General features: G+C 45.5%; 3 protein-coding genes across 10 annotated transcripts; 1 reads left to right on the forward strand and 2 right to left on the reverse strand.

Moving 5' to 3' along the window:
- Positions 1-1,261: 1,261 nt before the first annotated feature.
- LOC141271991 (uncharacterized) lies at positions 1,262-241,639 on the reverse strand. Of its 8 annotated transcripts, none has more exons than XM_073682258.1 (8): positions 200,367-200,457; positions 199,736-199,803; positions 198,902-199,051; positions 198,593-198,772; positions 19,925-20,048; positions 19,744-19,841; positions 17,880-17,970; positions 1,262-8,890 (listed from the first exon to the last, which is right to left on the reverse strand). In XM_073682258.1, exons 3-8 carry the CDS (start codon positions 198,977-198,979, stop codon positions 7,767-7,769), a joined length of 1,695 nt encoding a protein of 564 aa, XP_073538359.1. In that variant the 5' UTR covers positions 198,980-199,051; positions 199,736-199,803; positions 200,367-200,457; the 3' UTR covers positions 1,262-7,766. The 8 variants fall into 8 exon arrangements, with proteins under 8 accessions (XP_073538359.1, XP_073538354.1, XP_073538356.1 ...); XM_073682253.1 differs by having other exon boundaries at positions 199,736-199,896; positions 200,367-200,447; XM_073682255.1 differs by having other exon boundaries at positions 200,235-200,444.
- Positions 67,340-86,449, forward strand: LOC141271979 (uncharacterized). The gene is made up of 7 exons (XM_073682239.1): positions 67,340-67,455; positions 73,770-73,918; positions 74,048-74,227; positions 74,310-74,433; positions 74,517-74,614; positions 80,044-80,134; positions 84,651-86,449. The coding sequence occupies exons 2-7, from the start codon at positions 73,841-73,843 to the stop codon at positions 86,138-86,140; spliced, it is 2,061 nt and encodes a 686-aa protein (XP_073538340.1). The 5' UTR covers positions 67,340-67,455; positions 73,770-73,840; the 3' UTR covers positions 86,141-86,449.
- Positions 158,446-169,741, reverse strand: LOC141272021 (uncharacterized). Its single transcript, XM_073682304.1, has 2 exons — positions 169,321-169,741; positions 158,446-160,615 (listed from the first exon to the last, which is right to left on the reverse strand). Exons 1-2 carry the CDS (start codon positions 169,724-169,726, stop codon positions 159,834-159,836), a joined length of 1,188 nt encoding a protein of 395 aa, XP_073538405.1. The 5' UTR covers positions 169,727-169,741; the 3' UTR covers positions 158,446-159,833.
- Positions 241,640-280,549: the final 38,910 nt, after the last annotated feature.

Here is a 280,549-nt window from a genome sequence, read left to right on the forward strand (position 1 = left end):
TGCACCATTATAGCTTTTTAGAGGAGTGACATAAGGTCAACGGAACACCTCTAACTGGATCTCTGATACACCTAGAGGTGTTCCATTGATGTTCCAAAGATGTACCATTCTTCAAATCTGATGATCAGTCCATGCAAAAGTTTTCCTCTATGCACCTCTTACTGTATTTCTACTTTGTCAATGTTTTCCCAACCACTGGGACATGCAATACTGAACATTGCTGATTTTTAGATTCACATGCATAAGAATCTGCCGAAGTGACAAACGAAGGACCTTCAGTTCAAGGATACTGTCCCTCTATAGGGCATGTCGACAAACAAGAGGCATCGCACAATAAAAGGAGCTCTGGACACAGGAATCACTATGCAAATGGGAGATCAGGAGGCACTTAAGAAGGTTCCAGGATATTCAAGAAAAAAATGCAGATGGACTACTGCTCAGCAGGATGCCCCAGTGTCGAGGGTCCTTCATAATTGCTATGTCTTCTACAGAAAATAGGTACACTAAAAGAAGCCAAGGCCCACCAGAGTGGGCCACTGTGACTCTGTTTGGGCCATTTTACAAAACAAACAAACTATTCCTGGACTCCCTAGACTTGATACGATTTTTGAGCTTTCCATGTGCTTAACCTCTTAAGGACGGAGCCAATTATGTCCTTAATGACCAGGCCAAATTTTACAATTCTGACCAGTGTCATTTTATGAGGTAATTACTCTGGAACGCTTCAATGGATCCCACTGATTCTGAGATTGTTTTTTCGTGACATATTGTACTTCATGATTGTGGTAAAATTTCTTCGATAAGACTTGCGTTTACTTGTGAAAAAAATGGAAATTTGGCGAAAATTTTGCAAATTTTGCAATTTTCAAACTTTGAATTTTCATGCCCTTAAATCAGAGAGATATGTCACACAAAATAGTTAATAAATAACATTTCCCACATGTCTACTTTACATAAGAACAATTTTGGAACCAAATTTTTTTTTTTGTTAGGAAGTTATAAGGGTTAAAAGTTGACCAGCGATTTCTAATTTTTCCAACAAAATTTACAAAACCATTTTTTTAGGGACCACATCACATTTGAAGTGACTTTGAGGAATCTATATCACAGAAAATATCCAAAAGTGACACCATTTTAAAAACTGCACCCCTCAAGGTGCTCAAAACCACATTCAAGATGTTTATTAACCCTTCACATGCTTTACAGGAACTGAAGCAATGTGCAAGGAAAAAATGAACATTTAACTTTTTTTCACAAAATGTTTACTTCAGACACAATTTTTTTTATTTTCACAAGAGTAACAAGAGAAAATGGAACACAAAATTTGTTGTGCAGTTCATCCTGAGCATACCGATACCCCATATGTGGGGGAAAACCACTATTTCGGCACACGGCAGGGTTCGGAAGGGAAGGAGCACCATTTGACTTTTTGAATGTAAAATTTGCTTCAATAATTACCGGACGCCATGTCGCGTTTGAGGAGCCCCTGATGTGCCTAAACAGTGGAACCCCCCCACAAGGGACACCATTTTGGAAACTAGACCCCTCAGGGAACTTATCTAGATGTGTGGTGAGCACCTTGAACAGCAAATAGTGCTTAACAGAAGTTTATAACGTAGAGCTGTGAAATTAAGAGATCAAATTTTTTTCCACAAAAATGTACTTTTAGCCCCAATTTTTTTTATTTTCACAAGGGTAACAGGAGAAAATGGACCTAAAATTTGTTGTGGAATTGCTCCTGAGTACGGACATACCCCGTATGCAGGGGAAAACTATTGTTTGGGGGCACGGCAGGAAGGAGGAGTGATGTTTGGAACGCAGACTTTGATGGAATGGTCTGCGGGCGTCATGTTGCGTTTTTAGAGCCCTTGATGTGCCTAAACAGTGGAAAACCCTGACAAGTTACCCCATTTTGAAAACTACACCCCTCAAGGATTTTATCCAGGGGTATAGTGAGCATTTTTAACCCACAGGTACTACACATAATTTGATAACATTAGGTTGGCATACTGAAAGTTTTCATTTTTTTCATGAAAATGTAGTTTTAGCCCCAAATTTGTAATTTTTGCAATGGATAATAGAAGAAAACGGACACCATAATTTGTTATGCTGTTTCTCCCCAACGTGATGATGCCCCACATGTCGTCAGAAATTACTGTTAGGACATACGTCAGGGCTAAGAAGGAAGGAGCACTATTTGGCTTTTGGAGCATAGATTTTGGTAGAATAGTTTGTGGGTGACATTTGCGGAGTCCCTAAGGTGTCAGATCAGCATAAAAAAAACCAAAGTGACCCCATTGTAGAAATTACACATCTCAATGAATCCATCTACTGCTGCAGTGACTACTATGTAACATTCACACCAGGCTTTATTCTGGAGAATTCCAAATATGCCAGTTTAGTGCCCATACATTGTGCCCCCATAAAGTGTAGTGCCCCCATATATTATAGCGCGCCCATACATTTCTCCTGGTGACACACACCCCGTAAATTGTTAAGTGCTCTCCCCGCTACATTAATGCCAAACATGTGGCCTCTTACTGCGGTTTAGACACAATGGGGTTCAGGAGGAGGGGGCATTTGGGAACACAGAATTCACTGGATTTTATTTGAGGGGGGCGGGAGCCATGTTGCTTTTCAAGAGTCTTTGTTCTACCAGTAACGTAGGACCCCCCTATAGTGCCAGGGACAGATGATGGACCTGAGAGGGGGCTGGTTTTTTTATGGGATAAATTAGGGGTTTTATTGGTAACATTTTGGGGTGCAAAATTTTCGAATAAGACTGGATTGCCAGTCTACATTGAGCACTTACGTCGGGGTTTCCGTGTAAATCCCACAAAAATGTTATTCAGACGAAACCCCCAATGGAACCACCCACCACAGAGAGGCAGATGGAGACACTTTGGAGGCCGTTTGGCGTCTGCTCCGGTGGTCTCCATCTTTTTAGATGTGCACAGATCTGTGGTCATCCACATGTGGGCTAAAAAAAAGCCTAAAATGATGGTATGTTGCCAGAACAGAGACCAGTCCAAAGGGACTCCATCGGCCTCATAAGTGAGTGGCTCCATTTGGGTTTTTTGTCTGAATTGTAGTTTTGGTGAATTTACACGGAAACCCCAACATAACCGCTCAGCGGAGAGTGCCGGATAAATATGAACCGAGCCTTATTCTGAATTTTTTTGGAGGCAGAATGAAGCAGTACTAGAATAGTTCTTATTTTTATTTTTGTGCCGTTCACCGTGCGGTGTAAGTGATAAGGCGGGTTTATTCTTCGGGTCGGTGCGATTATAGCGATTCCAGATTTATATGTTTTTTTTTTTTTTTTAGGTTTTGCAGCCATCACACAGTAAAAATGCTTTTTTTTATAAAATGCAGTTATTTTCGTCACCCTATTCTGAGAGATGTAACTTTTTTTATTTTTTGGTGAACAGCGCTGTATGATGGCTTATTTTTTGCGGGACGAGTTGCAGATTTTTTGGGTACCATTTTGAGGCACATAGTAATTTTTGGTCGCTTTTTATTCAGATTTTTCAGACACAGAATGAACAAAAACCAGCAATTCAGTTATTGTTTTTATTTTTTGAGCTGTTTGTCGTGCGGTAAAAGTGATTAAGACTGATTTGTCCTTCGGGTCGGTACGATTACAGCGATACCAGATTTATATTTTTTTTATGCTTTGCTTTTTTACAGACTAAAAACAGTATTTTACAAAAAAAGAACTTGATTTTGCATCGTCTCATTCGGAGAGCTGTAACTTTTTTATTTATTTGCCGAATGAGCCATATTATGGCTTGTTTTTTTGCTGAACGGTTTGGCGTTTTTATTTTGCAATTTTTTTTATATACGACTTTTTGATCACTTTTTATTCACTTTTTTTGTGAGTCAGTATGATGAAAAAGCGTCATTTTTGGCGTGCTTTTTTTTTTTTTTTTACGGCATTCACCAAACAGACTAAATAACGCAGCAGTTTTATACAGCAGGTTATTCCGGAAGCGGTGATACCAATTATGTGTACGTTGATTCGTTTTTTAGATTTTAGTGATTTGTGCACTTTTTTGTGTTTTTTTTACTTTTTTACATATTTTATTACACTTATTTTTACTTTTGACTAAGTCCCACTGTGGGACATGTGTAATTCTCACTTTGATTGATGCTCTCATACACTGCAGTATCTCTACTGCAGTGCATGAGACCTGTCAGTGAGTTTCTGAACTCACTGACTCTGCCTGTGAGATCCAGCTTATTGCTGGATCTCACAGGCCACCGTACCCTGGGATCATCACATGATCTCAGGGTACCATGATAACCATCGGGACCCGCGATTCTCATCGTGGGGGTCCTATGGTTACTAAGGGGGTCGCTGTCACGATCAGCGGTTTTTAAAGGGTTAATCGGCCTCGATCGGTATCAGGCCCGATACTGCAGGGTGTCAGCTGTCACACACAGCTGACACCCGCAGGAATCGATGCCGCCGGGTAGCGGTATTCACTTATTCCGCATCGCCGCTTTTTAACGGCGCTATGGAATAAGTACCCTCAATGACCGCCATAAAAATGTGTTAAGGGGTGTCCAGTACTGTTCTGCTTTCAATCTGTTTTTTATAGCCGAATGCTTGAAAATTTGAGCAATTTCACATCCTAGCGACACCTGCTGCTTCCTAAACTTGCATAACGTTACAGCTTGTACATTCTGGTATTGTAAGGTCAATGTGGATGAGTGTATATAATCTATCTGGAAAACAAAAAGGAAATACCACCTAATATCAAAGCACGAAGAATAATAAAACCTACCTGTAGGATAATAACATGAAGAACAAATTCCTACAAAATAACCTGACATACGGGTATAAATAAACTAAAGACACAAACATAAACCTTTTTTTAATATTGGAAATAGTTGATTATCAAGATATTAAAACCAAATACACAAACACACTGAACATGATTAAAATGTTGAACAGCATGGCCCAGGAGAAAGGGATTAGTCATAATTAGAAATGGAAGACTCAATTTGCCATTGGCCAGGTCTTTAATATGTGACTGCTGGATGGGAGCCCTATGAATCTACTTGCCGCCCTGGAATTTCTGGCTCATTTTATTAGCCCCACTTGAGCAACATTGTATGGGCATCATGCCACAATGATGACATTGAGCCCACCAAGCTAATCAAAAGAGGAGCCTGAAATGCCAGGAGGTAAGGAAATTCACATGGCTCCTGTCCAATTGTCATAAATTACTGACCTGACTGATAGACCGGAGTCCTATGAATCAATTCTTACATTTCTAATAAGAACTTCTTTGCTGATCACCTACTCCTCCAGTAATGGTTGGGAACAAGTTGGAAAATGGGGTGTCCAAAGCCTCCCTGATCAACTTGATCTAACATCAAGCTATGTGAGACTCTAGAGTACATGATTGTGACAGTCGTCAAAACAACTATTTGATTTTTAACTGGTCTCATCCTATGGCATACTGCCAATAGTGCAGACTATGTGGCTGTAATGAAGCCTGTTAACCAGTGGTTAGAAGGTGGGGGCCATTGCTGAATGGTCCTGCCTGGTATCTCAACTCCAATGGTATCTGAATCCTGAGGACATTAATGCATTTGCATACGACTTACTCACCAAAGCTAACAGACAATTTTCTATACTTCTCCTTCTAGACCTATCCTCTACCTTTGACACAGTTGACCACTCCCTCCTACTACAACTTTTCTCAAAGTCAAAGACTTTGCCCTCTCCTGGATCTCCTCATCCCTTTCTAATCACACATTTAGCGTCTCCCACTCCCATACTATCTCCTCATCCCGTCCTCTCTCTGTCGTTGTCCCTCTGTCTTGAGACCCCTACTCTTCTCCATCTTTACCTTTGGCCTGCAACAACTCATAAAGTCCCATAGCTTCCAGTATCACCTATACGCTGAAGACACTCAGATCAACCCCTTTGGCCGAGATGTCACCTCTCTGCTGACCAGAATCCTAGAGTGTCTATCAGCCATATCCTCCTTCTTTTCATCACATTTCCTAAAGCTCAATGTGGACAAAGCTGAACTCATCATCTTTCCTCCATCTCACCTAATGCCCCTACCCAATCTATATATCAGAGTAACCCTCATCTCCGCCCTGTCCTTCAAACCACACATCCAAGCTCTTATCACCTCTTGCCGCCTCCAACTCAATATATTTCCAGAAACCGTCCTTTTCTCAACCCACAATCTACTAATATGTTAGTGCATACCCTCATCATCTCCCGCCATGTCTACTGCAATATCTTCCTCTGTGGCCTCCCGGCTAACACTCTCGCACCTCTATAGTCTGTCTTTAGCTTGGCTGCCCGACTAATCCACCTCTTTCCTCACTACTCCTCCGCTTCTACTCTCTTCACATCCCTTCATTGACTCCCAATTCTATGTATGCAGTTCAAACTGCTAACACTTACCTACATAATCTGTCTCCTCTGTATATCTCCAAACTAATCTCCCGATATCTTCCCACAAATAATATCTGGTCTTCCCAAGACCATCTTTCCTCCTCCACACTTATACGTTCCTCACCCAATTGCCTCTAAAACTTATCCCACATATCCCCCATTCTCTGGAATTCTTTGCCCAACACGTCTGAGTATCCACCAGATTTTTTAACTTTCAGATGAACTTGAAAACCCATCTCTTCAAGAAAGCTTATAGCCTGCAATGACTCTGCTGTTACCTTACCACCACCACCTGAGCTGTCGCAATCCCCCAACCTACTGTCTCCCTCCTCATTACCCTGTAGACAGTAATCCCGCAGGGGCAGGCCCTCTCCTCTTTCTGTACCAGTCTGTCATTGTTAGCTTGTTCATTGTAATTTATATCTGTAATTTGTATGTAACCCCTTCTAACATGTACAGAACCATGAAATCAATGGTGCTCTAAAAATAAATAATAATAATACAATAGTAGAACACAGAGCGATGAGCATTAATCTACTGCATCTGTACTAATGCAGCAACCACGATTATCATGCCTTCTGCATGAAGCCTCAGTCCATACACAGCACACACTTGAGCAGCACATAACAGAAATAAGTCTAAGTGATTTCTTTCTATTGTCTGGGCATTATTCTGAAATTTGAAGAGGTACACTAAATTGTACTAGGGAGCATAGTGGTGGCCTCTTACTGTATTGGGAGGCACAGTTGGCACAATATACTGTATTGGGGAGCCCAATGATGAACTTATACAGTTGGGGCATAATACTGTATTAGTGGGAAGATGACGGCCTCATACTGTATTGGGAATACTATGATGGCCTCATACGGCATTGAGGGCACTGTGGGAGCATCATAATCTGTGCGGGGGAACTGTGGGGAGGGATTATATTATGTAAAGAGATGCGCATATGGGCCTTACAGTAGTGATAAAATGTGTAATCGTGACCTTATATTTTCTGGGACGCATCTTCCAGGTCATCATATTATGTGGAGGGCCATTGTGGGAATATCTTACTTTGTGGATGCCATGGAAGATGTTTCAGTGGGTGGAATACTAAGGTGCATCACTACTTTTGTGTGCATGTCAAAATAATATTCTCTGCACGGACTTCAAAAATTGTGAATTAAACTTTTTATGACCACGCTTAAGAATAGTTTTAGTTAGGGGTGAATGGTTTGTATACATTTGCTATTAATCATTTAGTGCTCTAAATGGTTTTCCCATTGTTTTGTAGATATGTGATTTTACTATAATTTGCATTTTGTTCTACATGTTCTAAATAAAAGTATAAAAAATTTTACTTCCTTGTGTGAATTCTCTGATGTGTAACAAGATTACCTTTTCGATTAAAACATTTCCCACAATTTGAACATAAAAATGGCTTCTCCCCTGTGTGAGTTCTCTGATGTCTAACAAAATCTGATTTATTGGTAAAACATTTCCCACACTCTGAACATAAAAATGGCTTCTCCCCTGTGTGATGTCTCTGATGTTTAACAAGATTTGATTTATCTGGAAAACATTTCCTGCATTCTGAACATGAATATGGCTTCTCCATTGTGTGAATTCTTAGATGTGTAACAAGTTTTGATTTAGTATTGCAATATTTCCCACACTCTGAACATGAAAATGGGTTCTCCCCTGTGTGAGTAAACTGATGTCTAACAAGACTGGATTTCTCTGTAAAACATTTTCCACACTTGAAACATGAAAATGGCTTTTTTCCTGTGTGAGTTCTCTCATGTTTAACAAGATGGTGTTTCACTGTAAAACATTTACCACATTCTGAACATGAATATGGTTTCTCTCCTGTGTGAATTCTCTGATGCACCATTAAAACTGATTTTCGTTTAAAACATTTTCCACATTCGGAGCATGAAAATGGCTTCTCCCCTGTGTGAATTCTCAGATGTCTAACAAGATTTGCTTTCAGATTAAAACATTTCCCACATTCTGAACATGAAAATGGCTTTTCTCCTGTGTGAATTTTCTGATGTGTTACAAGTTTGGATTTCACACTATAATATTTCGCACATTCTGAACAAGGAAACGGATTTTCTCCTGTGTGAATTCTCAGATGTGTAACAAGATTTGTTTTCCGATTAAAACATTTCCCACATTCTGAACATGAATATGGCTTCTTCCCTGTGTGAATTCTCTGATGTGTAACAAGATATGATTTGTTTGTAAAACATTTCCCACATTCTGAACATAAAAATGGTTTCTCCCCTATGTAAGCTGTTTTATGTTCAACAGCCCTTCTGTGACTTTTGTTTTGATTTTGTTTTGTATTTGTCTTCGATGAAGCGGAAGAAAGGACCTTGGCTTGAGGTGTGTCTGGTATAATGACATATTCTTCACATGTATCTGAAGCTATATCTGAGAATATCAGATTTCTCTCTGAACTCCTGGTACAGTCATCTGCAGAGAATAAAACTGATTTTACTATTTTTCAAAAACACTCCATTGGAAATATATTAATATTTATATTATGCACTTTAGATCATTTCCATACAAACTGTAATACAATTAAATTATCGATAGACTAACACAATAGACCACAAAAGAGGGACTGATAGATTATGCTGTTAGGCCACCAGATTATGCCCTTTCAAAGTTTAACTTTTCTATTATAGCCACTGTCTCTGCAGGTTCATGTTTTGCTGTGCCCCTCACCAATCATTTCAAGTTAGATGTGTACTGAAAACTCAGAAAGGGTCCTGTAATTTATTTTAATAGGGGACTGCAGCTCACTACATAAGCTCTCTGGCAGGTGTGAGTACGGAACAAAGCATATTGGAAGAGCATATTGGTCATGTACACTTAAACTATCACTTTGGAGAAAGTGTAAGATTTTGCATTTTTGTTCAATGTAACTAAGCAGTGGATACAAAAAAGGAGAACAAGTCCGTAATATTATTTTATATGCAATGCAAGCCAATAGAAATATTGTCCTTAAAGAAGGATAAATAAATTAAAAATTTAAAATTATCATAACACATGACTGTGGGCGTCAAAAGTAAGAGAAACTTTACTTTCAGTGTCTGGTGTGACTCCCTTGTGTATCTATAACTGCATTGACATAATTACAGTAATTGTTGATTAGTCCTGCACATTAACTTGGAGGTATTTTTGCCTATTCCTCCCTGTAAATCAGTTTCAGCTCTGTTAATTTGGTGTTTGATCACTCATCAACCGCACATTTCAGGTTCTTCCACAACATTTTTATAGTATTAAGGTCAGAACTTTGACTTAACCATTCCTAAACATTAACTTTATTTTTCTCTAACCATACTTTTATAGAACAAAATATGTTCTTTAGATTATTGTCTTGCTGTATGATGCTTGTTTTCCCGATATTCAGCTGATGAACAGGTATCCAGATATTTTCCTTTAGAATTTGCTTATACAATTCACAATTCTTTGTTTTGTCAATGATGACAAGCCGTTCTGGCCCAAGCAGGTAAACTGGCCCAAATAGTGATAGCAACACCACCATATTTCACAGCTGGTATGATGTGTTTTTTTTCTCCACACACAATGTTTCTCATTTAAACCAAAAAGCTCTATTTTGGTTTCATCCATCCAATAAAACAATGTTTCAATAGCCTTCTGGCTTGTGCAGATGACCTTTAGTAAACTGCTGACCAGCAGCAATATTCTTTTTGAAGAGCACTGTTTTTTTCCTTGCATTGTTCTTCAATGTTCTACTGAAGGTGGACATATATATTTGGACAGAGACAACATTTTTCTAATGTTGGTTCTAGACATTACCACAATGAATATTAAACAAAACAATTCAGATGCAGTTGAAGTTCAGACTTTCAGCTTTCATTTGAGGGTATCCACATTAAAATTGGATGAAGGGTTTCAGCTCCTTAACATGTGCCACCCTGTTTTTAAAGGGACCAAAAGTAATTGGACAGATTAAATAATTGTAAATAAAATGTTCATTTCTAGTACTTGGTTGAAAACCCTTTGTTGGCAATGACTGCCTGAAGTCTTGAACTCATGGTCATCACCAGACGCTGTGTTTCCTCCTTTTTGATGCTCTGACAGGCCTTCACTGCGGTGGTTTTCAGTTGCTGTTTGTTTGTGGGCCTTTTTGTCTGAAGTTTAGTCATTAACAAGTGAAATGCATGCTCAATTGGGTTGAGATCAGGTGACTGACTTGGCCATTCAAGAATATTCCACTTCTTTGCTTTAATAAACTCCTGGGATGCTTTGGCTTTATGTTTTGGGTCATTGCCCATCAAAAGTTTGAAACGACGACCAATCAGTTTGGCTGCATTTGGCTGGATCTGAGCACACAGTATGGCTCTGAATACATCAGAATTCATTCGGCTGCTTCTGTCTTGTGTCACATCATCAATAAACACTAGTGACCCAGTGCCACTGGCAGCCATGCATGCCCAAGCCATCACACTGCCTCCGTCGTGTTTTACAGATGATGTGGTATGCTTTGGATCATGAGCTGTACCACGCCTTCGCCATACTTTTCTCTTTCCATCATTCTGGTAGATGTTGATCTTGGTTTCATCTGTCCAAAGAATGTTCTTCCAGAACTGTGCTGGCTTTTTTAGATGTTTTTTAGCAAAGTCCAGTCTAGCCTTTTTATTCTTGATGCTTATGAGTGGCTTGCACCGTGCAGTGAAACCTCTGTATTTACTTTCATGCAGTCTTCTCTTTATGGTAGATTTGGATATTGATACGCCTACCTCCTGGAGAGTGTTGTTCACTTGGTTGGCTGTTGTGAAGGGGTTTCTCTTCACCATGGAGATTATTCTGCGATCATCCTCCACTGTTGTCTTCCATGGGCGCCCAGGTCTTTTTGCATTAATGAGTTCACCAGTGCTTTCTTTCTTTCTCAGGATGTACCAAACTGTAGATTTTGGCACTCCTAATGTTGTAGCAATTTCTCGGATGGGTTTTTTCTGTTTTTGCAGCTTAAGGATGGCTTGTTTCACCAGCATGGAGAGCTCCTTTGACCGCATGTTTACTTCACAGCAAAACCTTCCAAATGCAAGCACCAAACCTCAAATCATCTCCAGGCATTTTATCTGCTTAATTGAGAATGACATAACGAAGGGATTGCCCACACCTGTCCATGAAATAGCCTTGGAGTCAATTGTCCAATTACTTTTGGTCCCTTTAAAAACAGGGTGGCACATGTTAAGGAGCTGAAACTCCTCAACCCTTCATCCAATTTTAATGTGGATACCCTCAAATGAAAGCTGAAAGTCTGAACTTCAACTGCATCTGAATTGTTTTGTTTAAAATTCATTGGGGTAATGTCTAGAACCAAAATTAGAAAAATGTTGTCTCTGTCCAAATATATATGGACCTAACTGTATGAATATTAACATTAACTAATGTGAAAGAGACATTTAGTTAATTGAAATTTGCTTTAGGTTCTTTTGTGACCTGGCAGACTATTATGCTCATTGTCCTGGGGGAGGGGGTCTTGAATTTTCTCAATTTCTACAAACTATATCTTACTGACGATTGGATGAGTCCAAACTAGTGATGAGAGAGCATGCTCGCCACTAATCGTTACTCGCCCGAGCATCACAGTGCTGGAGATACTCATTACTCAGCAAGTATGTTTTGAATGTTCGGTCAGGAGCTTGAGTCCCCGCCCCGCATGTTGGGTGCATTTTAGTCAGCAAATTAACATGCACGGATTGTCTGACAGTCACTGTAATGCAGTCGCCATGTTGGTTGTGGCATTACAGTGAATGGCTGGCCGCATAGCGTCATCGTGTCTATATAAGACCCGAGACCCTATGCTCGTCACAGTCTACCGGTCAAACAGGCAGAGTAGGGAAGAGCTGCACCTGAGCGAGGGAGAGGATTGGCGGTTATTTTAAACAGATTCCACACCACTATTATAAATCTACTGTAACAATCCTTGTACTGAAGAAAATATTAATCCTGCTGATAGCACTAGACAGGCAGAGTTTGTGGAGAGCTACTATAGTACAGAATAGGATCCATTGCATGTTCTTTCTGCTGCTGGAACTCCTATCAATAGCACTAGACATCTGGGCTGATAATATTCTTTTTGCTCTTCATCCTGCTAATTTTGGCAAAAAGCAATATTACACACCATTTTTACTGCTCCTTTTGCTTGTTAGCAGCATTCTGCCATATTTGGTTGATTTGAATAGCATTGCTGTATTGTGAATGCAGAGAAACTTGTCCATCATCTAAAGTAGTCAAATATTACTGCGGTATTAATCCTGCTTTTTTTTGCAAGCTGCAAAATATTATACTCCATTTAAGGTCTGCTACTTGTGTGTCCAAAATATTTCCACACTTGTTCACTGACCAATATCATTTCTACACCGTCACTAGGCCAAAAAATTGGTCATCAGACGTAATCAAATACTGCGGTATCAATCCTGATTTTTTTTGCAACCTGCAAAAGATTATACTCCATTTAAAGTCTGCTACTTGTGTCTCCAAAACATATCCACACTTGTTCGCTGACCAATAGCATCGGTATACCATCACTGGGCAAAAGAATTGTTCATCAGACGTGATCAAATACTGCGGTATTAATCCTGATATTTTTATATCCTTGTCCCAGCTCAGCGTTCAGTTGTCCCTACCCGTCCTTTGAATGCAAGCGCAAATACGTAGCCAACCACCCGCAGTCCACAATACTAAACTAACACATTTCTCAACTGCTTGCACCGGAAATGTTGCCTTTTAGGCTCATGGAGACGTAAACTTTCCACAACATCATGGCGGCGGCCGTCCTTCGGTACTCGGTCCCCAACCTCCACTATTTCTCCCGGTGTGCCGTCCCCGTCTTACACAAGCACGTGTCCCAGAACATTACCCGTGCCCGCAACAATGCAGTTACGGGGAAGGTCCACCTAACCACAGACATGTGGACAAGTGCTTGTGGCCAGGGATGGTACATCTCGCTGACGGCACACTGGGTTAATATTGTGGAAGCGGGGACCCAGTTAGACCCTGGGATGCAACACGTCCTCCCGATGCTGAGGATTGAGGACCCTGGGTCAATTAGAGTTGCCCCACATTTTACAATTCCTGCACCTCCTCCTCCTTTTCAGTCTCCATCTCCGAAATGACAACATCAGTAGGAAGCTGGAAGTACTGCAGCACTGCCTCGGCCAAGTGTCAACAGGCTGCGCTGAAGCTAATATGCTTAGGTGACAAACTGCACACTGGTGCAGAGTTGTTGAAAGCTGGAGGCTTTGAAGCTTGGCAACCTCGCACAAGTACCATGCCTGGCCCATGTTCTCAACCTAGTAGTTTAGCGGTTTCTCAAAACCTACCCAGATCTGCCTTAGCTGCTTGTCAAAGTATGCCACGTGTGTGCCCATTTTCGAAACTCACTTACAGATTCCACCACCCTCGACGTGCTTCAGCAGTGTTTGCAGCTTCTAGCTGACCAGCTGGTGTGCGATGTCACCACGTGTTGGATCTCAATGTTACATATGTTGGGAAGGATTTGTGAGTAGCAGCTTCAACACGCCTGTTTGTAATCAGGTCAGCCTCCGCACATAAGAGCAGATGAGTGGGCATGGTTGTCTGACTTCTGTGCCATCCTCAAAAACTTTGAGGAATCCACCAAGATGGTGAGCGGCGATGACGGTATAATTAGCATCACCACCCTGCTTCTCTGTCTACTGAAATACTCGCTGCTCACAATTAAAGAGAAGGCATTGCAGGCGGAGCGCAATGAGGTGAAGCAAGGAACTATACAGGGTGATGCTACACAGCCCAGCCTCATCTCATGTCAATGAGGATTGGGTGATAATGAGGAGGAGGAGGAAGTGGAGGAGGAACAGGAGCTGGATTCCAGCACTATAGACGGAACTACCCACACAACATTCATACCGCCTGTTCAGCATGGATGGCCTGAGGAGAGGGAGAACGAGGAGGAGGACCCGGAGGAGGATGAGGAGGAGAGCATGGACAGTCGTCCTCTTGGTCAGGACAGGGAAGTCTTGGCTGTTGGCAGTCTAGCACACATGGCTGACTTTATGTTCCGCTGCCTTTCCCGTGACCCTCGCGTTGTATGCATTTTGGCGACAGTAATTTCTGGTTGGTCACAGGAGCTGGTTTCCTGCACTACAGACGGTACTACCCACAAAACATTCATACCGCCTGTTCAGCATGGATGGCCTGAGGAGAGCGTGAATGAGGAGGAGACCATGGACAGTCATCCTCTTGGTCAGGACAGGAAAGTCTTGGCTGCTGGCAATCTAGCACACATGGCTGACTTTATGTTCTGCTGCCTTTCCCGTGACCCTCGCGTTGTATGCATTTTGGCAACAGTAATTATTGGTTGGTCACACTTCTGGACCCATACTTCAAGGAGTACTTTCTATCTCTCCTTCCCGTGGCGGAGAGGTCTAATTAAATGTTGCAGTGTCAGAAGTCCCTTGTTGAAGAATTATTAAAAAAAATTGCATCTGACAATGCTAGCGGCAGAAGTCACAGTTCCTTGGACAATCAAGGAGTATAGGCGAGGGAGACACAAACCAGACGCAGTAGAGGCAGGGGAACACTGTCAAAGGTCTGGGACAGTTTTATCAGCCCCTCCCAGTGCCCAGGCCATGGTATGCGGGGTACTCTGACAAGGAGGGAAAAGTTTTGGAAGATGCTGAAGGAGTACCTTACCTACCGTACCAGCATCCTCCGTGATTCCTCTGTGCCTTACAACTATTGGGTATCCAAGCTAGACACGTGGCATGATCTGTCTCTCTATGCCTTGAAGGTCCTGGCTGCTAGCGTTTTGTAAGAGATGGTTTTTAGTGCCACCGGGGGTATTATAACATTCGCAATAACAGTACAGGAGACCCACTCCTTAATAATGGATTCAATATTCTACAATATTACCTCTCTTATCTGAAATTTGTTTACGAGTGAGCTATCGCAGTATGGATAGCGATTACACCAATCCAGCCAGGTATTATTGCCTTATACTGCGCACTGCTGCTGCGGAAAAAAAAAATTAAAATCTATTCTATTCCCTATTGATACCGCTGTTAGCAGCATTTACAATAGGGACAAGTGCAAGGTATAATCAGCTGGAGGAGTGTTGTTCATTGTCATCGAATACATCTCTTCCACAGTACATTACTTGATATTTACCATTCACTCGTTGAAAAATTCATAGTTTTTAACAGTGATCTATAATTAGAAATTGATGCAAGCAGACAGGGTTGCTTGCGTTCCTTCGCAGTTTGGTGGTGCAACGTACCAAAAAAACCTCTTCGGAGCCGCTTAAATTCTATTTTCTATTGTACTATATTACCTCTCTTATCTGAGATTCGTGTACGGGTGACCTATAGCAGTTGAGATAGCGTCTTACAGGTATCTATCTAGTCAGGGATTATTGTATTATACTCCGTGCTGAAATAAAAAATTCTATTCTCTATTGATAACTCTCTTAGCTGCTTTTTAAAAAGGGACAGGTGCTAGATTGTAATATCAGCTGGAAATGAGTGTTCATTCTGGATATGTCTGATGATGTCTCACACACTACATGACCAGATAAGGTAGTAAAATGTTAAAATTACATTTACTGGTGAATGTATTTTTCACCGCTGAAACAAATGCAAAAGTTCAAAAACACATCAAAAACTCTACGTGTGAACATAGCCCAAGGTGTGGAGGAGCATTTTTGTTTTTGGTTATTTATTTTGCCTTATATATAAGTCATTACCCTGGAAAGAATGTTTCTTAACATTTTTTCCAGGAAAATCCATTTTTGCTTTGTTTTTGTATGTTGTATTGTGAGTCCGTAAAAGTGGCATAATACCTCTGACAACATTGTTCCCAGCAGTGACCTGGGAGTCAGAGATGCTTCCAGGGGCATGCTGTTCTCATGTCATTTGAGCACTGTTTCCATCGATTTGACAAATTTTTAGGCCCCCTCCAGACTTCCGGGGGGGATAAGGGGTCGCAGCAGAAAAATGCTCGAGTTTCGCACTGACTTACATTGAGCTCGGGTTGAGCATCCGAGCATTACAATTTGCTCGACCGAAGCAAAGAGCACCCGAGCATTTTAGTGCTCATTCATCACTAGTCCAAACTCTTTAGAAATGGTTTTGTAAACTTTTATTACCTGATAAAAATTAGTAACTTCTCTTTGCTTTGTTCGTGCCATGCCATACTTCAAAAAACATGTTGTAAAGATCAGAATTTAATAGATTTTTTAGTAAAACAGGACGCTCACTTACACTTGATAGTCATCCCATTGACTGAAAACATCGGACTCTAATTTCACTTTCAAATTATCTGATAATCCTAAAGCTCCACATACTTTTGCCACTCGCAAACATAATATTATATATACATATATAATATACTGTACTAATATTGGATTATTTTTCATTATTTAATAAAATGGCAATATCAAATGTTTTTTGACTAATTTGTTTAATTTGCTTCTTTTCATCTACTTTTAGGACTTGTGTAAAAATCTAATGTAGTTTTAGGTCAAATCTATGCAAAAATATAGAAAAATCTGAAGGGTTCACAAACTTTCAAGCATAACTGTAAGTCTATGGATACCTTTGTGTGAAAAAAATATCTACATACAGTGGCATGTAAACATTTGGGTGGTTACTCGATGCTGGTCACATGGTATGGTTTGATTTCTTATGAAGTAGCAAAGCACAAGCTCAGTCCCCCCCAATAACCTATCTACCCTCCTCCACCTTCTCTGCTGTATCAGGTGGTGGATACCAAGATTTGCCATGCAATGGAAGGCAGCTCCTGCACCTATCAACAATGCAAACCTAGTTCTGCCCATGGAGCCAAACAAGTCTACCGCAACACGACATCTGAATGGCTTTTTATTGAATTTCAAACAGTGGCCTCAAGTAGAGTCAGAAGCGCACATGAGAATGCAGAATCACTTTCCCTTGAGCCTATGTGTATGTGTACACTTGCCTCATTGGAATACAAAATTGATTCATCAAAGTGTTTATGCCAGTGTTCACAAAATTGAGCAGAGCACAGACAGGGCATGGCGGTGCCTGACCGCCAAAAACATCAAAAGTTATGCCACTGTGGTGGTGTAACTTAAGCCAGAAATGCTACATTAATCCTTAAAAGGAGTAACATTTCTGGAATGGAGCATGGAGGCACATGCCAGAGAAGACGTGCTGAATTTATTGGCATTTGCCTCTTAATGAATTTGGCGCATCTTACCACAACATGCCCCTTTATTAAGACTGTTGTGCACAGCGCCAGTCTTCATGAAACGCCCCTAAATATTGATATTAATATTATGAGTAAAATCCACATAAAAAAATTCCATGTGAACACATTCCAAAAAAAGTCAACATATAAAGTTATTACAGAAGCCAGTGACTGATTAGAATCTGTGACTTCTCTGCATTTAGTGGTCACTACTCACCTGTGCGGTTATCTGTAGGAATCTCCTCTTTACACCGCTCATCACCCCTCACATATGTCTCTGTAGTATTAATATGGGGCAGATCTTTACCCTGAAACAAATGTAAGTCATAGACAGAAAAGATCATAAATGAACATGATGGCCAAATATTAAATGACACCAGTAGTTACCACATTGCTGCAGGTCTCCTGTATAAATCCAACCTGCCGGCTCCTAATTCTAACCAGCAGTCTCCATAACCCAAAAATTGTGAGAAGATCCAGACAGCATCTATTGTCTATGATCAGCTTTATCCTGTCATCTCCACCAAGTATAAAACATACACTGAATGGCCACATTGGGAGAAGATCCAGACAACATCTAATGTCTAAGATCAGCTTTATCCTGTCATCTCCACCAAGTATAAAACATACACTGAATGGCCACATTGTGAGAAGATCCAGACAACATCTAATGTCTATGATCAGCTTTATCCTGTCATCTCCACCAAGTATAAAACATACACTGAATGGCCACATTGTGAGAAGATCCAGACAACATCTAATGTCTATGATCAGCTTTATCCTGTCATCTCCACCAAATGTAAAACTTACACTGAATGGCCACTTTACTAGAGACACCCATCTATAGTCATGTAGAACCTCGTTTGCCCTTTAGAACCTCAGCAATTTATTGCGTCAAAGATTCTAGGTGATTAAGTATTTCTGCAGAAATATGCATGAATTGGTAATTAATTGGAGGTGCTAACCAGTATAGAACAGCCCATTCTACCTCGTCCCAGAGATATTTTATAGGCAGGGGCTTAACGATCACTGACGCAGAGGGTGCGACCGCAACCAAGCCCATGTTTCACTGGTGTCTAGGATCAAGACACCTTGGTCCGTGTGACTCTTACACTGGAAACAATCTATGACTATGTGACCTTTATGGCACGGTTCATTCTCCTTGTTGAAAACAGTAAAGAGCTGCTGTGAAGGGATGAACTTGGTTTGTCCCAATGTTTAGGTAAGCTCTAGTGTCCAAACATCCATCCACAGGTATCAGAAAACCCAGGATGAACCCATTCCTCGCACAATTACACCACAAGTCTGAAAGGTTGACATCTGACAGGAAGGATACATGGATTCATACTGCTTGTGCCAAATTCTGATCCTTCCATCATCAGGATGCAACACCAACCTGGATTCCTCCAAACAATGTTTTCCACTGCTCAGTGATATAATTGTTGCTCGCTTTTGCCTAAATAAAGTTTTATTTCTTTTGGTTTCTGTTAGACAGCAATGACACTGGAACTGTTATAGCCCATCTGTGCTTAAAAATGATGAATGCATTCTAATATATTAGATGAACACCATCATTGTATTTAGCTGCAGATACCTAAATGATGAATGTTTACATCCACAGGATTCAATATCACTGGATATTTTTCCATGATCACAACATTCTCAGTAATTAATTGGCCATTCAATGTATAATACTGAGGCAGGCTCGGACTGGCCCATAGGGGAACAGGGGAATTCCCCGGTGGGCCCTTGTGCAGATATGGGCCCCCAATCCCACTGTATGGACAGTACTTGGCATAATTCACTTGTTTCACTCTGTACAGAAAAAAGCTGCACATCATCATTCTTTAACCAAACTACCCAGTTTATTATTACATAGAGATATAGGTCAATTTGTGAACGATGGTAGTGTAATATTTGCATGTAGGTGAAAAGTGGGGCCCCCAAAGTAAATGTTACGGGTGGGCCCTTGGCACACCAATCTGACATTGTACTGGGGAATAAAACAAGACTGAACACAAGACCTTCACAGTCTTCTACACATCACAGGGGAGATTTCATAACAACTTCTCTCCATCTACCTGATAATCCGGGGAAACATTGAGATTTTCTTGTTTACAGTCCTGTGGAAGAAGAGAACGGGGACATCTCTCTGGTGTTGTCCTCTTACTGGATAGAACTGGGGGAAACACATACATGGACTGAATTCATTCTTTACATACAGATAATTATAGGCCGTGTGTATTTAGTCCTGTCTATTACCTGGTGATGTGAGGGGCTGGGGAACCTCCATCATGACGTCCTTGTACAGATCTTTATGTCCTTCTAAATACTCCCACTCCTCCATGGAGAAATAGATGGCGACATCCTGACACCTTATAGGAACCTGACACATACAATGATACAGTCATCCCCAATCCCTTCATAGTGATACTGTATAATGTCCCAGCATTCCCAGCAGTGTCACCTCTCCAGTCAGCAGCTCAATCATCTTGTATGTGAGTTCTAGGATCTTCTGGTCATTGGTGTCCTCATGTATCAGGGGGTGAGGTGGAGGCCCCGTGATTGGGCTCAGGGGTCTTCCCCATCCCTCAGACACAGGGTCCTGACAGCGCTCACTAGAGGTCTTCTTCACTACTGTGTAATCCTGGTTATGGAGAGACACATTAATAAATCTCACTACAGACATTTCTAGAGTCCTCACCTCTCCAGTTCAGTCCATCTGTTATTCCCATAGATAAGAATGATGTAATGTGACGTCATCAGAATCTCTCACCTCTCCAGTAAGCCGGAAGAGGATCTCTAGGGTGAGGTGTAATATCCTCTCCGCCATCTTGTCCCTGTCTCTATCCATCCTTGATGGGTCAATCAGGACAATTCTCTTATATAGAAGATCTCCACTGAGAGGATCCGATATTGTAGGGACCTGAGTGGGGAGAATTTGTTTATGACTTTACATCTGTTCAATCCCATGTAAGATGATATATTTACTGGATAATCGGAAGAAACAAGAGGAGATATAAATAGACATGAGTGAAATGATTCAATTAATGCTTCATTATAGTAATACATTTAGGTCGATATGATATATTTTTTTATGAAAATATCAAAAATTTTATTAAAGTTTTGAAAAATTCTGAATTTTTGAACTTTGAATTTTGATGCCCTCAAAACAAATAGTCATACTAGTTGGCACAAAATAATTAATGAATAACATTTTACACATATCTACTTTATGTCAGCATAATTTTTGTAACATATGTATAGATGTATAATTTTAGGAAATTTAGGAAATTAGAAAGGTTAAAAGTTTAGCAGTATTTTTTTCATTTTTCCAGCAAAATGTATAAATCCTAATTTTTCAGAGACCACTTCACATTTGAAGTGACTTTGAGTATTCCATATGTCGGAAAACCCCCAGAGAGACCCCATTGTTAAAATGCCACCCCTCACTTCATCTAAAACAGCATACTGGAAGTTTGTTAACCCTTCAGGTGCCTCATAGGAATAATTGCAAAGTGGAAGAAAGCAATATAAAATTATGTGTTTTTCACTAAAATATTGCTTTAGCTCCAAATTTTTCATTTTCACAAGAATAGCAAGAAAAAATGAACCACCCAATTTGTTGAACAATTTCTTCAGAGTATGCGATACCTCAAATGTGGTGGGAAACTACTTTTTGGGCACACGGCAAGGCTTGGAAGGGAAGGAGTGCCATTTGACTTTTCAAGCTCAGATTTGGCTGGAATAGACTACAAAATTTAATAACATTGGACATTTTTTCCAATTTTGCTTTAGCTCTAAATATTTCATTTTCCTAAAGGTAACAGGTGAAAATAGACCACATAATTTGTTCTGCAATTTCTCCTGAGTACGCCAATTCCTCATATGTGGGTGAAAAATATTTTTGGGGTAAACGGAAGGGGGGGTGGAGTGGCATTTAACTTTTGAACACAATTTTTGCTAGAATAACTTTTGGATATCATGTTGATTTAAAGAGCCCCAGAGGGTGAAGAAACAACTTAAAACCACCCCCCACATGGGAACCTATTTTGGAAACTGAACGCCTCATTCATTTTCTTGCAAACTCGTTAAAGGGTCGATTTTGACTTCCAACAGGTGGCGCGATAGAGTTCAAGTTTTCTTCCTCTCTGAAGAGGCAATTTGCATATTGCATTTCCCAGAGGAGCATTGCATGGTGACTAAACCTGGCATGCCAGAACCGGTATGCCAATCTCCACAAGGAGAAACATTACCCCTTCGACCTCAACTTGAAACTTCAAAACACGTGATTCAGATGAAAACCCCAATGGATCGATTCACTAATTAGGCAGCAGAGTTATTCTGGACACCTTCTGTCCTCTGTTCAGCGTATTTTCAGAAGTGCAGAAAACTGTGGCAGACCGTGCTCTTGTGTATGCCTAAAAAGATGCATAAAAGACGAACACAGCCAAATCATAGGAAAAAAATTACTCCATCTGCCTAATTTTAGGGAATGTTCTTGTGGTATTCATGTATTTCAGAGACTTACATGTAAACCCCAGCATAAGCGCTCAGCGCAGAGTGAAGCATATATGTTAAGTAAGCCTTATTGCAATTTTTGGGAGGCAGAATAACAAATCAAAAAGGAGAAAAGGAGCTTAAATGCTAGAAAAAAAGCAATTTTATTACATTAGATAATATAACACATCATAATAAATAGTATAATCATTACACAAACGGCAAATGTGCTTAGTGCCAAGAGGAACAGCACCATACAAACCACACACCCATTCCCACTGCTGAATTGTCTAAAGAAAGATGGAGACAGTGGATGAGGGAAAAAGCAGGGCAAGCTTAAAGGAATACAAGAGGAACTGTGGGCTATATCCGTATACAACTATAGGCGCAAGTGTGCCACAACGAAATCATAAGCCCACAGTCAATAAACAACAATAGCCTTACCAAAAGTTGGAACAGGGGAGTTGTAGGGTGCTGTGAATGAAAAGGATTAGTGGCAATGAATGCCTCAAGATGTCTGGCTTTCTCAAGAGGCTGATTAGATGGCAGGTACAAGGACCTTTAAATACGCCCCCAAAAAGGTCATGTGACTCATCACATGACTGCAAGCTGCTTAGAGTGTCCGTATCCACGGCCGCAGCGCTATGTATGGCGCATGCGCTGGGGGTGCTCCGTCATCACTGCGTGCGCCTGGGCCGTCATGCCAACCGCGCATGCGCGAGGGCGCGATGAGCAGAAGGCATCAGATAGCCGGGCGCGCGCCAGGCGAGGCAGACCACCGTAACGCATGCTCACAGCGCCAGTTTCACAGGTAAAGGCAAGGGGGAAGAAGAGGTTTGTAATGGTAGGACGTGGATTCTCATCATAGAAGAGCCGATAAACAAATGAATATGTGGTATGTGGTGCCCTGCTGTGCACTGGTGCCACAGAACCCAGAAGGGTGCATGGATGGACTTCTCCACAAGAGGCCCTCACTACATTCACACACCTCCACCCTACCACCTCAGACCAGCAGAGGGAGCCCTGATAGGGATATATATAGGGAGGGTGGAGGCAGGCAGCTCACAGAAGTTTGCGAGAGAGTTAGTCTGAAGTGAGTTTAGTTCAGACAGAGCTCAGAGTCTGAGAGCGTGCTGACGCTCCGAGAGCAGCGAAGAGGCAGCAAGCTGGCTGCTGTGCTTAGGCGAGCCGAGGCCTACAGCACGTGTGAAGGCCTAGTGAGGGCCTTGAGTGGCCGAAGGCGAGAGAAGGAAGAAGTAGCGAGGGGGCAGAGGAGCATACCAGGCTCACCCTGATATATATACCGGACACCGGGTCCGCGCCTACAGGGACCCTTTATACCCAGTAGGAACCACCGGAACCCCTGGAGGACTACAGGTCCCAGGTTCACCAAACGCTGATTACAGTACCAGGGCTAGGAGTCATGGAGGCCCCAGCGTCCAGGAAGAGTGATCTCCAAAAGAAAGCCCTACCACCAGGTCAGCAGGTGCAAAGAGAGACAGTAACCAAGCTAGGCCTAGCTCCAGGCAGGTCAGAAGCTTAGCGAGGAAAGCCACCGATCAGGAGGCCCTATACCCGCTCAATGGGGAGAGTCCAAAAGTGCGCCCTTCGTCCGGAGTACCCTGGACCGTGCCTGCACCATCACCAGTAAAGGTACTGCAGCTTACCCCCGTGTGAGTGTCCGTCTTTCCTCCGGGACCGTCCTGCCATCTACCCCTATACTGCCCTGGAGCTAGCTCTACCTGTGGAGAGCCACACCATCCCTGCTGCCATAACATCAGCTCCAGAGGACTGCTCCGCAGCGGCGGCACCCTTTAGCCGCAATCCACAGGTGGCGTCACGAACACTTTCCCAAATCCCCTATAAACTATTCCCCCTTTTACTGACCACCCTAGGTCATGGACCGGGCCAGCTACCGTGATATCCCCCAGCAACCAGAGGCCCGGCTGCCGAGTACCCCACAGCCCAGGGGGCGCGTCAAATACTTATAACATAACGTCACATCGATACAGTATGATCCACAAACAATAAAGAGTATAACAGATCAAGAACCACACAACGCAATAAATATACACAATAATGCAAAGTTCACACAACAATGGTGAACAACAATGGTACACTGTGTGATTCTATATCAGAAAAAGGGGGGCCACAGCTGACCGTATTAAAAGTTTTCATCCTAACGCTTCATTATTTCATGTCCAATTAAAGGTCCCTGTAGAAATGCATATCAATTCCTCAAAGTAGCACACTATATAAAAGAGAATATAAAAAAGTAAATTAAAATCAAGATAATGGAGAAAAAAGCAAAATTAAAATCACATATACCACAGAAATATTACATAGAATCTGCAGGAGAACCAAACCAAAAAGATCAAGATTACAGGAAGGAGGCGAAACTCAAAGCCTCATTGAGGCCCCGCAGGCTCACCGTATCTAGATTACCAATCCACCTGGCCTCCTTTTGGTCCAGGCGCTGTTTAACATTACCCCCCCGAAAGCCAAGATGTACTGCCTCTATCCCACACACTTTTAGCGTTTTAAAATCACAATTATGTATTGCCTTGAAGTGAGGTGGTAGGGTCTTAAGCTCTCGGGGGTCAGTCACCGTCCTGGCCGCCCCAATGTCCCACACATGCTCGCATACCCTCACTCGCAGCTCCCTTGATGTCAATCCTATATATATCAAATTACACCCGCAGGTAGCATAGTATATCACATTGCTAGTGCTGCAGGAGATGTAATGAGCAATTTTGAATTCACGGGAGCCATAGGAGGATGTGAAAGAGACACAGTGCAGGACATTAGTGCAGGCGAGACAGCGACCACAAGGAAAGCATCCCTCGGTGGGACCATAGGACCGGAATGGATTGGATACAGGGGGAACATAATGGCTGGATACCAACATATCCCCCAAATTTCTTGCCTATCAGGCTGTTATCAGTGGGTAATTACCAAGATGACCCCACAGGGAGGGCTCCGTGCCAAGAATTCCCCAGTGTCGAGTAAGGACCTGTCGCATGGTATCCCACTCGCGATTAAATGATAAGATATAAGGAGTTTTATCCTGTGTATCCTTCCCGTTTGGCCTGACTAGAGTATAATAGGCTATTGCGCGGAGTACCCCGCGCCCTGTCATAGCCACGTCTGATGCTACGGTTGCTGTATCCACGTTGTTTAAAATGTCCCGTTAAATCAGCAGCCTGGGCCTCAAATTTAGAATTGGTAGAGCAGATCTGCCTCATCCAGAGGCGTAAATAGGATTCATGGGGCCCCATAGGAGAAGTTCAAATTGGGCCCCCCCCCCCAAAAAAAGTTAATAATTGTCAGGGTCACAGAAGAGCAGATCACACAACCTTCCAGCCTTTACATAGTAATTTTCCTCCTGCTGACATCCTAGGCCCCTCTTTCATTGTCCCATAAAGTGTGATACCAACAAAAGTGTCCCCCAAACACAGTATGATACCTCCATGGTGAATTCCTCCACATGCGCAGTATAATGACCCTACTGTACCTCACCTCAACTCCCAGGGCAAAGTTTGCTGACCCCAACATAGTATGATCCCCCAATTGTGAGGGGAGAGCAAGAGAGGAAGGTAGGTAATAAGGGAGGGTGTTATACATAATAAAAGATGAAACTATATAACTAAAGACGACGCTATACATAATAAGCGAGTACACTATATACTAAGGGCGTATGCTATACATATTAAGTGAGTACACTATGTACTAAGGGACTGTGCTATACATAATACGGCTACATTCCTGCAACTGTGTGCAGTGTCTGTGTGCTGCCCTGTTTTACAGACACATTGAGCATGTCCTATTCTAATCAAAATCGGATCAGAAAATGACATTCTCTGATGCTCACAGATCTCATTCTCAGATCCGTGATTTTCATGGATGTGTGAATGGATCTATAAAACTCTACAAGTCCGTGGACCATTCGATAAAAAAATCTGACATTTCACATAAATGTGAGAATGCAGCCTAAGGGATTATACATGTAACATTATCACTCCAAGTCATACAGCGCAGATACAGAATAATATTTACATCCAGGCACTTACCGCTGACGTCTCGTCTGGTCAGAGTCGGTTTCTGCTGTTTCTTCTCCGTCTGGTCAGACCTTCATGTCGACATCTCCCAGTCACGATTCGTCTTGTCATGATGATCTCCAGCCTAGATAATAACAAGGTCACATATATTGTATATATACATGTGTCTCCCCCCCACTGCGCCCCTGAATACAGATCTGTAACCCCCCCATTAATATACTATTAGCCACTTAGTAATCAAAATATAAAGTGATAAGCAGCACTGTGCCCCCCCATTAACTATAATCTCCACCACCCAATAATATAAATTATTCAGTCTCTGTGACTCTCCCCAATTAACTGTAAGGCTATGTGCACACGGAAAATATACAAGCACCCCCATCGTTGCTCTCTCCCAACACCCCCATCATTGCTATGTCCCAGCACCTCCCGTCATTGCTCTCTACCAGCACCCCCAACATTGCTCTGTCCCAGCACCCCTGTCATTGCTCTCCCAGCACCCTCGTAATTTCTCTCTCCCGGCACCCCTGTCATTCCTCTCTCCCAGCACCCCTGTCATTGCTCTCTCCCAGCACCCCCGTCATTGCTCTCTCCCAGCACCCCGTCATTGTTGTCTCCCAGCACCCCCGTCATTGCGCTCTCCGAGCACTCCCATCATTGCTCTGTCCCAGCACCACTATCATTGCTCTCTCCCAGCACCCCCCATCATTGCTCTCTCCCAGCACCCCTGTCATTGCTCTCTCCCTGCACCCCTGTCATTGCTCTCTACCTGCACCCCCATCATTGCTCTCTCTGAGCACCCCCATCATTGTTCTCTCCCAGCAACCCCCGTCATTACTCTCCCAGCACCTCCATCATTGCTCTCTCCCAGCAACCTGTCATTGCTCTCCCCATCCCCGTCATTGGTCTACTAATCCCCATCATTGCTCTCCCTGCCCCATCAACCCTATCACTGCTCTTTCCAGCCCCACCATTGCTCTCCCCAGACCCATCAGCGCTCTCCCCAGCCCCATCAGCCCCACCATTGCTCTCCCCAGCCCCACGATTGCTCTCCCCAGCCAAATCAGCCCCACTATTGCTCTCCCCAGCCCCATCAGCCCCACTATTGCTCTCTCCAGCCCAATCAGCCCCATTATTGCTCTCCCTAGCGTTTCAGTAAAAATATAAAAAAACACTTACTTCTCTGCCCGTTCCCCCGCAAGCTGCAGCATCACTGCTCTTCCCAGCCCCACCATTGCTCTCCCCAGACCCATCAGCGTTCTCCCCAGCCCCATCAGCCCCACCATTGCATTCCCCAGCCCCATCAGCCCCACCATTGCTCTCCTCAACCCCATCAGCCCCACAATTGCTCTCTCCAGCCTCATCAGCCCTACCATTGCTCTCCCCAGCCCAACTATTGCTCTCTCCAGTCCAATCAGCCCCATTATTGCTCTCCCCAGCGTTTCAGTAAAAATAAAAAAAAAACACTTACCTCTCTGCCCATTCCCCTGCAAGCTGCAGCATCACTGCTCTTCCCAGCCCCACCATTGCTCTCCCCAGACCCATCAGCACTCTCCCCAGCCCCATCAGCCCCACCATTGCATTCCCCAGCCCAATCAGCCCCACCATTGCTCTCCCCAGCCCCATCAGCCCCATGATTGCTCTCCCCATCCCCATCAGCCCTACCATTGCTCTCCCCAGCCCCACTATTGTTCTCTCCAGCCCAATCAGCCCCATTATTGCTCTCCCCAGTGTTTCAGTAAAAATAAAAAAAAACACCTCTCTGCCCATTCCCCCGCAAGCTGCAGCATTACTGCTATTCCCAGCCCCACCATTGCTCTCCCCAGATCCATCGGCGCTCTCCCCAGCCCCATCAGCCCCACCATTGCTCTCCCCAGCCCCATCAGCCCCACGATTGCTCTCCCCAGCCCCATCATTGCTCTCTCCAGCCCCATCAGCCCTACCATTGCTCTCCCCAGCCCCACTATTGCTCTCTCCAGCCCAATCAGCCCCATTATTGCTCTCCCCAGCGTTTCAGTAAAAATAAAAAAAACACTTACCTCTCTGCCCATTCCCCCGCAAGCTGCAGCATCACTGCTCTTCCCAGCCCCACCATTGCTCTCCCCAGACCCATCAGCACTCTCCCCAGCCCCATCAGCCCCACCATTGCATTCCCCAGCCCAATCAGCCCCACCATTGCTCTCCCCAGCCCCATCAGTCCCTTGATTGCTCTCCCCATCCCCATCAGCCCTACCATTGCTCTCCCCAGCCCCACTATTGCTCTCTCCAGCCCAATCAGCCCCATTATTGCTCTCCCCAGCGTTTCAGTAAAAATAAAAAAAACACCTCTCTGCCCATTCCCCCGCAAGCTGAAGCATCACTGCTATTCCCAGCCCCACCATTGCTCTCCCCAGATCCATCGGCTCTCTCCCCAGCCCCATCAGCCCCCACCATTGCTCTCCCCAGCCCCATCAGCCCCACGATTGCTCTCCCCAGCCCCACCATTGCTCTCCCCAGCCCCATCATTGCTCTCTCCAGCCCCATCAGCCCCATTATTGCTCTCCCCAGCATTTCAATAAAAAACCCCAAAAAAACCCACTTACCTCTTTGCCCGTTCCCCCGCAAGCTGCAGCATCTCTGCTCTTCCCAGCCCCACCATTGCTCTCCCCTGACCCATCAGCACTCTCCCTAGCCCCATCATTGCTCTCTCCAGCCCCACGATTGCTCTCCCCAGCCCCATCATTGCTCTCTCCAGCCCCATCAGCCCCATTATTGCTCTCCCCAGCGTTTCAGTAAAAAAAAACAAAAAACACTTACCTCTCTGCCCGTTCCCCCACAGGCCGCAGCATCCTTGTTGTCTGCAATTTCCTCCCTCACACAGGCCCGAGCTGCATGATGACGTCATCAAGCAGCGCGTGCCAGTGTGAGGGAGGAAGCGGCGGGCAGGAAGCAGAGGACGGATCTCAGCAGCTCCGCTGCCATTCTGTCCTGTCAGCAGCGGAGCAGGAAGACGCTGCACCGGCGGGCCCCCCGGCGCAGCGGCACCAACAGCGGTATGTCTGCCCCTGGACTACTATGGGTCCCCACAGCTCACGGGCCCCATAGCAGTCGCGTGGTCTGCCGCCACTGGCCTCATCCTCAGGAACTCTCCGACCAGGACGGCCTGAATCATTGGTGAGGGATGTGCAGATTCGGCGTGGCTCAAAGCGTTCACTGACGTAGACTTTCTAAAAACGTCAGTCTGGATGGTGGAATCATTGTCCACCTCCAGAGTGACGTCAAGAAAGAATAACAAATCAACAGCAGTTCAAGAATTGTTTTTTTTGTTTGTTTTTTACGCCATTCCCCGTGCATTATAAGTGATAAGACTACTTTATTTTTCTGGTCAGTGTGATTACGCGATACCAGATTTAAATTGCTTTCTTGGGTTTTGCAACTGTCACACACTAAAAAACGCTTTTTTGCAAAAATAAGGTTATTGCATCACCATATTTTGAGAGCTATAGTTTTTGCGGGATGAGTTGAAGTTTTTATTGATACGAATTTTGGGCACTCAGCGTTTTTTGATTACTTTCTTTTCTGACTTTTGAGTGGCAGAATTAGAAAAAAAAACAGCAATTTAAGATTTTTTTTATGCCGTTCACAGTGTGGAAAAAGTGATCTAAAGACAGCTATAAAGGCAGAATAAAGACAGCTTTATTCTTCGGGTCAGTATGATTACAGCGATATTGCTATCACATTTATATCATTTTTTATGTTTTTCTGCTTTTACACAATAAAAACAATGCTATAGAAAAAGAAAATCGTTTTTGCATCACCTTATTCAGACCGCTATAACTTTTTTTATTTTTCTGCGAGACAAGATGACGTTTTCAGGGATACCATGTCTATTTACATATTACTTTTTGATCATGTTTTATTTTTTGTTTTGTTCAGCTGTATGATGAAAACACATTGATTTTGCGAAGATTTTTATTTATTATTTTAAGATGTTCACTAAAGGGATTAAATAGTGTAAGGCTATGTGCCCACAATGCAGAAATGCTCCGGATTTTTCCTGAGCGTTTCTGCATCTCCGTGGCAGAAAAAACACATGCGGATTGTACATGCGGATTGTACATGCGTTTTCTCAGCCAGGGACAAGCAGAAGTGAAGAATTTTTCACATGCGATTTCGCATGCGGCTGGTCAAGCGCTTTCCAAGCGATTTTAGCATCACTTGGAAAGTGCTTGACAACCTGGTCACACTATATAAATCCATGCAACCGGCATGGATTTTATATAGTGTGACCAAGTTACAGTAGTTAAAAAAAAAAAATAAAAATGGTAAAAACTGAAAAAAATCAAAACATTATACTTATCTTCCGATGGCCCCCGGTCTCCTTATCCGATGCGTTCAGTCTCCCCTATGTCTCGCGGTTGTGTAAAAGGACCTTCCATGACGTCATTTAGTCATGTGACAGGTCACGCGACCGCCGACGTCAGCGGTCACTTGACCCGTCACATCACTAAATGACGTCATGGCAGGTCCTTTTAGACCATCGCGAGCTGCCGGGGAGCCAGGACGCATCACTATGGAGACCGGGGGCCATCAGAAGGTGAGTATAATGTATTTTTTTATTTTAAATTTGTTTTTTTCTACAGGTACTATGGTACCCGGGTCTGGAGGAGAGTCTCCTCTTCTCCAGACCCGGGTACCATCCGCACATTGAATTGCTTAATATCAGCATGTGCACATGTAATCATGCGGATATTAAGCAATTCAATGCAAGTCAATGGCCGCAATTACGCAAAATAATTGGTAGTGCTGCGGATTTTTCTGCAATTACACAAGTTCCGGGGAACATTGCAGACCTTCTACCGAGAGTTTTTTAACCATTTCTGCAGAGGAATTGCCGCTGCGGAAACGCTTAAAAAAACGCATAGTGGGCACACAGGTTTATAGATCAGGTTGTTCTAGGTTCCAGAATCAGCGATACCAAATATGTGTACATTTTTATTTATTTTTATATAAACATGGGTACTTCTTGCCTTAATATTTTTTGGTGATTTTTTTTATCTTTATTTTGTGTGCTTTTTTATATTTTCATAAAAAAATAACTTTTTATGAAAGTCCCTATATGGAACTTCAAGTTTTACTTCTCTGATCACTGCTGTAATGCATTGTAATACACATGTATTGTAAAGAATCAGAGCTGTGAGTGTAACACATGGACTAACAGGCCACTGTAGCTAGCAGACCTGGAAGTCATAATTTGACTCCCTGCAATTGTGTTGCAGGGGTACCAATTGGGTCAGACAGGGAGCCCCCTCCCTCTCACAACCATCTAAATGGTCGCTATTGATCACGACATTTAGAGGGTTAAGCAGCCCTGGCTGTTACAGTCGGAGCTTGGCTACCACTTAGGCCTCATTCAGACGTCCGTGTTACATGTACGTGTTCTATCCATTTTTTTCACAGCTACAACATGATGTACTCATTATAATATATGGTGCTACTCATATGTCTGTTTCTTCTGGTATCATGGATGAAAAGGGCCAATACAAGTCTATGGATACGTGAAAAACATGAACAGCACGCGAATGGCATCTTGTGAGCCCTCCATATTTAACGTAATTATTGCAAAGGATAGGAGAAGTTCTGTTATTTATTTATTCATCCGTGAAAAGCACTGGTGACACACGGATGGTAGAAACGGACACACAGACCAAACATTGATGACACATTGATCCAAAACACTGATGACACCGGTAACATTTTATTACGTTCATGTTAAAACTCGGACATGTGAACGAGGCCTCAAGATGACAATCTCACATGTGGCATACAGTTATGTCATGTGTCTGGAAGGGGTTTATCGATGGTCTAAAACACAGCAATATTTTTGACCTGTCAGTTTCACACAGGCCAGAATAGCTGGAAGAACCAGAGGCCATGGGGTCATGGGTGGAGAAATGGTGTGATAGAGGGAGCCCTCTCCTTCTCACAATTATCTAGATTCTACTGCCACTGTAGTGGTGGAGATTATCACTACAGGCGGAGCTCAGGTCACAGGACCTCCAGAAATATGGATGGAGAGTGATGGAACTAAGAGGGTCCCGGGGAGCGGCCATGAGGGGGATTTGCAGGAGTTATTGATTATAACTACTACAATTACAAATGTCGCCTGAAGAAACCAAGATACAAACAAGTCCGGTGTATAGAACTGCAGAGAGGTTTCCCCAGGAGACGTGTGCACTTCTCTCTATTCATCGTCTATGGGACGGTGGAGAACGGAGAGCGGCTCTGATTGGTGACAATGCAGGAGGCGACTTATAACCCCTTAATGACCATCAATACGTCTTTTTACTGACCTGATATGTAAAAGAATAGCATCCCCCAACAGGTGACAATCCAGCAGCTATCAGCTGTACACTATAGCTGACAACTTGCTGCATCAGCCACGATCAGCGTTTGCACTGACCATGGTCGTTTAAAGCCTTAGATGCTGTTGTCAATAGTGACTACTGCATCTAAATGTTTATCAGAGTGTGGGGGCTCCTTCTTTAACCTCATTGGCACCCTTAGATTATGATTGTGTGGTCCTGACGTTTGCCATGACAATTCACCGCCAAATAACAGCCTTAGAGTTTGCCATATGTAGTGACCTGTTCAGAAGTTAGCAACATCTAGGTGGTAAAAATATATATATTTTTTACATTCCTGCCATGTCGTTTTGCATTAATTACTGAAATGCCCCTGAAGGGTTATTAAACTAACTGACAGCAGTTCTAAATATGTTGAGGGGCGCTGTTTTTAAAATGGTATCACTTTCGGGGTTTTTACAATATATTGGTCCCCAAAACTCACTTTGAAACTGAACAGGTCCCTAAAAAAATTATAATTAATCATTCAAAGTTTGTAAATTGCAAATTTTAGGAAAATTTCGATATTTTTTGTAAATAAACACAAATCATACCGAGCTAAATTTACCATTATCATAAAGTATCACGTGTCACAGAAAAACAATAACAAAATCACTGGGATCCATTGAAGCGTTCTAAAGTTACTATCACATAAAGTGACACCGGCCAGAATTGTAAAAGGAATTTACTGATAAGGAAATCACTGATGTTTCCTCACCAGAGAAGGAATAAACCTCATTAATAATTTCTATGTTCCCAGAACCTTCTATTAAACACGACCCATAAATAACCCCCATACGACGACATCAGCGGGAAATAACAGAAGTTCTGGCTCCAGAGAAAGAGAAGAAACGTCTGTCAGTAAGTTATATGGGAACGAGGATAGAAATGCCACCAGCACTGAGGGGGTTAATAGTAATGGGGGATCACCACATACCTCCACCTGCAGAGCCGCCACCACATATATGGCTGTTCTGTGCGCACAGGACCTGTGATGAGGTCACAGGAGGGGAGGAGTCAGGGGTCACATGATCAGGGGCCTCAGCGGATGCAGGACTCTGCTGTGCTGGTTGTCATGGTGCTGGATGAGGTGAAGTTTATGTGTGGGGTCAGGAGGGGTTAATAGTAATGGGGACTCTCCACATACCTCCACCTGCAGAGCTGCCACCACATATATGGCTGTTCTGTGCGCACAGGACCTGTGATGAGGTCACAGTCATGTGATCAGTCACATGGAGGGGGAGGAGGAGCCATTCTAGAATTTTCAGAACATGGACTCATGTAAGAGAAGAAGCTGGAGACACTGAGTGCAGTGGTGTCAGGTAATGATGGCACTGAGAATGTGCGGGAACAGACTGTGTGTGATAAAGAGGAACGTAGATAATACTGGTGGACGGAGGGAGCAGGTTCTTTCAGCCTACTTGGATTTAGCATAGCTATTTATCTAGTTTCTAGTAACTCTTACTGTCGCTCTTATTCATTCTCGTCTGGACTACTGCAATTCTCTACTAATCGGTCTCCCTATTACTAAACTCTCCCCTCTCCAATCAGCACCAGGATCATATTCCTCACCAACCGCTACACCGATGCCTCCTCACTGTGCCAGTCATTGCACTGATTACCCATCCGCTATAGAGTTCAATATAAACCTACCACCCTCACCCACAAAGCGCTCCATGCTTCAGCACCACCCTACATCTCTTCTCTCATCTCCGTCTACTACCCAACCCGTGCCCTCCGTTCTGCTAATGAGCTAAGATTAACATCCTCAATAATCCGGACCTCCCACTCCCATCTGCAAAACTTCTCATGTGCTGTGCCAATTCTTTGGAATGCACTACCCAAGACTCTTTGATTAATCCCCAATACCCATAGTTTTAAGCGTGCCCTAAAAACATATTTCTCTAGACTGGCCTATCACCTCACCTCACCTATCTAACTACCCCCCCCCCCCCCCCCATACAAAACTTCCTTCCAAATCAGGTCCCTGAATCTTCTGTTCACACACCCCATCACTTTGAACAAGTACAGACACAGAAGTCTAATACCGGTTGGTGACTGGTTCATTTAGCACCATGTGATTACCCTTTGTGTTACATTGATGATTGACTGTACAATACAAGCAATTGTTACCATCCACCTTTCGAGTCTTCCCTATTTCCTCATGGATTGTAAGCTTGCGAGCAGGGCCCTCTCTCCTCCTTGTATCTGTTGATTTATATGATTATTGTTATTCTCTAATGTCCTTTATTGTCTGTACATGTCCCCTCTGAAATGTAAAGTGCTGCGGAATATGTTGCTCAGCATAAGGAGAAAGGATTACCAGCTTCATGAATAGTTCAAAAAATAGGTTTCTTTATTGTAAAAAAAGCTCTTTAAAAACAGATTCCATAGTCACATAGTATAGCCAGGGCAACGCTTTTTGTTTGCGCTTTTTTTGCCACCACTATCCTTTGAAATTGCGAACTATATCCTTTAGATATAGTTCACAATTTCAACTGATTAAAAATATAATACTGAAACATCTTCCTATTTTATATGAAGATACTGTATTATCTAAAATTCTTGATTCTGGAGTTTTGTTGGTGGTAAAAAAGGCGCAAACAATAGGGGGGCTATTGGCATCTAGTCGCCCAAATAATCGACAAAAACGGCATACCTGGCTTAATTGTAAAGGGTTTTACAAGTGTGGTTACACCAGATGCGGCATTTGTCGCTATGTAAAAATCACTAAAAACTTCACTAATGCTGATTCTAGTGAAACACACAATATAAAAAGCTATCTGAATTGCAACAGTAATTATGTGTTTTATATCATAAGATGTGCCAGTTGCGATCTGTTATATGTGGGATGCACTATAAGAAAATTAAAACAGCGAGTGGCAGAACATCTTTCTGATATCTTTAATGTCACTAATCATAACATTTCTTGTGCCTCCAGACATTTTATTGAGCAGCATAATAGAGAGACATCCTCATTTCAGGTCTTTGGCATTGAAAAACTTACCTTTGCTCCTCGGGGCGGGGATAATAGGAGACGCCTACTTGATCGAGAAGCATTTTGGATGTATCATCTGAACACTTGCCAACCAAATGGACTAAATTTACGGAGGGAACTACTGTTCCATTATAGCGAGTAACTTTTCTATGTATATGTGATTTCTTCTTTGTCATGTGATTGTTTTTACTATGCATATACTCTGCAAATTGGTTTTATCTTTTTTTTATGCAAATTTATGTATCATGTGACTTCCATTTTGTATGCGATTGGTGAACAATGGTTCATATACCATGGGTATGCCATTTGCAAGCCAGTCTTGACAAAGAACGCATCTTTAGCATTCGAAACGCGTTGCCCTGGCTATACTATGTGACTATGGAATCTGTTTTTAAAGAGCTTTTTTTCACAATAAAGAAACCTATTTTTTGAACTATTGATGAAGCTGGTAATCCTTTCTCTTTATGCTGTGGAACTACTGCGAATGGTTCATCGCACCTATGCTTCAGGACGTCATTGCTCAGGTGAGCTGGTGTTACCTTATTACTTCTCCATTGTTGGAATATGTTGCTGCTATACAAATAAAAATTATTATTATTAGTCTGCTTCTCTGAAGGTGGAGGTGTGCGGAGAATGTAGGATTTACAGTGTAGATGTAGCAAAGCCGTGCGCGTATGACGTGTGTACGGCGCAGATCCGTGCACGTTAGGGTGACAGTCAAAAATTTTGTGCAAATTTTTAGGTCTCACCCCAGGGAATAATTCCCTTTGGTGTGATTGTAACTAGTGTTGAGCGAGTATGTTCTGTTAACCCTTTTGCCGAGTATGTTCGGGCTGAGCTCAGAGTACTTATAGCTGCTCGATGATATGGTTAAATCGCTCCCGTGTGCATGATTTGCAACTGTTTGACAGTTTTATTACATGTGAGGAATGTCTATTTCTTACACATTCCTCACATGTAATAAAACTGTCAAAGGCTATGTGCCCACGATGCAGAAATGCTCAGGATTTTTTCCTGAGCGTTTCTGCATCTCCCTGGCAGAAAAAAAACGCATGCGGATTGTACATGCGTTGTCCTGCAAGGGACATGCGGATGTGAAGCGTTCTTCACATGCATTTCCGCATGCGGGTTGACAAGCGCTTTCCAAGCGATTTTAGCATCACTTGGAAAATGCTTGACAACTTGGTCACACTATATAAATCCATGCAAACAGCACCGGTCCCGGCTGCCGGCAGCGGTAGAGTGAAGGACCTGCTGACGTCAGCGTCGCGTGACCCGTCACATGACTCTGACGTCAGCGCAGGTCCTTCATTCCATCGCGAAGTGCCGGGAAGCAAGGAGGAGCGCACCGCGGGCCGCCAGAAGGTAAGTATACATTTATTTTTTATTTTATTCTTTTTTACAGCTTTTTTAATGGTAGCTGGGTGTGGATGAGACTCTCCTCTCCACCCGGGTACCATCCGCACATTAGAACGCGCCAATTACACAAGTACAGATGCAGTCTTACGGAATTGGCACGTTCTAATGCAAGTCAATGGCGGCGAAAACGCAGCACTTCCGCAAAATAATTGGTAGTGCTGCATTTTTTTCCGCAATGATAATCCTCAGCGGAAATTTCAACAGCATGTGCACAGCACATGCTGATTATCATTGGGGGACATGGCAGGCCTTCTACCATGCGTTTTTTAAGCGTTTCTGCAGCGTTTTTGCCGCTGCGGAAACGCTTAAAAAACGTATCGTGGGCACACAGCCTTACAGTTGCAAATCATGCACACAGCTGTAAATACTCTGAGCTTGGCTCGAGCGTACTCGGACAGAACATACTCGCTCAATACTAATTGTAATATATACATTTGATAACATTGCAACATTGTTTACTGGTGACTCAATCATCACATAACTAACAATTATTTGCAACAAATGTAAAGTAAATGTACAATTTTACAGTAGTTTTACTTTTTTTTTTAATGAAACATGCTTTATTTGGTTCAGGATAGTCCTGGCGATGCTTTTCCACACTGGAGAATAAACTGTTCCTGGTCTTCTTGAGTGCTCAGTGATGAATTGAATGTACTCATGAGTACAATGGAGCGTTCGGCGGCATCATTCATGATTTCCAATCCGACGACTTTCGAGGTCATTTGGATGTTTTTTGGTGGTCATTAAGATTTAAAAAGAGAAAACACAGTAGTTTGACAATAAATGGCTTCACCCTACCAATAACCATGAGTGGAGAGAGAGGTTTTTTTGTTATCTTTCATATTCTCTGAAACAAGGCCAAGAATGGAAAAATTCTGCCGGGGTATGTAAACTTATGAGCACAACTGTAAATGACCTCTCTTCTGAGACATGTTTGTTTTTTTTTTTCTAAGCAAAACAAGCCCAACTTTTCCAACCTCTCATCATATGAGAGGCCTTCCATCCCTTGTAATAATCTAGTTGCCTCTTTTGAACTGGTTCTAACTTTTGAATATCCTTTTTAAAATGTGGAGCCCAAAACTGGATCCCTTATTCCAGATGTGGCCTCACCAGTGATTTATAAAGGGGTAACAGTACATTGGGATCGCAGGATTTTATTTCTTTTTATACACACTAAAATCTTGTTTGCTTTTGCGGCTGCTGCTTGACATTGAGTACTGCTGCTCAACTTACTTGCAACCAGAATACCCAAGTCCTTCTCATGTTCTGTAGTCCCAAGTATACTCCCATTTAATGTATATGCAGCAATAAGATTACTCCATCCTAGGTGCATTACTCTACATTTATCTACATTAAATCTCATCTGCCAAGTGTTTGCTCATTCAGTCATCTTATCCAAATCGTTTTGTAATATCAGGGCCATAGTTTAATATCCTACATAGTTTGGTGTTGTCAACAAAGACTGATCCTTTACTCTCAATCCCATCCACAAGATCATTAATAAAGAGGTTAAAAAGAATCGGTCCTAGCACAGATCCCTGTGGCACCCCACTGCTGACTATATCCCATTTAGAGAATGTACCATTTATAATGACCCTTTTGTTTCCGATCATTTAGCCAATTCCTTACCCATCTACATATAGTTCTCCCAGGTCCTTGCTTCTGTAGCTTCAGTATAAGGCTGCTATGTGGTACAGTATCAAATGCCTTTGCAAAGTCCAGATAAATCACATCAGCAGCATTACCAACATTCAGATTTCCACTTACCTCCTCATAGAACCCCAAAATGTTGGTTAGACATGACTTATCTTTCATGAATCCGTGCTGATTATCATTTATTATATTATTCTCTGCAATATAACTCTGCAGGTCATCTCTTATGACGCCCTCAAAAACTTTGCACACTACTGATGTCAGACTTAACGGACGGTAGTTACCTGAATCCACCTTCTTACCTTTCTTAAATATCGGTACCACATCAGTTATCCTCCAATCCTGTGGCACCACCCCTGTTACAAGATATTCTTAGACTATGAGATACAGCGGTCTGTTAATTACTGAGCTCAATTCCCTCAGTATCTGTGGATTAATGCCAGTTGGGATTTGTCAATGTTTAATTTACTCAGATGCAGGCGTATGAACTTGTGGTGTACAGGTAAAACATCTCCCCTGGTTTGTTCATCCCCATGTGAGTGTTGGGGTTCAATCATAACACTATGATTGTACAAGGTGTCTACAGAGTGAGCAGAGCCATGCACATAATGTGCATGTTAAAGAGTTACAACCAGGGCCGCCATCAAGGCATTACTGTCCTTACTACTGTATGGGGCCCAGTGAGAAGAAGCAAGAAGGGGGTCCCGGTCACGCTGGTAGCCCGGAGCCCCCCACTCTTTGCTTCTCCTTATCAGGCATCGGGGGCAACAGTACAGTGCCGCCACTGCATGATGCGGACGGAAATGGGCACAATACCTTTAAGCCGCGTTCGGGTGCATCATGGTCCTGATGCCGATCTCCTGACACACTGCGCGCTCATCTTCATTCCTGAGCAGAGCAGCGTGACTCGGAGGCAGTGGCAGGCAGTGTCTGAGCAAGAGGAGGAGGAGGCTGGTGAGTTGGGCCTGCTGGAGGGGAGGGGGGCCTGCTGGTGGTGATGGGGGAGTGGGGCCTGCTGATGGTGAGATGGGGGAGCCTGCTGAGGGGGGTTTGGTGGTGCTGAGGGAAGTCTGCGTCCGGCAGGGTGAGGCTGGTGCTGAGGGGAGGCTGCATCTGGCAGGGTGAGGCTGAGGAGGCAGTGGCGAGGATGACAAGGGCTAGTCGGCGAGGAGCGGGTGTGCTAATTGCATATCAACCTCCGGAAATGTAGAAGGAACAAGAGTAGCTGACAAATAGGGTGATTTCCCCCCCTTTTAGTCTTAGTCTTGACTACTTGATTTTTTTTATATCATCACTCTTTGAGTTACCATGTTTTGAGGTGTATTTGTGTTTTAGAATTTATAGGTTTTTAATGAATACCAATAAAGATATTTTTAGTAGTGTGTAATCTGTGAATATGTATGTAATGTTAACATTTATTCGATGATCGCAGGCTGAGGCAGCCATTAGATTCTTCTTGACTGGGCGGCGGGTACAGTGATGCCACTGGCTGTGTGAGCAGCTAACTTAAAAGGGGGTTTTCCCATGATCAAAAGTTAATTTTAACCCCTTTACAGTCTGTGCCGTATTAGTACGCACAGGCTGTAATCCCCCGGTTCAGTGCGGGCTCCGGCGCTGAGCCCGCACTGAACCAGGCACATGTCAGCTGATTATTACAATATTATAAATAACCCCTGCTGTGTACTGTGTAATGTCTGTGTCTCACTTTGTATGGAACATGGTCTGATCATACCACATCTCCTGGGTAGGGGGAGAGAAAAAGAGAGTATACAGACATTACAGCACAGGGATCACAGCTGATTCTTTCTTTGCCTGTTTTTAAACAAAATTTTACTTCAAAGAAATGTTTAAAATAATCAGCTGTGATCCCTGTGCTTTAATGTCTGTATATTCTTTTGCGTCCTACCCTCCCCAGGAGATGTGGTATGATCAGACTGTGTTCCATACACAATCAGACACCGCAATTACACAGAAGGACATTTTATTTAAACACATCCAATTGTGGAAGTTATAATTATTCCAAGATCTATAATTTAAAATGAACTTTTGTTCATGTATTAATTTGTCCACCATCTTAGTACGTGACTGTATCATACAATCATTCCCTCCCTTCCTGGAAGGTGGGAGGGGAGGGAATGATTGATATAAGTGGGTATATATGATTGGGAAACCTCTTTATTATTATGACAGTGTAATTATTGGAAGAGGGAAATCTGTCTGGGCTTGGCCTGCAGTGCATGGCCTAGGCGCCGATCTCGTAAGGCTGCTGAGTTGAGGGCAGGAGACCCGCGGCCAGTCCATGCACTGCGGTCCGAGCACAGACCGACGGCTGAATGAGCCTTAAAGAGGTTGTCCAGTCTAAATCCACAAGCCTGCCGTCCCTCTGTGTCACTGACTGCAGACTTGTGAATCCTCGCATCGTACGTACTGTGCGCTGTGAGGATTTGCCGGTGTCAGAGCCAGGAACGGCTGTCATTTGGCTTTAAGGATGTGAAATGCAGACTCCCGGCCAGAAGAGGGGGTGGAGATAGAGGGAAAACAAACAGGTCGGCAGGTGAACTTAAAGGATTGGCTCTGCCGTGAAGCACAGAGTGGCGGGACTTTGTTTGAACAGTCATCCTGTGCTGACAGAGTCCCTTTAAACATAAGTCATACTCGCCTTCCGGCGTCTTCATCAATTTTCAGCACCACTCAGGTCTTGCAGCGCCATCTTGTGAGCGCAGCTTCTGACTGGCTGAAAGTCAGAAGCTATGTCACAATCTCTCAATGCAAGTCTGAAGGCCTGAATGATGCTCTCATAGACTTGATCTGGGCATGGTGTGGCAGTATTTATCCCTTGCATGTGGTGGTAATATGTGGTCTAGTCATGATGTGACGGTATTTGTCCCTTGTATCTGGTATTATTCATTCAATATTTGGTGGTAATATGCAGTCTGGTCACGGTGTGGCAGAAAGTAGAGTTTTTCCAAGAGTGGTCGGTGGGACTGTGGACGGTTTGAGGGGTGGAGGCGGAGCTGCGGTGGAGCCTGGGCGGAGTCTCAAGGGGGTCTGAAAATTTTGCCAGTATGGGGCCACGAAATGCCTAGTGGCAGTCCTGGTTACAACCTTGTAATGCACTTGTATCCAGACTCTGTATGTCACACAATTCTGTGTGACTTCCCATGTGATCTATCCATTAGTGATGAGCAAATCTTCTGAAACTCGAATTCATCAGCTTTGCTGAATATGTGAAGGAGTTCAATAGGCTGCAAATTGATTCGCCATTAAATGAAAGTTCTCTAATCGTTTGATTGCCCTGAAAAGTTTAGCATAACACTCTCTGTTCTCCTAGGACGGTATCCAACCCCTTTTAAGATGTGTAGCATAAAGATACCCTTAGGCCTTTTTGCAAGCCAAAATTGCAAGTTTAAAAAATCAGCCATTTTTTAAACTTGTAATTTTGGCTTGAGAAAGTCCTATTATGTCCAAAATGTTGCTTGTTTCATCTACCCTGTTTGTAACCACTGCCATATGCTTTTAACCCCTTTACGACCAAGGGCGTATTAGTACGTATCTGTGCCCTGGGCCTTATGGACCTGATACGTATTAGTACGCCCTGGCGATTTCGCCCGCACACAGGCTGTGCGGGCGCGATCGCCGCCGGGTGTCAGCTGATTGTCACAGCTGACACCCAGGGCTATGTGCAGGGAGCGGTCTCGCACCGCTCCCAGCACATTAACCCCCGCAATGCTACGATCAAAGTCTATCGCAGTCGATCGCAGCATTGCGGTGGCAAGGGGAGGTGATCGCAGATACTCACCTCCTCTTCCGGCTTCCAGCGATGTCTGCCGCGGCTTCCAGGATGTTGCCATGACGACCCAATATCGTCATGACAACATCCGGGTCACCAGACAGCAGGAAGATTATTTGGACATGCGCAGTGCATCTCCAAACAATCTTCTCCCTGTCCAGCGCTGACAGACTGCATGGCACAGGGATGGTGCTGCATTCCTGTGCCATGCAGGCGATCAGAGAAAAAAAAGTGAAAGTCCCATAGTGGGACAAAGTAATAAAGTATAAAAACTATCAGAAAGTGAAAAAAAAAAAAAATATATAATCCACCAAAAATAAAAATATAATGTACCCATCAATAAATATTAATATATATAAAAAAAAAAACAAAAACAATAAAAGTACACATATTTGGTATCGCCACGTCCGGAACAACCTGACCTATAAAACTGTCCCACTAGTTAACCCCTTCAGTGAACACGGTAAAAAAAATAAATTAAAAACGAAGCAAAAAACAATGCTTTATCACCATACTGCCAAACAAAAAATGGAATAACACGCGATCAAAAAGACAAATATAAATAAAAATGGTACCGCTGAAAACGTCATCTCGTCCCGCAAAAAACAAGCCGCCATACAGCTCCATCAGCCAAAAAATAAAAAAGTTATAGCTCTCAGAATAAAGCTATGCTAAAAAATTATTTTTTCTATAAAATTGCTTTTATTATGTAAAAGTGCAAAACATAGAAAAACTATATAAATGTGGTACCGCTGTAAACGTACTGACCCGAAGAATAAAGCTACCTTACCAATTTTACCACACGCGGAACAGAATAAAAAAAAAAACAAAAAAAAAACAATTCCTGAATTGTTGGTTTTTGTTTATTCTGCCTCCCAAAAATCGGAATAGAAAGCGATCAAAAAATGTCACGTGCCTGAAAATGGCACCAATAACAACGTCAACTCATCCCGCAAAAAACGAGCTGTCACATGACTGTCTGCCAAAATCTGAAAAAATTATAGCTCTCAAAATATGGCGATGCAAAAACTAGATTTTACAAAAAATGTGTCTTTTAGTGTGTGACCGCTGTCAGTCATAAAAACCCCATATGATTTTGGTATTGCTGTAATCACACCGACCCGAAGAATAAAGTCGTCTAATCACTTATACCGCACGAGGAACGGCGTAAAAAATAAACTCTCAGGTTAGGGTTGGGCTAGGGTTAGGGCTGGGTTTGGGGTTAGGGTTGTGATGGGGTTGGGATTTTTTTCAAAAGTAAGAAAAAAAGATGACGATATGGCGACTAGTGTTGAGCGCAAGTGCTCGCTACTTGAGTTTGCATCGGGTGCTCTGGTATGCATTGAGTATCGTGAGTATTTGAGTGACATGCTCGAGTCTCCGCCCCATATGCTTCGCGGCCAAAAAGAACTTTGCGGGGATTGCCTGCCATGCACGAGCGATCCCCGCATGTTTTTTTTTGGGTGTCTAATAACCGTGAAACATGCGGAGCAGGGACTCGAGCATGTCACTCGAGCACACGCTGTACATGGTGCATACCTGAGTACCCGATGCAAACTCAAGTAGCAAGCACTTGCGCTCAAGACTAATGACAACTTATTCAATATGATGACCTAATGTTATCAAATTCTGTGTCGTACCTCTGGGTTCAAAATGTTCACTATACACCTTAATAAAATCCTTGAGGGGTATAGTTTCCAAAATGGGGTCACTTGTGGGGGAGCTCCACTGTTTAGGCACATCAGGAGCTCTCCAAACGCGACATGGTGTCCGTTAACAAATTGAATGGAAAATCGGCTCAAATTGTTAGCGGACGCCATGTTGCTTTTGGAGAGTCCCTGTGTGTCCAAACATTGGAGCTCCCCCACAAGTGACCCCATTTTGGAAACTAGACCCCCAAGGCACCTATCTAGATGCATAGTGAGCACTTGGAACCCCCAGGTGCTTCACAAATTGATTCATAAAAAGGAAAAAGTGTTTTTTTTTTCACTTTTTCATTTTTACGAATCAATTTGTGAAGCACCTGGGGGTTCCAAGTGCTCACTGTGCATCTAGATAGGTGCCTTGGGGGGTCTAGTTTCCAAAATGGGGTCAATTGTGGGGGAGCTCCAATGTTTGGGCACACAGGGGCTCTCCAAACGCAACATGGCGTCCGCTAATTATTCAAGCAAATTTTACAATCAAAAAGTCAAATGGCGCTCCTTCCCTTCCGAGCCCTGCCGTGCGCCCAAACAGTGTTTTTTCCCCACATATGGGGTATCTGCGTGCCCAGGGGAAATTGCACAACAAATTTTGCGGTCCATTTTTTCTTGTTACCCCTGTGAAAATAAAAAAAAATTGAGTCTAAAGTAACATTTTTTTGAAAAAAGTTAAATGTTCATTTTTTTTTCTTCCACATTCCAAAAATTTCTGTGAAGCACCTGAAGGGTTAATAAACTTCTTGAATGTGGTTTTGAGCACCTTGAGGGGTGCAGTTTTTAGAATGGTGTCAGTTTTGGGTATTTTCTGACATAAAGACCTCTCAAAGTGACTTCAAATGTGATGTGGTCCCTAAAAAAATGGTTTTGTAAATTTTGTTGGAAAAATGAGAAATCGCTGGTCAACTTTTAACCCTTATAGCTCCCTAACAAAAAAAAATTTTGGTTCCAAAATTGTGCTGATGTAAAGTAGACATGTGGCAAATGTTATTTATTAACTCTTTTGTGTGACATATCTCTCTGATTTAAGGGCATAAAAATTCAAATTTTGAAAATTGCTAAATTTTCACCAAATTCCGTTTTTTTCACAAATAAACGCAAGTGATATCGAAGAAATTTTACCACAATCATGAAGTACAATATGTCACGAAAAAACAGTCTCATAATCAGGGAGATCCGTTGAAGCGTTCCAGAGTAATTACCTCATGAAGTGACAGTGGTCAGAATTGTAAAAATTGGCCTGGTCATTAACGTGCAAACCACCCTCGGGGGTTAAGGAGTTAAAGATTTAATTTTTATTCTATTTTATCCCTATGAGAAGTTTCTGGTGCCTTGGATTTTCTTGGATTTTGATGCTGCTTTCTACCTTTTGGGGAGTCATTCCGAGCTTACACAAGGTGGCCTTTAGTGTGCGAGAAATATCCACTGGACTCAATACCATTAGTAATATCACAGTGACATCAACTTACATGGCTATAGGTGAACAGATAGTAACTGGTTGTATGAATTAGTTTGATTAATAACACACTGCACTGAAGAACTTTTTATGCGTTTTAATATTTTAAAAAAAAATGTCCAAAAATTATCTATTTGTGGGATCAGGCAGACAGTTCTATCATTGCAAGTCCAAAAGAGTCTCTGACATTTCCTGCACAATTTTTTTTTTTTTTAAGTTCACAATAGGTTTATACATTTTTTTTCAGATAACAATAACAAATTATTGCTTGGCTTGTAAAATAAAGACACTTATACCAGATGCCAAAACTATTTAATGTACTTTTTTAATAAGTTAATCTTTGAATTATTAAAAATCATAAAATAGAGATACACATAGATAATGACAAACACCTAGGTCCAAAGGTCCAAGCTTCAAACCTTAAAGGAGTTGTCTACTACTAGGACAACCCGTTCTTGAGCTAAATGTTTGGCCCCAATAAAACAAAAAAGCTTATACTCACCTCCTTGCCAGTGCCGTTCCAGCAGAGTCGGCACTCGCTGTCCCGGGGCTCCCGTGCAGCTGTTGTGACATATGAGCCAGGGGCCTAGTCAGTGCTAGCGTAGCTGTCTCCGCCTTCTATCGAATTTAACATGAAGAGGAAGTCTGTGCTGCAGCTGATCTCTCTCATACGAAGGCGGGGATAGTGATGCCAGCGCTAATTGAGCGCCTGGCTCACGTGTCACAAGAACCGCACAGGAGCCCCAGAACCGCAGGTGCTGACCAGGGCTGTGGAGTCGGTAAGCCAAAACTCTGACTGCTCAATTTCCATGCCACCGACTCCGACTCCCTCATACATGGCTCATGTTTAAGTGATGAATTTACTGTAGTAGAGATTAATCTCAGCTAAAAGTCTAGACCCTTAGATCAGGAATAGGACAGACATTTATAGGACATTTCATAACTTTCCCAAATTCTTATGAAAAAATATTCCTCACAAACTGCATTGAACTACTGTACCCAATTTATTATATATTTTAGGAGTTTGAGTCGGTCCATTTTATACCGACTCCTACTCCACCAAAATGGGCTCAAACTTCGACTCCATCTCCACAGCCGTGGTGCTGACATTGCTGAAATAGCGCCTAGACGGGAGGCGATTATAAGCTTTTTTTTATTTTATCGGGGCCAAGTGTGGGGTATGACAAGATGCTGTCCAAGTAGTGGACAACTTCTTTAAGCACCTTCCCCATTCGAGTCAGAAGGGAACAACAACTCCACATAAAAGAAAAAGGAGCAAACACAGACACTTGGGGGTGGGGTGGTGGTGGGGGGGACGAGAAGAAAAAGTACAAGCGCAGCCAAAAGTTTTGAGACTGACACAAATGTTGGTTTTCATAAACTTTGCTACTTCAGTTTTTATATTCTCAATTTGTATCAACTGTGTGAAAAATTAAAAAGTCATTCATTGCCATTAAAATTAACTTAATCCCATTTCCCCTTCATTTCAGCCCTACCACAAAATGTATTTATTATTTATTTTACTCACTTATATAGCACCATTAATTGCACAGATCTTTACAGATATCATTGGCACTGTCCCCATTGGCTAGATTGGCTTACAATCTAGATTCCCTATCACTATGTCTTTTGGAGTGTGGGAGGAACCTGGAGTACCTGGAGGAAACCCACGCAAACATGGGGAGAAAATACAAACTCTTTGCAGATGTTGTCCTCTGTGGGATTTGTACCCATGACCCCAGTGCTGCAAAGCTGCAGTACTAACCACGGAGCCACTGTGTTGCCCTGCTTACATAATTTCAGTGATGTTCATATTAAATTATCTCAGGATAAAGTGTTAATGAGGACAAGACAACTGATATCACTTTGTCATGCTGATTGAATTGTAAGAGCTGACTAGATGCTTTAAAATTGGGCTGGTGCTTGAAATCATTGTTTTTCATCTGTTAACCATGGTTGCCTGCAATAAAACATGTGCAGTCATCACTGATTTACATTAAAAGGTCTTTACTGGCAAGGACATTGCTGCATGAAAGATTGCCCCTAAATGAACCATTTATCAGATCATCAACTTCAAAGAAAGTTCATATTCTGTGGAGAAGGCGTAAGGGTGTGCAATAAAATTCAGCAAGTGCCAGGGCTGTTGTCTCCTAAAGAGGATTCTTCTGCAGAATTTTTTCAACACCAGTGCAGAGCCTGTTCAGTAATGGCAGCAGGCAGGTGTCAACACATCTGCACGAACAGAGAGATGAAGGGTTTTAGAGGATGTGCTGGTGTAAAGAATGGCAATAAAGAAGCCAGTATCTACAACAGAAACTTAAGTCTGTATTGTGAATATAATAATGGCTATATTTGAGTCCAATATGAAATATGCAGAATGCATTCAAACCCGCACTGGATGCTCTGGTTTGGTTATATATTGACAGACAGATGAGGCCCATTCTGTTTTTCTTTTGTATTAACATTGTCTTGTGTCTAAACAAGTAAACAGTAAGAACCTCTTGAGAACTGCTCATTTATTGTCTAACACATCTACCACAAATAGTCTTCTGTTTATGGAGGGTTACTGTAAAACATGAAGATTTACTTAACCTTTTGTCTTTAATTTACTTACTTCATTCCCAAGAGCTTTTGAATTGTACACCATGTTTGGTAAGATCCTGTATCTGATTTACCTTTGTTCCAACAGCTGGCCACTGTGGGGGCAAAGGTCAATTAGACTTAGTAGTGTACTACTTTCAGGCCAGAGATATAATACTGAGACAGAAGCCATAAGTTGTACCTGCACTGATGTGTAGTGTTGTATGTACCAGCCCATGCAGTGTTGTGAAGACTTCCAGGGGTTCCTCTGTCTTGGTGAAATTGCTTCTCTGATCTTCCAGACGGATGATGTTTAAAATCTCCTTGGTGATGAAGTGAGTATGTGTAATAAATATATATATATATATATATATATGTACTTAACCTTTGAATTATAACATATACAAAAGTGTACTCAATATCATCATATCATACTATTCCTTTAATTATGTATTTTACCTTTTAAATAACCTATTATAAATAAAATTACGTTATATCGCAAAGGGTTGCCTTCTTTAAAGCCGTATCGGAACCTTAGTGTTAAAAACTTGGCAAAACAAAGTCAAGACTAAAATTCTGCAGGAAGTTTAGGGATTGGACTGGAAAGGACTGGGGTGAAGTTATTTTGTCTCGTATAGCCCCTTCAGACTGTTTAGAAGATCTAGAAGAATGATTGGCCAGAGAAGAAAAGGTGAGCGCTACCATGAGTCCTGTGTCATCATGGCAACAGGAAAGAATCCATTCATGTATGGGGGCTTTACACCCATGGAGGGGGCTCGCTCACAATTTTGCCTAAGAACACTGCCATGAATAAAGAATGGGATTTAAATATCCTCAAGAGCAACTTCTTCCAACCATCCAGGAGCAATTTGGTGATGAACAATGCTTTATCCAGCATGATGACCATGTCAAAAGGAAACCGGGATAATAAAGTGGACCGTGAAACAAAACATTAGAATTTTGGCTCCGTGGCCAGGAACCCCAGAAACCCTGTGGTCAATCTTCAAAAAGGGGGTGGACAAACAAAAAAACAGAAAGTTATTAACCTCAACCACTCTTTAGGCAAGAAAAGGCAATCAGTCAGGATTGATAACCAGTTGATATCTGCCTGCCGATGATTTTATTTTGTATTGTTTTCTATTTTTTTTTCCCCACTAAACTGCATATTCAACAAATAAACTTGGTTGTGGTCAGTTGCATTAAACTTAATGGTTGTGGACTGTATTCTTGGAGAACCTAAAGCATCTGTCTGTACCAGGAGATGGCGATCCTATAAAATAATCCCTTACTCTGTAACACAAGATATAGCGAGTGACACAGATGGGAACATGTTCTGTCTCCTGGAATGTGACCGCAGCACTGAGGAGGTTAATGTCCCCTACTCCCAGTAATGGAGAATATCCACATACCTCCACCTACAGAGCCCCACACTAGAGATATGGTTGAGCCTAGAATGTATTGGCTCCTTCCAGGTCCTGACTGCAGCCCATACATTGTAACTGGCGCGGTAGTGAAGACGCTAGAATGTATGGATTCCTTCCAGGTTCTGACAACAGGACCTGGAAGGAGCCAATACATTCTAGCGTCTTCACTAATGAGCCAGCTAGAATGTATGGGCTGCAGTCAGGACCTGGAAGGAGCCCATACATTGTGGAAGGTAGCAGAATCTATGGGCTCCTGTCAGATATATATTAATGGAGGGAGGAGAATGTATGGGCTCCTGTCAGGTAGGTATATATTATTGGAGGCAGCAGAATCTATGTGCTCCTGTCGGGTATATATTATTGGAGGCAGGAGAATGTATGGGCTCCTGTCAGGTATATATTATTGGAGCCAATAGAATCTATGGGCTCCTGTCAGGTATATATTATTGGAGCCAATAGAATCTATGGGCTCCTGTCAGGTATATCTTATTGGAGGCAGCAGAATCTATGGGCTCCTGTCAGGTATATATTAGTGGAGACTGTAGAATGTATGGGCTCCTGTCAGGTATATATTAGTGGAGGCAGCAGAATCTATGGGCTCCTGTCGGGTATACAGTTATATGAAAAAGTTTGGGCACCCCTATTAATCTTAAGCTTAATGTTTTATAAAAATTGGTGTTTTTGCAACAGCTATTTCAGTTTGATATATGTAATAACTGTTGGACACAGTAATGTTTCTGCCTTGAAATGAGGTTTATTGTACTAACAGAAAATGTGCAATCTGCACTCAAACAAAATTTGACAGGTGCATAAGTATGGGCACCCTTAACATTTTCTTGTTTTAAATACTCCTAACTACTTTTTACTGACTTACTAAAGCACTTTTTTTGGTTTTGTAACCTCATTGAGCTTTGAACTTCAGAGCCAGGTGTATGCAATCATGAGAAAAGCTACTTAAAGTGGCCACTTGCAAGTTGTTCTCCTGTTTGAATCTCCTCTGAAGAGTGGCATCATGGCCTCCTCAAAACAACTGTCAAATGATTTGAAAACAAAGATTATTCAACATAGTTGTTCAGGGGAAGGATACAAAAAGCTGTCTCAGAGATTTAACCTGTCAGTTTCCACTGTGAGGAACATAGTAAGGAAATGGAAGAACACAGGGACAGTTCTTGTTAAGGCCAGAAGTGGCAGGCCAAGAAAAACATCAGAAAGGCAGAAAAGAAGAATGGTGAGATCAGTCAAGGACAATCCTCACACCACTTCCAGAGAGCTAGGCAATGTGAACTGAGGTCTAAGATGGTAGACATGCAAGAAATAGGAGCATGTTCACACTAGCAAAAAAGAAACAAAACCTACAAAAGACAAAAGACAAAAATATATCTCATACCCTACCATCATTATATATAAATGTAAAGCAAAGTTGCATAATAAATATAGAGTACTTAGTGAACTATTTTTGATCAAAAAAAAGTATACAAGCTTCCAGAGAGCTGCAGCATCAACTTGCTGCAGATGGTGTCACTGTGCATCGGTCAACTATACAACGCACTTTGCACAAGGTGAAGTTGTATGGGAGAGTGATGCGAAAGAAGACGTTTCTGCAAGCACGCCACAAACAGAGGAGTCGGCTGAGGTATGCAAAAGCACATTTGGAGAAGCCAATTTCTTTTTGGAAGAAGGTCCTGCGGACTGATGAAACCAAGATTGCGTTGTTTGGTCATACAAAAAGGCGTTATGCATGGCGGCAAAAAAACATAGCATTCCTAGAAAAACACTTGCTACCCACAGTAAAATTTGGTGGAGGTTCCATCATGCTTTGGGGCTGTGTGGCCAATGCCGGCACCGGGAATCTTGTTAAAGTTGAGGGACGCATGGATTCCACTCAGTATCAGCAGATTCTTGACAATAATGTTCAAGAATCAGTGACAAAGTTGAAGTTACGCAGGGGATGGATCTTTCAGCAAGACAATGATCCAAAACACCGCTCCAAATCTACTCAGGCATTCATGCAGAGGAACAATTACAATGTTCTGGAATGGCCATCCCAGTCCCCAGACCTGAATATCATCGAACATCTGTGGGATCATTTGAAGAGGGCTGTCCATGCTCGGCGACCATCAAACTTAACTGAACTGGAATTGTTTTGTAAAGAGGAATGGTCAAAAATACCTTCATCCAGGATCCAGGAACTCATTAAAAGCTACAGGAAGCGACTAGAAGCTGTTATTTTTGCAAAAAGAGGATCTACTAAATATTAATGTCACTTTTCTGGTGAGGTGCCCATACTTTTGCACCTGTCAAATTTTGTTTGAATGCAGATGCACATTTTCTGTTAGTACCATAAACCTCATTTCAAGGCAGAAACATTACTGTGTCCAACAGTTATTACATATATTACATATATTAAACTGAAATAGCTGTTGCAAAAACACCAATTTTTATAAAACATTAAGCTTAAGATTAATAGGGGTGCCCAAACTTTTTCATATAACTGTATATTAGTGGAGGCAGCAGAATCTATGGGCTCCTGTCGGGTATATATTAGTGGAGGCAGCAGAAGCCATGGGCTCCTGTCAGGTATATATTAGTGGAGGCAGCAGAATCTATGGGCTCCTGTCAGGTGTATATTATTGGAGGCAGCAGAATCTATGGGCTCCTGTCAGGTATATATTATTGAAGGCAGCAGAACGTATGGGCTCCTGTCAGGTATATATTAGTGGAGGCAGCAGAATCTATGGGCTCCTGTCAGGTGTATATTATTTGAGGCAGCAGAATCTATGGGCTCCTGTCAGGTGTATATTATTGGAGGCAGCAGAATCTATGGGCTCCTGTCAGGTATATATTATTGGAAAAAAGAGAGGGGTCGCTCACTGGTCTATTCAGGTGCTCTGAAGTAAAAAGTAATCTCAATTGCAAAAAGAACTTCGGCACTCCATACATGAATATATAAGAAATATTGTATCTAGACTAATGTCACTTTGAAAAATGAAGGTTTTTTGCGCATAATTTGGCCAATTTATGTGTGCCCATCAACCACGACAAGGTCACCTTCGTATGATGGGAAACTACGCTACGCTACCACTGGATATGCCACTCTTGGGCTGTAAGCCTGTATGAACAATATGTCTCTGCTTGGGCTTTTAACCTACAATGTATGGGCTGGTAGAGCTAGTTAAAACCACCTGTGACTGAATGGGAGGGACACATGGTCAGAAAAAAGGCTGTCAAACTTCTAATAGTGTGAACATGTACCTGCTGCAATGTTCCAGGAGCGGGATCCCAAAAATGATTAATAGAAAAAAGAGAGGGGTTCTTGTCAGGTATACAGTGGGGAAAAAAAGTATTTAGTCAGCCACCAATTGTGCGAGTTCTCCCACTTAAAAAGATGAGAGAGGCCTGTAAGTGCCATCATAGGTAGACCTCAACTATGAGAGACAAAATGAGAAAACAAATCCTGAAAATCACATTGTCTGATTTGGAAATCATTTTTTTTTTCAAATTTTGGTGGAAAATAAGTATTTGGTCAATTACAAAAGTTCATCTCAATACTTTGTTATATATCCTTTGTTGGCAATGACAGAGGTCAAACATTTTCTGTAAGTCTTCACTAGGTTGGCACACACTGTTGCTGGTATGGTGGCCCATTCCTCCATGCAGATCTCCTCTAGAGCAGTGATGTTTTGGGGCTGGCGCTGGGCAACACAGACTTTCAACTCCCTCCAAAGGTTTTCTATAGGGTTTAGATCTGGAGGACTCAGAAATGCTTCTTACGAAGCCCTTCCTTCGTTGCCCTGGCCGTGTGCTTGGGATCATTGTCATGCTGAAAGACCCAGCCACGTTTCATTTTCAGTGCCCTTGCTGATGGAAGGAGATTTGCACTCAAAATCTAACGATCTGACTGCAGGACCTGGAAGGAGCCAATACATTCTAGCGTCTTCACTAGTGAGCCAGCTAGAATGTATGGGCTGAAGTCAGGACCTGGAAGAAGCCCATAGATTCTGCTGTCTCAAAAATATATACCTGACAGGAGCCCAATGATTCTCCTGCCTCCAATAATATATACCTGGTAGGAGCCTATAGATTCTCCTGCCATACATTCTATTGATTCCAATAATATTGGCTTTGATGGATAGGTCAGTTGGGGGGGGTGAATGAGATGGTGGAAAGATGATGAATTCTGTTTTATCCATGTAAAGTTTCATTAATCTAGCAGAGAAGAAAGCTGAAATAGAGGCTCACATTGTGTGATTCTGGTTAGTAAGGAGGTGATATCAGGTCCAGAGAGGTAGATCTGTGTGTCATCAGCATAGAGATGATACTGAAAGCCTTGAGACTCTACGAGCTGTCGCAGGCCGAAGGCGTAGATGGAGAAGAGCAGGGGTCCTAGAACTGAATCTTGGGGGACACCGACACATAGGGGGCGAGATGAGAAGGTGGTGTGTGAGTGGGAGACACTGAATGTACGGTCGATTAGGTATGAAGAGATCCAAGTTAGGACCAAGTCTGTGATGCAGAGACAGCAGTACGCTTTGTCGATGAGGGCCAGAAAGAACGTGCTCCAGTGGATGACAAGTGCTTCACCAAGTGGCCTCTGCTCCTCTTCCTCCACCTTAACATCACACACAGTACAGTCCTCAGAGGTGGCACCCCAATTACCCTTGCTTTCCCCCGCGTCACAACTCTCCAACCGCCCAACTGACTGTGGGGAACCACAAATGGGCGAGTCTGCAGAGCTGTTCACACATTCTATTCTGGGGCATCAGAGGTGTGATACAAAGCTTCACAGACTCAAGAGGGGGAAAGCAAGTATAGTAATGCCCAAAACTTGTCAGTTGATCCGGGCCCGGACTAAATATGAGTTCGAGCAGAATCCAAACCCTCGTCATCAGACGTTAACCACTGGGGGTGGGCATGGATGGGTTGGAGAACTAAACAAATACACACTAGAACATGGAGAACTAAACTAATATACCTCAGGGGTTGGAAAACTAAACTACTAAACAGCTAGGGTTGGAGAACTAAGCTACTACACACCAGAGGATGGAGAACTGAACCACTAGACAGCAACTGTTGGAATCCCCAAGGCTTGTGGGACAAACCTCTGTATCTAACACTGCTTCTGCCTCCTCCACCTGCGCCCTCAACCTCTGCCTTAATAAGACACACGTTCCAACAGTGCAGAGAGAATCCCCTCACCTCAAAATGAATATGCCTTGGAGATCATAGTCATACAGCTGAAGAATTGTGGACAGCTCTCCAAGCCGAGTTTGAGCAATGGGTATCTCCAATGAACCTGGAGCAAGAGAAGGTCGTGTGCGATAACGGTGCAAACCTGGTGGTGGCCCTACGCCGGGGCAACCTCACACACATGCCTTGCATGGCTCATATCCTCAACCTGATGGTACAGCAATTTATCTGCCACTATCCCGGCCTGTATGCACTGCTGCAGAAACCGAGGTTTGTGTGTGCTCACTTAAAACTATAAAAACAGTAGGATCTTTAGTATAAAAATCAGACTTGCCGATGTAACCTCTTAATCCTCGCAAGCTTCAACACAATGTTCACAATGTAGACAGCAGCGGTGATCGGTCCCCTAGACAACAAGCAAACTCCTGCATGATGATAGAGGCCACCATCTCCTTAGCTTGCTGCTGGTACTTTTCTGTGGGAATGAGCTTGTCTCCAACCAGTCAGGAATATCCAGTGACTGGGTATTAGCACCCAGTATCAGAAGCGAAGCCATCCACAATTTCCTTATCTCAGAAATTTTATTTGGTAGAATGGCTGCCCAAACATTAGTTTCTCACAAAGGAGCTGAAGACACTGAGTGACAGTAGGTGCAAGTTTCTCCAGCATGTGAGACCAGAGATTACATAAGGGAATATAGCGGGGGATTAGTTCAGAGATGTATGGAGGAGAAAGGTTATGTATGGCTTTGTAGGTCAGTGCTAGTAGTTTGAACTGGATGCGCTGGGCAATTGGGAGACAGTGAAGGAATCTTACAGATTGCAATCTTGTAGATTGCTGGAGCCAGTCCACAGTAAAAAAGCAGCCATGCAGTGTCCGGGAACCTTCACGCAGACTTTTCTTAGCCTGGGCTGCTTTTCGGCAGGGTTGGACAGGCCCACCAGAGAAACGGAGACTCCCCCGGTGGGCCCTGGCTTCTCCTTCAGGAGAGTTCATAATGCAAACTTTGCAGGTCATGAATGATGATAGAGTCCACCATCTCCTTAGCTTGTTGCTGGTACTTTTCTGTGGGAATGAGCTCGTCTCCAACCAGTGTTTAATATTTCCAGTGAATTATGGCACGCCATGGTATTGGCAGCTGTTATGGCAAATATTTATACATTGCTTTGATTATTATTTTAGACAATTAAATCTACCTGTATATCTTTGATAATTTAATATTAGCTTTATAAGTGTTATTCATAAAAGCGATAACACAGGGTGTAGAGCTGTGTTTCTGTTACACTTTCCTTTGTTTTTTTTATAGTATAGTTAATTGGACAGAGCTAGCTTTCAAGGACGACTGTTATTTCCAATTAAAATACTTTCCCTGTTAGGTAATGTTAGCCACCCCCTTTCTTCTGGGGGTGTAATAAAATACTTGTTGCTTGAGTTCTGAGGGCAGACAAGAATTGTACACTCAGACACTGGCTGTGTGTTATTTTCTTTATCCGATGCATCGTATTTATTTTATTTATCTAATTTGAACCAAAAATGGCAGATTTGGAGATAATTTGTTATCTCAATCCAAATTAGCTCTTCTTGGAAGGGCTACCACGACACAGTGCACCTGGTACCAGAAGCGAAGCCATCCACAATTTCCTTCTCAGGAATTTTATTTGGTAGACCGAGTGGCTGCCCAAACATTAGTTTCTCACAAAGGAGCTGAAAATACTGAATGGCAGTAGGTGCAAGTTTCTCCAGCATGTTAGACTGGAGATTACGTAAGGGAATATATCAAGAGATTAGTTCAGAGATGTCGGGAGGAGAAAGGTTATGGATGGCTTTGTAGGTCAGAGTTAGTAATTTGAACTGGATACGCTGGGCAATTGGGAGCCAGGGATCTTATAGATTACTGGAGCCAGTCCACAGTAAAAAAGTAGCCAGAGTGTCCGGGCCCCTTCACACAGACTTTTCTTAGCCAGGGCTGCTTCTTGGCAGGGTTGGACGGGCCCACCAGAGAATCGGAGACTCCCCCGGTGGGCCCTGGCTTCTCCTTCAGGAGAGCTCATAATGCAAACCTTGCAGCTGCTATGGGGCTCTTGAGTGGGGAAGAAAGGTGGGCCCTCAGAATCAAATCCTCTGGTGGGCCCAATGTTCTTCAGTCTAACACTGCTTCTTGGTGACAGTTGTATTTCACCACAGCCATATTCTTTAGCTCAGTGAAAGAACTGGCATAGAGGGAAATCGTATCTACTCCGGCGGTCATTTCTCCCAGGAAAGTCCTTTAATGCAGCTTCTTCCATAAGCAATGACAGCCCGCTCAACATCAGCTCATACTTCTCGGTGGTGCTTTGACACACAAAGATGTTTCTTTGCGCCTTGAATTTCATAACTACAGAGTTGGGCAATGGCCTGATCTGCAATGTGTTTTCAGAAATAACGTGCATAAGCAAAGCCACTAAAGGTCATCATTAAGCGAAACTCATACAGCTTTCCCACAGACTGAAAGAGGGGTATCAAGACTTCCAAGACAGCCAAGACTTCCCTGTCCTCACCAAGAGGATGACTGTCCATGTTCTCCTCCTTCTCATTATCACCCAATCCGCATTGAGATGAGATGAGGCTGGGCTGTGTAGCATCACCCTGTATAGTTCCTTGCTCCGCCTGCAAGGCCTCCTCTTTGTGAGCTGCGAGCGTTTCAGAGAAGTCAGTAGATAAAGAAGCGGGATGGTGACGCTGGAAGCTGCAAACGCTGCTGAAGCACTGCCAGGGTGGCGGAAACTGTAGCTGACTTTCTGAAATGGGCACACACGCGGCGTTTTCATGAGCAGCTTTGGCAGATGTGGGTAATTTTTGAGAAACCGCTGAATCACTAAGTTGAGCACATTTAGTGCTCGCTCATCACTAATGGGTACCCCTGTCAGGAGAACAATATTATCACCAAAGAATTAAAAGATGAAATGTAGCCTGCTTTATACACCACAGTATTAAGAAAACCAATTTTGATTATATCATGTGTACCCCTGTGACAACAATATCTGCACCAAAGAATTAATTTCACTAGATATAGAACTAGTATAATGGGGACCGACAACTCTTCCACTACAGCCAACCCAGCAGATGGAGACCCAACCAGGAGTGTTCACGTTAAAAAAATTAGGGCCTGACACCATGAAAGTGTCATCAATTTCAGCAGATTAGAAGTAGTATAATGGGGACAGACACCTATTCCACTACAGCCAACTCAGCAGATGGAGACTCAATCAGGAGTGCACCATCCTCTCCAGTCGTTCACCACGTGTCAGACTTGTACTCTGTTGTGCTGGTGGTCTAAAAAATGTGTGAAAGGACTCACAGAAATTTCTTCTGCCACGTACACTACTGCTGCTACTAATATTTTAGCATTGACAAATTGATGTGCTGGAGGTTGGAAGTGTAGAGCTGCGATGCACTCTGTGTGCCTCACTGCTGTCTTGGGGAAAACCTATCTTAAGGTAGTGTAAAAGTGTGTTTCCATACTCCAGCATTTGCAGGTCCCTTTCCACAGCGGAAAGCACATGGCAAAATTTACTCTTATATTGTGTGCATCTAACAGAATGGCAAGCAAGTAGTCAGCACTATTTCGAATCATAACTATACGGGGATCATGTTGCAGATGGTGCAGTAAGAAGGCACTCATATGTCTGACTCTTCCATGAGGTTTAAGCCCGTGCTGTGTTGGTGGCTTGGTAACTCTGATACTTGTTTCCTCCGTCCCCTCCCGGCAAACACGAACAGAGAGGGGATGACTATCCTCTTCATCTTCTGACTGTTGCTTGCCCATCACCTCTTCCTCCTCCATTTGTTCATCGCCTCTTGCACCTTCACTAACAATTCGTCTGGTATCAACAACCCCCCTCGATCGCAGTGATCAACCCTCCCTTGGCAACCTGAGATGTCCCCCAGTGTATGACGTTAGTAACAGAAGAAAGTATTTCTTTAGTGTGGATGAGGCCTCTATAACATAGCAGATATGCTCTAAACTATTTCAAACTGAGATGTCTTCTGCTGTATAATGTTAGGAACACAAGAAAGTTTTTTTTTTTGTTTTTTTTACTGTGGATGAGGCCTGTATAACATAGAATATATGCACACCTGTGAAGTGAAAACCATTCCCGGTGACTACCTCTTGAAGCTCATCAAGAGAATGCCAAGAGTGTGCAAAGCAGTCATCAAAGCAAAATGTGGATACTTTGAAGAACCTAGAATATAAGACATATTTTCAGTTGTTTCACACTTTTTTGTTAAGTATATAATTCCACATGTGTTAATTCATAGTTTTGATGCCTTCAGTGTGAATTTACAATTTTCATAGTCATGAAAATACAGAAAAATCTTTAAATGAGAAGGTGTTTCCAAACTTTTGGTCTGTACTGTATATGTGTATATATATATATTATATATATATATATATATATATATACAGTACAGACCAAAAGTTTGGACACACCTTCTCATTTAAAGATTTTTCTGTATTTTCATGACTATGAAAATTGTAAATTCACACTGAAGGCATCAAAACTATGAATTAACACATGTGGAATTATATACTTAACAAAAAAGTGTGAAACAACTGAAAATATGTCTTATATTCTAGGTTCTTCAAAGTAGCCACCTTTTGCTTTGATGACTGCTTTGCACACTCTTGGCATTCTCTTGATGAGCTTCAAGAGGTAGTCATCGGAAATGGCCTTCCAACAATCTTGAAGGAGTTCCCAGAGATGCTTAGCACTTGTTGGCCCTTTTGCCTTCACTCTGCGGTCCAGCTCACCCCAAACCATCTCAATTGGGTTCAGGTCTGGTGACTGTGGAGGCCAGGTAATCTGGCGTAGCACCCCATCACTCTCCATCTTGGTCAAATAGCCCTTACACAGCCTGGAGGTGTGTTTGGGGTCATTGTCCTGTTGAAAAATAAATGATGGTCCAACTAAACGCAATCCGGATGGAATAGCATGCCGCTGCAAGATGCTGTGGTAGCCACGCTGGTTCAGTATTCCTTCAATTTTGAATAAATCCCCAACAGTGTCACCAGCAAGGCACACCATCACACCTCCTCCTCCATGCTTCACGGTGGGAACCAGGCATGTAGAGTCCATCCGTTCACCTTTTCTGCGTCGCACAAAGACACTGTTGTTGGAACCAAAGATCTCAAATTTGGACTCATCAGACCAAAGCACAGATTTCCACTGGTCTAATGTCCATTCCTTGTGTTCTTTAGCCCAAACAAGTCTCTTCTGCTTATTGCCTGTCCTTAGTAGTGGTTTACTAGCAGCTATTTTAACATGAAGGCCTGCTGCACAAAGTCTCCTCTTAACAGTTGTTGTAGAGATGTGTCTGCTGGTAGAACTCTGTGTGGCATTGACCTGGTCTCTAATCTGAGCTGCTGTTAACCTGCGATTTCTGAGGCTGGTGACTCGGATAAACTTATCCTCAGAAGGAGAGGTGACTCTTGGTCTTCCTTTCCTGTGGCGGTCCTCATGTGAGGCAGTTTCTTTGTAGCGCTTGATGGTTTTTGCAACTGCACTTGGGGACACATTCAAAGTTTGCCCAATTTTTCGGACTGACTGACCTTCATTTCTTAAAGTAATGATGGCCACTCGTTTTTCTTTACTTAGCTGCTTTTTTCTTGCCATAATACAAATTCTAACAGTCTATTCAGTAGGATTATCAGCTGCGTATCCACCTGACTTCTATAGAACACAACTGATGGTCCCAACCCCATTTATAAGGCAAGAAATCCCACGTATTAAACCTGACAGGGCACACCTGTGAAGTGAAAACCATTTCCGGTGACTACCTTTTGAAGCTCATTAAGAGAATGCCAAGAGTGTGCAAAGCAGTCATCAAAGCAAAAGGTGGTTACTTTGAAGAACCTAGAATATAAGACATATTTTCAGTTGTTTCACACTTTTTTGTTAAGTATATAATTCCACATGTGTTAATTCATAGTTCTGATGCCTTCAGTGTGAATGTACAATTTTCAAAGTCATGAAAATGCAGAAAAATCTTTAAATGAGAAGGTGTGTCCAAACTTTTGGTCTGTACTGTATATATATATATTCACGTCTGGCTCGTAATCCAGGACCTTGGTAAAACTCCGGGGACTGGTAAGAACCCCTTCCCACAAGAAAGAATACTTTAGAAACTGCGTCTATACAAGTAACTAGCCCAGACATTTCATGTCGACGTTTGTAATATATATAAATTTTATTTTTAATATATTCAGGACCAGTTATCAAACTTGGGCTCGGCCTGGAGAAAATAAAGGCCTAAAAGGTGATCCCACTACCATGTGCAAAATAAATGTGGGAACAAGATGACATCTTCTCCGTGATATTTGTACCCCCGAAATGCGCCCGTGACAGGGATCCTCTGTATCTAGAGGAATGATAGTTTCTTCCCATCACTGAGGGAGATTATTTACTGTGAGACAGTGGGACAATGGGTTCTTAAATTCCTTATTGTAGACGCCCTGACTGCTGTAACAGTAGTGAGAGTACAGGGTCTTCTGCCATATAATGCTGTACTGTTGATTCACAACAAAAGTACAAAGAGGGTCAAGATACCCTCCTTGATAAATATAATATTACAGACTATGGGACTAGAGCTTTTTTTTTTTTTTATGATCGAGGAAACTAGACCGATCGCCGTATGTGAAGTCGGGAAGGATTCTTTCCCCCGACTCATGGGTTTATCTGCTCCCGGAACAGTAGTATGCTACGTTATAGGATGAACTCAATAGACATTTATCTCCCTTCAACCACAACCCCTAGTACTTAAAGGTAGTAGCTGAATTGAGATCCCTGTTACAAAACAGAATACTAGGCCAATCAGAGCATAGTTGTTCCTCTGGCTAAACCCAGATGCACAGATTGAGGTAAAGGAATCTGGATCTGGGTCCAGAAATACAAAGATTCTATAACCAGAATCGAGCCCAGAGACAAAGTGTGAAAAGGTAAGCTGGAGACACAAGGTACGAGGCACGATGCCAGTGTCCCAAGGCATAAGCCGTAGGCACAGAACCACAGGCACAAAGCCACAAATCCACAGGGCACAAGGCCACAGGCACAATGAGAGACTATGAAGTACAATGAGGTACTATGAGGTCCAGAGGAACTATAAAGTACAACTAGGTACTATGTACTTTATAGTGCCTCTGGACCTCAATGAGGCAATCTGAGGCACAAAGGCTAGATAAGAGACTAGACTTTTCAATCAGGAGAGTAATTAATCTGAACTCAGAATGAACCTCCTATATGAGTAGTACAACTCAATTGTCAGACTAGCCCCACCTGAAGGAGCCACTTTAATGAGGTGCAGGTGGAGGGCAGCCTTCATGGAGACAGTGTGTCCTTTAGACTGATACTGGTCTGCAGACAACAGTGAAGCGTGTGTTTATTCCACCATATAGAGAGACAAACATGCTTGCCATAAGTCAAACTGTGAAGCCCAATCATGAGGCCCTGTGCAGCCATGACATGCAGCTAACTGGTCAAACTTTAGCACATGGGGCTCTAGGCCCAGCTTTGGCATAAGGCATGAGGCTAGTAACTGCCCAGAGGCCTAGTCCCATGCACTTACCTGTGCTGGCTCCACATCGAATAGAACAACAGGGGGAGTTGGTAATGCCGAGAGTCCATCATGGAGGGAAGCGATGTCACACCGGGACTGCTGCACAGGCTGGCTGAGGGACCTCTCCCAGAGAGGTATCAGCCCCGGACTGCTTGACAGAGGGAAGGGAAGAGAAGGCCTGTTTGTTAGGCAATCCCTGCATGTGTCACAGCTAATAGTCTACACATACAGCCGTGGCGGCTCGAGCATAGATGCAGAGCACGCCGAAAATACTCGGGCAGCACCCGAGCGTGCTCTGTGAAAGGGTAATCCGAGTACGCTTACGCAACACTATAGGTAAGAGATTCATGGTCTCCTGTCCAGCATCCCGTGAATTGATCCGCTCAGCTCTAGTTCCAACTGTCCTGGATACGGTGAACAGCCCCGTATAAATAAATTACGGCCTTTCTGCTCTGCTATCTGTAGCATGTGGTCTGGGGCACGGCCGGCACAATCTAGTACCGTCCTCACGTGTGGTCTGGGGCACGGCAGGCACAATCTAGTACCGTCCTCACGTGTGGTCTGGGGAACGGCAGGCACAATCTAGTACCGTCCTCACGTGTGGTCTGGGGCACGGCAGGCACAATCTAGTACCGTCCTCACGTGTGGTCTGGGGCACGGCAGGCACAATCTAGCACCGTCCTCACGTGTGGTCTGGGGTACGGCAGGCACAATCTAGTACCGTCCTCACGTGTGGTCTGGGGCACGGCCGGCACAATCTAGTACCGTCCTCACGTGTGGTCTGGGGCACGGCAGGCACAATCTAGTACCGTCCTCACGTGTGGTCTGGGGCACGGCAGGCACAATCTAGTACCGTCCTCACGTGTGGTCTGGGGCACGGCAGGCACAATCTAGTACCGTCCTCACGTGTGGTCTGGGGCACGGCAGGCACAATCTAGTACCGTCCTCATGTGTGGTCTAAGGCACGGCAGGCACAATCTAGTAAGTCCTATTGATGTCGTTGGTCTTCATCCGACACAGTCCTCCTTCTCTGCTTCATGTGGATTACACATCCAACGTCATCCACACAGCCTCTGCCATCGCTCTCCTGCGCAGGCACACTTCTCTGCTCTGTGGGGGAGAGGGCAGAGAGAAGTGCACCTGCGCAGGAGTGCGATGGAAGACATTGTCGGGATGATGAACAACGGCAATCTCAGGCAGAGGAGGCGCCGGAATAACACCAGAGAAACACATTGGACGGCACCGCCCTGTAGGCGAGTCTAATATAAGTTTGTTTTTTTTACATTATGCAGATCAGCTTGGGGACTTTTATACGGCATTCTAGAATGCTGTATATAAATGCCATACAGGTGGTGGTCGTACTTTATATGGGGGCAACCAGGTGACAGGTTCCCTTTAAGCAGGTTTTCATCGATGCAGGTTGTACAAGTGAACTTCATTGTTTCAAATTAGTTTACCTGTCTAAGCCATGTTTTAAAATTGTACCTTTTACATGGTTTACACAGATGCATCATGGGCTTTTCCTGTCCTATGCATAAAATGAAAGGCTAAAATGCAATGTGGAAACTTAATCAGAGAAATGTTTTATTTACATTCAGAACAGGTTTAAAAGAAACAAATAACCATTACCACAGAAATCTCAAACTTTTAATTGTAGAAATATTATATAAATAACATTTTAACATTATATATAAAAATAATTCTAATTTTATAAAAGTGCATTTAGGGGAGGATTGTGGGTAAGGTCTTTTGCTTTGCCCCGACCCCTCGGCCTGCCTCCGGTGTCTGATGTTTCAGCGTCCTGGAACTGAGATTATGATGCCTGCTTTGGATAGCAAATCAATAGCCTTGAAAAACCCAGGAATGAGGGAAGGGATCTTAGGGGGGTTGGTCTCAAAAACAAGGCAGAGTGGAAAATTCTATTTTGCGGCTGTAGGAGACAACGTCTCGGACCCAAGCGTTGTTGACTACTGAGAGCCACTCATCCCAGAACCAAAGGATGCCCACCCTGAGAAACATCCCAGGTGGGAACTCCGCGTCATACAGAAGAGAATCTGCTAGATCCAGGCCTAGCAGACCGGCGCTGGTGGCTTTGTTGACGCCAGGAGGGGGCTAGCCTAAAGGAAGGTCTCTTCTTTTCCTGGCGGGCCAGATAGTTGTCTTGTCAGTTGCCGTTCTACACTGAAAATTTCCGAAAGGACCAAAACTGGACTGGGCGTCTCTTGGGAGGAGGGCGTTTGGCCCTCTGTTGCGGAAGCAAAATACTCTTACCCCCCATGGTGTTAGAGATCATCTTATCTAGCTCTTCGAAAAGGTGGGAGCCCTGGAAGGGGAGACTGGTGAACTTTTTGGAAGCCGAATCCACGTTCCATGATTTCAGCTATGAGGCCATGTGAATGGTGATGTTGCCGGCTGCCAGGGATGAATAGGCAGCTGCAGGGGGGGCGACACTTTTGTTATAGGCAGTGAGGGGCTCCTGGGGAGGTAACAGTGGGCGGACTGCAGTCCTGGCAGAGGGACCAGGTCTGACCTGAGGGAAACCTTTTGTTACAGGAGAAACAGGCAAAATTCAGGACAATGGGAGTGAGACTCCCTGGGGTTAGGCATAGAGAGAAGAGAAAGAAACAGGTGCTAGAGAGTGCTAATCTGTGGATAAAGAGCTGCACCCCTCCCCAGTGGTAGAGCTTACTCAGATCCTGCATCCTGAGGACCTGGAGACGCTGAAGGCGGCGGAGATCCGGCAGAACCAGGCGATGAGATTGCAGAGTTCAGGTGAGCTGCGGCAGTGTTATAAACTGGCGACAGAAAGATGGCGCCGAGCAGAAGAGGGAGGAGGAAAAGGAAAAACACGAGGAGGGTTCTCGCCCACCAGAATGCAAAGTGCGCTCTTATAGGTGGAAAGTGAAAAGCACTGGAGAGACGGCGTGCGTGATTATTTAGGCTGCTAGGGGTGTGGCCCGGCCACTGGAGAAAGTCTAGACCGAAGCCTGGATTTTTTAAAGAGAGGGGCCGCAGGAACCTCTGGAAAACGTGGAGGTGGCATCCCTCCTTTTGTTTTTTTATTGGAGCATCCTCACTGCCTGGTAGGATATACCTGTACTGAACAGCCTGAATCCTTCTTCGCAGACCGATGATGAAGATGGGCATGAGAACCTGGACACAGACCTTCAGGCGGCTGGCAGGTAATGGATCAGTCTTCCCTCCCTGCAACCTCTGAATCTGAGGAGGCGATGAGGCGAGTGGGCAGGGGATTAGTGTCAAGGACCATCTGCCGGGGAACCTCAAACACTCTTGTTGTGTTAGGGTCCTGCCTTGCAGACCACAGAGGATACAGTAGTGAAACAATTCCACTGTCGCCTTCACAAACCGTATCTGAAAGAAAAAGGGGAATCATTAATAAAAAATTTTTAAAAAAAAAAAACAAAACACCTAAGGCTACTTTCACATTGTGTTCTGTGTCCCAGTCGGGTCATACGTCCAGAATCCCCAGCAAAACGGGGTCTGACGTATGCGCTGACGGGGGCCATAGACTGCAATGGTGATGGCAGAGCGAACATGCACTTTTTCCGGGAGTGTATGCCTACAGGAGGTGGACTCTCAGACACAGTAGCCTATGTGAGTGTCCGCCACCTGTGGGTGTACACTACGGAAAGCACAAGTTTGCTCAGCCGTTACCATTGCAGTCTATGGTCACTGTCAGCGCATACGTCCAAACCCCGTTTTCTGGGGATCTCAGACGTATGCCCTGACGAGGACACAGAACGCAATGTGAAAACAACCTAAGGTAGAAACGGCCTGGGTCCAGACCCGTGATTGCCTCCTACTGGCACTAAGCTAAAACTGATTAGCGTCGTGCAAGTTAATGATGCACCCTTCTGGAGAAGAGCTAACTTTTTTTGCATAGTGTCATCAGCATACACCCATGTTTTTTGTGTCCCCCAATGAAGCATTAACCCCCCACCCCAAATCTCCCCCAGCATTAACCCCCCCACACAGGGCCCCCAGGATTAATCCCCCCACACCAACCAGAGGACCCCAAAGCCCACAAGACGTCCCCCTCCCCCCAAGCATAAACCCACACCAGCTGCCTCCCCAAGCATAAACCCCCACCGCAAATACCAGCAGACGACCCACCTCCCTATCAAGCATAAAGCCCCACCAGATGCCTTCTCCCCCCCTAACACCACCAGATGTACCTCCCAAAGAATAAACTCCCACCAGATGCCCCCCTACAAACATTATCCCCCCCAAAGGTGTTCATAATCCCCCCCCCCCCAGAGCCCCCACAGGCGTGCATCATCCAACCACCACCCCCAGAGCCCCAACGGGGGTGCACCGTCTCCCCAGAGCCCCCATGCGGGTGCACAATATACCCCCCAGAGCCGTGCAAAAAATCCCCCCCAGAGCCCCCACGGGCGTGCATCATCCAACCCCCCCCTCCCCCCCACGGGCGTGAATCATCCACCCCCCCCCTCCCCCCCACGGGCATGCACAATATCCCCCCACCAGAACCTCCACGGGCGTGCATAATATCCCCCCCCCAGATCCTCCACAATCGGGCACTGTCACTCCAGAGCCCCAGCACAAGCGGGCACCGTTGCCTCAGAGCCCCACGAATCTGCACAGTCCCCCCAGAGCCCCCAAAAGCATACATTATCTTTGCATTATTCCCCAGAGCCCCCTAAGAGTTCCACAAGCATTAATTAACCCTGCAAATCCCACACCCCCAAGTATCAGCCCCCTCATCCCAAAAACAACAAGAAGAGAAGACATCAAACCAGCAATTAATAAACCAAACTCCTGTAGGTCAGCTCAGGACACTGACCTCCTCCTGCAGCTTCACATGAGACTATGGGGTCTGGTGCTGAACTAGAACACGCCCCCGGAAATGACGTCATATCCGGAAGAAGCCCATACATTCTAGTGTGCTTACAGGACCTGTGATGATGTCACATGGAGGGGAGGAGCCATACTAGAGTTTGCAGGAAGTGAAACGATTTCTTTCATAGGAAGCGGCCACATGTAAGACAACAAGCTGGAGGAGCTGAGTGTCCGGTAAGGAGGTTTAGCACCTGCTTCTGATGGGCTCCCCCTTCATGACCGGAGACATTTTCCGTTTTTGTATTTTTGTTTTTTTGCTCCCCTTGTTCCCAGAGCCATAGCGTTTTTATTTTTTGGTCAATATTGCCATGTGAAGGCTTATTTTTTGCGGGACGAGTTGTACTTTTAATCACCATTACTAGTTTTACCATATTGTGTACTGGAAAACGGGAAAAAAGTTCCAAGTGCGGTGAAATTGCAAAAAAAAATGCAATTCCACAGTGTTTTTTTTACCACCTTCACTGAATGCTAAAGCTGACCTGCCATTGTTATTCTCCAGGTCATTATGAGTTCGTAGACACCAAACATGTATAGGTTCTTTTATATTTAAGTGGTGAAAAAAAAATCCAAAGTTTGCTAAAAAAAGAAAAAAAAATAGCACCATTTTCCAAGACCTGTAGCGTCTCCATTTTTCGGGATCTGGGGCCGGGTGAGGTCTTATTTTTTGCGCGCCGAGCTGACTTTTTATTGATACCATTTTGGGATAAATCCGATGTTTTGATCGCTCGTTATTGCATTTTATTGCAATGTTGCGGCGACCAAAAAAACGTAATTCTGGTGTTTAGAATTTTTTTTCTCGTTACGCCGGTTATCGATCAGATTAATTATTTTTTTATATTGATTGGTCGATTCTGAACGCGGCGATACCAAATATGTGTATGTGGTTTTTTTTATTATTTTATTTTGAATGGGGCAAAAGGGGGGTGATTTAAACTGTTATATTTTTTTAGGCTGCGTGCCCACTATGCATTTTTCAAGCATTTTTGATGTGGAATTTCTGCAGCGGAAACGCTTTAAAAACGCTTGGTAATACGTGCCCCATGGTCCCCAATGAAAATCCACATGTTCTTTGCTCATGCTGTGGAATTTCCTTGTGGAAAAATCCACGGCATGTCCATTATTTGTGCGTTTCTGCATGCGGATTTGAGGTCACATTGCATTTGAAAAACGCAAGTCAAATCCGCATGTAAAAACGCGTGTAAAATCTGCAAGCGTTTTTACTGCCAAGGACATGCAGAAACGCTGCCGAAATTTTCTGCTTCAATTCTGCATCGTGGGCACATAGCCTAAAAAACATTTTTTTACACTTTCTGCATGCTTCAATAGTTTCCATAGGAGACTAGAAGCAGCAGTTTTCTGATTGCTTCTACTGCATACAGGCGACGAGCAGATGCAGCAGAAATGCTCATGTGCTATGAGTGCCGATAACTAGGTGACGCTCATAGCAATCTTTACATGACAACCACAGGGGTCTGCTGCAGACCCTGGGTTGCCATGCCCACCCATGAGTGACCCGCGATCTCGTGACTGTGTCACCGATGGGTGGGGTAAGTTACGCGCTTCCGGCACTGTTAAATGCCGCTGTCAAAGATTGACAGCAGCATTTTACTGGTTAACAGCCGCGGGTGGATCGCGATTCCACCCTCGGCTGTTGCGGGCACATGTCAGCTGTGAGAATCAGCTGACATGTGCCCAGTTCAGCATGGGCTCAGAGCCGGAGCCCCTGCTGAAAAGGCCTTTCCGACGTGGGGCGTACTATTACTGACCATGTTGGAAAGGGGTTAAGCAGACCTAATGATGGGCCCTTTCGATCTTTCTCTTGACAAAACCCCACTAAAAGCTCCGTCCTGAGGAACCTTTTGTGAGTTGAGGGGAAACGCGTCGAATGCACATACGTTAATTAAGCACATTATGTTGGGGGATCTTCTTAGCATCTATATATTACCCTGTTTTTTATATTTCTGGTATATTGTGTATCAGCATTTGAGGTATTTTTTGTCTATTATATTATATTCATGTATGGGGGGGATAATCTTTACATATTTGTTTCTGGCCATTTATTATCATATAGTGGTTTAGGGGCAACCAAGCCAACGTTGAGCAGGGGTGCCAACCTCCGCGATTAGGGTGGGTGGAAATAGAGGGCTAAACAGAAAAGAGGGATAAACAGGACCCTCTCTTTACATCCATAAACAATAATACATAATTTAAGTTATTAATAAAGCATGTAATTTTAGGTATATTTTCTTATCGCCACGACAGCACTCACTGAGAGAGGGGATCCGCCCACAAGGACAGGAAACCTACAGATAAAAAGGGGTGGTCCCCCTTGCTTGCCCCCTCAGTTGGTTTCCTGTCCTTAAAGGGGTATTCCCATCTCCAAGATCCTATCCCAATATGTAGTAGGTGTAATAATAATAATATTAGCAAATACCTCCAATTAGAAATGTAGTATAGTATTTTTGAATCGCTATGTCTCTCTTTCCTCATGTGCAGGCATCGCAGGACCTTAGGTTTCCATGGTTACGTCCACTGATAAAGAGACAGTTAGTTAACTAGCTGCTAGTGGTCGTAACCGTGGATACCTAAGGTCCTGTATTGCCTGCACATGAGGTAAGTGGCATAGCAAATCAAAAATATTCCCCTCTATTCCTGGTTCCCAAACCTAATGGTTCCTTTAGTACTATTATTAACTTACGGAAATTGAACTCCTTCCTTAGATCCCAAACTTTTACAATGGAATCCATAAAGTCTATTTGGCTTCTGCTTCCCAGGTGTTTCATGGCCATAGTGGATCTAAAGGATGCATATTATCATCTTCCTATTCATCAAGACCACCAACAGTTTCTAAGGGTTGCACTGCATTTGGACGACCAGGTCAGGCACTTCCAGTTCACCGCAGTGCCATTTGGCCTGTCCATGGCTCCACTTATCTTCACAAAGGTGATTGCAGAAGTAATGGCCCATTTGCCAGAAAGGGTTATCCCATATCTCCCATATCTAGATGACTTCCTGATAGTGGTGAAGTCTGCAGCTCAATGTGCTTCCCGACTAAACCATATTATATCGTCCTTACAGGATCTGGGTTGGATCATAAACCTGCAAAAATCAAGACTGTCTCCATCAACCTTGCAGAGTTTTCTGGGTCTACCGGAAGACAAACTGATCAATATTATAAGCAAGGTCCACAGGGTAGTGCACAATCCATAACTGTCTCTAAGAGACGACATGTCCCTGATGGGATACCTGACCTCTTGTATCCCAACAGTCCAGTGGGCATAATTCCACTTCAGGGATCTACAATGCGAGGTTCTCAAGGTGAACAAAATCTTGCGAGGACATCTAGAAGGGAAGATGCGTCTGTCAGCTTCCACAGTAGACTTTCTATGTTGGTGGCTAGATCCAGCTCATTTGTCCAAGGGGGTCCCATGGGTCATAACACTGGACAACATAGTGATGACAGATGCTATCCCCTCGGGGGTGGGGGGCCTATATAGTGGATCACATAGCCCAGAGACGGTGGACAACAAGCAATGCAATAGGTTCCTCAAATCTGAAAAAGTTAAAGGCAGTGAAATATGCCCTCTTAAGATTCCTGCCCATTCTTCGGAATTCCCATGTGCGAATACACACCGACAGTACCACGGTAGTTGCTTATCTGAGTCACCAGGTAGGTAAATGGTCACCTTCTCTGATGTCCACGGCGGAGGAGATTTTCTTACTGGCAGAAAAACATCTCCTCTCCCTCTCAGCCCTGCACATCAGGGGGATAGACAATATCAGAGCAGACTACCTCAGTCGTCATTCTCTACACCAAGGAAGTGGGCATTGAACAAACAGATTTTTCAACAAATAGTTCAGCTATGGGGGGTTCTGGCCATAGACCTCTTTTCAACCAGAAGCAACAGAAAGATCAAACGGTTTGCTTCACTACGGACATCGGATCACCCAGAAGTAGTGGATGCTCTACAGACTCGGTGGTCTTATGATCTAGCCTATGCCTTTCCCCCAATGTGTCTCATTCCAATAGTCCTCAGAAACATCAGGGAGGAAGGAGCGAGAGTGATCCTAATTACTCCTTTCTGGCCCAGGAGGCCTTGGTTTTCGTGGCTGAAAGCCATGTCAGTAACCGACCCATGGATCCTGCTATCAGGTCTGGAGCTGCTCTCTCAGGGTCCATTCCGTCACCCTCAAGCAGAGAGTCTCCATCTGACGGCGTGGAATTTGAGAGGATTCTCTGAAGCTTTAGTGTCAACTCTTCTTCAAAGTAGGAAAGAAGTTACTGCAAAAACCTACTGTAGGGTATGGAAAAAATTCCTACAATTCTATTCAGGCCCCCTTACTACCCAAGCGCCTTTTCCAGCTATCCTAGAATTTTTACAGAAGGGGCGTGAGGTGGTTCTATCTACCAGCACTTTAAAAGTGCAAATCTCGGCTCTGGGTGCATTGTACAACTGCAGTATAGCGGGGGACTGATGGGTCTCCAGGTTTTTACAGGCTTGTGAGTGTAGCGACCCTGTACACATACCCAGGCTTCCACCCTGGGACTTAAACTTTATAGTAGACGCTTTGATGGGTCCCCCCCTTGAACCCGTGGCTTCTTCCACTATCAAAAATCTGACTATGAAGACAGCCTTAATGTTAGCCTTAATGTCAGCTAGAAGGGTGGGCGATATACAGGCTCTTTCAATAGATGCCCCCTTCCTTTTAGACTTTCAGAACAAACTAATCCTGAAACCTGATCCAGCTTATCTACCAAAGGTTGCTTCCAGATTTCATAGGAGTCAGGAGATATGTCTACCCTCCTTTTATGAAGACTCGTCTACACCAGAGGAACACAGGTTCCATACTTTAGACGTTAGGTGAATAGTACTAGAATACAGGACTAGAACTCAGTCCTGGAGGAAGAGTAGGGTCTCCTTCCAGGGTCACATAAAGGGGTCTGGTGTCACAAAGAACACTATCACGATGGATACGGGACACGATCTACACAGCCTACTCGGCCAAAGGTGAGCGCTCTCCTGACGGCAAAAAAGCCTATTCTACTCTGGCCATGGCCTCCTCCTGGGCTGATAGAGCTGATGTCTCTATAGATTTAATTTGTAAGGTGGCAACTTGGGCCTCACCTTCCACCTTTTTCAGACACTATAGTCTTGATTAGTGTTGAGCAAGTATGTTCTATTAACCCTTTTGCCGAATATGCTCGGGCCGAGCTCCGAGTATTTACAGCTGCTCGGTGATATGCTTGAATCGCTCCCGTGTGCATGATTTGCAACTGTTTGACAGCTTTATTACATTCCTCACATGTAATAAAACTGTCAAACAGTTGCAAATCATGCACACCGGAGCGATTCAACCATATCACCGGGCAGCTGTAAATACTCGGAGCTCGGCCCGAGCAAACTCGGACAGAACATACTCGCTCAACACTAGTCTTGATTTGTCTTCTTCCTCGGACCTTGATTTTGGGAGATCAATTCTCAATACTGTGGTCCCTCCCAGGTGACAGTCTCTGAAAGTCTCTCAGTGGGTGCTATCGTGGCGTTAGGAAAATCCGAGATTACTTACCGGTAATCGTATATTTTACGGAGACCACGACAGCACCCACTCACTTCCTCCCCATTATTATTTACTCACTGGTTCTGCACTTAGAAAAGGTGTTTATTTGCTTTTCACACAATGATAGTATTCTGATATACTAGTTCATGTATTTATCCTGTTATGGCGGTTCCTCCTAAATTCTCTGTAACCAACTGAGGAGACAAGGGGGGACTGCCCCTTTTTATCTGTAAGTTTCCTGTTCTTGTGGGTGGATCCCCTCTCTCAGTGGGTGCTGTCGTGGTCTCCATAAAATACGATTACCGGTAAGTAATCTCGGATTTCTGTGAACAGTGTAAGGAAATGATGGCAACGAGAATGAGAGTGAACAGATTGTGCCTGTGTGATAAAGGGGAACATGATGAAATCCTAGTGGACGGAGGGAGCAGGTCCTTTCATCTACTAGGATTTAGTCACAGCCATAGTCGCTATATCAGGGTCTGTCTGTATTGGATTAGATTGGGTCACTTCCCTCCTGACGTCGCTCGCTGCTCTGTTACTGTACAGTCTCCATTATGGCCGTCGCCCGCTCCATGTTGTCACTATCAGGAGATATTAATGTTCTATCATTATCTGTTACTGACATCCCCGGTTCTGCCGTCCCGATCACTGTGGATGTTCCCGGCACTTTATAACTTTGTCTTGTTTTTATGAAATATTTAGTAAATATTCAGATATTTTACATTATTTGTTTTAGATTTGTTCTGTGTTTTTGGTGCTGGATTGGAAATATTCTGTGATAAATCTCTGTATGTGACTATAATGTGATTGTGTGTTATACTGGGGGCAGGACGGGGCCATGGCTGGATGTAGTGATCACGTGAAGCCGGTAACAGCTCCGGAGATTTCTTACATGGGATCTTTATGATCGTCATCTTCTCCCTATTCAGGTCCCTACAATATCGGATCCTCTCAGTGGAGATCTTCTATATAAGAGAATTTTCCTGATTGACCGTCAAGAATGGATAGGGACAGGGACAAGATGGCAGAGAGGATATTACACCTCACCCTAGAGATCCTCTTCCGGCTTACTGGAGAGGTGAGAGATTCTGATGACGTCACATTACATCATTCTTATCTATGGGAATAACAGATGGACAGAACTGGAGAGGTGAGGACTCTGGAAATGTCTGTAGTGAGATTTATTAATGTGTCTCTCCATAACCAGGATTACACAGTAGTGAAGAAGACCCCTAGTGAGCGCTGTCAGGACCCTGTGTCTGAGGGATGGGGAAGACCCCTGAGCCCAATCACGGAGCCTCCACCTCACCCCCTGATACATGAGGACATCAATGACCAGAAGATCCTAGAACTCACCTACAAGATGATTGAGCTGCTGACTGGAGAGGTGACAGTGCTGGGAATGCTGGGACATTATATAGTAACGCTATGAAGGGATTGGGGTATGACGGTATCATTGTATGTGTCAGGTTGCTATAAGGTGTCAGGATGTCACCGTCTATTTCTCCATGGAGGAGTGGGAGTATTTAGAAGGACACAAAGATCTGTACAAGGACGTCATGATGGAGGTTCCCCAGCCCCTCACATCACCAGGTAATAGACAGGACTAAATACACACGGCCTATAATTATCTCTATGTAAAGAATGAATTCAGTCCCTGTATGTGTTTCCTCCAGTTCTATCCAGTAAGAGGACAACACCAGAGAGATGTCCCCGTCCTCTTCTTCCACAGGACTGTAAACAAGAAGATCCCGATGTTCTTCTGGATTATCAGGTAGATGGAGAGAAGGTGTCATGAGATCTCCCCTATGATGTGTAGAAGGCTGTGAAGGTCTTGTGTTCAGTCTTGTTTAGTGATGAGCGAGTCACAGCCATAGTCGCTATATCAGGGTCTGTCTGTATTGGATTAGATTGGGTCACTTCCCTCCTGACGTCGCTCGCTGCTCTGTTACTGTACAGTCTCCATTATGGCCGTCGCATTCCTCACATGTATTAAATCTGTCAAACAGTCGCAAATCATGTTCACGGAGCAACAAAAAACTTAAATCCCGAGCACGCTATAAATACTTGGTGCTCGGCCGAGTATACTCAGCGAAAGGGTTAACAAAACATACTCGCTCATCACTAGTCTTGTTTTATCTGTCAGTATTTTATACTGTATACTGAATGGCCAATTAATTACTGATAATGTTCTGATCATGGAAAAATGTGATGTGAACAATCATCATTTAGGTATCTGCAGCTGAATACATTGATGGTATTCATCTAATATATTAGATAAAATGCATTCATCGTTCCTAGGCACAGATGGGCTATAGCAGCAGACAACCAGTGTCATTGCTGTCCAAGGGAAAACAAAATATATAAAATTTCATTTGGCAAATGAGAGCAACAATTATATCACTGAGCAGTGGAAGAACCTTGGTTGGTGTTGTATCCTGATGATGGAAGGGTCAGAATTTGACACAATCAGCATGAATCCGTATAGCCTTCCTGTCAGATGCTAATCTTTCAGACTGGTGGTGATGGTGTAATGGTGCGGGGAATGTTTTCAGGGCTCTTCCTGTGTTTTTGGGTACCTGTGCATGGATGTTTGGACACTAGAGCTTACCTGAGCATTGTGACAGACCAAGGTCATCCCTTCATAGCTGCTCTTTACTGTTTGGTAGAAGGACAATGAGCCATGCCATAAGGGTTATGTAGTTATGGATTGATTCCAGTGTAAGGGTCACAAGGTGTGTTATTATGATCCTAGACACCGGTGAAACAGTTTCCATGGTGTGCATGTTAACCCAGAAACCCCAGATATAACGCAGGGCTCGACAAACCCAGGCGCCTGGTCGCCAGTGGCGCCTAGAAAATGTTGCCTGGTGCTTGAGGAGTTGAGGAGTTGAGAAGAAAAAAAAATACTGTCAATCCAATCCCACCTCCTGCACGGAGTCATCCAATCGGAGGAAGCAGGGACAGTATCGCTCAGGCCGCCTTCTCCACTTTGCTCCGCCCCCCTTATGCTCCGGGACTGGACAGGGAGAGTTGGGTTACGGGGGAAGCAGGGCCGGCGTCAGCACCCGGCGTACCCGGGCAAGTGCCGGGGCCCTGGAAAATCAGAGGGGCCCAGCCGCCCACACACCCACCCGCCCACTCACTGTCGGGGCCCCGCCCACTCACTGTCGGGGCCGGGCCCACACACCCACCCGCCCACTCACTGTCGGGGCCCTGGCCGCTTCCTCGGCACCTGTTCAGGAACGCAGGCGCTGCTTGATTGCCGGCACTTCCCCCAGACATGGCCGCGCGCTGTCCGGCTGTGTCTGCTAGTAATGACACGGCAGGGTCGACAGCACTGCACCTTTAATTGTGCTTGCGTGTCGCTCCTGCCGCGTCATTACTAGCAGACACAGCCGCACAGCGCGCGGCCATGTCTGGGGGAGTGCCGGCAATCAAACACCGTCGGAGCGGAGGTCCTGCACAGATGGGCGGGAGGGGCCCGGACCCGACCGCAAGTGGGCCCCTCTGATGTTCCAGGGCCATGAAGTCTGTGACACGCCGGGGGCCCTGCACTGCCCCATACCCGAGGAGCTGCTGGACAGGACACTGGACCGGGGACAGGTGAGTGAGGCTTCCCCAATCCCCATATTAAAAATATTAGTAATGGGTCTGTGTGAGTGCATGTATGTGAATGTCAGTGTATATGACTGTGTATATACAGTTATATGAAAAAGTTTGGGCACCCCTATTAATCTTAAGCTTATTGTTTTATAAAAATTGGTGTTTTTGCAACAGCTATTTCAGTTTGATATATGTAATAACTGTTGGACACAGTAATGTTTCTGCCTTGAAATGAGGTTTATTGTACTAACAGAAAATGTGCAATCTGCATTCAAACAAAATTTGACAGGTGCATAAGTATGGGCACCTCACCAGAAAAGTGACATTAATATTTAGTAGATCCTCCTTTTGCAAAAATAACAGCCTCTAGTCGCTTCCTGTAGCTTTTAATGAGTTCCTGGAACCTGGATGAAGGTATTTTTGACCATTCCTCTTTACAAAACAATTCCAGTTCAGTTAAGTTTGATGGTCGCAGAGCATGGACAGCCCTCTTCAAATGATCCCACAGATGTTCAATGATATTCAGGTCTGGGGACTGGGATGGCCATTCCAGAACATTGTCATTGTTCCTCTGCATGAATGCCTGAGTAGATTTGGAGCGGTGTTTTGGATCATTGTCTTGCTGAAAGATCCATCCCCTGCGTAACTTCAACTTTATCACTGATTCTTGAACATTATTGTCAAGAATCTGCTGATACTGAGTGGAATCCATGCGTCCCTCAACTTTAACAAGATTCCCGGTGCCGGCATTGGCCACACAGCCCCAAAGCATGATGGAACCTCCACCAAATTTTACTGTGGGTAGCAAGTGTTTTTCTTGGAATGCTGTGTTTTTTTGCCGCCATGCATAACGCCTTTTTGTATGACCAAACAACTCAATCTTGGTTTCATCAGTCCACAGGACCTTCCTCCAAAAAGAAATTGGCTTCTCCAAATGTGCTTTTGCATACCTCAGCCGACTCTGTTTGTGGCGTGCTTGCAGAAACGGCTTCTTTCGCATCACTCTCCCATACAGCTTCTCCTTGTGCAAAGTGCGTTGTATAGTTGACCGATGCACAGTGACACCATCTGCAGCAAGTTGATGCTGCAGCTCTCTGGAGGTGGTCTGAGGATTGTCCTTGACTGATCTCACCATTCTTCTTCTCTGCCTTTCTGATGTTTTTCTTGGCCTGCCACTTCTGGCCTTAACAAGAACTGTCCCTGTGTTCTTCCATTTCCTTACTATGTTCCTCACAGTGGAAACTGACAGATTAAATCACTGAGACAGCTTTTTGTATCCTTCCCCTGAACAACTATGTTGAATAATCTTTGTTTTCAGATCATTTGACAGTTGTTTTGAGGAGCCCATGATGCCACTCTTCAGAGGAGATTCAAAGAGGAGAACAACTTGCAAGTGGCCACTTTAAGTAGCTTTTCTCATGATTGCATACACCTGGCTATGAAGTTCAAAGCTCAATAAGGTTACAAAACAAAAAAAAAGTGCTTTATTAAGTCAGTAAAAAGTAGGTAGGAGTATTTAAAACAAGAAAATGATAAGGGTGCCCATACTTATGCACCTGTCAAATTTTGTTTGAATGCAGATTGCACATTTTCTGTTAGTACAATAAACCTCATTTCAAGGCAGAAACATTACTCTGTCCAACAGTTATTACATATATCAAACTGAAATAGCTGTTGCAAAAACACCAATTTTTATAAAACATTAAGCTTAAGATTAATAGGGGTGCCCAAACTTTTTCATATAACTGTATATTTGTCTGTTTTATCTATGTGTATGTCTGTATGTGTACATATGTCTGCGTACCGTGTGTGCGCGCGCATATGTCTGCGTACCGTGTGTGCGCGCGCATATGTCTGCGTACCGTGTGTGCGCGCGCATATGTCTGTGTACCGTGTGTGCGCGCGCATATGTCTGCGTACCGTGTGTGCGCGCGCGCGCATGTCTGCGTACCGTGTGTGCGCGCGCATATGTCTGCGTACCGTGTGTGCGCACGCATATGTCTGCGTACCGTGTGTGTGTGTGTGCGCGCGCGCATGTCTGCGTACCGTGTGTGTGCGCGCGCATGTCTGCGTACCGTGTGTGCGTGTGCATATGTCTGCGTATGTGAAGGATGAGGGGGCAGGCTGGGCCATGTGTAATAAATAAATAAATAAATAAATTATATATATATATATATATATACATATATATATACATATATATATATATATATATATATATATATATATATATATATATATATATATATATATATATATATATATATATATATATATATATATATATATATATATATATATATATATATAATATATATATTTATTTCTCCGCCGTATCTGTGCATCATGAATCGTGTATGTGTTAAAAGGGCCCACTGAGACTCTTTCGCCCGGGGCCCAGAAAAACCTGGAGCCGGCCCTGGGGGGGAAGGATCGCTGTGGCCGGGGGCCCGTTCTCATCTCCCGCTACCTGTGTAAGTACATACAATGGCCGTGCTCCCCGGGGAGACTCCGTGTGTGAGGGGGTCTATATGTACAGTTTGTCAACAAAAAAAATTCTGGCTCCTAAATTTTTTGGCTGGCTCCTAGATTCTGAACAACTTTGTCGACCCCTGATATAACGTATTAACAAGGAAGGATTTAGGCCACAATGTGAAAATGAACAGAATTTTACAGATTGATGTATCCTATATAGAGAATAGCAGATACACGATTTGTCAATCAAATCATATGTTTCCAACAAAGGAAAATATTTAACAGTTTTGTACAGAGGCACATAACTTATACAGTAACCAGCATTTACATTTATTAGATTTCTGGAGCCCTTCATCTTTTCTGACTCCTTTTCCTTGCTGCCCATTTCCAGTGTACAATACGTGCCGTGGCTTGCCTATGTAGACTTTTTTTAAACTCTCAAGTCCGTGTTACACGTAGCCTTTGTGATAGCCGTCTCAGGGTCCCCAAAAACTGACAGCTACCTTTCTGTATTTATGGCCCAGTACCACTAGAGTTCCTTTTCCTTCTCCCTTATCGAATTTCTGACATGGTCCCAAGTCTTACCAGATGTACACAAAAATGGTGCAGCCTTCAGTGCAAATTTGAAGCAAGCAGATGACAACGGGCCCCCCCTTCCTGCACAGGCCAGGTCGAGGTCTCACCCTCAGCATCTGCGATTGTTACGCCTCTGCCTATTGAATATCTTTGGGTAGAATTGGCTGTTCAATGCTTGTCATCACATGCAAGAAGCTATCATGTCCTCATGGGCCTATAATCCTGCATAATTATTTAATCACCTAGAATCTTTGACACAATAAATTGCTGAGGCCCTAGTGGGCAAACAATGTACTACATGACTAGATGGGTGTCTCTAATGTGTCCATTCAGTGTATGTTTTGTTTATGGTGGAGATGACAGGATAAAGCTGATCAGACATTAGATGTTGTCTGGATCTTCTCACAATTGTCTGGTTTTGGAGACTCCTGGTTAGAATTAGGAGCCAACAGGTTGGATTTATACAGGAGACCTGTAGCTATGTGATACCTACTGCCATATTATTTTATGATCTTTTCTGTCTGACATTTACAATATTTGTTTCAGAGTAAAGATCTGCCCCATATTAATACTACAGAGACATATGTGAGGGGCGATGAGCGGTGTAAAGAGGAGATTCCTACAGATAACCGCACAGGTGAGTAGTGACCACTAAATGCCGAGAAGTCACATATGCTACTCAATCCCTGGCTACTCTAATAACCATATATGTTGACTTTTTTGGGGGTGTGTTCACATGGAATTTATGTGGATTTTATGGTTAAATATTTAGAGACTTTTCATGAAGATTGGCGCTGTACATGCCAATCTTAATCAAGGATCGTGAAGAAGTAAGATGCACCAAATTAATTAAGGGGCAAATGCCAATTAATTCAGCACATCTCTGTGGCATGTGCCTCCATGCTCCATTCCAGAAATGCTACTCCATTCAAGGACTAGAGTAGCATTTCTGGCTTAATTTACACCACCACAGTGTTGTAAGTTTTGATATATTTTGTGGATGGGCGCTGCCACGCCTTCTCCATCTTTTGCTCAACGCGAAACATTGCAAAATTTTGCGACTCTTCAAAGTGTTTTACACCAGAAAGTTGGCATAAACACTTTAATGATTCAATTTTGCATTCCAATGATGCAAACATATGCTTTTGCATAGTTCAGGGGAAGGTCATTCTGCATTCTTTCGTGTTCTCTTGGCTCAGCTGGAGGGTACTGTTTGAAATTCAATAAAAAGCCGTTCAGCTGTCCTTTTGCTGTATACATTGAGATTGATAAGGCTGGATTTAGACGGCCATGTAAAAAATTGTGATAGTCCTGTTTGCAAATTGTGGACTTGTTTGGCTGCCTTACATTGCATGGAAAATCTTGGTACATTAATTGGGTCAAAATAAAGCAAAGATTAGCAAATCAATTTAATCCGAATTGAATTATTTTAGAATTTTCACGGCAAGTTCAAACCACTTGCTATTCGATTTGCACAAATCGCCATTTTACTTCTTTGCAGATAATTGCATCAGCCACAGAAGTGTCACGTGACCTCAGGCATGGCCATGCGGGCTTCCCTAAGATGCCCTGTAATTATCACATTACAAACTAGAGCACAGCCAATCAGGAGGGACTATTAAATCCTTTAGAAAAGCTGAGGCAAGGAATGCTGCATCCATTTTCGGGTGGTCCTAGATAGTGAGAGGATGTCAGAGCTCACAGCTCAGCAATAGAGACAAATACTTTAGACAATGTGTGTTTTACAACTTCAGCAGTGAAGAAGATGAGTGTAGTATTCTGTGATTCAGTTGGCAGGTGGAGAGGGACATAAGAGAGATGCCAACAGCAGTATCGGATCCAGTGTGATTGATCAGTGATATAGTGCAGCTAGGTTGGCAACTTGCCTTGCTGAATTTGAATTACACATACATTTTTCTTAAAGGGATTGTCCACTACTTTTACATTGATGCCCTATCCGTCGGATAGGGCATCAATGTGTGATCGGCCCGGGTCCCACACATTGAATTGAATAGGAGGCGGATGTGCTGTACACCGCGGCGGCCACTACCACTTGACTGCGGAGCCCTGCAGGCACCGATAACAGCGGATCGGCGGGGGTGCCGTGTGCGGAACCCCGGCCGATCATACATTGATGCCCTATCCCACGGATAAGAGCATCAATGTAAAAGTAGTGGACAATTTCTTTAATTCTTCATGCACTGGAAAGTAGCAAGCCAACACAATATTTTTCAAGAAGACAAAATCTGAACTTGGTGTTAGTCAGAGAATATGTACATTTCACAATGCTACTACGTTTTTCCATTTTCTGCATATTCTTTTTTTTTTTTTGTGAAGGGGAGAATACTTGTTTTAAAAAAAGCTAAATAAAATTAACCAAGGTCCAGACATTTTAACTGTCTACCTCACAAAATGATGTGCGTGTCATAGACCATTTTTTTTTTTTAATGGAAACCTGTTTTACCAGTCAAATTTTACATCTCTATATGTCATACCAATACAACTGTAATTGTTGGCTTTGCAGGAATGTACCTACCGACCTAGCATTTCTTGTTATGTCCTTTTTTAGAAGGGAGGAGGGGAATAGAAATTTATTTAAAAAAAAAAAGTGATCTACAGTACAGACCAAAAGTTTGGACACACCTTCTCATTTAAAGATTTTTCTGTATTTTCATGACTATGAAAATTGTACATTCACACTGAAGGCATCAAAACTATGAATTAACACATGTGGAATTATATACTTAACAAAAAAGTGTGAAACAACTGAAAATATGTCTTATATTCTAGTTTCTTCAAAGTAGCCACCTTTTGCTTGGATGACTGCTTTGCACACTCTTGGCATTCTCTTGATGAGCTTCAAGAGGTAGTCAAGTATTTCAAGTGTTTGTTTCTGTTAATGTTGATGATTATGGCTTACAGCCCAATGAAAACACAAAAGTCATTATCTCAGTAAATTAGAATACTTTATAACAACAGCTTGAAAAATGATTTTAAAATCCAAAATGTTGGCCTACTGAAATGTGTGTTCAGTAAATGCACTCAATACTTGGTCGGGGCTCCTTTTGCATCAATTACTGCATCAATGTGGAGTGGCATGGAGGCGATCAGCCTGTGGCTCTGCTGAGGTGTTATGGAAGCCCAGGTTGCTTTGATAGCAGCCTTCAGCTCGTCTGCATTGTTGGGTCTGGTGTCTCTCATCTTCCTCTCTATGGTGTTAAGGTCAGGTGAGTTTGCTGGCCAATCAAGCACAGTGATACTGTTGTGTGTAAACCAGGTATTGTTACTTTTGGCAGTGTGGACAGGTGCCAAGTCCTGCTGGAGAATGAAATGTCCATCTCCAAAAAGCTTGTCGGCAGAGGGACAAAATTTCCTTGTAGACGGCTGCGCTGACTTTGGTGTTAATAAAACACTGGATCTACACCCGCAGATGACATGGCTCCCCAAACCATCACTGATTGTGGAACCTTCACACTAGACCTGAAGCAGCTTGGATTGTGGCCTCTCCACTCTTCCTCCAGACTCTGGGATTTCCAAATGAAATGCAAAATTTACTTTGCATTTACTTAGTGTGTTTATGACTGCCTTCTGGACATCTGTCAAGCAGGGCTGTGGAGTCTGAGTCTGTATAAAATGGTCCGACTCCTAAAATATGTAATAAATTGGGTACAGTAGTTCAATGCAGTTTGTGGGGAATATTTTTTCATAAGAATTTGGGAAAGTTATAGTCTGGATCGGTGTCATGGAAATTGAGGAGTCAGAGGTTTGGCTTACAGACTCCACAGCCCTGCTGTCAAGTCAGCACTCTTTCCCATGATTGTGGAGCCTACTGAAACAGACTAAGCGACCTTTTTAAATGTGTAGCAAGCCTTTGCAGGTGGTTTTTGTTAATTATAATTTGCTGAGATAATGACTTTTGTGTTTTCATTGGCTGTAAGCCATAATCATCAACATTAACAGAAATAAACACTTGAAATAGATCACTCTGTTTGTAATGACTCTATATAATATCAGTTTCACTTTTTGTATTGAAGAACTGAAATTAACTTTTTGATAATATTCTAACTTGGTGAGATGTACCTGTAGCAGCCTTTTTGCAGATGCTGGCTTTCTTGTCATGTATTAACCAACCTAGTATGTCTTCATACATCCTTTTTGAGAAGGGGGGAATAACTGAGATTTGTAGGGTTGTAAAAATGTATGATAAAAGACATAGTGGCAATTTCAATCGGCAGGGTAGTATAAAAGGAAAAATAAATACCACGGCTAAGATTGAGGGGAGCTGCTGCAGCACCACTATCAATGGCATCAGCAGTCTGTTCAGTAGAGTTATGAAACAGTTCTCAATTGTCTACCTTTTTTATGGCACATCACTTGTCTCAGACTCTGTTTTTCAGCAATAACTGCACTGATATTGCTTGTAAAATTCAGAGTCACACCAGATACTGACAGTAAAGTTTCAGATACTTTGGAAACTCAGTCAAGTGATATTGGATAATTTTCCTCATTTAAAAATAAAAGTCTAATATTTTTAATTAATTTATTTGATTTGGTTATTTTTATCAACTTTTAGTCTGAAAAATGTGATGTAGCTTTAGGTCAAATTTATTTTGTATTAAAGGGCAGTGTTTCTATTGGCTTGCATAACATATAAAAGAATATAGATGACTTGTTCTCATTTCTTGTGTCCACTGCTTAGTTTCATAAAAAATACAAAATCTTAAACTTTCTCCAAAGTAGTGGCTTATATGTACATGACCAATATGCTCCTTCTATGTGCTTTGCTCCTACTAGAGTACTTGTACGTCTCAGAGGGTATGTAGTGAGCTGAAATCGCCAAATAAAACAAATTCCAATCCCCTTTCTGATTTTTTTCTGAACATGTAACTTGAAATGATTGGTGACGGGTACAGTGGAACATGAACCTATAGAGAAGGAGGTTACAATACAAAAGTAAAAAATTTTTAAGGGGCATAATCTAGTGGCCTAACACGATAATCAGTCCCTCTTTTGTGGTCCACTGTCTTAGTCTGTTGATAATTGAATTGTATTACATTTGTATGTAAATTTTTAAACTATATAATTATAAATATTTAAATATTTCCAATGCAGTGTTCTTGAAAAAATATTAAAATCGGTTTTATTCTTGGCAGATAACTGTACGAAGAGCTCAGAGAGAAATCTGATATTCTCTGATATTGCACCAGATACATGTGAAGAATATGTCATTATACCAGACACCCCTCATGCCAAGATCCTTTCTTCTGCTTCATCAGAGACAAATACAAAACAAAAAATACAAAAGAAAAACAAAAGTAACAGAAGGGCTGTTGAACATTCCATAGGGAAGAATCCATTTTTATGTTCAGAATGTGGGAAATATTACCCTACTAAATCAAGATTTATTATACATCAGAGAAGTCACACGGGGGAGAAGCCATTTTTATGTTCAGAATGCGGGAAATATTACACTACTAAATCAAGACTTATTGCACATCAGATAAGTCACAGAGGGGAGAAGCCATTTTTATGTTCAGAATGCGGGAAATATTACACTACTAAATCAAGACTTATTGCACATCAGAGAAGTCACACAGGGGAGAAGCCATTTTTATGTTCAGAATGCGGGAAATGTTTTACAGAAAAATTATATCTTGCTCAACATCAGAGAGTTCACACAGGGGAGAAGCCATATTCGTGTTCAGAATGTGGGAAATGTTTTACACAGAAAACACATCTTGTTACACATCAGAGAGTTCACACAGGGGAGAAGCCATTTTCATGTTCAGAATGTGGGAAATGTTATAGTGAAAAATCCAAACTTGCTATACATCAGCGAATTCACACAGCGAAGAAACCATTTTCATGTCCAGACTGTGGAAAACATTATATTGAGAAATCCATACTTGTTGAACATCAGAGGAGCCACGCAGTGGAGAAGCCATTTTCTTGTTCAGAATGTGGGAAACATTATTGTATGAAATCGAAACTTTTAAAACATCAGAGAATTCACACAGGAGAGAAGCCATTTTCATGTTTAGAATGTGGGAAATGTTTTAATCAGAAAGCAAAACTTGTTAGACATCAGAGAATTCACACAGGGGAGAGGCCATTTTCATGTTCTGAATGTGGGAAATGTTTTTCTACAAACTCTATTCTTGTTACACATCGGAGAATTCACCCAGGTATGAAGCCATTTCCATGTTTAGAATGTGGGAAATGTTTTATAGACCTATCACATCTTGTTACACATCAGCTAGGTCACAAAGTGAACAAGGTGTTTTCATGCTCCGATTGTGGAAAATGTTTTAAACGGAAATCAGTTTTAATAGTGCATCAGAGAATTCACACAGGGCAGAAGCCTTATTCGTGTTCAGAATGTGATAAATGTTTTGCAGTGAAACACCATCTTGTTAAACATCAAATAACTCACACAGGGAAGAAGCCATTTTCATGTTCAGAATGTGGGAAATGTTTTACACAGAAACCAAATCTTGTTGCACATCAGAGAACTCACACAGGGGAGAAGCCATTTTTATGTTCAAATTGTGGGAAATGTTTTAATAGGAAAGCTAGTCTTGTCAAACATGAGCGAATTCACACAGGGAAGAGCCTAGACCTCAGTCCAAAGGCTTTCACCTAGCCAAATCAGATCTTAAACTTTTCACTGATGGGGGGCCCCTATGTTCACTTCTAAGGGAGGTCATGCCGTGTATCGTGTTGGAAGAAACCCAAAACAGCTAGCCCCCCACATCTCCCATGTGGCTGCCAGCACCAAGGCCTAAAAACGAGCTGGTAACTAACTATTGTTTCATCTGCGTATACTTATTGTACTACCATCTGTATTTGCATATCTGAACATTGTATATGTATATAGTGTTTTGACTATTGTGTCCTTAAGGCGAATAAATATCCAATTTAACCTTAGGTTGCTCTTTTATCCATCCACGAATCCACATGTCCGTGTTCTTGATTTAACGTCTTATGCGACTTGGGCTGGGTTCTGTCCCGATATAATCCCATTAACGGATTGGGCTTATATCTAACAAGGAACTGGTGGCAGTCCATAACGGGCTGGCAAGGCTCTTTTTCACTGGTGCTAATGAAAGGCGTCTCTCAACCACCTGTCAGAGTTGTGAGCAGGTGTTGTGCAACGCCAGCAGATGTGTGAGCCACCCTCTATTACCTCCCTGTGCTCGTGTGGACAAGGGGTATCTGTGTAAAACTTATGTATCCCCAGGGGGTGCGGAACGTCACGTTGGTGAAAGTGGGGAGACCGTACCGCGTGACTCCCATGACGTATTCGTGACGTCAGGCAGGGCTGTGAGGTGCAGTTCTTCACACCTTCCATGGTGTTCACACAGTAAGATATTACCACTATGGCCCTCCACATTGTACGATGAACTGGAAGATGCGTCCCACACAGTATAAGGTCTCCGCTCCACATTTTATCCCTACCATAATGCACACGATGCTATGATGCCTCCATAGTACATTTCCTTACACAATATAACCCCACAGTTCCCCCACAAAGATTATGAAGTTCTCACAGTGCCATCGATGCAGTATGAGGCCTTCACAGTGTTCTCAATATAGTGTGAGGTTGCCACAGTGTCCCCAATCCAGTATGACGATGCCGTCTTTCCCCCACTACACTGGAGAGGCACGACAATGTTAACAGGGAGGCCACAAAGGAGGATTTTGCAGAAGTCGAGGTTGGGAGAAGATGAGGGCATGCACTAACATTTTAGTAGATTCTGGGTTGAGGAAAGGAAGGATTCTAGAAATACTTTTGAGCTGGGGGCGGCAGGTGATGGTAAGAGCTTGGATGTGCAACATGAAGGACAGGGGAGAGTTGAGGATTACACCGAGGCAGTCGACTTCCAGTACAGGGGAAAGCGTGATGTAATTTATTGTGATATTTAGATCGGGTGTCAGCGTTAGGTTAGATAGAGGAAAGATGATGAATTCAGTTTTGTCCACATTGAGCTTAGGAAGCTTGATGAGAAAAAGGATATGGCTAAGATAGACACTCTGGGATTTGGGACAGCAGAGAGGTGACATCTGGGCCAGAGAGGTAGATCTGCATATCATCAGCATATACTGTAGATGGTACTGGAAGCCATGAGACTTTTTGTTGTGCCAGGCCAAGAGTATAGATGGAGAAGAGTAGGGATCTCAAGACTGAGCCTTGAGAGACATTAGCAGAGAGAGGGCGGGATGAGTAGGCAGTATGGGAATAGGAGACGCTAAATGTGGCGTTAGAAAGGGATGAGGAGATCCAGGGGAGGGCACGGTCTTTGACCCCAAGGGAAGAGAAGAATTGTAGTGGCAGGGAGTGGCTGACTGTGTCGAAGGTAAAGGACAGGTCTTTAAGGAAGCGTATAGAGAATTGTCTGTTAGCTTTGGCAATAAGTCATTTCCAAATGTATTTATGTCCTGAGGAATTAGATACCATTGAAATTGAGATACCAGGCAGGCCCTACCTTCTAACCCCTGGCTCACAGGCTTCATAGCTGTTACGTAGTCTGTGTCATTGGCAGTATGCCAAAAGATGAGACAAGTTGAGCATGCACTAATTGTTTTGACAATTGTCATGATCATGTTCAGTAGAGTTTCACATAGCCTAATGTTAGATCAAGTGGATCAGGGAGGTTTTAAACACTTCATTTTCAAACTTTTATAAATTGGAAGGATTGCGTTTCTTTCGAAACACGTCGATGAACTGTGGCCCTATCTGGATCTTGTAGTACTCAGCAGTGGCGTCATCCACTTCATCTACACAGCCCCTGTACATGCTGAAGCAGCGCTTCCAGCCGGAGCGCACTGCCAGCATCGGACAGACACAAGACAAGGGGACACCCGGGAGGACTCTCCCAGAACGGCTTTTCATATACAGGATCCCCTCCTACAGGAGCAACGTTACATTCAGAGCCTGAGGACCCCAACTAGTAAGTACTCCAACAGTAATTCTAACTGTTACTTGCATGCAGTAAAAGTTCCAGTAGTAGCCTTATGAGTTATGGCACTTTATCTCTTTTATCATCTATTCAACTGAAACGAACTGAGACAACTATTAACCACAGGCTCCTTTCCCTGTATCAAACAAGGGACTTTTTGGTATTCACCTCTTAGTATTTGGGATACAGTAGTGTTCAAAATAATAGCAGTCCAATATGACTAACCAGATTAATCACTGTTTTTGGTATAAATCATATTACCACATATCAAACAATTTACCAGTTGTTGTAGTAGATTCTAAGAAAACCAACAGACTCGGCATTCATGATCTGCATGTGTTTTAGTCTGTGTATTTGAAAAATTGAAAGGGAGTGTATTAAAAATAATAGCAGTGTGGAGTTCAATTAGTGAGGTCAATCATTCTGTGAAGAAACAGGTGTGAATCAGGTGGCCCTTATTTAAGGATTAAGCCAGCACATGTACATGCATTTCTCCTTTAAAGTCTGAGAAATATGGGTCATTCGAGGCATTGTTCAGAAGAACAGCGTACTTTGACTAAAAAGTTGATTGGAGAGGGTAAAACTTATAAAGAAGTGCAGACAATGAGGGGCTGTTCAGCTAAAATCTCCAATGCTTTAAAATGGAAAGCAAAACCAGAGATGCATGGAAGAAAACGGAAGACTACGATTCAAATGGATCGAAGAATAGCCAGAATGGCAAAGGATCAGCCAATGATCAGCTCCAGGATGATCAAAGACCGTGTCAAGTTACCTGTGAGTACTGTGACAGAAGATGCCTGTGTGGAGCTAATCTCTTAGCAAGAAGTCCCCGCAAAGTCCCACTGTTAAAAAAAAAAAAAAAAAAAAAAGACATGTAGTGAAGCGGATACAATTTGCCAAAGAAACACATCAACTGACTAAAAGAGAAATGTAGCAACATTTTGTGGACTGATGAACGTAAAATAGTTCTTTTTGGGTCCAAGGGCCACAGACAGTTCTTCAGACGACCCCCAAACTCTGAATTCAAGCCACAGTACACTCTGAAGACAGTGAAGCATGGTGGTGCAAGCATCATAATATGGACATGTTTCTCTTACTATGGTGCTACCGCAAACCAGGGATCATGGACCAGTTTGCATATATTGAAATACTCGAAGAGGTCATGTTGCCTTACGCTGAAGAAAGCGGTATTTCAACAAGACAACGACCCTAAACACACTAGTAAACTAGCAAAATCTTGGTTCCAGTCCAATCCTCGGATCTTAATCCGATAGAACACTTGTGGGGTAACATCAAAAATGCCGTTTCTGAGGCAAAGCCAACAAATGCCAAAGAGTTGATGGGATGTAGTCAAAGCATCCTCGGCTGGAATAACAGTTGACAGGTGCCAGAAGTTGGTTGACTCTATGCAACATAAATGTAAAGCAGTTCTAAAAAACTGTGGGTATACAACTAAATATTAGGTTAGTGATTCACAGGAATGCTAAATTCTCAAAACAAAAAGTGCATATTGTGAGTTTGTGAAGACAAAAGCAAAAACTGCTATTTTTTTTTAGAACAGCCCAATGTAAATTTTTTGTTATTTTCTGTAAAGTAGTTAAAAATTATGTACATTTCTCTTCATGTTTTGAATTATAAAACAGTGTGCCAAGTTCCCAATGCATAGGAATAAAAACTAGTATAAGGCTGTGTGCCCTCAATGCGGATTTAACGCATTAAAATCGCTTAAGAGGTCTGGGATGTATTCCAATGATAATCCGCATGCGGAAATTTCTGCTGCGGATTATCATTGCGGAAAAATCTGCAGCACAACCAATTTGGGCGCGATTTCTCGGCGAACTTGTGCGCAGGCGCCGGTGAGTCACTCTGACTTCCCGGTGCCTGCACACAAGTTTCCTGCTGCAAAACACTGCACTAACAGCAGGGAGAAGAGCGCCGTCCGTACAGAGGAAACAGCGCAGGCGCAGGATGTGGCCAGGAACTGCACGTCACTGGGCCCTGTGACATGCAGGGGTGGTGGGGTGAGTATGGAAATAGGGCTAGTAGGCAGGCATTTCTTGGCATCCGGGGGACGCGAAGCTTAGCAGAAATAATTTAATACAAAAGCTATTACACAGCAACCAGACCGCTAATATGGGCCATACAGGTAAGTATAGATTCACACTTCTATCACCTGTATGCCCATATAAGCGGCCTGAAAAGTCCCAGGGGGTGACAGATTTCCTTTTAACTCATGTTTTTGAACACTACTGTAGTAATATAGCCCCCTTTCTTTTCATTATCAGCCATTTTGGGCAGCACCAACCACAGCCCCCAGACACTGATCAAGGCGGTTACTGTTTTCCTTCACCTTAAATCTCCCGTTTAACCCCTTTACTCCTGAAAGTGGCTTGCACGTTAATGACCAGGCCAATTTTTTACAATTCTGACCACTGTCACGTTATGAGGTAATTACTCTGGAATGCTTCTACGGATGCCACTAATTCTGAGAGTGTTTTTTCGGGACATATTGTACTTCGTGATAGTGGTAAAATTGATTCAATATGACTTTATTTGTGAAAAAAATCGGAAATTTGGGGAAAATTTAGAAAATTTCATAATTTTCAAAATTTTAATTTTCATGCCCTTAAATCAGAGAGATATGTCACACAAAATAGTTAATAAATAACCTTTCCCACATGCCTACTTTACATCAGCACAATTTTGGAACCTACATTTTTTTGGGGGGGAGTTATAGGGGTTAAAAGTTGACTAGCGATTTCGCATTTTTACAACAAAATTTTCAAAACCATCTTTTTTAGGGACCACATCGTATTTGAAGTCACTTTGAGGAGTCTATATGCAGAAAATACCCAAAAGTTACACTATTCTAAAAACTGCACCCCTCAAAGTGCTCAAAACCACAGTCAAGAAGTTTATTAACCAGGGCTGTGGAATTGGAGTCAGTGTCCATTTTGGTGGAGTTGGATTCGGTATAAAATGGACTGACTCCGACTCCTAAAATATAATAAATTGGGTGCAGTAGTTCATTGCAGTTTGTGGGGAATATTTTTTCATAAGAATTCGGGAAAGTTATGAAATGTCCTATAAATGTCTGTCCTATTCCTGATCTAAGGATCTAGACTTTTAGCTGACCTGAATCTGTGCTACAGTAAAATTATCACGTAAACATGAGCCATGTATGAGGGAGTCAAGAGTCTGAGTCGGTGTCGTGGAAATTGAGGAGTCAGAGTTGGAGGTTTGGCTTACCAACTCCACAGCCCTGTTATTAACCCTCCACGTGCTTCACAGCAATTAATCGAATGTGAAAGGAAAAAATGAACATTTAACTTTTATTTTTACAAAAATTTAACTTTAGACCCCAATTTTTTATTTTCACAAAGGAGAAATTGGACCCTAAAAGTTGTTGTGCAGTTTCTCCCAAGTACGCTGATACCCCATATGTGGGGGAAAGCCATTGTTTGGGTGCACGGCAGGGCTCGGAAGGGAAGGAGCACCATTTGACTTTTTCAACGCAAAATTGGAATTGAGAGCGGACGCCATGTTGCATTTGGAGAGCCCCTGATGTGCCTAAACAATAGAAATCCCTCACAAGCGACCCCATTTTTGAAACTAGACCCCTTTAAGGAACTTATTTAGATATGTGGTGAGCACTTTGAACCACAAGTATTTCAAAAAAGTTTATAACCTAGAGCTGTGAAAAAAAAAATCACTTTTTCCACAAAAAATATCTTTTAGCTGCAATTTTTTTATTTTCACGAGGGGAACAGGAAAAATTGGACCCCAAAAGTACTCTGATACCCCATATGTGGGAGAAAACTACTGTTTGGGTGCATGTCAGGGCTCGGAAGGGAAGGAGTGACTTTTTGGAATGCAGACTTTGATGGAATGGTCTATTGGCGTCATGTCGCATTTGTAGAGCCCCTGATTGCCTAAACAGTGGAAATGCCCAACAAGTGTCCCCATTTTGAAAACTAGGTTCCCCAATGAATTTATCTAGATGTGTGGTGAGCACCTTGAACCCCCAGGTGCTTCACTGAAAATTATAACATTGACTTGTGAAAATAAAAAAATCTAATTTTTTCCACAAAAATGTTTTTAGCCAAAAAAAGAATTCAAAAGGGTAACAGGAGAACGTTGATCTCAAAATCTGTTGTGCAATTTCTCCTGAGTGTGCTGATAAAAAAAAAACTGTTTGGGTGCACTTCAGGGCTCGGAAGGGAAGAAGCTACGTTTTGGAATGCAGACTTTGATGGAATGGTCTGTGGGCGTCATGTCACGTTTTCAGGACCCCTGATGTTGGACATTTCCACTGTTTAGGCACAAGTGCCCCCTTTTTGGAACTGATCTACTGATTCCTGATATGTGAATTTTATAATGTGTCATATGTCAGTTGTGTAGCGTTCATCAGGTTGTCATATGTCAGTTGTGTAGTGTTAGTCAGGTTGTCATACGTCAGTTGTGTAAGTCAAATGAATTTAGCAGTCACTGGATGTGTGGTACAGTCTGAAGCATTCTTTCATACACAGGCCAGGTTTGCCGGGGCAGGTGTCACATTCATGAGTGGTGTCCTTGCATATCCCCCTTCGGTAACACACGCACTTCTTTTGTGACTTACTTTTTTTTGCTCTTTGAGGGACCTCCCTTGGGAAATGCTGGCCTGGTTCAATTCGAGGTCCTTCAGCTCCGGAAGTACTGGGGCCCACTCCATCACCATTGCTAAATATCAGGGCCTTGATCACTACTTCCTGGAACTGAAGGTACAACGTAGAAGTGTGGCCTGCACATCATGATAGCAGGAAAGCGTTGTGCATTGCCATCTGTATCATGTGCATGGCCAGCTTCTTGTACCACACCTTGGCCTTTCTCAAGGCACTGTACGGCTGGAGGACTTGATAAGAAAGATCAACTCCCCCCCATTTTTTTGTTGTACCCCAGTACACAGTCTGGTTTGACAATCTGTGTAGAGGTACCTTGTACAGTGCTGGGAGTGCTACCATCACCACATATGGTGTTCAAGAAAAGGACATCCCTCTTGTCCTTATACTTGAACACCTGCAGGTGGTCGCTACATTGGGTTCTGCTCTCACCCCTTCTGACCTGCGGTCCCATCAGCATCTTCTGGAGGCCTCTCTGATTTTAGCAGACAGTACCGCAGGCTGCGATACCTTGTGCAGAGAGTGACTTGAAGAGTTGGATGCTGGTATAAAAGTTATCCATGTAGAGGTGATAACCTTGATCCAGCAGTGGGTGCACCAAATCCCACACAATTTTCCCACTCACTCAAGACATGGGGCATTGAGGGAATTCAATATGGGAGTCCTTCCCGTCATAAACCCTAAAATTGTGAGTGTACCCTGAGGTACTCTCACGGAGCTTGTACAGCTTAATTCCGCACCTGGCCCTCTTACTGGACAGGTACTGCCAGAATTTAAGCTTCCCCTTAAAATGAATTAGGGACTCATCCACGCAGATGTCCCTTTGTGGCATGTACACTTCAGCAAACTTGTTGAAGTGCTCGATGACCAGCCGAACTTTGAAAAGGCGATCAAAGTTGGGGTCATCTCGTGCAGGACACAGTGCATTATCGTTGTAATGCAAGAACTTGTGGATGGCCTCAAAACGTATCTGGGTCATTGCCATTCAGAACACTGGAGTGTTACAAAACGTCAACACTCCAATATTGCTGAACTTCTGGCTTCTTCAGTATCCCGATATAAAGGACCAGGCCCCAAAATGTCATCATTTCTATTGCGCCTGCAGGAGTCCAGTTAGAAAATGATGAGCGTTTTTTGTGCCAAAAATTGTTGAGCGTACAAATTAGTTTAGCCCACCATGAAGTTTACTAAATACTCAGAGAAAAAAGGACTTTGACACCACCGGCCTCACAGAAACAGACTTTTTCAAACTTGATTCAGCCACAAAATCAGGAATCAGTGGCTCATAATTTTTTGGGGGGCGAGGTCCATATGGGGTCAGTAATGGGGGGCGCTGGTTCATCTTCTGTCCTGGGGCATCTTTGTGGCGGTTCAGCAGCACCTGAGGAGGAGGAGGAGTCAGAAAAATAAAGGTCCGATCCTTTCCCTCACTCTGTGTCGGAGGCAAGGAAAGCGTATGTCTCGTCCATTGAATAGCGGGTTTGGGACGACATTTTTTTGTTTATGTATGTGGTGTTTGTGTCAGTACTTTATTCAGTTGTGTTTATATGTGTGGCAGTGTGCTTGGTGTAAACTTTTTTTTTTAAAGAAAAAGATAAAAAACAAAAGGAATTACCGGAGGTGGAGCAAACAGCGAGCATGAAGGCGGATCAGTGATCAGAGCTCAGCCGCTGCAGGACGCAAGAAAAATAAAACTCTCAAAAATCGACCGATCAAGTATTGATCAGCGCTCTGTGGCAGAACGGGGGGATGGAGAGGGGGAAGTGGGGAGAGGTGGATGAGGAGTGTCAGGGATTCCACAGCGACGACACCGGGGAGATCACGCAATATCTCACCGTGCCGTCACTATATCACGGATTTCGTCTGGAATCGCGAGCACTTGATCCTGACTACTCACTTATTAGGTATCGGCAAGCGACCAGTGAGCGTATGGTGTCACGCCTCTGGATTCCAGCGCATAGAATACGTGTTTACGCCCTCCGTACCGTCACTGTCTTCTTCACAATAGCCCAATAAATATTATTATTCGCTGCCACCACCGTCCAGATATGAAATATAATACAGGTCTGTGCGGATGCCTGTGTTCTGGTAGCGTATATAGCTTGGGGGAGGGAACGATTACAGGACAAAAGAAACTACTATTAAATTTTATATTTAATCCAACAGAGAGGCAGTGTTTAGGAAAATTATATACAAGGATTTTACAAAGGAGACATTAAAATACATAAGCAGTTACACAAAATAATAAGGATTAAGGAAGAAACTTACTATACGATCGCTGAGACTCAATATAGGTGGAGGAGGGGCTCCCCGATTTGATTAGACAGTTATCGAACAGTTCGATCCGTTGCTGAATGAATCTCCAACCTATGCAAACTATTTTATGCTTAAGGGAGAGACCTGTCCAGACCCCCTTGTGCTGCCATCACAGGGGCTGGGGCTCCACCCTTCATGTTATCGCTGGCTGATCCCAGTTGCTCAAAAGTGGTACCATATTTTCTATTATGATTTTACCTTCATTTAGAGACCACACATGATATAGTTGCAGTCTGCTATTTTGCCACTTTTGCACCACAGCTTCCCGGTTTGGCTTACAGCAATGAGAAAATATGCATACGTTCCTTTGCTTCCCCTGCCACTAAAAGTATAGGTCCCGTTATTATCGGACGTACGGAACTTATGAAATATGGAATATTGGAAAATCCTGCAATCTGTAGCTGGGAAATTGTACTAATTATTTGTGAGTGCCTTTGAACTTAACGAGCCATTTCCTCTTTCCTTCAAACTCTGGCCCGTGAGAAGGTGTCAATCTATCTCATTTCTGTGTTAAGAGTAAATGCATTTGTATGTTAAGTGGGTCCTGTAGCCTTCTCTTTGTGCCAGCATCTGGCTAATTAGCCGATTTTCCTGTGTGCTGGGACTTGCACACAGCTGCGTGGAGTGTCAGCTCTGGTCTCGTGACAAATGATGGATCAGGGAAGGGTGAGGGAGGGCGGGTTTATATTTTCTTAATATTTTCTTAATATCTCCCTGACAAGGAGGGATCAAAAAAATCTTACAGTTGTCTTCTTTCTTCTGTCTGATGTCCTCTGTCATAGCTGGAGCAGCGATTGTGGTGTCACAGGCTTCTGTGGTACCACAAGGCCCAGCACGGTGCACAATTGGACAGTGTGACCACCCTGTAAAACAGCGAGCATGAGTGCTGATCAGTGATCTGCTGGATGCACGCACGGAGGTGGTGCAAAGGTGGGCGGGGGGGGGTGGACAGGTACAAAATAAAGTCCTGGAAAACGGCAAGCACGGACATTGATCGAGCTTGGCCGCTGCAAGACGCACAAAAAAAAAAAACCTGACAAAAATCTAGCGATCAAGTACTGATCAGTGCTCAGTTACAGAAAGGGGGATGAGGAAGAAAGTAAAAAGATGGTGGGGAGGGTGTAGAGGGGGTGTTGAGGTGGATGAGGAGAGATCAGGCAGGGATATTTTTACTGATGGCTTTTCTCTTCAGCAGCAGCAGGCAACAAGAGCAGGGAGTGTGGTGTCACAAAGGCCCTGCACAGCGCAGTACAGTTCAGCAGTGTGAAAGCCCTATACAAATCCTCAGCTACTATGAGGACATTCAGGGCGGTCTGACAGCGGTCACGCGCTGTGATTGGTGCGATCAATCAGAGCAGGTTCAGGAGATGCCTGGCCATGCCTATGACCAGCCTATGATCGGGGCTCTTGCACAGCCAATCACAGCAATCGTATTTGCCCCCAGGATGATGACACCATCTACCCTGTGGTAACATGGCGCCGGAATTTTAATGCGATCACCTCGAGTTCGGTCACGGTGACGCATTAAAGATTTGTCGTAATAGTACGTACCTGGTCCATAAGTATTAGGGACGTACTATTACTATGTCAGAAAGGGGTTACTAAGGGCTAACAAGTTCTCAATAGGGTTTAGCTCAGGTGAAAAAGGGATCATGTCATTAATGAACCTGTTTTTTTCCAGTCTCTGCTCGCTGGATGACTTTACCAACTCCCCTCTCCCGCTCTCGGACCACAACCTTCTTTCCTTCTCTGTTAAGAATTGTCTCCTCACCCGGGACACCCCCACTTACCACACTTATAGGAATACACGTACCATTAATACCCAGCAGCTTGTGGACAATCTCCACACATCTTTAGCCCCCATCTCCTCCTTCTCCTGTCCAGACTTAGCATTGTCACACTACAATAATACACTGAAGAGTGCCCTAGGTGAAGCAGTTCCTCCTACTCGCATAAAGATCCGACACAGACAACGGCAGCCCTGGCACACGATGCAAACATGTTTTCTTCAACGTTGCTCAACGTGTGCTTAGCGTCAGTGGAGAAAATCTCTTTTAGCAGAGGACTTCATCCACTATAAATTCATGCTCAAAACCTATAACTCTGCCCTTCATCTGGCGAAACAATCCTACTTCACCACCCTCATCACTTCAATGTCCAACAATCCAAAACGACTTTTCGAAACCTTAAACTCCCTCCTGAAAACTAAAGCACAGGCCCCCACCACCAACCTCAGCGGGGAGGATCTGGCCACTTATTTCTTTGAAAAAATCAACCACATCCATCAGGACATCTCAGCCCAATCTCCTCAGTGCCTGGATCCCCTTCCCTGCCGCACTTCAAGCTCACTTGCCATCTTTGAGCCTGTCACAGAAGAAGAAGTTACTTCTTCTCAGCCTACAACCTGCAACAGTGACCCATTTCCTTCACATCTCCTGCAGTCCCTCTCACCGGTGGTCACCACTCACCTAACTAAAATATTTAACCTCTCTCTTTTTTCAGGTATCTTTCCCTCCTCATTTAAACATGCCATCATAACCCCTTTACTTAAAAAGCCATCCCTGGACCAGAACTGTGCTGCTAACTACAGACCTGTCTCTAATCTTCCTTTCATCTCTAAACTCCTGGAACGCTTGGTCCACTCCCGTCTAATCCGCTATCTCTCAGATAACTCTCCCCTCGACCCTCTACAATCTGGTTTCCGCTCCTTACACTCCACTGAAACTGCCCTCACTAAAGTCTCTAATGATCTACTAACAGCCAAATCCAAAGGTCACTGCTCCCTGCTGATTCTCCTGGATTTCTCTGCAGCATTTGACACTGTGGATCACCAGCTCCTCCTCACTATGCTCTGCTCTATAGGCCTCAAGGAAACCGTTCTCTCCTGGTTCTCCTCCTACCTCTCTAACCGCTCCTTCACTGTATCTTTTGCCGGCTCCTCTTCCCCTCCTCATCCCCTTACTATTGGGGTTCCACAGGGCTCAGTCCTAGACACCCTCCTCTTCTCTCTATACACTGCCCCTATTGGACAAACAATCAGCAGATTTGGGTTCCAGTATCATCTCTATGCTGACGACACCCAATTATACACTTCTTCCCCTGACATCACCCCTACCCTAATACAAAATACCAAGGATTGTTTGTCTGCTGTGTCTAGCATCATGTCCTCCCTCTATCTTAAACTGAATCTCTCCAAAACTGAACTTCTTGTGTTTCCCCACCTCTACTAACCTAACTCTACCTAAGGCTATGTGCCCACGATGCAGAAATGCTCAGGATTTTTTCCTGAGTGTTTCTGCATCTCCCTGGCAGAAAAAAACGCATGCGGATTGTACATGCGTTTTCCTGCCAGGGACATGCGGAAATGGAGCGTTATTCACTGACATTTCCGCATGTGGATTGACAAGCGCTTTCCAAGCGATTAGCATCACTTGGAAAGTGCTTGTGACAACTAGGTCACACTATATAAATCCATGCAAACAGCATGGATTTATATAGTGTGAACCGAGAGAGTGGTAAAAATAAAAAAATAAATATATACTTACCCTCCGATGACCCGCGCTGGCTTGTTTCGCTCCGTCCCGGCTGTCGGCAACAATGAATTGAAAGACCTGCCGACGTCAGCGTCGCGTGACCCGTCACATGACTCTGACGTCAGCGCAGGTCCTTCAATTCACTGCAAAGTGTCGGGAAGCAAGTAGGAGCGCAGCGCGGGCCGACAGAAGGTAAGTATACATTTATTTTTTATTTTATTCTTTTTTTACAGATTTTTTAATGGTACCTGGGTGTGGATGAAACTCTCCTCTCATCTACACCCGGGTACCATCCGCACATTAGAACGCTTGGATTATGCATCTACATATACAGTGATGCGTAATCCATGCGGTCTAATGCAAGTCAATGGCAGCGAAGACGCAGCACTTCCGCAAAATAATTGGTAGTACTGCGTTTTTTTCCGCAATGATAATCCGCAGGTTCTTCTAAGGAGACCTCCAGATACACAGTGCTATCAATAATCCCTTTGTAAGTATAATGGCCGGCTCAATTTAGATACTACTATAGGCATCTAATACTTGGGTCCCAATTACACTATATTTACTTGAACTACTTTGGCACTTTATAATATGAATATATTCTCTAATTATTTTGGTACTTGATATTTATCTATGATACTTGGCTTTGTATTCTATATACTGTGCATAATATTAATTAAGAGCATTTTTTGTGGGAATAGTGCAATTTTTTCTGATGTCCTAGTTTATATGGGCCTGGAGTCACATCAAAATTCTTATTAATTAGGGATAACACTATATGTGACTGAATTGATTTGGATAGGTCTCCTTTAATGTTTTTAGGTTTCTGCTTTTACTTATCTTTTATTGTATGTTCATGAATTATATTCTTAAATTGGCGAAATAAAAGAATGATTTTATTAGATTTTGTTGTATATCTTCCTTAAACCAGGTTTATAACTGTGGTTTGTGTGTGTAATGATAATCCGCAGCGGAAATTTCCGCAGCATGTGCACAGCACGTGCGGATTATCATTGGGGAACATTGCTGCCCTTCTACCATGCGTTTTTAATGCGTTTTTAATGCGTTTCCGCAGCTGCAAAATCGCTGCGGAAACGCATTAAAAACGCATCGTGGGCACACAGCCTAACATCGAAATTACCTTGGAGGGTTCAACCATAACTCCCAAGCAGCACGCCCGCTGCCTTGGGGTCATATTTGACACTAACCTTTCCTTTACTCCCTATATCCGATCACTCACTCGCTCTTGTCAACTGCATCTTAAAAACATCTCCAGAATCCGATCTTTTCTCACTTTTGAAACTGCTAAAACTCTTACTGTCGCTCTTATTCACTCTCGTCTGGACTACTGCAACTCTCTTCTGATCGGTCTCCCTCTTACCAAAATTTCCCCTCTCCAATCTGTCCTGAATGCGGCAGCCAGGGTCGTATTTCTGTCCATCCGCTTCACCGATGCCTCCACCTTGTGCCAGTCATTACACTGGTTACCCATTCGCTACAGGGTCCAATATAAACTCATTGCTCTCACCCACAAAGCTCTCCACAGTTCTGCACCACCTTATATCTCCTCTCTCATCTCAGTCTATCATCCTACACGTGCCCTTCATTCCACAAATGACCTAAGACTAACATCCCCCATAATCCGAACCTCGCACCTCCGTCTCCAAGACTTCTCTCGTGCTGCACCAGTTCTCTGGAATGCTCTACCCCAGACGATCCGATTGATGCCTAGCCCCGATGTCTTCAAGCGCGCTTTAAAAACCCATCTCTTTAAACAAGCCTACCATCTCAAATACCCAGTAAACTAACTTTCCCCTGTTCCCTCCTAAATACTACACAGAATCTGCCCCCTACTGTTCATCTGTCTCTACACCCTCCATGCACACGATAACTGCACTCGGTAATTGAGTATTGCACTTGAACATACAGGCTGATGACCGGATCATACAGCTTTATATGATAATCCCGACTTATTATAATTGCCTGACCTGAAATAACTAGCACTTTCCACCTATAGTGTCCCCCCATTTCCGTGTAGAATGTAAGCTTGCGAGCAGGGACCTCACTCCTGATGTAACTGTTAAACTGTCTCACCTTGTATTGAATTTATTGTCTGTACATGTCCCCGCTTAATTGTAAAGTGCTGCGGAAAATGTTGGCGCTATATAAATAAAAATTATTATTATTATATTAATCTTTACCTCCCTCAGAGAAGTGCAAACTTCGATCTTGTGATGGAGAATTGTCCTGCAGAAAAATTATTATTTTTTTTAAAGACGCAGACTTTTTCTTGTACTACTGCTTGAAGAAAGTATCAACTAAAACCTGTCAGTAGATTTCGGGGTTGATTTTGAGTCGATCTTCAACTCAAAAAGGTCAAACTAGCTCATCTTTAATAATACCAGCACATAGCAGTACCCACATCCACCTTGCTAGCGTCTGAGTATAAGGGGAGGTCTGTGCCCTTTACTGATCTAGCCCTGGGACCATCCATCTAGTCCGTCAAGATTCACTCTCATCTCATCAATCCATAAAACCTTTGAAAAATCTGTCTTCAGATATTTCCTGGCCCAGTCTTAACACTTCCACATCTGTGTCTTGTTCAGTGGTGGAGGAGTTTCAGCTTTCCGTACCTCGGCCATGTACCTGAGCACTGAACACCTTGTAGGTCTGGGCTCCATGGAGATTGTAGTTCTAAAATAAGATAGCACGGTAGGAGAATGGCTTCCTGGTCGCTTCACATTTGAGGGTGGCCGGAGAGCTGATGCGAGAGGACCAGGGGCACTTGCCGAGTGCAGCATCTGAACGCCTTTTCATCCCATAATGCTAGCTAATTCACCCGTCCTATTGGGCCGGTGCAGACTTAATGCCTCAGCGGTAGCTCATTTCCCGACAGCTGCCGAGGCACTGGATGCCTTTCTGCTGAACAACTCAGGTGCCTTTGGTGTTCCAGCGCTATCTTGGATCTTGTCAGTGGCGGCTTCCATCTCTCCCTGCTCACAGAGATAGAGGTGAGGTGGGGGTACTACAGTCCTATAGACCACTGTGCAGGAGGAAAACAGGACATCCCCAAGAACTTCCTTGCTGTCGGGGGACCCCGGAGGGGTACTCAGGGCCGGGACCCCCAGACTATGGGGCGTCACTAGCAGTCCAGGAGCCTGTCAGTACCTCCTGCATCATGCCCTATGGATCACAGGCATACACCTACACATAATTTCCCAGGTCCTGATGCATGCTCCCAGCTTCCCCTAAGGCCTAAAAAATCCGCCTCCAAACGCTGCTACACGGAGTGGAGTTTCCAAGGCAACATGGACACTGATTTCAGATGTTTCCCTCCTTTCATTGAACAAACAAATGTAGATGGTTGATCTTCATCTCCTGCACAATATGATGATGAGTGGAGTGGACAGTGACCCCCACTCTCCGCTGCCTCATGGAATAAATACTTAGCACACTTGTGCAGGCAGGAGGACTTTAATGCCCTGATAGCAGAACTGAAATTACATGCATGAGATAGGAACTGCATCAGTTAGCGGGTCATTTGGACACTTTGAAGGAGGATCACAATGTCACCATATCCCACATGGCCAATCTCCAACAGATGATTTTTTACAAGATAAGGAACAATGCTGGACTTGCACACTCATAATATCAGAATGAGGCTTCTCCCTGAACCAGATGACTGGGAGGACCTGAAAGCTATGCTTAACCCCTTCCCAACCTTGGACGCACCCAGTCGTTCATGGAAGGCAATGATTTCCCTCCCTTGGACCTACTGGGTACGTTGTGAAGATTTTGCACGCACAGGAGCTGTGCACACGCAATCGCCAACAGGTGTTCAGCTAACACCATAGCAAACACCAGATTCTCACTGCCAGGAGTGGTGCCCACACCGCTCCCAGCAGTTTAACCCCCTAAATTCTGCAATTGATATTGATCACAGCATTTAGAAGACGAGGAGAGGGGGTCCCGATCGTTGCCATGGTGACCCTAGGTCATTATGACAACATCCGAGTCACCAGGCTACCAAGCTTGTTAGATCATGCTCAGTGCATGGTCTAATAAGCTTGTGTATCAATGCAAAACTGACGGTTATAAAGCATTGCAATATTAGTGTATTGCAAGGCTTTACAACAGCGATCAAGCACATGAAAGTGAAAGTTCCATAGAGGGACTAAGTAAGAAAAAGTAAAAAAGAAAAAAATAGTAAAAAAAATGGAAAAAAAAAAATCACAAAATAATAAAAAAATATATATATTGTACCCATAAATGTGTGTCTTTATGTAAAAAACAAAACAAAAAAAAGTACATGTTTGGTATAGCCATGTCCGGAACGACCCGCCCCATAAAACTGTCACATTAGTTTAACCCCTTCAGTGAACACTGTAGAAAAAAAATAAGTGAAAAACTGTAAAAATGCTTTTTCATCATAACCCCAAACAAAAAGTGGAATAAAAAAATGGTATCGCTGAAAATATCAAAATAAGCCGCCATACAGCTGCATCAGTTGAAAAATAAAAAAATCAATAGCTCCCAGAATACAGTGATGCAAAAATAATTATTTTTTATATAATAGTTTTTGTGTAAAAGCACCAAAACATAAAACAACCTATATCAATGTTGTATCACTATAATGATACTGACCCAAAGAATAAAGCTGCCTTATCAATTTTACGACACGCAAAATAGCATTAAAAAAAAGAAAATAATAAATTTCTGAATTGCTGGTCTTTGTTCATTCTGCTTCTCAAAAATTGGAATAGAAAGCAATCAAAAAATGTTGTGTGACCGAAAATAGTACCGATAAACATGTCAACTTATCCCACAAAAAACAAATCCTCATATGACTCTGTAGGCTGAAATAAAGGCTCGGCTCACATTTATCCTGTGCTCTACGCTGAGTTTAAGTGTATATCTCTGAAATGCGTGATTCAAACGGAAACACAGATGGAAGATGGAAGCCATTTCAATTTCATCGTCATGTCCAATTCAAATAGTTAAAACTCAGATTGACCCTGGGAGAAGATATGTAATCTTGGAAGGCTCCTTGCAAGGTAAACCTATCATTTTATGGAATGTATAAGCACCAAATACTAGCCAAGTCCCCTGTCTGCAGAATTTTTTCCCTCCTTCAAAAATTATAGCCGGCGGTTCTACTGATTGGAGGGGATTTTAATATTCCATTCTTGGAGGTCTCAGCTAGACTTATCAAGTGAGGGGTTACATCTTCCTCTAACCCGATTTGTTTTTCATTTGAATTTAGAAAGATAATTAGATCTAACTCGCTATTTGATCTCTGGAGAATAGATCATCATACAGAAAACGCATACACTATTCACCTGCTCATCATACTCATACAAGAATTGATTACTTCTTTGCCAATATTATAATTCTCAGAATGCTAAAGAATGGAGGTGGATCTAAAACCTGGATGGATCTGGCCCCGGAGATATTAGATTTAAAATCAAAACACCCCTCAACTTGATTGTGCCACTGGCGTTTGAATGAGTGCCTGGTCAAGGACTTCAATATCAGGAGTTCCTTGTCTGAACATCTGCGTCAATACTTCCAGTTAAACTCTGATTCTATGTCCTATCCAACCATTTTGTGGGAGGCGTATAAGGTCAAGATGAGCGGCTGTTATATTGCTGAAGGGACTAGATTAAAACAAAACGCATGCCAACTTCACTAGATTCTTGCTTCTCAAACATTTGGAGCACAGATTGGCCTCTTCCAAGTCGACTGGAACACTGAGGAGGCTGATAGCCAAGAGAGACAAATTAAAAGATCTATATATCGTAAAGTGGATAAGCTTCTCTGTACAAAACTGAAGTATTACGAAAAAGGCAACAAGATTCATAAAATGCTTTCTCAGCAACTTCAAGAACGTTCTGTGACCCGGTAGCTATGTCAAATATTTTTTCTAAATGTTACAAGAACTCATACAATCTGCAGGACCCTCTTCTAGGAAATCTAGACTTTAGGTACTCCCTAATTAATAAACTCCTACCTATTCTCAAATTGCCAGTTCTTCCCTCTGAAGCTGCTGACTCCCTTATAGGCAGGTATTGAATGAAGAATTACTTATGTCCTAAAAGATCTTCACAAGGGTAAATCACCAGGATCAGATGGTCTGATCTACTTATATTCTAAAACATTTTCAAATATAGAAAAACAAGGATTCCAGCAGCAGGCAGGTCCGAGAAACTTCCCAAAGTTTATTGAAGCATGTATGATATAGGGAATATATATATTCTTGTACCGAGCTAGCTAGTAGATAGAAAAATATTTAGATTTGAGAGTCCTCAGTGGTTGATACCTTTTAATGGCTAACTGAAAAGATGGTAACAAGTTAGCCATTTCAGTTAGCCATTAAAAGGTATCAACCACTGAGGACTCTCAAGTCTAAATATTTTTGAAGCATGTAAAAGTCCATAAAAACCTCACCCTCCACCACCTATAGAATTAAGAGGTCTGGCATACACGTTTCAGATGTATGTTCTTATTCATTGCAGTGAACATTGTTAAAAAACTGCATGTTTTGTCATATTCTGAATAGGTCAGCTGACCAAATCCAGCTAATTATTTAGATGATTCAACAAACAGATGGTACATAATTAAACAGAGTCATTATTCGTAATGGTAAATCAGGTCTTGCCTGACGTTCATAGCAAGTAGAGAACGTGTTTTAAAAGTATACATCCACCATGTTTCTCTACTAATAAGCTAATGATCACCTCCTCTATGAGGTTTTTTACTTTTTCAATCCCTTGTCCTTTAAAGGTGGAAACATCTCCATTGTGAACAGTTGCGAAGTGTTTTGATAGGCAGAACTTTTAAATAGTAATTTATTAACTCCTGATTCTGGTTTTTAAAGAAGTGGTAGGGCACCCAACGTACTGTATATTACAATGGATGCATGTGGTCAAATACACTACATTTAATGTATGTATATATATCATGTGTTTGTCACAGATGAGGAAAAATGTTTCATGTTTTGCATATATTTGCAACGTGCAAATAGTGTGACCACGTTTATATCGGTATATATATAATTGTTTTTAAGGATTCATTCAAATATAAACTGGGTGAGAGACTATCTCCTATCGTAGGTACTTTTTTAACCACAAAACACACTGGTATAGATAAATCAATTCTAAGTTTTTATCCTGGAATAGTATAGGGATGTTTTTTTTTCTAAGTTTACTGATCACACTAAATTGTGGACCATAAATTTAAACAAGTGTCACAGGATTATTTGTGGATATTTTGTCCTCTAAAATCGATATTTTGTCTTTCAGCATATAATCTCGATTTTTTTCACGCACTATTTTTTCGGCCCTATCTAATGTCCATTGTAGGTAATATCGTGCTCTTAAAAAAAAAAAAAGACTAACTGCCTGCGATTCCTTTGGACCCATAAAAGCGTGCGTGCCACGTGAAACGACCGTCGTCCAACAGGGGACCCGCTCCCCCACATCCATGTTTTTATTTTTATGTGAATAAAAGAAGATTCTATCCCTGCAGTGTGCCACCCCATGCACTTCTATTTGCTTGCTATGAACTTTACCTGAGGAGGTGTTGCACCTGCTGAAGAAGGAAGTGGTTCCAGCTGCCTCAGTCTCCGGAGTTCCGGATGAAGGGTATGTGCAGCGTGTGTAGTGCCGGTCACTGAACTTTGCAATCCGATATTGGGGGCATGGCCTGCTCCCTGATAATAGCGGCCTTCCCCTGACTAATGTCTCCTTTACTGCAGTTCAATATTGGGGGATTGGCGTTGGTGTGGCTTGCTCCCTGCTAGCAGCAACTTGCCCACTGATACTATCTGCTTGTATGTGGTCCGATATTATCAGGGGGCTGCCTGCTGCATCTAGCAACCGGGAGCAGGCCATGGCTACAACATTTTTTGATCGCTTTCTATTCCGTTTTTTGGGAAGCAGAATGAACAAAAAACAGCAATTCAGGATTTGTTTTTGGAGGGTTTTTTTTATGCCGTTCCGCGTGTGGTAAAATTGATAAGGTAGCTTTATTCTTCGGGTCAGTACGTTTACAGCAGTACCACATTTATATTTTTTTTATGTTTCGGCACTTTTACACAAAAACTTTTATATAAAAAATAATTGTTTTTGCATCGCTTTATTCTGAGAGCTATAACTTTTTATTTTCCCACTGATGGAGCTGTATAGCGCCTTGTTTTTTGCAGGACAAGATTACATTTTTAGCGGTACCATTTTTATTTCCAATTGGCTTTTTGATCGCGTTTATTCCACTTTTTGTTTGGCAGTATGATGAAAAAGCATGCGAGACCGCCGACCGTTCATAAACGTCTGCGCTGCACAGAGCCCTGCAAGTGAAGACGTTTATATACAGTGGACAGTTGGGAAGTGGTTAATTGTTGGATCCAGTGTAAGTATTGGCTAATATTTCTCTATGAAACGCCATTGTGAATGAAATTGTGTAACCATTCTTACCTCATTGTTGATAGTGATTGTGGAAGTTGGGTAGAATAATTCCTGCCAATTTGTATTTCGGGCACGTATGCTCTTTTAATACTTCTGTGGCTATATCCTCGATGTTTAATTTCTCTGGCACGAATTTCAAAATCTGTAGCAGTAGAACATATCCAATGGATCCTAAGGAACTGGCCAGTGGGATCAGATTTTATTACATGAGATGGATGTGAAGAAGAAGCATGAAGCAGGGCGCTACTGCTGTATTCTTTCGATAAATGTCAGACAACCCAAACTCATCACATTTGAGTTTTACATCCAAAAAGATCGATCCCACGAATGTCATATTTATATGTCAGTCTGAAGTTAAGATTATTCTCATTAGGATGTTCAAAAAAGGATCTTAAAAGAATCTATATACCGTCAGACATATTTAGTTAAAACTTCCAATTCCTGAAATAATTGACCTACCTGGAGGCGTCCGTGCATCCTTGTGAATCTTGGGTAATAGATAAGAAACCTTCTATACCAATGCTTTAACAGTGAGGATATATTTTGGATTTCTTTTGCAATCAGATAATCTCTTCCAGTTTGGAGTATTTTTGTCAGATCAGATCTGTAGGACAGCAATGGATTGAAGGCAAGTTTTTTATAACATCGATCTCTCAGGAGTTGATGTGCCTCCTTTTTGCAAAGGTTACAACAATATTTTCGCCCTTGTCAGCTGGTTTATAAACGTCTTCTTTTCTTCAATTGGTTGGGAGAAGAAAGCTCATAAGATGTTAAATCATTATAGATAATCGGGGGTATTTTCTCAAAGGCTGTGGAGACTAGAGTTGAGCCACCCCCGTAGTGTTCGAGTTCGGTTCGGTTCGTCGAACACCCGTATGTTCGTCGAACTGTTCGGGGAACACCGTCGAACACCGTTAAAACCAATGGCATGCAAACAAAAACACATAGAAACACATAGAAAACACATAGAAAACACTTCAAAGGTGTCCAAAAGCTGACAAACTGCTCAGAAGACACAACTAACACATCGAAAAGTGACATGTACATATAGTCATGCGAAAAGAAAAGAGGTGGAGGAGTAAAAGGAGGGGGAGACACAGATATAGGCATGTCATGCCCTTCTAAAATCAAGAACGTCGTGACAAGAAAATTAAAAAAAAAGAAGTATCTTTAGGTAGAATGGCGGTTCCATTCAGAACACTTTCCTTACAAGACGTAGTGGTATCCCCGTTGTGAGTTGTGCCAAAAACGGAACCCAATACATTCGGACTAATCCACAATTTGTCATATCCAAGGGGCAGGTCCGTAAACGATAACATCGACGCGGAACCAAGTACAGTAGTATATACTGTACATCCTTTGACAAGGCAATCAGGCGGATCAAGAAGTTGGGAAGGGTCACCCTAATGGCCAAAACAGACATTGATGCGGCGTTCCGGTTACTTACTACCTGTGCCTCCGAATAGTGTCCACCTATTGGGCTGCTTCTGGGAAGGAGCATACTATATAGATCGCTGTTTGCCCATGGGGTGCTCCAGATCCTGCTCACTATTTGAGGCGTTTAGTTGCTTCCTTGAATGGGTTGTAATGGACTTTTCTAAGGGGGCACATATTATCCATTACCTCGATAACTTCTTATGCCTGGGCCCAAAAGATTCGCCACAGTGTGAATACACGCGGTAGTGCACCTGTGAGAAGGAGAGAGCTGGAGGGAGAGCGGACACCACAGAGCCGAGGGGTTAGATGGAGAACGGAAAAAGGAAAGAGGGCGAGGGAGGTAAGGGAGTACAGTGGAAGGCCGACCTGAGCTCCCCCACGTTCCTGCTTGGCGGGGAACAGCCCTGGGAAGAAAAGCCGCTTGCGCATCCCTTTGAGGTTACGGGCGCGAGCGGGCTGAGGGACTACGCTGGAGTGCGAAGCCGACATGGCCAGTCCGTTCCTGCCCGTGCGACCTCCGTGTCGCCGGGTTTGTGCCAGAGCCGCGGTGGACCCTGACAGCCATCCCCCCTCTCCCAATACTGGTGCCTGTCCGCTGGTGGGTCTAGCCCCCCCACAGTGTGGGGGGGGGGGAGTAACATCTGCAGAAGAAAGACCATCTTCCAGCCAAACTAAGATGTCTACTTCCTTTCGTGGACAATGTGATACGATCCCTTTCTTACGGACACGCCCATCGCTACAAGTTCCAGATGAGGCACAAAAACAGCAGGTGCTTCAACGGATATCAAGTGCTCCTTCAAGTGAGCTCTCCTCCACCTCAACTTCAACATCACAAATACTCCAGTCCTCAGAGGTGTCACCCCAATCGCACTTGCTTCGTCACAGCTCCCAAGTCTCCAGCTGCCCGTCTGAGTATGGGGTAACACAGATGGTTGAGTCTGCACAGCTGTTTACTCATACTACAGCCTGGGAAACGGAGGTCTGCTCCAGAGCTTCTGTTAATCCAGATGAGGAAATGATCTGCACTGATGCCCAGAATCTTTGAGTCGGATCCAGGACCAGATGAAGAAGGTTCTGAGCATAATGTAGACCCTCGTTCCCAAACTGTAACTCCTGTTGGTGGAGACAATGATGAAGACGATGATGAGACTCAAATACCTGATTGGAGCGACAACTTGACTTTTCGGTCAGGGCAGGAAGAGGTTGACTCTGAGGACGACGGGTGTGAGAACACACAGGGTGATAATGACGAGGTTGGAGATCCCATTTACTGTCAACCCACAGTCAGCCAGTCGATGAGGTCAGCAGAGGTGGTGGAGGAGGATGTGACTAGCCCAGGGGATGGGGATGACTCGGTACCCGGGCCTTTGCCTGGCCTTTGGGATGTCGCGGTGGTCGGCTCCTGGACCCGTACCCTGGGGTCACTCTTTAAAAGGGTGGATAATTGTTAAGTTTATAAGAGTTCGTGACGCCACCTGTGGTATCTGGTGAGAAGCACCAGCGCTGCAGCAGTCCACTGAGGCCGCTCGATGGTACAGCTCCCCACAGGTGGAGCTAGGCCTCAGAAAAGCGTATGCAGGGGGAATGCAGGACAGGAAAGACCCAGCTGGGTCAGAGCAAGAACAGGAATGGACACGGAAGTCACTTCAGTACCTTTTACTGGTGGAAATTCAGACACATCCCGGAGCACTGTAGGGTGAAGGGTGCATATCAGGATCCTCCCCAATGAGCGGGTGTAGGGCCTCCTGTTTCTTGCCTCTGTGTAGTAAGTTTCTGACCTGCCTGGAGCTAGGCCTAACTTTGTCTCTGTCCTGCGCTGGCTGACCTTGTGGTAGGGCCTTGTCTTGGAGTTCACGCTCCCAGTATGCGGGGCCTAAGCGTCTCCTGGCTCTGTTACGTATCAGCACCTTAGCGATCCTGGGACTTGTAGTTCTCCAGGGATTCCGGTTATGCCTTACTGGGTCATAGAGATCCCGGTAAGCTCGGATCCAGTGTCCGGTAAATGCTTCGGGGTGAGCTGGTTAAGCTCCTCTGCCCCCTATGTACTAACTCTCCACTCGCCTTCGGCCTACTCGGGCCCTCACTAGGCTATACACACTAACGGCAGCTTGCCGCGCTTCACCGATCTTATGGCGCCAGCACACCTTAAGCTCTAACTGGGCTCCCTGAATCTAGCTAGCAGGAGCCTCGTGCTCCACTGCTGAACTATTAACTGAGTTCTCTAGACTAGACTGAGCTCCACTGCAGACTGACTTCTCTTAGGCTTCTCTACTGCAGGAACTCTTCAGAGGAACTGAACTGCGTAGCTCCACCTTCCCTATTTATATCCCTAACTGGCTCCCTCTGCTGGTCTGAGGTGGAAGGTGGAGATGTGTGAATGTTTATGGGGGCCTCTTGTGGAGGATTCCATCAATGCACTCTTCTAGGATCTGTGATACCAAGCGCAGCTGGGCATCACAGATGCTATTGACGACGAGGTGAGGTTGCGCCTTCCTGGACAGAGACGGAGTACTGGAAGCACGTCAACAACTGCATCCTCAACCACAACTCTGCCTCTCACCACAAGTCGTGGTGGCTCTTCAGGTCGCATGGGTGCTAAGCCTTGCATAGCCTGGGCATTTTTTCAGATCGATAAAGATGACCCAACTCGTGTTATCTGTAACATTTGTCAGCAAAAGCTAAGTAGAGGCCAAAAAATACATAGTTTGAGTACTTCATGCATGAACCGGCACATGGACATGAAGCATAAGTTGCAGTGGGAAGCTCACTGTGCTACAATGCGGCCTAGCCGGCCGGGCCAACCACCGTCTGCCACATCTTGTGCATCTGTGGCCTCTTCATCCTCTGTAACTGGGGGGACAGCAGTCACACCTGTTTTGGGACTCAGACCTGCCACCCGCAACAGCCAGTGTGATTGGCAGGTCATCATTTCATTTGGAAGTGGAAACACCAGCTGGTGTTGAGCTCTCTGACATCGAGAGCACCACCTTTGGATCAAGGCAACCTAACTTTTCCGCCTGCATCTTCCTCACAGACCGGCAGTTTGCCGGGGACACCCTACTCAACCCCGTCTAAGCACAACAGCCAGCCCTCGGTCCCTCAGATGTGGACAAGTAAAAGACCATTTCCTCCTAGCCATGACAAAGCTAAGAGGTTGAATTTCACCATCTGCAAGCTGTTGGCTACAGAAATGCTGCCTTTCCGCCTGGTGGACACAGAGGATTTTCGAGACCTTATGTCCGTCGCAGTGCCCCAGTACCAGATGCCCAGTCGGCACTACTTCTCAAAGAAAGGTGTGCCTACGCTACGCCAGCATGTCATACACAACATCACCGCTTCTTTGAGAAACTCTGTGTGTGACAGGGTGCATTTCACCACAGACACTTGGACGAGTAGGCATGGACAGGGGCGTTACATGTCGCTGACTGGGCACTGGGTAACTATGGTGACAGCAGGACAAGGGGCTGCTGTCCAAGTCTTGCCGTCCCCACGAGTTGTGCGTCAATCCTCTTTATCTAGAAGTTCCTCCACTGCTTCTGCCTCCTCAACCTCCTCTCGGTCCTCCACCTGCACCCAAAGCCTGTCTGGTAATGCCACCCGCTTTCTAACTGCGCAGAAGGAATCCTGCACACCTCTTTACTATGCTGGCAGCAGGGCTCAACGGCATCAGGCGGTGTTTACTTTGAAATGTCTGGGAAATGTGAGTCACACAGCTGAGGAGTTGTGGTCAGCTCTGGAGACCCAGTTTCATGAATGGTTGTCTCCACTGGACCTGCAACCAGGGAAGGCCGTGTGCGACAATGCTGCAAACCTGGGTGCGGCCCTTCGCCGGGGCAATGTCACACACGTGCCTTGTATGGCTCACATGTTGAACCTAGTTGTCCAGCAATTTTTAGCCCACTATCCCGGACTAGATGGCCTTCTGCAGAGGGCACGGTCGCTGTGTGCTCACTTCCGCCGTTCGCATCCCGCAGCTCAACAACTTACATCTCTACAGAAGTCATTGGGCCTGCCAGTTCACCGGCTGAAATGCGATGTGCCGACACGGTGGAATTCAACTCTGCACATGTTGCAGCGACTGTGGCAGCACCGACAAGCCCTGGTGCAATACGTTCTGACGTATAGCCTGGGCCAACGAGATCCAGAGGTGGGGCAAATCACGCTGCAGGAGTGGTCTCAGATCAGGGATCTATGAAGTTGACGCGCCCCCTGGGCCGTGGGGTACCCGGAGCCGGGCCGATAGAAGCTGGGGGTTGTAGTCACTGTGGCGGTGACCCGGTCCGTGACCCAGGGCGGTCAATCCAAGGGTAATTTGTATATATGGGTTTTATAATGTCCGACTAAACCACCTGTGGAGTGCGGCCAAAGGGGCCGCCGCTGCGGAACAGTCCTCTGAAGCTGGTGGTTTTGCAGCAATGGTATTATTACTCCCCACAGGACGAGTGTAGCTTCAGGGCAGTGTGGGTGGATGATGGTGGTTGTAGTGCAGGGAGTCAGTAATGAACACAGAGTCCGTGTGATGCAGTCCCAAGATCTTTACTCACAGTTGTTGCAGTCCAGATTACAGGTACCAGAGCAATCTCTCCCGTCGTGCTGTGCGTACTCAGTGAGGGGCTCAGTCCACCCCCAGATAGCTCCGGAGTACTTAGCAGGACCCCCTTCTGTGTGTCCTTTCTCTGGCCTTCTCCCTGCACCTCACACCCAGTGACACTTCTATCCGGTATCCTGGGGCCTTGGCGGGCGACGTGTGTTCCGTCCCCTGGGTCCTATGTGGCTACCTTCTTAGTGAGACTGGTGTGGACTTTGGCCTGTAGTACATGAAATGCTGCAGCCTCCGGTTTCTAGTTGAGCCTTGCAGTTTCTCCGCTAGTTGAGTGACCGGTTCCCCTTATCTCTACCTCCTGGTAGCAGCGGGCGTACGGGTGGCCTTCTGCACGGCCCGTACCCCTAGGGTCCCTTCGGTTCCGGGAGCCTTCCTGCTCCCACTCATCTCTTCTCTCCTTCAGTCCTGGGCCTCCCAGGCTAGGCCCACCTCCGGGGCAGAGCTCATGCAGAGCCTCTGCTCCTGTCACTTCTCCTCCTCTGACTGGCTTGCTCTTTCTAAGATGGCTTCCTATTTATACTCTCCCTGTCATGTGCTCCTCTAAGCTGCTTTCTCCACCCACACCCACTACATAGGACCCTCCCGCCAGCTAGGGACCTGGGACTGGGCTCTCCCTTAGGAGCAATCTCGCCCTACCCCCACTGCTGGTATGTGTTGGATGCAGGTGTTAGGGTCCCAAGCCATACTCCTTCCTTACCTGAGGGTGAGATACCACACCTCTGGGTGAGATGCAGTACCTCTGTGGCGACTGAACCCTCAGGGGCGCCACAGACCCTACAGCACAGTTTTGAAATGGCGACGAAGATGTTTAGTGCTGACGATGCCATTATCAGCATGACTATTCCGGTGATTTACATGCTGGAGCACACGTTAAACAGAATTCAGAGTCAGGTGGTGGGACAAGAGGAGGTGGAGGAAGTAGAGGAGGAGTCGTATGAGGAAGGGATAACATCTCCAAGGTCCAGACGGTCGGCAGCACCAAGGCGGCAGGCATGGGAGGGTGGGGGAGAGGGATTAACCAGGGCGCATGGTTGCAGCCAAACTGCTGAGGAAGGTGCAGGAGCCGAGGAAGAAGTGCAGGACGAACTGGCGATGGGCATGGAAGACTCATCAGATGAGGGAGACTTTGATCACATTTCTGTTGTGCGAGGTTGGGGGGAGAGGGCAGAGGAAGGAAGCATGATTCTTACCTCACTACCAACACAACAAGGACTTGGTCCTCCTGGATGCGCAAGACACATGAGTGCCTTCTTGCTGCACTACCTGCAACATGACCCTTGGATTGTCAGAATTCGAAGTAATCCCGACTACTGGGTTGCCAGTGCCACACTCTTAGATCTCCAGTACAAAAGTAAATTTGCCGAAATAATTCCTGCCATAGTAAGGGATTCACGCATGCAGGAGTATCAGCAGAGGCTGTTGCAGAATCTTACATGTGCTTTTCCACAAAACACCAGTGGTGCACGTAGTGAATCTCACAGTTCTAACTTGCAAACCGTGGGACTGTCGAGTCTTCATCACTTAAACCGTAACAGTAACACAGTATCTGCTGGTAACAGCAATTTTGTGGAATCGTTTCACCACTTTTTTAGACCATCCTTTGCAAGGCCACAGGAGACAAGAAGTCTGACACATAGTCAACGCCTAGAGAGGATGGTACAGGAGTATCTCCAAGTGAACATCGAAGCCATGACTGTGTCACTGGACCCTTGCTCATTTTGGGATTCCAATCTGGAAAAATGTCCGGAGCTCGCCACTCACGCCTTGGAGATCTTGTCATGCCCTGCAGCCAGCGTTCTCTCTGAATGTGTGTTCAGCGCTGCTGGTGGTGTGCTGACAGATAAGCGCACGCGGCTGTCCACTGAGAATGTAGACAGACTCACGTTCATAAAGATGAACAAATCATGAATCCGCAAGGACTTTTCTACCCCTGTGTCATCCTGGGGAGACTAAAAGCTTGAGGATTTGGTAAAATCACCTCACCAACTGTTTTAAGCAACTCTGGGGCAATTTATGCCACTTAAGTGGTGTCTGTGCCACAATTTTTGGAAAAAATGGAGACTCTTTTTGGAGTCCCCTTGCTATGTTTTACGTGACGTTGGCATCGTCAATTCCAGGTGGGTTGGGTCGCTCCCCCCTTTTAACTGTAGGAAACTACATACACTATGGCTTGGGGTAACACAGATGGTTGAGTCTGAAGAGCACCTTGCCATACCGCTATCGGCACAATCTCTGACCATACTGTAGTTAGTTTTGTGAAAAATTCTCTGAAGCGCTCAGTGTCTAGTTTCATTATTGCCATTAGTTATGCGCTCTTGTGATGATCTAGGTCGTTTCCCCCGGCCTGTATAACTAAGATGACCGGACCTCTTGCCTCTCTCCCTACCTTGATTACCTCCATTAATACCTGTGGCCATAGCAGGCCTCTAATACCTCTCCAGTTGAAATATGTGTTATGAAACTCTAATTTCCTCCCGCCTGGGTGGACTTTCGCCCTTTTTTCTGCCCAATATATATACGAGTGGCCTATCACCCACAATGTTGGCTTAGCGTCACCTGTAAAAGAAACAAACCACGTTAGGATAAAAAGTCCGGTCTTATGTATCTCGCCAAACACGTGGATCGCCATCTCCCTATCCTATGAACTTCCGTTTCTGACAGCCCTGCTCTTGCTGCTTCCGTGGCCGCGCCTATGCGGAATGAGTGTGTCCCATAATCTTTGGGGTGGTTCCCTGCCGATGTTATGCATTTATTAAATATAGCTTGGAACTGGTATCTTGATAATTGCATTCCATCAATGTGTGATAGGAAGAAATTACTTTGTGATCTGATGGTTATATATGTTTTTACTATTGTTATCCGACTCAGTGTACCGTTTGTGGGTTGTAGAAGTACCCAAGTGCCCCTGCCCGCTGGAACCGTTTTCGATTGGCGTATGCGTAGACGTATTGCATTATTGGCTATGACTACGTCCTGGTGTAATAAGCCTCCACTGGTGGTAATTTTGGATTGAGGGACTAATTCGCTTATGCATAGCGCCCCGAACAAGGCAATCGCAAATGTATTAGACAGTAGTGTTGCTTCAAATTGTGAGTGTCATGATAATGGTGTTAGGGATATGATGTGAGAAATCAGTTTTAGTGACACGGGACGGGACGTCTACACTCCTGACTTGGCTGACCCCTTTTCCACCCTTTTATGGATTGTCTGATGATGAATCTCTTTGTCACATCTCCCCAATTCAGTAGTTGGAAGTGAAATGCTACTCCAGTCATACACCGCTGCGCTGACGTCCCTGATATGCCCCTCATCATTAGCTGGTGGAGAAATTCTATGGTGACTTGTAATCTGTCTTGTTCACATTGGTCAACCCGTCTGCCTGCTACTAGTCATGTCCACTCTTCCCATGCCTTACCGTATGCTTGCCACGTCGACGGGGCAACTGACGCTCTGATTAATGGCATCAACTATTCGCCACTAGATCCCATAGGGAGGGTGGGCAACTGTTGCCCGATGGGTGGGCGTTGGGGAGGAGCTCTGTGAAAATCTGCCAATTGAATTGTGATAAAGCGTTAGCAGCAGCTTTAGACCCCTCAGCATCGTGGCTAGCGCGGACCCATACATTGTGTTTTAGGCACAGGAATGCTAGCCGGCGTAGTAGGCCTAGCACTGGGAGAGACGATGATGCCATCTTATTAATGCAGTGCGCTAGGCTGGTGTTTTTTGTTATGAAGCGTATATTTTTGTTAGCCAGGCGCGCCCCATATTTCTATTGCTACCACTATTGGGAAGAAAAATTATTTTCCGGGCTAGATGCAGCTAAAAATTATTATTAATTTCAAAGCTGGTGGAGCTTGGTATAGATGGCCTAATACAATGAATACCACACACTGCTACTATGCCCAAAATTATTTTCCAGGCAAGATGCAGCTACAAATTATTATTAATTTGAAAGCTGGTGGAGCTTAGTATAGATGGCCTAATAGAATGAGTACCACACACTGCTACTATGCCCAAAATTATTTTCCAGACAAGATGCAGCTAAAAATTATTATTAATTTCAAAGCTGGTGGAGCTTGGTATAGATGGCCTAATACAATGAGTACCACACACTATTACTATGCCCAAAATTATTTTCCAGGCAAGATGCAGCTAAAAATTATTATTAATTTCAAAGCTGGTGGAGCTTGGTATAGATGGCCTAATACAATGAGTACCACACACTACTACTATGCCCAAAATTATTTTCCAGGCAAGATGCAGCTAAAAATTATTAGTAATTTCAAAGCTGGTGGAGCTTAGTATAGATGGCCTAATAGAATGAGTACCACACACTGCTAATGACTCGCCCCCTGGGCCATGTTGCAGTGCGGCGCACGTGTGCGCGGGGGAATACCCGGAGCCGGATCCGATGGGGGTTGTAGTCTCCGAGTGGCGGGGACCCGGTCCATGCCCAGGGTGGTCAAACCAAGTGGCGGTTATTGCTATGATGGTATTAGTGTCCGACTACGCCACCCGTTGAATGCGGTTATGAAACCGCCGCTGCAGGGCAGACCGCTGAGGCCGGTGGTATGGTTGTGCAGCGTGGATGGTATAACCCCCAACGGGAGGGGTATAGCCTCAGGGCAGCTGGTGAAGCAGGAAATGATGATAGTGGTAGTGGTGGTGTGACAAGGAATCGCAGAGACTTGTAGTGCAGGTTTAAAGCTTTACTCACAGTTGGTGTTCAGATCACTTCGGCCAAGAGTGACCACCCGAGCCGTGCTGCGTCCACCAGGTGCGGGACTCGGCCAACTCCCAGGCAGTTCCAGAGCGTGGTCCTGAGCTCCCCTCTCCTGCTTCCTACTGGCCGTCCCCACCAGGGATCCACCTTTGTCCGGCTCCCTCGGGCGTTCTGGTGGTGAAACCTTTCCCGGCTTCCCTGACCCTATACGTGGTTTGCCTTCCTGGTGGATGTGGCGAGGGGTCGCGCCAAAACTTGACCACGACCTCCGGTTCCTGGCTGAGGATAATTGGCCTCCACCAGTTTGGGATCCGGTACCCTGTTCTGCCAACCCTTCACCCGTTAACTCGTGGGATCTCAGGGTTCCCTCTCTTCTTGCGTCTCTGGGCCTTTCCTGGTGTTTCTGTTCCTCCTTCTTCTTCTTTCTCTCTCTCTCTGCCTCAGGCCTCCTCTCCAGGCCTGGCTCTGGAGCTGGGCCCAGACTGAGCCACAGCTCCCTGTCAGCCCTCTCTGGCTGAGCTCCTCTCTGAACTGACCGTTGATCCAAGATGGTGCCCACCTTTTATACTCCCTCTGACACCCGAGCCCAGGTGACCAGCACCCAATGGGCTCCTACCTATGCCCAGAGTCCCTCCCCTCTCTGCTCCTACACCACTGGGATGTTCCTCCCCCCTCCCCACTCCAGCCAGGGACAGAAGCTGTCGTACCTGCACATCTATCTGGTGGGAGTACCGTTGGTCTATCCCCCGGAAATGGGGTGAGTGTAGTGCATGCAGCTAACTGAGCTCAGTTCCACGCCCCATCCTTACCCGGGAGTGGAATACCACACCTCTGGTTCGAGGTGCAATACCCCTGTAGCAGCCGAGTCCTCGGGGTGCTACATTCCCCCCTGGTAAATCACAGCACGTCCTCGGGCTGGAATAGAATAAAACAATATAAAACATACAAATTTTGAAAGTGCACTCATATATAAAACATTAACTGAAAACTCATCCCTTTATGGGAGGTACTTTTCTCTTTTAACGTTACGGGTATAAAACATTTTTCTAAGACATTCTATTAATGCCACCGGAACTCTTTTGCAAAACACTATATACAACTTTTTGGCATTATTATTTTAGCAGCATATTTAGCTTTCCATTATAAGACATTCTTAAATAAAACATTTTCAAACATATTCTTGATCTCCGGCCGCTGTGCAACTTGCGACCAGGTAAAGCGCAACAGTCACTAATTCCACGATAGAAAAACAGTTTCTTATAAAACCAGTAGGGGGCACTTTAAGAAGCGCAACTATTTACAGGGTGACCGCTCTCAGTCCTCGGCCAGTGGGGATAAGGGAGTGGCTGCTCACAGTCCTCAGCCTGATTAGGGAATAGGGCACACAGGTAACAGTCCCTTTAATAACTCGACTCTAGTCCCAACGGGGACCACACTCCAATTAGCAGCAATCCTTGTACCCCGACGGGTAACTATATACAGTTCTTTGTTCATGCTACTTCCCTTCAGTAGCTATGTCCTCTCCGTGCTCTCTCCTGAGGGTAGTCTTCAGACCCGTCCGGGTCCTCTTGGTCTTCCTCATACTGCAACTCCTCCTCAGTCAGCCGGTGTACGTGAAGGGCGTACGGTCCTTTAGCACACTGATGCCGGGTGAAGGCGACCACATCACCCGGGTAGAGGTCACGTCCGCAGTGTCCCTCCGGCAGGTGGCTCTCGACATCCCTGCGGGTGACAAAGACGTCGCCGGGGGTTCGGTGATCCCGGATAAAGCCCCAGCCGTTCTCCAGTTGAAACTTTATTACGGTCCCGGTGGTGCGGGGGCCGTGGGCCGTACGGGGGTTTCGTCGGGCCCGGCGTTTCTGCTCCGCGCTTTGGGCCTGCAGCTGTTCCTCGCGGATTCGCCTCTCTCGCCGTTCTCTCCCAAAGACCTCCAGCTGTTGACGGCAGCACTCCTCACGCCGGGCTGCGGCCGCCCGGGTCTCCTTGGTGAACCCCATGAGGTCCTCACCGGTCGGATCCCATGCGAATTGGGCGTCTTCCAACGGGAGCGGGACAATTTTGGGGGGTGCCGGTGCCGGGATCAGAGGCTCACACAGGGGCCGTTCCCTCCGGAGTCGGGGGTTGATGTACTCCGGTGGCCACACGAAGGGCAGCCCGTCCGGGCTAGTATGCTGCGCGAAGAGATCTTCGCCCAGGGGCAGCACTGTGGAGGTCGAGGGCGCTGTGGGGGCAGCGGTGCCCGGAGGTACCCAGCCTTGCGACCAGGCCGGCGGCACAGTGGAGGTAGAGGGCGCTGTGGAGACCGCGGCGCCCGGGGGTACTCGGCCCTGCGACCAGGCCGGGGGAATCCTATTTGGGTCAAAGGACGGCACCCTTGAGGAAGAGGGCGCTGGAGGGGCATCAGCGCCCGGGTTCACCAGGCCCTGCGACCAGGCCGGTGGCACTTCCTGTTTTACCGCGCTCAGGGTCAAGGGGCGTGGCGCGGAAGAGGGTGTGACCGCGGCTCCTGCCGCTTGAGGCCTAGTTGGGAGTAGTGGCGGTGCGGCAACGGGCGTGGTGAGTAGGACTTCGGGCTCTGCGACGGGGAGCTGGGGCAGGCTTGCGGCTACTGGGCTCGGGGTAGTGACGTCCCCATTACCTGCTTCCATCCTTGCAGCTCCCTCCGCGGCGTCGTCTCCGGCCTTCGTCCCTCCTGCACCATCCTCAGGGGCAGACATGCCCCACGTTGCGGGTGGCGTCCTCTGCTGGCGGGTTCCAGCCTGCTGGGCCATCTCCCTTCTCCATTCGGCCAGTGCTTCTTGCTGTACTCGGGCCATCTTCCAGGCCAAGGCCTCCAGCGCAGCCTGTGCACGCTCCGGATCTCTGGGGAGCTGTGCCAGGATCTCCACTAGGCTGTCTGGCGTTGCGGCCTGCAGCAGGCCCCGGCCCGAGGTGCTGGCATTGCTGGGCGCTTCCTCCATTCCCGGGTGCAAACCATCCAGACTCCTCCAGGCTGCACCCATCTTCTCCGTTTTGTTCTCTATCCGCCCCCCTTGGGAGTGGTCCCGGGGCAACTTAGTGACAGTCAGTTTCAGGGGCAGACCCCCCACTTTGATGGACATTTCCATGGTGGTAGTCTCAGCTGGTGGGGGCGGTCTCCGCTTTTGGCGCCCTTCTGGGACCGCGCCCACGATGGGAGGTGGTCTCTTGCCACCCTCTGGCACGCCCATAATGGCGTCCGCTCTGCCAGGGCGGGAAATCGTCTCAGATCGCGGGAATCGTCTCCCGATGGCGGGAAACTTCGCAGATGGCGGGCAAAGACTGCAGATGGCGGGCAAACGGCGGGAAACGACCCCAGATGGCGTCCGATGGCGGGAACCCTCTGGAATTGGCGGGAGACTCCTTTTTGCGGTAAATGTGAACTTTTCTTCAGGCACGCAGTACCCGGTGGTTGCGGGCACGTAATCCTGCCGACTACGCCAAAGTTGACTCGCCCCCTGGGCCATGTTGCAGTGCGGTGCACGTGTGCGCGGGGGAATACCCGGAGCCGGATCCGATGGGGGTTGTAGTCTCCGAGTGGCGGGGACCCGGTCCGTGCCCAGGGTGGTCAAACCAAGTGGCGGTTATTGCTATGATGGTATTAGTGTCCGACTACGCCACCCGTTGAATGCGGTTATGAAACCGCCGCTGCAGGGCAGACCGCTGAGGCCGGTGGTATGGTTGTGCAGCGTGGATGGTATAACCCCCAACGGGAGGGGTATAGCCTCAGGGCAGCTGGTGAAGCAGGAAATGATGATAGTGGTAGTGGTGGTGTGACAAGGAATCGCAGAGACTTGTAGTGCAGGTTTAAAGCTTTACTCACAGTTGGTGTTCAGATCACTTCGGCCAAGAGTGACCACCCGAGCCGTGCTGCGTCCACCAGGTGCGGGACTCGGCCAACTCCCAGGCAGTTCCAGAGCGTGGTCCTGAGCTCCCCTCTCCTCCTTCCTACTGGCCGTCCCCACCAGGGATCCACCTTTGTCCGGCTCCCTCGGGCCTTCTGGTGGTGAAACCTTTCCCGGCTTCCCTGACCCTATACGTGGTTTGCCTTCCTGGTGGATGTGGCGAGGGGTCGCGCCAAAACTTGACCATGACCTCCGGTTCCTGGCTGAGGATAATTGGCCTCCACCAGTTTGGGATCCGGTACCCTGTTCTGCCAACCCTTCACCCGTTAACTCGTGGGATCTCAGGGTTCCCTCTCTTCTTGCGTCTCTGGGCCTTTCCTGGTGTTTCTGTTCCTCCTTCTTCTTCTTTCTCTCTCTCTCTGCCTCAGGCCTCCTCTCCAGGCCTGGCTCTGGAGCTGGGCCCAGACTGAGCCACAGCTCCCTGTCAGCCCTCTCTGGCTGAGCTCCTCTCTGAATTGACCGTTGATCCAAGATGGTGCCCACCTTTTATACTCCCTCTGACACCCGAGCCCAGGTGACCAGCACCCAATGGGCTCCTACCTATGCCCAGAGTCCCTCCCCTGTCTGCTCCTACACCACTGGGATGTTCCTCCCCCCTCCCCACTCCAGCCAGGGACAGAAGCTGTCGTACCTGCACATCTATCTGGTGGGAGTACCGTTGGTCTGTCCCTCGGAAATGGGGTGAGTGTAGTGCATGCAGCTAACTGAGCTCAGTTCCACGCCCCATCCTTACCCGGGAGTGGAATACCACACCTCTGGTTCGAGGTGCAATACCCCTGTAGCAGCCGAGTCCTCGGGGTGCTACACTAATATGCCCAAAATTATTTTACAGGCAAGATGCAGCTAAAAATTATTAGTAATTTGAAAGCTGGTGGAGCTTAGTATAGATGGCCTAATAGAATGAGTACCACACACTGCTAATATGCCCAAAATTATTTTACAGGCAAGATGCAGCTAAAAATTATTAGTAATTTGAAAGCTAGTGGAGCTTAGTATAGATGGACTAAGAATAAGTCCCACACACTGCTACAAGCCCAAAATTATTTTCCGAGCTAGATGTAGATAAAAATTATTTGTAATTTGCAAGCTGGAGGAGCTTAGTATAGATGGACTAAGAATAAGTCCCACACACAGCTACAAGCCCAAAATTATTTTCCGAGCTAGATGCAGATAAAAATTATTTGTAATTTGCAAGCTGGTGGAGCTTAGTATAGATGGACTAAGAATAAGTCCCACACACTGCTACAAGCCCAAAATTATTTTCCGAGCTAGATGTAGATAAAAATTATTTGTAATTTGCAAGCTGGAGGAGCTTAGTATAGATGGACTAAGAATAAGTCCCACACACTGCTACAAGCCCAAAATTATTTTCCGAGCTAGATGTAGATAAAAATTATTTGTAATTTGCAAGCTAGTGGAGCTTAGTATAGATGGACTAAGAATAAGTCCCACACACTGCTACAAGCCCAAAATTATTTTCCGAGCTAGATGTAGATAAAAATTATTTGTAATTTGCAAGCTGGAGGAGCTTAGTATAGATGGACTAAGAATAAGTCCCACACACTGCTACAAGCCCAAAATTATTTTCCGAGCTAGATGTAGATAAAAATTATTTGTAATTTGCAAGCTAGTGGAGCTTAGTATAGATGGACTAAGAATAAGTCCCACACACTGCTACAAGCCCAAAATTATTTTCCGAGCTAGATGCAGATAAAAATTATTAGTAATTTGCAAGCTGGTGGAGCTTAGTATAGATGGCCTAATAGAATGATGCTATGCCCAAACGGTTTTACTTGGCTAGGTGCAGTAAAAAAATTGTATTCTATACACAGGTGGTGTAGCTTGCAACACAGATACGCTACTCCACTGACTAACACACACTGCAAGAGGCCAAAAAGGATTTACTTAGCTAGATTTAGCCAAATGCTGTGAAAAACACTTGAACAGCACTGGCACAGACCTGCCTGGCAAAAAGTCCTAGGAAATGCTGTAACCTAGTCCTCAAAAGGACTGCAATTACAATTAGTCTCTACTCCCAACCTATCTAAGAGCACAGACCTGCCTGCTAAAAGTCGTAGGAAATGCTGTAACCTAGTCCTCAAAAGGACTGCAATCACAACTATTCCCTACTCCCAAGCTATCTGTATATTTCTGAGAAAATTGGCTTGAAATTAACACTGAAAGTATAGCGCACACAGCAACAGCAGTGCCGTCTAACACGCAGCTGCAGCAGTGAGAAAATGGTGGCGACGGGGAAAATGGCTGGGTCTTATAGGGCAAGGACATGTGACATACACAGCCAATGACACATGCCCTTGCTTGTGTGAAAAAAAGCAGTTCTCCCCGTGTGTGCGCTGCTGATAGGCTGACAGATTGCACCTCCCCACTGTAAATGCGGGAAAGAGAAAAAAAAATGGAGATCTTCATTATTCCTGCAGAGATCCATCCCCTGCCCCTCCCCCCGCCCTGCTGTACACTCAAACTGCATATTAACATTAATTTTCAGCATTACTGTGAAAAAATCCAGTTATGATTTTGGTGCACGAACAGTTATCGAACATAACCTCGAACAGCCGGATTTTTTTCAAATCGTTCGTGTTCGCCGAACGGCTCGAACACCGCCCAAAACAGCTCGAATTTGAGATTGGCGAACAGTTCGAGTCGAACACCGCTCATCTCTAGTGGAGACCAATTGAACAAAAATATCCACTTTTGGACAAATTGAGAAGGGCAGAAATTTTTGGTATTTTTGCCTAAGGGAATTAGGGATCTTACCTAGAGGTGAAAAATCATGTTCATTACTAAGTTCCTCTAAGATCTGTAAGGCTGCTTGCTCCTCAGGTAAACGGACATTTTTCTATAACTCTTCACTATGAAACCATTTTTTGAAGAGGAGTGATCTTGAAGATATTCAAATCCTTTATAGCTATGAACGGATCATAACGCATAGAAGGTAAGAATGATAGTCTTTTCAAAAGAAGGGACAGTTCTGTATTAGAAAAAGAATGATTTGACAAATTAATTACCTTGGGAGTATTATCAGAGTTCATCACTTGTTGCGGTCTTTTTTTATTATATTTTTCTGTACCCATTTCCTTTTCAGATTTTTCCCAAGCTGAGTGGTCATAGAGTAATGAGATGAATAAGATTGTTCACCAAATGATGAGATAGATGATGATCTTTAACCCCTAACGATCGGATTTCATTGCTTCCATCTGTAAACCTTCTTCTGTTGAAAATCAGTAGAGTCTCTTATTAGTTTCTTTGCTTGGGTTTCTCGTATTTGTTTCTCCCATTCGTCTAAGCATTTATCCATTTTGACATTAAATGAGCTAGTCCCTTCAGTGGATGAGGAAGTCTTTAAAAAGGCCATGTGCAGCATCAAATTCGGTTTCAAGAGAAGCTTCCGAGACTCTACCGCTTCATGCTCCCTTTTCACACCCCATGTAATAAAATCTGTTCCTATTGGCCAGTTCCCGAGGATCCATCGGATATGTTCTATGCATATTGATTTCAAAATTCGTGCCAGAGAAATGAAACAAAGGTTTTTGTATTGAGGATAAAGCCACAGCAGTATTAAAAGAGCATACGATTAGGCCAGAAGTACAAATCCACAATCAGGTAAGAATAGTTACACAATTGCATTTGATGTAAGACTTAATGGAGAAGTATTGGCCAATACTTACAGCGGATCCAACACTTAAAAATCTTTAATTTAGACCTCTCATTACAGCCAGGCGTTCTCGTAACCTCAAAGATCATTTAGTTGGAAGTTTTTACTCATTTGATAATTATTCTATTCGCTACATTATAATCCAAGCCATCTCAATGTTGGTGTTGTTCCCCATGTGGAAAATGTATTGCATGCGCAAACGTGGATCATGCTACAGAATTTCGGCCCTCAGATAATAAAAAACATATCATCACCCAGACCATTACATGCTCCACTAATACAGTAGTCTATCATAAAACTTGCCCCTGCTCTAAAATTTATATTGGCCTTACTTTTTAGGGTACGTGTCAAAGACATTATGGCAGGGGCTAATGAAGAACAAATGGAACAATTAAACACCTATCCCTAGACATTTTAAAATCTATCATTCTCGTGGTCCTTCTGGACTACGAGTAATAGGCATTTACTGCATTCACTCTGACCTCCGTGGAGGTAATATTAGTCGTCTTCTGTCCCAAAGAGAAGCTAAGTGGATATGGACTCTAAGCACTTTACAACCACACGGTTTAAATGAAAGATGGACCATCAGACACTATACACCCTTATGTTCATTTCTTTCTCTTATTTATTTTAATTGGTTTTATATGTATGATATTGCTTTTATTAATTGTTCTATTGTCTTTCAGCATCCACTTAACTATTAGAGAGATGTACGATATCCATTTCTCACAGATCTATTGATGCATGGCATACTAAGATTCTTGAAAATTGGAAGGTCCTTTGGACACAATACATGATTCTACGTAGGATTAGGGTTGAGCGAGTATGTTCTGTCCGAGTATGCTCGGGCCGAGCGCCGAGTATTTACAGCTGCTCGGTGATATGGTTAAATCGCTCCTGTGTGCATGATTTGCAACTGTTTGACAGATTTATTACATGTGAGGAATGTGTAAGAAATAGACATTCCTCACATGTAATAAAGCAGTCAAACAGTTGCAAATCATGCACACGGGAGTGATTCAACCATATCACCGAGCAGCTATAAATACTCGGAGCTCGGCCCGAGCATACTCGGCGAAAGGGTTAATAGAACATACTCGCTCAACACTACTTAGGATATAATATTTGTTCCCATACTATTCAACTAAATGTGTGTGTGTGGTGATGTCACCTATGGTACATATGCAGAAATAGTTGTATGTGGTAACTAATGAATATGTGTTTACCTCTGATTAGATATATGCAGTGATATACTATCCAATACAATGCATCTCTTTGATTTATATCTTTTTGTATACACCACCCCACATATTTTCTCTTCATTAATATATTTCATCAATATACCATATTTTGCGGATTATAAGATGCACTGGACCATAAGACGCACCCCAAATTTTGGGGAGGAAAATATGAAAAAGTTTTTTTTTTAAATAAAATGGTGGTGCGTCTTATAGTCTGCTTTTACGGTAGCTTACCTGGGGGACAGGGGTGGAGCAGGGTCCCAGGAGGCAGGATGGCTGCCGCAGAAAGCTGGTGGCTGCGGCATCAGGAGTGAGGTGATACTGTTAATTCTCTGATGCATTATTAAAACTGACTTTTGTTCCCTTCCTGAATTGTATGATGCATACTAAGATGTGATTTCTCTGTAAAACATTTAACACATCTTGAAAACGAAAATGGCTTCTCCTCTGTATGAATTATCTTGTGTTTAACAATTTAATTTTTCCTAGAAAAACATTTTTCACATTCGGAACATGAAAATGGCTTCTTCCCTGTGTGAATTCTCAAATGTGTAACAAGATTACCTTTTGTAGAAAAATATTTCCCGTATTCTGAACACAAAAATGGCTTCTCCCCTGTGTGAGTTCTTTGATGTGTAACAAGATAATTTTTCCAAGAAAAACATTTCTCACATTCGGAACATGAAAATGACTTCTTCCCTGTGTAAATTCTCAGATGTGTAACAAGATTACCTTTTGTAGAAAAATATTTCCTGAATTCTGAACACAAAAATGGCTTCTCCCCTGTATTAATTCTTTGATGTGTAACAAGTTCATTTTTCCTAGAAAAAACATTTCTCACATTCTGAACACAAAAATGGCTTCTGCCCTGTGTGAATTTTCTGATGTCTAAGAAGATGAGATGTAAAAAGAAAACATCTCACATTCTGAACACGAAAAAGTCTTCTCCCCTGTATGAATTCTTTGATGTGTAACAAGTTCACCTTTTGCACAAAAACATTTCACACATTTTGAACAAAAAAACGGCTTCTCCCCTGTATGAATTCTCTGATGTCTAAGAAGATGAGATTTCAAAGAAAAACATTTCTCACATTCTGAATACAAAAATGGCTTCTCCCCTGGGTGAATTCTCTGATGTTTTAACTGGAAAGAAGCTCTTGTTCGACATTTCCCACATTCTGAACATAAAAATGGTTTGTCCTTTATGTCAGCTATTTCATGTTCAACAGCCCTTCTGTGACTTTTGTTTTGCTTATTTGTCTTTGATGAAGCAGAAGAAAGAATCTTGACTTGAGGTGTAAAGACATGTTCTTCACATGTATCTGTTGCAAAATCTGAGAATATCAGATGTCCCTCTGAGCTCCTGGTGCAATCATCTGTCAAGAATAAAACAGATTTTATTATTTTTCAATAACACTGCATCGGAATTATATTTTATATACAATCATGGGCAAAAGAGTTGAAATTGTTCCAAAAAATGAAGTATTTCTCCTAGAAAACTATTGCAATTACAAAATGTTTTGTTATACATATGTTCATTTTCTTTTTTTCTTGTTGGAACAACACAGCAAACAGCGAAAGACAGGCAATTGTACATAATTTCACACAAAATCCCCAAATTTGCCCCCAACTTAATATTTGGTTGCACATCCTTTGGAATATATAACGGCAATCAATCACTTCCGGTTACCATCAACAAGCTTCTTACGCCTCTCAACTGGAATTTTGGACCACTCTTCTTTTGCAAACTGCTTCAGGTCTCTCATATTTGAATGGGATTTAGATCCGGACTTATTGCTGAACTCTCCAGCGCTTTGTTTCCATCAGTTTCTGGATGTTTCTTGAAGTATGTTTGAGGTCTTTGTCCTGTTGGAAGATCCATGACCTAGGACACAAATCCAACTTTCTGACACTGCATTGCAACCCAAAATCGTTTGGTAATTTTCAGATTTCATGATTCCTTGCACACATTCAAGACACCAAGTGCAAGAGGCAGCAAAACAACCCAAAAGATCTTTGAACCTCCACCATGTTTGAATGTAGGTACTGTGTACTTTTCTTTGTAGACCTCATTCGATTTTCAGTAAACAGTAGAATAATGTGTTTTACCAAAAAGCTCCATCTTGGTTTCATCTGACCGCAAGACACTTTCCTAGAAGAATTTTGGCAAACTGCAGTCTAGCTTTTTTTGGTCTCTGTCAGCAATGGGGGTCCACTGAGGTCTCATGCCATAGCGTTTAATTTCATTCAAATGTCAACAGATAGTTTGCGCTGACACTGATGCACCCTGAGCCTGCAGGACAGCTTAAATTTAAATTCTTTGGAACTTGATTGGGGCTGCTTATCCACCATCTGGACTATCCTGTGTTGCAACCTTTCAGCATTTTTTCTCAGCCATCCACATCCAGGGAGATTAGCTACAGAGCAATGGTTTGTAAACTTATTGATTATGTTGCGCACCGTGGACAAAAGAAAATTAAGATCTCTGAAGATGGACTTGTAATCTTGACATTGCTAATATTGTTCAACAATTTTGGCTCTGTAGTTTCAGAGGCTGATGCCTTACCATTGAGCTATCCAGTCAAGTGATACCAACTGATAGCTTTTCTTGTCTTATGAGATCAACCATGAAAATACTCAGGGTGACTAAAAGTCATTGTGATTCTGATGTTTGAAGAAAGTCACACATCAGACTCACACATCAAAATCAAACATCATTTGAATTTGGCTTACTTGCAGTCTGTGCATAAGTCCCAATGAGTTTTAGACAAGTTTGCACTGAAAATCATATAACCAAATAGAACTCCTAGGTTTCTTCAACTGAGGTAATAGCTCAGTTGTTAGTGCACTGGCTTCTGGACACAGAGTTTTAGGTTCACGTCCCATCAGCGAACAGTGACTTTTTTTTTTTATTATTATTATTACAGTTGTAAAAGTCACTTGTCAGAATCACTTGTCAGACAGGGTATTTAGCCTCAAACTGACATCATTCTGATGTTTGATTTTGATATCTGATCATGTCCTAAAATGGACATTGTACCTGTGGGATCCATGCCTGGTTCACTTTAATGAATGTTAGCTTCCCCATGTTGACTGTGGACAGGCAGATGTGCCTGTCTCTGATCACACCCCCTGCCGTGCTAAACACATGTTCCGACAGTACACTTGCCCTAGGGCAGGCCAGCACCTGCAAGGCATGACAGTGGTGGCGACAGTGACGTTGTCACATCCTCTCTTTGCGGGGACGCAGGTGGCCCTGTTGATCATAATTGGGAAGTAGAAGCAGAGACTGCAGCCGAAGATGGAGCAGGAGGAGGCTCAGATCTGTCATGCTTTTTAAGTTGTGTACTCCACTGCTCCTTGTGCTTGGAATTCGGATGTCGCGTCATGCAGGTGGTGATCAGGTTCTGAAGATTTATGCCTTGCTTCAGGCTCGGACGGCACAGTGTGCAAACCACCCACTGCTTGTCGTCAGCACATTGCCTGAAGAAATACCATGTCAGGGAGCTCTTTTTAGCTGACTTTGGTGTGCTCATTTCAGGGGTGCGGTGGGCAATAGCAGCAGATGTACTGGCTAGGGGCCGCCCACTGTGCTGTAGCTCACTCTTTTGCTGTGCTGCTTGGGCAGCGTGACCATCTAGGTCTTCCTCCGAACTGCGCACATCACTAGGATGAAAGGAGAAAGGCTGCGTGGCACTCCTATAAGGATTACAAATAGGATTCCATTCCAAAATAATAAAATGAGAATTCAGAACTCCAAAAATCGATGCAAAGATAAACTTTTTATTGATGAATGTATCCACTATTTGCAATTTTAACATTTCGGACCATGTTGATCTTTTTCAGAACATGACACTGCTCAATGCAGACAAACTGGTGCTGGGGAAAAGCACAACCGTGCTTTCGAAATGGCATTCACAAGCGCGATTGTGCTTTTCCCCAGCGCCAGTTTTGACACTAGGCATGTATACACTGCTCATAAGCTTTCCTGTTCTGATAGCCACTGTGGCTACACTAAGCGGTGTCATGTTCAGAAGAAGGCCAACAGGGGTTGAAACTTGCAGTGTCATGTTCTGAAGAAGGCCAACAGGGGTTGAAACTTTAAAATTGCAAATAGTGGATACATTATGCAATAAAAAGTTTATTATCTTTGCATCGATTGTTGGAGTACCGAATTGTCATTTTATTAGCGTCATTAGGATGGCCTTTGCTCCATGTGGGGTCTAAGACCTAATCATTCCCCGCATCATCTTCCACTCACTCCTAACCCCTCCCACTGCAGAAAGACACAGTTGGCAACTGAGTTTAGTCATTTTCTGAGATGCGCTACGGTGGTCCACTAACCATGTACAATAGCCCTTTCACGTATTCATCCTCCAACCTAACAAGTGGTTGGGCATCAGTGCACTCAGTCTCTTCCACTTCTGGGGCAGGGCCAGGTGGATGGGCCACTGAACCCCAGCCAGCGGAGTCATCAAAAAGCAGAAGAGACTGCTGCTTGACTTTGGGCTCAGAGTGTTTGGCTGATGTCCCTCACTCCAGCTGCATCCTGTCCCTACGCTAAAGCAGAGCAGAATGGTGGCGGCAGGTTGATAAAGTTTAGTGCATAAAAAATAAATTAAGCTATTCTTTAAGGCCTCCTGGACAGATTGGCTCTAACCAGAAGATGCACCTGGCCTCCATTTGGATAAAGGGAATTGATGAAATTATTAAACCTCGCCTTGTTGGACCAGAGAAGTTACCTGTGTCTATGCTAGTGGCTACCAAATAACATGGATTCCTACAATATATATTATAGTAATATTGGATTATTTTTCAAAAATGACAAAGTCTTATATTTTTTCCTTGTTTTGATTTACTTCTCCATCTGTTTTTTTGGACGCATGTTAAAATCTGATGTAGTTTTGGGTCGAATGTATGCAAAAATATGGAAAATTCTGAAGGGTTCACAAACTTTCAAGCATAGCCCTAATGGAAAGCAGAAGAATTAACTGGATAGAAGGGCAAACTGAGCAATTGTAAGTACACAGTGCTATGTAATATGATGATTGCAATATGTTGAGGATAAAAACTTTGTTGGCATTTGCCCCTTAATGAATTTGGTGCATTTTACTTCACTACGCCCCTTCATTAAGATTGTATTGCACAGCGTAGGTCTTAAAGAAGTGGCCCCTAAATTTTGCAGTAAAAAGTCCACATCAAATATTCCATGTGAACACACTAAAAAAATTCCAACATATATGGTTATTATAGAAGCCAGTGACATAGTAGAATCTGTGACTTCTCTACATTTAGTGGTCACTACTCACCTGTGTGGTTATGTGTAGTAATCTCCTCTTTACACCGCTCATCACCCCTCACATATGTCTCTGTAGTATTAATATGGGTCAGATCTTTACCCTGAAATAAAGATTGTAAAGTCAGAGACAGCTGGAGAAGTCATTCAGAAGAACAGAAAAGATCATAAATTAACATGACGATCAGAAGTGACAGTGTGGCGCCCCTGAGGGTTCGACTGCCACAGGGATGCTGCACTTCTCTAATGGAGTGTGGTGTTCCTCCTCTGAGGTAAGAACAGTGCAATGGTCAGGACCACACCTCCACATCCAACACCACACTTCTCCGACCAGAGGGGGCTAGTAGGCACTAGGTGCTGCCCCTACTGGCACTCGGAAGACTGGGGAACCAAGAGATAGGGGAACCAATTAGTGGGTGAGGGTGGAGGATTCACATTCTAGTGACACTTTAAATTTCATATTTAATACACAGCCATCTTGGTTCATGGTCTTTTGATGGTTCTTTGATCGTTCTTACATCGTGGCCTTCCTTCCTGGGCGTGGATCCTGTGTGGACCTGCAGAGGACGGAGACACGGCCCTCGTACCCCGGCCTTGGGTCGAGGGGCAGGCTGCAGACAATGAATGTCCCAGCCCGGTCAAGGACCATGACCAAGAAGGCCCGGAGCTTAGGAGTGTAGCTCCACCGCAAATGGATCCCAGGGAGGATGCAGACGGAGCGGTATATGCCACCTGTCCTCGCCAAGCTGATCTATTCAGAGGGATTCCGGCTGCAAGAGGGGTACCGGTCCCCGACACCTGACCTTGCTACTCTACGTCCTGGTCAGGGAAGTCCGGTAGGCCCTGAGGATCCCACCAGGTAACGGAAGGAGCGGAGCTGCCACCCGTACCCTATTTCTGAGAGAAGTTCAGAGGGAGACCCGGCCTATTTACACACACAGACAGGAAAGGATCTGGTTTGAAGTCTAGGAGCAGAACTCCGCGAGGAGCAGGGAGACGCCTTCCTACTGCCATCTCCATCGTGAGTAAAAACCCTGGAAGTTAACCCCTATGGCCTCCGGACTCTTTATTCTGCACTACACCGCACTACGCAGCACCAGACCTCCTGGACTACAACCCCCTTCCTCCTGTACCTCTGCCCTGAGGCCCTGCTCCGCCTGTGGGGAGTAGTAACAACCATGGCTGCGATAACACCATGCCTCAGCGGACTGCAGCAGCGCTGGTGGCCTTCACCAGGTGCCACAGGTGGCGTAGTCGAGATCAGCCACTCAACCCGGATAAGCCCCTACCATCCTTTTTAGTGCGATGGCCCTGGGTACGGAGCGGGTCCGGGCCATGGCTGCACCCCATCTACAACATTAGGACCCGGCTCCGAGTCCCCCATCTCCCAGGGTAGGGCTTCCAAGCGCCACACAACTTGGCGTAGTCGGCAGGATCGTGTGCCCGCAGCAAAGGAAGGAATTACCCACTGCTACCGGGTACTGTGTGCCTTACACCTTGGACTGTCATTTCCACTTAAAATGGCGCCTGCCCAAGAAGAACAGGCGCCATAGTGCATCGGAAAGATGGTCTTCTAACACCTCCTATCGTGGGCCAGGCTCCCACATGGCGCCAAAAGTGCGGACCGCCCTTTCCATCAGAAACTGTCCGCGGGGTAATGCCCATCAAAATGGATGGGCTGACCAAAGGCATGCCTGTCAGCATACCGCCCTGGAGCTGCCCCGAAAGAGGAGGAAAAAGAAAAACAACAAGGTGCGGCCATTGCAGTTGGAGTTTGGCGACCTTCAGGAGCGGACATGGACGCTGCTGGAGCGCAATAAACGGAACCTTCCGAACCCGGCCCAGGCCCTTCCCCCAGCAGGGAGCGAAGCGGCACCAGACTTACAGCGGGAGATATTGAATTTCTCCACCAGGAAGCTCCGAGTCTTGCATGAAGACTGGATGAGGCCCAGAAGGCGGCGTCTGCTGCGTGGCGGGAAGAAATACTGCTGCACATCCGGACCCGCCGCCAAGGAGCTGAAGCTCAGGGAGAAGCGGTGACAGAGGTCGCGAGCGGCCCAGAGGCGGGTGAGTGTGCTGCCCCTGCCCCGGCTGCTGAACCTACCGTACCCATACTGGACCTCATGGCCGAGTATCTCCTGCCCGGCGCGGTCACCTGGGAGCAGGTCTTTGCCCTGGAGCTGCAAGCTTCAGCTATAGGCGGAGACCTGCACTGCCACCCAACTCCTGAATCGGAAGTACCTGAGGCTGCTGGGGTATCCACCGACCCCAACCCGGACTGGCCGCACTTGCTGAGGACCCGCAGCAATCCCTGCTGACACCGCTGCCCGCACCGACAGTCACCTGGCCGGTGGCTGAGGAGTGGGCCTGGGACAACCAGGGGGGGGACCTGATGGGCTTCCCCCGGGAGACCCAGGCTGAAGTGCGCAGGAGAAGCGAGCTGTGCCATCAGCAGATCCTTTAACTCAGCCGGGAGCAACGCCAGAGGGAGATCTGCTGCGAGCGCCTCAAGGTGCACGCCAAGGCTGCAAAGTCCCAGGCCCACCAGGAGGAGGCGACCCGTCCAAGCCCCCGTGTGGAAGGGCAAGTCGTCCGCTTCCACCATGAGGCGGGGTGGGGATTCATTAGGAGTTCCCAGCACGAGCACGACGTCTTCGTCAGCCGGCGGGACGTCAAGCTGCGGCTGAAAAAGGGACACCCTGGCCGCAACCTCTTTCCGGGTGACATAGTTACGTACACCCGCCACCACGGGGTGCAGGGGTGGTACGCCCTGGATGTCCACAAGGTGTCTGGGAGCGACGCCCCCTCGCGCTCGGCCTCAGAGGACCGGTCAGCCTCCGTCGGGAGGAATGAGCCTTTTCCCCGGAGGGGACCCGAGAATTAAGCAGCCCGGGCGGCTGTAACTTGTTTAAAAGTTATAATGTTTATGTTTTAATTTACATCCCCGGTTTCTAGAGACATTGGTCCCTGCGGACTTGCAGCAGACAGACTCCTACTCTGTACATAGTTTGCATCTCTTTAGGTGCTCCTTATTGGTTTTATGTAAAACCGCGGATATTTCTACCTCAGACCTCAGAAGAAAAACCTGTCTGGAGTGGCTCTCTTGGAGGTCCAACTCGGGATCTTCATGCCCTGCAGCCACCCCAGGGCCCACGTTGGGGGTTTCGGACAGGTCCCTCATACTTCTGAACTGCCTTTAAGTCCTTGCACTTTAACCCGTCTGTCTGTGCATAAATGTCTCTGGATGATTCTAGCACTTTTATATTTTTATACCTTTGTACTTTTATATTATATGCTGTTTGAAACGTTTAAGAAGAAGTGCCTCCCATAAAGGGAAGATTGTTTATTGTTATATATATATATCTATATATATATAAAAAAAAAAAAAAACTGTACCAGGTATTGCTCTTTTGCAGCCTGCGGACGTGCTGTGTTTCACCAGGGGGGAATGTGGCGCCCCTGAGGGTTCAACCGCCACAGGGATGCTGCACTACTCTAATGGAGTGTGGTGTTCCTCCTCTGAGGTAAGAACAGTGCGATGGTCAGGACCCCACCTCCACATCCAACACCTCACTTCTCCCACCAGAGGGGGCTAGAAGGCACTAGGTGCTGCCCCAACTGGCACTCGGGAGACTGGGGAACCAAGTGATAGGGGAACCAATTAGTGGGTGAGGGTGGAGGATTCACATTCTAGTGACACTTTAAATTTCATATTTAATACACAGCCATCTTGGTTCATGGTCTTTTGATGGTTCTTTGATCGTTCTTACATTGTGGCCTTCCTCCCTGAGCGTGCATCCTGTGTGGACCTGCAGAGGACGGAGACACGGCCCTCGTACCCCGGCCTTGGGTCGAGGGGCAGGCTGCAGACAATGAATGTCCCAGCCCGGTCAAGGACCATGACCAAGAAGGCCCGGAGCTTAGGAGTGTAGCTCCACCGCAAATGGATCCCAGGGAGGATGCAGACGGAGCGGTATACGCCACCTGTCCTCGCCAAGCTGATCTATTCAGAGGAATTCCGGCTGCAAGAGGGGTACTGGCACCCGACACCTGACCTTGCTACTCTACGTCCTGGTCAGGGAAGTCCTGTAGGCCCTGAGGATCCCACCGGCTAACAGAAGGAGCGGAGCTGCCACCCGTACCCTATTTCTGAGAGAAGTTCAGAGGGAGACCCGGCCTATTTACACACACAGACAGGAAAGGATCTGGTTTGAAGTCTAGGAACACTCTGGTGCGGGGTCCTGATTGAACACTGGACTTACTCGGAGGTTGTCGGACCCCCCCGTCTCTGGTGACCGCGGAACTCCGCGAGGAGCAGGGAGACGCCTTCCTACTGCCATCTCCATCGTGAGTAAAAACCCTGGAAGTTAACCCCTATGGCCTCCGGACTCTTTATTCTGCACTACACCGCACTACGCAGCACCAGACCTCCTGGACTACAACCCCCTTCCTCCTGTACGTCTTTCCTGAGGCCCTGCTCCGCCTGTGGGGAGTAGTAACAACCATGGCTGCGATAACACCATGCCTCAGCGGACTGCAGCAGCGCTGGTGGCCTTCACCAGGTGCCACAGGTGGCGTAGTCGAGATCAGCCACTCAACCCGGATAAGCCCTTACCATCCTTTTTAGTGCGACGGCCCTGGGCACGGAGCGGGTCCGGCCACGGCTGCACCCCATCTACAACATTAGGACCCGGCTACGAGTCCCCCATCTCCCAGGGTAGGGCTTCCAAGCGTCACACAACAGCAGTAGTTATCACATAGCTGCATGTCTCCTGTATAAATTCAACCTGTCGGCTCCTAATTCTAACCAGCAGTCTCCATAACCAGAAAATTGTGAGAAGATCCAGACAACATCTAATGTCTATGATCAGCTTTATCCTGTCATCTCCACCAAGTATAAGACAAACAATGAATGGCCACTTTATTAGAGACCCCCATCTAGTAGCAGGTCCGATTTACTTTGGCCTTTAGGAGCTCAGCTATTTATTGTGTCAAAGGTTCTAGGTGATTAAATAGTTCTGCAGGATTATAGGCTAACGAGAACATGAAATCTTCTGGCATTTGCCAAAAATTAGATGGAGGTGCTGACAAGCATTGAACATCCCATTCTACCTCGTCCCAGAAATGAAGTATAGGATTAAGATCCGAGGACTGTGAAGGCCATGGAAGCAAGAACAAGTAATGTCAAGTTCCTGGTGTAAAAAAAATGGAAGATACTGGAACCCCTTAGAGATAAATGATGTGACAAAGCTTTATTTATGGTACTGCGGGAAACACTGTTGTTATTACAGGACCCTGATGCAAAGTACTATTATATGGTTAATGCTGTGGTTCATTGTAATCAGTTTTATGTGCTAGTTATGGGAGAAAAGGCAGCTGAGCAGGGGAGAGTTACAGGGGGTCAGCCCTGCCGCCGGGCAGGGGAGAGTTACAGGGGGTCAGTCCTGCAGCTGGACAGGGGAGAGTTACAGAGGGTCAGTCCTGCAGCTGGACAGGGGAGAGTTACAGAGGGTCAGCCCTGCAGCTGGGCAGGAGAGAGTTACAGAGGGTCAGTCCTGCAGCTGGACAGGGAAGAGTTACAGGGGGTCAGCCCCACAGCCGGGCAGGGGAGAGTTACGGGGGGTCAGCCCTGCAGCTGAGCTGGGGAGAGTTACAGAGGGTCAGCCCTGCAGCTGGGCAGGGGAGAGTTACAGAGGGTCAGCTCTGCAGCTGGGCAGGGGAGAGTTACAGAGGGTCAGTCCTGCAGCTGGGCAGGGGAGAGTTACAGAGGGTCAGTCCTGCAGCTGGGCAGGGGAGAGTTACAGAGGGTCAGCCCTGCAGCTGGGCAGGGGAGAGTTACAGAGGGTCAGCCCTGCAGCCGGGCAGGGGAGAGTTACAGGGGGTCAGCCCCGCAGCTGGGCAGGGAAGAGTTACAGAGGGACAGCCCTGCAGCTGGGCAGGGGAGAGTTACGGGGGGTCAGCCCTGCAGCTGGGCAGGGGAGAGTTACAGAGGGTCAGCCCTGCAGCTGGGCAGGAGAGAGTTACAGAGGGTCAGCCCTGCAGCCGGGCAGGGGAGAGTTACAGATGGACAGCCCTGCAGCTGGGCAGGGAAGAGTTACAGAGGGTCAGTCCTGCAGCTGGGCAGTAGAGAGTTACAGAGGGTCAGCTCTGCAGCTGGGCAGGGGAGAGTTACAGGGGGTCAGCCCTGCAGCTGGGCAGGGGAGAGTTACAGGGGGTCAGCCCTGCAGCCGGGCAGGGGAGAGTTACAGAGGGACACCCCTGCAGCTGGGCAGGGAAGAGTTACAGAGGGTCAGTCCTATAGCTGGGCAGTAGAGAGTTACAGAGGGTCAGCTCTGCAGCTGGGCAAGGGAGAGTTACAGGGGGTCAGCCCTGCAGCCAGGCAGGGGAGAGTTACAGGGGGTCAGCCCTGCAACTGGGCAGAAGAGAGTTACAGAGAGTCAGCCCTGCAGCCGGGCAGGGGAGAGTTACAGAGGGTCAGCCCTGCAGCCGGGCAGGGAGGAGTTACAGAGGGTCAGTCCTGCAGCTGGGCAGTAGAGAGTTACAGAGGGTCAGCCCTGCAGCTGGGCAGGGGAGAGTTACAGGGGATCAGCCCTGCAGCTGGGCAGGGGAGAGTTACAGAGGGACACCCCTGCAGCTGGGCAGGGAAGAGTTACAGAGGGTCAGTCCTGCAGCTTGCCATGGGAGAGTTACAGCGGGTCAGCCCTGCAGCCGGGCAGGGGAGAGTTACAGAGGGTCAATCCTGCAGCCGGGCAGAAGAGAGTTACAGAGGGTCAGCCCTGCAGCCGGGCAGAAGAGAGTTACAGAGGGTCAGCCATGCAGCCGGGCAGGGGAGAGTTACAGAGGGTCAGCCCTGCAGCTGGGCAGGGGAGAGTTACAGAGGGTCAGCCCTGCAGCTGGGCAGGGGAGAGTTACAGAGGGTCAGCCCTGCAGCTGGGCAGGGGAGAGTTACAGAGGGTCAGCCCTGCAGCTGGGCAGGGGAGAGTTACAGAGGGTCAGCCCTGCAGCTGGGCAGGAGAGAGTTACAGAGGGTCAGCCCTGCAGCTGGGCAGGAGAGAGTTACAGAGGGTCAGCCCTGCAGCTGGGCAGGGGAGAGTTACAGAGGGTCAGCCCTGCAGCTGGGCAGGGGAGAGTTACAGAGGGTCAGCCCTGCAGCCGGGCAGGGGAGAGTTACAGAGGGTCAATCCTGCAGCCGGGCAGAAGAGAGTTACAGAGGGTCAGCCCTGCAGCCGGGCAGAAGAGAGTTACAGAGGGTCAGCCATGCAGCCGGGCAGGGGAGAGTTACAGAGGGTCAGCCCTGCAGCTGGGCAGGGGAGAGTTACAGAGGGTCAGCCCTGCAGCTGGGCAGGGGAGAGTTACAGAGGGTCAGCGCTGCAGCTGGGCAGGAGAGAGTTACAGAGGGTCAGCCCTGCAGCTGGGCAGGGGGGTTACAGAGGGTCAGCCCTGCAGCTGGGCAGGGGAGAGTTACAGAGGGTCAGATTTTAATATTTCTTATGACACCTCCCCCTTTTTGAGGTAGCATGGGGGGCTAATTTACAGATCACCTACAAGCTTACCTTATGGCCCACCCTTCCTAGATCCTACAATACCCTCTCCTTCTAGGATTTGGAGATTGGCTTCTCCGAGGGGTTACTCCGCGTCACCAGAAAGATCTGAGGCTCCTGGCTAGAGGTAGCCAGACATCACGCTAAAGCCTCAACCTCACAGGAACCCTCTGGGAACTGTTCTGGGCCAGTCACTGGCCCTGTCATTCCGGTGGCTGGTAAGGGTCCAAAAGGCAGGGTGTTCTGGGCTCTCGGGCCGTGGGTGACAGAGTCTACATAAGCTGTCTCCCCAGGTGATAACCACATTTTCCCATTTGTCTGACAGGCTGAGGACCCAACTCTCCCACTGCCCTGACCGACTGTGAACACTATGTTCCCACCACTCTGACAGGCTGGGGGACACACCTGCCCACCACACTGACCGACTCTGGGTACAATTTTCCCACCCCTCATACAGGCTATGGGTACTTCTCTCCCATCATCCTGACAGACGGTGGGACTCACATTTCCCTCACTCTGCCCGGTTGTGGGACATATCCACAGTCTGTCCAGGGAGTGGGAAGGTAAGACCTTCCCTACCCTCCTTATCTTAGGAGCTGTGCTAATTATGGGGCAGCCACCACTGGAGATGTCACGGTCCATTGTGACACTGATCAGCTGCATGGGACCACCTTCCTTATGATCCCCATGCTTATCTCCATCCTTTCCTGTAACCTCAGAAGTGGTGCAAATTACGTGGGCAACTATCACAGGCCATATCACGATCTGTCGTGACACTGGTCAGCTGCACGGGACCACCTTCCCCATCCTCCCCGTTACCCGAGGAGCCGGGCTAATCATGGGGAAACCACCACTGGCCATGTCACCATCCGTCGTGACACTGGTTAGCTGCACAGGACCGCCTCTCTGTGCCTGCTCCCATCGCCCTAAGCACTTATGCTGGCTCCTTTAAGGGGACCCTCAGCAATATCACCCCAATATGTGATGTGGCTGAGTTCTCCTTTAACACAACACAGCTTTTCATTTTGCATAACATTGACAGTATTGTCAGTTTCATCACAACATATCAGATCTGAGAGGGTTGTCAGGGATTTAGTAGGCAACCAACCATCCCAGATCAGTTCCCAATAATACATTTGTGGGCAGACTCTTGGACACTCCTAAAGATCTGCTAGCAGGGGCACTGGGGGTGGTTATCGGTCTACCTCCTTTCCAGCTGGCCATTGCTGACTTCTGCACCTCCAGTGTATGGTTGGCCTCATAAAAGTCTGCAATCTGGGCTACTTTAGCAGCCTCCTTTTGCTCCCGGTCCCGCACAAACTGTTGCACCTCCACATGGCAAAGATGAAGGAACTGGTCTTTCACCACCAGGTCCTCCAATTCCTCGAAGGTGGTAACTGATAGTCCCTGGATCTACGGCTTGAAGTTGGCTCTGAACCCATCCACCACATTACTATAGCTGTCATGTGGTCCATGCTGGAGGGCCTGGAACTTTTAGCGGTACACCCAAGGAATCAGCTAGTTCCTCAACCCTAGTAATAGAGAATATACCCATTTTTCACATGCCAATGAATCCTGATCACGGATCGATGATATACTAATATCCCCCTCTCTGTTAGCTAAATTAATTACTGTACACATTGATGACAGTTATTTCGGATCATGCCCCAGTGACTATGGAATTATCCAGGGTTTTCCCTCGGGGCTCGGACTTCCTGTGGAGATTTCCTGATTACTTTTGCAAAGATGACTTGTTCACCTACTCTCAAGTTCGATTTTTAATAAAATATCTCATAGTAATCCCATTTTTCCCTCCGCAAACGTGGCTTACATTAAACTACTACTAAAACCGGACAAAGACCCTTTATCCCCCAGCTCTTATAGGCCTATTTCTCTCAGTAATTCAGATATTAAAATCAAAATAATGGCCGACATATTGGCTTCCATTCAACTTAACCTTATTTCTCCCGCCCAGGCGGGTTTTATTAAAGGCCGTTCGGCTACTTTGAATATTAGAAAAGTACTCCTGGTACTAGATAAAATCCACTCCTCAGCAATTATCTCATTAGACGCGGAAAAGGCCTTTGACAACATAGATTGGGAATGGCTATACCAAGTCTTAACAAAAATGTCATTATCAGGCCCCTTCTTTAGTTACATTTGTAATTTATACTCATCTCCAAGGGCCCAGGTTTTCGGTCCACTCCCTTTCCCCTCGAGCAAGGAACAAGACCAGGCTTGTCTATTGTCCCCCTTCATTTTTAATTTAGCTTTGGAACCCTTAGTTCGTATATTATCGGATCCATACACCTTTTCAGGCATCCAGCTCACAAAGAGATCAATTCAGGCAGCCTTTTTTGCAGACAACATTATTTTATTTATGTCTGATCCCATCCACCATTTACCTATTGTGCTTGACTTCCTTACGCAAAAATTTTGGCACTTACTCCGGTTTTAAAATAAATGTAAAAAAAATGCGAAATACTCCCTTTAACCAAAAGAGGATTAAAATGATATCCAAGGGGATCTTTTGGCGATATAACCTTAGCGTCCTCTTATATAACCTACTAGCTATTGAACCCGTTCCACGCCCCGGTGGCGAGCATTTTTATTGGTATATGATCTCTCATGCTGGTATTTGTGCTGTGCCATCCTGTCCCCACCATCCTATTCTGGTATGCATGCACCCCTCAACCCCAATCCTGGAAGGCATGGCACCCCATCCCTCATCCCCAATCCGGGTATGCATGGCACCCCTCACCCTCCAATCCTGGTATGCATGGTCCCCTCACCCTCCAAACCTGGTATGCATGGTCCCCTCACCCTCCAATCCTGGTATGCATGGTCCCCTCACCCCCCAATCCTGGCATGCATGGTCCCCTCATCCCCCAATAATGGTATGTGTGGTACCCCTCATCCTGGTATGCATGGTCCCCTCACCCCCCAATCCTGGCATGTGTGGTACCCCTCACCCCGCAATCCTGGTATGCATGGTCCCCTCACCCCCCAATCCTGGTATGCATGGTCCCCTCACCCCCCAATACTGGTATGTGTGGCTCCCTCACCCCCCCCAATCCTAGTATGTGTGGCCCCCTCATCCCTTTCACGCTGTACACATACAAAAAAAATAAACACTTATACTCACCTTTCTTCCCTGTGCTCCAGCGCTGCTGTGTCCTGTTCTGCCGGAGGCTGGGGGAGCAGTGTGGCACCGGAGTACGCGCGTGACCATACCGTGCTGTCTGGCGCCCTTTTTCTGAAGACACACTGCAAATGTGTCTTCAGTAAAATGGTGCCGGATAGCGCTATAAGCATACGCCAATCCGCTGCCTCACTCCTGCCCCGGTCTCCAGCAAAGAGAGGCGCCACGGCAACGCTCCTCCTGGTCAGGTAAGTATGTAGCCGGAGATCGCGGTATGCGTTCAGTGTCTACACATACCGCGATCTCCGACGCCATACACTCCTCTTACCTGTAAAGGCTGGATGCCTGTTTCTGTCTGGAGCCAGACTGCGCGTCGCACATGCGCAGTCTATAGAGGCTTCAGACAGAGACACCCAAATCTATAGTATAACTGGAGATGCGTATCAAAATAGGTTGCGCACCCTCGTCTCCATACACTTTAAACTATCCTCCTCTTATCAAGAAAATTATTAATCAACAAAAGGCATGGCAGGATCTATCATTATCTTTTATGGGTAGGGAACACCTGGTGAAAATGATTAGTACGGCTAAGCTTATTTATCAACTGCAAACCTTACCATTGGTCTTGAATCACTCGGACATAACTATACTCAATAGGGCCTTCAGTCACTTTATATGGAAGGGAAAACATCCTAGGATTAGTTTGAATACACTGATAGCCTCCAAGGAAGAGGGAGGCATTAACTTTCCAAGCATCAGAAACTATAACCTAGCCTGCCTTTCTCGCTATATAATAGACTGGCTTCATAAGCGACATACGTATTCTGATCGCTCGCTGGAATCTGACTATGTATTCCCTTATAACTTAACAGCTATCTTTCACTCGCGTTTTACCTAGTTACCCTTAGCAGTCAAAGGATCCGTGATTTTTAGGGATACCATCTCCGCATGGAAAGTAGTAAAGATAAAATATGGTCTTTCATTCAGAATCTCAAAACACCTTCCGCTATGGCGTAATCCAGAATTCCTCCAGGGCAGTGAGAATAAATTCTTTTTAAAATGGCCACAAGCAGGTGTTAATAACGCATCACATCTTCTTCATCCAACTGAAAGGAGATGGCTAACATGTACAGAATGTCTGGGGAAATTCACCGTAGAGGTGATGTATTAAAGTACACACCTTATTAACAAAAATTCACAGTATTTGCTGTACTATTTGCCCAAATTCAATGAAATATAACTTAATAAATTCAGAAAATACAATAGACAAAAGAACACCCAAGTGATAGTCCCTCACATGTGGTTAACACTGTCCCTATAAAAATCTATCACTCCTCCCTGCGGAGGTTAGTACCCTGATTGCCTGCGCATTTGGCGCCCAAGCTCCTCGCCGGCTGTCCCTTCTATTCCTGTCTCGCGCTAGCGGGAGAGGGAGAGCCGCTAATTCTTAAAAAAAAATGTGAACAATCAAATGGCTCAATTTCACTCCTAATAAGTGCAATAGAACAATGGCAATTATCATGTGATATCTCGGCAACAATGAGGCTCACAGTTTCAGCTCCGTAACATCAAAGGCTATTCCCTTAATGCATAGTAGACAAGGCCAAATATACTAGAATATCAAACTATATAGGGGTTACACAAGAGGACCAGATCATAAGCAGTGGTCTGAGACCATCTCAGTGAGCACTACCTCTCATCTGACTAGATAAGTTATCATTACATATATTTTTTTCTTTATAAGATCACCTGTTGTATTACTCCTGATGAACCCCATAGAGAGGAGAAACGCGTTGAGTTGATTACAGGTGTATAGCGCTTACATCATGAGGAGCATGAATGAGTTTACTATAGGTGTATAGATCCTATATTGTAAGGAGCATAAATAATTCTCTGATGTTTATTGTATATCATGAGATCAGTTGATCACGGGTGCATAGCTTATATTGTCTTGAGTGTTTATTATGATCTGGTCCTCTTGTGTAACCCCTATATAGTCTGGTATTCTAGTATATTTGGCCTTGTCTACTATGTATTAAGGGAATAGCCTTTGATGTTACGAAGCTCAAACTGTGAGCTTCATTGTTTCCGAGATATCACATGATAATTGCTATTGTTGTATATTAGAAGACCTTAAAAATAGTCTGGGTCCGTTACGTTTAACTTAGAAAGGGGAAGAAATAGTTGAGGAGAGCAATCAATGGGTTAGTACTTCTAGTCTGGCTACAAACCCACTATCTTTTTATGATGGCTTTAATGAAGTATAAGATACAATAATCAACTAGTTCCTGTGTTTGGCTAGTAGTTAAAGTTTTAATTTTAATGTTAATTCTTGAATGTTAAATTTGTCATACCAGTTAAATATGCTAAAAGTATCATTATCTGCCTAGTCTGCGTACGGGCACATGAATATCTTCGTTTAATTGGTTTATATGTTATTTGGAAACTCAAATAAAAATTATGTTTAAAAAAAAAAAAAAAATGGATGTAAAAATGGTCATAGTAAAGGATAGGGGGCTGCAAAAAAAAGCAAAATGGGGGTAAGAGCAGGCCAATTGCCTTGCAAACATATGTGAATAGGAAAAGGAATTAAAACAACATTCGTTTTTTTTCAGAGGAAGCCGAGGAGAAAATGCTCCAAAACCACAGAGTAGTGATGAGCGAGCGTGTATTGTTAACCCTTTCGGCAAAAACACTCGGGTGCTTGCAGAGTATTTTCGGCGCTTTTTGGCATCTACGTTTGAGCCGCAGCGGCTGCATGTGTGTGGCGGCACTAACATAAATGCCGAGCGTGCTTGCCGAAAGGGTTAACAATACACACTCGCTCATCTCGCTCTTCAGTTGCTTCTATGAGGAGCCTAAAAAAACTCAGATACTTCATTAAGTGCAAAATCAAAGCTTTTCTGTCCTATAGAAAGCACCTTAACCACTTCGCGCCAGAGCCTGTTTTTGCCTTCGTGACCAGGCCAATTTTTTCAATTCTGACCACTGCCAGTTTATGAAGTAATTACCCTGGAACGCTTCAACGTATTCCCCTGATTCTGAGATTGTTTTTTCGTGACATATTGTACTTCATGATAGTGGTAAAATTTCTTCGATATCACTTGCGTTTATTTGTGAAAAAATCGGAAATTTGGCGAAAATTTTGAAAATTTTGCAATTTTCAAACTTTGAATTTTCATGCCCTTAAATCAGAGAGATATGTCACACAAAATAGTTAATAAATAACATTTCCCACATGTCTACTTTACATCAGCACAATTTTGGAACCCAAATTTTTTTTTGTTAGGGAGCTATAAGGGTTAAAATTTGACCAGCGATTTCTCATTTTTCCAACAAAATTTACAAAAACATTTTTTTAGGGACCACATCATATTTGAAGTCACTTTGAGGGGTCTTTATGACAGAAAATACCCAAAAGTGACACCATTCTAAAAACTGCACCCCTCAAGGTGCTCAAAACCACATTCAAGAACTTTATTAACCCTTCAGGTGCTTCACAGGAATTTTTGGAATGTGGAAGAAAAAAATTAACATTTAACTTTTTTCACAAAAATGTTACTTTAGACCCAATTTTTTTATTTTCACAGGGGTAACATGAAAAAATGGACCCCAAATTTTTTTGTGCAATTTCTCTTGAGCGTGCTGATACCCCATATGTGAGGGAAAACCACTGTTTGGGCGCACGGCAGGGTTCGGAAGGGAAGGAGCGCCATTAGACTTTTTGAATGTAAAATTTGTCTGAATAATTAGCGGACGCCATGTTGCGTTTGGAGAGCTCCTGATGTGCCTTAACAGTGGAAACCCCCCACAAGTGACACCATTTTGGAAACTAGACCCCTTAGGGAACTTATCTAGATGTGTGGTGAGCACCTTGAACCCCAAGGTGCTTCACAGAAGTTTATAATATTGAGCTGTAAAAATAAAATTTTCACATTTTTCCCACAAAACCGTTTTTCATCCCTTAATTTTGCATTATCATAAGGGTAATAGGATAAATTGCACCATGAAATTTGTTATGCAATTTCTCCTGAACACGCTGATACCCCATATGTGGAGGCAAATTACTGTTTGGGCACATGGCAGGGTTTGAAAGGGAAGGAGCGCCATTTGACTTTTTGAATGTAAAATTTGTTTGAATAATTAGCGGACGCCATGTCACATTTGGGGAGCCCCTAATGTGCCTAAACAGTGGAAACCCCCCACAAGTGCCACCATTTTGGAAACTAGACCCCTTAGGGAACTTATCTAGATGTGTGGTGAGCACCTTGCACCCCCAGCTGCTTCACAGAAGTTTATAATATTGAGCCGTAAAAATAAAATTTTCACATTTTTCCCTCAAAAAATGTTTTTCATTCCCTAATTTTGCATTATCATAAGGGTAACAGGATAAATTGCACCATGAAATTTGTTGTACAATTTCTCCTGAGTACGCCGATACCCCATATGTGGGGGAAAACCACTGCTTTGGTGTACGGCAGGGTTCGGAAGAGAAAGAAGCGCTATGTTGGCTGGGATAGGCAGCAGACACCATGTCACATTTGAAGAGTCGCTGACATGCCAAAACAGCAGAAACCCCCACAAGTGACTCCATTTTGTAAACTACACCTCTCAAGGAATTCATCTAGGGAAGTAGTGAGCATTTTTTAATTTTAAAATTTATACCATTGGGCAGTGAAAAAAGCATAATTATATTTTTACCACAAAAAAATGTTTTACCCTCAGATTTTACATTTTCACACAGGGCAATGGGTAAAAATGGTGCCGAAATGTGTCACACAATTTCTTCTAAAAGTGTCAATACCCCATATGTGGCTGTATCGTACCACTTAGCCATACGGTGAGATTTGAGGGGGAAGGAGCGCTATTTGACAATTGGAGAACAAATTATTGTAGAATAGGCATTTGGATTTGGGAGCACAAAATTTTCTGAATTTCTTTTGGGGGGCAAGGACCATTTTGCTTTTCCAGAGCCTTTCTGCTACCAGTAACTTGGAAGTCCCTTATATTTTTAACAGATGATGGACCTGAGTGGGGACTAGCTTTTTTTGAGGACTGAGTTGAAGCTTTTATTGGGAACATTTTACGTAACATTTATCCGGCGCTCTAGGCTGAGCACTTACATCGGGGTTTTCATCTAATTTTCCAAGTGATGTAATTCAGATGAAACCCCTGCAGGATCCATTCACTGTAATGAGGCAGCAGAGTTACTCTGGACTCCGTCTGGCCTCTGTTTAGTGGTGTCCTTTTTTTCAGAAGTGCACAAAACTGTGGCCAACCGCACTTTTATGCACGCCTAAAACAAATGACACCGTGGGATCCCAGGCTAGACGGCATCCACAGTGGCCTATATCTGCCTCATTACAGGGAATCTTCCATCATGGGTTCTGGCTGAATCACGTATTTCAGAGATTTACACGGAAACTCTGGTGTAAGTGCTCAGCGCAGAGCACAGGATAAATGTGAGCAGAGCCTTACTGGGATCTTTGGGAGACATAATAAACAAATCAGTAGCAGGTGAATAATATTTGTTTTATTTATTTTTTATGCCGTTCCTAGTGTGATATAACTGATTAGATTACTTTATTCTTCGGGTCGGTGCGATTACAGAGATACCAGATTTATATCGGGTTTTTATGACTGACAGCTGTCACACACTAAAATACGCTTTTTTTGCAAAATCTAGTTTTTGCATCACCATATTTTGAGAGCTATAATTTTTCCATATTTCGGCCGATAGAGTCATGTGACGGCTTGTTTTTTGCAGGACGAGTTGAAATTTTTATTGGAACCATTTTTGGGCACATGACATTTTTTGATCGCCTTCTATTCCGTTTTTTGGGAGGTAAAGTTAACAAAAACAAACACTTCAGGAATTGTTTTTTGAGTTTTTTTTTATGCCGTTCTGCGTGTGGTAAAAGTGATCAGGCAGCGTTATTCTTCGGGTCAGTACGTTTACAGCGATACTACACTTACTGTATTTTTTTTATGTTTTGGCGCTTTTACACAATAAAACTATTTTATAGAAAAAAAAATATTTTTTTTGCATTGCTTTATTCTGAGCGCTATAACTTTTTTTATATTTTGGCTGATGGAGCTGTATGGCGGCTTTTTTTGCGGAACAAGATGACGTTTTCAGTGGTACCATTTTTATTTCTATTCTCCTTTTTGATCACATTTTTTTCCACTTTTTGTTTGGCGATATGATGAAAAAGCATATTTTTTTGCTCCGTTTTTTATTGATTTTTATTATGGTGTGCACAGAAGGAGTTAATTAGTGTGACAGTTTTATAGCTCGGGTTGTTTCGGACGCGGCGATACCAAATATGTGTACTTTTTTTGGTTTTGTAATAATTTATTGGTTTAATATTTTATTTATTTATTTTTATTTATTTTGTGATTTTTTTTTTTAATAGTTTAAAAACTTTTTTTTTACTTTTTTTTACATTTTTACTTAGTCCCTGTATGGGACATTAATTTTTATTTTTCTGATCACTGATCTCATGTAATGTAATACACATATATTACATTATATGAGATCTTCACTGACTGTTTCAGTCAGAGTCTCCTGTCTGACTTCAGCTACATACAAGCTAAAGCCAGACAGGAAGGACACCATATATGGCAGAGCTGGAGGCGGTCATGTGACCTCCAGCTGCCATAGCAACCCCAGGTCCTCAAACGAAACGGAGGTCTTCGGAGGTAAGTAAGACGACCCCCTCTCTTCCTGCTGTCTCCTATATGCCGCGATCACTATAGATCACAGCATATAGAAGACAGCAAAGGGTTAACATCACTGGGACCTGATCTAATCAGGTCCCGATGATGTACCCTGTCAGAGCTAACGCTCTGCACCGGAATCGCAGTGCTTGCAGGACCCTGGGGGTCCTGAGCACTGCGAGACCACCCACCGTTTTTAAACGTCGGCACTTCACAGAGCCCGGCAAGCGCCGACGTTTATCTACAGTGGGCGGTCGGGAACCGGTTAAAAAGGCGGCTTCACATCTGGACCAAAACGCATCAAATAAGGGGAAGAAAATTGTTCTTGTGTAGTTTGGTGCAGGACACACAGATGACGTCGCGCTGCCCCGGAAGATAAAAGATTCATGGCCTCTCATCCACCTACCAGGTGGCACTGACCTGGATGCTGGACCAGAGACCCAGGAATCCATCTGCTCATCTCTAGTCCCAACTGTCTCGGATACAGTGGACAGTCCCAAGCAGTGGCGCCTGCTGAATTTTCCTCACTACCAGCGCCCCTCTGACAACTCTTCTTGCAGGGGAAAAGATAATGGTAAATGGGCGCAGATTGGCGTGTGGCCAAAATTTGCCGTGCCACGCTACGCGCGTCACATTATTTGTCCCTCTTTCTGTTCTTCGAAAGTTGGCCGGTATGCCTGTCCAGCTGAGATCGTCTTTCATGAGCTGACTGGGTATTCTGAACAGGGTTCTGGTTTACAATATACGCCTGCATTTGGTGGGTCTCTGCTGGGTATGTATTGATGAACAGGCCTTGTTGTGCACAGACATGCATCTATATTTGCATTAGTTTTGCAGGTCTGTGCCCTCCATCTGAACTAAGTTATCCTTTGTTGCCAAATAACTACAGCATTTATTGGTTTCTTTATTTAGTGTGGGGAGTGTAGTATCAAAAGGATCTTTTATCATCAGAAACAGCATATGTATATTCTCTGTATCATTCACATATATTTTGCCTGTATAGTCTGATGTTGGATGGGCTAGTACCCAGTGTGGTGTTTACTGTGTTTTTACTTGTGTTTTTAACATTTTTTGGTTTTGTTATGTGACATGCACTTAATAAAATTTATAATTTTTTTCATATATCTTTTGCATATGGTGGTCACTGCATATTAGCATGCTTCTTCTTCTTGCTTATTTTCAGTCTCTTTGTTGCATGCTGCATGTGGATGCCATTGATTAGATGGTGCCCTCCACTTGTGCATACTAGTAGGTAGTCCCAGTCACGACCATCCTTCTCTATGACCTTTTTGAGCATCACTTTTAAGGGTTTTATTAAAGCACTCCATCAGGCCGTCTGTCTGCGGATGGTAAATGGAGGTTCGCAGCTGGGTAATCTGAAGGACTTTACACAGCTCCTTCATTACATTGCTCATGAATGGGGTTCCTTGGTCGGTTAGTATCTCCTTCGGCTGTCCGGTCCTGGCAAATATATGGACAAGTTCCCGGACTATGCTACTACTCGATGAGTTCCTTAGTGGTACCGCTTCTGGGTACCGGGTCGCATAGTCCATGACCACCAGGATGTATTGATGGCCCCGTGCTGATTTAACTAAGGGCCCCACTAGGTCCATGGCAATCCTCTCAAAGGGGATTTCTATCACAGCTAGTGGGATTAGAGGACTACGGAAGTGGGAAGAGGGAGCGGTTATATGGCAGGTGGGGCACAACCTACAATAGTTTAGGATCTCCTGGTAACACCCTGGCCAATAAAACCTCCTCAATATCCTCTCCTGAGTATTCTTGACCCCCAGGTGTCCCCCCAGAACATGTGAATGGGCCATATCTATTACCTTTCGTCGGTATGGCCCTGGAACTAACAGCTGTTCCACTATCTCATCACCCCTTAGTTTGGTCACCCGATACAATAACTCCCCCTGAACTGCAAAGTGGGGGAATCTGGTGTCGGCCCCCGGCTCTTGGGCAACCCTGTTTCAGATAGTAATCAGGTCAAATGCCCCCTTTGAGGACAGGTCTCGAACTTGAGCAGTCCCAAAGTTCTCTCCGGATACTTCTAGCTAAGGGAGGTCACCCTCCTCGGTCACCGTCTCTTCCCCGTCGCTGGCAAGGATACACAATGGGAACTCATCCACTTGAGATTTTCGAGGGGGTTCTTCCGTAGGGACCTGGCTTTTGTCCACGCTACTTAGTATGGCTCTCTTCCCCCATAAGTCCCAAAACAAAGAAAAATCGTGCCCCAATATGAAGGGATTTATCAGGTCCTTGTCCACCCTGACCTGGTGTGACTGGGCACCACAGTCTGTTCCCACTGTCACTCTGGCCACAGGGTAGTCTTTGGTATCCCCATGTATGCAGCAAAGGCCCACAGTTTTGGCAGGGATCAGCTAGGTTGGCACTGATTAGGGTCACCAGACTCCCAGAGTCCAATAGTCCAAGCATCCTCACTCCATTAATGGACACGGCACACGACTGCGTCTCCTCGCTGGGTTGACAGTCCACACTGTAGGCCGGATTAGCGTAATAAGAACAATGTCTGCCTAAGCAGCAGGCCATTGGCTCAGGGGACATATGACACCGGGCGGCAACGTGTTCAGGACTGCAGGACCCTCAGTGGTCTTGGGACGCCCCCCTGTTGTGGCTCTAAACCCCCTCCGTGGTGAACCCACTCCCCAGTATTTCAGTATGGGAAGTGACTATATCTGGCTTCTCCATGGGATTTCTTGACCACTTGGTATCTCTCTACTAGGCCAATGAGGTCGTCCGTGTTCCGAGGGTCGCCCTAGGTAACAGAGGTCTGCAGTGGCCTGAGAAGGGAATCGATGAATCACCACATGCTTGACCATCTGGGAAGGAGTGGAAGAATCTGGCTGCAACCACTTCTGGACTAGATGTAGCAAGTCAAACATCTGCGAGCGAGGGGGTTTGTAGCCAGCATATGCCCAATGATGGAGCCCTTTGAGCTCTGACAGACATAGTCACTTCTGAGCATGCCAATATCTCTGTCTTTAATTTGGCACACTCTTTTGCATCCTGTAGGGCCCGGTCGTAGTAGACCTTTTGGGGTTCACCCGTTAAATAGGGGGCCAGCACCTCCGCCCACTGCTTCGGCAGCAGCTTCTCCCTCTCTGCCACCCTTTCGGACACAGTCAAAAATGCCTCAACATCTGTCACGCAAGGTGTGAGAAAGACTAAGTGCAACACAAAGGTGTGACGATACAGCTTAAAATCTTAATAAGCCAGAAGATTAGATTTGTTAATCCAAGAGAAATACATTATTGTGTTTTATTAGAGACTGCTGGCTGTGTTTTATTAATGTTCTGCTTGCTCTTCAGTTTATGTACACTAATTTAACTTGTAAAGTGTCCAGCATTCCACTAATCTCATTAGTATCTCAGGAGCCTCTAACCATTGTTCAAAAATCGTCTAGACCCATTGTGTAAGTGTTGAAAGAAGATCCGGTGGAGCCTTCACTACGGGGAGTCTCACATCAGCGGTATTACTGATTAGACCTATTTATTCTTCGTGTCGGTGCGATTACAGCGATACTAGATTTACATCGGGTTTTTATGACTGGCAGCTGTCACACACTAAAAAACTAGTTTTTGACTCACAATACTTTGAGAGCTATAATTTTTCCATATTTTGGCCGACGCAGTCATGTGGGGACTTGTTTTTCTGCGGGACAAGTTGACATTTTTATTGGTACCATTTTCGGGCACGTGACATTTTTTGATCGCTTTCTATTCTGATTTTTGGGAGGCAGAATGAACAAAAACCAACAATTCAGGAATTATTTTTTTTTGTTTTTTTTTATGCCGCTCCACGTGTGGTAAAATTGATAAGGCAGCTTTATTCTTCTGGTCAGTAGGATTACAACGATACCACATTTATATAGTTTTTTTCATGTTTTGGCACTTTTACACAAACTTTTACACAAACTATTTTATAGAAAAAATTATTATTTTTGCATCGCTTTATTCTGAGAGCTATAACTTTTTTAACTTTCCACTCATTTAGCTGTATGGCGGCTTGTTTTTTTGCAGGACAAGATGACGTTTTCAGAGATACCATTTTTATTTACATTTGTACTTTTTATTGCGTTTTATTCCAATCTTTGTTTAGCAGTATTATGATAAAGCATAGTTTCTCATTCATTGTTTACTGAAGGGTTAACAGTTTTATAGGTCAGATCGTTCTGGATCCGGCGATACTAAATATGTGTACTTTTTTGTTCATATTTTTTCATAAAAATATTTATTTATGGGTACAATATATAATTTTGTGATTTAAAAAAAACCCCACTCTTTTACACTTTGTTCCACTATGGAACTTCCACTTTTTTATCCTAATTGCTTATAAAGCATAGGGATGCAGGAACATTCCTATGCCTTATAAACTGTCAGTGCTGCACTGACACACAAAGTTGCTAAATCATGCACTGCGCATGATCCTGCAACTTTGCTAGCTCTGGTGACCCGGATGTTGTCAAGCTCAAGAAGGCACATGTGCAGGCCCATCTGAAGCTTGCCAATGAACACCTGGATGATTCTGTGAGTTATTGGGAGAAGGTGCTGTGGTCAGATGAGACAAAAATGTAGCTTTATGGCATTAACTTAACTCACTGTGTTTGGAGGAAGAGGAATGCTGCCTAAAGAACACCATCTCCACTGTCAAGCATGGAGGTGGGAAGATTATGTTTTGGGGGTGTTTCTCTGCTAAGGGCACAGGACTACTTCACTGCATCAATGGGAGAATGGATGGAGCCATGTACCGTAAAATCCAGAGTAACAACCTCCTTCCCTCCGCCTGGACATTAAAAATAGGTCATGGCTGGGTCTTCCAGCAAGACAAGGACCCAAAACATACAGCCAAGGCAACAAAGGAATGGCTCAAAAAGAAGCACATTAAGGTCATAGCGTGGCCTAGCCAGTCTCCAGAACTTAATCCCATAGAAAACTTATGAAGGGAGTTGAAGCTTCGAGTTGCCAAGTGACAGCCTCAAAATCTGAATGATTTAGAGATGATCTGCAAAGAGAAGTGGACCAAAATTCCTCCTGACATGTGCGCAACCCTCATCATCAACTACAAAAAATGTCTGACTGCTGTGCTTGCCAACAAGGGTTTTGCCACCAAGTATTAAGTGTTGTTTGCCAGAGGAATCAAATACTTATTTCTGCAAAATGCAAATACATTTATCTAATTTATACAATGTGATTTTCTTGATTTTTTTTGGATATTCTATCTCTCAATGTTAAAATTAACCTACCCTTAAAATTATAGACTGTTCATGTCTTTGTCAAGGGCAAACTTACAAAAACAGCAAGGGATCAAATAATTATTTCCTTCACTGTATATGTGTTCAGGGTAGCAGTGCGGGGGAGACACCTGTATATATACAATATATGTGACCTAGTTATTTTTAGGGCTGCAGTGATCATCGTGACAAGACGAGTCGTGGTTGTGAGATGTAGACATGAAGGTCTGACCAGATGGAGAAGAAGCAGCAGAAACCGACTCTAATCAGATGAGACGTTAGCGGAAAGTGCCTGGATGTAAATTTTTCTGTATCTGAACTGTGTTACTTGGAGTGATAATGTTATCTGTAAAATCCCTTAGGCTGCATTCTCACATTTGTGTGAAATGTCCGTGTGCCATCCGATAAAAAAATCTGGCAGCACATGGACTCGTAGAGTTTTCTGGGTCCATTCACACATCCGTGAAAATCACGGATCTGAGAATGAGATCTGTGAGGGTCAGAGAATGTCTTGTTCTGATCCGATTTTGAGGATCAGAATTGGACATGCTCAATACGTCTGTAAAAGCGGGCAGCACACCGACACTGCACACAGATGCTGGAATGTAGCATTATTATGTACAGCATAGTCCCTTAGTATATAGTGTACTCACTTATTGTGTATAGAGCAGTCCGTAGTTACATGGTTTCATCGCTCATTATGTATAACACCGTCCCTTATTACGTACCATCCTCTCTAGTTATATATGGTGCCATCCCTTATTATATTGCTTCCTCTGCGGTTATGCGCAGTGCTGGTCCCTTACATAGCGTATTCTTGTTTTTTTGTCAGTCACAGCGCCCTAATTTACTACATAGTCATATCTTGTTAGATATAAAATTACTGCTGATGGAGGAACTGCTGAGGCAGCATCTGACCATAAGACCAGTCCATCAGCTCCTCCATCAGAAAAGAAGCTTTCCCATGTTCCATCAGTCGTCATTGCATTATATATCTAACATGAGAGGACGCTATGTAATAAAAAACAGGGCGCTATATTATCCAATATGTAAGTGACGGTGTTGTAGATAACAAGAGAGGGCACTGTGTAATAAGGGGGGCAATATACAGAATAAATGAGACAATGTAAGATATATATATATATGTGTGTAGGGTGGGCCCCTAGAGTCAATGCCTCCTGTGGGTCCAGATACTCCAGTCCAGGAAGATAGCTTCTGCTATCGAAATGCGTCGTGGCGTATTAAACAATAAAAGGTTTGTGTTTTATAACCTTAATTCCCTGTCTAGTTGTTCTAGCGCTTCCCTAACACCGCACAATTCTTTCCTTCTTGATTGCCAATCTCCCTTGTGGAGAGCGGTGGAAGCTGCTCTGATTACTAGATTACTTCAGGACCTGCCGTGATGTCATTGTGGAAAGCCCACTTCGGTCACACGGTCCTGGTCATGTGACCGCTGAAGCAGGAAGAAACTCCTTACAGCAGTCCCTGTTTAGCTGCGGTCATCATACAGACTCCCACCTGGAAGCGTTTTCCCTTGTTGTGCTTCTTGGCACAACAGGACCAGGTGAGTGGTCACAACATCTCCCCGTTCTTCCCCCCCCCAAACCTCAGGCTCTTCACCATTGGTGCTCCAACTGTTTTTGTTTTCCAGATACTCCAGTCCGACACTGTCAAGCGGTGCTCGCCCGCGCACAGTCCCCTGCTGTTGCCCTAATCCAATCCGAGCCCGGTACCTAAATTATAAGTGGGAGTGACGGCCCTGCTCACTCGGGTGGTCCCTCCATAATCACAGGCGTGCATCTCCTGCCGCACTCTCCTCACGGATCTTCTCGCTTGACAATCGTCAAAAGTCTCTTGGGGCGGAAAGTACTGGGCCTCAGCTCCTTATAGGCGACATCTGATCTCCAAGGCTTGACTGATGTAGGTCCTGGTCTTGACCCGTGCAGTCTGACCCGAGTCCCACTATGCGTCATCTGGATCTTGTCTGCACGCAGCCAGCACCCTGCTGGCACACACTTCCTGCTGCGGCCTGTCACTCTGGCTGCAGTGTCTGTGCACATGTGTGACTCGCCCCCTGGGCCTAGTGTGGACGTGTGTGGGATACCCGGAGCTGGGTCTCTGGGGGTTGTAGAATCCGTGGCGGTGACCCGGTCCCGTGGCTCAGGGTGGTCAGGCCGATGGCGGTATTTTGTGGAGGTTTTAGGTTAATTGTCCGACTACGCCACCCGTGGATTGCGGTCAGCGCGGACCGCCGCTGCAAGGCAGACTGCTGGGGCTGATGGTGTGTGCAGCTGAGGTAGTGTGACTCCCCACGGGAAGAGTGGAGCCCCAGGGCAGTGTAGTTGATGGTGAGGGTGATAGTGCACGGGAGTCCCAGCACTAGTAGTGCTGGTGCGGCGATGAAGCAGGAACGACTCAGAGTCTTTGCAGTGCAGTTCAGGGTCTTTACTGGTGATATTAAGGCAGACCCTCCCGGGAGTACTGGCTAACATAAGGGGCCTGGTCAGTCTGCGAGCAAACAGGAGTTCCCCTGGCCAGGTGGAGTTGTAGGCCTCCCCGTCTATCTGCACTCTTTCTGGCTACCTTGCTGTAAGCGGGTAGAAGTAGCCCACGTCCCTGAGTATACCGTGTGGTGCTCACCCGTATGGCTGGTGACTTGGGGCCTTCTGTTAGCCTCCGCTCCTGGATGGCGGTGCTGGTCCCTTCCTTGTGACTGAGCCTCCGGGCTTCTATGGCCAGAGGACCTGGAATCCCCTGCCGGCTGGTTTCTGCTGCTGGGTGGATATCAGTCCCCACAGCCTCGGACTCCGGTGTCCGGTTATCAGATTCTTCTGCCAGGGCGAGCTATATCTCTGCTTAGCTTCCAGCCCCTGGTCTTCTGCTCCTAGCTCCTACAGAGCTCCTGCTGTAACTCTCCCTGTGTCTGGAACTGTCTCCAGGCTCTGACTGAACTCACTAATCCCGCCCCAGACCCAGTTTATAAGGGCAGATTCCTCCCCTCCCAGGTCTGGGCAGGAAGTGTTGCATGCTTAGGGCTCCTGACCAGAGAAACCTCCCACTTGCTCTCAGACGTAATATTTCTATTACTGTGGCAACCAGACCCCTGGGGTGCCACATGTGCACCTTGCGCTCTCTTGGCGCTAAGGCTTCCTGCGATTTGGTGAGCAGGACTTTTATATCCTGGAATTCTGTCATGCAAGGCACTGACCAGGTCCGGCACAAGAACTCACTCCCCCTGCAATTCTTCTGGTTTAATTTGGTTCCACTCGATTCCGCCTGGCAAGCAGATGGCAATCTCTCCACATTAATGGTACATCCTGCAAGGGCTATTCAGAGATATCCTTGCTTCTTATTACATGTGTTCCTCAGAACGTACAATAAAAAGATTCATTAAAGTAACAATGAAAAAATTGCAAATTGTAAATATCCAAACTTGTGTTGCATCAACTGCATAAAAAATGGTGGTATCAATCTACCCACTACCTCCCTAAATAAATACATTAAAGGATATAATTTACAAAAAAGACATTTATGAGGGATTTCTGACCTTGAACCACACAAGCTCTGCAAATATGACAATCTATTTCAAATACAGGCAAATTTGTGTTCCAAAATTTAAATTGTGCCCTTTCACTTCCAATCCCTGCCGTTTATCCAAACAGAACTTTTTGACTACATATGAGGTATCGCCGCATTCGCAAAAAAGTGGTAACAAACTGTTGGGTCCGTACCTCTTGCAAAAGTGAAAAATTTGTGGCTAAAGCAAGATTTTTGTGAAAAAAACATTTTCAACATGACGACCTTATGTTATCAAATTCTGTGTCGTACCTGTAGGTTCAAAATGCTCACTATACCATTGGATAAAATCCTTGAGGGGTGTAGTTTCCAAAACTTGTCTGGGGTTTCTGCTATTTAGGCACCTTAGGGGACCTTTACATGCGACTTGGTGCCCGCCATCTATTTCAGCCAAATTTTGCTCCTTCTGTTATGAGCTCTGCTGTTTGTCCAAACAGAACTTTTTGAGTACACGTGGGGTATCGCCGTGCTTGTAAGAAAGTGCGTAACATTTAGAGGTAGAATTTAGATATATTTTTTATTTCATTCCACTTTGCATTAATTCCTGTGTAACACCTGAAGGGCTGAAAAATTTCCTGACAATTTTGAAGTATAGGGGAGCAGTTTTTAAAATGGTATAAATTTTGGGAAGTTTCCAAAATATAGGCCCCTCAAAGTACTTTATATCTGAACAGGTCCATAAATAAACAGATTTTGTAAATTTGTTAAAAAAAAATAGAAATTGCTGCTAAATTTAACCCCTCTAACATCCCAACAAAATATAAAATGACGTTTGAAAAATTATGCAGATGTACATGTAGACATATTGGAAATGTTATTTATTATTTTGTACAACATGACTAACTAGTTTAAGTATATAAAGTCTGAAAGTTTAAAAATTGTGATATTTTCCCAAACAAATGCAAAATCATATTGAACAAATTTTACCACTATCATGAATGTCACGAAAAAACATTCTCAGAATCACTGAGATATATTGAAGTGTTCCAGAGTTATTACCATATAAAGTGATACTGTTCAGATTTTAAAATTTGGTCTGGTCAAAATTAGCTCGGTTACTAAGAGGTTAAAATGATGGTGTTTCACCATAAACATTTCCCACATTCTGAACATGAATATGACTTCTGCCCTGTTAATTCTCTGATGCACAATTAATTTTTGTTTAAAACTTTTTCCACATTTGGAGCATGAAAATTCTGTTTTCACGTCATGACTTATCTGATGCGTAGCAAGATGTGATCTGTCTGCAAAACATTTCTCACATTCTGAACAAGAAAATTACTTTTGCCCTGTGTGAATTCTTTGATGTCTGACAAGTTCACCTTTCGTAGAAAACCATTTCCCACATTCTGAACACAAAAATGTCTTCTCCCTTGTATGAATTCTTTGATGTGTAAGAAGACGAGATTTCAGAGAAAAACATTTCTCACATTCTGAACACGAAAATGGCTTCTCCCCTGTGTGAATTCTTTGATGTGTAACAAGATCATTTTTCCTAGAAAAACATTTTCCACATTCTGAACACGAAAATGGCTTCTCCCCTGTGTGAATTCTTTGATGTATAACAAGTTTTGCTTTCACATGAAAACATTTCCCACATTCTGAACACAAAAATGGCTTCTCTCCTGTGTGAATTCTCTGATGTATAACAACGGCACCTTTTGTAGAAAAACATTTCCTACATTCTGAACATGAAAATGGCTTTTCTCCTGTGTGAATTCTCAGATGTATAACAAGTTCACCTTTTGTAGAAAAACATTTCCTACATTCTGAACATGAAAATGGCTTTTCTCCTGTGTGAATTCTTTGATGTCTAACAAATCTTGCTTTCTGATTAAAACTTTTCCCACATTCTGAACATAAAAATGGTTTCTCCACTGTGTTATATATTTCATATTCAACAGCCCTTCTGTGACTTTTATTTTTCATATTGGTCTTTGATGGAGCAGAAGAAAGGACCTTGACTTGAGGTGTGTTGGGTATAATGACATGTTCTTCACATGTATGTGTTGCAAAATCTGAGAATAACAGATGTCCTTCTGAGCTCCTGGTACAATCATCTGCCAAAAATAAAACTGCTTTTATTATTTTTCAATAACACTGCATTGGAATTATATCGATATTTATATTATTATATACAGTCATGCCCAAAAATGTTAGCACCATTGAAACTGTTCCAGAAAATGATGTATTCCTCTCAGAAAATTATTGCAATTCCACATATTTTGTTATACACATGTTTATTTCCTTTGTGTTTATTAGAAAAACACAAAAAAACAGAGAGAAAAAGCAAACTGTATATAATTTCACACGAAATCCCAAAAATGGGCCAGACAAAATTGTTGGCACCCTCAACTTAATATATGGTTGCACACCCTTTGAAATATATAACTGGAATCAATTGCTTCCCATTTCTTAAAAGAATATGTTTTATTTGCACAGGTTTTCCAATCAACGCGTTTCAAAGTCGCTCGAGACTTCTTCCTCAAGACAAAAACCGATCAACTTCGAAACGTGTTGACTGAAAAACCTGTACAAATAAATCGTATTCTTTTAAGATATCTTCAAATGTCTTCGGATTTCCCTCAGCAGCGCAGACATAAGCACCTCATACCTGGATAAACATGCGCTTTGGTCTCTTTAACCCGTTTCCTGCAGCAGATGTTTCATGAATAAAATATGTTTCATATGTGCAACTACATCAGGTGAGCGTAATACTCCCCTTTTCTTATTCAATTGTGTTACCAGTTAATACCCTATTTTGCACTATTTTGCTTCCCAGTGTTTTCCACTAATATTTGAAGTTTGGAAAATGAATATTCACTGCTCCCCACGCCCATGCGTGTGGGGAGCAGTGAATATTCATATTCTTTAGTAGCGGGCACAGTGTAGGTGTAACGGGTCTGGGAGGCGGAACCTCTGAGCTACTATACAAGGGGGCGGTCCTTGTAAGGGAGCGGGTGGCGACCAGGGTAGACGGGCAGGCAGTCACAGCAGGTGACTGGGACAGTCTCTGAATGAACGGACAGGAGGTCACGGCAAGTGACCGGGGCAGTCTCTGGATGAACGGGCAGGAGGTCACGGCAAGTGACCGGGGCAGTCTCTGGATGAACGGGCAGGAGGTCACGGCAAGTGACCGGGGCAGTCTCTGGATGAACGGGCAGGAGGTCACGGCAAGTGACCGGGGCAGTCTCTGGATGAACGGGCAGGAGGTCACGGCAAGTGACCGGGGCAGTCTCTGGGTAAAGGATTGGTACGACCTGTGGCGGCAGATGATAGACGTGAGCTCCCAGGTGAGCAGGCGAGAGTCTCTGGATAATCGGGTGGTCACAGCATGTGACGGCGGAGCCTCCAGGAAGACCAACAGACAGGTAGCAGATGAGCGCTCCCAGGTGAGCGGGCAAGAGTCTCTGGAATAGCAGGTGGTCACAGCACGTGACGGCGGAGCCTCCAGGTAGGCAAGCAGGCAGGTAGCGGAGGAGCGCTCCCAGGTGAGCGGGCAGGAGTCTTTGGAATAGCAGGTGGTCACAGCACGTGACGGCGGAGCCTCCAGGAAGGCTAGCAGGCAGGTAGCAGATGTGCGCTCCCAGGTGAGCGGGCAGGAGTCTCTGGAATAGCAGGTGGTCACAACACGTGACGGCAGAGCCTCCAGGAAGGCTAGCAGGCAGGTAGCAGATGTGCGCTCCCAGGTGACCGGCCAAGCTGGTCCATAGACAGACTGACAGGAGTAGGAAGGCAGACCGTCGGACCTCAGGCTAGCAAGCAGGTAGCAGGAATATCAGGCAGGAAACAGACAGCAAACTGGCAGGACTCTGGCAGGAATCAGGCAGGTAACTGGCAACGGGACCTGAGGGCTGAAGCAGAGTAGTGAACAGTGCAACAACATTGCTCGGGCACCTCCATTTTGGAGGAGGTGCCTTATATATGGTGAAGTCCTCCGGCCATTGGCCGGGGACTCCTTAGGACGGCGCGCGCGGCCCCTTTAAGAGGGAGGGAGCGCGCGCGCCCTAAGCACAGTGGCCGGGAAGGAGCGCGCGCTGCCAGCAGAGCGGGAGGAGGACGCCGGGCTCGGAGCAGAGAGGTGAGGGGGAACAGCGTCCCTGCCTAGCAGAGGGCAGGGACGCCGACGCTACAGTACCCCCCCTTTAGGCCCCCCCTTTTTTAGGCCAGACAGAAATTTAGCAAGGATGAGAGGGGCATGGATGTTCTCCCGGGGCTCCCACGTTCTCTCTTCAGGACCAAACCCCTTCCAATCTACTAGAAAAAAGGTCTTCCCTCTTACCCTTTTGGTGGCCAGAATGTTCTCTACCTCAAATTCGTTTTCAGCGGAAACCGGAGCAGGAGGCGTGCCTGTAGACTTGGAAAAAGAGTTAAGTACCACAGGTTTGAGGAGAGATACATGGAAGGAGTTAGGGATCCGTAAGTTGGCCGGGAGTTTCAATTTATAGGCCACCGGGTTGATCTGACTGATGACCTCCAGAGGACAGATGAACCGAGGCCCTAACTTATAGGAAGGAATCTTGAGCCGGACATACTTGGACGAGAGCCAGACCTTATCCCCTGGACGGAATTGAGGAGGATCCAGATGTTTTTTGTCAGCATGTCTTTTCATACGCTCGGATGACAGAAGGAGTGCGGACCGGGTACTCTCCCATGTGGAGGAAAATTTGTTAACAAGAGATTCCGCAGCCGGATTGTCCACCGAGGTGGAGACGGGAAACGGGATCCGAGGATGCTGACCGAAGACTACAAAAAACGGGGATTTGGAGGAAGATTCGCTCTCGTGATTGTTGTACGAGAATTCGGCCCATGGCAGGAGATCCACCCAGTCAGAATGGTGGGCATTAACGAAGTGCCGGAGGTAACTGGTCAGGATCTGATTGATCCGCTCCACTTGACCATTAGACTGTGGGTGGTAAGCGGAGGAGAAGTCCAGGGTGACGTCTAGCAATTTACAAGTGGCTCTCCAGAAACGAGAAGTGAACTGTACCCCACGATCCGACACGATGTGACGGGGCAGGCCATGAAGACGGAAGATGTGGCGGATAAAGTCTTTAGCCAGCTCGGGTGCAGACGGGAGGCCTGGCAGGGGAATGAAGTGAGCCATCTTGGAAAAGCGGTCAGCGACCACCCAAATGACCGTACAACCGGCAGAGACGGGAAGATCAGTTATGAAGTCCATCGCTATATGCTGCCAGGGGGCAGCAGGTACTGGCAGAGGAAGAAGGCGACCGGCTGGCAGATGTCTCGGAACTTTGTTGCGGGCACAGGACACACAGGCAAAAACAAAGTCTATTACATCCTTGCGCAGGTTAGGCCACCAGTAGTGCCGGGAAATAAGCTGGAGGGTCTTTTTCTGACCGGCGTGGCCAGCTAGTTTAGACGAATGACCCCAGTGTAGGATCTTCTCCTGATCAGGTACCGATACGAACGTCTTACCGGGAGGGAGACGATTTAGACTCACGGGAGCCACCTGCATTACTCTGGCGGGATCGATGATATGTTTAGGTTCTTCCTCGAGATCAGATACCAGAAAGGATCGGGACAAGGCGTCTGCTTTGATGTTCTTGTCAGCCGGGCGAAAATGTAGAACAAAATCAAAGCGAGCAAAAAACAAGGACCACCGGGCTTGGCGCGGATTAAGTCTCTGGGCATGCTGGAGATAAGCCAAGTTCTTGTGGTCAGTGTAAATTATTACCGGATGAAGAGCCCCCTCGAGTAGGTAACGCCACTCCTCCAATGCCAGCTTGATGGCCAATAACTCTCGGTCTCCTATGGAATAATTGCGCTCAGAAGAGGAGAAGAGTTTAGAGAAGAAGCCGCAAGTTACCATCCCTCCGGAAGAAGATTTTTGAGTAAGTACAGCTCCGGCTCCAGAGGAGGAGGCGTCAACCTCCAGAAAGAACTGCTTGTTGCCGTCCGGACGATGCAGCACCGGGGCGGAAGAGAAGGCCTGTTTTAAGGAAAGAAAGGCCTCCTCTGCTTCGGGCGGCCACTCTTTGGGATTAGTACCCTTACGGGTGAGCGCGGAAATTGGGGCAGTCCGGGAAGAGAAGTGCGGTATGAAGAGGCGGTAGTAAAAAGCAATAAAAAAGCAATAAAAAAGGATTTTGGGGGTATGTCAAAAGTAAAAGAAAAGTCAAAGATGCTATAGGATTTTTACAGGATGAAAATGGAGAAATGGTAAGAGAGGATGTTGAGAAGGCCGAACTTTTTAATTCCTATTTTGCATCTGTTTTCTCTCAGAAAGAAAATGTAACATCAACTGATCTTCACTGTCCTTTTAGAGGTATAGAGGAATCCAAGTTATCTGTAAACAGAAAGATTGTGAGGGAATATTTAGCTAACATAAATGAGTTCAAGTCTCCAGGTCCAGATGAATTACACCCCAGAGTACTGAAGGAGATCATAGAAGAAATTTTAGAACCACTCTCCATAATCTTTGAAAATTCTTGGAGAACAGGAGAAGTCCCAGAAGACTGGAGAAGAGCAAATGTTGTTCCTATCTTCAAAAAGGGGAAGAAGGTGGACCCAGGGAACTATAGGCCGGTGAGTCTGACTTCTATACCAGGAAAGATCTTTGAACAAATTATTAAACAACATGTATGTAAGTACATGGATAAGAATGAAGTGATTAACCAGAGTCAGCATGGGTTTGTAACTAACAAGTGTTATGTTCTGCTACCAAAGCTAAGGAAAGAGAGGAGATCTGTCCCTACTATAAGACTCAGCTGAATCCCTACGATGTAACAGGGAACCTGATCCTGCGATCAGACCTGCTAAAGTCCTAATCTAGTCTGTACGAAGACCTATAGATGTGGGGAGGGAATCCCTACAAGTACTAAGGACTGGGAGGAATATGGGACACCTCCTAACAGAAATAGTAGCAGACAGACGAACAAACAAAATAGATAGAACATAGAGGTCCGTAGACCAAGCAAACTAACAGAGTTAGATACAGAGCACAGGCTAGCTAGAAAGTAGATATACAATGAAGTCCAGCAAAGCCAGAAGGGCGGAGCAGGATTAAATAGGCCAACAAGGTCATGTGACCAGCAAAGGAAAAAAAACCTAACAGCAAGGTTCTAACAGTACCCCCCCTTCTAAGAGGATCCTCCGGATCCCCTAGGACCAGGCTTATCAGGAAATCTCCTGTGAAACGCTCTGATAAGTCTGGACGCGGAAACATCATCTGACCTCACCCAAGAGTTATCCTCGGGTCCGAAACCTTTCCAGGCCACAAGATACTGCAAACTACCTCTATACCGTCTAGAGTCAAGGATGCGAGAAATTTCATATTCCCCGTCCTCCACCACCGGAGGAACAGAGGCAGAGGCGTCACCATCCGACACAACAGCTTTTTTTAACAGAGAGACATGAAAGACCGGATTAATTCTCCAGGAGGTAGGAACCTCCAACCTAACAGCAGATTGGTTGACAACCTGAAGCACCTTAAAGGGCCCTACAAACTTGGGACCCAATTTCTTAGAAGGAATCCTCAACCGCAGATTCCTAGAGGACAACCAAACCATGTCACCAACAGCGAACAAAACCTCCTGTCGTTTCCTATCAAAGTAGTCTTTAGATTTTCTGTTGGCCTCCTGAAGATTACCACGCACATCCGTCCAAACTCTTTCCAAATCACCGGAAAAATTCTCCTCCTCAGGCACGGCAGATCCCAACTTGGAGAACGACCCAAACGACGGATGTCTCCCAGAACAACAAAAAAAAGGCGAACAACCAGCAGAAGAAGATGTATGATTGTTCAGAGCAAATTCGGCAAGTGGCAGAAACTCAGACCACCCCTCTTGATTGTCTGCCACAAAACAACGCAAGAACTGCTCAACATCCTGGTTTTTCCTTTCTGTCTGGCCATTAGATTCAGGATGATATCCGGACGAAAACGACAAATGAATTCCCAACCTGTCACAAAAGGCACGCCAAAAACGAGCCACGAACTGAGGACCCCTATCAGAAACAATGTCAGTAGGAACGCCATGAAGTCTGACAATTTCCTTGACAAAGGCCTTAGCGAGAGTTTTAGCGCAGGGCAGTTTGACGAAGGGAACCAAGTGACACATCTTGCTAAAACGGTCCACGACCACCCAGATGACAGTAAAACCCTCAGAGGGGGGAAGGTCAGTTATAAAGTCCATAGCCAAATGTGTCCAAGGAGCACTGGGGACCTCCAAAGGACAAAGCAACCCCGCAGCAGGAGTATGTGAGGACTTAGATCTAGCACATATAGTACATTGGCGCACCCACTTAATGACTTCCTTCTGCCATCCAGGCCACCAAAAACTGCGACCCACCAGTCTCTTGGTCTCAGAGATTCCGGGATGACCTGCCAACCGAGATTCGTGACACTCAACAAACAAATCTCTCCTAAAGGTCCCAGGCACAAACAACCTCCCATGAGGAGTGTTAGATGGGGCATTCTCCTGAGCTTTAAGAATCTCATCTTCCAAAACGGAGTCTAAAGCAGCTATCACAACACCTTCTTGTAAAATGTTTTCCTCTTTCTCAGCACCGACTATGGGAGAAAAACTGCGAGATAAGGCATCCGCCTTAACATTCTTAGTACCAGGGATGTAAGTAACGGAGAAATTAAACCGCGAGAAAAACAGTGCCCACCTAGCCTGACGGGCATTCAGGCGCTTGGCAGCATCAAGATATATCAGATTTTTATGATCCGTAAGAACCTGAACGGGAAATTCCGCACCTTCCAAGAAGTGGCGCCAGTGTTCAAATGCGAGTTTAATAGCCAATAATTCCCGATTACCAATATCGTAATTCAGTTCAGTCTCCGAAAATTTTTTTGAAAAAAAGGCACAGGGATGTAATCCATCCCCGTTATCCTGAGACAATACTGCGCCAACCCCCACAGAGGAAGCATCAACCTCAACCAAAAACGGCCTAGTAACATCAGGCTGCATAAGGACGGGAGCAGAGGTGAACCTCTCCTTGAGATACACAAAAGCTTCAATGGCCTCAGAAGACCACTGAACCGCATCAGCACCTTTCCTGGTGAGATCAGTCAGAGGTTTGACAATACTAGAAAAATTTTTTATGAATTTTCTGTAGTAATTGGCGAAACCCAAAAACCTCTGTATCGATTTCAAACCAATAGGCCTAGGCCATTCCTGCACAGCCTGAACCTTAACCGGATCCATCTCAAAACCTTTGCTGGAGATAATGTAGCCCAAAAAACTAATTCTCTGTACAGCGAACTCACATTTCTCCAGCTTAGCAAAAAGCGAATTGTCCATTAATAACTGTAATACCTCACGCACGCTCCGCCAATGAGACTCCAGATCTGGCGAATAAATCAAAATGTCATCCAAATACACAACCACATTTTTACCGATCAAAGGTCTAAGGATGTCATTAATCAGATTCTGAAAAAATGCAGGAGCATTAGTAAGACCAAAAGGCATAACCAGATTCTCAAAATGACCCACAGGAGTGTTAAAAGCAGTCTTCCATTCATCACCCTCCTTTATGCGCAACAGATTGTATGCCCCCTTAAGGTCAATTTTAGAGAACCACTTGGCCCCCAATAACTGGTTAAACAGATCAGGAATTAATGGCAGTGGGTAAGGATTGCGTACCGTAATTTTGTTAATCTCACGAAAATCCAGACAAGGACGTAAACCGCCGTCCTTTTTTTTTACAAAAAAAAATCCAACCGCCACAGGAGACTTAGAGGGCCTAATGTGACCGGCGGCCAAACTTGTCTGTATGTATTCCTCCAAAGCCTTCCTCTCAGGAATAGTAAGGTTAAATAAACGACTTTTAGGAAGAGTCGCTCCAGGGACAAATTCAATAGAACAATCATAGTCTCTATGGGGAGGCAAAACCTGCGATTCCTTCTCAGAAAAAACTCTCCAAAAATCCTGAATAGGAACAGGCAATTCTCCCCTATCCAAAGCTGCAATACGCCCATTACAACACTTGTCATAACATTTATGGCTCCAGGATTTAATTTCACTGGTAGACCAATCCAGTACAGGATTGTGAAATTTTAACCAGGGCAAACCCAATATTACTGGAGAAGGCAAGTTATTCAACACTACCAAATCCAATTTCTCATGGTGAACACCATTAATAGTGAGAGGAAATTCACTGACCTTGAGAGTAATATTCTTCAAAGGGGAGCCATCCACAGAAACCACAGCAATGGGGGATGATAAAGGTTCAGGTTTTAAATTGAGTTTTTCCACGAATCCCCCATCAATTACATTCAGTGTAGACCCGCAATCAACAAACACCCGAAATTCCATTAATTTTTCCTGAGCAATCGTGGAAGCAGCTAAAAATATACCCTTGGAATTTAAACAGGCAATACGGGCGTGACTGACCATTTTTTTTTCTTTCTTCATCCGAAGCTCACAGCCTTTAATCAAATGACCAGATTTTCCGCAATAGAAGCACAAGCCTTCCGAAAAACGACGGTCTTTTTCTTGAGAGCGAGGTGCCACCGATCCAATCTCCATCGGTTCACCACTGTTAGTACACACATTATCATAACCAGAAACTGACATAGCAGAGGATTTGCTCTCATTAACCCTAGCACGCAGTCTTCTATCCACCCGTATAGCTAATTGCATAGCCTGTTGCAAATCCTCAGGTGTAGGATAAGCAATTAGCAGGTCTTTAACCCTTTCACTGAGCCCAGCAAGAAATAGACTTTTCAGAGCAGAATCGTTCCACCCTGTTTGAGTGGACCAACGACGAAAATGAGTACAATATTTTTCGACATTACCTGATCCTTGTTTTAAACGTCTCAACTCAGTCTCAGCTGATGCCACACGGTCAGGATCATCATATAATAGTCCTAAAGCAGAAAAAAAACTATCCACTGATCTGAAGCATGTATCACTAGGTTGCAAAGAAAAGGCCCACTCCTGAGGCTCTTTGCGCAAAAGTGACATTATGAACCCTACGCGCTGGGATTCATCCCCAGAGGACTTGGGTCTCAAACGAAAATACAATAAGCAAGCATTTTTAAATGAAAAAAATTCTCGATGTTCACCAAAAAATAAATCCGGCAAACATACCTTAGGCTCCAAGAAATATGCTCCAGGACAGTTACTCACGTGCTGACGGAGCTCGGCCACCTCCAGAGAGAGTCCCTGCAGGCGATGAGCCAAATCCTGAACCGACACCATGATGGAAAAAAAAAAAAAAAAATCTTTCCTTAGAGAATTTGCAGGCTGGACTTACTGTTATGTTCTGCTACCAAAGCTAAGGAAAGAGAGGAGATCTGTCCCTACTATAAGACTCAGCTGAATCCCTACGATGTAACAGGGAACCTGATCCTGCGATCAGACCTGCTAAAGTCCTAATCTAGTCTGTACGAAGACCTATAGATGTGGGGAGGGAATCCCTACAAGTACTAAGGACTGGGAGGAATATGGGACACCTCCTAACAGAAATAGTAGCAGACAGACGAACAAACAAAATAGATAGAACATAGAGGTCCGTAGACCAAGCAAACTAACAGAGTTAGATACAGAGCACAGGCTAGCTGGAAAGTAGATATACAATGAAGTCCAGCAAAGCCAGAAGGGCGGAGCAGGATTAAATAGGCCAACAAGGTCATGTGACCAGCAAAGGAAAAAAAACCTAACAGCAAGGTTCTAACAACAAGTCATGTCAGACTAACTTAATTTCCTTCTATGACGGAATCACTGACTGGTTGGATCAGGGAAATGCTGTAGATATAGTATATCTTGACTTCAGCAAAGCATTTGACAAAGTATCTCACACCATCCTTATTGAAAAAATGACCAAGTATGCAATGGACCAGGCAACTGTTAGGTGGATTCATAACTGGCTTAGTGATCGGACTCAAAGGGTGGTTGTAAATGGCTTCACATCCAGCTGGATGAATGTCTCAAGTGGGGTACCACAGGGCTCCGTCCTGGGACCTGTATTGTTCAACATCTTTATCAATGATTTAGATGAAGGAATTGAGGGTAAACTGATTAAATTTGCTGATGACACAAAGCTAGGAGGGATAGCTAATACTAGAGAAGAGAGAGAGAGGATTCAAAAAGACCTAAATAAACTGGAGCAGTGGGCAGCAACCAACAGAATGGTTTTTAACAGGGAAAAATGCAAAGTACTACATCTGGGCAATAAAAATGAAAAAAACATATACAGAATGGGAGGAATAGAGCTAAGCAACAGTACATGTGAAAAAGACTTAGGTATACTAATAGATCATAGACTGAACATGAGTCAACAGTGTGATGCAGCAGCAAAAAAGGCAAATACAATTCTGGGATGTATTAACAGAAGCATACAGTCTAGATCACGTGAAGTCATTATCGGTCTTTACTCCTCTTTGGTCAGACCTCATCTGGAATACTGTGTACAGTTTTGGGCACCACATTTTAAAAAAGACATAGACAAACTGGAGCAAGTTCAGAGAAGAGCGACCAGAATGGTGACTGGTCTGCAAACCATGTCCTATGAGGAACGGTTGCAGGATTTGGGAATGTTTAGCTTGCAAAAAAGAAGACTGAGAGGAGACTTAATAGCTGTCTACAAATATGTCAAGGGCTGTCACATTGTAGAAGGATCATCTTTATTCTCATTTGCACAAGGAAAGACTAGAAGCAATGGGATGAAACTAAATGGGAGGAGACACAGATTAGATATTAGAAAAAACTTTTTGACAGTTAGGGTGATTAATGAGTGGAACAGGCTGCCACGAGAGGTGGTGAGTTCCCCTTCAATGGACGTCTTCAAACAGAGGCTGGACAGACATCTGTCTGAGATGATTTAGTGAATCCTGCTTTGAGCAGGGGGTTGGACCAGATGACCCAGGAGGTCCCTTCCAACTCTACCATTCTATGATTCTATGATTCTATGATAGTAGTTGGCGAAGCCCAGGAACCGCTGAATGGCCTTCAACCCCTCCGGTCGGGGCCATTTCTCGATGGCAGACAGTTTCTCTGGATCCATTCGTAGGCCGGTCTGAGAAATAATGTAGCCCAAAAACGGAAGCGAGGTCTGCTCAAAGAGGCACTTCTCATATTTAGCGAAGAGGTGGTTCTGCCTGAGCCTGAGCAGGACCTGACGAACGTCCCTCCAGTGAGTCTGGAGATCCGGAGAGAAGACCAAGATGTCGTCCAGGTACACCACAACGCAGGAGTAGAGAAGGTCCCGGAAGATGTCATTGACCAACTCTTGAAAGACGGCAGGAGCGTTACAGAGACCAAAGGGCATTACCAGATATTCATAGTGGCCGTCCCGGGTGTTGAATGCAGTCTTCCATTCATCCCCTTGACGGATACGGACCAGGTTGTACGCCCCACGGAGGTCCAGTTTGGTGAAGACTCTAGCCCCCCTCAGGCGATCAAATAATTCTGGAATGAGCGGAAGGGGGTACTTATTCTTCACCGTGATCTGGTTAAGGCCTCTATAGTCTATACAGGGACGGAGAGAGCCGTCCTTCTTTTTTACGAAGAAGAAGCCTGCTCCCGCCGGGGAGGTAGATTTCCGGATGAATCCCCTGGCCAAATTCTCCTCAATATATTCGGACATCGACCGGGTCTCAGCAGCAGACAATGGGTAAATACGCCCACGGGGAGGAGTAGTACCGGGTAATAGGTCGATAGGACAGTCGTATGGTCTATGAGGGGGTAATGTCTCTGCCTCCTTTTTATTAAAGACATCAGCAAATGACCAATAGGGAATCGGAAGTCCAGGTAGATTAGTTGGGGTAGGAGAAGGACGGACGGGATGAACAGGAACCAAACAAGTCTTATGACAGTCCTGTCCCCAGCGAAGGACTTCGGTCTGCCAGTCAAGCACGGGTGCATGTCTCTGGAGCCAAGGTAGACCTAGTAAGAGGGCGTGAGAGAGTCCAGGCAGAACATGAAAAGAGATGCTCTCAGAATGCAGCATTCCCACCTGCAGAGTTACGGATTCGGTGATGAGTTGGATGGGACGTGGTAAGAGGCCCCCATCCACAGCAGCGACAGATAATGGTACAGCCAGAGGTTTGGTGGGAATGCGGTATTTTTCTACCAGGGACTGTGAGATAAGATTCCCGGCCGCTCCAGAGTCAAGTTGGGCTAGTTCGAAATAACGATTCTCCCCGCAGATAATAGAGACTGACAGTAGCAGAGATGGAGAGGATTTATTCTTGTCTAGGTTGACCTCTCTGAGCGAACCTAGACACAGGCGTTTCCCGACCTCTCCGGGCAGGTACGGATCCGGTGCTCCTTACTGCCACAGTAGAAGCAGCTCCCTTCGGCACGGCGTAAGTCCTGACGGGTTTTGACCATCTTGGTCTGGTCGACCTGCATAGGCTCAGGAGAGTGTACCTGGGGAGAGACGGATTTCTGAAAAGTAGGAGCTAGACGTGGAAATCTCCTCTCACGGGTGACCTCTTTGGCACGCTCCTGGAACCGTAGGTCAATCCGGGTGGCAAGAGTTATTAGGTCATCGAGAGTGGTAGGAATGTCCCGACCGGCAAGTTCATCTTTAATACGGCCGGACAGACCCTCCCAGAATACGGATACCAGAGCGTCGTTATCCCAGGCCAGCTCCGAGGCAAGGGTACGGAACCGTATGGCATATTGGCCCACGGTGAGACTTCCCTGACGGAGGCGTAGCAGAGATGATGCGGATGAGGTCTTCCGTCCGGGTTCGTCGAAGACTTTCCGGAAAGCCATGAGAAAGGCAGGCAAGTCGGACACCAGGGGGTCTCCTCTCTCCCATAGAGGATTTAGCCAGGCCAGGGCCTCCCCGGTGAGATGGGACATGATGAAGGCAATTTTGGCCCGGTCGGAGTTAAACTGGTGGGACAGGAGTTCAAAGTGCAGGGTGCACTGATTTATGAAGCCCCGAGCCTGGGCGGAGTCGCCTCCGAAGCGAGGAGGTGCAGAAAGCCGGGGTCCGTGGTAGGATACCATGGTATTGGTGGGCAGCGGAGCTGCCGGGTTGCGAGTCATGGCACTGGCGGTGGTTGCTGGTGGAGCAGTCAGAGTGTCCAGGCGAGAATTGACATTCCGCAGGTGACCCAGGATGGACTCCTGTTGGGACCTCTGACGGGACAGTTCATGACAGAGGTCCGAGAGCGAGGGAGCTTGGGTGCCACCGGGTTCCCTGGCCCGAGCAAACTGTAACGGGTCTGGGAGGCGGAACCTCTGAGCTACTATACAAGGGGACGGTCCTTGTAAGGGAGCGGGTGGCGACCAGGGTAGACGGGCAGGCAGTCACAGCAGGTGACTGGGACAGTCTCTGAATGAACGGACAGGAGGTCACGGCAAGTGACCGGGGCAGTCTCTGGATGAACGGGCAGGAGGTCACGGCAAGTGACCGGGGCAGTCTCTGGATGAACGGGCAGGAGGTCACGGCAAGTGACCGGGGCAGTCTCTGGATGAACGGGCAGGAGGTCACGGCAAGTGACCGGGGCAGTCTCTGGATGAACGGGCAGGAGGTCACGGCAAGTGACCGGGGCAGTCTCTGGATGAACGGGCAGGAGGTCACGGCAAGTGACCGGGGCAGTCTCTGGGTAAAGGATTGGTACGACCTGTGGCGACAGATGATAGACGTGAGCTCCCAGGTGAGCAGGCGAGAGTCTCTGGATAATCGGGTGGTCACAGCATGTGACGGCGGAGCCTCCAGGAAGACCAACAGACAGGTAGCAGATGAGCGCTCCCAGGTGAGTGGGCAAGAGTCTCTGGAATAGCAGGTGGTCACAGCACGTGACGGCGGAGCCTCCAGGTAGGCAAGCAGGCAGGTAGCGAAGGAGCGCGCGCTGCCAGCAGAGCGGGAGGAGGACGCCGGGCTCGGAGCAGAGAGGTGAGGGGAACAGCGTCCCTGCCTAGCAGAGGGCAGGGACGCCGACGCTACAGTAGGCTGCAGCAGGCGGCTGCTGCCTCCTGTGCTCCGCCGGTGTCGCTTCCCCCACCACCCACAGCCACAGTATTTATGTATATAGGACTATAAGATGGACCCCCCACTTTCCTTCAAAATTTTGGAGGAAAAAAGTGCGTCTTATACTCCGAAGAATACGGTATATAGTTATTATAGAAGCCAGTGACAGAGTAAAATCTGTGACTTCTCTACATTTAGTGGTCACTACTCACCTGGGCGGTTATCTGTAGGAATCTGCTCTTTACACCGCTCATCACCCATCACATATGTCTCTGTAGTATTAATATGGGTCAGATCTTCACCCTGAAAGAAATATTGTAAAAGTCACAGACAGATGGAGAAGTCACGTGATTCAGAAGAACAGAAAAGATCATAAATGAACATGGCTACCAAAACTGACGTGACAGCAGTAGTTATCACAGAGCTGCAGGTCTCCTGTATCGGCTCCTAATTCTAACCAGTAGTCTCTATAACCAGAAAATTGTGAGAAGATCCAGACAACATCTAATGTCTATGATCAGCATTATCCTGTCATCTCCACCAAGTATAAAACATACACTGAATGGTCACATTGTGAGAAGATCCAGACAACATCTAATGTCTATGATCAGCTTTATCCTGTCATCTCCACCAGATATAAAACATACACTGAATGGCCACATTGTGAGAAGATCCAGACAACATCTAATGTCTATGATCAGCTTTATCCTGTCATCTCCACCAAATATAAAACATACACTGAATGGCCACATTGTGAGAAGATCCAGACAACATCTAATGTCTATGATCAGCTTTATCCTGTCATCTCCACCAAGTATAAAACATACACTGAATGGCCACATTGTGAGAAGATCCAGACAACATCTAATGTCTATGATCAGCTTTATCCTGTCATCTTCACCAAGTATAAAACATACACTGAATGGCCACATTGTGAGAAGATCCAGACAACATCTAATGTCTATGATCAGCTTTATCCTGTCATCTCCACCAAGTATAAGACATACACTGAATGGCGACATTATTAGAGACACCCATCTAGTAGCGCATTGGATTTACGTTGGCCTTCAGGAGCTCAGCTATTTATCACATCAAAGATTCTAGGTGAAGAAATAGTTCTGAAATATTATAGGCCCATGAGGACATGAAAGCTGGCATTTGTCAAAAATTAGCTGGAGGTGCTGACAAGCATAGAACATCCCATTCTACCTCGTCCCAGAGATGAAGTATAGGATTAAGATCTGAGGACTGTGAAGGCCAGGGAAGCAAGAACAAGTAATGTCATGTTCCTGGTGTAAATAAAATGGAAGATCCTGGCACCTCCTGAAGAGAATTACTGTGTAACATAAAGCTTTATTTGTGGTGCTGCAGGATCTACTGTTAAAACAAGGCACTGATGTAAAGTACAAACCAGGAATTGGCTCGAGGGAGATAATTTGCATATTCCTGGTGCATTCTGGAAAGAGTGAAGAGTCTCCGCGAGACAGCCATGGAGCAGTGAAAAAAAGTGTCTTGCAGAGCTCCTCCACTCTAAGATCTTAAAAACCTGTCCAGCTGGCACATAAAGCACGGGCAACACAAAGAAAAACTCATCCAAAGCACCTCATACCTCCTCTGCCTCCCAAGGAAACATCCACTCTTATCTCCTCCAAAGAAACAGCTCAGAGGCACCTCAGACACAGGAGACATCTGAACTCTTGGTGACACAGGAGATACAGGCCAGTAAAAATATTCCAACTCCCACCTCCCCAGCCAAACACCCAAGACTCACTATCTCACTAAGATGGATGGGGATAACACTGCTCACCATGCCACAGATAGCCACAGGGAGTCAGGGCCTTCCTGTAAAATCAAGATGGCTCCAGCACTTCTCTCCACACTGCAGATAAACAGACATGTGGAGTTCAGTGAAAACCCGGCCCCCTTCCCTCCTCTGCAGGTGCTTGCTTTAGAGGGCAGCCAGGGGCACATAACAGATCCTAATGCTCTAAGGCTATGTTCACACACGTTGTGTTTTGCTGCGTATTTTGCAGCAGATTTTTATGCTAATTTTCAGCTGCGTCTAGCAGCTAGCAGTACCTGCAAAGTCTCTGTTCACACATGTTGCTTTTTGTTTGCTGCGTATTTTCTGCCTTGCTTGCGTATTTGGAAAATAAAGCATGTCACTTCTTTTTTGCTGCGTTTTTTTCACCTATAGGAAGTAATGGGTGGTCAAAAATACGCAGCAAATACGTAGCAAAAAATGAAACAAAACCTGCGTTTTTTACGCAGCTGTTTTCCTGCCAGAGAAAAGTTAGGAGCAGGTTTGCAGCAGGAAAAAACACAACGTGTGTGAACATAGCCTAATACAGAATGGAATAAAATCTCTCCCTCTCAGGACATCTTATAACCCTGACACAGACTTGAATCTAACAGCTCCTGGCAGAGAAATGAATGCTTCTCAAGGACCAAATATTATAACATCAGTGTGGTCTACTGTATTCCAGTCTGGTCCCCAGCTGGGGATTCATCAACAGGACAGAATATATGATATTACTGTGCAGCCCATGCAAGACCCGTCAGTTACATGTGAGGAATCTGAACAGGGGTTACATGGTCAATCCCAAGACTTGCCCGCAGGGTTTCCACAGATTTTGTGCACTCAATTGGAGCAAAGCGATAATAATTCCTTTGCAACAATACCCTTTCCAAAAGCAAAGGCGTAGCCATTCTTATTGACAAAAACACATGAGGTAATTGACATTGTCAACGATACCAATGCTAGATATTTGATTTTTATTATAAGAATATGTCAGGGACGTCAGCGACGACACTGGGGAGATCACACACTATCCCACCGCTGCCGTCACTTTATCAGAGATTCACAGGGATTCGCGCACACACGATTCAGGTTACTCACTACGTACCTATAGGCAAGCGAGCAAAAAGCATATGGCATATACACCTTCGGATTCCAGCGCATGGAATATGTGTATATGCCCCCGTACGGTTACTGCCAGCTTCACGATAGCCCAATTATTATTATTGGCTGCCACCACCGTCCCAATTTGAAATAGAATACAGGTCGGATCGAATGCCTGCGCTCTGATAGAGTATATGGCTTCGGGGGAGGGAACAATTACAGAGCAAATGAAACAGAACTATTAAATTTTATATTTAATCCAAAATTGAGGCAGTGTTTAGGAAAAATATACAAAGATTTTACAAAAGGGGACAATGCAGTACAGAATATACAGTTACACAAATAAAACAGGATTAAAGAAGAAACGCACTATAAAATTCGCAGAGATGACTCAGTATAGCTGGAGGGGGGGCGCCCAATTTGACCATTATTCAATGTGATTCTTTGCTTATAGTCTCTATACCCCCCGGCAATGAATAATGAACCATCTTTGGTCGGGTCTTTTATGCCGAAGGGGGGCCTTCCGACACACTCCCCTGGGATGACATCACATGGGCTGGGCTTCATAATTTTATTAGAATCTCTAAATTCTTGGATAACGCTGGTTGATCGCAGAAGCTTCAAAGCAACGCCATATTTTCCGTTATGAATTTACCTTTCTTTAGTGACCACACATGGCGTAGCTGCGATCCGTTAGTCTGGTACTTTTGCGCCACAGCTCCCCAGAGGGGCTTATAGCTACGGAAGAGGATGCGTATTGTTCCTTAGCTGATCCTGCCACTAAAAATATGGGTCCCATTATTATCAGACGTATGGAACTTCAGATATTCCATATTTTGCGCCAGTGCCAGCCGGACTAAAGATTTCTGTTGAATTCTACTGAACTTCTGGGAATAAGACCTTCTCACCTGTATCTAGATTTATTGCAAGCCTGTGTCACTGGAAAACACACTCGCATGCTAATTCGGTTTGCCACCTCTTTGGGATAGCAGCTGCCTGTTAGCCACTTCTAATGTGTGTGCTAATTTGCATACAGACAGCTCTTTAGATCCTGAGCTTTTCTCCTGAGACAAATACTATAGGGGAGGGGGGGTGAAGAGGGTTCTGGGAAAGAGACTTCTTAATATTTTCTTAATATTTATGACAGGGGAGAATAATATTTCCATGACAGAATAGGAGATAAAATTTCACCATTATTAATACATATGCTCCTAATCAACATCAGGCCCAATTTATCATAGATTTGATAGATAAGGTGGTGCCGATTGTCAAAGGAACAGTTATCCTATGCGGTGATTTTAATCTGACATTAGACCCTACCTTAGATAACTCGACAGGGAAAGCGTCTTTATCATACGCGACTATTAAAAAAGTAAAAACACGCACTTCTCAAACTACAACTCTGTGATATATGGAGGCTCACACACCCATCCATCAAGGATTACTCTTTCTATTCTCCTCCTCATGACTCATAGCAGAATCGACTGCATTCTGGTGCAACATCATGCTTTGTCATGGCTTCTAAAGACTGACATAGGAACTATGTTGTGGTCTGATCACTCTCCTGTGTTTTGTTCTCTTGCGGTGTCTTCTCTTTCCAAGTCAGGATGGACATGGAAATTGAACGAAGCTCTACTTCTGGATCCGGTTTGCACTCAGGATGTAGCCGATACCATATAGCATTTCGGGCGAGACCATGAATCAGACGCCTCCTCACCCACAATAAAATGGGAAGCTTTGAAAGGGACGTCTTCATAAAACATGGCTCTCGACTGAAACGTGATAGAGCAGAAAAGATCACACTAGCCATCAGTAAGGTGGAGACTCTAGAACTTGCTCATAAACAGGCTCTTGCCCTGGCAACACTCAGAGAATTATTAACAGCTTGACTAGAAGCTAAGAAATTATTAGATCTAGCCCATAGACATTCACTTCAAGTTTGTCGTAGCAAATTCTATGAATTTGGTAACAAATGTGGTCGCATGTTGGCTAGAGGACTGAAAGCTCAACAATCCCAAAACCATATTCCCAAAATAAAAAATGCAGCAGGCCACATTTTACATAAAACAGAAGATATCTCCACACAATTTCATAAATATTATACTAACCTATATAACTTAGATGGCCCTCCGGACAATACACCCCCACCTGAAAATGTTGTGCATATTTCTGAAGATACATCTTCAGCATCCTTGATGGACAAACCCCTATTATATTCTGAGTTATCCTCTGCGGTCCAATCATTGGTGAGCAGAAAAAGTCCCGTACCCGACATGTTTACTGTTAAGTTTTACAAGACATTCCTTCCCCTACACCCCTTATATTATCATCATTCAACCATGCTTCCAACATTAATCCATTTCCCCCCCAACCTACTGAGGCCCATATCACAATACTCCCTAAATCTGATAGGGACTTTGCTGAATGTCGACTTAAAAATATACGCAAAAATATTGGCAAATAGACTTCAGCCCCTACTCTCTAACCATATTCATTTGGATCAAGTTGGGTTCCTGGTTGGTAGAGAGGCCCGCGATAACACACTAAAAACCATTGATATCATTCACTACGCTCAAACAAGAAACATACATCTTTTAATACTGTCACTCGACGCTGAAAAAGGGTTTGACAGAATATCATGGTCAGCCATCTATTATTCCCTCAAAAAACAATATAGGAGAACTCTTTATAGCTAAAATAATGGCCCTCTATTCAGGGCTGTGGAGTCGGTAAGCCAAACCTCCGACTACGACTCCTCAATTTCCATGTCACCAGCTCCACGACTCTGACATACATGGCTCATGTTTAAGTGATAAATTTACTGTAGCACAGATTAATCTCCGCTAAAAGTCTAGACCTGTAGATCAGGAATAGGACAGACATTTATAGGACATTTCATAACTTTCCCAAATTCTTATGAAAAAATATTCCCCACAAACTGCATTGAACTACTGTAACCAATTTATTATATATTTTAGGAGTTGGAGTCGGTCCATTTTATACATGCTCCGACTCCACCAAAATGGGCTCCGACTCCACAGCCCTGCCTCTATTGTAACCCTTCAGCGAGATTAAAGATAAATGAAACCTTGTCCCCATCATTCACAATCTTTAATGGAACAAGACAGGATTGCCCTCTCTCCCCTCTCCTTTACATCCTCGTGATGGAACATTTATCTTCTATTCGTGATAACCCTGATATTAAAGGCATCACTATAGGGCAAACGGAATATAAATGTTCCACCTTTGCGGATGATGTCCTTCTATACATTACAAACCCACATACGAGCCCACATACGTCAATCCCATCTATTATGGCAGAAGTGGATCATTTTGGCACATGGTCCAATTTCAAAATAAACACCTCAAAATCTCAGGCTCTCAACGTTTCCTTTCCAACTACCACTCAGGCTATCATCCAATCAAATTTTCCCTTTTCTTAGCCTTCACAAGGTATAAAATACTTAGGGATACGCATACATAGTGATCTTTCTCGACTGTTTGACCTCAATTACAAACCCTTGGTCAAATCCATAAGAACCTTAATTCATGGACTGTGAAGCATTTCTCGTGGTTTGGCAGAGTAAATATATTAAAAATGAATATTTTACTTAGACTGCTTTATCTTTTTCAAACTATCCCAACCAGAATCCATTTAAATTTTTGGAAACATCTACATAGTAGCTTTTGTAAGTTCATCTGACCAACTGGTCATCCACGTATTCGTGGTGATATATTAGTCAGGTCTAAACAGATGGGAGGCCTCTGTCTTCCGGATTGTAGAAAATACTACATGGCGGCAGTCCAGGCCAGAATACTCGATTATTTTCACCATGAACATGGGAAGCTTTGGGTTCATATAACACAAACTATATGTTCAAGGGCATTAACTACACTCCCCTGGAACCCACATCCCTCAGTCCTTAAACTCTCTCAACAATCCACATACAGTACAATCCTATCCCTAAATCGAGACATTAAGAAGATCTCTTTAATTGACCCATAGGGCCCATTATACCCAATCTCAGACAATCCCACCTGTCATGGAAATATTAAGAAAATATTAACAATTTCTCATAAACCCCTCTTCCCTTTCACCCCTCCCTTATCCGCCATTTGTCACAAGAGAAGAGCTGACAATCTAAAGAGCGATCTCTCTGTAAATTATCACTCACAGCAGAACTAGCTTAAACAAATGCTGGCACAAGAGAGGTGCTACCAACCCAATTAAAATGCGAGTGTATTTCCCCCTGACAGAGGCAGGGGCTAATTAGACACAGGCTTGCGATAAATCTACATCTAGGTGGGAAGGTTGTATTCTCAGGACGTCAAATTGAATTCAACAGAGCTCTGCAGATGGCCGGAGCCAATATGAAATAAGGAATATCTCCAGTTCCATAATTCTGATAATAATGCGACCCATATTTTGAGTGGCTGGGTAAGCTAGGGAACAATATGGATATTTTCCCGTCGCTGTAAGCCCCTTCGGGGGCTGTGAAGCAAAAGTAACAAAATAGCAGACTGCACCTGTGTCATGTGTGGTCTCTCCCGGAAGCTAAATTCATCAATGGTATCACTTTCGGGCCTCTGCGATCAACCAGCGATCAGTTATCACCTAAAACCAGATATCTTAATAAAAATGTGGAGTCTGGAGTCCAGCCCACGTGATGTCAGCACAGTGGGTGTGTGCTCAGGTTTCCCCTTAGGCATAAAAGAATCCACGGAGGAAGGATGAGTACTCATGTTGGAAGTACATATTTATATATGTAGCATGGGTCCCGTTTGATAACGGCCAGAAGTGGAGTGCTTCCCTCCACCTACACTGAATCGTTTCAGCGATCTCTATATTAAGTCTTCTTTAGTCCTGTTTTATTTTTTGCAACTGTATATTCTGTATTGTAATTGTCCCCTTTGTAAAATCCTTGTATATTTTTCATAACACTGCCTCCCTTTTGGATTAAATATAAAATGTAATAGTCCTGTTTCTTTTGCTCTGAATCGTTCCCTCCCTCGAAGCCATATACGCTACTAGAATGCAGGCGTCCGACCAGGCCTGTATTATATTTCAAATCTGGACGTGGTGGCAGCGAATAATATTAATTGGGCTATCGTGAAGCTGACAGTGACCGTATGGGGGCGTATACACATATTCCATGCGTTGGAATCCGGAGGTGTGACGCCATATGCTCATTGGTCGGTTGCCAATACCTATGTAGTGAGTAGTCGGTGTCGTGTGCTCACGAATCCCTAACCAAATCCTGACAGAGTGACGGCAGCAGTGGGATATTGTGTGATCTCCCCGGTGTCGTCTCGGTGAAACCCTGACATCACCTTTTTACCGGGACTATCTTCCAATAGATTTCTGGGTAGAAGTAAATATCACCCTCTACACTTTGCACATGTACTATCTAACGCATCTTTTATACCCTTCAACGAGATGTTTCAGGACTGCTCTATCCCTCCAAGAGCCGACTATGACTATAGAGAATTGCCACATTTCTATTCCCATGTTAGGAAAGATAGACAGCTCAAAAGGGAACTTACAAATTTTGAAAAACTGTACCAATTTTTTGTGGGGAACATCTATGTGGAATATACACCCATAACCCACTTACTATAAGGGACTGGGTTATGCAGATTTTACAATATGCTTTCACCTCACTATGCAACCGTGAATTTGTGGGCAATGTCTAATATCTAGACGGTGACCTTATGTGCATCTATAGATGCATGAGATTTGAAAATTTAATATCAATCTATTTTAATAGCAACTAATAAAGAATTCATGTTTTATTATTCTATATTCACATCTTTTCTTTTTGCCCCTCCCTAATACAGTGGCTACAGAAATTATTCAGACCCCTTTAAATTTTTCACTCTTTGTTTCATTGCAGCCATTTCGTAAATTCTAAAAAGTAAATTTTTTTCTCATTAAAGTACACTCTGCACCCCATCTTGACTGAAAAAAAACAGAAATGTAGAAATTTTTGCAAATTTATTAAAAAAGAAAAACTGAAATATCACATGGTCATAAGTATTCAGACCCTTTGCTCATATTGAAGTCACATGCTTTCCATTTCCTTGTAATCCTCCTTGAGATGGTTCTACTCCTTCCAGCTGTGTTTAATTAAACTGATAGGACTTGATTTGGAAAGGCACACACCTGTCTATATAAGACCTGACAGCGCATGTCAGACCAAATGGGAATCATGAGCTCAAAGGAACTGTCCAAAGAGCTCAGAGACAAAATTATGGCAAGACACAGATCTGGCCAAGGTTACAAAAGAATTTCTGCATTACTCAAGGTTCCTAAGAGCACAGTGGCCTCCATAATCCTTAAATGGAAGAAGTTTGGGACCACCAGAAGTCTTCCTAGACCTGGCCGTCTTGCCAAACTGAGCAATCATGGGAGAAGAGCCTTGGTGAGAGAGGTAAAGAAGAACCCCAAGATCACTGTGGCTGAGCTCCAGAGATGCAGTAGGGAGATTGGAGAAAGTTCCACAAAGTCAACTATCACGGCAGCCCTCCACCAGTCGGGCCTTATGGCAGAGTGGCCCGACGGAAGCCTCTCCTCAGTGCAAGACATATGAAAGCCCGCATAGAGTCTGCTCAAAAACACATGAAGGACTCCCAGACTATGAGAAATAAGATTCTCTGGTCTGATAAGACAAAGATAGAACTTTTTGGTGATAACTCTAAGCGGTATGTGTGGAGAAAACCAGGCACTGCTCATCACCTGCCCAATACAATACCAACAGTGAAACATGGTGGTGGCAGCATCATGCTATGAGGGTGTTTTTCAGCTGCAGGGACATGACGACTGGTTGCAATTGAAGGAAACATGAATGCGGCCAAGTATAGAGATATCCGGTATGAAAACCTCTTCCAGAGTGCTCTGGACCTCAGACTTGGCCGAAGGTTCACCTTCCAACAAGACAATGACCCTAAGCACACAGCTAAAATAACAAAGGAGTGGCTTCAGAACAACTCTGTGACCATTATTGACTGGCCCAGCCAGAGCCCTGACCTAAACCCAATTGAGCATCTCTGGAGAGACCTGAAAATGGCTGTCCACCAACGTTCACCATCCAACCTGATGGAACTGGAGAGGATCTGCAAGGAAGAATGGCAGAGGATCCCCAAATCCAGGGGTGAAAAACTTGCTGCATCATTGCCAAGAAGGCTCATGGCTATACTAACTCAAAAGGGCGCTTCTACTCAATACTGAGCAAAGGGTCTGAATACTTATGACCATGTCATATTTCAGTTTTTCTTTTTTAATAAATTTGCAAAAATTTCTACATTTCTGTTTTTTTTTGGACAAGATGTTATCAGCGTGACAGCGTGGCAAATCATGGATGTTCGTGGGCAGAGCTGATTTTTTGGCATGAACAAGTCGGAACCCCGAACATGAACCTGAATTTGAAATGCCGAACAAATTCGCTCAACACTAGCAGAGTGTACTTTAACCCCTTTAAAGCCCATGACGTACTATTCCGTACCTGCACCCTGGGACTTAATAGCCAGGTACGGAATAGTACGTCATGGCGATCGCGCCTGCACACAGGCTGTGCGGGCGCGATCGCCGCCGGGTGTCAGCTGATTGTCACAGCTGACACCCGATGCTATGTGCAGGGAGCGGTCCCGCACAGCTCCCGGCACATTAACCCCCGCAATGCTGCGATCGAAGTCGATCGCAGCATTGCGGTGGCTAAGGGGAGGTGATCGCAATACTCATCTCCTCTTCCGGCCTCCAGCGCTGTCTGCCGCGGCTTCCCGGATGTAACCATGACGACCCGATGTCATGACAACATCCGGGTCACCAGACAGCAGGAAGATTTTTTGGTCATGCGCAGTGCATCTTCTCCCTGTGTAGCGCTGACAGCCTGGATAGCACAGGTATGGTGCTCCATTACTGTGCTATGCAGGCGATCAGAATAAAAAAAGTGAAAGTCCCATAGTGTGACAAAGTATAAAAGTAAAAAAAACTGTCAGAAAGTGAAAGAAAAAAAAAAAAATTGTAAAAATATAAAAAAAAATAAAAAAAATAATCCACCAAAAATAAAAATATAATGTACCCATCAATAAATATTATTATGAAAAAAAAACAAAAAAAAACAATAAAACTACACATATTTGGTATCGCCGCGTCCGGAACGACCTGACCTATAAAACTGTCCCACTAGTTAACCCCTTCAGTGAACACGGTAAAAAAAAAAAAAAAAAAAAAAAGACGCAAAAAACAATGCTTTATCATCATACCGCCAAACAAAAAATGGAATAACACGCGATCAAAAAGACGAATATAAATAAAAATGGTACCGCTGAAAACTTAATCTCGTCCCGCAAAAAAACAAGCCACATACAGCTTCATCAGCCGAAAAATAAAAAAGTTATAGCTCTCAGAATAAAGCTATGCTAAAAAATATTTTTTTTCTATAAAATTGCTTTTATTATATAAGAGCGCAAAACATAGAAAAACGATATAAAATGTGGTACCGCTGTAAACGTACTGACCCGAAGAATAAAGCTACCTTATCAATTTTACCACACGCAGAGCAGAATAAAAATTTTGTAAAAAAAACAATTCCTGAATTGTTGGTTTTTGTTTATTCTGCCTCCCAAAAATTGGAATAGAAAGCGATCAAAAAATGTCACGTGCCTGAAAATGGCACCAATAAAAACGTCAACTCATCCCACAAAAAACAAGCCATCACATGACTCTGTCGGCCAAAATATGGAAAAATTAGAGCTCTCAAAATATGGTGATGCAAAAACTAGATTTTACAAAAAAATGCGTCTTTTAGTGTGTGACAGCTGTCAATCATAAAAACCCGATATGATTCTGGTATCGCTGTAATCGCATCAACCCGAAGAATAAAGTCGTCTAATCACTTATACCGCACGAGGAACGGCGTAAAAAATAAACTGTCGGGTTAGGGTTGTGCTAGGGTTGGGGTTGGGGTTGGGCTGAGGTTGGATTAGGGTTGGGGTTAGGGTTGGGATTTTTTTCAAAAGTAAAAAAAAACAACAAAAAAACGATATGGCGACTAGTGTTGAGCGCAAGTGCTCGCTACTTGAGTTTGCATCGGGTGCTCGGGTATGCATTGAGTATTGTGGGTGCTCGAGTGACATGCTCGAGTCTCCGCCCCATATGCTTCGCGGCCAAAAAAAACTTGCGGGGATTGCTTGCCATGCACGAGGAATCCCCGCATGTTTTTTTTTGGGTGTCTAATAACCTTGAAACATGCGGGCAGGGACTTGAGCATGTCACTCGAGCACATGCGATACATGGTGCATACCTGAGTACCCGATGCAAACTCAAGTAGCGAGCACTTGCGCTCAAGACTAATGACAACTTGTTCAATATGATGACCTAATGTTATCAAATTCTGTGTCGTACCTCTGGGTTCAAAATGTTCACTATACCCGTTGATAAAATCCTTGAGGGGTGTAGTTTCCAAAATGAGGTCACTTGTGGAGGGTTTCCACTATTTAGGCTCATCAGGGGCTCTCCAAACGCGACATGGCGTCCGCTCTCGATTCAAGCCGTGCGCCCAAACACTGTATTTTCCCCACATATGGGCTATTGGCGTACTCAGGAGAAATTGCACAAAAGTTTTTGGGGTCCATTTTCTCCTCTTACCCTTGTGAAAATAAAAAAATTGGGGCTAAAACATAATTTTTGTGGAAAAAGTTAGATTTTTTTTATTTTCACGGCTCCATGTTATAAACTTCTGTAAAGGACTCACCACACATCTAGATAAGTTCCCTGAGGGGTCTAGTTTCCAAAATGGTGTCACTTGTGGGGGATTTCCACTGTTTAGGCACATCAGGGGCACATCCGCTAATTATTCAAGCAAATTTTACATTCAAAAAGTCAAATGATGCTCCTTCCCTTCCAAACCCTGATGTATGCCCAAACAGTGGTTTTCCCCCACATATGGGGTATCTGCTTACTCAGGAGAAATTGCACAAAAGAATTGAATGGTGCAATTTCTCCTGTTACCCTTATGTAAATGCAAAATTGGGGGCTGAAAAACATTTTTGTGGGAAAAATGTGAAAATTGTATTTTTACAGCTCAATGTTATAAACTTCTGTGAAGCACCTGGGGCTTCAAGGTGCTCACCACACATCTAGATAAGTTCCCTGAGGGGTCTAGTTTCCAGAATGGTGCCATTTGTGGGGGGTTTCCACTGTTTAGGCACATCAGGGGCTCCCCAAATGCAACATGGCGTCCGCTAATTATTCAAGCAAATTTTACATTCAAAAAGTCAAATGGCGCTCCTTCCCTTCCAAACCCTGCCGTGCGCCCAAACAGTGATTTTTCCCCACATATGGGGTATCTGCGTGCCCAGGGGAAATTGCACAACAAATTTTGGGGTCCATTTTTTCCTGTTACCCCTGCGAAAATAAAAAAAATTGGGTCTAAAGTAACATTTTTGTGAAAAAATTTAAATGTTCATTTTTTTCTTCCACATTCCAAATATTCCTGTGAAGCACCTGAAGGGTTAATAAAGTTCTTGAATGTGGTTTTGAGCACCTTGAGGGGTGCAGTTTTTAGAATTCTATCACTTTTGGGTATTTTCTGTCATAAAGACCCCTCAAAGTGACTTCAAATATGATGTGGTCCCTAAAAAAATGGTTTTGTAAATTTTGTTGGAAAAATGAGAAATCGCTGGTCAACTTTTAACCCTTATAGCTCCCTAATAAAAAAAATTTTGGTTCCAAAATTGTGCTGATGTAAAGTAGACATGTGGGAAATGTTATTTATTAACTATTTTGTGTGACATATCTCTCTGATTTAAGGGCATAAAAATTCAAATTTTGAAAATTGCTAAATTTTTGCCAAATTTCCATTTTTTTCACAAATAAACGCAAGTCATATCGAAGAAATTTTACCACAATCATGAAGGACAATATGTCATGAAAAAACAGTCTCAGAATCAGGGGGATCCGTTGAAGCGTTCTAGAGTAATTACCTCATAAAGTGACAGTGGTCAGAATTGTAAAAATTGGCCTGGTCATTAACGTGCAAACCACCTTGGGTTGTAAAGGGGTTAATGAAAAAAAAATGAACTTTTTAGAATTTACCAAATGGCTGCAATGAAACAAAGAGTGAAAAATTTCAAGGGGTCTGAATACTTTCCGTACTCACTGTATGTTCAGTAAATGCACTCAATACTTGGTCGGAGCGCCTTTTGCATCAATTACTGCATCAATGCGGCGTGGCATGGAGTCGACCAGCCTGTGGCACTGCTGAGGTGTTATGGAAGCCCAGGTTGCTTTGATAGCAGCCTTCAGCTCATCTGTATTGTTGGGTCTGGTGTCTCTCATCTTCCTCTTGACAATACCCGATAGATTCTCTATGGGGTTAAGGTCAGGCGAGTTTGCTGGCCAATCAAGCACAGTGATACTGTTGTATTTAAACCAGGTATTGGTACTTTTGGCAGTGTGGACAGGTGCCAAGTCCTGCTGGAGAATGACGTTTCCATCTCCAAAAAGCTTGTCAACAGAAGGAAGCATTAAGTGCTCTAAAATTTCCTGATAGACGGCTGCGCTGACTTTGGTCTTGATAAAACACAGCGGACCTACATCAGCCGATGACATGGCTCCCCAAACCATCATTGACTGTGGAAACTTCACACTAGACCTCAAGCAGCTTGGATTTTGTGCCTCTCCACTCTTCCTCCAGACTCTGGGACCTTGATTTCCAAATGAAAATTGGAACTCTGGGACCTCGTGGAGTGTGTCAATGACTGCCTTCTGGACATCTGTCAAGTCAGCAGTCTTCCCCATGATTGTGGAGCCTACTGAAACAGACTAAGGGACCTTTTTAAACACTTAGAAGCCTTTGCAGGTGTTTTTTTTAAGTATTTTAATTTACTGAGATAACGACTTTTGTATTTTCATTGGCTGTAAGCCATAATCATCAACATTAACAGAAATAAACACTTGAAATAGATCACTTTGTTTGTAATGATTCTATATAATATATGAGTTTCACTTTTAGCATTGAAGAACTGAAATAAATTCACTTTTTGATGATATTCTAATGTAGTGAGATGCACGTGTATATAGACTCCTGCAAAGAGTTCAAAAACAATCTTTTGTTTAGTAGAGCTTACCAAACAGTATATTCCAACATTGCTTCAGCAGTGTTTAAGTCGGAGTGGAGAAAACCTACAGACTAGGGAGGATATCACACAGTAATATGAAAGTTCCACAACACAATCCAGCACTTCCTTTAAAGAATTAAAAAAAAACCCTAACTTAATTTCATATCCAATAAAATGACATACAGACACCAAAGTGGGGTAAGAAAAGAGAACCTATGCGTTTCGAACTTCACTGGTTCCTATTCATGATTTAATGTGAACTTGCAAAGAGCTAACATTTAAAAGCAACAATCGTACCAAACCACAAACTTATTGATTGGTTGTTAAAGTTACAAGATGTGACTGAATATATCATATTTTGAACAGCATTAATATAAAAAATACAAATACATATTTTTTTTTACATATGATTTATTACATATTTATTAATACATATTTTTTTTACTCCTTGTAAAACAATATATATTGGTTTTCTTATGTGTTTTTATACTAATGTTGTTGGAAATATGATAAACTTATTCAAGTCTTTAAGAACTAATTAAGGCGGGTGAGGCTTTGTACGATCGTTGCTGTTAAATATTCGCACTGTAACATCCCTGGTGGCGTGCTGGCATGGCTTACCATCTCCCACCATGCAAGACCGCCAACTTACCTACCAGTCCAGGCTGTGCACTAAGCTCCTCTACTTGCTGTGTGCATGTCTCTTGTCTGCTGGCTTAGGGCGGCGGTGCTGGGACTTCCTGATTCATAAAGTTACAGTGTGCACAGTCCTAATGCGTCCCCAGCCTATTTCTGTGAGTCACTGGATTATTAAACCTCCTCCACCCAGTGGGAGGTGCCTGAGCAACACTTTCTTACAGTGTGTTCTGTGCAACTGTGAGTTACCAGGTCCTGTCTTGAATCTTGCCTGTTTCTGCCACCCTGGGGGCTGAGTACCCAGGCCTGTTACCTGTATCTGTGACTTCTAGTCTGTTTCCGCCACCCTGGGGGCTGAGTACCCAGGCTCGTTCCTGTGTCAGTTCCTGTCTGAACTGTGTCCTAGCCTGTTACCTGTTTGTCTCTATGTCCGATCCTTCCCTTTTCCTGCAGTGTCTGAACCAGTACCTAACTCCTACTCATTGTCTCTGTACTTCTGTTTGTGAGTTTGGTGTCCAATCGCTACTTCATAGCAAGTACCTTGTGTGTATCTGGTTCTACTTGTCCCGTTTCCCTGCCTCCGTATCTACCTCCTGTGTTCTAGCTATCTTCCTGTCTTTCCCTGTCCCTGTCCCATGCGAACAGTGCCCTATCCTGTCTGTCCGCTCCTGCGGCACTGCTCTGCTCCGCTTCCCGTCCGCACCTGCGGCTCTGCTCTTTCCTGCTCTGCTCTGATTCCTGTCCGTACCTGCGGCTCTGCTCTGCTCTGCTTCCCCTCCGCACCTGCGTCTCTGCTCTGCTCCGCTTCCCCTCTGCACCTGCAGCTATGCTCTGCCCTGCTCTGCATCCCCTCCGCACCTGCGGCTCTGCTCTGCTCTGCCCTGCTCCGCTTTCACTATGCACCTGCAGCTCTGCTCCGCTTCCCCTCTGCACCCGTGGCTCTGCTCTGCCCTGTTCCGCTTCCCCTCCGCACCTGCAGCTCTGCTTTCCCTCCACACCTGTGACTCTATTCTGCCCTGCTCCACTTCCCCTCCGCACCTGCGGCTCTGCCCTGCTCTGCTTCCCTTCTTGCGAGGTCCTTAGTCACGCCCCTCCAGGCATTCCTCGGTTCATGGCCCAGTGAGACCACTAACCACGCTCACGCCAAACAGTCCAGGCGTGAGACTAACAGTTTGCTCAGGCCATGGTCCCCGTTGAGTCTCACGGCCCTTCTCTCTCGGAGATATTTGAATCTTTGTCTGGGGAATACATGCACCAAAAAATTTTTTTTTCCCAAGCTGGGGTCCAGGCGATTTACGCATCACCCCAAATGGAGCTATCAGAATTCGTTCCCCCGGATCCACCATGGTACTATGGGGATCCAAAATAAAACCGTGCGTTTGTGGAGCAATGCTTGCTACATTTCAAATTTTCCCACAGATCGGGTTAAAGTGGCATTTCTGATGTCTTACCTAGCAGATGATGCCTTAAATTGGGTCACCCCCCTATGGGAAGCAAGGGATCCTATCGTCTCTGACCTGCAGGCCTTCCTGGAGGCCTTTCTAATGGTCTTCGATGACCCTAACCCTAAATCTTCTGCTAAAGCTTCCCTTCCCAATATCCTGGAGCAGTCCAGATGGGTGATGCGTGTAGGTAGCCCACTAGTTCCTCAGCCTGAAGAGGCTGCTGCCCACGCAGAATCCACAGAGGATGACAATGCTCCGCAGAATACTTCCCTTCCCAATCTCAAGAGGCAGCCCAGACGAGATAGGCGTAGAGGTAAACTGTCACACCAGGTCCTGTCCTCCCAAAGACCTCCTGTCCCCAGCTTGTAGAGGCAGCTACCCGTGCAGAATCCATGAAGGTTGACCATGTTCGTCAGGCAAAGCAGAAGCCGGAACTCAGTCATGAAATTGGATTGCGGTATTGCTGCGGTTTTATGGAATACCCTAAAGGTCTTTCTTCCGCAAAGTTTGGGGACTCCCAAAGCCTCGGGCCAGTAGGAGAGGCTGCCCTCGGCGTTAGTGTCTCCTCTCCACAGGTGACTGTGACTGTCTCCGTGGCAAGTGAAGGCCTCGGATTAACCGGAAGTTTCGGGCTGAAAGCCGTGAAGAGTCGGTGTCTGATCCCCGTCTGACAACTCTAGAATCCGGTTTGGGCATTGACAGGGATAGTACGAGTCCTACTCAGAAACAGTCAAAAAATGTCTGTACAAATTAAGCTCCAGATTGGAGCATTATACATGAAGAAGATCACATTCCAGGTGCTGTCTGGTTTACCCACAGGTCGTCCAGAGCCGAGAGCTCTAGGTCTGGAGATCCTGCATGGTGTTTCCTGGGGGACTGCTGAGGTACAAGGGGTGTCCAGTCCCCATACCTTCAGGACAGTCAGCAATGTCTTCTCCTTTTTCACCAGATCTGCTAGTCGCTGACTCGATGTGCGCTGAAGTCTCCAAATAAAGGGAAGCGGAGGCGATATCCCCACACAGTCTCAACAATTGTACCAATGATCTGGCTTCAGATACCGCCCCGCCTCGTAGCCATGTCATCTCAGGGACGAGACTGAAGATGGTCCCAAAGCAAGGATCTTCCATCTCTAATAAGTCTGGCAATAAGTCCATCAAGGCGGTGGATACCCCGAAGTCTCTGCACCCCTTCTACCAGGCGGAGGACCCCCAGTTGTCTCTTGAATCCTCCGGGGTGCTACCTGATGTTAAAAAATGAAGAGAGACTTTCCTACACCCTGTTCCTGGTACTTCGCCCACTTCATCCAGTAAGCTTGGCAAAGTTTACGTCAAGGCGGTGGTTACCCCCGAGTCTCTGCACCCCTCCAACCTGGTGGAGGATCTCCAGTTGTCACTTGAATCCTTTGAGGTGCTACCCGATAATAACAAATGGAGAGAGACTTTCCTATGTCCTGTTTCTGGCACTTCGTCCACTGCATCTGATGCTGAGGATAGCTCGATGGGAGGAAGCATCCTAGTCACCAAGATGGTGAGACCTGTCTCGTTCCCTCTAGTGGACAGAAGAGGTAGTCTTCTTGAAGAGAAGTCTTGGGAGTCCATTGAGAAGGATCGGCCTCCAACTTCTCTGCAGAAAATCCTTGAGGCTTGAAGAAGAGGGGGCGTAAAGAGGGGGGTACTGTAACATCCCCGGCGGCGTGCTGGCATGGCTTACCATCTCCCACCATACAAGACCGTCAACTTACCTACTAGTCCAGGCTGTGCACTATGCTCCTCTACTTGCTGTGTGCATGTCTCTTGTCTGCTGGCTTAGGGCGGCGGTGCTGGGACTTCCTGATTCTTAAAGTTACAGTGTGCGCAATCCTAATGCGTCCTCAGCCTATTGCTGTGAGTCACTGGATACTTAAACCTCCTCCAGGTGCCTGAGCAACACTTTCTTACAGTGTGTTCTGTGCAACTGTGAGTTGCCAGGTCCTGTCCTGAATCTTGCCTGTTTCTGCCACCTTGGGGGCTGAATACCCAGGCCCGTTACCTGTATCTGTGACTTCTAGTCTATTTCTGCCACCCTGGGGGCTGAATGCCCAGGCTCGATCCTGTATCTCGTTCCTGCCTGAACTGTGTCCTAGCCCGTTACCTGTTTGTCTCTATGTCCAATCCTTCCCTTTTCCTGCAGTGTCTGAACCAGTACCTAACTCCTACTCATTGTCTCTGTACTTCTGTTTGTGAGTACCCTGCTCCGCTTCCCCTCCGCACCTTCGGCTCTGCTCTGCCCTGCTCCGCTTCTGTATACCAGCCGTGTCTGCCAGTACCCGCCTGTCTGCATACCAGCCGTGCCTGCCAGTACCCGCCTGTCTGCATACCAGCCAAAACCTGCCCGTTCCTCCATTCCTTGGTGTGAGTCAACAGCTGTGTGACCGGGGTCTGACCTGGAGTAGCACCTGGGCCACCTCCCACGTCCCTCCTCAGACCACGGAGTTGATTAAGCTGCCGTGCGTCCGTGGTCGGATCTGGCGAGGTCCCTAGTCACGCCCCTCCAGGCACTCCTCGGTTCATGGCCCAGTGGGACCACTAACCACGCTCACGCCAAACATTCCGGGCATGAGCGTAACTTAACTTTGTAAGTTCACATTATACTATGAAGAAGAATTAGTAAAGTTCAAAACATGTAGGTGTTTTCCTACCGTACTTTGGTGTCTGTCTGTATGTCATTATTGGATAAGAAAGAAAGCTTTTTTTTGGAATATTTTAAAGGCAGTGCTGGACTGTGTGGTGGAAATCTTTGTTCACTTTGTTGCAAGAAATTAGTTGGAGATTGAGAGAGGTGGAAGAGAGAAGAAGTGAGAGACTGAGAAGCAATGTGAAGGTCGGATCAGGGTGTGTGATAAGGAAGGATGAGGACAGCGTGTTTCTAAACTGACCCCAATACTGATACGTGGCTGAGACACTGGAGTACAGCTGGTAAGACTTGGTACCAGGTCAAAGATCCAGTAGGGAAGAAGGGAAATCAACTGTAATGGTGCTGGGCTGAAAGTACACAATGGTAGTTATCAGTTTTTGGGGACCCTGAAATAGCAAAGACAAAGGCTACTTGCAACACGGACTTGGAGTCCAGATAGTCAAGCCAGGGCACGTATTCTACAGTGGGAGTGGACAACATGGAAAAAGAAGTCAGAAAGGATGGAGGTTCACAGAAAACTAATGACTGTAACTGCTGGTTACTATAAGTTATATAGCACTGTATAAAACTTTTAAATATGCTCTTTTGTTGGAAACATATGATTTGATTGACAAGTCATGTATCTGCTATTATCTATATATGGTACATCAATCAGTAAAATTCAGTTCATTTTCATATTAGGCCACACTAAATGCTTCCATGTCGACACATTACATCTGGGGTTCCTGTGTCATCTGAACCTGTTTCACTGGTGTCTAGAATCACAATAAAGACACCTCGTCCGTATGACCCTTACACTGGAATCAATCCATGACTACATAACCCTTATGGCATGGGTCATTGTCCTTCTACCAAACAGTAAACAGATGCTATGAAGGGATGAACTTGGTCTGTTACAATGCTTAAGTCCGAATATCCATTCATAGGTATCAGAGGACCCAGGATGAGCCAAGAAAACATTTTCCGCACCCACACACGCCCACCACTAGTCTGAAAGGAAGGATATACGGATTCATGCTGATTGTGTCAAATTCTGACCCTTCCATCATCAGGATCCAACAGCAACCTGGATTCCTCCAAACAATGTTTTCCACTGCTCAGTGACAGAATTTTTTCTCTCTTTTGTCCAATTACATTTTATTCATTTTTGTTTCCCTTAGATAGTAATGACACTGGAACTGGTCGTCTGCTTCTATAACCCACCTGTCCTAGGAATGGTGAATACAACAGCATGGTGGCTCAGTGATTAGCACTGCAGCCTTGCAGCACTGGGGTCCTGGGTTCAAATCCCACCAAATACAACATCTGCCAGGAGTTTATATATTCTCCCCGTGTTTGTATGGGTTTCCTATGGGTTCTCTGGTTTCCTCATACACCAAAGACATACTGATAGGGAATTTAGATTGTGAGCCCCTATAGGGACAGTGATTATAATATCTGTGAAGCGCTGTTGAATTAATGGAACTATATATGTGAGTAAAATAAATAAATGTATTGTAATATATTAGATTAACACCATCATTGTATTCAGCTGCAGATTAGTGATGAGCAAGCATGCTCATTACTTGAGATTACGAGCATGCTCGGGTATTTTCCCGAGTATCTTCAGCGTGCTCGGATGTTATGTTTCAGTCACTCTGTGCGCATGATTTGCAACTGTGACAGCTTTAATAAATGTGAGGAATGCCTGTTTCTTAGGCATGAGAAGCCTTCCATCTCTTGTAATAATCTAGCTGCCCGCCTTGGAACAGACTAACTTCTGAATATCCTTTTTAAAATGTGGAGCACAAAACTGGATCCCATATTCCAGATGTGGCCTCACCAGTGATTTATAAAGGGGTCACAGTACTTTAGGATCGCAGGATTTTATTTCTCTTTTTATACATCCTAAAATCGTATTTGCTTTTGCGGCTGCTGCTTGACATTGAGTACTGCTGCTCAGCTTACTTGTAACCAGAATACCCAAATCCTTCTCCTGTTCTGTAGTCCTGAGTATACTCCCATTAAATGTGTATGTAGCAATAGGATTACTCCGTCCTAGGTGCATTACTCTACATTAATCTACATTAAACCTCATCTGCCAAGTGTTTGCCCATTCAGTCATCTTATCCAGATCATTCTGCAATATCGTAATGTCAAGATCAGATTTTAATACCCTACATAGCTTGACACTTTACTCTCGATCCCATATCCAAGGTCATTAATAAAGAGGTTAAAAAGAATCGGTGCTAGCACAGATCCCTGCAGTCCCCACTGCTGACAATATCCCATTTAGAGAACGTACCATTTATGACGACTCTTTGTTTCTTATAATTTAGCCAATGTAAAGAACAAAAAATTTCCAGGCAAACCAATTCATTATTGATCAGAGGACTCACAAATTATTAATCCTACAAAGCACCATTCTTGAGTCATAAAAGATCCAAACTTCGAGACCGGGTGGTGAAGCACGTGGGCAAGGTAATTATTATGTTGATACTGTGACAATTATTCAGCTATTATTACTATTTGCTTGCCAATACAGGGTTGATCAAGGATTTATACATAGAGTATTTGATACATGATTTTGATGGGTACCTTCACAGATAAGGTGTCAGCAATATGATCTTTGGAAATAGTTCTCACCTGAATATGATCACTAAATCTAACATATACTTACTCTGATATAAGATCTTTGCTGTGACCATATAATATACTCAAAATTGAAATAATTTTTCTGGGTCTTCCCCCTTTTTGAGTGCTTCTCATACCGCTTTTTGTTGTGAGCCTATACCTATACCTCTGTACTATTAGGCTGTGTTCCCAATATGCGTTTTTTAAGCGTTTCCGCAGCGGCAAACGCTTGGTAGAAGGTCTGCCATGTTCCCCAATGATAATCCGCATGTGCTGTGCACATGCTGCGGAAATTTCCGTTGCGGAAAAATCCGCAGCACTACCAATTATTTTGCGGAAGTGTGACGTTTTCGCCGCCATTGACTTGCATTGGACCGCATATCATCCGCATCACTGCATCTGTACATGCGGATTCCATGCGTTTCAATGTGCGGATGGTACCCGGGTTTGAAGAAGAGGAGACTCTCCTCCAGACCCAGGTACCATAGTACCTGTAAAAAAAAGAATAAAATAAAAAATAAATATTATACTTACCTTCTGATGGCCCCCGGTGTCCTTGTCTTGGCTTGCCGGCAGCTCGCGGTGTTCTCAAGGACCTGCGGTGACGTCATTTAGTCATGTGATGGGTCACGCGACCGCTGACGTCGGCAGGTCATTTAGTCTAGCGCAAGCTGCCAGCAAGCCAAGACAAGGACACCGGGGGCCATCAGAAGGTAAGTATAGATTTTTTTTTTTTTTTTTACCATTTTTTTTCGGTCACACTATATAAATCCATGCCATTTGCATGGATTTATATAGTGTGACCAAGTTGTCAAGCACTTTCCAAGTGATGCTAAAATCGCTTGGAAAGCGCTTGACAACCCGCATGCGGAAATGCATGTGAAGAACGCTTCACATCCGCTTGTCCCTGGCAGGAAAAACGCATGTACAATCCGCATGTACAATCCGCATGTACAATCCGCATGTACAATCCGCATGCGTTTTTTTCTGCCAGGGAGATGCAGAAACGCTCAGGAAAAATCCGGAGCATTTCTGCATCATGGGCACATAGCCTTAAGGAGGAATCGTTCTCTTGTGCTGATGCTATTGAGCACAACTCTTTTTAATGTGCGTGCTTAAATGTCCATTATTTAATAAAATGATGTCTGATTTTCCCGTGATAAATGGTTTGGATCTTTTATGACTCAAGAATGGTGCCATTTAGCCAATATCTCTAATTGGTTTCGGATGGGAGAGTGAAAGCTTATCTAATTAATTGGCCATTCAGTATGTAACACTGGGGGATAAACAAGACTGAACACAAGACTTTCAAAGACTTTTACACATCATAGAGGAAATCTCATGACACCTTCTCTAAATCTACCTCATGATCCTGAGGAACATTGGGATCTTCTTGTTTACAATCCACTAGAAGAGGATGGGGACATCTCTCTGGTGTTGTCCTCTCACGGGATAGATCTGGAGGAAACAGATACAGGGACTGAATTCATTCTTTACATACAGATAATTATAGGCCGTGTGCATTTAGTCCTGTCTATTACCTGGTGATGTGAGGGGCTGGGGAACCTTCATCATGACGTCCTTGTACAGATCTTTGTGTCCTTCTAAATACTCCCACTCCTCCATGGAGAAATAGACGGTGACATCCTGACACCTTATAGGAACCTGACACATACAAGGATACAGTCATCCCTCTGATCCCTTCATAGCATTAATGTATTATGTCCCAGCATTCCCAGCAGTGTCACCTCTCCAGTCAGCAGCTCAATCATCTTGTAGGTGAGTTCTAGGATCTTCTGGTCATTGATGTCCTCATGTAACCGGGGGTGAGGTGGAGGCCCTGTGATTGGGCTCAGGGGTCTTCCCCATCCCTCAGACACAGGGGTCTGACAGCGATCACTAGAGGTCTTCTTCACTACTGTGTAATCCTGGTTATGGAGAGACACATTAATAAATCTCACTACAGACATTTCCAGAGTCCTCACCTCTCCAGTTCTGTCCATCTGTTATTTCCGTAGATAAGAATGATGTAATGTGACGTCATCAGATTCTCTCACCTCTCCAGTAAGCCGGAAGAGGATCTCTAGGGTGAGGTGTAATATCCTCTCTGCCATCTTGTCCCTGTCTCTATCCATCCTTGACTGGTCAATCCGGAGAATTCTCTTATATAGAAGATCTCCACTGAGAGGATCCGATATTGTAGGGACCTGAATGGGGAGAAGATGATGATGTAACATCATAAAGATCCCATGTAAGAAATCTCCGGAGCTGTTACCGGCTTCACATAATCATTATATCCAGTCATGGCCCTGTCCTGCCCCCGGTAGAACACACAATCAAAATATAGTCATATACAGATTCCTCTACCCTGTGCCAGTCATTGCACTGGTTGCCCATCCACTACAGAGTTCAATATAAACTTCTCTCTCATCCACAAAAGCGCTCCACGGTTCAGCACCATTCTACATCTCGTCCCTCGTCTCAGTCTACCACCCTTCCCGTACCCTCCGTTCTGCTCATTACTTAAAATTAAATCCTCAATAATCCGAACCCATCTCCAAGACTTGCAGGTTGCGCCAGTTCTTTGGAATGGACTACCCAGGAAACATTCCCAATACCCACAGTTATGGCGGAAAAACATATTTCTTTAGACTAGCCTTTTGCCTCGCCTCACCTCACTTATCTAACTATCCCCATTTTGCCCATACAAAACTGTCTTCGAAATCAGGACCTTTGTATCATCTGTTCACACACCCTCCATGCACTTAATAGCCCTCTGTGTCTGTTCTGTACACATACTGGCTGGTGACTGGTTCATGAAATGTTATGAGAATATTCTATTTAGTATATTATGGCTGTATCGTACAATACAATAACTTTTTACCATTTACCTTTCGAGTCTTCCCTATTTCCTCATAGATTGTAAGCTTGCGAGCAGGGCCCTCACTCCTTTTGGTATCTGTTGATTTATGTGATTATTGTTTTTCTGTAATGTCTTTATTGTCTGTACAAGTCTCCTTTAAAATGTAAAGTGCTGCGGAATATGACGGCGCTATAGAAATAAAAATTATTATTATTATTATTATAGATTGTAAGCTTTCGAAAAAGGACCCTGACTACTCTTGATATCTGAGCTATCTGTTATTCTGTAATGTCTTTATTGTCTGAACAAGTCCCCCTTTAAAATTGTAAATTGCTGCAGAATATGTTGGCGCTATAGAAATAAAAATTTTTAATATAATTATTATTTATCACAGAATATCTCCAATCCGAAATCAAAAACACAGGACAAATCTAAAAGGAAAAATTTATGTATGGGTCTTGGAATGTGGCTGCAACACTGAAAGGGTTAATGTCCCCTGCGCCCAGTAATGGGGAATCTCCACAGACCTCCACACTAGATATATGGCTGTGACTGAATCCTAGTAGATAACGGGATCTGGTGCCTCCGTACTCCAGGAGTCAGTCATGTTCCCGTTATCACACAGGGTCTGTTCCTCTCATTCTCGCTGCCATCATTACCGAACACTCAGCTCCTCCAGCTTGTTGTCTTACATGTGGCCGCTTCCTTCATGGGAAAACCCTTCACTTCCTGCAAACTCTAGAATGCCTCCTCCCCTCCTTATGACCTCATCACAGGTCCTACAAGCACTGAACAGCCATATATCTAGGGTGACAGAAATTGTTTCCCACGTATCTTGTGAGACAGGTTAAGGGATTAGATTATAGGGTCACCACGGCCGTCTGGCAGCTGGATATCGGCTTCTGGACCAAATCCTGGCTGAAACTAAGGATGATCAAACCCGTGGATGTTCGGGTTCAGCCGAACGATAGCTCAAAGTTCGGTTTGGCATCCAAACTAGACCCTGAACCCAATAGAAGTCAATGAGGACCCCCGAAACTTTGGTGCTTTAAAATAGATGCAAAATGGTCATAGTAAGAGCGAGGGGGCTACAAAAGGAAGCAAAATGGGGATAAGAGCAGAGCAATTACCCTGCAAACAAATGTGGAAAGGGAAATTATTTAAAATAATATAGAATAAAAAAAAAAAAATCTTGAACCATGAGTCGGAGGTCCAAGTGGAGGAGAAGGTTGGCAGTGTTGGTACAAGAGGCGGTGTAGGTGGAAGAGTCGGAGATAGCCAACACTGTTTTTGTGTTTTTTTTTTTTATTGATTATTTTGGGGGGATACTCTGAAAACAGGCAGTGTAATTATCTTCTGGCCACTCTCTCTCTCTCTGTAAACAGGCCATGTAATACTCTGCACTTTTTTTGGGTGAAAACAATGAAAGCATCAAATTAGAGACCTGGTCATGGTGCTGATGGTGATGGTTTAGCTGCTGCAGGGAGAGCGAGGACATGGTAAATCTGTGTCAGCAATGTGCCCAAATGAAACATTTTCCTCTGGTGCATGCAGGTGACAGGACATTTCTGAGTAATTTTGCAGGCCAGAGTACTGCTGGATGAATGGTGAGGCCAGAACAAGTAGAGGTGGTTTTAGATTGGTTGGCTGAGAGTGCCTTCAGTTCCTTCATTTTGTCTTCCATCCAGTCCCCTGCTAAAAGTGCAGAATTTGCACCTGCGGCCCATGGCCATCTGCCTTCCACCTCACTGCCCTACAAGTCAGGCAAGCAGTCTGAGCCCCCAGACACTTCTGCTTTTTGATGACTGCTGACTGTGGTTCCATGGGAAATCCACCTGGTCCTGCTCCACAATTCTAAGAGATTGAGTGCACTGATGCTCGACCACTTGTTCTGTTGGGAGGATGAGTGCAAACAGTCAGCGGACCACTGCAGCACATCTGATGATGATGAAACACAGGTGCCAACTGCTGCAGCTTTCTGCTGTGTGTAGACTGGCCAGGAGGGTATGAGGGTGTGAGGACTGGGTGGAACATCATGCAGAGGATTAGTATTATTTTTTTTTAGCATACCATTGATTCCATAGTGCTCGGCATGAGGAGGGGTTACATTGCAAATACAAATAGAAATTACAATAAACAAACTAATATTGACAGACTGTTACAGAGGACCATCCGAGTGACGTGGGCAGTTCAGAGGAAGAGTTGGTGGTTATGGAGCCCCTGCTGCACAGCAAAAGAGGGAGCAGGATGCAAAAGCACCGTGGGCAGCCCCTAGCCATTATGTCGGCTGCTATTGGCCAACATGCCGATGAACTAAGCACACCAAAGCCAGCTCAAAGGAGCTCCCAGACAATACACAGATGGTTTTCATGCTGTGCCATCACAGACTGAAGCGAGACATAAATGTTCTCAGCCTGAGCACCACTTGCATGACTAGGCATCTGAATGCAAAGCACGAGCTGCAGTGGAGTACACACCCGAAAAAACAGGAAAGATTTGAGCCTCCTCCTGCTCCCTCTTCTGCTGCAGTCTCTGCCTCTTCCTCCCCCTCCCGAGCAACAAGGCCACCTGGCTCCCCGCAAAGAGAGGATGTGACAGTAACACCACCAACAGTGTCACCAAGCATCTCCACACCATTTAAGCGTTCAGCTGTATATCCACCACACTGGATCCCATGTTTAACATGTGGCCTCCCAAGTGATTTATAAAGGGCTAACAATATGTTGGGATCTTGGGAACTACAGCACTTGGTTCCCAGCCACCACTACTTTTCCAGGAGGGCCATCCCTGCCCTGTACAAATGTTGCACTGCGCAACACTATCAGTGTAAATGTCCACATAACCACCGATACATTGACCAATAAGCACGGTTTGAGGCGTTATATCTCTCTAACTGCCCACTACTTAAATGTTGTTGTGGCTCTGACTGAGGAAGAAAGTGTGTTTTGTCCTATCACCACCAAGGATGGCTGGATGTTTTTGGGATGTTTCTCTGTCCATGTTGACTCCTCCTCCTATTCTGCTTCCTCCAACTCCTCCTCATCCACTCAGCATAACACCTGCACCACCAACTTCAGAACAGCAAGGGGGAAACGACATCAGGCTGTTCTGAAACTCATCTGTTTGGGGGAAAAATCCCACACTGCACAGGAGCTGTGCATGGGGATCAAAGAACAGACAGATGAGTGGTTGGTGCCGCTGAACCTCAAGCCCGGCTTGGTGGTGTGCAATAATGGGCAAAATCTTGTAACCGCTCTGGGCCTAGCCGGATTGACGCACATCCATTGCCTGGCGCATGTGCTGAATTTGATTTGGTGGTGCATAGCTTCTTTAAAAATTACACAGATATGTCAGAGCTGCATTGAAATTGCGGGCAGTCTGTGCGTGCTTTCGGATTTCTCACCCTGCCGCAGCTCATGTGTCTGCACCGAAACTTCACTTCTGCCTTGCACATGCTGGATAGACTTTGTGAGCAGCAAAAGGCTGCAGTTTCAGCTGCAGCAAGCACGGGTGTGTCGCTTTGCAGAACAACACCACTTCATAACCAATGAGTGGGCCTTTATGCAGATGTGTGTGCCGTGTTGTGCTGATTCAAATACTCCATGAACGTGGACGATGCCTATGATTAGTGATGAGCGAGCACTAAAATGCTCGGGTACTTGTTGTTCAAGTTAAGCAAATTGGAATGCTCAAGTGCTCGGACCGAGTAACGAGCCCAATGTAAGTCTATGGGAAACTCGAGTATTTTTCTGGCGGCTCCCCCGGCGGTCTGCAGAGGGCCTAAAAATTGCCCAAATCGATGGGAATAGTGCTCAAATGACATGGGAACAGCATGGGGAAGACCCCTGGAAGCATTACTTGCTCCCAGGTCACTGCTGTCAACAACGTTGTCAGAGGTATTACGCCTCTTTTACGGACTCACAATAAAACATACAAAAATGAAACCAAAATGGATTTTCCTGGGAAATATGTTAAGTAACATCCTGTCCAGGGTAATGACTTGTATATGAGGCAAAATAAATAACCAAAAACAAAAATGCTCCTCCACACCTTGGGCTATGTTCACATGTAGCGTATTTGATGCCTTTTTGCACTTTTGCATTGCTTTCAACAGTAAAAAAACATTTACCGGTAAATGGCATTTTAACATTTTACTACTTTATCTGGCCATGTGGTGTGTGACACATCATCAGACACATACTGTTTCATTTATGATGGAGGGAATCTGAAAGTCACAAAGACTATTTTTATAGGGCCATCAGGCGGCCCTTACTATTCTTAAAGGACCAGCAGTCGGCTATGCTTTGTTGTTCTCATTATTAACGAGTGGGTGTCCTATACTGTTATTGCGTATGCAGTGAAGCAACGGCTGCCAAAGATTTGGAGGAACTCCAATGCCCCTTGCAAGAGACGTAGAGGTCGGAGGGCCTCCTGAAAACAATGTTCCCATTAATAGGAAGTGTGTCTCCCATACTGTTTGCCTATGCAGTCAAGCAACGGCTGCCAAAAATTTGGAGCAACTCCAATGCCCTTTGCAAGAGACATAGATATGTTGATATGGTACATATGGTGGTGATATGGTGCTGGAGGATGAGGATGTGGAGAAGGAGGAGGAAAAGAGCAAATAGACAAAATCAGGAAGTGTATATGTAGCGCCCCGAGGGTTCGGTCGCTACAGGGGTATTGCACCTCAACCAGAGGTGTGATATCCCACTCCCGGGTAAAGATGGTGTGTGGACCGGTACTCAGTTAGCTGCATGCATCACATACACCCCATTTCCGGGGGACAGCTCAACGGTGATCCCATTAGTACAGTAATGCAGGCACGACAGAACATGTCCCTGGCTGGAGTGGGGAGGGGGGAGGAAAACCCAGTGATGTAGGAGCAGGAGGGGACGGGTTCTGGGCATAGGTAGGAGCCCATTGGTTGCAAGTCACCTGGGCTCATACACAGCGAGGGAGGTATATAAGGTGGGCACCATCTTAGATCAGTGTTCAGTCTGAGAGAGGAAGTGACAGAGCAGGGCATCTGTGGAGCTCTGCTCCGGAGGTGGGCCTAGCCTGTGAGGCCCAGCCAGCACTGAAAGAGAAGAATGTCAGTGCAGAGAGTTGGAGAAGAGAAGGAGTTCAGCCAGAGAGGGCTGACAGGGAGTTGTGGCTCAGTCTGGGCCCAGCTCCACGAGGCAGGCCTGGAGTGGAGGCCAGAGCCAGAGGAGAGGAACAGAAACAGAAAGGAAAGTAAGAAGGAACAGAACACCAAGAGAGGCCCAGAGACACGAAAGCAGAAGGAACCCTAAGGACCCAGGAGATTGCGGGTGACGGGTTGGCAGAACAGGGTACCGGATCCCAAGTTGGTGGAGGCGACTAATCCTCAGCCAAGGACTGGCGGTCGTGACCATTTACTGGTGCGACCCCTCACTACACCTACTAGAAAGGCACACCACATAGGGTCAGGGAAGTGGACACCCAGCCTCCCAAGAGAAGACCCGAGGCAGCTGGACAGAAGTAGTGTCACTGTTGGGGCACGGCTGACGAAAGGATAGAAGGGAGTCCTGTGCCACACTCCGGAATTACCTGGGGGTTGACCGAGCCCCCTGCCTGGTGAATGCAGCACTGCTCGGGCGGTCCTATCTGCGCACAAGTGACCTGGATGAGAACTGTGAGTAAAGAACTTGAACTGCAATACCTTGTCTCTGTGCTTTCTCACCGCATACAGCACCACTAGTGCTGGGACGCCCGCACCATCACCCCCACCATCTACTACACTGCCCTGGGGCTGCACTGTTCCCATGGGGAGTCACACTACCTCAGCTGCATACACCATCAGCCCCAGCGGTCGGCCTTGCAGCGGCGGTCCGCACTGACCGCAATCCACGGGTGGCGTAGTCGGACATTAAAACCACAAAAACCCTATAAAGACTGCCACTGGTTTGACCACCCTGAGCCACGGGACCGGGTCACCGCCACGGTGACTACAACCCCCAGCTTCCACAAAAAGGGCTTGGTTCTGGGTTCCCCACGCGGCCCAGAGGGCGCGTTATATACCCATATCTGGGTGTGAAGACAGAGGTGCATGAGAATAGTTAGACCTCCCAAAAAAAGACACTGTAGATGTTACGCTGCTATCATTCGGTGGTGTTGAGAAGTCTGGCCCAATCCAGCCCTTGTTCATTTTTGTATGAGTCAGCCTGTCAGGATTTTTAGTTGACAGACGGATGCGCCTATCGGTTATAATTCCACCAGCGGCACTAAAAACCTGCTCTGACAAAACGCTAGCGGAAGGACAGGCCAGGACCTCCAAACCGTAGAGAGCCAGTTCACGCCACGTGTCCAGCTTGGATACTCAATAATTATAAGGCACAGAGGAATAATGGAGGACGTTGGTACAGTCGGCAAGGTACTCCCTCACCATCTTCTGAAACTTTTCCTTCCTTGGGAGAATACCCCAAGCCTCAGGACCTGTGCGATGGGAGGGTCTGAGAAAACTGTCCTAGAGCTTTGACAGTGTTCCCCTGCCTCTGCTGGATTGCATTTGTGTCTCTCTTGCCTGTACTCCTTGGTTGTCCAACGAACTGTGATCTCTGCCGCCAGCATTTTCAGATGGGAATTTTTTAAATAATTCCTCAACAAGGGCCTTCTTGTACTGCCCCATTTTATTAGGCCTGTCCCGCAAGGGAATAAGAGACAGAAAGTTCTACTTGTAGCGTGGGTCTAGAAGTATCACCAACCAGTAATGACTGTCACCCAAAATTTGGACTACGTACGGGTCATGGGAAAGGCAGAATAACATAAACTTAGCCATGTGTGGCACACTGCAAAGAGGCAAGACTTCCGTGTCCTCACCAAGAGGACGACTGACCATGCTCTCCTCCTCATCCTCCTCCTCTTCCTCCTCCTCACTGTCCTCAGGGCATCCACGCTGAACAGACGGTATGACAGTTGTGCGGGTAGTACCGTCTATAGCGCAGAAAACTAGCTCCTGTTCTTCCTCTTCCTCATTGTCACCCAATCCACGTTGGGATGAGATGAGGCTGGGCTGTGTGGAATCACCCTGTATGGTTCCTTGCTCCATCTCATCGTGCTCTGCCTGCAATGCATCCTCTTTAATTGTGAGCAGAGAGTGTTTCAGAAGACAGAGAAGCGGGATGGTGATGCTAATTATGGCGTTTTGGAGGATGGTACAAATGTCCAAATCCATGTCCACTCCTGAGGTTTTATGTGTGGAGTCTGACATGAATACCGACGTCCTTGTTGATGCTGGTAGTCAACAACTGCCCTATTCTGCTCACAAATCCTTCCCAGCATCTGCAATGTAGAGTTCCAACGCATAGGGACATTGAAGATCAGTCGGGGGGCTGGAAGCTGCAATCAATGCTGAAGCACGGCAAGGGCGGCAGAAGCTGTAGCTAACTTTCTAAAATGGGCACACAGGAGACGTACTTTGACAAGCAAATCCGGTTAGGTTTTGAGAAACTACTGAACCACGAGGTTAAGCACATGGGCTAGGCGTGTTACGTGTGTGAGCTCGCCTCGCCTCAGAGCCGCCACCAGGTTCTGGCCATTGTCACACACGACCATGCCTGGCTGTAGGGTCAGCGGTGTCAGCCACAGATCTGTCTGCTCTTTCAGAGCTGTCCACAACTCTTCAGTGTTGTGCGGTTTGTCACCTAAGCATATTAGCTTCAGCACAGCCTGTTGCTGCTTGGCCGAGGCAGTGCTTCCATCTTGCGACTGATGTGGTCATTTCGGAAATGGAGGCTGAAGAGGAGGAGGAGGTGCAGCAGCTATAGAATGTGGGGGCAACTCTGAATGACCCAGGGTCAGCAATCCATCGGCATCGGGAGGACGTGTTACGTCCCAAGGTAGGACTGGGTCCCAGCTTCCACTATATTAACCCAGTGTGCCGTCAGCGAGATGTACCATCCCTGCCCACAAGCACTTGTCCACGTGTCCGTGGTTAGGTGGACTTTCCCATTAACTGTTTTGTTGAGGGCACATCTAATGTTGTGGGACACGTGCTCGTGTAATGCGGGGACGGCACACCGGGAGAAATAGTGGTGGCTGGGGACCGAATACCAAGGGACGGACGCCGCCATCAGGTTGCAGGAAGCTTCCGTCTCCACAAGCCTAAAAGGCAACATTTCGAGTGCAAGCATTCGCGAAATGTGTGAATTTAGTAGTGTGGCCTGTGGGGCGTTGGCTGCATATTTGCGTTGCGTTCCAAGGACTGTGGTAGGGACAACTGAGCGCTGCGCTGGGACAAGAATGTGGACGTGCTTGTTGATGGTGCTATTTGAGAGTGTTCAACGATAGGTGCAGGGCATGAGGCATCTTGGCATGCGCCATGGAAATGGGATTGGCGTGCACGCACAACAGCGGAACAAGCAGTGGTGTCACCCGCAGACACTGTTCCTGGACCCTGGGGTTCAGCCCACTTAGTCGGATGCTTTGCTGCCAAGTGCCTGATCATGCTGGTGGTGGTCAGGCTGCTAGTTTAGCTACCCCTGCTGATGCTGGCCAGGCAGGTGGTGGAAATTGCCTTTTTGGGGTTATCTGTAGAGTCTTTAAAAAATAACCAGACTCGGGAAGACCTAACAGTTGTACAGGCAACTTCCGTTGTGTTGGTGTTACGATGAACGCTTTCCCGCCTTGTGTCTGCAGCCACCACACTGCTTCTTCCTGCCTGTTGTGGTGCTACGCTTCCCTCTCCCTGTGTGCTGCTGTCCTCGCTCTGTATGTCCTCTTGCCAGGTTGGGTCAGTTACTATATCATCCACCACCTCGTCTTGCACTTCCGCACCCTGGTCCTCCTCCTGACTTTCTGGCTATTGTGTCTCATCATCATCCACCCCTTGCGACAGTAATTGCACTTTCCCACCGTCACCTTCGTGTGACATTGGCTGCTTCAATTTTTGGGTATCGCTACACACGTTCTCCTCTTGACTCGCTTGAAGCTGGCCAGGCGAGAGGCCTGAATCTACAAATGGAAAAGTGAACAGCTCATCTGAGTGTCCAAGTGTGGGATCAGTTATCTCCAGGCACTTGGCATGGTGGGAGGAAGGAGGATCAGGGTGAGGAATATGCGGTCCAGACTCACGGCTACTGAGACTTGACCATGTGGAAGAGGAAGACAGGGATGGTGGTGGTGGCTAAGTGACTGAAAGCATTATCTGCTATCCAACCAATAACCTTTTGACACTGCTCTGTGTTCAATAGTGGTGTTCTGCGGTTCCCTAGTAATTGGGACAGGAAGGTCGAGCAACAAGATGTGGGTTTTTGTTGTGGCACAATTTCAGCTTGCCCATGGCCACGTCCTCGGCCTGTGCATGCACCATCACGTCCACTTCCCCGTCCCTTGCCACGCACCTTGCCCATTTTAATGGAGGACAATATTTTCCACGTTCACGAGAAATGGCTGATTTTGGAATGCAGTTATATGTGATACGTCTGACAGAGAACAACAATTTTAAATAGCAGGCCTGTAATTTGCTAATATTATTCTTCACAGACACCTAGTGTGAATATCTTGACCGGCACACTGCAACAGAATGAAAATGGAAGAAATGTCTGATTTTGGAACGCTCTTATAGGTGTTATGTCTAACAGAGAACCCCGGTTTTAAATAGCAGGCCTGTAATTTGCTAATACTATCCATCACAGACACCTAGTGTAAATAGCTTGACCGACACTCTGCAACGGAATGAAAATGGAAGACATGTCTTATTTTGGAACACTCTTATAGGTGTTATGTCTGACAGAAAACCACGGTTTTAAATAGCAGGCCTGTAATTTACTAATACTATTCTTCACAGACACCTAGTGTGAATAGCTTGACCGACACACTGCAACAGAATGGAAAAGGAGGCCAATATTTTCCGCGTTCAGTTTAAATTTCTGGATTTTTATCGCGGAAATATGGAACAGATCTGGCTTTATTCTGCAGTGAGAACAAGCAAATGTAGCAGAAAAATGGTGCACTCTGGATTGCTTTTTAAGCAAATAACCAGGATTAAGATCCAAAAATTTTTTTCCCTGGCCCCTGATATCTGGGGCTATGTCTACAAATATCTGTAAGAACAGCAGCAGCAGGAACATTCAATGGACCCTCTTGCATTATATGCACTGCAGTCTGCCACATACACTGCCTGCCTGCCTAATTCCTGCTATCACCACTGAATATTTGCAGCTGGATTAGTCCTCAGAAGAACTGTTAGTTCAGGTAGATATATATATATGTTGTGGGATACCTATACTAACAGGACATTCAATGAACCCTCTTGTGCTGTATCATGCACTGCAGTCTGCCACATACACTGCCTGCCTGCCTAACTCCTGCTATCGACACTGAATATATGCAGCTGGATTAGTCCTCAGAAGGACTGTTAGTTCAGTTGGATATACACTGCTCAAAAAAATAAAGGGAACACTCAAATAACACATCCTAGATCTGAATGAATGAAATATTCTCATTGAATACTTTGTTCTGTACAAAGTTGAATGTGCTGACAACAAAATCACACAAAAATCATCAATGGAAATCAAATTTATTAACAAATGGAGGCCTGGATTTGGAGTCACCCCCAAAATTAAAGTGGAAAAACACACTACAGGCTGATCCAACTTTGATGTAATGTCCTTAAAACAAGTCAAAATGAGGCTCAGAATTGTGTGTGGCCTCCACGTGCCTGTATGACCTCCCTACAACGCCTGGGCATGCTCCTGATGAGGTTGCGGATGGTCTCCTGTGGGATCTCCTCCCAGACCTGGACTAAAGCATTCACCAACTCCTGGACAGTCTGTGGTGCAACGTGACGTTGGTGGATGGAGCGAGACATGATGTCCCAGATGTGCTCAATCGGATTCAGGTCTGGGGAATGGGCAGGCCAGTACATAGCTGCAATGCCTTCATTTTGCAGGAACTGCTGACACACTCCAGCCACATGAGGTCTGGCATTGTCCTGCATTAGGAGGAACCCAGGGCCAACTGCACCAGCATAAGGTCTCACAAGGGGTCTGAGGATCTCATCTTGGTAACTAATGGCAGTCAGGCTACCTCTGGCGAGCAAATGGAGGGCTGTGCGGCCCTCCAAAGAAATTCCAGCCCACACCATTACTGACGCACTGCCAAACCGGTCATGCTGAAGGATGTTGCAGGCAGCAGAATGCTCTCCAAGGCGTCTCCAGACTCTGTCACGCCTGTCACATGTGCTCAGTGTGAATCTGCTTTCATCTGTGAAGAGCACAGGGCGCCAGTGGCAACTTTGCCAATCCTGGTGTTCTGTGGCAAATGCCAAGCGTCCTGCACGGTGTTGGGCTGTGAGCACAACCCCTATCTGTGGATGTTGGGCCCTCATACCACCCTCATGGACTCAGTTTCTAACCGTTTGTGCAGACACATGCACATTTGTGGCCTGCTGGAGGTCATTTTTCAGGGCTCTGGCAGTGCTCCTCTTGTTCCTCCTTGCACAAAGACGGAGGTAGCGGTCCTGCTGCGAGGTTGTTGCCCTCCTACAGCCCCCTCCACGTCTCCTGGTGTACTGGCCTGTCTCCTGGTAGTGCCTCCAGCCTCTGGACACTAAGCTGACAGACACAGCAAACCTTCTTATCACAGCTCGCATTGATGTGCCATCCTGGATGAGCTGCACTACCTGAGCAACTTCTGTGGGTTGTAGAGTCTGTCTCATGCTACCACGAGTGTGAAAGCACAACCAACATTCAAAAGTGACCAAAACATCAGCAAGAAAGCATTGGTACTGAGATGTGGTCTGTGGTCCCCACCTACAGAACCACTCCTTTGTTGAGTGTGTCTTGATAATTGCCAATAATTTCCATCTATTGTTTATTCCATTTGTACAACAACATGTGAAATTGATTGACAATTAGTGTTGATTCCTAAATGGACAGTTTTATTTCACAGAAGTTTGATTTACTTGGAGTTATATTCTGTTGTTTAAGTGTTCCCTTTATTTTTTTGAGCAGCGTATATATATGTTGTGGAATACCTATACTAACTATGAAGAAGCAAATCTCTCCCTGACGCAGCAGCAGCTCTCCCTACTCTGCCTGGTTCCGGAGTAGACTGTGACGAGCATGGCGGCGCCCGGTCTTATATATACCTGATGATGCTGTGCGGCCAGCCAATCATGGCTACGGCATTACAGTGCATGGCAGGCAATCCCTGTTTATTGGCTCTCTAAACAGCGCCAAACATGCAGGGAGGGAACCTGAGTTCCCAGAAATACACGCCGAGCGCTGAACTCGTCGAGCACAGTGATGCTCGGTCGAGTACCGAGCAGTGGCGAGCACTTTCTCTCATTACTACTGATGATGCCATCATCAGCGTTACCTTCCCGCTTCTACACCTCCTAGAAAAAGAAAGCTTCAGGCGATGATAGATGAGGTGGTGGCACAGAAGGAAGTGAAGGAGGAACAGGGACCATTCACACTATTAAGAGTCCAGTTGTCCACACATGGCTTGGATGATGGGTTCCTGTACCAACAACGGTTAGGAACACAACTGTCCAGTCAGGGGACAGTTTTGTAGGAGGAGTATGAGGAACAACCATGTTCACCACGGGCGTACATATCATTGGTGCAACTTGTGCGGCCGCACAGAGGCCCGAGAGATAAGGGGGCCATTTCGCATCTCCAAAGCAGATCAAATTTTACATTATGATGGGCTATTAGGGCTCACAGGGGTCCTCTCCTCACTGTGTCCACCAGTGATGTTCACAGTAGGATGGAACTCAAAGCAGCTCACAGGCATCACTGGAACATGGCTGGGGGATACAGATGATACAGCTCCCACCGAGGACAGCTTTTCATTGCCTCTGAGCAGCCTGGCACATGAGGCAATATATGCTGCTGTGCCTGCGCAACGACCACCGAGTTCCCCGGATTGTTACAAGTGCTGATTACTGGGTGGCCACCCAGCTGGATCCCCTCTACAAACACAACTTGCCATCCTTACTTCTGTCACTAGAGCATGATCGGAAAATGCGGGAATACAAGCACACGCTCTGGTAGACGCACGTCTGACGGCATCCTCACCTGACAGCAAGAGCTCAGTGGAAGCACAAGGTAGAAGAGGAGGAAGTCGCCAACGCAGCTGGGACACCGGTACCACCTCAGAAAGGAGGGTTAGAACGGCAGAAATGTGGAAAACCTTCCTCAGTACGTTGCAATGTCCAGCACCACCATCTGATGTAATCCGTACTAGCAGGAGGCAGCGTTTCAGTTATGCCTGTGTAGCAACTCACTCGGGATTAATAGGTTAGACACGAAAAAAAACGAAACTGAACCTGTGGGTTCCTGTACAGACTATATATCCTGATGTGGCGCCCCTGAGGGTTCGGTCGCCACACAGGTACTGCATCTCTTTAATGAGGTGTGGTATCTCTCCTTCGAGGTAAGGATGGTGCAGCTGTCAGGACCCCACCTCTGCATTCATCCCTACATCTCTCCCACCTGTAGGGGGGCTTATATGCACCAGGGTGCTGCCCCAGCCGGGATAAGTGAAGATGGGGGAACCAAAGATGGGGGAACCTAGTAGTGGGTGAGGGTGGAGGACACACTTAGAGGTTACACGTACTAAATTCATATTTAATACTCAGCCATCTTAAGTTCAAGGTCTTTGATTGTGATCTTCATCGCTGAACGTGGCTTTCGGTGTGAACCTGCAGTTGATGGGGACACGGTCTTCGTACTGTCGTCACTGAATTTTGGGTCTTCTATCCTTTGGATTACGAGCTCGGAGAGAATGAAGACACAGGACAGGATGTTTGTGTCTAAACATACTCTAAAAAACTTTATTACAAAACACAGGGCTAATATACACCCTAAAGGCAGGAAACGGATTTGCCATATATGGTTCGATTATACAGTTTAGCTGAACAAGCGAAAAAAGCTAGTTTCTGTATGCTTTAAAATATTTAATTAGACTTATCTAGTTAGCAAGGTCATTTCATCTTTCTGCAAGAACACATTATTGCTACAAGAAGAAACATCTGGCCAGGGAGAATCACTTTATCTTCTCCCAAGGACACACTATTGATACAAGAAGGAACATTCATAGCTGTTGTTTTCACCTAAAATAACTGTCAGACTTATATAGCATAGATGGGGCCTTTAAACTTGAGGGACTCCATCTTCTGCTATAACATTCCATCCTTTTGTTCCTTCATTTATCAATATGAATTTCTATGTTTTCTTTTAGTACAACGCTGAATACACATTACAAAAAGCTTAAAAACCAAATAAACCGCAAGACACATTAGCAAAACCTGTAAAATAGCTTGTACTATACCAGCCAACCACCCACCAATACCTTTAAACCAATTTGCGGGATTTAGAAAGGAAAATCTCTGTGTGGAATTATTGGCCAAAGTATCTGAACAGTTCACTCAAAAGTTTATCTCTTCCCATGAGACCGGGACAGCGAGAAAAGGTATGCTAGTGGACGTCACAGGGGCATGTATACATATCCAACAATTAGCAATGGTCTGGTTTTGCTCCTTTAGTCCATCGATTAGAGCAAGATGGTGTTTAATGAATCTATTGTCGTCTCCATCCATGGTGCCTAACCTAGTCCATGCACCTGTGGTCGCAAGTATGCAGGTAAGTATAAACAATGTCATCATTCTTTGTCCGCTGGTTCTCCTAGTATCTTTTTGCAATGGGACGCGTGGATCCAGGTCTCTTTTCCCTCTAGCTTAATGGCTGTACTTGTGGTCAGCAGAACTTGAAAGGGTCCGTCAAACCGTGGATCTAGGCTTTTCCTCACGTGTGTTTTTATAACCACCCAGTCTCCAGGTTGCAGCGTATGGCTGCTAGAGTCTTGATCTGGATCTGGAAGAGAACTGAAGACATTATCATGTACTTGCTTAATCTTTTTGTGTAAAGCCCTCACATAGGAACTTAGCACTTGGTTGTTCATTTCTAATGCTTGCGGATAGAAACACCCTAAGCTGGGTACGTTGCCAAACAATATCTCATATGGAGAAAGTCCAGTCTTTCTATTAGGCGTGTATCTTACTGAAAACAGAGCAAGTGGTAAACAGTCCGGCCATGGTTTTCCTGTCTCAGCCATGGCTTTCTGAATTTTTAATTTCAATGTCCCATTCAGTCTTTCCACTTTACCACTACTTTGTGGGTGATATGGGGTATGGAATGCTTGTTGAATTCCTAGAGCTGACATGACTTCATTCATTATTTCACCTGTGAAGTGTGTACCTCTGTCACTCTCAATTACCTCTGGTACCCCATACCTGCAGACCAGCTCCGCAAGCAGTTTCTTTGCGGTTGCCGCAGCCGTGGCTTTGGCAATCGGGAAAGCCTCTGGCCATCCTGAGAACAAATCAATACAGACCAACACATATTCCCATGATCCTGACTTTGGCAGCTGAATATAATCAATTTGCAGTCTCTGGAATGGATAGAGGGGCCGGGGGGTGTGTTTGGGTGGTGTTTTAACTACTCTACCCTGATTATGTGTAGCACATATCATGCACCCTTGTACCAGGTTTTCAATACAGGTGGAGAATCCTGGTGCCACCCAATGTTTCGGCATCACACTCATCACACCCGTTTTAGATTGGTGTGTCGGCCCATGTAGTATCTGGGCAGCTGCTGGGTACAGTGCCCTTGGAAGGCATCGTCGTGTCCCTTTCCCCCATACCCCATTTGCTTCATTCAGGCATGCACCTTCCTTTAACCACTTATCGACCTCCTCCTTTTGAGCCTGAGCCTGCATTTGGGATAAGATGTCCTCCGACACAAAGGGGTTTTTAGGGGCACTTAACTGACGTACTGTTGACCCTTGTTGCGGCTTACAGGCTGCTGTTTTTGCCGCTGCATCTGCCATCGCGTTTCCTCTGCTTACCTGGTCGGTGCGTCTGGTATGTGCTCTTACCTTTATGATAGCTACTTGTTTAGGTAGTTGTAGCGCATCAATTAACTGCTGGACCGCATCAGCATTCTTAATGGGGTGTCCTGCTGCCGTCAGGAAACCTCTTGACTTCCATATTGGACCAAAATCATGCGATATACCGAATGCGTACCTAGAATCTGTGTAAATGTTAACAATACTACCTTCCGCTAGTTTACAGGCCTCGGTTAGGGCCCTAAGTTCAGCTTCTTGAGCCGACTGGTGTGGGAGCATTGGTTCTGCCTTGATTACTGCATTGAGGGAGACAACTGCATATCCAGTATGGAAGGTACCTGAATCGTCCTGATGATGGAATCCATCTACAAAAAATTCAAAATCTGCATTTTGTAATTCACGTTCAAATACAGTAGGTAAACCTGCCGTTTCTTGTGCCATCATTTGTACACAGTCATGAGGAACTTCCTCTCTTGGATCTTCCTTAAAAAGCACAGTACCTGACTCCTCCTTTAGATCCGAGAGAGGTAACAAAGTTGCTGGATTCAGGGTAGTACACCTCTGTAAAGAAACATTGGGAGGCATTAACAGTGCACATTGTAACCTGAGATGACGTGCTGCTGAGAGGTGAGCGGGTTGCACTTGATTCAATATAGTGTAGACATCATGAGGTGTTAGAACGGTGAGTGGGTGGTCAAGAACAATGTCTGTGGATTTATGGAGTAATAGTCCAACAGCATGCAGAGCACGTACGCAGGATGGTGCACCTCTGGCTACCGCATCCAATCTGCCACTAAAGTAGGCAACAGGTCTCTGATTATCACCGTGTGTTTGAGTTAAAACTCCTGCTGCATGTCCAGCTTGTTCATGAAGGTACAGAGTAAATGGGAGCTCATAATTAGGGGTACCCAAAGCTGGAGCGGCCAAAATACGGTTCTTGAGAGAATAAAAACAGTCTATTGCCTCTGATGTTAGTACAAAAGGTGTTGGGGTAAGACAGTCATAGAGGGGCTGCATTAAAACAGAGACGGCATGAATCCACTGTCTGCAATAGGAAACAAGTCCAAGAAAAGTTCTGAGGGCTGCAACATTAATGGGGACGGTGAATGCCTGTACTGCTTGTTTGCGTGCGTTTGTTAAATGACGAGCTCCTGGTGTAATGCAATGTCCCAAAAAGGTGACTGAAGATTTACAAAACTGAAGCTTATCTTTCGATGCCTTGCAGCCAGCGTGATAGAGAAACAACATAAGCGATATAGTTGCACTATGACATTGTTTCCTGGAGGGGGCACAAATGAGCAGGTCATCGACATATTGCAAAACAACGATATGTGGTTCAGACCATCCCTCCAGTATTTCCTGCAGACTTGCAGTGTACATTGTGGGTGAAGTCTGGGCACCCTGAGGCAACACTGTCCATGTATATTGACTGCCCTGGAATGTGAAAGCAAACAGGTACTGGCAGTCAGGATGTAATGGTACACTGAAAAATGCATTTGCCAAATCAACCACTGAAAAGCAAAGAGAGTTAGAAGGTATCTGTGACAGAAGAGTATGTGGGTTGGGCACAACTGGTGTTAGAAGTTCTGTGGTTTTGTTAACCAACCGGAGGTCATGGACCATTCTATATGCGGCTGGTTGTCCTGGCACACTCTTTTTCTTTACTGGGAACAGGGGAGTGTTGCAAGGGGACTGGGTTTTGACTAGGACTCCTCTCTGTAGTAATTTTTGGACCTGCTGGGCTATGGCATTCTCCTGAGCCGAGCTAAGGGGATACTGCCTCTGTTGAGGCAAGATGGCTCCTGGTTTTAATTTCACCATTACTGGTTGAACTCTTAACCTACCAACATCTGTTTTGTCTGAGGCCCAAAAATCATGTGGTACAGCCTGCTCCAATATCGGGGGAAACTCATTTGTCTCTTCTATGCTGGCAATATCTAGTGACATAATTTTGCAAAGGGTACTTGGTTTTAAACCTGGGGTCATGGTGACAGTGCCATCGGGATGATACTCAATATGTGCTTGTAATTGGGACAACACATCATTTCCCAAAAGGTTACATTGGCCTCGGGGCGATACCATGAGCTGGCTATGTACAGTAGCTCCTTGAATTTGCAGGGGAATTCTCTTGGTGACAGGAAGCAGGACAGACGGGGAATTGAAGGGGGTGGCAATGACATGATGTGAAAAATCAGTGTCAGTGTATGGCCAATCACCTTGCGTAATTACTGAATTGTCGGCCCCCGTATCTACTTGGAAATCGATTTCTTGTCCCCCTGGTAGGTTCACCTGCACTATACAACTGGGAGTTGGGGGTAAGGAGATGAGGGGGTTCATGTGCAAGCTACCCTCATCCTATGGGGGCGTTGTTTGGTCGGCTGGAGGACCCGTACTCTGAGCATTTGGATACGGGTTGGTCCTACAGTTCTTTCTAAAATGTCCTGGCTTTTTACATCCGTAACACAGTTTCTGTCCTCCTCCTTCAGTCCGTCCTCTGCCTCTGTTGTTTCTGGGGGTCGTCTCTACTATATGTATTCTGGCAGCTCTTTTTGCCTGCGCTATGTCATGCTGTGCCCCCTGAGCTATTCTAGCTAAATCTTCTGCCTTCACTGATCTCCAGTCCGGTCTACTTGCTTTTACCTTCTCTGCAATCTCTTTCTTTAGTCCATTCATGAAAGCACTTGCTAATACCCTCTCACTAGTCTTATTCCCGGGGTTGAACCCCATTTCTGACCAGGTTTTCTTTAGTGCATAGAAATAATCCTTAGGATCTTCCTCCTTTCCCTGCACTCTATCTTCTAGTGTAACTTGCTTTTCTGCTTGCCTGTCTTGACATGCTTTTACCAACGCTGCTGCGAATAGGACTCCAACTGCTGCATCATTAGATTCTGCATCTACGGGTCCGGTCCTATTGGCATACTGTTTTTTTTTGTCTCATCTATCAACCTATCATAGCGGGCTTCATCTGCCAATTTTCCCTTAATTACCCTCTGCAGATCTATTCTAGTGACATGGTACGTATCCTGTATGGTGGTGATCATTCTAGAGAAACCCATAGGGGACTGGGATGGGTCTGGCAGCTGGGAGATCAGTGCCAACTGCTCTGAAGGACTCCATGGTCTATACATTAACATTGTGTGAGCTTCCTGACCTGGAACCACTGCATCCCCCCCTGCTGCTGCTGCTGGTGCTCCTGGCACAACTACCGTCCTTATTGGAAATAGACTAGCCGGGTGGGGTCTCGGTCCTCCACATGCCACACAGATGTCTACTGTCAAGGGATTCTGCTGTCCACATCTGGGGCAAACCCAACATTTAGGTTCCTGGGAATTCTGGTACTGGTGTGGGGGTGACGTCGGGAGCGGACAGGAAGGAAAATCTGTCATTCCAGTTTTTGTCAGTCTGTAACGTCCGTCTCCTAATTCTTCAATCTTTCCTTCAAAATAAGCGCATGCATTCATCCATACATCTACTGTCCCTAACAGACCCTTATCTTTCAGCCATCCATGATAGGAGTTAAAGAAGGATTTCCATTTCTCTCCATTCATCTCTCCATTCTCATTCATTCCCGCTTTACACAATATTTTGTCAATTCCAATCAGTGCCTGTTTCCCTTCTCTGCGTACCACTAAGTCTTTGGCTATAATGCCTTCCTTGGCATTTTGGTTCCTCATTTTTTTTCGGTTCTCCTCACCTAGAAGAGACTCCTCAGTCACTTAGACAATGGTCACTTAGACAATGGGCCACAAAGGTTTCTGAACCATTCCACTACTAGCCTCTCTAGGACTTATACGCCAACCAGAAAAACAGACCAAAAACATCAATCCCGGGACACATCCACAACACAATCATCGGATCCATACTTTCATTCTTAAATTCTCCAAAGGATAGAAGGCAGGACTGTCAATTTATCTGAGGGATTCTACTGGTTCAAAGGGACCTGAGCCAGACAACAATCTGTTGAATTACCTGGGGAGCCGACCGCTCGGGGGTGAGGGAGTCTCTTATATGCAGTGATATAATTAGGTAGAATATAACAGTTATTCTTACCTCAGCGCTGTATATATCACCAACAGAGAGCTTCACTCGTCCCACGTCTCGGACCGGTCGAGCACCCTTGGGTAGATTAACTCAAGGTCCCTGTTCGAGGCGCCAGCTGTCGTCACTGAATTTTGGGTCTTCTATCCTTTGGATTACGAGCTCGGAGAGAATGAAGACACAGGACAGGATGTTTGTGTCTAAACATACTCTAAAAAACTTTATTACAAAACACAGGGCTAATATACACCCTAAAGGCAGGAAACGGATTTGCCATATATGGTTCGATTATACAGTTTAGCTGAACAAGCGAAAAAAGCTAGTTTCTGTATGCTTTAAAATATTTAATTAGACTTATCAAGTTAGCAAGGTCATTTCATCTTTCTGCAAGAACACATTATTGCTACAAGAAGAAACATCTGGCCAGGGAGAATCACTTTATCTTCTCCCAAGGACACGCTATTGATACAAGAAGGAACATTCATAGCTGTTGTTTTCACCTAAAATAACTGTCAGACTTATATAGCATAGATGGGGCCTTTAAACTTGAGGGACTCCATCTTCTGCTATAACAGTACTCTGGCCTTGAGTCGAGGAGTGGGCAAGAGTTAACGGCTGTCTCTACCCGGTCAAGGTCCTTACTTAAGAAGGTCTGGAGGGGAGTAGAGGAGTAGAGCTCCACAGGCAAAAGGATCCCGGAGAATACGGACGGAGCGGCATACGCCACCTGTACTCTTTATTCTGGCCTAGTCAGAGGGACTCCTGCTACAAAAGGGGTACCGGCCCCCGATACCTGACTTTGTTACTTCACATCCTAGTCAGGAAAGCCCGGAAGGCTCAGTGGATCTCACCGGGTAACGGACGGAGCGGAGTCGCCACCCGTACCCTTGATCTGTGCATAGACCAGAGGGAGACCCGGCCTTACCACATGTAGTACACTCGGACAGGAGAGGACTTAGTAAGAAGTCTAGGAACACTCTGGTACGGGGTCCTGACCAAAGCACCTGAACTACCTGGAGGTTGTCGGACCCCCGGTCCTGGTGGCCGCACAGCGCCGTGAGGAGCAGGGAGAAGCCTTGCAGCTGCATCCTCTATCGTGAGTAAAACCTGTAAGACTACCCCTATGGCCTCCGGTCCTTTATTCCCGCGCCGCACCGCACTGCACCAGTATTCACTACTACTCCCTCCACTCACGTCTCTGCCCTGAGGCCCTGCTCCGCCTGTGGGGAGTAGCACCATCCAAAGCTGCCACTACATCCCGCCTCAGAGGACTGCCGCAGCGCTGGTGGCCATCACCAGACACCACAGGTGGCATAGTCTTTCACACCACTGGAAGCACTGTCACCTTCCCTCCTAGCCCTTAACTTTTTATGTGACAACCCTGGGCACGGACCAGGCCTAGGCCGCGACTACATCCACCTTGCACAGTGGCCTGGCTCCGAGTACCCCAACTCTCAGGGTGGGTTGGGTGAGCGGGGAAGGAGAGAGGCGTCCCCTAATCCAACCAACTCGGACGTATTATTATCATGTCATCTCTCTCCTCCACCCGGGCGTCACACTGACACCACAGTCCCTAGTGGTGTCTGCAGGTACAGAGATAGCCCTAACCAAAGAACTATTAGATGGCAACTAGGACCTAATCTCCCTAATCGGCCATATACGGTAGTTGCTTGACATCCCTCCTAAAGAACCAGATGGCAGAGTAGAGTGTGAATTAACTACAAGAGAAGTGTGCTGAAGAAAGGAAAGATCTCAGAGTGAGTAAAGTAAATAACAAAATACCAAACAAAGAATAAAGCAAGTACTGTTAGCAAATATACAGGTTACTTACTAAAGAAAAATAGAAGAGAGGTGCAACGTATAGCAAAGAAACAACAAGGAGAAAATTCTTGGCTCAAAGCTCACAGACTGGCTCCAAACATCAGTACAATGTCAGAATATCTAAATGAATCTATAACCAGTAGAAAACGCTCTCTGGGGGATAGAATATAAAGCTGCACCCAAAAGGTGGTAGGTGGACAAATGAAAACACCTGTGTTAAGCTAGGCAGACTGCAGACAGAAAACAGAACCCAAACTTCCAAAGAAAAGGTGTGTCTCCTGTTGCTCAGCAGAAAGAGAAGCCAACCACAAAACACTAGCTCAAGGGATCAAATCGATGGGCATGATAGTTTCAACAACATGGTGGAAGAGTATGTGTCCATATGTCTCCACGTACTAACTGATGGGTCTGCCCACTTAACTTCTGGGTCTCCAAATTAGACACATGGCCTGAGCTTGCCCTTTATGCCTTGGAGGTGGTGGCCTGCCCTGCTGTAAGTGTACTGTTGGAATGTGTGTTTACACAGCAGGAGGTGTGATCACAGACAGGCGCATGCACCTGTCCACAGCCAACGTGGGCAAGCTCACATTAATATAAATCAACCAGGCATTAATCCCACAGGACTTATCAGTACCTTTGGCTGCATAGAGAAGTATACCAGCCATACCCAGCCATTGTTAGACTCCACCGAAGTTTGTTTGTTCTATTTTCCATTCACAATGTATTGGGGCCTCCCCAAATGAAAATCTTAAAAAAAAAAAGAGAGTGTTTTGCAGGGTATACCCATTCAGGCTTCTTTGCGGAGTACCACTACCGATGCTTTTTCACAGTACTCCCGCAGAGATGGGTGCAGAGTAGATGAGCGAGTATGCTCGATGATACTCAAGTATCTGGGTGCTTGAATGTGCTCGGCACTGGCACAATCATTTGCAGGTGCTTGGATCTAAAGCTCGCTTCCCCACCCCGCAACCTGAGGGAGCGACCAGAGGAATATCAGAGCCAGACCAGGATGGTGCGACAGTCGAGGTGGCAGGAGCCTGTGGTCCAGAACCGGCCGCTTTACCGGAACCACCAAGGCCTGGACCCAGGCCACGGACTTCACCACTGGAGTTTTTGTGGACTGCTGACAGAGAAGCCAGGATCCATCAACTGAGGAGTGGATTGAGGTGCCTAGGCTGGTCGGAAGAGAGAAGGAGGCGAGCCAGTACCATGGCTGAAGAAATGCTAGGTACTGAGAGTTGGCATTCCAGTGGGAGGTCGTTACGTATGACCGGCAGTGGAGTTGGCGGTCCATAGAAGAGTTTGAGACCCATCATCACATCTTGTTCAACCAGCAGGCAGTAGAGACAGAACACTTTCCTCAAAGGCTGCAAGAGCCGACGGCTGAAACCAGGGTCACGTCCCTCAAAATGAAGGGGAGACATCACTGGTATGAGGTGGGTGTGATCCGAGAAGGAGGGACCAGGATGAACCCTTCATGCAAAATGAGACACTACTTGAGGCGGCTCTAGATGGGGCTACCACCCCCTTGAGATCGAACTGTCATTGAGGTTTCCCACCTCTTATATGAGAGCAGGTGATAGTACAAGTGATACAGGGGGCTGTCGACCATTTCTACATGTTGGGGGTTTCGGCACTACCAGAAGCCGGATAACTTACAGCCCAGGCACCTGGGAATTGGGCTCCAGGAAGCAGGTGGAGGCAGTCACCCCAGCCTCCTGAGAAAGGAGAAGAAGCGGACACCTGAAGAGGATTTCGCTATGAAAGGCGCAGTTGTGCCTGTTGCACAGGAACGAACCACTAAGGAACTGTTCTGCGTTCCTAAGGGCACGAGACCCTAAATTGTGCCAGGGATCCCACTTTTGGCCAGGACAGCCAAAAGTGTTTATGTTTTCCACCTCCCAGTTTGTTTTTGCACACGGCTGTGCAATCGCCTGGTGGATTAAGGGACTCTGGACTTATAGGGCACCAGACCCTTTCTGTCCCTATAGATTGTGCTATTAAAAGGAACTGTTACCAGCAAAACTGGGAGGGGAGAAAACGAATGACTTGATGATCTGGACAGGTCAGGCCTCTATGGATATTTTAATGAGTCCCACCAGTTGTTGCCTTCAAGGGTCTATGGAATATGGATGACCCTCATTATAATTTTTACTAGCCTTTCTTCATTTTTTAATGAGTCACTCCATTTGGTGTCTTCAAGGGTGTATGGATGACCTTACTTGTAATTTTTTTCTGGCTTTGCACTGTGTGCAGAACCTTTATGAGTGTAGGAGTACCACAACTACACTTTTTTAATATTTGAATAAAGCACTACAGTTTGTGCCCTCAAGTGTGTATGGATGACCCTGCTTGTTACTTTTGGCATGCTTTGCACTGTGTGCAGAGTTTTTATGAGTGTAAGAGTACCACAACTACACTTTATTCACAATATTTGAATGAGGCACTGCAGTTGGTGCCTTCAAGGGTGTATGGATGACCCTGATTGTAATTTTTGGCAGGCTTAGTGCATATCCCTTAAGAGTCTAGGAGTACCACTACATGACAATTTGAACAGAATATGTATGAGGTCCTCTTTTATGTCTAATAGAGAGTGTATCGCAGACCCTCTTCCATCTAATTTTTGGCAGTTCTTGCTTCCTTCATAAATTACACTGAAATTTCCAATTTTTTTTAATAAGAAATTAAATTTTGGTTTACTTTAATTATTTTTTTGTAAATCCTGTTTACATTTTGCCTTCTATACAAGTCATTATACGGGAAAAAATGTTTTCCTGTAAACTCCAATGTTTTATTGTCAGTAATTAAAGTGGAGTAAAAGTGTGACACCATTGTTCTCAGCAGCGATCTGGGAGTCAGAGATGCTTCCAGGGGTCTGCCCCATGCTGTTTTCCTTGCATTCAGCACTTTTTCCATCCATTTAAATATTTTCATTGATCCCCCAGACCTCCTTGTAGGGTCTGCCGGAAAAATGCTCGGATTTCCCATTGACTCCCATTATACTCATTACTCGAAACAAGCATCCGAGCATTAGTAATTGCTCGGTTCAAGTAATGAGAATCCGAGCATTTTAGCGCTCACTCATCCCTAGTGCAGAGTACACATACAGGTCTTTTGGCACAGTATTCCCACAGACACAGTTGCAGAGTAGAAAACATTGTTTTTATGCACAGCACTCCCACAGATACGGGTGTATAACTATTTTTTAGGCCAATAACTTGTACAGACACAGTGGCAGGGTATAATTATTTTTTAGGCCCAGCCACAACTTGCACAGACACAGTGGTAGAATATAATTATTTTTTAGGCCCAGCCACAACTCGGTAAGACACACCGGTAGAGTCCAATTATTTTTTTTGGTCCAACCATCACTATAGAATAATTATTGTTTAGGTTCAGTCACAACTTCTACAGACACAGATGGAAGTGCAGAGCACACTCAAAGGCTTTTTGGCACAGTACTCCCACAGGCTGGGATGCAGAGTACACACAGAGGCTTAAACGCACAGCACTCCCACAGGCAGGGAAGGAGAGTACACACAGAGTCTTAAAGGCACAGTACTCCTATAGGCAGAGATGCAGAGTACACACAGAGGCTTAAAGGCACAGTACTCCTGTGAGAGTGTGAAATGTGATAACAGCAGGAGAGCACTAGGACCCTGTGACTTTTGCCTGGCTGAGCTCAGAGGAGGGGCAGTGCAAGAAACTCTGTGTGTTCTAAGAGTGTCTGAGGTGTGAGACGCTGAGGTCTGTGAGAACGGAGCTGCAAGAAGACACTGTCTTTACACGCTTCCCTGTGGAGTTTGTTTACCCCTTTCTCTGTTTAAGAACAAGTGCCGAGCTGGGGAAAGCTGTGTGGCTCTGTGGAGTTCTGTAGAAGTCCATGCTGAGTGGATTAGAGACTTTGTGCTGAAGGAGTCACATGTCGAGTGATAAAGGAAGGGACTAAGGAATCCATTTCTGTGACGGAGCACATGGTTGGTGTACTGGGTAAGAGTGAGAGACTTCGGGAGGAAAGAAGGTTTCTGGTGCCATTTCTACTGAGAGGATATTGACAAGCCTTTGTGAAGAGATCTTCCCAGACCTTAATCTGAGGCTACAGGACTAAAGTCCCTGGCGTGTGGGCTCAGCATCGGCCGACAAGACAAGGAATTTTTGCTGTTTTTGTGAACTTAGTTTTTGTTTTGGCGCCAAAGTTTTCCAGGACTAGCTGCAGCCACCGTGATTCACAGGCCTGTGATAGACTGCATCTGAGGTTAACGGTACCATAACTTTAAGATACCCGGGTATCCTGATAATAAGGGTATAAGAGCAATTGATATAGCTTCATGCATTATTATTTGTTATGCACACGCCCGGGCTGAGCGGCGTGTGCGTGTGATTGCAGTGATTCCACTGGACCGTGCCGGAGAGTGAATGCCTGGAGGGGCTTAACTAGGTATTCACCCGATCCGACCAGGGTCGCACGACGGCATACGACGCCAGTGCACCAAGGAGGAACCGAGCAAAGGGACCAGGTGCTACTCCAGGACAGACCCCGACACGGCTGTTGACCCACACAGGGGAATACAGGAACAGACTGGTAGGCTGGCACACAGACTGGTGGGTATAGGCAGGCACGACTGGTATGCAGGCAGGCGGGTAAGCAGGCAGGGGGGTACAGGCAAGCACAGCTAGAGTGCAGACAGGGAGGCACTAGCAGGTAGGAACACAGGCGGGATAGGACCCAGTACACACTGGGACTCAGGAACAATACAGGCAGAGGGGTACAGGCAAGCACAGCTAGAGTGCAGACAGGGAGGCACTAGCAGGTAGGGACACTGGCGGGATAGGACCCAGTACACACTGGGACTCAGGAACAGAGCCACAGATGTGGCGGACAAACACAGCAGAGTGAGGCCGCCCAGAGAGGTGAGCGAGAACAGGGCAGGACAAGGCCGCCAGGAGCGGTGAGCAAGAGTAGAGCAGGACAAGGCCGCCAGGAGCGGTGAACAAAGGATCAAAGCTGAGCGAGACTGCTGGAGCAGTGAGCAAGAGTAAAGCAGGACGAGGCCGCCTGGAGCGGTGAGCAAGAGTGGAGCGAGACTGCCGGAGCAGCGAGCAAAAGGGTCAGAGCGGAGCAAGGCTGCCGGAGCAGCGAGCAAAGGAGTCAGAGCAGGCTAGAACCGCCGGAGCGGTAAGCAAAGGAGTCAGAGCAGACTAGAACCGCCGGAGCGGTGAGCAAAGAAGTCAGAGCAGGCTAGAACCGCCGGAGCGGTGAGCAAAGGAGTCAGAGCAGGCTAGAACCGCCGGAGCAGTGAGCAAAGGAGTCAGAGCAGGCAAGGCTGAGTAGGGGGGACAGGGCTCTGTTCACACGGAACAGACAGGAAGGGAAAGGCAGAGCCAGACACCCACAGGGTACTTGCAGTGAAGTAGCGAGTGGACCACAAACTCACAAACGGGAGTACAGAGACAACAGGCAGGAGTTAGGTACGAGTTCAGACTCTGCAGAAAAAGGAAAGGAACAGACATAGAGAAAAGATAGATGAAAGATAGGAGAGAGTACAGACTGGAACTGAGTGTACGGACGAGACCGACAAAGGAGCGGGACACAGGAGCGGGTCTGGGAATACGGCCCCCAGAGAGGCGGGACGAACAGGCAAGGAGCGTGTTCAGACAGAACAGACAAGATACAGGAGCAGGTCTGGGTAATCGGCCCCCAGAGAGGCGGGACAAACAGGCAAGGAGCGTGTTCAGACAGGACAGACACCGCAAGGCAGGGACACAAACAGGACTCTGTTCAGACGGGAACAGATACCGCAAGGCAGAGACACAAACAGGACTCTGTTCAGACGGGAACACATACCGCAAGGTACAGACAGGCAGATCTAGGAATACAGCCCCTAGAAGGCGAAAGAACAGGCAAGAAGCGTGTTCACAAGAACAGACCACAGTTCAGACACAGAACTGGAAAACAGGATAGGACCTGGCATGTCAGAGACAAAAAGCCAACTGACAGGACACAATGCTCAGGCGCCATCTTGAGGAAGAAGGTGGTATAAATACCCAAAGATGGACAGCAATAGGCTGAAGGTGCAACAGGGGCGTGTCCGCAGCAGGTACAAGAAACAGGAAGTTCAGCGGGCGTCGCCCTATGCAGCCAAAACAGACAAACAGACAGCAAGGAGGGAAGCCAGAGAGACATTCTGGACTGGAGATCAAGTGCGCGCTCTTGCACAGTGGGAGATGGACCACCATGCAAGGACGCCGCCAGGTATGTTACAGTACCCCCCCCCCCTTACGCCCCCTCTTCTTCAGGCCTGCCAGAATCTTCCGCAGGGAATTCGAGGACCAGTCGTTCACTTCAAGGAGATCACTTCCACTGTCCACAGGAAAAATTGATCTCATCTGGTTAGCTAGGATGCTACCTCCTATCCAGCCATCCTTAGCAACAGACGAAACGGGTGGAGTACCAGGAACAGCACACAAGGAAGTCTCTCTCCACATATTTTCAGGTGGCACCCCAGAGGGTACAGGAGACAACTGGAAGTCCTTCACCGGGTTGGAGGGGGACAGAGACTTGGGGGTAATCTCTGCTTCGAGGTACATCTTGTCAAGCTCACAGGAAGAAATAGACAGGTTATCAGGTACGTAATGAGGAAAAGTCACTGTCTCTTTGTTATCTGGTGGTACCCCGGAGAATTCAGGAAACAACTGGAGGTCCTCCGCCGGGTCAGAAGAGTGCAGAGGCTCAGAGAAAACATCTGCTTCAGAGTACACTAGGTCGGACTCACTGGAGGAAGCAGGCGAGGTATCGGGTACCGAGTATAGGAAAGTCTCTGTCCATTCACCACCAGGTGGCACCCCGAAGGGTTCTGGAGACAACTGGAGGTCCTCCGCCTGGTCAGAGGGGTGTAGAGACTCAAGGGTAACCTCTGCTTCAGAGTACACAAGGTCGGACTCACTGGACGAAGCAAGCGAGGTATCAGATCCAGGATATAGGAAAGTCTCTGTCCATTCACCACCAGGTGGCACCCCGAAGGGTTCTGGAGACAACTGGAGGTCCTCCGCCTGGTCGGAGGGGTGTAGAGACTCGGGAGTAACCTCTGCTTCGGAGTACACTAGGTTGGACTCACTGGACGAAGCGAGCGAGGTATCAGGTACAGAGTAAAGGAGAGTCTCTGTCCTTTCGCTACCAGGTAGCACCCCGAAGGGTTCTGGAGACAACTGGAGGTCCTCCGCCTGGTCGGAGGGGTGTAGAGACTCGGGGGTAACTACCACTTTGGGGTACTGATTGTCAGGCTCACAGGACGAAGCGGACAAAGTATCGAGTACCGAGTGTAGAGAAGTCTCTCTCCATTTGTCATCGAGTGGTATCCCGGAGGATTCAGGAGGCAACAGGGGGTCCTCCGCCAGGTAGTAGAGGTGCACAGACTCAAAGGTAACCACAGCTTTGGAGCATCCTTGGACATGCACACCGGTTAAAGTGGGTGAAGCATCTGATGCCGGGTGCAGGAAGTTCTCCTGTGTGGAGTCTGGATGGGCAGAAGTCTCTTCAGGCAGGAGAACCGGAGCACTACCCACGCACATTACCCGTTGGGGCTTCTCCGGGATACAGGGAGATGAAGCTTCAGTAGGGACTTCAAGGTTGGGGTCAGGAGGTCTCAGGGAGGACAGACCCTGGCGTGACGGCTTGCCTCTACGTCTAGCACGTCTGGACTGCCTCTTGAGGTTGGGAGAAGTATTCCGGAAAGCGTAGTCACCCTGTGAGGATTCTGGGTGGGCAGTAGTCTCATTGGGCTGGAGGACTATTGCGCTAACCACACACATTACCCATCGGGGCTGCTCCGGGATATTGGGAGGTGAAGCTTCAGCAGGAGCCTCCGGGTTAGGATCATCGAAGACCATTAGAAAGGCCACCAGGAAGGCCATTAGGTCCAGGAGGATCGGATCCTGTGTTTCATATAGGGGGTTGATCCATTCCAAGGCATCACCCGCCAGGTAAGACATAATGAATGCCACCTTAACCCGATCGGTGGGAAAACATAGAGGGTAGAACTTGAAGTGTAGCATGCATTGCTCCACAAATGCACGACTTTGTCTTGGATCCCCATAGTAACGTGGCGGATCCGCAGGAACGAGAGCAGATAGATCCATCTGGACGGGTGCGTAATTCGCCTGGAATTCAGCTGAGAAAAAATAAATAAATTTTATTTATTTATTTATTTTTAATGCATGTATTCGCTGGAAAACTTCTCAGAGAGCGAAGGCCGTGGGGCTCAACGGGAACCATGGCCTGAGCATGCTGTTATGCACACGCCCGGGCTGAGCGGCGTGTGCGTGTGATTGCAGTGATTCCACTGGACCGTGCCGGAGAGTGAATGCCTGGAGGGGCTTAACTAGGTATTCACCCGATCCGACCAGGGTCGCACGACGGCATACGACGCCAGTGCACCAAGGAGGAACCGAGCAAAGGGACCAGGTGCTACTCCAGGACAGACCCCGGACACGGCTGTTGACCCACACAGGGGAATACAGGAACAGACTGGTAGGCTGGCACACAGACTGGTGGGTATAGGCAGGCACGACTGGTATGCAGGCAGGCGGGTAAGCAGGCAGGGGGGTACAGGCAAGCACAGCTAGAGTGCAGACAGGGAGGCACTAGCAGGTAGGAACACAGGCGGGATAGGACCCAGTACACACTGGGACTCAGGAACAATACAGGCAGAGGGGTACAGGCAAGCACAGCTAGAGTGCAGACAGGGAGGCACTAGCAGGTAGGGACACTGGCGGGATAGGACCCAGTACACACTGGGACTCAGGAACAGAGCCACAGATGTGGCGGACAAACACAGCAGAGTGAGGCCGCCCAGAGAGGTGAGCGAGAACAGGGCAGGACAAGGCCGCCTGGAGCGGTGAGCAAGAGTAGAGCAGGCCAAGGCCGCCAGGAGCGGTGAACAAAGGATCAAAGCTGAGCGAGACTGCTGGAGCAGTGAGCAAGAGTAAAGCAGGACGAGGCCGCCTGGAGTGGTGAGCAAGAGTGGAGCGAGACTGCCGGAGCAGCGAGCAAAAGGGTCAGAGCGGAGCAAGGCTGCCGGAGCAGCGAGCAAAGGAGTCAGAGCAGGCTAGAACCGCCGGAGCGGTAAGCAAAGGAGTCAGAGCAGACTAGAACCGCCGGAGCGGTGAGCAAAGGAGTCAGAGCAGGCTAGAACCGCCGGAGCGGTGAGCAAAGGAGTCAGAGCAGGCTAGAACCGCCGGAGCAGTGAGCAAAGGAGTCAGAGCAGGCAAGGCTGAGTAGGGGGGACAGGGCTCTGTTCACACGGAACAGACAGGAAGGGAAAGGCAGAGCCAGACACCCACAGGGTACTTGCAGTGAAGTAGCGAGTGGACCACAAACTCACAAACGGGAGTACAGAGACAACAGGCAGGAGTTAGGTACGAGTTCAGACTCTGCAGAAAAAGGAAAGGAACGGACATAGAGAAAAGATAGATGAAAGATAGGAGAGAGTACAGACTGGAACTGAGTGTACGGACGAGACCGACACAGGAGCGGGACACAGGAGCGGGTCTGGGAATACGGCCCCCAGAGAGGCGGGACGAACAGGCAAGGAGCGTGTTCAGACAGAACAGACAAGATACAGGAGCAGGTCTGGGTAATCGGCCCCCAGAGAGGCGGGACAAACAGGCAAGGAGCGTGTTCAGACAGGACATTATTGTTAATAGTGGTAGGATTGTATTCAGTGTGCCATCTCAGGGGGTCCCCACATACCGCCCTCACTAGACTGACTTTGTGTTTAGGTAAAATTGTTCCAGATCACTAGAATAATTCACATAAGCTAGGAACCTTGAGATTGGCACATTGATTTCAGCTTTTGCTGATTGCGTGTATTTAGTAGAGACAGTGTCCCAGGCAGAACCTGAGACTGATTCATTCAATAATGAATTTTAGTCTAATCCCTGTTTTAGTAAAGAAAGTGTTGTTTATTTCTGTCTCTGTCTCAGTTTGTGACTCACTGGATCTCTCTCGGACCTCTGATCATTACATTTTTGGCGCAGTCGGCAGGATCCAGTGCTTGTCATGGACGGAGACGAGGGAAGAAATTACTCTTCCGCACTATCAGCCCCCCCGCTGGTAGCGGAACCCCTGGCAGCCGCGACGACTGTGGGAGGATATGTGCCAGTAGGAGCTCTACTCCAGCACATGCCGTTGCAGGATTGGGCTGAGAGGGTCCGGAGTGTTCTGCGGATGTGCAATCTGGTTCCCGCATTACGAGCAGAGTTGCCATTAAATGCTCTAGAGGGCGACTCTAGGCGGATGGTGATGGTACGTCCAGAGTCAGAGAGGAGCACGTTAGAGAAAATCTTGGAGCTGTTAGAGCGGAGTTCCGGAGGTCGGGCTCGCGTGGCCCAGCTTCGGTCCTTGTTTTTCAATCGGCCCCAAAGGGAATGTGAGACTTTGATGCAGTACTCAAACACTTTACAAGAAACGTTGAATGAGGTGCAGCGTATAGACCCAGGGGCCATGGGGGCATTCAGAGAGGTAGACCGCTTACTCTGGGACCAATTCATAACGGGGTTAGCCAATAGACTCCTTCGAGACAAAATGATGGAGATGTCCCGAGCTACCCCGGAATTATCCTTCTGGCAGATTTATCGGGCTGCGGTGGAAAGGGAGGAGGAGTCTGCTCTAGTGGCCAAGGGGGCAGTTGACAGTGCACAGCTGGAGGGAGGTCCGGCGCCAGTTTCAGGAGGGGGAGGACTGGTAAACGTTGTACAGGCTCTACGTGCCGAACTGAAGGAGTTAAAACTGGAGGTGTCTAAACTCAGAGCTGGGCCGGTCCCTACTCCTACGGAAGGGCCACCCGCCCCGTCCTCTGGAATGGTGGTTCCACAGCCTGCCCGGTCGCTCTCCTCGAATGATCCAAGTTCTCGTCCATGAGGAGCGGTCACCTGCTGGAAGTGTGGGCGTCGGGGACACATCTCCCGGTATTGCCGGATGTCTGCAGCCCCGAAGCCTCCTTCGCCGGCGTTAAACTCCCAGCCGCTGCCATGAGAGGGCGAGCAGCAGTGGCCCACCCCCCACAAAGCCCTCGACGGGAAGAACAAGATTTGTTTGCATGCAGTCCAGTGCTGGAAGTAGAATTTGAAGGGCGGAAGATGAGATGTTTGGTTGACACAGGATCCGAATGTACCATAATGCCCTTAGAGGTGTACGAAAGGCACTTCAGTCAACTCGTGGTTCCCGAGGACGGCCGAGTGATAAGGCTTACAGCCGCTAACAATGGCCAACTGACGGTGAAGGGGATCATGTGGATGCAACTGAAAATGCTTGGTCAAGAGCTGGGTCAGAAAGGGATAGAGCTGGTGGACCACCCTCCTAGAAAAGGGATGGAGGTGACGCTCGGAATGAACGTTCTGCGAGATTTAAATCATCAGATGTATGCCAGTGAGGGACCCCGATACTGGGCGCGTGCTACCCACCATCGACCCACCCAGAGAATGATACACCGTCTAGTGCTGAGTTGCGATCTCCTGAAGAGTATCCGAGTGCCATCGCGGACCATGATCTCGCCCCGTCATGAAGAATTCTTCAAGCTACCGGTGGGGGCTGCGCAGAGACTGAATGGGCTTGAAGTACTCATCGAGCCAGCCCCAGAGAAGTCCTCGTTCGCCAAGGCGCATGTGGCTTGGTTTCTGGCGATTGTGAAGAATGGACGGGTGCCAGTATCAACGTTTTAGATGAGGCTGTTACAATTCCTTCTGGGACCATTCTGGCTGAACTGTTCGTGCCAGCAGAAAAGGTGCCTGACAAAACAGTGTTCGAACTTTGCCCAGATGAACAGTCTTCCTGGACATTCGCGGTCGAAGTAGGCCAGACCGAATCTCCTACCGAAGAATGGAATGGTCGTGTGATCATGGACCAGATGGGAGTGGATCGGGAGAAACTGACCCCCGTGCAATTGGAGCAGCTGGAGAAGGTTTTGTGGGAACATCAAGAGACCTTTTCGTGACATGCGGAGGATTTCGGTTGTTCCCAGACGATTGAGCACGAGATTCCCACAGGGGATACTCCTCCTATTAGGGAACGTTATCGTCAAATTCCCCCAACACTCTATCAAGAGGTGAAGCGCATGGTGGCCAGTATGCTTGACAACCAAGTGATCCGAGAAAGCCAGAGCCCCTGGGCGGCCCCTGTGGTCTTGGTGCGGAAGAAGGATGGGACCCTTCGGTTTTGTGTGGACTATCGCAAATTGAATGCTCACACGGTGAGGGACGCCTATCCATTACCTCGCATAGAAGAGTCTCTGTCGGCATTGGGTCGGGCCAAATATTTCTCGACGTTGGATTTAGCAAGTGGCTATTGGCAGGTACCAATGGCCGAAAAAGATCGAGCCAAGACGGCGTTTGTCCTACCAATAGGGCTCTTTGAATTCAACCGGATGCCCTTTGGGCTCTCTAACGGCCCGGGAACTTTTCAATGCCTGATGGAACATTGCTTAGGCGATCTGAATTTTGAATCAGTCCTGATATACCTAGATGACATTGTGGTGTTCGGGACCTCATTTGAAGACCATCTTGAGAAGTTACGTCAAGTTCTCCGGCAGCTCAGTTGTTATGGCCTAAAAATAAAACCAAAGAAGTGCCAACTGTAACAGAGTCAGATTGAGTATTTAGGTCACGTGGTGACTCCGGACGGGGCTCTGCCGCGACCAGTAAGGTCATGGTTGTGCAGGAGTGGTCACCCCCCCGTACCCTGCGAGTGGTTCGGGCCTTCTTAGGTTTAGCGGGGTACTATCGGCGATTTGTACCTAAGTTTTCACAAGTAGTGAGTCCCCTGAATGAGCTCTTAAGAGGGACGGCACAAGGTCCCCAAAATCGCCCCATCCCATGGGGACCACAGCAGCAAAAAGCATTTGAGGAGGTGAAGGCCGCCCTAACGAGTGCTCCGTTGTTAGCGTATGCCCGGTTCGATTCCCCTTTCCTGTTATATACCGATGGCAGTCTGCATGGGCTGGGGGCGGTACTAGCACAAGTGCAGGATGGTCAGGAGCGAGTAATCGCCTATGGCAGCAGATCTTTAAGAGACACTGAACGCAACCCAGCTAACTACAGTTCGTTTCGCCTAGAGCTACTGGCCCTGGTGTGGGCGATGACGGAACGCTTTGCCGAGTATTTAACGGGAGCTGAGGTGCTGGTCATGACTGATAATAACCCTCTGGCTCACCTAGAAAACGCAAAGCTGGGAGCGTTGGAGCAGCGGTGGGTCGCTCGCCTTGCAAAGTTTAACTATCGAATTAAGTTTCGATCTGGGCGGAAAAACGGAAATGCGGATGCACTCTCAAGGGTGCCCCTTGGGTCCTCGGGGGAAAATGTTGATGACCAGCTTGAGGACACTGAAACCCCTGACTTGGGGCAGGTACCTATCTTCCAAAGTGTGGTACATTCAAGTGGGGTGGCGTCAGGGATGCCATGTGTTCTGGGAAAAATAACTTTGGATTGGGCGAAGGACCAGAACGATTGCCCTGACATTGCACTAGTGCGCAAGTGGGTACAAAAAGGGGTCTGTCCGCTTGCAGAGGAAAAGGCCCAGCTGTCCGTGGAAGGAATGAAACTACTGCGACAGTGGGATAAGTTGTGCGTGGAACAGGGCCTCTTGTACCTGTCATCTGAGATGCAGCACCGGTACCAGCTAGTAATCCCTATGGGGATGGGTCCGGTGGTCGCTCGCGAGGCACATGAGAAGGAGGCCCACTTTGGGAGTGAAAAGACACTCCAGTGGCTACAGCGAGTCCTCTATTGTCCTGAATTGGGGGAGATGGTGACAGAGGCGAGTCGGCAGTGTCGGGTCTGTGGGCTCAGTAAGAGCCCTGAGCAGCGGGCGCCCACGCAATCTATTAAGACTTCCGCTCCTTTAGAGCTGCTCATGATTGACTATGTCATAGAATCATAGAATCATAGAATGGTAGAGTTGGAAGGGACCTCCTGGGTCATCTGGTCCAACCCCCTGCTCAAAGCAGGATTCACTAGATCATCTCAGACAGATGTCTGTCCAGCCTCTGTTTGAAGACGTCCATTGAAGGGGATGTCCTGATAGGATACTCAACGTCTGGGTATTCCTATTGCTTGGTAATGACAGACCACTTCACCAAGTATGCTGTAGCAGTGCCGACAAGAGATCAGACGGCGGAGTCGGCGGCTGAAGCCGTGTGTCGATATTTTATTCAGGTGTTTGGGTGTCCACAAAGAATACACTCGGATCAAGGGGCATGTTTTCAGGGGGCATTGATGAAGGAGCTGTACCAGCTGTATGGTGTCGCACAGTCGAGAACGACACCTTACCATCCCCAAGGTAACGGAGCATGTGAGCGCTTTAATCGGACTCTGTTGCAGATGTTGAGGACGTTAGAGGGTAAACAACAGGTACGCTGGCCTGAGTATCTCCCCGAATTGATGTGGGCCTACAATAATAGAGTGCACAGCACTACTGGCTACTCACCACACATGTTGATGTTCGGAAGGCCAGGGCTGGACATTGAGGATTTGAGCATGCCAGATCCCTCCTCCAATCCCCCTCGGACCACATCAGAATGGGTTCGGGAACACCGGCGGCGATTGAGGGTGGTGTATCAGGTGGTGGGTGATCGACTCTGTCAGGTGACCCATAGGGACACGCACCACGTGCAAACCGAGCCTTTCTCCCCGGGGGATAGAGTGTTGGTGAGAATGAAACGACGGTTCGGAAAGCTGAGTGAACAGTGGGAGGCGACTCCGTACCTGGTCAAAAAACGGCTGAGCCCTGAGATTCCAGTCTACGACTTCGAACCGGTGGGGACAGGGGGACCATCCCGTAATCTTCATCGTAACATGCTACAACAGTGCTGGTTTAAAGATGCGGTCCCCGTTTCCCCGGAACCACAGGCCATGTCCTGAGGGGTGGGCATCCCTAATGCTCTTGAATTTGATGGTGGGTCTGTCTCTGCCCCTGCTTACTTGCCCCCTGTGATCGATCTGTCCCCGTGTGGAGAGAGTATTGAGAATGTGGTATGTCCTTCAGAGAATGGGGAATCAGGTCAGTTACCTGGTCCGTATGATGAGGCACAGGGCGCCACACCTCAGGAGGGAGCAGCTTCATTGGCTCCCGTTGAAGAGACTTCTGCTCCCTCGGGACCCGAGCCTGTTTGGGTGGGTCTCAGGAGAACTACTCGAGCTACGGCGGGTATACCTCCACAGCGCTATGCACAAGATGACTTTGAGTGGGGAGGTGTGTCGAGGACGCCAACCTCTAGTGGGGTGGCATGTGAGAGTGTGAAATGTGATAACAGCAGGAGAGCACTAGGACCCTGTGACTTTTGCCTGGCTGAGCTCAGAGGAGGGGCAGTGCAAGAAACTCTGTGTGTTCTAAGAGTGTCTGAGGTGTGAGAGGCTAGACAGGAGGACTGTGAGAAGATGCTGTCTTTACACGCTTCCCTGTGGAGTTTGTTTACCCCTTTCTCTGTTTAAGAACAAGTGCCGAGCTGGGGAAAGCTGTGTGGCTCTGTGGAGTTCTGTGGAAGTCCATGCTGAGTGGATTAGAGACTTTGTGCTGAAGGAGTCATATGTCGAGTGATAAAGGAAGGGACTAAGGAATCCATTTCTGTGACGGAGCACGTGGCTTGGTGTACTGGATAAGAGTGAGAGACTTTGGGAGGAAAGAAGGTTTCTGGTGCCATTTCTACTGAGAGGATATTGACAAGCCTTTGTGAAGAGATCTTCCCAGACCTTAATCTGAGGCTACAGGACTAAAGCCCCCGGCATGTGGGCTCGGCATCGGCCGACAAGACAAGGAATTTTTGCTGTTTTTGTGAACTTTGTTTTTGTTTTGGCGCCAAAGTTGTCCGGGACTAGCTGCAGCCACCGTGATTCACAGGCCTGTGATAGACTGCATCTGAGGTTAACGGTACCATATCTTTAAGATACCCGGGTATCCTGATAATAAGGGTATAAGAGCAATTGATATAGTTTCATGCATTATTATTGTTAATAGTGGTAGGATTGTATTCAGTGTGCCATCTCAGGGGGTCCCCACATACTGCCCTCACTAGACTGACTTTGTGTTTAGGTAAAATTGTTCCGGATCACTAGAATAATTCACATAAGCTGGAAACCTTGAGATTGGCACATTGATTTCAGCTTTTGCTGATTGCGTGTATTTAGTAGAGACAGTGTCCCAGGCAGAACTTGAGACTGATTCATTCAATACTGAATTTTAGTCCCTGTTTTAGTAAAGAAAGTGTTGTTTATTTCACAGCAACGAGCGGTGGATACCGCGTTGTGACGTCTTACCCCTTGACACACAGTACCAGGCAGTCCATATCGGACCCCTATCCAGGTTCCATCCTAACCACGTATCCTTTCACAGTCTATATACCGTCTACTGGAGAAGGTCCTTGTGACTGAAACGTTTTTATGTATATTATGGACTGCAATAAATTTTCACCATTACAAGTTTTCTGAGTGCCAAGATTATTTTACAAGACAAAGGGTTCGGCCCCTACTTGAGCACCCTATTTAGGGAGTGCAGCGATTTGATTATTACTCTGTCTCAGTTTGTGACTCACTGGATCTCTCTCGGACCTCCGGTCATTACACTCCCACAGGCAGGGATGGAGACTACACACAGAAACTTAAAGGCACAGCACTCCTACAGGCGGGGATGCAGAGTCAAATACTGTCCTTCACTTCAGCTGTGTCCTGTCCCTATACTAATCAAAGCAGAATGGCGGCGGCACCCATGATCTAGCATTTATACAGGCCCGGGTCACTTGCACATACATGCCAAGAATTGACATAGCTGTGATGGCTCCTGAAGTGCCCACAGCCTAAAAGCTTGTTGATTGGCTGCGCGGCAGCCTTTCAACAAACTTTATTCAGCATCCGAACCAGAAGAGTAAACCAGACTTATGTGGAAAAGACTGTGTTTGGGGTTAGGTACAATACACTAGGTCTAGTTCAGGTTCGCTCAGATCATCCCTACTGATGAACTGATTTTTGCATAAGCAGTGATTGAAATTGATCACAATTTCTGTGTTTTTGTTTGTCGACCCATTTTTGGAAGATTGACGACAGGGTCTCTGGGAAGGTTACTGGCCATGGTGCGAAAATTCTAATGTTTTGTTCACCCATCCACTTAGCTATTACTTTTGCCTTGTGACATGTTTTCTAACATGCTGGAAAGAGCATTTGTTGTTCATCACCACATTGTTCCTGGATGGTTGGAAGAAGTTGCTTTTGAGGATGTTTAGATCTCATTCTTTATTCATGGCACTGTTCGTAAGTAAAATTGTGAGAGAGACCCTCCATTGATTAAAACCCCTCACACATGAATGCTCTCTGGATACTTTTCTTTTGGCAAGGCACAGGACTCATGATAGTGCTCACTTTTTATTCTCTGTCCAATCATTCTTCCAGATCTCCTAAACAGTCTGAAGGGGGCTACGGGAGAGAAAATTACTTTACCCCAGTCTTCTGCAGTCCAATTCCTGTACTGTAGAATTCTATTAGTCTCTTATGGTTTTCTTGTAGAGAAGTTGCCTCTTTACTGTCCTTCTTGACACCAGGCCATCCTCTAAAACCCTTCATCTCACTCTGCATGCAGATGCATTGACACCTGCCTGCTGCCATTACTGAACATACTCTGCACTGGTGTTCAACCAATTCTGTAACTGAATCCTCTTTAGGAGATGGCCCTGACACTTGCTGGATTTTCTGGATTTTATTACATGCCTTAAAAACATTCTCCACAGAAACTGAACCTCTTTCTTTGAGGTTCTTGATGATCTGATAGATGGTTGATATTTAGGGGACAAGAAGAAATGTCCTTGCAAGTAAAGATCTTTTAATACAAATCAGTGATAATGGCATGTGTTTCCTTGGAGGCAACCATGGTTAACAGAAGACGACAATGATTTCAAGCACCAGCCCAATTTTAAAGCATCCAGTCTACTCTTACAATTCAATCAGCATGACAGAGTGATATCAGCTGCCTTGTCCTCATTAACACTAACAATTTAATGAGAAGATTACTGAAATTATGCAAGCAGGTTTTTTTGTGCCTGGGCTGAAAATAAGGGGAAATTTCATTTTGGTTATTAAGTTAACTTTAATGGCAAGGAATGACTTTGCAATTTTTTGCAATTCAAGTTGACTACCATACTTGAACATGCAAATTGACATTAGAAAAATTGAAGAAGCAAAGTTTGTTAAAACTAAAAATTTGTGTCAACATTATGTCACATGATCCCTGAGCCCAGTCAGCGCTGGCTTCACTCTCCCCACCTTGGGACGTATCGGACATCAAAAGAAACTGTGTGGCCAGTGACAGGTTTGATTTCCTCTTGATGTCTGATTCGTCCAAAAGTGGGGAGAGTAAAGCCAGAGCTGATTGGGATCAGGATTTGCGTGAAATAAGCTCATGCGAACCCCAACAGACCAGAAGAGTGAGTGCTGATACTGCTGGAACGGCGTCAGCACCGGAGGTGAGTATAAGTGTTGTTATTTTACTGGTGGAAATATGCTGAGACCGGGTTGTCTGAGTAGTGGACAATACCTTTAAGGTTTGATAATTGGAGCTTTGGACAGAGGAATTTGTTATTACCTATTTATAGCTCTATTTTTTATGCTTCTAAATAATTAAAAGATTTTTCAACTGTAATAAAGCACCACATTATACATTGCATGTCTTTTAAATGGCATTATTGTGAGAAAAATTATTAGTTATTATTATCTGAAAAATGTAATAAACCTACGGTGAACTAAAAACAATTGCACAGGAAATGTCAGCCACTCTCTGTCATGCAAGGTGAGGGAAAACTAAGTGCAACAGGAAGGGAAGATGGGGAGGAAACCCAAACACTAGGGAAAGGGGGAGTGGAGACCCCTAGGCAGATCTAATATCACCCTGCCTATTCTATTATCCCTATATAAGTTTCACGCCTATCGCCGAGCAGGTACCTAAGGCCTGAATGTCCCTAGACAAAAAGGTAGACAAACAAAGGGGATACACTTAGCTTGATCAGACACCAGAGAGATACCGCCAACTGTCCTCCAAGGGCACCAGAGAAGAAACTAGCCGACTTCTAGTGCTCCAAGCCAAACACAGAGGTACATAGAACTATCACCGGCGACTCTCTGGAGAAACGTAAACTATTTAACTACCCAGCAAGGGTGTGTCAATCAACAGCAGAAGGTGGAGGTCGCCACTGGGTCCTACATGAAGAAGGATATAACTATACTAAAGAGATGAGGGAATCAAGAAGGCGTCTGCAATGCCAAGCACAGTGACCTTCTACAACCGGCTCCAGAGCGACTGTCTATCATACCTGACATACCTGTGACATTCTCTTGGACTTGCAATGAGAGAACTGTCTGCCTGAGCCCAAAATAGGGGTAATATTTGGACTTTTTATTTTTTTTATAAAATGTATAAAAAGTTCTTCAGTGCAGTGTGTTGTTGTTAATCAAACTATTTATTACCACCAGTTACCATCTGTTGAATCATAGCCATGTATGTCAATGTCACTTTGACTTACAAAGAGTAACTTTATGCTAAACATCTTAAAAAGTGTTGGATACTGTGCCAGGAGACCTGAGAGTGTCAATCAGAGGACTGGAGAACTTTCAATTCACAAAGAATCAATTTGCTGCTTACTGATGTCCCTAGAAAAGTCAGCCAAGCTGATGAATTTAAATTTCAGAAGATTCACTCATCACTACTTACTGGAACACTCGGCGAGTCACACACAATTCTGTTTCATACACAGTCTGGATACAAGTGCATTAGAAGTTTACAGCTCTTAACATGCACAGTATCCGCACAGCTCCGCTCTGTAGAGGCGTCGTACGCGCATAAAGCTCAGATCTGCACACGTGCATACGGCTCAGCTCTGTACACACGTAATACCGGCCAACAGCTCAGCTCTGCACACGTGCATACGGCTCAGCTCTGCACATGTTGTACGCGCATGCGGCTCAGCTCTGCACATGTCATACGCGCAATAGGCTCCATGCGCAAAACTCTGCATACGTGCACGAGTGCGCGCCATACACACGTCATACGTGCATGGCTCAGCTCCGTACCTATAATGCACACACGGCTTTGCCACATCTACACTGTACATCCTGATCTTATCCTGAGTCCTACATTCTCCACAGACCTCCACCTGCAGAGCCGCACACTAGATATATGGCTATGGATAAATCCTAGAGGGCTAAAGGACCTGCTCCCTCCATCCACCAGGTTTATCTATGTTCCCCTTTATCACACACAGTCTGTTTCCGCTCATTCTCAGTGCCATCATTACCTGTCACCAGTGCACTCAGTGTCTCCAGCTTCTTCCAGCCACTTCCTGCAAATTCTAAAATGACTGTGACATCATCACACGTCCTGTAAGCACAGAACAGCCATATATTTATGTTTTCATCTAGGTTGAAGTTGATTGTTTGAGGATCTCACCATCGCCTCCACTCTATACAGTTCAGTACTGAGATGACCAGAATGGAGCTGCTGGAGAGAGGTCCTCAAAAAAATCAACTCCAGTCTAGACGGCTCATCACTGAAACGGCTGGAGGTGATTCCAGGAGCTCCTCATAGACACCATTCTAGTCACCTCATTACAGAATGGACTGGAGTGGAGTTGTTGCAGGGGGGGGGGGGATAATGAAGTGCAGGAATAAATTAGATTACAGGTGGTTTATTTTCTTGAATAGAGATTACCTTATTTATATATTTATTTCTCCGACTCACCCTTCATTAAAACTGACATACAAAATTCTGTTCTCCATGAATTGGGGCTGTAATCTTGTGTAACTTTCTGTCAAGAAATAATGAGACTCCCTGCAACAACTCCATTCTAGCTGTCTCACTACAGAGATGACTGGATCGGAGTGGCTGCACTGAGGTCCATGAATTCTCTGCACACTGTACTGTCTATAAGGACGCCCTCTGTACAACTGCAATCTAACTGTCTCATTACAGAGATGACTGGATCGGAGTGGCTGCACTGAGGCTTATGAATTCTCTGCACACTGTACTGTCTATAAGGACGTCCTCTGTACAACTGCAATCTAACTGTCTCATTACAGAGATGACTAGATCAGAGTGGCTGCACTGAGGTTCATGATTTCTAAGCATGATGTACTGTCTATGAGGACGTCCTCTGTACAACAACTCCATTCTAGCTGTCTCACTACAGAGCTGACTGGATCGGAGTTGCTGCACTGAGGTTCATGATTTCTGGGCACACCGTACTGTTTATAAGGACGTCCTCTGTACAGCAACTCCATTCTAGCTGTCTTACTACAGAGAGGACTAAATCGGAGTGGCTGCACTGAGGCTTATGAATTCTCTGCACACTGTACTGTCTATAAGGACGTCCTCTCTATAGCAACTCCACTCTAGCTGTCTCACTATAGAGATGACTGGATCGGAGTTGCTGCACTGAGGCTTATGATTTCTGGGCACACAGTACTGTATATAAGGACGTCCTCTGTACAGCAACTCCATTCTAGCTGTCTCACTATAGAGATGACTGGATCGGAGTTGCTGCACTGAGGCTTATGATTTCTGGGCACACAGTACTGTATATAAGGACGTCCTCTGTACAGCAACTCCATTCTAGCTGTCATACTACAGAGAGGACTAAATCGGAGTGGCTGCACTGAGGCTTATGAATTCTCTGCACACTGTACTGTCTATAAGGACGTCCTCTCTACAGCAACTCCACTCTAGCTGTCTCACTATAGAGATGACTGGATCGGAGTTGCTGCACTGAGGCTTATGATTTCTGGGCACACAGTACTGTATATAAGGACGTCCTCTGTACAGCAACTCCATTCTAGCTGTCTCACTATAGAGATGACTGGATCGGAGTTGCTGCACTGAGGCTTATGATTTCTGGGCACACAGTACTGTATATAAGGACGTCCTCTGTACAGCAACTCCATTCTAGCTGTCTCACTATAGAGATGACTAGATCAGAGTTGCTGCACTGAGGTTCATGATTTCTGGGCACACTATACTGTATATAAGGACGTCCTCTCTACAGCAACTGCATTCTAGCTGTCTCACTACAGAGATGAATAGATCGGAGTGGCTGCACTGAGGTTCATGAATTCTCTGCACACAGTACTGTCTATAAGGACGTCATCTGTACAGCAACTGCATTCTAGCAGTCTCACTACAGAGATGAATAGATCGGAGTGGCTGCACTGAGGTTCATGAATTCTCTGCACACTGTACTGTCTATAAGGACGCCCTTGTTAGAACTCTCCTGTTAGTTTTTTTCTATTTTGTGGTCACGTGACCTGCAGCCTATTTATTCCAGCTCCACCCTTCTGACTTTGCTGGACTTCAGTGTTATTTTGACTCTCTATCTAGCCAGGTGCTTTTGTACCTATCTCTCTAGTTCGTTTGGTCCTTTGGACCTCTAAGTACTTTTTGTCTGTTTGTCTTTTTGCTCCACTACAACATCTGCTAGGAGGTGTCCAATTTTGTCCCAGTCCTTAGTTCTTTTAGGGACCCCTCCCTTTATTCTATAGGTCTGCGTTCAGACTAGCTGAGGACGAAGGCGGGTCTGTTCACAAGGAACAGGTCGCCCGCTGCAACGTAGGGAATCAGCTCAGTCTTATTGTAGGGACAGATTCCCTTTCTTTCCTTAGTTCTTGTAGCAGATCATAACAGTCCTCTATACAGCAACTCCATTCCAGCGGTCTCACTACAGAGATGACTGGATCGGAGTTGCTGCACTGAGGCTTATGATTTCTATGCACACAGTACTGTCTATAATTATTTCCTCTGTACAGCAACTCCATTCTCGTCTCACTACAGAGATGACTAGATCAGAGTTGCTGCACTGAGGTTCATGATTTCTGTGCACACTGTACTGTCTATAAGGACATCCTCAGTGCAGCAACTGCATTCTAGACTGCCTCAAAATGAGTATATCTCTTTCCTATTGAGTCACTGAATTCTATTGGGAGTGGTGCATGGAATGTGCTCTATGGGCATGATTTTAAGACACCCAAAGTCTTTATTGTAATTGATTACTATATGACGGGATAAACCATGTTTTAAGACTTTGGGTGTCGTAAAATCATGCCCATAGAGCACATTCCGTGCACCACTCCCAATAGAATTCAGTGTCTCAATAGGAAAGAGATATACTGGATATATCAACTAAATACTTTGAAACCTCAGGGTCTCAATGAAATATCAGAGGTTTTTATTTGAAAGCACTGGCAAATGTAATTTACCTCTACATGGTCAGGAACATATGTCTTGGCTTGTTCTTGGTCCACTGTCCCGTTCCAGGTTTTGACCAAGTTCAGTTTCCTTTTCTTCTTATGATCATTGCATTCTGTTCCCAGTAGTCTGCACCATTCCCTAGGATACTTTCAGTGCTCATCATACCACCTAGTGGACATCAATGTGCATGACTATTCTCTAGTACTACACCGGTAATACGCACACACTCCTAAAGAAATAATTCATGTTCTGCAAACAATTCTGGTTGCAGATACGATCACATATTCTATTATAAGTGGAATTAAAAAAAAAATAAAATAAAATAAAAAAAAAAAATTTGGGGGAGGGGGACAATTGATTGTATGTGAATACATGTAAAGGGAAATGTCCTAGGTTGTACATGTATATATGTATCTACATACTTGCCATGCTTGCAGATAAGTATACATGTATATATTGGCCCCCATCTCCTTATGTGTTTCAGTCTGCTTGCTGCTGTTGGGGGCAGGATCAACAAAATGTCCAGCCATGTACTAAAACAGGTTTTGCGAGTATGGCTGGACATGAAAAAAGACCTTAGCCGTGGACGGGGAATAATACATCATTTCCTGTGCTGGACATAAAACCCCATAGCACTCATGTGCTGGCTCTTTTTTTGGACTTTTTGGACTCTTGGAGACGATGGACACAACACATGGCTGAGTATCTCTCTTCCCCTGTAACTCTTTACTTACTAGCCCTACATACCCTGTACTAACCCTATCCTTGTATCTGTATGTATATATATATAGGGAAGGTTAGTATAGTTGGGTGGGCTGATATTGCATGAGTGATTAGGAAACGTGGGTGGAAAATATATTAGGTAATTGGGAATTGTATATCCATATTGTGTACAGTGTTAGTGGGATAAATAGTAGTACATTAACTGTAGACTTTTGTGTAATAAATACCTTTTATTAGCACACGGTTTTGTCTCAGTTGGTATATAGTAAAGGCACAGATAACGTTAGTGGATATTAATTATTAATAATCAAGTTTGATATCGGACCTCAATAGAGGTGTAGGAGAGTTCCCCATTAATAACTGATATTTTTGGAGTGACTATCATCCTTTAACAGTACACATTTAATGCATTTGGTCTGTATAATACAGACAAGGGTAACTGGTACATCTCTTAATACGTATCGTCCATATGACACATTCTATTATTAGGCACTGTCTTTTGGATCTTGACATATATTTTTATTTTGTTTCGTATGTACACATAAGTTAGATATAGCTTTTAATATTTGTTTATTACTTCCTATCAGAACAAGATCAGTCTTGATATACATGAGCACCTATGGCTTAGAGGTTTGCACCACTATTAGGATCTAAACACGATCCAGTTGATCGCAATACAACAGGTTCAATTCCCGCTTCAGGAATTATGTATCCTTTATTTTTTGCATTGAATTATATCGGTTCTTAATTATCTTTTAATCATGCTAACAATATTTTATTCCCGACGTATATATCCCAATGGATACTCAAATTTATGCCTTTTTATTGATTGTACTTTTCGGCCTTAAAGACCACCTTGGTTTGGCGCCAGTTTTTTTCACATTTTTTGTATATACACTGCTCAAAAAAATAAAGGGAACACTTAAACAACAGAATATAACTGCAAGTAAATCAAACTTCCGAGAAATCAAACTGTCCACTTAGGAAGCAACACTGATTGACAATCAATTTCACATGCTGTTGTACAAATGGAATAGACAATAGATGGAAATTATTGGCAATTATCAAGACACCCTCAATAAAGGAGTGGTTCTGCAGGTGGGGACCACAGACCACATCTCAGTACAAATGCTTTCTGGCTGACGTTTTGGTCACTTTTGAATGTTGGTTGTGCTTTCAAAAATTTCTTCTACGATCTCCTTCAGTACTCTGGGGTGTAATTCATCTGGACCTGGAGACTTGAACTCATTTATGTTAGATAAATATTCCCTCACAATCTCTCTGTTCACAGATAACCTGGATTCTTCTATTCCTTTAATAGGACAGTGAAGATCAGTTGATGTTACATTTTCTTTCTGAGAGAAAACTGATGTAAAATAGGAATTAAAAAGTTCTACCTTCTCAACATCCTTTCTTACCATTTCACCATTTTCATCCTATAAAAATCCTATAGCCTCTTTGACTTTTCTTTTACTTTTGACATACCCCCAAAATCCGTTTTTATTGCTTTTGACATCTCTTGCAAGCCTTAATTCATTGTCAGCTTTAGCTAACCTAATATGTGCCCTACAGGTTCTGCAGACTGCATTATAATCTTCTTTAGATATGCCTCCCTCTTTCCATTTGATAAACATTTCTTTCTTTCTTTTTAGCATGTGTTTAAGTTCTGTGTTCATCCATCCTGGTTTCCTTAAATGCTTCCCATTTTTCCTACTTTTTGGGATTGTTAACGATTGTGCTTTGAGAATCTCATTTTTAAAAATTTCCCATCCTTCCAGGACATTTTTGTCCTTAAGGACATCCAGCCATTGGATCTCTCCTATTCTCTTTCTGAGTCGCTTAAAGTCTGCCTTTCTGAAATCGAACCTTGAAGTTTGAGTCTTCACATGTCTTCCTCCTCTAGTTATCCAAAATTCTATAATAGCATGATCGCTGCCTCCTAGCGTCCCAGCCACTTTTACCTCCTCAACCATTTCCTTCCTGTTTATAAGGATTAAATCCAAAGTAGCAGATCCCCTTGTTTTCTCCCCTACCTTTTGGAAGATAAAGTTGTCAGCAAGAGAGGATAAGAATTTGCTTGACCTGTTAGTTTTACTTGAGAGAGATTCCCAACAAATGTCTGGATAGTTGAAATCTCCCATGACCACTACGTCATATTTTTTGGAGAACTTGGTCATTTGATACATAAAGAGTTCATCCATATCTTCAGTTTGCCAGGTGGCCTGTAGTACTGCTTCTCTGAGTCACATGCTTCCATTCCTCTGTTTCATCAGGTGTAGTTCGAATTTCTTCTCTTTCTGTATCATGAAGAGATAATTCTGCTGTCTAAGAACTCTTCATCTTCCTTAATGATTTTCAAGGTAGTTAACCTCTCTTCTAGATTTCGCAACTTTTCCTCCAACACTGACACAAGCTTGCATTTCTGGCATGTGAAGTTTGGCTTTTCCACTGGCAAGTCTGTGAACATGTAGCAGGATATGCAGCTCACCAAATGGCTCCTGGACTCTTCCATGTTCTTATTGTTAATGTGTTATGAAAACAGTGAAAAACGTTCAAAAATTCCAGCGCGTGGTTTACCGATGTCCTCCTTTCAGCTCCAACGGCCAAAATCTAGTGTTCTTTGAGCTCGTGGAGACTCTTCACTTATCCCAAAATGCAGTGGGAATATGCAAATTATCTCCTCAGGACTCCTCCCCTGGTTTACCGATGTTCTTCTTTCAGCTCCAACGGCCAAAATCTAGTGTTCTTTGAGTTCACGGAGACTCTTCACTTATCCCAAAATGCAGTGGAAATGTGCAAATTATCTCCTCAGGAGTCCTCCCCTGGTTTGAGAGACGTGGAGGGGGCCAAAGGAAGGCAACAACCCAGCAGCAGGACCGCTACCTCTGCCTTTGTTCAAGAAGGCACAGGAGGAGCACTGCCAGAGCTCAGCCGGCCACAAATGTGCATGTGTCTGCACAAACGGTTAAAAACCGACTCCATGAGGGTGGTATGAGGGTCCGACGTCCACAGATGGGGGTTGTGCTCACAGCCCAACACCGTGCAGGACGCTTTGCATTTGCCACAGAACACCAGGATTGGCAAAGTCGCCACTGGCACCCTGTGCCCTTCAGATGAAAGCAGGTTCACACTGAGCACATGTGACAGACGTGACAGAGTCTGGAGACGCCGTGGAGAGCAATCTGCTGCCTGCAACATCCTTCAGCATGACCGGTTTGGTAGTGGGTCAGTGATGGTGTGGGGTGGCATTTCTTTGGAGAGCCGCACAGCCCTCCATGTGCTCGCCAGAGGTAGTCTGACTGCCATTAGGTACCGAGATGAGATCCTCAGACCCCTTGTGAGACCATATGCTGGTGCGGTTGGCCCTGGGTTCCTCCTAATGCAGGACAATGCCAGAACTCATGTGGCTGGAGTGTGTCAGCAGCTCGTGCAAGATGAAGGCATTGAAGCTATGGACTGGCCTGCCCGTTCCCCAGACCTGAATCCGATTGAGCACATCTGGGACATCATGTCTCGCTCCATCCACCAACATCACGTTGCACCACAGACTGTCCTGGAGATGGCGGATGCTTTAGTCCAGGTCTGGGAGGAGATCCCACAGGAGACCATCCGCAACCTCATCAGGAGCATGCTGAGCCTCATTTTGACTTGTTTTAAGGACATTACATCAAAGTTGAATCAACCTGTAGTGTGTTTTTCCACTTTAATTTTGGTGGTGACTCCAAATCCAGGCCTCCATTGGTTAATAAATTTGATTTCCATTGATGATTTTTGTGTGATTTTGTTGTCAGCACATTCAACTTTGTACAGAACAAAGTATTCAATGAGAATATTCCATTCATTTTCATATTTTGGGAATAAAAATGAGAGATAGGGTCTTTAAAATTTCATTATTTGTAAATTATGCACTCCTTACCCATACTAATCTATAAATTACTCTTCCTAATCTCAATTCCATCCTCTAGGAGTTTCACTATCTCTGATAATAAGATTGATTCCTCAAAAACAGAAGCTCAACCTCTGAACATCCCCCAAGAAGATCTAGATCACTTTAAGATAAGCTAGAATTTTTGATGGAAGACTGACAAAACTAAATATTTTGGGGTCAATCTTTCCTCCTTCTATAAAACTTGTTCTCCCATAATTACCCCTCTCTTTTTAGGCATTTGAAAAAGCTGGTTACATGTACAGGTAATATGTCATATTTAATTGATGTTGGTATCCCATAATACAAAAACGCTGCACCTATTCAAGTGGTAGGATGTCAAAGGTGCATGTAAACGCATAGTATGTGCACAGGTATACATATGCAATGTTTCCACATGAGAAGATTACTAGTACCTTACAGAGACACCCACATGTGCAGGGGCTCCTAAACTCTTGTGCGTCTGGCCAAAATGAGGTTTAATGTAGACAAATGTAGAGTAATGCATCTAGGATGGAGTAATCCTACAGAACAACAGGAGAAGGACTTGGGTATTCTGGTTACAAGTAAGCTGAGCAGCAGTATTCAATGTCGAGCAGTTGCTGCAAAAGCAAACAAGATTTTAGGGTGTATAAAAAGAGAGATAAAATCCTGTGATCCCAACTTATTTTTACAACATTACTAATCACTTGTAAGGCCAAATTTAGAATATAAGATCCAGTTTTGGCTCTACATTTTAAAAAGGATATTCAGAAGGTAGAGTCAGTTCAATGGCAGAAACTAGATTATTAGAAGGGATTGAAGGCCTCTCATATGATGAGAGGTTGGAAACGTTGGGCTTGGTTAGCTTTGAAAAAAGATGTCTCAGATAAGATCTCATTTACATGACTTATTCCTTCCAAAGACTTAAAAAAGGACCAAGGGGAACTAACTATGTGTGGAAGAAAGGCGATTCCAACAGCTAAATAGGAAAGTGGAGTTCCAGTGCGTGAGCACGTTGCACACCAGTCGGTGAGCTGACACTTGCTTGCACTGCTGCAGTACTTCCAGAGCAGCAGCAGCGGAAGCCAACTTGCGGAAATGGGTGCTGATGCGGTGTAGCTTGACCAGAAGCGCTGGCAAATCTGGTTATGTTTTCATAAAATGCTGAACTATCGAGTTGAGCACATGTGCCAAGTATGGTACGTGTGTGAGCTGGCCAGGCTTCACAGCCGCCACCAGGTTACGCCCATTATCACACACGACCATGCCTGGTTGGAGGTTCAGCCGCAAAAGCCAAAGATCTCTCTGGTCTGTTATTCCTTTAAATAATGCTGCCGCGGTGTGCGGTTTGTCTCCTAGACAAATTAGCTTCAGTAGAGCATGTTGCCGCTTCACTGAGACAGAGCTACAGAGCTTACAGCTTCTGGCTGATGTGGACAACATGCTCTGAAATAGCACATCGGAGATGGAGGATGAGGAGTAGCAGGGCTCTCTTTAAAAAAGTCCGAGACTGGGGAACACCTAACTCTTTGACAGAGAAATTATCAAGTGTCGGTGCTCTGCAGAACAGCTGCCCACCTTCTTCTTCTGGTCACCCTACTGCCCCTTCTTCCCCGTTTCGGTGCTGCTGATCCCTCCCCCTCAGCACTGCTAGCCTCGCTCTGCATGCTTGCTTCCCAGGTTGATTTGGTGACTTTGTCATTCAGCACCTTGTCTTTCACCCCTGCACCCTGGTCCTTCTTACTTCATGACTTAACAACAAGACTTAGTGGCAACTGTGTCTCATCATCACCTTCTTCTGTGTCTCATCATCAACTTCTTCCTTTTCCAAAATTTGCCATTCTCCACCATCATCTTCTTGTGGTTGTGGCTGGTCTAAGTTTTCTGCATTACTAAACAGCATGTCCTCCTGTCCCTCTTGGAGCATGCAGGTTGAGAGGCCACAATCAATAAATTTAAAAAGGCAGAAATGCATCATAAAAATGCACCAATAATCAGAGAAGAAGATTGTTATTGTATAGTTTGGTGCAGATGACGCACCCCTGGGCCTGTGTCGCGCTGCGTTGCGCACGCGGGAGCTTACCCGGAGCCGGATCTCTTGAGGGTTGTAGTCTCGTGGCGGTGATCCGGTCCGTGCCCAGGGAGTCAGACTAAGTGGCGCTGTATCAGCGGTAGATGATGGACGACTACGCCACCCGTTGAATGCAGCTATGGAGCTGCCGCTGCAGGGCAGACCGCTGAGGCCGGTGGAAGGATGGTGCAGCGTGAATGGTATAACCCCCAACGGGAGGGATATGGCCTCAGGGCAGCCGACGTGGATGATGGGGGTAGCAGGAACCACTCAGAGACGATGCGGTGTAGTTCAGGGTCTTTACTGGTGACAAAGATAGACCCTCCCGGAGTACTGGCTAGCGGTTGGGGCCTGGTCAGTCCTTGAGCAGATGGGATCTCCCCTGGCCAGGCGGAGTTGTAGGCCTCCCAAACTAACGATACTCTTCTGGCTACCTTGCTAGAAGCGAGTATAAGTAGCCCACGTCCCTGAGTGTACCGTGTGGTGCTCACCCGTATGGCCGGTGACTCGGGGCCTTCTAGTAGCTTCCGCTCCACGACGGCGGTGCTGGTCCCATGCGTGTGACCGTGCCTTCGGGTTTCTTGGCCAGAGGACCTGAAATCCCCTGCCTGACGGATTCTGCTGCTGGGTAGGAGTTAGTCCCCACAGCCTCGGACTCCGGGTCCGGTAAGAAATCTTCTCAGTCAGGGCGAGCTCTGCAGCTGCCAGCCCCTGACTCTTTGTAACACTGCTCCCACAGAGCTCCTGTTGTTTCTTCCTATGCTGCTTCTCTTCTCTACTTCTGGCATGGCCCAGGAGCTGGGCCCAGCCGGAGCCACAGCTCCCTGTCAGCCCTCCTGGCTGAACTCTCCCTCTCAACTCTCTAACCCTGCCTCAGCCCCAGGTTTATACAAGGGAAGTTCTTCCCCTCCCAGGACTGGGCAGGAGGTGTGGCATGCATAGGATCCCTGACCAAGAGACCTCCCACCTGCTCTCAGACATAACATTGCTGTTACTGTGGAAACCAGACCCCTGGGGTGCCACATTGACACCTGCATAAAACAAAAAAAAACACAGTATTTATGCAATGTGTGAACGCTGCCTTAGGTCTCATTCACACGTCCATGTCTCCAGTACGTGTGGTGACAGTTAGCGAGCCCTGGCTAATCAAAAGCTTTCCCGTGGACACCAGAATGTAAGAGATTTACACCCTCCTGTTCAGCCACCAGGTAGCACTGATCTGGACGTTGGACCGGAGTCATGTGAATCGATCCGCTCATCTCTAGTCTCAACTGTCCCGAATACAGTGGGACAGTCCCGAATTTGGGTCTGCGCTCTGCAGTCTCGGGCGCCTGATGAATTTCCCTCACTTCCACCGCCACTGGACGACATCTCCCAGCAGGGGAGAAATAAATGGTAAATAGGCGTGGATTGGGGTGTGGCCAAAATTTGCCACAGCGCGCTATGCGCTCCACATGACTTGTCCCTCTTTCTGTTCTTAAAAACTTAGGAGGTATGCTAAATCCTAGTGGACAGAGGGACCAGGACTTTTTACCTGCTAGGATTCAGTCACAGCCATATGACTCGCCCCCTGGGCCTTGGGGCACTCGGAGCCGGGCAACAGGGCAATATTGGGGGTAGTAGTGGCAACCCGGTCCGTGGCTCAGGGTGGTCAGACCAAACATTGTGGCAATCTATTTGTAAGGTTATAAATGTCCGACTACGCCACCCATGGATTGCGGTCAGGGTTAACCGCCGCTGCAGTGCAGACCGCTGGGGCAGATGTAGGTGTGCAGCACTAAGTAGTATAAATCCCCACGGGAGGAATGTGGCCCCAGGGCAGTATATAGATGGATGATGGAGGGGATGATTCCGATCGCAATAGCCAGGAGACGGAGGCCTCTTAAACAGTTCAGGGTCTTTATTAGAACAGGTGAGACGACCCAAAAACAGTCCCGGCTAGGAGTGGGCCTGGATGCCTGAGAACAAGTAGGAAGCTGGCCCTGGTCAGGGGGAGGGTGAAGGCCTACCGTATTCTCTGCGCTCTTTCTGGACATTTCCCTCCTGGTGGTGTAACAGCCCACGTTCCTGAGCTCGGCGTGTCTTCTCGCCCGTATGGCTTGCAACTTGGGTTCCTTTCTATTCTTGGCCTGGTGCAGCTTTGCTGGTCCCTTCTGCTGTGGCGGAACCTCCGGGCTTCTTAGGCCAAGGGACATACAATCCCCTGCGGACTGGTTATTTGCTGTAGGACTTGGAATCCTAACAGACTCGGACACCAAAGTCCGGTAGTTCAGTTTCTCTCTCAACCAGGACAGGCTCCCCTCGCCTTCCGTCCCTGGCTCGTGGCTCCTCTACTGCCACTCGTCCTCCTCAGCCTCAGCTGAACTGGCTCTCCCTTCTCTGGGACACCTCTCACTCCAGAGACAGGTCGTCCAGAACTCTCTAACCCTGCCCCCAGTTCCAGCTTTTATAGGGGCAGCCTGCTCCCCCTACTGGCCTGGGAAAGGAGGTGCTGCATGCTAATGGTCCCTGACCAGAGAACCTCCCCCTTGCTCTCAGACACAGCTTTATTATACATTTGTGGCATCCAGGCCAGGGTGACACACATATACAGTATATAGTGTGCGGCACTACAGGTGGAGGTCTGTGGAGATTCCCCATTTCTGGGTGCAGGGGACATTAACCTCCTCAGTTCTGCGATCACATTCCAGGAGACAGAACGTGGTCCCGTCTGTGTCGCTATATCAGGGTCTCTGTCTGTATTGCATTAGATTGGGACACTTCCCTCCTGACGTCGCTCGCTGCTCTGTTACTGTACAGTCTCCATTATGGCCGTCGCCGGCTCCATGTTGTCACTATCAGGAGATATTAATGTTCTATCATTATCTGTTAATGACGTCCTCTGTTCTGCCGTCCCGATCTCTGTGGATGTTCCCCGCACTTTATAACTTTCTGTCTTGTTCTTCTGAAATATTTAAAATTCCGATATTTTAGATTATGTTTTTATCGGTGCTGTTTGTTTTATTGTGTTTTTGGTGCTGGATTGGAGATATTCTGTGATAAATCTGTGTATGTGACTATAATATGATTGTGTGTTATACCAGGAGCAGGACGGGGCCATGACTGGATGTAGTGATCATGTGAAGCCGGTAACATCTCCGGAGATTTCTTACATGGGATCTTTATGATGTTACATCGTCATCTTCTCCCCATTCAGGTCCCTACAATATCGGATCCTCTCAGTGGAGATCTTCTATGTAAGAGAATTTTCCTGATTGACCATCAAGGATGGATAGGGACAGGGACAAGATGGCGGAGAGGATATTACACCTCACCCTAGAGATCCTCTTCCGGCTTACTGGAGAGGTGAGAGATTCTGATGAATTCACATTACATCATTCTTATCTATGGGAATAACAGATGGACAGAACTGGAGAGGTGAGGACTCTGGAAATGTCTGTAGTGAGATTTATTAATGTGTCTCTCCATAACCAGGATTACACAGTAGTGAAGAAGACCTCTAGTGAGCGCTGTCAGGACCCTGTGTCTGAGGAATTGGGAAGACCCCTGAGCCCAATCACAGGGCCTCCACCTCACCCCCTGATATATGAAGACATCAATGAACAGAAGATCCTAGAACTCACCTACAAGATGATTGAGCTGCTGACTGGAGAGGTGACACTGCTGGGAATGCTGGGACATTATACAGTAACGCTATGAAGGGATCGGGGGATGACGGTGTCTTTGTATGTGTCAGGTTCCTATAAGGTGTCAGGATGTCACCGTCTATTTCTCCATGGAGGAGTGGGAGTATTTAGAATGACACAAAGATCTGTACAAGGACGTCATGATGGAGGTTCCCCAGCCCCTCACATCACCAGGTAATAGACAGGACACACGGCCTATAATTATCTGTATGTAAAGAATGAATTCAGTCTTTGTACAGTGGGGGGAAATAAGCGTTTGATCCCTTGCTGTTTTTGTAAGATTGCCCACTGCCAAAGACATTAACAGTCTATAAGTTTAAGGGTAAGTTAATTTTAACATTGAGAGATAAAATATCCAAAATATAATCAAGAAAATCACATTGTATAAATTAGATAAATTTATTTGCATTTTGCAGTGAGAAATAAGTATTTGATCTCTCTGGCAAACAATACTTAATACTTGGAGGCAAAACCCCTGTTGGCAAGCACAGCAGTCAGACGTTTTTTGTAGTTGATGATGAGGTTTGCGCACATGTCAGGAGGAATTTTGGTCCACTCCTCTTTGCTGATCATCTCTAAATCATTAAGATTTTGAGGCTGTTGCTTGGCAACTCGGAGCTTCAACTCCCTCCATAAGTTTTCTATAGGATTAAGGTCTGAAGACTGGCTAGGCCACTCCATGACCTTACTGTGCTTCTTTTTGAGCCACTCCTTTGTTGCCTTGGATGTATGTTTTCGGTCATTGTCTTGCTGGAAGACCCAGCCACGACCCATCTTCAATGCTCTAAGGAAACCCATATGGTTTCAGCTGCTAGACGTAGGGCCTGATGGTTTTTGTCTGATTATAGTCAGGAAAGGAGTGACAGAGCAGAAAGCCAATGTGTGTGTGTGGTAAGAGTCCCCAGAGGTTTGTCTCTCTAGGCCTGTATATCTGTTTTTAAAAGAAACAGATGGTGGGTAGTGATCTGTTCATTAAGGAATAGATTGAACTGGGTAGGACTGCTGCTGAATTTGTAAACTAAACAGAAGATGGGCAGTAATCTGTTCAATAAGGGGCAGATTGAGAATGGTAGAGGTGCTGTATAGAGTATACAAGCTATAGTGTTGTGTGGTATGGGTCCCCACTGGTTTATGTCTTTATTCCTGTTTTTTAAAGAAGTTTGTGCAGAAAATGCATATGTATAATTCAGTGTCTGGTTGTCCACCGGGTGGCAGATTTGATGAAGGCTTCCGGAAAGTATTTGAGGAACAGAAAGGTTATTTAAGGCTATGTGCCCACGATGCAGAAATGCTCAGGATTTTTTCCTGAGCGTTTCTGCATCTCCCTGGCAGAAAAAAAACACATGCGGATTGTACATGCATTTTCCTGCCAGCGACATGCTGAAGTGAAGCGTTCTTCACTTGCATTTCCGCATGCGGGTTGACAAGCGCTTTCCAAGCGATTTTAGCATCACTTGGAAAGTGCTTGTCAACTTGGTCACACTATATAAATCCATGGAAACAGCATGGATTCATATAGTATGACCGAGAGAATGTCAAAAAAATAAAAAAATAAATGTATACTGTCTTGCTTCACCGTCCCGGCTGCCGGCAGCGGTGGATTGAAGGACCTGCCGACGTCAGCGTCGCGTGACCCGTCACATGACTCTGATGTCAGCGCAGGTCCTTCATTCCATCGCGAAGTGCCGGGAAGCAAGGAGGAGCGCACCGCGGGCCGCCAGAAGGTAAGTATATATTTATTTTTTATTTTATTCTTTTTTTACAGCTTTTTTATGGTACCTGGGTGTGGATGAGACTCTCCTATCCTCTACACCCGGGTACCATCCGCACATTAGAACGTGCCAATTACGCAAGTACAGATGCAGTCTTGCGGAATTGGCGCGTTCTAATGCAAGTCAATGGCGGCGAAAACGCAGCGCTTCCACAAAATAATTGGTAATGCTGCGTTTTTTTCCACAATGATAATCCGCAGCGGAAATTTCCGCAGCATGTGCACAGCACATGCGGATTATCATTGGGGACCATGGCCGGCCTTCTACCATGCGGTTTTTAAGCGTTTCTGCAGCGTTTTTGCCGCTGCGGAAATGCTTAAAAAACGCATTGTGGGCACACAGCCTAAATGATGTTTGTTTACTAGACCAGGCTGATATATGGTGGGAAAAAAAAACAAAATCTGTAACTAGAGGCGAGTTGGAGGAAGAAAAACATGGTGGTAAGTTTTTGTATATTAAAGTATGTCACAAAGATGGCGTTCATTCCCCTGCCGCTTGCAGTTTGACTCCACCCCGTACATTGTCCCTAAAGGATGGACATGTTGTGTATATAGGAATCAGAATCCAGATTGGGTGGAGACCTGTTGTGTATGTGGTGCTCCCTGTTGGCACATAGGAACCATTAAACCTCCTACTCCTAAAACAGGATTGTACCCTTTTTGTTAATGCCCCACAACCTATTTGCATAACGTGGCCCCCCACCTTGGCCAGTGTCCCAAGTTCTACGCCCCCATAAGTCCCGGCCAGGCTCCCAATGAATATTATGCCTGCACTGGATGGGACCAATGCCCCTTCAGGCCCTGTCCTCCAGCACCCCCCCTGACTCAGCCTAAATGGATGCAGCAGTTATATGTCAGCCTTTTGCTTCCATGAAAGACACACTAGGACAATTTCTTAGTCAGGGTGGGCAGCTCACCTAAACCCCTTCTGCTACTCGCCCGCAGCGCTCACCCAGACTGCAACCACCAGCCCACACACCCGATACTGTAGAGCCCCGGGAGGGTGTGTGGCGTCCATGGATTCCTAGTGATATGTTGGCCCTGATGAGTAGAATGCCAGACCCTGAAATGTTTCCCATGCTATTTGTTAGACAAAGCAGATAAAATTAGAAAGGCTTTTTCCTGTTAGTAGAAAAATATTATACTCGACTCTGGCAAAGATGACAGGACTTAGTATATGAGAACACGTCTAAAGTTCACACCCGTTTACTGTCTAGTGCCTCTGTTGAAGTTTTAAAAGCCCGTGATTAAAGAGCCACTAATAGTGTCCTGTCCAGGGTACCTGTCTATGTCCCCAGCCATGATATTCAAAGTAGCCTAGGGTGTGGAAACAACAAATGTCCTGAATAACAAGGCAAAAATCCAGTCCAGAGCCCCTCTTATGTACGACCAGTCCAGGCAAGGACAAAGAAATTTCACGTTATAATTGTGAGAAGCTGGACACACACAGAAGCTGCAGTCCTGCTAGAGCTTGATAGCCCCCCCTTCTTCTGCCTTCTCCAGCGGGGAGAGGGGAGATTCAGTGTCTCACTAAGAATCCTATTTCTGTTGTATACGTCTGCTGGAATTTCTTTAACATTCTCTCATGGTTTACGTCTCTCATGATGTTACGGCCATTTTTTCTCAGTACTGCTTGACATCTCAGACTTTAATGTGCCTGATATCATCACCATTCACGTTGCACTACTCTGAATCCAGCCACCTTGTTGCCTCTGGAGGGGGGAGAGGGGTGGTATTGATAATGTGGGTGATCTGCTAGTTAAGCCACAAGAGGAATATGGCTGTGTAAAAATAATGTCCCATGGGGGGTTTCAGTCATGTTACTGATGTCTCACTAGGTAACCCAGACCATGAGCTCTTTGTGGATGGATTGCGGTATGGCGTGGATGGCCGGTTCAACACTGGATATGCTGCTGTTTCCCTCCATGAAACCATAAAAGCAGAGCAGCTGTCCCCACACATGTCCAACCAGGGATCTGAACTCCTTGTCCTTGAAGAAACCTGCAGGCATGCTAAAGACCAGACTGCCATGATTTATACAGATAGCCACTATGATTTCATGACTATGGACCTATATGGAGAGCTTGATCTTTCCTCGCAGCCGCAAGTAAGCCTATCAAGGATGATACATCTGTCCAACGCCTGATGGAGGACCTACCTTTACCCAAGAAAGTTGCCATGGTAAAAGTGAAAGGCTATGCAAAGGATGACTCAACCACAGCTAAAGGCAACCACCTGGCCGACCAGACTGAAAAATCTGCAGCTTGCCAACCAAGAGACAACCCTGCCAGGGTGACAGCTGCACAGGTGGACTCTGCCGCACATCCACCGGTGATCTACGACCTTCTCCTGAAGCTACAACAACAGGCTGGTGTTGAAGAATTCGCCAGATGACAAGAGAAGGGACCCGTGCAGTCACCAGAAGGACTGTGGCACGTGGGGGACAAAGTTTGACATTCCCTAGTTCAGTATCCCATGATGGCTCAAGCTACCCACGGCAATACCCAACAGTCAAAGACTACCATGACAGACCTCGTCCACTGCCATTTGCATGCTCCTAGGTTCAGTGTCACTGCAGCCAAACACGTTCAAGCCAGTCTGACCTGTGCACTCAGCAACGTTGGACACACCACCAAGACGCCTATGAGACGCACACACTGAGGCCCCTGTACCCATTCCAACATCTTCAGAAGGACTACATTCAACTTCCCAAGATGCAAACCTATGAGTATGTACTTGTGTGTGTTGACCTCTTCTCAGGATGTACAGAAGCTTATCCAGTGTGTAAAGCCATTGCCAAGGCTACAGCAAAGAAACTAATCTCAGAAGTCATCTGCAGATACAGGGTGCCTGAGACCATGAAGAGTGACAGAGCCACCCACTTTACCGGAGAAGCAATGCAGGAAATAATGCCCGCCTAGGGAGTGAAAAAGGCCTTCATACAGTCTACCATCCACAAAGTAGCGGTAGAGTAGAGAGATTGAATGGGACCCTGGAACTGAAAATCCAGAAAGCCATGGCTGAAACAGGCAGACCGTGGACAGAATGCTTGCATTTTGCACTCTTCTCAGTCAGGTATACTCCCAACAAAAAGACAGGCCTCAGCCCATATGAGGTGTTATTTGGGTCAACCCCCTAGGCTAGGGTTGATAGGCTGTCTTCTTATGTTATTGCACTTACAAAACGCTTGTCTAAAATATATTCTTGCGTTTTCTAGATCCAGATTCTGTGGAAGGGTGCCACCCCCTTCAGCCCGGAGACTGGGTGGTAGTCAAAAGACACGTCAGGAGAGCCCTTAAGCCTTGAGTTGATGGACACTTCCAAGTCCTGATGACAACTGAGAAGCCATAAAGTTTGAGAGAAAGCCCAACTGGATCCATGCCTTAAACTGCAGAAGCACAGCTGAGCCCAACAAAGCCACCGAGTGATGTGGACGCACACCCTGTGCCTTATCCTTGATAAATGGGAGCTCATCGAGGACTATGTCCCAAGAGAGAGAGAATGGGGAGCTAGTTACCACTTTCTGGTTTGAAACCTCAGACCCTGTAGTCCGTTATAAATTTGATCTGTGAAACATGGTCTCCTGCCCTAGGGAGGAGTGGCAGCATGGGGACCTATAGACTCACCCAAAAGTATATATGTGTCACCACTGCCAATACTGGCTATGAGTCTGATTGTAAGTCCTGAAGTGTGGTGGGGTGGAACACTGGGGAAGACTGGGTCTGCAATCCTTCCGTAGCCTGAGAAAATACAGACAGCATGGGTAGAAGCCTCCTTACTAGAATGACTCTGCTACAACCAGAATATGTGTCCAAACATTGAACAGGCCCTGCCTTACTTGTAAGTCTGACAACAGTCTTTCCCTAAACTTAACGATAGAGAACCCCTCTGATACGGACGCAGGACTATATATGTGATGGGCATAAATATACTGGGGGTCACTGACCGATTAGGACACTTTTACTTTAAAGATATCAACGACCGACCTATAAATAAGACTGAGACCCTGCAACTTAAGACTTCCGAAGACTTATTCCTGGTGCCCTTCCCTATAAGCAACTAGACAAACCTCATTGCTTTCTCCAGTCTAATTCTGCTATTTTCTGCTACACAAGGAGAAAATACTTCAGAGTGTAATCTGCTCCAGCAGTTGTATCCCCTTATCAACTCTAAAAACGTAAAGGCCAATGGGCCTGGGAATTACCCTTGTTTCCAGAATTTAACATGTACCATTGACCTAAAGCATTTAGGTTCCTCCTACTGAAGTCTCAATAACACCACTAACTTGGTACAAGGCCCTCTAAAATCAGACGGTAGCTAGGGCTGACTTGTGATGGGTGTGTGGATGTGGTGACTTTTATCCAGTACTGCCAGTGGGATGGGAGATATCTTGTGCCATTGTTAAATTCCTGATGCCACTCCAGATTGTGACTCCAAACACAGACAAACTCCACAAATATGCAACAGAAAATCGGAGACACAAGCATGACACCAGCATTCCTACTTCTTTCGACCCTCACGTGTACATTGACTCTACTGAGGTTCCAAGAGGAGTACTGGATGAGTTCAAAGCCAGAGATCAAGTAGCAGCAGGACTTGATATTTGATAGTTATTCCTCATCGTTACAGCGAATAAAAATGTGGACTGGATAAATGATATCTACAATGACCAACTGTTGGATGCCAACTCTGACCAGCACATTAATGTGGCACTCGTATAGTTTCTTTGCTTGTTGTGGCTTGTATGTGTGTGTATGTGTGTCCTTCTGATGGTGTGACAGTGAAGCAGTGTAGGAAGACCGGCTTCTTCTATTAGGGGAGGAAAATGTATCTGGGGGAGTCTGTAAATGGGCACTGTGGCTGGAACATCCACCCACTGACACAAGAGAAGGGAATTGTGAGAGCAAGAGTTATACTATATATATCCTGACTCCATCTTGAATTTTGTACGTGTATCTTCTGCTTACCAGAATGCGGTTTGAGCTAGCATGTGTATTTTGTGGGAATTGGATGTTTCGCCCCCAGCAATTCGCCCCCGCATACATTTCGCCCCCGCACATTTCGTCCCCAGCATTTGGCCCCCAGGATGTTTTGCCCCCGCACATTTCACCCCCTCACATATCGCCCCCAGTTCGCCCCTGGATGTTTGTACCCTGCTTTGCCCCCAGAATTTTGTGTTTGGATGTTTCGCCAGTTTGTCCTTGTGGTTCATAAATTCCCGTTCGTCATCAATCCACATGTCACCAAAGTACTGTACAGAGTGCTGCACTTTTGTGACATGTCAAATCAACTGTTTCCATCAGAGCATTTTGCCCGCAATTTTAACAAGACATTTTCCAAAACGTTTCTAAAACGCTTTTGTGTTACAAAAACATAACAGGAAACAAATAAACGGATTCAAAAAATGTAGTGTAAATGAGGCTTGATTTATGTGGGGAATGTAAACCACTCTAAAATCTTAACATTTTTGTGAACTTTTACCTGACCCAGCACTGACCTGCTTTTTTGCAAGTTTTGTTGCAGATGTAACAATTTGCATGTCAGGTGTCCTGCAAGTTACATTAGACGCTTTTATTCCATCTTTACATCAGAATGTAGCAGTGTCTAAAATCTCTACAAAGAGAGAGGTGTACGAGCACAAAAAAATCAGTCAGCTTTCACAGCAATTAACTGTCTACAAGTATGAATTCAGTTCTATCCAAACGTGGGAAGAAGAAGTTGGTCTACGAGAATCACATTTACGTATTTTCCAAACGAACGTCTGACGACGTCCATTCCATCTGGGTGTGTGAAAACCGGTCGACTTGCAAGGGACGTGTTTGGACCAATGAAGCATCTGGTTAAGTGGTGAAAGTAACCAATCCCCACAACCACGCAGCACAAGCAGCAAGACCTGAAGCAATTCGACTTGTCAATGAGGCGGTCACCAGGGCAAGGACAACACAGGAGACACCACAACAGATTCTCACAGAAGTAATTTCAGGAGCCCATTCTAATGTAGCACTTCTCCCAAGGAAAGCGTCACTGAAGAGAACAATACGATTATCAAGACAACTTGGCAATATTCCAAGGTTGCCCCAAACCCTTGATCAACTTGTTATTCCCCAGGAGTTCCAGGAGATCAATATTGATGGTATCCAGCAGCAGTTCCTTCTGCATGACTCTGGTAAGCATTTAACATTTCCATTATGCAGAATTATTGCAAAGTTTTTGTTGCACAAATGTGAAAAATTCTATATTACAAAGTGCTAATATAGAATACTATGTGATTTTTTTTGCCTTAAAGGGAAACTTTGAGGATAGTATAATGTAGGGTGAGGCCTACTGATTCCAACTATGCATCACTTGTTTAGTTGCAGTCTGATTCTCTGCTCAGCTTCAAAGTAGAAGTCCTGCCTTTGAGATACAGTGGTCTGCCATATTCATAGGCAGAGTGGTAACCTTGTCCACCAACCATGATTTGCAGGTATCCAGCCATTGTCAATCACAGCCAGAGGACAAGGTTGTCGCATCAAACCTGCATCACTAGATATCAATCTTAGTGTAGAATTTTCTGCTATAAAATAGCTGCAGATTGTCTGCTGCAACTACTTAGTGCATGTGAATGTACCTTAAGGATTCATTAACATATCTCCTAACCTATGTGGATTATCCACAACTGTAGATATACAGCTATACTGATGTAGATAATTCTACACCAAAATCTCCATTTAGCTCTATGGATTTAGGTGCAGGTTTTAGTGCAGAATTTTAGCCCCTTGTCTGAATGGCTGGAATCTTCTTTGCATAATGGCAGCATACATTCACATGCAGGGTCATAAGTAGCTTGGCCCTAGCCCCATAGCAAAGTTTTGAAGGGGCCTGGGCCCCCCTTCCTCCGCAGTGCCCTGTCCCCTTTAGCCATGCCCCCTGCCAACAGCCTGAAATTAAGTTCCAATGCTGAATTAGTGCTGGGAAGAGGGTATACCATGCTTCGGTAGGTGCCTGTCACCTACCGGAGCATGGCAGGGGGTTAATTAATATTCACCACCTGCTGCCACACGCTCCGTTCCTCTGCTTTGATACAGGACCTGGAATGATGTATGCAATCATGTGATCGCTCATGTCTCAGGATCTGCATCAAAGCAGAGTGAGGAAAGCAGCGCAGCAGCAGGCGGTGAGCATTAATTTATCCTTGCCATGCTCCAGTAGGTGACAGGCACCTACCAGAGCATGGTAGATCCAGGGGGCCCGGTGTTCATGGGCACATAACACCCCATTGGCGGCAGGCCCCCTGAGGGCCCGGGGGCAGTGGCGTCCCCTGCCTACATGGTAGGTACGCCACTGCTGCACTGCATGTCATTTTTTTTAAATGCATATGACCCCGACCTAATGAACCATTGAGTTAGTATGCTTTTTTTTCACAATTACTTCTTACATGTTTGCTTGTTTTTCCTGATGTAAACCTTTTATTATCATGGAATTCTGCATTTTGCTGGTTTCTGGTGCCGTTAATCCTTTCACAACTTTGAAAATGTGACATTTTTGAAGCTTGGAAGCATTTTTAAACAGGAATATATTATTTTCCACTGGGACAATACATTTCGTAGAAAAAACTATTGTTTAGCCCCTTCACACCAGATTTTGCTTTAGTTTTAAGTTTCTGTTATAAAATCAGAAAATCTGAAGCAAAATGTGAGTTTTTAATGTAAGATATGAACAACGGATGCTTCTGATAAGGAAAAATTTTTGTGAATTCATCCCGAAATTCTCTGTCAGCTACTTGTTCCTTTTTGTTTTGTCTCTCATTATTTCCTGTACTAATAGTTTCACTTTTAATTTCACAGGTTCTATGGTACCCGGGTCCGGAGGAGATTCTCCTCTCCTCCACACCCGGGTATCATCCGCACATTGGAACGCATGAATTCCGCATGTACAGATCCAGTGAAGCGGAATCCATGCGTTCCAATGAAAGTCAATGGCGGCGAAAACGCAGCGCTTCCGCAAAATAATTGGTAGTGCTGCGTTTTTTTCCGCAATGATAATCCGCAGCGGAAATTTCTGCAGCATGTGCACAGCACATGTGGATTATCATTGGGGACCATGGCCGGCCTTCTACCATGCGTTTTTTAAGCGTTTCTGCAGTGGAATTGCCGCTGCGGAAACGCTTAAAAAATGCATCGTGGGCACACAGCCTTACGCTTTAAATATATTGTTCTGCAATGTTGGTTGGTTTGACCAATTGTTAATATTTTTCTGTCTGTAAAGTTACTTATCTACTGTAGAAAATTTAAAGTTTTGGAATAAAAAAAAACGTAACTTGACCACATTTATACATCTTAGACCCAAAATATGATTAGTGAGAAGTGAACCTGCTAAAGTTCAGTTCGGGCAGTTCCGTCCCAAACACACAAGAAAATCCGTGTTTGGGTTCAGCACCCCCAAAGTATCATCTCCATTGAACTCAATGGGTATGGAGACTCAGAGGAGTGGAGGATCTGTCCACCACATCCTCATCACTGACCAGATAGTAAAAAGAAAATATATATATTGTTACTTACCCCTTTGCTGAGGTACCGGCAGACGCGGAGGGTCCTCTTCCATGCACTTCCACATTGTGTGAATATGTCATCGTACCCAAGTGAATCCCTTTCAGGATTCCTAGCTAGGGATCCCCTTGGTCAAGAAGACTCTCCACGCAGGTCGGGACCTCAGCGAAGGGGAGAGAAGCGATTTTTATTTTCTGATGAGCAAACTCCGAACATTGCCTGTTTGGGGTCGGTGTGGTTGAACCCGAGCAGACAATGTTTGATACGAACCCTGAACTTTCCAGATCGGGTTTGCTTATCACTAGATACAGTATGATATGTAATGGATGACAAAAAGAAGCCATTAAATGTAACACCAGATCTCATTGCGGCACTGCGCATGTGACGCACCCCCTGGGTCGAGTGTGCACGTGTGTGGGATACCCGGAGCCGGGTCTCTGGGGGTTGTAGTCTCCGTGGCGGCGACCCGGTCCCATGGCTCAGGGTGGTCAAACCAGTGGCAGTCTTTATAGGGTTTTTGTGGTTTAATGTCCGACTACGCCACCCGTGGATTGCGGTCAGGGTGTACCGCCGCTGCGAGGCAGTCCGCTGAGGCTGGTGTGGTGTGCGCAGCTAAAGATGGGATAACTCCCCACGGGAAGAGTATGGCCTCAGGGCAGGGAATGTGGATGATGGGAGTGATGGTGCACGGGCATCCCAGTACTAGTAGTGCTGTATGCGGTAAGAAAGCAGGAACGACTCAGAGTCTTTGCAGTGCAGTTCAGGGTCTTTACTGATGATATTAAGGCAGACCCTCCCAGGAGTACTGGCTAGCATAAGGGGCCTGGTCAGTCTGTGAACAAACAGGAGTTCCTCTGGCCAGGTGGAGTTGTAGGCCTCCCCGTCTATCTGCACTCTTCCTGGCTACCTTGCTGTAAGCGAGTGGAAGTAGCCCACGTCCCTGAGTATACCGTGTGGTGCTCACATGTATGGCTGGTGACTTGGGGCCTTCTGATAGCCTCCGCTCCTCGATGGCGGTGCTGGTCCCTTCCTTGTGACTGAGCCTCCGGGCTTCTATGGCCAGAGGACCTGGAATCCCCTGCCGGCTGGTTTCTGCTGCTGGACTTAGAGGTTCCCACAGCCTCGGACTCCGTTGTCCGGTAGTAGTCTCTTCAGCCAGGACGAGCAATATATCTGCTTCCAGTCCCTGGCACTCAGCTCCTGCTCCTACAGAGCTCCTAGCTGTCTCTTGCCCTGTGTCTGGAACTTCACTCCAGGCTCTGTCTCACTAATCCCGCCCCAGACCCAGTTTATAAGGGCAGATTCCTCCCCTCCCAGGACTGGGCAGGAGGTGTTGCATGCTTAAGGGCTCCTGACCAGGAAACCTCCCACTTGCTCCCAGACGTAATATTTCTATTACTGTGGTAACCAGACCCCTGGGGTGCCACATTCCCCCCTAGTAAATTTTAATACTCCGGGACTAAACACATTTTTAAGAAAACACAAGTACAGGGTATAAACAATAATACAACAACATATGTACAAGAAGCTTTAGTCTTTAGAGGTCACGGCGTGTCCGTAACCGGGTGTCCATGTCACCCAACAAGGTGAAGTCTTGGAACAGAGTAGGGGACCTGTCCAAAGCAAACCTCAAACGTTGGCCCTGGGCGTGGCTGCAAGGCTGAGGCTAGCTACTTTGGGCCACAAGGAGGCCACGCCAGACAGGTTTTTCTCTTCCGCGGCCATCTTCGCAAGAGGCACCAAGGTGCAACTATCTACAATTTAGTTCCGGTTACTCAGCATCCATAACCTGTCAGTCCAAATAAACCTGCAGGGTAACTAGAGAAACATAATTAGTAACCAGGTAACAAAAACATAAAACTTTTTCAGCATTTACGTATGTACAGGTAAATATATACTTGGCATTAGACTCTCCAGCGAACGGGCATCTGTCCTCTAGTGCTCCTGGTGGACCTACATAACCCACTATCTGGTTCTGCACTACAGGGTGTAGAAGGTGTTACGGGCAGGCCTGGCAGCTTTCTGCGTACTCTTTGGCTCACTAGGGGCACGGCAGGCTCACTACTAGCAGAGGGTTGATTCTCCTGGGCTGCTGGTATGGATTCTTCTGCCTCCTGGGCCGGCTGCTCTTCTGACACTCCCTGTTCTTCTGTAGGCCCTTGAGGGGCTGGCTGGAGAAAGGTGAGGACAGGTACCACGACTGTGTTGTTGATTTGAGTCCAGGACCGGGGAAAGTCTCTGAGTACGGTACTGATCATTTCTTCTCTTTCCTCTGCGGGTTGAGGGTTCTCTTGATCTCCGTCAGGGCTTTGCAGCTGCTCGGGACACTTTTTCTGGTGGTCTCTGGAAACAATGGCTGTGGTCTCTCCTCCATCCTTACTGATTATGCAGAATTTTGGATTGTCATGGCTTGAGGGCAGTACGGTGTACAGGTCCTTCTCCCACTGGTCGTCCAACTTGTGGAGCCGCCTCTTTCTCTTCAAGACCTGCTCTCCAGGTACCAGGGGAACAGCGGGAGCATGCTGGTTATAAGTCTTCTCTTGCCTTTCTCTTACTTGAGACAGACTTCGCTCGACGCTCTCCTGTACTTTCCGATACTGCTGCTGCCGTTCTGTATCCCAGTCTGCCTCTGGCGAGGTGTCCTCAGGTGTCAGGACTCCCATATCCAGGTCAATAGGCAGCTTACCAGGTCTTGCTCTCATTAGGTAAGGCGGGGTACAGTTGGCGGAACCTACAGGGATGTGATTATACAAGTCCACCAGATCAGGCAGTTTTTCAGGCCACATACTGCGTTCTTCCAGGGGCAACGTTTTTAGCAAGTCTATCACCACCTGGTTCATTTTCTCACATAGTCCGTTGGTCTGAGGGTGATAGGGCATTGTTCTTATCTTCTTGCAGCCATACAGATTGCAGAACTCTTGGAAGACCTCCGCTTCGAAGGCTGGTCCTTGGTCCGTCAGCACTTGCTCCGGATACCCGTGTGGACGGCAGAAGTGCTGCTGGAAGGCTCTAGCTGCTGTTTCAGCCGTTAAGTCCTTGACAGGGACCACCACCAGGAACCGGGAGTAGTGATCTAGGATTGTGAGGGCGTAGATGTACCCAGATTTGCTTGGAGCCAGTTTCACATGGTACAGAGCTACCAGCTCCAGTGGCTGCCTGGTGATGATGGGCTGCAGAGGAGTCTTCTGGCTGGCACGGTCCTTCCTTCTTAGGTTGCACGGGCCACAGTCTCTGCACCACCTCTCGATGGCTCCTCTCATGCCTACCCAGTAGAACCGTCCACGCAACAGGAATTCTAGCTTCTTCCATCCGAAGTGTCCTGCTCCATCGTGGTATGCCTCCAGAACCATAGCCGCATCTCGTCTTGGGACCACTACCTGCCAGGTCAGCTCATGTGTTCTAGAGTTGACCATTCTCCGGCACAGCTTCTCCTTGTAAAGAAACAGCTTACTTTTCTCTTTCCACAGTTTCTTGGTCTCCTCCGGAGCGTCTGGGTCAAGACGGGCATCAGCCTGTGTCAGCATTTCCTTCACCAGACGGACTGCAGGATCACTGTCTTGTGTCTCCGCCCAGCTGTAGTGGGGTAAGGGATTGAACGTAGCAGAGCGCCTGTCCCTTACACTGTGGGAATACTGGGTAATCCCATGACGGTGGAACGCAGGGAGCTCGACTTCTTCCAGTTCTTCTGGATCTTCCCCTACGTCCGGTAAGTTTGGCATTCTGGACAGGGCATCCGCATTGGCATTTGAGCGTCCCGCCCGGTATTTGATGGTGAATTCATAGTTGGACAGGCAGGCCATCCATCTCTGCTCCAGGGCACCAAGTCTTGCAGTGTCCAGGTGTGTCAACGGGTTGTTATCCGTGTACACGGTGAACTTGGAAGAGGCAAGGTAATGCTTGAAACGTTCGGTCACTGCCCACACCACTGCCAGGAACTCTAGCTTGAATGAGCTATAATTCTCAGGGTTTCTCTCTGTGGGCCGTAGTTTTCTGCTGGCGTAAGCGATTACCCGTTCTTTCCCCTGCTGGATCTGGGACAGTACGGCTCCTAGCCCGATGTTGCTCGCGTCCGTGTGGAGGATAAAGGGCTGGTTGTAGTCAGGGTACGCCAGGATTTCATCCCCCGTGAGGGCCATCTTCAGCTGGCGGAAGAACTCCTCTTCCAGCTTTTCCCACCTGAAGGGCGGCTTCTGGTTTTTGGCCTTCCTGGATTGACCTATCAGGAGGTCCTGCATAGGAGCTGCCATTTTGGTGAAACCGGGAATGAATCTTCGGTAGTAGCCTACCAACCCGAGGAACTGCCGCACTTCCTTTATGCTGGAGGGTCTTGGTCAGTCTTTAATCACGGTGATCTTATCGGGGTCGGGAGCCACTCCGTCAGCACTCACCACGTGTCCCAGGTACTGCACCTTTGGTTTCAGCAGGTGACACTTGGAGGGTTTCACCTTTAGGCCGTAGCTTGCCAGGGCGTCAAACACTTCTGCCAGGTGTTTCAGATGGTCCTCGTAGGTTTTGGAATAAACGATGATATCGTCCAGGTATAACAGGACCGTCTCGACATTCCGGTGTCCCAGACAGCATTCCATCAACCGCTGGAAGGTTCCTGGTGCGTTGCAGAGCTCGAACGGCATACAGTTGAATTCGCTGAGACCCATCGGGGTGGTGAATGCGGTCTTCTCCTTGTCTGCCTCTGCTACAGGAACCTGCCAGTACCCGCTAGTAAGATCCAAAGTGGAGAAGAAGTTAGCAGATTTCAATGCAGCTAAAGATTCTTCTATTCTAGGTAACGGGTACGCATCTTTGTGTGTGATACGGTTGACCATTCTGTAGTCTACACACATTCTCATTGTGTTGTCCTTCTTTTTCACTAGAACTAGTGGAGCTGCCCAGGGGCTACAGCTGTCCCTGATTACCCCAGCCTCCTTCATGTCCCACAACATCCCCTTTGCATGCTGATAGTGTGCAGGGGGTACAGGTCGGTATCTTTCCTTTATTAGTGGATGGTCTCCTGTGGGGATGTGATGTTCTACCCCCTTTACTCGCCCGAAGTCTAGCGGGTGTATACTAAAGACTCTTTCGTACTCCTGAACCACCTGGTAGACTCCCTGTTTCTGGTGTGAGGGAGTGGAGTCAGTACCCAAATGCAGTTGCTGACACCAGTCCTCCATTTGCTTCTTAGAGCCGTTACTCAGTCCACTGAGGCTGGTGTGGTGTGCGCAGCTAAAGATGGGATAACTCCCCACGGGAAGAGTATGGCCTCAGGGCAGGGAATGTGGATGATGGGAGTGATGGTGCGCGGGCGTCCCAGTACTAGTAGTGCTGTATGTGGTGAGAAAGCAGGAACGACTCAGAGTCTTTGCAGTGCAGTTCAGGGTCTTTACTGATGATATTAAGGCAGACCCTCCCGGGAGTACTGGCTAGCATAAGGGGGCCTGGTCAGTCTGTGAACAAACAGGAGTTCCTCTGGCCAGGTGGAGTTGTAGGCCTCCCCGTCTATCTGCACTCTTCCTGGCTACCTTGCTGTAAGTGAGTGGAAGTAGCCCACGTCCCTGAGTATACCGTGTGGTGCTCACATGTATGGCTGGTGACTTGGGGCCTTCTGATAGCCTCCGCTCCTCGATGGCGGTGCTGGTCCCTTCCTTGTGACTGAGCCTCTGGGCTTCTATGGCCAGAGGACCTGGAATCCCCTGCCGGCTGGTTTCTGCTGCTGGACTTAGAGGTTCCCACAGCCTCGGACTCCGTTGTCCGGTAGTAGTCTCTTCAGCCAGGACGAGCAATATATCTGTTTCCAGTCTCTGGCACTCAGCTCCTGCTCCTACAGAGCTCCTAGCTGTCTCTTGCCCTGTGTCTGGAACTTCACTCCAGGCTCTGTCTCACTAATCCCGCCCCAGACCCAGTTTATAAGGGCAGACTCCTCCCCTCCCAGGACTGGGCAGGAGGTGTTGCATGCTTAAGGGCTCCTGACCAGGAAACCTCCCACTTGCTCCCAGACGTAATATTTCTATTACTGTGGTAACCAGACCCCTGGGGTGCCACACATGCGCAGCAGTGTCTTGGTGAGAGGAGAGGCATCCTGCCTCCGGGATTGACTGATAAATGTGGCAGGAGTGACGTCATGTCAGTGAGCGGCCGGGAGACATTCAGCCTCACTGCCGCAGCATTCATCATGCTTCATGGATCAGTGATCCAGGCAAGATGAAAAGACAGCCAGAAGCAGGAGAAGATGTCACGGGGAACCGCTAGACTACACTCCGGGACCCAAGGAGCTGCAGCTGCGACAGGTAAGTATGTCAGTTTTTTGTGTTCTAGGGTGATAATACTCCTTTAAGGCCAGCCAGAAGAGACACTGGATGAGCTGCTGAAAAGGCAGCCACAGGTTCCACTGGAGCACAATTCTACAGCCTGCCACTGCTACTCACCGAGCCCAGGTTTTAGAAAGTTTCTTACCCAGCAATTGTGGTCCTGTATATTTTAGCCCCAGGTATGTTCAGCCCTAGATGTTTTGTTCCATGCATGTTGACCCCAAAAGCTGAGGGTGAAACATCTGGGGTCAAAATGCTAGGGGCGAAACATCAGATGGCGACACATCCAGGGACAAAATGCTGTAGGTGAAACATCCAGGGGCGAAACATCCGAAATGTGAGGGGGCGAAATGCTGGGGGGGAAACATCCGGGGCGAAAAGTGCAGGGTGAAACGTGCGGGAGGGAAACATACGGGGGCGAAACATCCAGGGGTGAAATGTCCGGGGGCGAAACGTGCGGGGGCGAAATGTGGGGGGGCGAATCTTCCTGGGGGCGAAATGATAGGGGCGAAATGTGCGGGGGCAAAATGTACCTGGGGGTGAACTGATGGGGGCGAACTGCTGGGGGCGAAACTTCCTATAACCGATAGGAGCCCATACATTCTGCTGTCTCCAATAATATATACCTGGTAGGAGCCCATAGAGTCTGCTGCTTCCAATAACATATACCTTGTAAGAGCCCATAGATTCTGCTGCCTCCAATAATATATACCTGACAGAAGCCCATACATTCTGCTTCCTCCAATAATATATACCTGACAGGAGCCCATACATTCTGCTGCCTCCAATAATATATACCTGACAGGAGCCCATAGATTCACCTGCCTCCAATAATATATACCTGACAGGAGCCCATACATTCTCATACCTCCAATAATATATACCTGACAGGAGCCCATACATTCTCCTGCCTCCAATAATATATACGTGACAGGAGCCCATACATTCTGCTGCCTCCAATAATATATACCTGACAGGAGCCCATACATTCTGCTGCCTCCAATAATATATACCTGGTAGGAGCCCATAGATTCTCCTGCCTCCAATAATATATACCTGACAGGAGCCCATACATTCTGCTGTCTCCAAAAATATATACCTAACAAGAGCCTATAGATTCTCCTGCCTCCAATAATATATACGTGACAGGAGCCCATACATTCTGCTGGCTCCAAAAATATATACCTGACAGGAGCTCATAGATTCTCCTGCCTCCAATAATATATACCTCATAGGAGCCCATAGATTCTGCTGCCTCCAATAATATATACCTGACAGGAGCCCATGCATTCTGCTGGCTCCAATAATATATACCTGACAGAAGCCCATACATTCTGCTGGCTCCAATAATATATAACTGACAGGAGCCCATACATTCTGCTGGCTCCAAAAATATATACCTGACAGGAGCCCATAGATTCTCCTGCCTCCAATAATATATACCTCATAGGAGCCCATAGATTCTGCTGCCTCCAATAATATATACCTGACAGGAGCCCATGCATTCTGCTGGCTCCAATAATATATACCTGACAGGAGCCCATACATTCTGCTGGCTCCAATAATATATATCTGGTAGGAGCCCATACATTCTGCTGGCTCCAATAATATATACCTGACAGGAGCCCATAGATTCTCCGGCTTCCAATAATATATACCTGACAGGAGCCCATACATTCTGCTGGCTCCAATAATATATACCTGACAGGAGCCCATACATTCTGCTGGCTCCAATAATATATACCTGACAGGAGCCCATGTATTCTGCTGGCTCCAATAATATATACCTGGTAGGAGCCCATACATTCTGCTGGCTCCAATAATATATACCTGACAGGAGCCCATAGATTCTGCTGCCTCCAATAATATATACCTGACAGAAGCCCATACATTCTGCTCCGTCCAATAATATATACCTGACAGGAGCCCATACATTCTGCTGCCTCCAATAATATATACCTGACAGGAGCCCATACATTCTGCTGCCTCCAATAATATATACCTGGTAGTAGCCCATAGATTCTGCTGCCTCCAATAATATATACCTGACAGAAGCCCATACATTCTGCTGCCTCCAATTATATGTACCTGACAGGAGCCCATACATTCTGCTGCCTCCAATTATATGTACCTGACAGGAGCCCATACATTCTGCTGCCTCCAATAATATATACCTGACAGGAGCCCATGCATTCTGCTGGCTCCAATAATATATACCTGGTAGGAGCCCACACATTCTGCTGGCTCCAATAATATATACCTGATAGGAGCCCATACATTCTGCTGCCTCCAATAATATATACCTGACAGGAGCCCATACATTCTGCTGCCTCCAATAATATATACCTGACAGGAGCCCATACATTCTGCTGCTCCAATAATATATACCTGACTGGAGCCCATATATTCTCCTGCCTCCAATAATATATACCTGACAGGAGCCCATACATTCTCCTGCCTCCAATAATATATACCTGACAGGAGCCCATAGATTCTCCTGCCTCCAATAATATATACCTGACAGGAGCCCATAGATTCTCCTGCCTCCAATAATATATACCTGACAGGAGCCCATACATTCTCCTACCTCCAATAATATATACCTGACAGGAGCCCATACATTCTGCTGCCTCCAATAATATATACCTGACAGGAGCCCATACATTCTCCTGCCTCCAATAATATATACCTGACAGGAGCTCATACATTCTGCTGGCTCCAATAATATATACCTGACAGGAGCCCATACATTCTGCTGCCTCCAATAATATATACCTGACAGGAGCCCATAGATTCTCCTGCCTTCAATAATATATACCTGACAGGAGCCCATAGATTCTCCTGCCTCCAATAATATATACCAGACAGGAGCCCATACATTCTCCTGCCTCCAGTAATATATACCTGACAGGAGCCCATACATTCTGCTGCCTCCAATAATATATACCTGACAGGAGACCATACATTCTGCTGCCTCCAATAATATATACCTGACAGGAGCCCATACATTCTGCTGCCTCCAATAATATATACCTGACAGGAGCCCATACATTCTCCTGCCCCCAATAATATATACCTGACAGGAGCCCATACATTCTCCTGTCTCCAATAATATATACCTGACAGGAGCCCATAGATTCTGCTGGCTCCAATAATATATACCTGACAGGAGCCCATACATTCTCCTGCCTCCAATAATATCAAGATTTGTACAAGAACATCATGATGGAGGTTCCCCAGTAAGAGGACAACACCAGAGAGATGTCCCCGTCTTCTTCTTCCACAGGACTGTAAATAAGAAAACCCCAATGATCCTCAGGATCATCAGGTAGATTGAGGTGTCATGAAAGCATTTCTTCAGCTTTTTTTCATTTCAGCGCTTGAGTGGTGCTACTAATCTAAGTTCCCTGCCCCTTTTCCTACACTTACCACTCTTCCTGACGCCAGTCCTGTCCCACGCTGCCATTTTGTTACTGCAACTCCTCACTAACTGGAAGTCAGAGGTACCCGTCTCAAGCTCTCAATGAGCCACAATGGGGCTCTCATAGATTTACATTGAGTTGTGACTTCGGGATCACCCCAACAAACACTGGAGCGATCTGGCAGGTTACAAACTGATATAGACCGACAGGAGCAGCACTGGGAACAAATTAAGATGATGGCTGGTAAGTATTAGTCTACAGGCAACCACTCCAGTGATGCAATGAAAACAAGTGGTGCTTGAAATGTCCCCTATAATGCGTAGAAGGCTGTGAAGGTTTATTAGAGACATTGGTCCTTTCCTGATTGGAGCTTTCCTGCATGGAAAGTAGACCCTTGACTGTGTCTAGCATGAAGTGATTAGTTTTCAGTGTGAATCTGCACAACAGTAGGAAAACCAAGCTATGTGAGCGTCTTCAAATAAGGCATAGTCATCGGTTATATATTAGCTAGGGTCAGTATTTGAATAACTGATAATATTATAGAGTGTTAGAGTGTCAAGAATATATGGAGAATGAAAAATGTCTAATGAAAGGAGAATCGTCCTGAGGAACATGTGGCGCACAGTCATAATTCCCAACGAATATTCTGAATGCACTCGTGGTTCCTTACCACAGAAGGGCTATAACACCCGATGACCAATTCCAGTGCCATTGCGGCCTAAGAGAAACAGAAAGGGAAAAAACTTCAGTGCAAAATTATCACTAAATAGAAAAAAAAATATTGCCTGGACAGATGAATCCAGATTTTTTTTCTAATTCTTTTTATGTAACATATTGCAAAAAAACACTAATAAAATAATACAAAACATATACAAATCAAACAAACAGGCAGTCATATATAGGATTGATACAACCTGAACACAGACCAAATAGATGGCTCATACTCTCGCTGACTAAGACATCTGAACTGATTAGAGACCTAAGCGACAAGCAAAATGCCAGAGGGAGTATAGATGCTGAATCTCTGTCCCATCAGGCTGCGATAAGAGAACAAATATAATGTACATGAAGAAAAAAAAAACACACATGAAGAACATAACAACCAAATTGAATTAACAAAATACTTCAGGTTCAATAGTTAGAGACTATCAACCCCAATGACTCAATACTTTGTGAAATTTAGCTAGACATGCTCCATTATGAAATATCACTTTCTTATAGGCTATATTGGTATTACCCAACATTCTCCATCTGTTAATTGTGGGAGGTCTGTCAGCCATCAGGTGGAGAGTCATTGTCTTCCTGGCTAAAAGTAGCGTTTCTCTGAGAAAGATTTAGGTATGATGCTGTCGTTGTTCTTCACCTACTAACCCAAACAATGCCAAGTTAGGTTCAGACAGGATAGGAATTGATAATAGGGAACACAAAAACCATAGAGTCAAAAGGAGGATGCAGAGAACTGGAGAGTGGACAAGTCCATATAAAATGGCAAGTCTTTGGAGATTGGTAACATTGGCACTCTACAGAGGAGGTTCATAGAATGTTAGAGTTGGATTTGACCTCCAGGGTCTTCGTGCCCAACCCCCTGCTCAATGCAAAATTCACTAAACCATCTCAGACAGATATCTGTCTAGCCGCTATTTGAAGACTTCTATTGAAGGAAAAGTCACCACCTGTCGTGGCAGCCTGTTCCACTCATTGATCACCCTCACTGTCTAAAAATTTTTCTAATATCTAATCTGTACCTTCTCCCTTTCAGTTTCATTCCATTGCTCCTCGTGTTTCCATGTGCAAATGAGAATAAGAATGATCCCTCTACAATGTGACAGCCCTTCAGATATTTATAGACAGCTATTAAGTCTCCTGTTAGCCTTCTTTTTGGAAACTTAACATTCCCAAATCCTGTAACCGTTCCTCGTGGAACATAGTTTGCAGTCCACTCACCATCCTGGTAGCTCTTCTTTGAATTTGCTCCAGTTTTTCAATGTCTGTTGTGCCCAGAACTGGACACAGTATTCCAGATGAGGTCTGACCAATGAGGAGTAGAGGGGGATAATTACTTCACGTGATCTAGACACTATGCTTCTCTTAATACATCCCAGAACTGTGTTTGCCTTTTTTGCTTCTGCATCACACTGTTGACTCATGTGCAGTCTGTGATTTATTAGTATTCCCAAGTCTTTATCACACTTGCTATTGCTTAGTTCTATTCCTCCCATTCTGTGGATGTAATTTTGTTTTTCTTGCCCAGATGTACAATCTTTAATTTCTCCCTGTTAAATGCCATTCTATTAGACGCTGCCTATTGTTCAAGCTTATCTAGATCCTTCTGAATCCTTTCTCTATCTTCACTAGTGTAAAGCCCCCGTCTCACATAGCGATATCGCTAGCGAGATCGCTGCTGAGTCAAGGTTTTGGTGACGCAACAGCGACCTCACCAGCGATGTCGCTATGTGTGACATTTTGCAACGATCAGGCCCCTGCTGTGAGGTCGCTGATCGCTGCAAAGTGTCCTGGACCATTTTTTGGTCGTTGGCCTCCTGCTGGCCGGCACACATCGCTGTGTGTGACCAGCGGGACCAACGATCAGGCTGGTATCCATGGTAAACATCGGGTTACTAGGGGCACGCGCGCACTTAGTAACCCGCTGTTTACCATGGATACCACTCTGCTACGGTGCGCGGGAGGTTACCGCTCACCTTAGCAGAGTCGTATCCATGATAAACATCGGGTCACTAAGTGCGCGTATGCCCCTAGTAACCCAATGTTTATCATGGATACGACTCTGCTAAGGTGAACGGTAACCTCCCGCGCACGGTAGCAGAGTGGTATCCATGGTAAACAGCGGGTTACTAGGGGCACACGTGCACTTAGTAACCCGATGTTTATCATGGTTACGAGCCTGCTCCTGCTTCAGCAGCAGGCTGGTAACCGGGAGCAGGACATCGTGGAACGATTCTTTCCACGATATCGCTGCTCCCCTGATCGCTGGTGAGCCTGCCTGTTTGACAGCTCACCAGCGATGTATTAGCGACTTAGCATCGATCCCTGACAGGTCATATCGTTGTCGGGATCGCTGCTGCATCGCTTAGTGTGACGGGGCCTTTAGTTATCCCTCCTAGCTTTGCATCGTCTGCAAATTTGATTAGTCCACCTTCACTTACCTTCAGGTTGTGCCCATCTTGCACAGACGAATAGAGATCAGGTAGGTTTTACATCTAATATATACTTACCTTGTAATGTCTTCATATCCTGTTCCGTCCAGATGTGTTTGGATCCCAGAATTCCAAGCGGCGGATGTTCGCCGACCGCCATATTGGGACACCAAAGTGATCGGTGTCTCAATATGGAAACCGCTGGTGGTACCAGCCTCTTGCGCGGTACCACCAGCGGAACACTGTCGCACCACACACACACACTGTATACGCCGTACGCACCACACACACACACAAACACACACTGTATACGCCGTACGCACCACACACACACTGTATACGCCGTACATACTACACACACACTGTATACGCCGTACGCACCACACACACACACTGTATATGCACCACACACACACTGTATACGCCGTACGCACCACATACACACTGTATATGCCGTATGCACCACACACACACACTGTATACGCTGTACGCACCACACACACACACACTGTATACGTTGTACGCACGACACACACACTGTATACGCCGCACACACCACACACACACTGTATACGCCATACGCACCACACACACACACTGTATACGCCGTACGCACCACATACACACTGTATGCGCCGTACGCACCACACACTGTATACACCGTACACACCACACACGCACACTGTATACGCCATACGCACCACACACACACTGTATACGCCGTATGCACCACACACACTGTATACGCCGTACGCACCACCACACACACACTCTGTATATGCCGTATGCACCACACACACAATGTATACGCCGTAAGCAGCCTCTTGCGCGGTACCACCAGCGGAACACCGTCGCGAACACGCCGTACACGAAGCCGCAGGGATCAGCTGAATGATTCACTCACTGCCACAATCCCTGCACAGGAGGAGCGCATGCGCAGTTTTAATGTGACCACCGCTATCTGCCTGCACAAAGATGGTGGCGGTCTGATTTACTGCGCGGAGAGACAGCTCAAATGAGAGAACACATGAGGGAAGAAGACAGCACAGGGGTGGAGAGAGAGAGCAGACAAGGGGGGAGAGCACATGGGGTACACAGGTCAAAGAAGAGATCACATGAGAGGAGAAGACAGCAGATGGGGGAGAGAGAAAGCGCACAGGGTGGAGAGAGACAGAGCACAGGGGGGAGACAGCTCAAATGGGACAGCACATGAGGGGAGAACACAGCACTGGAAGGAGAGAGACAGCAGTCAAGGGGGATAGCACATGGGGTAGACAGGTCAAAAAGAGAGCACAGACGGGAGAAGTCAGCACATGGGGGAAAGAGAGAGTGGATAGGTGGGTGAGCACATGGGGGGAGAGATTCTCAATGCTGCAAAGCCTGCCCCCATTGTGACATTACCGCCCTCCCAATGCAATAGCATCGGGCCTTCATCTAGTATAATATAAGAGCTCAGTCAGCTTATTATTAATTGCTGTTGAAACCGTAAGGAGCAAAACATCACGTTCTGCCAGTTGTCTGCTGACAGGGAAGGGATTACATATTTTCACCTTGGTTCCACTGGCATTGGTAAGGAGCCAACTTTCCCAACAATTTGTATGTAGAGCATTAATCTGCACCTTAGGGCCCTGCGATCAAAGGGTATGTGCAGACCATCCGTAAAGGCAGCGTTTTGAAGTATGCTGCATCCAAAGCGCTGCACGCAGGTGAATCCGCATGTGTTCATTGAACCATGAGAATTCACCGCAACCTATAAATTGCACTGATATAATTTCTCTTGCGGAGACTAGTGTCTCCATAAGGAAATTGACATGCTGCAGTCTGTACAGATGTGCCGCATGTCCGTGAGTAATCAGCAGGTGCACGAAGACGCATAGTGGGCATGGGATTTCTTGAAATCTCATCCATTATGCTCTAACATCTGGCCGCTGCAGATTACACACATTGCAAGTACGCTGCATCCAATCTGCAGCAGTTGCTGATCGTGTGCACATACCATAAGGATACCAATAGGAAAGTATGAGAAGTTCGGGTTTTGTAGGTATAGTGAACTGTGCATTTAACACATGTCTCAGTTGAAAGTTCTGGAACATGCAAGAGCGAGGAATACTAAAGACCTCCCGAAGCTGTGCAAAAGAGCAAAGAATATTATTATCAAACACATCGCCTATGCATCTGTTTCTTGGGGTGATTCATAAATGGGCACAAGGAACGCATATAGCGCCATTCCTCCACAGGCTTATAGATTCTGCAGATGAGATAGTTTAAGTTTGGGTTGT

This window comes from Phyllobates terribilis, unplaced genomic scaffold (genome assembly GCF_046119375.1).
Source record: "Phyllobates terribilis strain yellow unplaced genomic scaffold, ASM4611937v1 Scaffold_5__5_contigs__length_657084704, whole genome shotgun sequence".
NCBI lineage: Eukaryota > Metazoa > Chordata > Amphibia > Anura > Dendrobatidae > Phyllobates > Phyllobates terribilis.

What these genes read in the sequence shown, in the direction of transcription:
- LOC141271979 (XM_073682239.1), top strand. Translation starts at nt 73,841, where the DNA reads ATGGATAGGGACAGGGACAAGATGGCAGAGAGGATATTACACCTCACC. An exon ending in TCTTCCGGCTTACTGGAGAG is followed by an intron (nt 73,919 to 74,047) that starts GTGAGAGATTCT and finishes CTCCATAACCAG; the next exon opens with GATTACACAGTAGTGAAGAA. An exon ending in TTGAGCTGCTGACTGGAGAG is followed by an intron (nt 74,228 to 74,309) that starts GTGACAGTGCTG and finishes TGTATGTGTCAG; the next exon opens with GTTGCTATAAGGTGTCAGGA.
- LOC141271991 (XM_073682260.1), bottom strand. Translation starts at nt 20,516, where the DNA reads ATGGATAGAGACAGGGACAAGATGGCGGAGAGGATATTACACCTCACC. An exon ending in TTGAGCTGCTGACTGGAGAG is followed by an intron (nt 20,049 to 20,129) that starts GTGACACTGCTG and finishes TGTATGTGTCAG; the next exon opens with GTTCCTATAAGGTGTCAGGA. An exon ending in TCCTACAGATAACCGCACAG is followed by an intron (nt 8,891 to 17,879) that starts GTGAGTAGTGAC and finishes TATTCTCTGCAG; the next exon opens with ATGACTGTACCAGGAGTTCA.
- LOC141272021 (XM_073682304.1), bottom strand. Translation starts at nt 169,726, where the DNA reads ATGGTGTCGGTTCAGGATTTGGCTCATCGCCTGCAGGGACTCTCTCTG. An exon ending in ACGTTTAAAACAAGGATCAG is followed by an intron (nt 160,616 to 169,320) that starts GTAATGTCGAAA and finishes TATTTTTGGCAG; the next exon opens with ATGATTGTACCAGGAGCTCA.